At 38.1% G+C, this 273,960-nt stretch overlaps 2 protein-coding genes across 12 annotated transcripts; one reads left to right on the top strand and one right to left on the bottom strand.

The window, feature by feature from the left end:
• Positions 1 to 54,956: 54,956 nt before the first annotated feature.
• On the bottom strand, positions 54,957 to 89,409 carry PURG (purine rich element binding protein G). 4 transcript variants are annotated; one of them, XM_082375035.1, is made up of 3 exons: positions 89,273 to 89,409; positions 88,074 to 88,949; positions 54,957 to 55,859 (listed from the first exon to the last, which is right to left on the bottom strand). In XM_082375035.1, the coding sequence occupies exons 2-3, from the start codon at positions 88,941 to 88,943 to the stop codon at positions 55,755 to 55,757; spliced, it is 975 nt and encodes a 324-aa protein (XP_082231161.1). In that variant the 5' UTR covers positions 88,944 to 88,949; positions 89,273 to 89,409; the 3' UTR covers positions 54,957 to 55,754. The 4 variants fall into 4 exon arrangements, with proteins under 4 accessions (XP_082231161.1, XP_082231162.1, XP_082231163.1 ...); XM_082375036.1 differs by lacking the exon at positions 54,957 to 55,859 and adding an exon at positions 66,653 to 74,793; XM_082375037.1 differs by lacking the exon at positions 54,957 to 55,859 and adding an exon at positions 81,598 to 83,759.
• On the top strand, positions 89,404 to 215,321 carry WRN (WRN RecQ like helicase). 8 transcript variants are annotated; one of them, XM_082374930.1, is made up of 36 exons: positions 89,404 to 89,700; positions 116,832 to 116,936; positions 117,593 to 117,705; positions 121,076 to 121,221; positions 121,683 to 121,831; positions 122,568 to 122,717; positions 123,966 to 124,035; positions 128,931 to 129,045; positions 130,987 to 131,410; positions 133,487 to 133,552; positions 135,488 to 135,629; positions 137,166 to 137,241; positions 138,687 to 138,754; positions 139,042 to 139,150; positions 139,724 to 139,792; positions 144,295 to 144,377; positions 148,579 to 148,685; positions 155,423 to 155,610; positions 168,079 to 168,253; positions 172,041 to 172,222; positions 175,812 to 175,913; positions 176,197 to 176,289; positions 180,958 to 181,099; positions 188,685 to 188,855; positions 188,932 to 189,029; positions 190,353 to 190,422; positions 191,249 to 191,325; positions 195,304 to 195,369; positions 197,056 to 197,131; positions 197,360 to 197,472; positions 199,161 to 199,275; positions 200,217 to 200,348; positions 202,749 to 202,911; positions 206,837 to 207,051; positions 210,358 to 210,489; positions 213,092 to 215,321. In XM_082374930.1, the coding sequence occupies exons 2-36, from the start codon at positions 116,844 to 116,846 to the stop codon at positions 213,209 to 213,211; spliced, it is 4,410 nt and encodes a 1,469-aa protein (XP_082231056.1). In that variant the 5' UTR covers positions 89,404 to 89,700; positions 116,832 to 116,843; the 3' UTR covers positions 213,212 to 215,321. The 8 variants fall into 8 exon arrangements, with proteins under 8 accessions (XP_082231056.1, XP_082231057.1, XP_082231053.1 ...); XM_082374927.1 differs by lacking the exon at positions 89,404 to 89,700 and adding an exon at positions 89,947 to 90,141 and having other exon boundaries at positions 191,252 to 191,325; XM_082374925.1 differs by lacking the exon at positions 89,404 to 89,700 and adding an exon at positions 89,947 to 90,141.
• Positions 215,322 to 273,960: the final 58,639 nt, after the last annotated feature.

The following is a 273,960-nucleotide window of genomic DNA, read 5'->3' as shown; positions in this document are numbered from 1 at the left end:
GTTTTACGGATGGCCTATTTTGCTCTAGAAGTTTAAAAATAATTAAAAAAATAAGTTTGATAATCAAACCTGTCAATATTTTCCTTTATGGTTTCTAATTTTAGTGTAATACTTAGAACATTCCTTTATTCTACTTTCTTTTGTTTTCTGTTTCTTGAGATAAATTCATAATTGATCAATATTTCTTATTTATTCATATAAATATTTATAGCATTGAATTTTTCTCTGAAAAAGGTTTTAGCTATGTCCCAAAAGTTTTGATAAGTAATGGGACATTGTTGCTATATTCTAAATAATCTGTAATTTCAGGGGGTTTTTTTTCCACTTTTATTGTGTAACTTCAGTTTTAATTTCTCCTTTACCTAAGAGCTATTTAGAGGTGTCATTTAATATTTCCAGGCAATTTCTTTTTTAAAAGTTATCTTTTAGTATGGTACTGGCACAAAAACAGAAATATAGATCAATGGAACACGATAGAAAGCCCAGAATAAACCCACGCACATATGGTCACCTTATCTTTGACAAAGCAGACAAGAATATACAATGGAGAAAAGACAGCCTCTTCAATAAGTGGAGCTGGGAAAACTGGACAGCTACATGGAAAAGAATGAAATTAGAACACTTCCTAACACCATACACAAAAATAAACTCAAAATGGATTAAAGACCTAACTGTAAGGCCAGACACTATAAAACTCTTAGAGGAAAACATAGGCAGAACACTCTTTGACATAAATCACAGCAAGATCTTTTTTGACCCACCTCCTAGAGAAATGGAAATAAAATCAAAAATAAACAAATGGGACCTAATGAAACTTAAGAGCTTTTGCACAGCAAAGGAAACCATAAACAAGACGAAAAGACAACCCTCAGAATGGGAGAAAATATTTGCAAATGAAGCAACTAACAAAGGTTTAATCTCCAAAATATACAAGTAGCTCATGCAGCTCAACATCAAAAAATCAAACAACCCAATCCAAAAATGGGTGGAAGACCTAAATAGACATTTCTCCAAAGAAGACATACAGATTGCCAACAAACACATGAAAAGATGCTCAACATCACTAATCATTAGAGAAATGCAAATCAAAACCACAGTGAGGTATCACCTCACACCGGTCAGAATGGCCATCATCAAAAAATCTACAAACAATAAATGCTGGAGAGGGTGTGGAGAAAAGGGAACCCTCTTGCACTGTTGGTGGGAATGTAAATTGATACAGCCACTATGGAGAACGGTATGGAGGTTCCTTAAAAAACTAAAAATAGAACTACCATATGACCCAGCAATCGCACTACTGGGCATATACCCTGAGAAAACCATAATTCAAAAAGAATCACGTACCACAATGTTCATTGCAGCACTATTTACAGTAGCCAGGACATGGAAGCAACCTAAATGTCCATCGACAGATGAATGGATAAAGAAGATGTGGTACATATATACAATGGAATATTACTCATCCATAAAAAGGAACGACATTGAGTTATTTGTAATGAGGTGGATGGACCTAGTGTCTGTCATACAGAGTGAAGTAAGTCAGAAAGAGAAAAACAAATACCGTATGCTAACGCAGATATATGGAATCTAAGAAAATGGTACTGATGAACCTAGTGGCAGGGCAGGAATAAAGACACAGACGTAGAGAACGGACTTGAGGACACAGGGGGGGAAGGGGAAGCTGGGATGAAGTGAGAAGGTAGCACTGACATATATACACTACCAAATGTAAAATGGATGGCTAGTGGGAAGCTGCTGCATCGCACAGGGAGATCAGCTCGATGCTTTGTGACGATCTAGAGGGGTGGGATAGGGAGGGTGGAGGGACACTCAAGAGGGAGGGGATATGGGGTTATATGTATACTTATAGCTGATTCCCTTTGGTGTACAACAGAAACTAACACAACATTGTAAAGCAATTATTCTCCAATAAATATATATATATATAAAATAAAAGTTATCTTTTTATTGATAGCTTCTATTTTTTATTTTGTTCAGAGATTTCTACTTTGTAGAATTTATTATTTATTGACAATATGATCCCTTAATCTCTATGCAATTTCATTTATTCTAAAAAACTCATCTCTAACCATCCTCATGAGATCACTCACACTAATCATTACCTCTATTCATGGAGCAGGTCTTTCCCAGTCTCACCCAATCTGCTGTAATTTGATTCTCACTGGCTTCTCTCTCTTCAGAATGACTCTTCCTTTATACTTTCTTTCCATTTCTATAAACATGTGTGAAATTATCTGAGGTATGTAGATAATGGTCTTTTGGAGCATTGGAAGAGTCTTAGTATGGATCCAGACCACAGCCAGGTGGAAGCTTATGCAGACCTTGAACTAGACCTGCAAGATAATATAGACCCTCCAACAACAGATGCAACAACGTCTGCTGGGAGGTTGGGAAGAAGTCCAGTTCAAACGGGCAGAACAAAGTGTTTAAGAGATCTAGAAAATCCAACAAAATTGATCTCAGATTAGTCCAAAAGCAGGGTAGCAAGAGCTTTAAGAGGCTTGTAGAACAAATAAAGGTGAATTCTGGAGGCAACGGAAATCAGAGATAGGCAGCCAGAGAGATCAACCATGGAATCAACAACTGAGAAGAATTCTGGTCTCCAATCCCCAAAAGATTGCTGACCTGGAAAGGTGACCAAGAATTAGAGCACAGAACATGGTAGAAGAATGCTAGGCACTGCAATTCAGGTAAAGTATCAGAGGTGTGAAACAGTAAATGTGATGACATCAAGTCCAGTGTTTTGGGGTTAATGCCTTCTTTCAAAGATTAGAATTGGCCCTAGTGATGAGGTATCTCTTGGTTTAGGGTAGCGAGTTGTGGCAGGAGGGAGTGATATCAGGCATAATTTGACATAGCATATGTAAAACTTAATTATCCCACTGAAAATATCCCTCTGTAAATGGTGCTAAACAATGGATTTTTTTTTTTTTGCCACACTGTGTGGCTTGCAGGATCTTAATTCCCTGACCAGGGATCGAACCCAGAACCCCTGCATTGGAAGTGCAGAGTCCTAACCACTGGACCGCCAGGGAATTCCTGAACATTATCTTTTTTTTGCAGTTTTATCGAGATATACTTGACATACAGCACTATATAAGTTTAAGGTGTACAGCATAATGACTGTACATATGTTGTGAAATGAGTACCTCCGTAAGTTTAATTAACATCCATCATCTCATATAGATACAAAAAAAAAGAAAGAAAGAAAGAAAGAAAGAATGTGTATTTTTCCTTGTGGTGAGAACTCTCAGGATTTACTCCCTTAACAACTTTCAAATACACAGCAGTGTTAACTATAGTCATCATCTTGTACATTACATTCCCAGTACTTATTTATCTTGTAAATAGCAGTTTGTACCTTTTGACCACCTTCATCCAATTCCCCCACCCAAACTCCCACCCCGCCTCTGGCAACCACAAATCTCATCTCTTTTTCTATGAGTTTTTTTCCTTTTTTTAAAGATTCCACATATAAGTGAGATCATACAGTACGTGTCTTTCTCTGCCTGACATTTCACTGAGCATAATGCCCTCAAGGTCTATTCATGTTGCAAATGGCAGGGTTTCCTTCTTTCTTATGGCTGAATAATATCTGGAATGTTATCTTTATTAAAAATAATTAAATGTTCAATTCGCACATTGAAATAAATTGATAATAGGACTGATAACTATTTTTCAGCTTTATTGAGGTCTAATTCCTGTATTAAAAACTGTGCATATTTAATGTATACAATTTGATGAATTTGGACATATGCATACACCTGTGATAACACTGCCACAATGAAGGTAGTAAACTTATATCCATCACTCCAAAAGTTTCTTTGTGTCCCTTTGTTTATTTGTTTTTTGTGGAAAGAACACTTAGCATGAGATCTATCTTCTTTTTTTAAAAATTTAATTTAATTTAATTTTTAAAATTTATTTATTTTGGTTGCGCTGGGTCTTAGTTGTGGCAGGCGGGCTCCTTAGTTGGGGTGTGCCAGCTCCTTTAGTTGCAGCATGTGTGCTCCTTGGTTGTGGCTGGTGGGCTCCTTAGTTGCGGCTTACAGGCTCCTTAGTTGTGGTATGTGTGCTCCTTATTTGCGGCTCACGGACTCCTTAGTTGTGGCATTCGAACTCTGAGTTGTGGTATTAGAACTCTTAGTTGCGGCATGCATGTGGGATCTAGTTCCCTGACCAGGGATGGAACCTGTGTCCCCTGCATTGGCAGGCAGATTCTTAACCACTGCACCACCAGGGAAGTTCCCATTTAACAAATTCTTAAGTGCACAGTATCGTACTGCTAACCTTAGGCACTATGTTGTACAGAGCATCTCTAGAGCTTATTCATCTTATATAACTGCGACTTTCTACACATTGAATAACACCTCCCCATTTCCCCTTCTACCCAGCGGCTGGAAACCACCATTCAATTTTCAGCTTCTCTAAGCTTGACTATTTTATGTACCTCATGTAACAGGAATCATAAAAGTATTGTCCTTCTGTTACTGACTTATTTCACTTAGTGGGATGTCTTCCAGGTCCATCCATGTTTTTGCAAATGGTGGGATTTTCTTCTTTTTTCAAGGCTGAATAATACCCCATTGTATGTATATACCATATTTTCTTTATCTATTCATCTGTTGGTGAACATTTGGGTTGTTTCCCTATCTTGGCTATCATGATTAGTGCTACAGTGAACATGGGTGTGCAGATATCTCTTTGAAATACTGATCTCCCTTCTTTTGGGTATATACCCAGAAATGAGATTGCTGGATCATATGTTAGTTCTAATGATAACTTTTATCTTACTATTGTACCAAAGTGTAAACTAAATATTAATATAGTTCCCACTTGACTGAGTAAAGACTTGAATGTTTCTATGGACACGTTAAAAAAAAAATGTAAATGAAAACCCCAGATCCTAACACACTGTAAGCCCTCAATAAATATTTTTGAATTAATGGATGAATAAATGACTTCGTGTAATATGTAAGAGGGAAAAAAGGGAGAAAAACTAAAGACCCATTAGTAAGACCCATTCTATGACCCATTAGTAAGGTCATAGAAAAGCATAATACATTCATATTTTGTAATTTGTATGATCATGAAAAAATAATCAGATAGAAATTTTTATACTCACAATGAAGCATGTTTATGATTTTTTTAACCCAGCAATAAAGAGAATATGGCTCTCCATGTATCCATTATCCAGATTCAACAATTATCAACATTCCGCAGTTCTCATTTCATCTATCTTCCTCTTTTGTTCATGACATATTTGATGAGTGAAACACACAAATAACATAGCATCATCCAATTTTTGTTTAAAAAGTAACACACTGAGAGAGAGAGAGAAGGTGTGTGGGTGCATGCAGTAAGGGATCTGGGAAAAACATATCAGACTGTTAAGTGATTATTCTTAGTGTGTGGGAATGAGGTAGTTAAGAGTAAGATAAGAAGATAAGATTTAGATTTTTTACTTTATACTCCTGTGTTCTTGGTTGGTTGTTCTAACAACACACATGTACTACTTTTGCAACTATTGATAAAATATTTAATGAAAAAAAGGAAAGCATTTTATATAAAGGGCTTAACAAAATAACCAACATTATTATTTTTATTAACTTCAGTGCTCAAGGAAGAAATTTAATTTAGCATTTAGGTATGGCCTTTGTAATATTTTCCGTTTTCTACCACATCAGATACAAACAATCCGTTACACCAGTTTTAGTATACATGCTGTCAATGTAACCACATGTAGACAACTCGTACTATTGCCAGAAAAGAAAACTAAGCTATCCAGGGACTTCCCTGGTGATCCAGTGGTAAAGAATCTGCCTTCCAATGCAGGGGATGCGGGTTCGACCCCTGGTCAGGGAACTAAGATCCCACATGCCACGGGGCAACTGAGCTGGCTCACCATAACTACTGAGCCAGCACATCACAACTAGAGAGAAGCCCACGCGCCACAACAAAGGTCCCCGTATGCCACAACAAAGATCCAACGCAGCCAAAACAAAAGAAAACAAACCTAAGCTATCCAGCGACAGCAAAGCCCTGAACAAAATGATGTGTACAGCTGGGAGTTGTTAATAACTGATTTGATCAGTGCAGAGTGGGTTGTCACAGAGATGACGAGCAGGAAACCCTCTAGATCGCATTCATATAGAATAGGAGGTGAATTCAGGTATTGTGTGGTCCCTGGAGGCTGACAAGCCCGTTACTCACAGTACACATTGTGTCATGATGGCAGAGCTGTTACCCTGACAAACACTAATTCTTTGTTGTCTCTTTTCTGTGAATACATGAGACAACATTCAAGAAAAGGAGTGAGTTTAGTGCATAATATTGAGTGACTATATTTGGAGATCAGGCCTTTAAGGAGGTAATAAAGGTTAAATGAAGTCATAAGGGTGGGGCCTTAATCTGGTAGGACTGGTGTCCTTTTAAGAAGAGGAAGAGACACTGGAGATCTCTCCATCTCTTTGCACTCACAGAGGAAAGGCCATGGGGACACAGTGAGAAGGCAGGTGTCTACAAGTCAGGAAGAGAGACCTCAGCAGAAACTGACCTTGCAAGCACCTTGATCTTGGACTTCTAGTTCCCAGAACTGTGAAAAAATAAATTTCTATTGTTTACGCCACGCAATGTGTGGTGTTCTGTTTTGGCAGGCCTAGGAGACAATGTTCTAGCATCTTTCTTTAAGACTCTCTTTTTATTAAACTGATATCCCCTGTTGTCTTTCTTCAAGGAATTCTATTCAACCTTCCAGTCTCATCTCTATCTTTTGTTCTCAATCTTGTTCTCTTTCAATTGTTTCTTATCATTTTCGTATTGCTGATCTTTTATTAAAATGTAGTCTTTTGCTCTTTAGATAAGAAACTGAGAAAAATGTAGTACAATGTGATTTCATTCTTTGAAAAAAACTATTTAAGAAAAATATAGCTTAAAACTCCGGTTTAGAACCAAATTGCCAAAATACCTTAGTTTCCATGCACATTTTTATTATCTTCTTTATACTCTCTATATTAACTTTATTCATCTGAATCTATTTAGAAAACGGTGACCCTCGCTATCAGCCTATCAAGATTACCATTTCTATTCAAGAGTTTTTAAATATACTTAACAGCTCTTTTTTTTTTTTTTTTTTTTTGTAAGCACCGGGAGTAAAGAATTCTGTCTTAAATATCATTGTTTCAATTCCTAGCATGATCCCTGATAGAGATCAGCAGATATTTTTAAAGTTGATTTTAATTGTGTACACATTAATCCTCAAAATTCTCGTAAGTTGGTAATAAACCCAAGTTAACAGAAAAAAGATCCAAGGGAATGCAACTGTTAATGATATATAAAATATACTAAATGTTAGGCAATTAGGTCTTAATCATAACTTGCTGTAAGACCTTTGGTAAGGCACTTAGCCACTGAGTTTGTTTCCTTGACTGTGAAGAGCAGGCATCCACTGCTATTTGTGTTTTTCCCTTTTCAGAGAAAAGGTTGAGGAACAGTGGAAAAGATAATCTTTTTTTTCAAGATATTAAGTTTATTTATTTATTTATTTATATTATTTTATTATTTTTTATTTTTTTATTTTATTTTTGGCTGTGTTCGGTCTTTGCTGCTGAGTGCGGGCTTTCTCTAGTTGTGGTGAACGGGGGCTACTCTTCGTTACGGTATATGGGCCTCTTATTGCGGTGGCTTCTCTTGTTGCAGAGCACGGGCTCTAGGCCTGCGGGCTTCAGTAGTTGTGGTGCACGGGCTCTATAGCGCAGGCTCAGAAGTTGTGGCGCACGGGCTTTGTTGCTCCGTGATATGTGGGATCTTCCTGGACCAGGGCTCGAACCCGTGCCCCCCTGCACTGGCAGGCGGATGTTTAACCACTGTGCCACCAGGGAAGTCCCAAGATGATCTTTAAGATTCCTTCCAGTTCTAATATCCTTTCAGTCATATGTCAGCATGGCACGCTGGGACATTCCGACAAGCAGGATCAGGGAACCTGGGCCAGAAAGTGACAGTGTTGTGAGAAACACCAGGAGCAGGAACTCCCCCTGGGGAAAAGTTGTGCCATCAAATCAGCAAGTCCATGGAGATGCGGCAAACTCCAGGTGACTCTAGGTCAACAGCACTCTCTAAGAGGGGAAATTTGACTCAGAAAAATGGGCACAGCAGTGTGTGCGGGATTTCTGGACAGCAATGATTCTCAGCATCAGGTGGGCTTCCGGGATCGTAAATCAGGGAGGACTCAGAGTCAAGTTATTGCAAGGAATAGCCAGAGTGCTGGAGGGAAGTGGGAGGAATAAACTTGGTGAAGGGAACCTGGGTTATGGTCTACCAAGCTGGGATTCAGGGCCAAGCTTTGTTCCCAGTGGGGAAGCTGCGTGGGGGCAGAGAACCCTGGTGGGCAAACCAGACAGGCTGGCTGTACGTGGCAGTGGTGAGTGTGAGTGAGTGTGTCTGTTTGCTGGGCGTGAGGATTAGAGGCACGCTGCTGCTCAGTGCTCGCGTGGACATCCAGGACTCTCTGCACCTTTGGAGCATCAATTATTTCCATACCCCCTCTCACTCTCGGGGAAAGCTTCTCACTTCTTGCCAGACTGGGTTTTCACGTATTTGAAAACTGGGTAGGGTGAGCCTGCAAAGAGGAGGACGTGAGCAAGCAGTGGCACTGACATTTGGCAAGTGGAGGAGGGAGCCACTCCTCTGGGGCCACCAGAGGCTGGAGGTTTCCTGTTGGTCTCACCCTATCCATAGTGATGCTTTGGGCTAGAGATGCCTGGGGGCACTCACATGGGCCCGAGGGGAGCGCCCGCAGACATTACCCCTTTCAGAGTTCATACTGTGGCTGGACCAACCCTTGTGGTTCTTATTCTGATTGCAAGACACTCAGAGGTTACCAGGGAGAGTTTAGGGGCGAGGGAATGGGAGTCAGTGTTGAGTGGGTATAGAGTTTCTGTTCAGGAAGATGAAAAAATTCTGGAAATGGATAGTGGTGATGGTTGTACAACATTGAATATTCTTAATGCCACGGAATTATACACTTAAAATGGTAGATTCTATGTTTTGTATACTTTACTACAGTCAGCAATAACCGTCAGGGAACCTTAGAAAAAAACAAGGTTTATTGGGACTTCCCTGGTGGTCCAGTGGTTAAGACTCTGAGATTCCACTGCAGGGGGCGCGGGTTCCATCCTTGGTTGGGGAACTAAGATCCTGCATGCTGTGCGGTGCGGCCGAAAAATTAAAAAACAGAACAAAACAAACAAAAAAACTCCCCCCAAACCCAAGGTTTATTACTCACAGGTCCTGGAGGGCACATGGCACACCTGGAACCACACAGCAAGGTCTCTGGTAAAGAGAGAGAGTGTGAACATGGGCCTGGAATTCTGCTTTCTTTGGGGGTTGAGGCTGGGGTACCTAGGATTTCACGGGTTCACTCTTCATTGTTGAATTTAAAGCAGGAATTAAAGATGGCAAGGGAAAAACAAGCAGCCAAATGGGGTCAGTTATCTAAGTCAATCAGAGAGCTCGAAAACAAAGGAACTTCAGGGATGGGGCGGCCTGGCTCTTTAGTCATGTAGCTGGCAATGTGTTTATTCGAGAAGACAGTCTTTGAAGTGGATGCCTCAGCAATCAAAAGCTTCATGTCAGGCACTGGTATGACAATCAAAAAGGCCAACTGTCAGGTGCTTACACTACACTGAGCTAGGACCACGTGGCAGAGCCATGTAAGGCAGACTTAACCCACCACAGAAAAGAAGGTTGTCAGAACTGTCCAAAAGTGAATTCTCTATCATTTAAAAGTGTTAGTTGAATGAGAGTTGTCTGAAGATCTGTAAGGGATACCATGGAGGGAATTCTTACTGAAGCCCTTAGCAAGCCGGTCAGCTCTGCCTCCAGAGTCTATCTGCAGTCTGACCACTTTCCCCCACCCTTTCCCCAGTCCAGCCACCATCATCTCCTGCCTTGACCACTGCAGACACTTCCTTACTGGGCTCCCTTTCTCAGGAAAGGCCTAAGCAGTCTTTGAAAGGCTCACCTGATTAAGTCAGGCTCACCTCAGATAATCACCTTTTAAATTAATTCAAAGTCAACTGGTTAGGGACCTTAATTACAGCTGCAAAATTTCTTCACCTTTGCCATATAATGCCACTTGATTATGGAGTGATGGAGTGATAGTCCATCATAATCACAGGTCCTGCACACACTCAAGGGGAGGGGATCATACTAGGGTGGGGTCATTGGCAGCCATCTTAGAATTCTGCCTACCACAGGTGTATTACCAGCCTCAGCATAACCCCACGGGGAGCTCTGGAGTATAAATTACACCAAGCTAAATCAGCCTTGGTGTGAGAAAGCTAATGCTGTTGGGCCCTACAATGCCTTCATCTTGGTCATCTTTGTTCAGGTACTAGGTGGCTGGTGATAGAAGTCTGAAATTTTGGGCAAGTCTTAGTTGTTTAACGCCTCTTCTGCAGTGACTGTACTCTGGTGGGCGTTCATGGGGATACAAAGATCCTCTCACTTTAGCCCACTCCTGTAAGCCCCCAGGCTGTCATGGCCCCAGTCTTAATCCTTCCAGACCTCTGACCAACCAACTGAATTATTCACCAGAACCTATGAGGAATGGTGAACTACGGGATGAATGATGGAAGTGGCCCACTCCTGTGCAAGCAAGAAGGGTCTGTACAGAATTTACATAGAAATGCTTAAAAGACAGTTCACTTTGTATTATCACTGGGCAGTGGCAATTCTAACAATATCGGTATTAAACTATTTCTCCACACCGGGGGGGACTGTTCCCACTACCCCCCCACCCCAGCTTGGTATATCCTAATAGTATCTGCCCAACAGTCCACAATACCATTCCTCCAGTCATTTCTCTCTTCACAAACGTAGATGACCAGGTGCACTGCTTGAAACTCAGCCCATCAGGAGGGCTTCCCCTCACCAGTGTCTTTCAAGAATACTCCTGCATGGGGTTGTAGTGCATCCCATTCTATCTGTGGTTCCCTCTGATGAGCTGACCCATCCAACCTTGCCAAACATTACAGTAATTAAGTTCACCTTGTTGCTGGTGGTTAAGGTCTGCCACCTGGCCTCTACTGTTCTGGAATCCTACCACCCCATTGTTATTAAAGAGAACAGTTGCATAACAGCCTCTGGAACAGCCAACCCTGGGCAATGGAGGACCCCACAACTGTGTGTCTCAAGAGTGCTCTGTTCTCCTCATTAGTACATCATTCCTCATTGTGTAAGTGAAAGGAACATCCTCCGTGCCTTCACAAGGAACAAAGTGGGTCCTTGAGTCTTAAATAATTGATTCATTCATCTCTGAGCCTTTAGCTACTGTCCTTAACACTCTGCCAAAGCATTTCTAACATCTCCACTTCTTTTAATGTGGGCTGTTTCCCCCACAAATTCTAAAAGCCATCCCAATAGCACATTAGGACTGGCTTTACTGCCAGGAAATTAATTCCTGAGTCACAGGATATGGACCTCAGATTAACAAACTCTCCCTTATCCAGATTAGTGTGCTGTCCCCCACTCAAGTCCAGCACCCCCCTGACCCACTCCCAGACATGTTAGCCAGGACTTGAAGCTCCTTCAGTGAATACTCTCTCTCTCTCTGCGTCAAGACCAGCTCTTTCTTAATCAGGCCACAATGAGATTTGTCTCTCCTTATTGGTCTAGTGGCCAGGAGGGAAGGAGGTTGCTGAACTTGAGGAGGATGGCAAATATTGTCTTGAGGAGCACAGGGCATCTGCCACACTTGAGGCTTTAAGTGGTCTTCAGGCAAGGGGTGGGCTGCTAGTCTCTAGCCAGGAGCCTAGAGACCACTTCTGCAGACTCAGAGGGTTCGAGGTTCTCAAGTGCATCTACCCCTATGTCACCATTCCAAGTCTCAGGTTTATACTCCTTCCTGAATAAGGCCCTGACTCTGATCTAGGAGACTTGATGAGGCTGAAAATACAGCCTTCTCTGAAGTTCTGCTACTCTTAAAATTAGGTCCTGGCCTGGTCTTTAGCATGCTATGTCCTCTGGTTTTGGAATGTGAAAGTCTCTTTTTTAGTGCTTTCTGTGCTAAGGAGGCCTTCTGACTGTCACATCTGAGCCTATTTTATCTTCAACGTCTGGAAACAGTCAACCAATTTCACAGTCCTTACAATTACCATTTCCTTCTTAACTTCTCAGACACCAGAGAAGTCACACAAGCCCCTGGCTCTCCTCCCACTGTGTCCTATCAGTTTCACTGCAGATGAAAGTCTTAGTGATTGCAGTTCTGCAGTGTGCCAGGGACTGCCGACACTGCACTTACCCCAGGGAGGAAGCTCTGGTTGCCATCTGGCTGGCAAGTGACCCAGCTTAGAACCCATACTTAGAGGCAGCTTCCTAGGACCCCCTTCAGAACCAACTGTCTCAGGCTCAAGTCCCCCGAAGCAGACACTGAGACAAGGATTTGTAATCAAGTCATTTAATAAAGAGGTGCTTCCAGGAGAATTCTGTAAGGAAATGTGGAAGCAAGATGAAAGGGGAAGAAGTGAAGCAAGCGTGCACTTTGGGGCAGAGTCTCAGCCTCAGCCTGTCCCTTTGGGATCTGGAGTATAAACTACCCTTAAAGTTGGAGTCCCTCAAGACAAGGGAGGTGGGCTTTCATACACCACGTGGGGCAGTCACAGGCTAAGGCCTCTCCAGGGAGAGATGAACTCCCGGGCCCATCTGCTTCCCTGCAAGTGTGGGTCGACCGGCCCCACAAGGTCAACTACGCTGATCAAAGAAGCGTCATGGTACATCTGTCAGCTATTCCAAGAGACTTCCCAGATTACCTGGGTAGTTGGACCTCTGGGTGAGGGAGGAGAGCAAACCACAGGCATATGAACAACAGGGCCAAACCAGTAGGTTTTCTGCGCTGTGTCTATTGAATTGGGGCGATGAGAATTCTATTTCATGTGCGTGTGCGTGTGTGTGTGTGTGTGTGTGTGTGTGTGTGTGCTTTTTGACTCCTCAGTACTGGCAGGCTTCTTCTGGGCACATGCTTGTATTCCCCATTATTTAATTGCCATCAGGATTAATGTGTCCACATTCTAATATTAGCATCATAAAGGAAGGGTGTAGCTATTTCTGTCCTTTGCTTCACAGTGGATGAATGTCTACCTTGCCTACTTACAGAAACACAAAGCAAATAGAACAGTGGATATAGACCTGAGGATTAATGAGCACCCATTAGTTTAAGGCCTGATTTACAGGCACCTTAGATGGCTGCACATATAACCATAGCTTTAAAAAACTGTTCAACTCTTAAGAATCATCCAGAATGAGAACTTTCAGGAACAGAGCAAGGTTAACTAAATGATATTTATTTACTCAAACATCCTGCACACCTATTACTTGCCAAGCGTTTTGTCAGGGGAGAGGCACACAGTGATGAATATGGCACAGTCCTTCTCCTTGAGCTTACAAATGAGTAGAGGAAGCACACCAATATATAGTTACATAATACAAACACATACACATACAACCTATAGTTGTGCCGGATGCAAAAACAGAGGTAGATACAGGTTAAAAAGAGGGGTAGAATAAAGTTGCTAGAGGATATCTTGCTTCAGCCTCAGGAATACTTGATAAAACTGTGATGAAAAATTGCAGACAAAGAAGCCTACAGAGTCACTGAGTTTTCCACAACCGGAGATGCGGTGGGAGTATTATGTTGCATCTGCTTCTGACTCCTTCCCAAGCCTTGAGTATGATGCAAAGAAGATGACTTAACGATAGTGCCTGAAAAATGATTGTTAAGTCTTGAAGGAGCTATCGTCATCACCCCCAACAAATACTTGTTTGCTCCTAACACAAGAGATACTGGGGGTGGGGTGAAGGATAGAGAGGTTAAAGGCCACCTTTACAAAGACTTTCCTGCTCTCTCCAGCTAAATATTTACCTGCACATTTTACCTCTTCTTGGGCACTTATCGCCTTATATATTACCATTAGCTCTATCTCTCTAACTCAATGATCTGATTTTGGGATGTAGAGGCTACGTCTCACTTATCCTTGGCTCTTTAATAGTGCCTAGTGCTATAGCTTACATGTGAGTGGCTTTTACTAAATGTTGGTGGATAAATGAATGAATGAGTGAATGCAATGCGAAGACCTCGCAGTGAAGATGAGGAGATAAATTACATACACATGAAAAAGTAATTATAATATTATAGGTCTAGATCATCAGTAGTATAGAATAATAAGGAAATGCTTTGCAGCTATACCATCAAGGACAGGTAGAATTGAAAAAAAATGAAGGCAGACATTCCGGAATAATTAATAAATGAATGAATGAAGTGAGCATCTACTAATGCAAGGCATTGTGTCAGGGCCTAAGATACAAGAGTAAGCAAGACTGATATAGTCCTGCCCCACATGAGAAGTAGATACAAAACAAAGAAATACACAAATAACTATACAATGAAAATTGTTGTAACACCACAAAAGAATGCAATGAGGTTGTGTATTAGGGGGACCTAATTTGGGGGACCTATATTAGGGTGACATTTACGCAGAGACCTGCAGAGTGAGTTGAAATTATCCAGGTGTATTAGTTTCCTAGAGCCACCTTGCCAAATAACCACAAACTTGGTGGCTTAAAACAACAGAACTTTATTCTTTTACATTGCTGGAGGCCAGAAGTCCAAAATCAAGGTGTTGGCTGGGCCATGCTCCTTCTGAAGGCTCAAAGGGAGAATACTTATTTGCCTCTTCCAGCTTCTGGTGGCTCCTGGAGTTCCTCGGCTTGTGGCTACATCATTCAAATCTTTGTCTCCATCTTCACATGGACTTTTCCCCTCTGGGTCTCCTCTATCTGTGTATCTCAAGTTTTTCTCTCCTTTCCTTTATAAGAACATCAGTCACTGGAGTTAGGGCCCTCCCTAAATCCAGGATGATTTTATCTTGAGATCCTTAATTACATCTGCAAAGATATTTCCAAACGTGCTCACATTCACAGGTACTGGTTTGGATACATCTTTTGGGGGACACAATTCAATCTATGCACTACATTAGATGAATGGATATCCTGGAGGAAAGGAAGGAGGAAGAGCCTTCCATAGACAGAAAACAGCATGTCAAAGACGCTGCTATAGAAAGTAACACAATACTTTTATTCAAGCAATAGAAAGGAGGACTTATTTTTAAACATACTGAACAGGTGTCTTTATAGCTTCCTCTGAAGATCCCACTAAAGTGACAGAAAATGAATTTGAAATATATGAATTCACAAGAATAAAGAAGAAGAGGCAATACTGGACTAGTGATGTCAAATTTTTGGAAAATAGTAAGGAGAGGGAGGAGTCATTAATAACCTTAGTAGAACAGAAAAAGCTGAATCCTTAGGTGCCTGTGTAGGAGGACGACAAAAAAGAGCAAAGCCATCTCCCATAAAACCACAGAAAGAGTCAGTTACTGGAGGCGACAGAAGCAGTGGATGGAAGGAAGGGAAAATGATGGGGTGAAACCAATAATTAGTTGAAAATCTGTATATAAAACAGATTCCCGTTCCTTTTCCCCACGTTTCATAGTTAGGCAGCAACCTTTCCTCCCGCCTCTGCAGGACCCCAGAGGTTTATAATTTGAAGAAACTGAATTAGAGAAGTTCCACACTTGAGGACACCAGGCAGAATGGAGGGTAGGTGCAGGACGGATAGAAGGCAGAATAAGGGAGAATTTGCACATTGAAAGGCAGAGAGCCCATCCCTACCCCACCATGCCAGCCACCCTTCCTGCTCATCTCTGAGTGGTAGCAACCAAGGTTATACTTTCTAGGCAAAAAACACAAGGTGCTTCTCTAGAAAAACAGAATGGTCACAGAGAGCGGAAGAAATAGTTACACAAACTGATATTTTCAGTTCTCTTAATTCAATGAGATCCTTGCCCAAAGGCAATTGGTCAAACCAGTCCATGCACACAGAGCTTCAGTCAGCTCCTGTATTCCAACTAAATATGAGTGGACAACCAAGTGTCGCCATACATTGAAAGAAAGTCAGTATTATGAAATACAGAGACTAGGAAAGCAACTCAGAGGAAACAGATACTACGAAGAGCAGAAGAAAACTTCATAATATCCCCAGAGAAATCAAAGAAGATACTCCCTTTGTGAAACAGTTTTCAATTCCTGTAAAAATAAAATCAGAAGAAAGTGTGGGTTTGGAAACTGGCCCCCTTACATGGAGGGCAAGGAGAGACCAAAGAAAGAGGCAGACCACTAACAGGTTTAATAAGCAAGGGAACATGTTTATAAGGCTTGTCTTGGGTGGTCACAAGACTAGTAGCTCTCTGCACTCACCTGCCAGAATCTTAAAGCTTATAAAGAGGCCTTAACTGAGTTCAGTTACGTACATTGTCCAGATGGTCTCAACAACACCTTACTCTCTTAAGCCTGCGTCCTTGAAAATGGTTCCCATTGTGAGAAGAGTGGGCACAGCATACATTCTAAGGACAGGGGAGGGGATGAGGAACCTCTGATTACCTGGGTCCAGCTTGAGGGTCAACCTGTGCTCATGTCCTCTTGAAAATCCTCCAGCAGAAAGAGCATTTGGAAATTTAAAATATGAGAGATTAAAAACTTTTAGTATTGGGAATTCCCTGGCGGCCCAGCGGTTAGGACTCTGCGCTTCCACTGCAGGGGGCACAGGTTCAATCCCTGGTCCGGGAACTAAGATAAAAAAAAACTTTCAGTATATAGGCTGGAACATAAGGTCAGGAAACTCTCAAATGTATACCTTTTTTGCAAACAGATAGAACATAGGAGAGTAAGTCTTTTTCAGAAAGAGAAAAAGAAAATCTAAGGGAGTAAATTTTCAAAAGAATAATACAAGTTTAAATTTTAGTCTGAGCTGTTTCAAGAATGAAACTGTCCTTTAAATTCCCAGGATAATGAGTGAAGAAACACCTACAAAGAAGGAGGTGAACATGGGATGAAGGAAGTAGGGAATACACCAAAAAAGAAGGATGAGGGAACTCCAAGAAGATGAAAGTCTTTGGGATAACAGTTTTACCAAAAGTCTAGAGAACACTAGGTCAGGTTGGAGTAGAAGACTAGTGGTCTCTAAAATACACATACACCCTATCCAGAACTGACACATTTGATGATGTGAAAAATAATAAGTGAGTTTTATAATTCTGTAAGGAGTTGGGAAGAAAAAAATTAATGGGTACATCATTTACACTAAGCAAAGGAGTGGAAGAGTCAACTATTAACTGTAGATAAAACCAGAATGAAAATATAATTAAGTTATACTTTTGGTTTAGCAGTAAACAGTAATTATATAGTTACAGTAAAGAAATCACAGTACTGATTTATTTATTTTTTTAAGTTTTGATATATCTAAATTGGTAGTATTATCAGGGGAGAAGTGTTAGGAGTGATGATGCTAAATCTTTACCATCCATTATAAGAAGTTAACAGATAATATCTAAAGTTAATAAATCGAGCATAGAGCATAAAATAATAATATCTGCAAATACCACAAGAAATACTTAAAAGAGCTGAAATGCTTGCCTAAGTGGGATTGGAATGTACAGTGAGTTGAGAATTCTTGTTTTATGTTTTGAGAACTTGTAGTACTACTTGACTTTATTTAAAAAGTTTTTATTGAGATACAATTGACATATAACATTGTATTCGTTTTAGGTGTACAACATCATGATTTGATATTTGTGTATGTTGGGAAATGATTACCGTAATAAGTTTAGTTAACATCCATCACCACACAGTTACAAAAATATTTTTCTTGTGATGAGAACTTTTAAGATCTACTCCCTTAGCAACTTTCAAATATACAACACAGTACTGTTAACTGTAGAATCCATGCTGTACATTACATCCCCAGGACTAATTTATCTCATAACTGATAGTTTGTACCTTTTGACCACCTTCACTCATTCTGCCCACTCCTTGACTTTTAGAAAATTATAAAGCCTTATTTTTATTAAATATGAAAATTAAATATTAAAATACCAAAGTGGCAGTAGCATAGTAAGTAAGGATGAGGGACACCTGAGATAAAGCTGGAAAGTCAGGGGGAATTAAGGAAGAAGTTGTGTGACAGTACAGGAATGAAACACACACCCATACAAGCTACAGCAAGGTGACAATATTAGTACCTTTCATTTGTATAATACATTGTGATGGTGAATTTTATGTGTCAACTTGACTGGGCTAAGGAATGCCCAGATAGCTGGTAAAACATTTTTTGAAGTGTCTGTGAGGATGTTTCCAGAAGAGATTAGCATTTGAGTTGATAGATCGAGTAAAGACTGTCCCCTCTCACCAATGTGAATGAGTCTTATCCAGTCCACTGAGGACCCGAACAGAACCAAAAGGCAGTGGAAGGGCGAATTCTACTCTCTCTTTTTGAGCTGGGATGTCCATCATTTTCTGTCCTCGGACATCGGAGGTCCTGATTCTTGTGACTTTGGACTCCAGGGCTTAACATCATTGGCCCTCCTGGTTCTCATGCCTCTAGAGTTGGACTGAATTATACCACCAGCTTTGTTCTTCAGCTTGCAGACAGCGGATGGTGGAACTTAGTCTCCATAGCCAGGTGAGCCAACGCCTATAATAAATCTCCTCTTATATCGTTCTATACATAGTCTCTGGGTTCTGTTTCTCTGGAGAACTCTAACTAATATATAATAAAACATAGTCATAAAGCAGAATTCAATAGACAGAGAACTTGGTTTAAAAAAAAGTAGGTCAGGGACTTCCCTGGCAGTTCAGTGGTTAAGACTCTGTGCTTCCACTGCAGGGGGCATGGGTTCGATCCCTGGTCAGGGAACTAGATCTCACATGCTGTACAGTTCGGCCAAAAAAAAAAAAAAAAAATTAGGTTAATGATAATTAGCCTAACTTCACAGATTCATTTATCATATATGTATCAGGAAATAATGATGATCAGAACAGACATGATCCCTGCCTCATGGAGTAGTATAGCTGGGAAGAAGGATGTTAAATAAAAAATAATAAAAATATATAACTACAACTATGATAAACAGTATGCTTACAGAATATATAGCAGGGAGTCTGTGATCTAGTCTGGGTGACGCAGAAAGCCTTCTTTCAGAGGAAACAAAAGCAGGCCAGGGTGCTTGAAGAAGAGAAGGAAGGGGAAAGTGGCACAAGATGAAAAGCTTGAGAGACCATATCAGGCAGAGCCACATGGGATATAACAGAAATGGGAAATACTGAACAGTTTTGCACAAGGGAGTGATGAGTTTAGATTTTTGTCTTTAGAAGATCACTTAGTGATGCCATGCCTGTTATTTTAAACAGTATATACATATATGCTCTTAACACACTAGGAATAGAGGGGAACTTACTCAACTTTGTAAAGAACATCTACAAAAGAACAACAGTTGGACTTCCCAGTGGCGCAGTGGATAAAGAATCCGCCTGCCAGGCTTCCCTGGTGGCGCAGTGGTTGAGAATCTGTCTGCCAATGCAGGGGACACGGGTTCGAGCCCTGGTCAGGGAAGATCCCACATGCCACGGAGCAACTCGGCCCGTGAGCCACAATTACTGAGCCTGCGCGTCTGGAGCCTGTGCTCCGCGACAAGAGAGGCCACGATAGTGAGAGGCCCGCGCACCGCGATGAAGAGTGGCCCCTGCTTGCCGCAACTAGAGGAAGCCCTTGCACAGAAACGAAGACCCAACACAGCCATAAATAAATTAAAAAAAAAAAAAAAAAAAAAGATCCACACCAATATTTAAAAAAAAAAAAAAAAAAAAGAATCTGCCTGCCAATGCAGGGGACACGGGTTTTATCCTTGGTCCGGGAAGGTTCCACATGCCGCAGAGCAACTGAGCCCGTGTGCTGCAAGTAAGGAGCCCATGTGCTGCGACTAAGGAGCCCTGCCTGCCACAACCAAGACTGGTGCAACCAAATAAATAAATTATTTAATTAAAAAAAAAAAAAACAGCAGCTAACATCATACTTAATTGTGAGTGTCACGGGCTGACTTGTGTTCTCCTCCCTCCATTCATATGTTGAAGTCCTAACCCCTAGTACCTTGGAATGTGACTATATTTTGGGACAGGGTCTTTAAAGAGGTAATTAAATTAAAATGAGTTCATTAGGGTGGGCCTTAATCTAATATGATTGGTATCGTCATAAGAAATGGAAATTAGGACACAGAGAGGTACAGAGGGAAGACCATGTGAAGACACAGGGAGAAAACAGGCATCCACAAGCCAAGGAGAGAGACCTCAGAAGAAACCAACCCTCTGACATTTTTGATCTCAGACTTCTAGCCTCCGTAATTGTGAGACAATAAATTTCTGTTTAAGCCACCCAGTCTGTGGTACTCTGTTACAGCAGCCCTAGCAAACTAATACAGTGAGAAACTAGATGCCTTCCTAATAAGATCAGGAATAAGGCAAGGTGTCCTCTATCATCACTGCTATTCAACATTGTACTGAAAAAGCAGCAACAAACATCGCACTGGAACTCCTAGCAATGCAATAAATAAGACAAGAAAAGGAAATATGTCTATGGATTGGGAAGGAAGAAGTAAAACTGTCTTTGTTCATAGGTGGCATGCTTGTCTATGTAGAAAATCCCAAAGAATCAACCAAAAAACTCTGGGAACTAATAAGCAATTATAGCAAGGTTGCAGAATACAAGGTTAATGTACAAAAGTCAATTGCTTTCTTATATACCAATAATGAACAATCAAAAATTGAAATTTAAAACAGAATCATTTACACGAGCCCCCCCAAAATTAAACACTTAGGAATAAATCTAACAAAATATGTATAAGAGCTATATGAGGAAAACTACAAAGCTCTGATGAAAGAAATCAAAAAAGATCTCAATAAGTGGAGAAAATATTCCATGTACATGGATAAGAAAAGTGTCTCAATATTGTCAAGATGTCTGTTCTTCCTAACTTGATCTATGGCTTTGGTGCAATCTTAATCAAAACCCCAGCAAGTTATTTTGTGGGTATATGTATATGCTTTTGTGTATGCGTAGACTATATTCAGAAAGATTCATTAGACACTGCTAACAATGTTTGCCTCTGAGGGTGAGGAGCAGGGGACATGAGGGGAGGCTTGCTTTTACATTTTTTGTATCTTTTGAATTTTGTACCATGTCCATGCTACGCAGATGAAAAAAATTCAAGCTAGAAAAGAATTTGTACAAGGTCACACAGGTAGTAATGGATAAAAAGGGACTAAGGTGGAACTATAAGGTGGAAAAGAGAAGGGGTTTCTCTTTGTGCAGGTTGATAGTGACAGAGAAAGACGGAAAGAGCCTTATCGTAGGATTAGGAGTGGGCTAGGCAGAGTTGCCAAGCTAAGGAGTGTGGACGTCATCCTGCAGGTCATGGAGAGTTGTCCGAGTTTTATGCAGAGGATAATCTGATCGAAGGAATATTAGGGACTTTACTGCTCTCCTCTCCGACCACTGCAGAATCCACCTAGTTAGGCTTCAGAGGGCTGAATTAGGAGAAAGAGGAATTCTGTAAGAATTGAAAAAGTAAGATATAGAATGATTCTCTCTTAATAGAGGCAGACAGCTTATTTAAATAAGCCTCCAAGGGCTGCAGGAGTGATGGGAACACGTGGGAGCACAGGAGGCCATATAGGAATAACCTGATAAGTAGCTAAGGAGACAGCATACACATAACCAGTGAGCAATTAGGAGACAGCAAGCAGTTCTGGGAAAAAGCATCAGGAGTGACTCTAACATTCCTAGCTACCCTTCACAATGATTGCTTTTTCTCTTGGACAAAAAAAATTGAGTAAGCTGTGTTCAGATTAGAATGACTTCTCAGTGTTACGAGAGAATAGAGGATCTAAAAGTCATTGCATTTGTACATGGAAGCCTAGCTGTAATGCAATCATTTGCATTTATATAGAAACATTCGTCTAAGGCAGAAACGTGCTTCCCAGCATTAACTTATTAATCCTCACAACATCCTTGTGAAGGAGCCAGTGATTATCTCCATTTCACAAATAAGAAAAACTGAGCTGCAGAGAGGGTAAGTGATTTGGGTGAGAAAAGGTTGGGTCTATATAGAGAATTAATACTTGTATTAATACAAGTCTCTTGAAAATGAGTTATAAATGATTGGTTCAACACAGCTTAGTGTTCAGATTTCTCAAAAGTTTTTAATAAATGAATATCTTGCTTTGGCTTTATAACCAGCAGAATCTGATTATTGTTAAGTCTTTATTCGCTCTGATGAATAACAGAATTTGTCTCTTGGGATTCAAAGCCACATTTATCCCTGACTAATAACTTTAGAGCCCAGAAGTCATAGACTCTGTGAAAGGAATTGCAAGTTCAGGGAAGTAATGAGAGAAAGTCACTTGGCTTAATAGGTTATTAGCACTTAGTTTTAGTTTTTCAACGACAAGCTCCCCACCCTCCCAAAAAAAAACCCAAGATAAAGATTTGGGTGCAAGTAGTTTATCCAGAGGACATCCCGAGAAGCTTGTTGAAGGAGAGGTAAAATAAGACAGGGAAGAGAGGAAAGTGAATAAAGCGTTCCTGATTGAATAGCTTACTGCTGTGGGAATGGCTCTCTCTATTCCGTAGGGACCTGCGGTGAGACTGTGTTACAGCACACCTCAGAATTGTCTCATTCAGGAGCAAGGAAGTTGGGTTTTTTATCCAGTAACTCCTGCACCTCCTTAGTTGAGCATTATTCCTGCAACACTTTGTGCCCAGGCTGAATAGCTCCTGGAGCCAGAAAGCCCTGAGGAAGAGAAATGCTAGGAAGCTGCAGGTGAAGTGCCTGACATTGCCGGTTTCATTGCTGACGTATCCATTGCAAAGACACCCACCCTGAATAAACAAATTGCCAGCTGTATGACACAGCCACTAGCAAAACTACTAGGTGGGAAATCAGCCTGCCCCTACCCTTGGAAGTCCCTTTTAGAAAGCCCTGGGTAACTTAGATAACTAACTACTGGAGTGTCCCGGCTTTTCTTTTCCAAAGCCCTAATTCCCGATCTTATGTTTGAAATTAGTCACTCAAGAGTGAAACCAGGGACTTCCCCGGTGGTCCAGTGGTTAAGACTCCGCGCTTCCAAGGCAGGGGGCACTGGTTCAACTCCTGGTGGAGGAACTAAGATGCCACATGCTGCACAGTGCGGCCAAAAAAAAAAAAAAAAAGTGAAACCAGGAAGCCCTTAGGAACCCCACCCTGGACCCAGTTCTGTGCTTCCCTCTCTCTTCCTGCAATTGTAATAAGAACCACAGGGCTTCCCTGGTGGCGCAGTGGTTGAGAATCTGCCTGCCAATGCAGGGGACACGGGTTCGAGCCCTGGTCTGGGAAGATCCCACATGCCGCGGAGCAACTGGGCACATGAGCCACAATTGCTGAGCCTGCGCGTCTGGAGCCTGTGCTCCGCAACAAGAGAGGCCGCGATAGTGAGAGGCCCGTGCATCGCGATGAAGAGTAGCCCCCGCTTGCCACAACTAGAGAAAGCCCTCGCGCAGAAACGAAGACCCAACACAGCCAAAAATAAATAATAAATTAAAAAAAAAAAAAAAAAAAAAGAACCACAAGGGGCGGTCCAGGCACAATGTTGGCTCCGGGGAAACGTCTGGGGGCTGCCACCAGTATAATAGTTGGGGCCCAGATGACAACACTACACAAGCCTTCAGCAAGTAAGGGGTGTCACACCTGAAACTGCTGGTGACCTCAGGGCAGGGCAAGAGGAAAAGATTAAAGCTCTGACCGCATCTGCTGCACTATTCAACGATTCAACATTTACTGAATACCTACTATGTGCCACTTTGCTAGGTGTAGGAATACAACATAACTAAAACGTGGCATTTCTCTGAAACAAATTCTGACCATGACACTCTTTAGATGCTCTTTAGTAGTTCAGATCTACTTCAAACTGCTACTATATTATGAGAGATGCAGAGAAAGTTGTAAGCTTGAGATGGAAAAACATTGAATAGCCTTAATATATTCTATTCAATTTGGGTTGACTGAGGGAGTGATTTCCCAGGCTGCTTCTCCAATCTTATCCCAATATTTAAGCTATAAGCCTTTGGTTTCATGCGGGAACATGGCAGAATCCTCTCGCTTTATGAACCCACTTTCACCACATTTCAATTACTTCTTCCTTAATAGGGACAATATCTATTTGGCTCCAGTTTTTGCATCTCTCCTAGATCGAATCACAAACATACCGGTTTGTCCCTTTTTAATTTCTTTGCCTGTTTTTTTCTCTTTTCGAGCTGATCTTCCCTTTTAAAATATCTTTCCTATGACAGTGAGTTCATTTTGAGCTTTCCTTCCCTATTCCAGTGCCCTCATAATGGCTGCTCCTCCCTGACAATTTTTGGTCTCCATTTAAATTGAATGGTATTATTAGGTAATATTGAAATTCCATGCTCTTTTCTGATTTCCAAGATAAAGCTAGGTGAACTTTTCCCTGGGTTAGTAGATTGTGAATGAGAAAAGACAAGCTCTGTCTCTCTGCCTCACAAACATATCCTAATAGTATTTATGGATTTTAAGCATGGCTCTGCCGACTGAAAAAAAATGCACAATGTGAGTCATGAGTTAAGTTTTATTTGAGGCAAAATGAGGACTATAGCCTGGGAGAAAGCATTTCGGATAGCTCTGAGAAACTGCTCCAAGGAGGTAGGGGGGAAGGTCAGTATACATGTGATTTTGGTGAAGGGGGATTACACGTAATCAAGCACATATTTTTTGCAGAAGGTTTCTGCTAGTCTCGTGAAGATTACTGCTAGACACGAGAAGCAGACATCACCATGAGCGATTTTAGTGCTTTTCTAGATATGAGGAGATGCAAGAATTGGGCTCATTAAAATCATCTCCTGAAAATATCTAACTATCTGAAGACCTGTTCTGCCAGTTTTTCCCAGAGCGCAGAGTGCCTCATTTCTGATCTCCACCCTGAACTCATTTCAGGGGGTGTTGAAAGTCAGCAGCTGCAGTGGGTCATAATTAATCCTTGTAGAGGTAGACGGCAAGTGCCAATTTGTAGGTGACAGCCCTCAGGAATCAACCTTCCCCTTCCTGACCATTGTTTGGCCCAATGGAATAATGATGACAAGACCCTCAGTTTAACGTAAAGGCAAAGGTAATATGTTTTCTAGACATAATGCTGTTTCTGCTTAGGACTTAAATCTCATTGAGTATATTTCCAGATTGTCTTGTGAAGAAGTGAAATAAAGTAGTTTGGTGTGGTGGGGAGGATTCAAGTTATATTTCTGTTAACTACGTGGTTAGCATCTATGCTTACTGTCACGCAACTCTTTCCTTGGCCATTCGTGTGCGTCCTGGTCATTGTCAGACATTAAGAATGCATGTGTGTACACACACGTGCACAAGTGCTCAGTAATAATCCAAGAACAGTCAAATGAGCCTTGAGTGTTAGCCGTTGTGAATTATCAGCACCACATTGAGGAACTCCAAAAGCTGGGAGTTAATGCTCCCTCTGCTTGATTTGTCTTAGTTTGGGCTGCTGTAACAAAATACTGTAGGCTTGGTGGGTTAAACAACAGACATTTATTTCTCACAGTTCTGGAGGCTGAGATGTCCAAGATTAAGGTCCTAGCTGATTCGGTTCTGGTTCCTGGTGAGAGCCCTCTTCCTGGTTTGCAGATGGCCACCTTCTTGCTGAATCCTCGTATGGCAGAGAGAGATCACCTCTCTCATGTCTCTTATCAGGGCATGAATGCCATTCATGACCTAATTACCTCCTAAAGGCCTCACTTCCAAATACCATTGCAATGGAGATTAGACATTCAACATGTGAATTTTGGGGGGCACGTTCAGTCCATAGCACTAATGTTAGTATTGTAGAAAAGTACCTGTATTTCCAATACAAGAAAAACTTTATTAAGTAATGAAACTAGACTAAAACTCAAAATTAGAGACACTAGTGGATGTATAAACACTATTGCATTCCCACTGGCAAATCAAACCACTCCAGGTCCTTGAGACTATGATTTGCAGTGTCCTCACTCTTCTGAGCCTTTAAAAATAATTTTGAAAGCATTTTAAAACTTGGATAAAAAGAAAAACAACTTGGAGCAAAGAGAGTACAAGTCACTGAAGTGAATTGTTGATGGGAAATACATATTAGAATGTATTAAGGTGACCTTGCACGCGCGCACTTGTGTGTGTGTGTGTGTGTGTGTGTGTGTCTGGTAGTAGGGTGGGGAGGTAGAATTTAGAGAAAGCTGAGAAAGACACCATCTCAAGTTCATCTGGGTAGACCAGCGGTGGCCTTCATTTAGCATCCTAAGGGACCGTTGGAGCCCATCTTTCACTGCCCACCCCTCAATTACGCCTATTTCCTTTTCTCTCCCCATTGCACCTCTTCTCTTTGTTGAACGACTTTCCCTCCCACGTGTGCTCTTTTCTCTTTCTTCCTTTCCTTTGCCTCCATCCTGTGCTCAATATCACAAGCAGTAACATATAACATTTAAACAAGTCCCCAAAGCCTCTTAGAAATTCAGAATGAATCCATTCAGGTCAAGAATCTCCTTAATTTCCCAAAGGAACTCAAGATTTGCCCTGTTCTCATGGATGGCTGCATGGGAGTCCAGAAGTATTCTCTGTTACACGCGCGTGAAATTTCCTTGTCGATAGTGGATTATTGTGATTTCTGATATTTCAAGCCCTCATGTATCCTTCACTGAAAGATTCAGGAGAAATGACAATAGTCCCAGCCATGAATTCCTATTAAAGCTGAGTATAATGTAAGTATAATTTTTTTCAAGTCCTAACTAAGGACAATGGAAGGAACTAGTGATCAAAGGCAATTAGGAGTAACTCACAATGATTAAAACACCTGCCCTGCTTGCTACTCTACATATGATTCTTCTGTGATGCTAAGGTTACTGAATTAAATCGAGATTTGGTTAATATGTTGCAGATGTTGGGGAATCAGACAGCCTTGTAAATAGAGTGAAGGTTTTCTCTGAAGGGATCAATTATTTCTGGTGTCATTTATCCAGTTGGACTTAATAAATCAGAACTTAGAATGTATAGCAGGGAACATGTGTCCCATTTGAGGTCTTGTTCTTTTCAGAGATAGATTTTAAAGGGGGCTTTCAGGGAGGTGAGTGTCTGGGTGTGGGATCCTGAGTAAGAGATGCAAAGATGGTATCTGTAGTAAATTTGACAATCATCTCTTTCCCATTCACAGTGCTGTTTTCAAGACATTGTTCCACCCACAACCCCTGGAAAACACCATCCCCCATCACAACTTGTAGGACAGGTTGTGGATACCCAATACTAGATAACATCAATTAGACTTTTGCTTTTGAGAAGTTGGAATTGTGACAATGAGAGTTTGAGTCACTTAGATGCTCATGGGTATTTGAACTGAAAGGTCATGGACAGTCAGGGCTGAAGCTGAATTTAGGGAAGCTCCATGTTCAAGCCAAAATTATAGGGAGCCGAGAGTTTGTCTTCAAAAGGAAGCAGGAGACTAGCAGAGCAATGTAGCCAAAAAGAGACTAGAGATCATGCAGCATCCCTGATTACTTAGGGGAAATAATGCTGGCTGTAGTTTAGTCCTTTTCATTGCTGAACAGTATTCCATTCAATGTACTACGCCATCCCATAGTAAAGCACAACTCACTTATCCATTAATGAATTCTCTAGTAAGAAAACTCATTATACACCCAATAGATGTACCAGGTTGTTCAGGTAGAAAGATTCATAGCGCAAAGGGATTCTTCACTTTCAGAAGGATTTTCCCCAGAGATCCTTTAACTAGAAATGACCCTAGCAGCACTTAAAATGCAGATCTATTTACCGAAAATCAATTTACATTTTTTTAATGGAAAGATTTTAATTTACATATTAAATTCCAGAAGACCCTTGGTAAAATTCCTTGTTCTAGTCCTAAAGCTTATTGATACTTGTTATACATTTAATGGCTTTCCCTCCTCTTTGGGGAAAAAAATAGAAATACAAAACTGTGACTAACTAGTTTTCTCAAGCAAGTCTCACCAAGATCCGTGTGCACGCTTCTTGGGAAAATAATTTGTATTTTCATCACAAACAGAACATGTAAAATTTGCAAAGTTCCTACAGGAAATCACTAATATTTGTACTGATATTAATATAAAGTATACCATATTAATATTATACTAATATTTGAACTAATATAAATACTAACATCAGTACTAAATTATGGAGAGCGACCCACGTACTGAATCCTTCTTAACTGAGATGAGGGAACCATGATTAGATGTCACCATTGCCCATCTTTTCTGCATCAGAAGTTTTAAAAAGGGCCAGAAGTGGAATTCCCTTGTGGTCCAGTAGTTAGGACTCCGAGCTTCCATTGTCGAGGGCGCAAGTTCAATCTCTGGTCGGGGAACAAAGATCCCACAAGCCACAGGCCGCGGCCCCCCAAAAAACAGGGGGGCCTGAACGTTTTTTCCCTTTGAAGGAGAGGAAAACCACTGCTGCTAGAACCACTGTTTTTGCCTCTTGGAGTGTGGGGAGGGTAACATCTGATTAAACACATGAAAAAAGAACAGAATTCCATATGCAGAAGGCTAAACCTAGTGTGGTCATACTTGGAACGTTGTTTCATTTTGTTTTGGTTAGAGAATAAATAGGTATTAAAATTTCTTTTTACTGGTCTCAGAGTCTTTTGGCATTTTTTAACTTTTTCGTTTAATTTATCTAAAAGAATCAAAATTAGGCCTACTCCAAAAAAAAGGGAGTGCTTAGCATAGGTACTAATTGATCCTCTTACATTTGTCTTTAATAAATCATCACTTCTCCTGAGCAAGTAGAAAAATAGTAATTTGCAAGATTGCGTTGTCTGCTTACAAGTGCTCACCTGGAGTGATGTCTCTCTCAGAATTCTCTTTGATTAGGTACCCACATTGCACATATCTTTCTTTAAAAAATAAGAAATCATTCAGCATTATTATTTTCATGTAACAAATACTTATGTGCTAGATGTCAAGGGTACGGAAGTGAAAAAGCAGTAAGTTTATCCTGAAAACAAATTGAAAATACTGTGAATGAACAGTTTGCAAGTGAGAAATGTGTCAAGCTGAGATTTTGCTTTGGGGGAAAAGATGCAGAAAGTGAGGAATAAAGACGTAAGGTGACACTTCTTAAGGAATGACATTCACCCTCACCTGCACAGGTTTGAAAAGTCTGGAAGTTTTCTAGCCCAGAAGCTCATGTTTGGGATTAAAATCATCCTCATTCAGAATGGTCCCTATTTCCTCTCCCCAACATGGAACATTGTTTCTAAGATACAACACACAAAGAGTGACATTTTTTTAACTTAAAAGAGAGATGGAAGATGTAGCTTGGATTTTGTGTACGAAGTCCATAGATCAAAGAGCAAAATAAATTTGCTTTATCTTCATAGAAAAAGTGAATTGTATTTGAAATCATCCTTTCAAGGTAAAAATGGACAGAAATTCAAGCTTGAAGAAATATGTTGGGTATTCTTTTTTCTTCAGTGAATGAATTTTGTTAGCTCTAACACCTTTCTACTATTTTGTGATGAGTGAGAAAGCCTCAAATATAAATGCTAAGCACTGGCACTGACCTTTTTCTACAGCTACCTAATCAGCAGACTTTGTCCAGAACAAGCAGGAATTGTCCCGAAAGACAAGAGCCATCCCTTGCTGTTTAAGTGACTACTCCTGTTGGCAGTAATTTTCATAAAGAGAACACAATGGCTGGAAGAAAAGGAAAGTTCTTTTCCATTGTCTATTCCTCTATAACGCCAAAAATAATCTGCTGAAATGTGGTAGGGAAAAAAAAAAATCTTACAGACAACTTGTGCTTTGTCTGTACTAGGTCAAATGATTTTTTTTTTTAATGAATTGATTGCAAAGAATGGTTGTTTTTGTATTGAGTGGAAACAATTTAAGCTTTTAAGATTTACCAACTAGCAGACTCTGCTAGCCCAGTAATGATGGTGGTGGTGGTGGTGATAGAAGATATTATTTATTGAATGTTTACAACATGCCCGGCATTATTCTGCCCATGATCTAATCCCCAATAACCTAACGTCTTTGTTGTACGATGAGGAAATGTCCAAGATCACACAGCTAATATGAAACCTAGCTGGAATATGAGCTCACGTTAATGAGCTTGAAAATACATGTGTAAAATATACCATAGAAAGGCTCATCTTTGTGAAAATTTACTTTGCAAATGCCTACAAAAATAATGTAACTTGATATTAAAACCTAATAATAATAGGCCCCAAATGCCTTGGATTTAAATAACCCTTTTTTCTTGAAGAGTCATCTTTAGAAAACAGATTTATCAACATTATTTTATACCACTTAGTCATCTCATTTTGAAGAGATTGCAGAAGACGATTTTTATGTCTGAAAGTTCCTAAAAATTGAAAGTGGTATTCATCCATTTATGTAATCTTTCACAGCGTGTGTAACATACTTTTGGATGATAATGGTGGTGAAGGTGGGGATGGGGTATGAGAAGAAAATAAATAAGTTTGGAATGAGAGTAAGAAATAATATGTCTTGTATAAATCTAGGCAAGCCAACCCATTGCTGTGGGGCTCAACATATGTATACTTGGAGTAATATAGTAGCATAGATTCCTGGGTTATCTGACAAAGATACACTAAAACAAAAGAGATAATGTACAAGAAGCATTTAGAATGCCAAGTATAAAGTGACCATGGTGCTGTATTTCACATGTATGACATATAAAACTGCATTCTATTTTTAGATATATATCCTCTTTTTTTGATATGATGGGCTTCACCTTTCTGACAATTGGTACTCTTCTTCTTTCATATCTTACATATTACCCAAACCCTGTAGGCTCTATCTTCAGGACATGCTTATTGTCCTTCCATTTCTCACTATCTCCACTGCTCCCCTGGTTCAAGCCAGTGACATCTCTTGCCTGGGTTACTGCAAAACCTCCTAACAGGTTTCTCTGCTTCCCCCTTGCCCTCTTGTGGTCTTTTGGATCCTATTAAAATGCATGTCATATCGTGACACTGACATGCTTTAAACCCTCTGGTAGCTTCTCACTTCACTCAGAGTACAAGTCCTTATGATGGTCTACACATCACTACGGGGTCCGTCCCCTTTCCCCATCAACTCTCCCGTCTCATCTCTTATTCTCTCTTGTTAACTCGGTTCCAGCCACGCTTACTTGCCTGCTGTTCCCTGAACATGCCAGGAACAATCCTGCCTCGTGGTCTTTGTGCTTGCTCTTTCCTCTGCCAGAAATGCTGTTCTCTCAGTATCCATACTGCTCATTTCCTCACTTCCTTCAGGTATTTGTGTAAATTCAGCACATCAGAGAGCTCTTCCCTAAGGGCCACGACCTTCTTTTTGGCTGCACCGCACAGCTTTTTGGGATTTTAGTTCCCCAACCAGGGATTGTAGCCTCGGCAGTGAGAGCACGGAGTCCTAACCACTGGACCACCAGGGAACTCTCCCTCCCCGGCACTCCTTAGTCTTCACATTCTGCTTGATTTTTTTCCTCCATTAATTCCTAGCACTTTTCATCACCTGACAAATTCTTGTTTGCTGATTGTCTCTCTGCTCTCGAATGTAAGCTTCTGAGGTAAGAACTTTTGTTCAGTTCACTGCTGTATCCCCCAGAACATAATAAACACTCAGTAAATAATTGTTAAAAAAAAATGAATGAGTGAGTTCATCCTCATGGTAGTTCAGGATTGAAAATAAGATGGAAAGGATCTTCCCCTTTAAAAAACTGGCTTGAAAGCAGATTTCTGTAATACAAGTTATGTTTGCACATTACATAAACTCTTACATGATTTAGGAAAAGTGGTTCTAAGTTTCCAACAGTTTCCATTTTGAGTTGCTGATAACCAAAGTGATAAAAGAATACGAGAGAGATGCATTAAAAGTTTGAGGCACATCTATGTAAGCTCTATGAAAGCAGAGATTTTTCCTGTTGTATTCATCACAGCTTTCCTAGAACTTTGAACAGTGCCTAACATAGTAGTTGCTCAATAAGTGTTTATTGAACAACTGGACACATTTTGTACGTTCCCTTTATGCAAGCAAATAGCAACCTAACTCTTTTCTTTTGCTAATGCCCCTAGGCTGCTTTCCAAACAGTGAGTTTTAGTAGGTACATCTACTAAAGTATTTGTTGAGCACCGTCTATGTGCAAAGTATGGTTTGATGCAGTTATTGGGCTTTTTGCAGAGCCCCATGAGGGGCAATGGGCCTAAACTAGGCTACTGGCCATGAGGGTATGTGGAAGGGGCAGAATGTAACTTCATTATGGCAGGAGTATGGCCCGGATTCGACAACTGATTGAATGTGAGGGGCAAGAGGAAGGAGGATTGACTTTTCTTGACCTTGTCGCTGTTCATCCCGCCCTTCAAATAGCTGTATGGAAAATGTCCCTGAACTCCTTCAACTTGAGGCCCTGTGGAAAACCTGCATGCTACGCATGGCGTGAGAAAGCTTACAAACAAGTCTCAGATAAGGACTTGAGACTCCAGGCACAGAAAAGTTTATGGTGTGATTTTTACATTAGGAGGTCTGTACTTTGCTTGAAGATAATTCAGCATAGACTGAGTGTTATTATGTGTTTGTTACTTACATTAAGCTACAACCTAGTTGCAGCTAGCATTCTGATCAGAGATGACCAGGGATGGCTATCCTACACAGGTGGTGTTTCTGTGATTTTGTGTATCTTGATCCACTCATGGTTACTCTGCTACTTAGCAGAGTGAATGTCAAAAAGGTCATTTTACTGAGGTGTTAACTAGCATGAAGAAAGGTAGAAATGGGTAACTTCAAGATATATTGATTGGTGAAATATTTTAGAGACATTCCCCACACTTGCATATATAGGATACAAGAATCAACAGAATCCTGTAGCATGTATCCTTAGGAATGTAACTGTAGGCTAAGAGGATTCTTGTCTATTGTTCTGCCATGTCTGTCTAGAGTGGTAAGAGAATCTGGAAAAAAAGAAAAAGAAAGGAAGGAAGGAAGGGAGACAGGGAAGAAGGAAGGAAGGAAGGGAGGAAGGGAGGAAAGAAGGAAGGAAGGAAGGAAGGAAGGAATTTCTTTTGAGCTCAGAATGGGTTGTGTGAACGGCTTCACGCTTGCCTGTTTAGTGAATGGTTCAATAGTAAATGTGTGTGTGTTGGCAGAATGTGGTCTGAGGGCTCCTTTCTTCATACCCAGGCACCAACGTTGTGGAAGATCGCTAATCTTCATTCAAGGCAAATTTTTGGGCAGCTACTGTCATCTTTCTGAAAGAACCCCAGTGTTCCAAAGTGGCTTGCATCAGCTTGCAACACCTTACCACCATATGGTATAAAATAAAGCAATCCTAACATAAAATAAGTGTCAGTCCAATTATTTTAAAACTTATACCAGGATAACTATTAGATGATTTTTGAAAACATTAAGCATATGATTATTTGTATTTCTTCTTGTCTGGCATCCCTGATGTGCTGAAGCCTTAATCAAGACTGTTTGCCAAGTGTACAGCCCAGCAAAGCCTGCAATGATGAGGCTGCCACTTTGAGCTTCTGGAGAAGAAAATGTCACTTGGGGAGCTTCCCTGGTGGCGCAGTGGTTGAGAATCTGCCTGCCAATGGAGGGGACACGGGTTCGAGCCCTGGTCTGGGAGGATCCCACATGCCGCGGAGCAACTAGGCCCGTGAGCCGCAACTACTGAGCCTGCGCGTCTGGAGCCTGTGCTCCGCAACGAGGCCGCAACAGTGAGAGGCCTGCACACCGCGATGAAGAGCGGCCCCCACTCGCCACAACCGGAGAAAGCTCTCGCACAGAAACAAAGACCCAATACACCCCAAGATAAATAATAAATAAATAAATTTAAAAAAAAATGTCACTTGGGCAGTTTGTGCCTGGTCACTTGTGTTATCTTTCTCTGTGCAAGGTGCACCTGGTGATACGGGAGCAAATCAAGGCCAGGGAGAGAAGGCAACTGAAAGTCAAAGGAAGGTTAGAGCAAAGAACCATGAAGGGACCTATGAAACACTGAGAAGAATTAGGGTGAATTGCTGAACGGTATCATTGCTGTCTGGTGCCCCAAGGGCAGCTGACAATCAGCATGATATTTTTCCTGTTTCTTTTACACAACAGAAAACCCATGATCTTGCTTTATTTATGAGGCAACTGAATATTCTTACTCTAAAATGAGCTTTCAGACCTCTGGTATTTGATTAAAGGAAAGCAAACTCTTCATCTGTTTTCAAGCACCTATTTTCTCTGGCCCTTCAGCTTTTTTTGTGTGTGTGTGCATGGATTCAAATTATTAACTTTCCATAATATCTATGAATTTTGAGAAATGGAGAAATATCAAATCACCAAATTTAGGGTATAAAACATGTCTTGCTTACTTTAGTCTTTTTGTCTTTTTTTTTTAAAATTTATTTATTTTGGCTGCGTTGGGTTTTCATTGCTGGGCATGGGCTTTCTCTGGTTGCGGCGAGCTGGGGCCACTTCTCGCCATGGCGCGCGGGCCTCCCACCGCGGTGGCCTCTCCCGCTGCGGAGCACGGGCCCTAGGCACATGGGCCCCAGCAGTTGCGGCACGCAGGCTCAGCAGTTGTGGCTCGCGGGCTCCAGAGCGCAGGCTCAGCAGCCGTGGCGCACGGGCTTAGCCGCTCCGCGGCACGTGGGATCCTCCCGGACCAGGGCTCGAACCCGTGTCCCCCGCATTGGCAGGCGGACTCCCAACCACTGCGCCACCAGGGAAGTCCTAGTCTTTCTTTTTAATTATCATTTTCTAAACTTAAATTATACAGCTGTCTATAAAAATGTGCAAACAAAAAAAACCGCACCTTGACACAATCAAAACATTTTGGTACCTAACTAAATTATATGTTTATCTTCAATATACCTTATTCATTACCTCACAAAGAATGTTTTTAATTTTGGTGTATTAAAAAAGCCTTCTTTGTAAATGAAGTACTGATTCATGCTACAACATGGATGAGCCTTGATTCCATTTATATGAAATGTTCAGAACTGGCAAATCTATAGAGACAGAAAGGAAATTAGTAGTTGCTGGGAAGTGGGGCAGAAGGGAGGGGAGTGGGTTGGTGGGGATAGGGATTAACAGCTAATGGGTATGGGGTTTCTTTTATAAGGGATGAAAATGTCCTGAAATTAGATTATAGTGATTTTGTGAGCCATCTTTTATTTTCCTTTAAACCGCAACAAATTTGCACGTAGGAGCATATATCACGTTAAGTACTGACATAGCAAAATCACATAGTTGCATTTAGAGTTACTCAGTGGTGAGACACACTGTTTATACCTCATCTTTCACAAAGTTGGAATATGGCCAGTGATTTCAAATCCATACACAAGGTGCAACAGCTTTCCTGTGTAATTAACAAGTGAGAGTTTAAATGAAGGATGCTACTTATCTAGTTTTAGCTCATCTACAAACCATCTTTTAGAACCAGGAACTACAACATAAAGAAAGAAATTATATTTAAATAACAATGCTCCATCTGTAGGAAATCAAAGCCAATTACACTTACCCTTCATTTGCGCAGTCCTCAATGTTGAGGATCCAGGCAAGTCAAGAGGGATAAATCCCTGTTAGAATTTTTTTCTCCTGTTACCAGTTGTGCAATGAATGAATAAATGCACACACAAAAAGGAGATACAGTAAAGGAAATCACTTATGTGAAAGAAAATAACATTGTGTCTAGCATATGGTGCATATGTGATAAATGATATGGTAGTTTCTTAATAAGTAGGAGGGGGTGTTTTCTGCTAAGTAGAAAACAGGCTTCAGCTTGAAGCTCTTCACTAATACGTAATTGCTATTTCGCTATATGAGGGATTCAGAATTTAATTAGTGATTTTTCAGTATTTAGACCTTTGCTTATTGGGCAAGAATGAGAGTACAGAATGTAGAAAGGAGATGATTTTGTTAGTATCTACACTTTGCAAGCATGGAGGAAAGAACATTTAATCTGTTTGGTAGGTGTGGGTGTTTTTAACCTTTCACTCTCTGGTCTCCTTGGAGAACTGTCAGGAAGTTTTAAAATTCTCACACTCTGCTTTGAGACCTACAAATCAGGAAGTTATAGAAGTCCTGTTCTGAGACACGAGGACATTTTCCAGTGTGGCAGACCAGCCGTCAAGCTGATTTGAGAGGGGTGTTGAGGGCACAGTCATCAGGCCAAATTGCTTTGAACTGTAATAGTAATGGGTGACAGAGAGATTAGAGAATTCAGAGAAAACACGAAGCACAGCAAGCCATCTCTGCAACATCATAAAATATCCCTGTGTTGTCCGTCTTTGTCTGTCCCATTCCTGGCACAGAGCTCCCAAAACCCTCAAAATTTCCTAAGTGCTAAGAGAAGGGATAAAGGTGTCTTTTGTTATTCATTACAAGCCTGTTTTAACCACACCTGGGTTTATGTTAATGACCTGACTTCTGGAAAGCCCAAGTGGAAGGGGGCTGGTTGCCAGGGGAACCAACCAGGCTGAAAGGGGCTGGAGATTGAGTTCAATCACCAAAGGCCAATGATTTAATCCGTCATGCCTGTGCAATGAAGTGTCCCTAAAAATCCAAAACGACAGGATTCAGAGAGCTTCCAGGTCGGTGGACCCATGGAGGTCTGGGAGAGTGGTGGGTCCAGAGGGGGCATGGACTCTCTACACACCTCGTCCCCATACCTTGCCCTTGAGTTTGGTCCAATTTCACTAGGAGTCAGATTGGAGAATTATTTAATATTTAAAGATGTATAGGGACTTCCCTGGAGGTCCAGTGGTTAAGACTCAGAGCTTCCACTGTAGGGGGCGCGAGTTCGATCCCTGGTCAGGGAACTAAGATCCCACATGCCACACGGTGCAACCAAAAAAAAAAAAAAGAAAAAAGTTGTATAATATGGATCACTAACCCCTACAACCTTTAGGTCTTTAGGGGTAGAATCAGTCTCTGCCATTCCTCCCTGGGATACGGTATTGTTTTTGATTTATTATAGTATCTTTGCTGGGGGAGGGGAGTAGTTTCAGAGACTTCCACTTGCCTTTTTCCATTAAAAAAGTTTTTACCCCACAAAACAAGGAGCCAGTGTAGGATATTCTGCTAACTAGTAAGTATATCTAGTCCAATAATACATATGCATATAGATAGATAGATATAGACATTGGCAGGATACAAATTATAAAAATTCAATCATATACAGTATATACAAATAACAGTTGTATTATAAACTAGGAATGGACAATAAGAAACAAATTACAGAAACATGATTTATAATATCAAAATTATGAAATACTTAATAAATTTGAAAAAAAGATGTGCAAGGCCTGTACATTTGAAACTGTAGTTCACGAAAGAAATTAAAGAAGAACTAGATAAATGGAGAGATACAAAATATTCATGGGTTGGGACACTCAATATTGCTAAAATGTCATTTCTCCCCAAATTGATGTATAGATTGAATTCAATCCCATCAAAATCCCAACAGGCTTTATTGAAGAAATTGAGAAACTGATTCTCAAATTCATTTAGAAATGCAAAGAACCTAGAATAGCCAAAACCAATTTATAAAGTATAAGAGAGTTGGGATACTAACACTTCCTGATTTCAAGACTTATTAATCAAGACATTATGGTAGTGGCACCTAGATAGACAAATATATCAATAGAACAGAATAGAGTCCAACAATAGAGCCACATGTATATGGACAACTGATTTTTCAACAAAGATGCAAGGGTAAGTCAGTGGAAAAGAATAGTTTTTGCAACAAATGATGCTGGAACAATTGAATATCCTATTGCAACAAAATGAAATTTGATTCATATCTTACACCATGTACAAAAATTAACTCAAAATGGATCATAGACCTAAATGTAATACATAATACTATAAAACTTGTGAAATAAAATATTGGAGAAAATCTCTGAGATCTTGGGTTCTATAATATGGCACCAAAAGTATGATTCACAAGAAAAAATTGATATATTGGACTTCATCAAAATTAAAAGCTTCTGTTCTTTAAAAGACATTGCTAAGAAAATGAAAAGGCTAGCCCCAGAATGGGAAAATGTCTGCACTCATACAGCTGATACAGGACTTGTACAAAGAACTCTTAAAATTCAAATAAGGCAATCAAAAAATTTGCAAATCAAAAATGGGAAAAGATTTGACACTTTACTGAAGATTCTATAGATAGTAAATAAGTATATGAAAAGATACACAGAGTCACTAGTCATTAGGGAAATGCAGATTAAAACCATGTGAGATACCCTTGCATACCTATTCAAATGACAAAAATTAGAAAAACTGATCATACTAAGTTTTGGTGAGGATGTGGAGGAATTGCTGGTGGGAATGTAAAATGGAACAACCACTTTGGAGAACAGTTTGACAGTTTCTTAAAAAGTTAAACATACACTTACCATATGATCCAGTCATTCCATTCCTAGATAATTAGTAAAGAGAAATGGAAGCAAGTGTACATAAAATACTTGAACACAACTTTTCACAGCAGCTTTATTTTTTAATAGCTAAGGGCGGCAAACAACTCAAATGTTCATCAACAGATTAATAAATTTAAAAGTTTAGTATATCCATATATTGAAATACTATTTAGTAATAAAAGGAATGAACTACTGATAGACACAACAATTTGGTGAATCTCAAAATAATTATGCTGAGTAAAAGAAGCCAGACAAAAAAAAGTATATATTGTATGACTCAATTTATATAAAATTCTAGAAAATGCAAACATCTATATTGATGGAAAATAGGTTGTAGTTGCTGGGGGATAGAGGAATGGATGAGGATGGGTGGGAGAGTGGAAAGGAAACTTTTGCAGATATGCTTATTATTTTGATTGTAGCGATGATTCCATGGTTGTATACAAAAGCAAAACTTATTGAATTGTACACTTGCAATATATACAGTGTGTTGTTGGTCATTTATGCTTCAATAGAATAATTAAAACACTCATCTCTTTCAAACAAGTAACTTTACTTCTTTTACATATTTGTAAAATATGTTTAATGCTTCATTAGTTGAAATTGTAAGAAACTGAGAACAATGCAATGTCCATTATTAAGGGATTAGTTAAATAAATTTTGATGCCTTCATACAATGGAATATTAAACAGTTTTTAAAATAATTTTGTTAATCTTTAGACACAGAAAGATGCTAGGATATTTTAAATATAAAAAGTAATTTGCTTGCTGGTGTTGATGTAAAATGGTGCCACTGTGGACAACAGTTCCTCAAAAAATTAAATTCAAAATTACCATATGACCCAGAAATTCCACTCCTAGACGTATATGCAAGAGAACTGACAACATATGTCTATGTAAAAACTTGTACACATATGTTCATAGCAGCAATATTCATAATAGCCAAAAAGTGGAAACAACCCAAATGTCCATCAACTGATAAATGGATAAACAAAATATGGTATATCCATACAATGGAATATTATTCAGACATAGAAACGAATAAAGTACTGGTGCACGCTATAACATGGATTAACCTTGATAATATTTTGCTAAGTGAAAGAAGCCAGACACAAAAGGCCACATATTGTATGATTCCATTTTTCTGAAATGCCTACAATAGGCAAATCCATAGAGATGATAAGTAGATTAGTGGCTAACAGCCCTGGTCCGGGAAGATCCCACATGCCGTGGAGCAACTAAGCCCGTGCGCCACAACTACTGAGCCTGCACTCTAGAGCCCGCGAGCCACAACTGCTGACCCGGCGAGCCACAACCACTGAGCCCGCGAGCCACAACCACTGAGCCCGTGCACCTAGAGCCCGTGCTCTGCAACAAGAGAAGCCACTGCAATGAGAAGCCTGTGCACCGCAACGAAGAGTAGCCCCCGCTCACCACAACTAGAGAAAGCCCGCGCGGAGCAATGTAGACCCAATGCAGCCAAAAACAAACAAACAAACAAACATAAACTTATTTTAAAAATATCTTTTTTAAAGTCTTAAAGTAGTTGCTTTTTTGCAGTAGAAATTTGACTATTGAGCTTAAGAGTACTCACGAACTAACACACCATTGTAAAGCAATTATACTCCAATAAAGATGTTAAAAAAAAAAAAAGTACCGTGAATATTTTAACATTACTTTTATTACTTATGGTCAGTTCAGACTCCAATTTGGCTAATCCTTCTCCCCGAAATTTGAGTATAAGGATCAAAATTACCCCTCTCTCAAAATGAGCCAAATAAGCATCAACATTTCATCAATGGCTGAGATGAGCTCTTTGTGATGCAAATGCCTCTATGCAGTGGGGTGGCAGCCATGAGAATATGCCTCCCAGATCTCCTAAAGCAGAGAGGATAATGGACCAAAGGCACCAGCTGCTGTGCTCTGACTTCCATCACTGTGTTCACGCCAAGACCCCATTCCCTTGGACTGTTCCCGGTGACTGCTTATGGCAGGGACACGAAGGCAGGCCCATTTCTGAAATACACAGGATTCCTCTGAAGGGCACCTTCAGCTTGAGGTCTCCCTGTTGGTCTTGCCAAACTTCCTTGGAACAGTGTTGAGTTCTAAGATGTTCCCCCTCTCATTCCCAGGGGCTGTATCAGCATTGGTCTGAGGGTTCTGCCCGCCTCCTTCAGCTCCCCATTTTCCTTTTCCAGCATTTGCCCCAATAAATCTCTTACATCTCTAACCCTGGCTTAGCTTTTGCTTCTCAAATGACCTGAACTAACACAAGCAGTACCACGAATGATCCAATACAAGACTGACGTTTGAGACTGGCCCCCTAACCACGCAGCGGGCACAGAGGATGATGACCTGGTTGACAGGTGGGGCACGGATAGGCCCTGGTGTAAGATGGTGACTCAAATGCTAAAGGTTTCATTGATGGTGACCTGGGGAAAGGTCCTGGAGGAGGAGAATGCTGTTGCAGATGTGATGATTCAAGTATTGGAAAGCTCTGGAGAGAACAATATACTCAAAGACAGCAGAGTTGGCTGATTGATGATAAGCTGGATTGATGCCAGCAGAGGGATAATGAGGGACTCAGAGCCATTAACAAGCAAGTAATGGCTAAGTGTGAGAGCCAGAGGGTCTCTTTGGTAGCTTCCAAAGAGGCCCTTACCTCCTGTAGAGTGGGAGAGCAGACACAGTTGAACAAGTCAAAGATCAAATAGAATTGTAGAGATTCCTAGATATTGGAATACTCAGCTGAGAGAGATCTGTTATACCAAGGTCAGGGTGCTGGTCAGGGAAAACCTGGGACCCTGAAAACTGGGATGAGGACATGTAGATGGATGTCCCTGAGTATATTTTCTCTGCAGGACTACCCCTATCCCCATCCTTTAGGCTTGCACAGGTGTCCCATCCTTCCCTGGTAAGAGCTAGCACTTCTATCATGCCAGAAGATGCTCCAGAAACCTCACCCTTAGGGAGGAACATGAGCTTCCCTCAGTAGCCGCCCTCACCTCCTCCCTGTCTGATAACCAAGGTTCAGTCTCAGCATAACCTGGGTGGGTACATATTGGAAATGATTAAGAAGGAAGGACACTATACACCAGGAGAGCTGCAAGAATTAGCTAGTGTGTACCAGCAGGAGCAGAGGTGTACACCTGGGACTGTATTTTGAGAGTGATTGGAAAGGGGCCTGAAATGTAACTTTCTTAGGACCTGAGATTCAACACCTTGGTAAGGACTCCTGGGAATGGGGCAAATTCACTGCTAGGGTGGTTCTTAGAAGTTTGGGTAAAGCAATGACAACACTCAGTGAAGTGGGAATTTCTGAGTTGCCCTCAGTAGGAAAGGATTCTGCAAGAGATCCAGGCTGCAGTGCCAGCGATACTGCTCACTGGTCCAGGGGATCAGAGGAAGGGATAAAGAGCCTGAGGGAAGTGGGAACTCCAGAATGCACCCTGTGAACATTCAGACTCCTGCCACTTCAGTGAAGTTTTTAGGGGGTCCAATGGTCAGGAGCATGCGAGGACATCTTCTCAAAGGAAAAGACATATTGCTGCATTTTGCATTCCTACTACACAAGGAAGGCCAGCACGCTTACGTGGCTTTTCTGGGCTCAGGAGACAACACATTCCACAGATGAAAATATTGCTCTGGCCCACATCTACTACATAGATAAATGCCAGCTTTGAGTAGAGATCAGAGCAGGAAATACTCTACACTAGGTACAGCAGCGCTGCTGCTTGGTCCATATGACTGGGCAAACCCTATGGCTTTGGAAGGTGTCAGCGTTGGGAAAAGATGCAGCGGGAAAAGATGAGTCAGCTGCCATCGGCTGCCTCAGAACTGACATGAGGGAACGGGGTGGCCATGGTAGCAGAGACAGAGGCGTCCAATCAGAGGACCCACTTCACCCTGAAGGAGGTGGACGGAGTAGGCCTATGACATGAATATCACACTATCTAGAAGAAGCCAGCTTCACAGAACGCAGAAAGTCTTCTAAGGGCACAGCTGAAGTGCTAACTTGAGGCAATACTCTGGAAGCATAGCGTACAATCCTTCAAGAGGCAGTACATGCATGAAATCAGAGGCCTCCAATCTGGGAATCAAGAGGTGGAAGCAGGTGGCTCCACTCACTGATCTCGGAGAGGCATCAGTGGGTGGTGACGCGAAGCGAGTCTTAATTCCCTGCCCAGGAACTGAAGCTGGGTAGCTCGAATGAAAATCAGGAATCCTGATTTTTACTGGGGGCAATGCATTTCTCACGGAGGCAAAAACTGTAAAAACAGGTACACCGTTTGTTATTAGAGACATAGCACAGCAACAAGTGGGAGAGCACCCAGAGAAACAGTTTGTTTAGTTAAGACAGAAGCAAGGCAGAGATGCACACCCAGAGAGAAAGGGTGTGAGGTCCTCCCTAATGAGGAGGAGCCCGTTTAAGAGGCGGTTAAGTCATTTACATAGGGCAGTTCTTCCAGGTCTTTGTTTACCTCTGGCCAGTTATCTGGTTTCTTTTCCCACACGCGACCCTAGGACCTGCCCCAACACGCGTGCGCAACTTTTTTCCAAGATGGATTCCAGCCCAGAGGCCTTAGCATCACATATTATGGGGTGGTGCCCCCTCCTTTGTGACACCCCCAAGGAGCCTTTCTGCCCATGTGCAGTGTCTCCCTTGCCCCAAGGATGGGGAATATATGACTTCTTTTTTTCTTAATATAAATTTATTTATTTATTTTTCGCCGCTTTGGGTATTCGTTGCTGCGCGCGGGCTTTCTCTAGTTGCGGCGAGCGGGGGCTACTCTTCACTGCGGCGCGCAGGCTTCTCATTGCGGCGGCTTCTCTTGTTGCGGAGCACGGGCTCTAGGCACGCAGGCTTCAGTAGTTGTGGCACGTGGGCTTCAGTAGTTGTGGCACGTGGGCTTCAGTAATTGTAGCTCGTGGGCTCCAGACGCGCAGGCTCAGTAGTTGTGGCTCACGGGCCTAACTGCTCCGCGGCATGTGGGATCCTCCCAGACCAGGGCTCGAACCCGTGTCCCTTGCATTGTCAGGCAGACTCTTAACCACTGCGCCACCAGGGAAGCCCCTATATGACCTCTTGATCTTTTCCTCAAACAGGGTTTAGCCCCTCTCTGTCCCTGCCATGACTGTTATCTTAAGGTGTCCACAAGAGACAAAGCCTGGCTATTTACTCTGTTTCTGTTATCACTCCCATTTCAGAGAGCAAACAGGAGGCTAATTGTAAATGCCTAACCTGGAGCCCTCATATCTCTTGTCTCAGGAAATGCAAACAGGAGGCTAGTTGTAAGTGTCCGGCCTGAAGCCCACTTTTTTCCTGCCTCATTACCACTATAGGGGAGGAAAACTTTTCCTTTCTTCCCTTCCCTTTTCCCTCCTTTCCCTTTGGTTCCCTTCCCTTTGGGAACCAAAAAGCTGTCTGTTCATACCTGATTCTATTCCAGTCAAAGCCTTGGTAATATAACCAATGTTTCCAGCTGTGTCTTGTTACAAGGAGAACAGATTCTTCTGAACATATGTAAATAATTATATTACCATAAAAATAAGAACACTCATTACGAGTTTTTGGATTCTAAAGGAATCAGGTAGGGAGAAAAAGATAAGTGTTTTTCATCTTTGTTCACAAAGATGTATTTTACCAAACTGCTGATTACTTAAGAGAAAAAGGTATCCTTAAATCTGGAAAAACAAAACATAAAAGAACCAACATTTCAAACAAAAAAATCATAAAAATTATAATCATCCTCATCAGTTCATTCAGTCCCATGTAATTAATTCTTCTTGATCTTGATCCTTTTTTAGCAGTTTTACAAAGCCATTAGTTTCTCCATTAGAGTTCTATAAATTCTTACTCAGTTCACTCGTGTATGAAAGTTATTAGAAATCTGTATTCTAGAGTACTTGTCAGAGTCGTTTGCATGAATCCCTCTGAAGATGAAACACTTCTGCAAAAACATCAGAGTAAAACAATAACCTCTGTAAATGACAAAAGACTTTAAAGTGCCCATGGTTAAAGATCTGATGAGAGCTCATTAAAATGTTATTGACAAGGAAATTTGGTTATTTCTGTGACTTACATCTCAAGATAATAACTAGAATTACAAATGATGACATTATACTAGGACATATCAGATTTCTAGGAATTTCATACAATTTCTGGAACACTTATACACCTATACAAGTAAAACATAAAGAAATTTGATAATGCTTCCCATGTAATTTAACATATCAAATAAAGCTAATTAGTTTAACCCCTCCCTCTCTCTCTCTTTTTTAATAAGGAGAGAGAGCAAATTTTGTTTTTGAGATGTTCCAGGGGCTCCCAGAACTAAATCCCATTAGTTAGAGGTCAGAAAGACTTCACTTAGAATTTAATTTTTTTTTTTTTTTTGGAAGGGGTAGAAGTTTGCCAAAAATTTTTTGATAAAAAGGTTTTAAAACAATTAAATAGGCTCATTGGTCACTGTGAAACAATACTTAGTTATCCATTTAACCAAAGTGACAAAGACTTAGCAGACAAATATAGAAAGTTACATAGTTGTCAAAAAAACCCTTAGCTCTTTTAATAGAGAAGACTTGGTTTTATGTAATCAAAGACCTGATGAAGACAGTGTGAAGCATAGTAAATTTTTTCAGTAAGACATAAAATCTTTGCTTTCGGGCTTCCCTGGTGGTGCAGTGGTTGAGAATCTGCCTGCCAATGCAGGGAACACGGGTTCGAGCCCTGGCCTGGGAAGATCCCACATGCCGCAGAGCAGCTAGGCCCGTGAGCCACAACTACTGAGCCTGCGCTCCGCAACAAGAGAGGCCGCGATAGTGAGAGGCCCGCGCACCGCGATGAAGAGTGGCCCCCACTTGCCGCAACTAGAGAAAGCCCTCGCACAGAAACGAAGACCCAACACAGCCAAAAATAAATTAAAAAAAAAAATAAAAAATCTTTGCTTTCCAAGCAGATTACTTAAAAGGTAAAGAAAACCTTTCATAATCTTATCGAGAACTGACCAATGGTCCAAGAAAATTTTGAGCTTTTAGTAGATGAAAGAAAATTAAATTTTAGTTTTACACAAGCATAAGTATACTATTGATATTAAAGCTTATTTAAAAACTATTATAATAAATTCATTACATTTTTAGCCAGCTTAAGTACACAAAGTAAAATTCCCTTTTTCTCTCTCCCTTTCTCTTCCCAACTTTTTATATTTAGTTTGTCCTTTACTTTCCTCTTTCTCATTCAGAATTAACCAGTTTTACTTCAGGGCAAATTTAATTTCTTTTCTCTTAACAAAAATGCATCTCCAGGGACTTGCTTGGTGGCACAGTGGTTAAGAATCTGCCTGACAATGCAGGGGACATGGGTTCGAGCCCTGGTCCAGGAAGATCCCACATGCCACAGAGCAACTAAGCCCGTGCGCCGCAACTACTGAGCCCGCGTGCCGCAACTACTGAAGCCTGCGCGCCTAGAGCCCGTGCTCTGCAACAAGAGAAGCCATTGCAATGAGAAGCCCTCACACCGCAACGAAGAGTAGCCCCCGCTCGCTGCAACTAGAGACAAGCCCGCGCGCAGCAACAAAGACCCAACACAGCCATAAATAAATAAATAAATAAATAAAACGCTCCCAATCTTTAAAAAAAAAAAATGCATCTCCAAAACTCGTACATTTCTTACCCAAAAACACATCCTACTTTCTTTGCATACAGTTATTTCCCTTATTATTTCTAGTAGTTTTAATTACAGGTATTAATTAAAAGTCTTATTCCTTAAAACCTTAATTTCTAGTGAAAACTAAGAAGTAAGCAACTGTGAAGTACGTTATATAAACATTCTTTACATTGAAAAATTTATGAATACATTTCGTAATTTCTAGATGCATACTCTTCCTCATAGTATAATTTTTCAATGTAGCACGAGGCACATTTAACTAACAAAACAAGTATCTTTAGTTTCTCTGTTAATAGGCAGCCCAAAGTGGACAAGCCTATGTTCAATAATTAACATTCCTGTGTTTTATCTTATTTGGAAATGATCTAGGTATTCAATGAATTTCCAGCTTTGAAGTTAACTTAGCAAAACTCTAAGGGTATAAGTTACCAAAGAGATTTGGGAAACTATTTAAGCAGACATATCATAGGACATACTTACTGTTGAAAAGTTCACTTAAAAATTTTCATCCCACTTACATTTATTAAATTCAGTCTTTCCCACCAATCATATCTAGATTACTCATGAAAACTTCATGAGACATCAAAGCAGCCGGTCATCACCTTAAGTTATTTTTCTTGCTGACTAATTTGGCAACAGAGCATACATGAACTTACTTGACTTTCAGTAAACCTAGGCAGAATAAAAGTATTATACTAAATATAAGCTCTAAAGACATGCCTATTTAATAAACCAACAAACTTAAATTAGCTTTTACTTTACAAAATTATTCTAGATCACATGAACTTGAAAACATTGGGTTATTTTTTATATTTCTGAGATCATAATTTATATAGCCCTTGTTTGTCTTTAAGCCAATTAAATAGAACTCTTTACAAATTAATTTTGGCAATACCACTCGAAGGTAGAAAAATATCATATATATAAAACATGTATCCATAGACATACATAAACACACAGACAGACACAGAGATCCTATAGCTTTTGTTCCAAAAATTTAGCTATGAATCAGGTACAACAATACAAAACTCATTAGTTTATAAATAACAATTGGAATATGTTAAGATTACCCTCTCAGATGACTAAAGCTTTTTACTCTTTGTGGAGAAGACTTTTAAGATTTGTATTTTCCCTTGACAAATCTTATGCAGGCTATGGACTAGAGTTTGGGCAAAGGAGCTTTTATAGCAGTCTGCATATTTCAAGGCCTTTTTTGCCCCCCTTCAGTCTCAGGTGTTTGTGGGCAGTGTTTTAGTTATCTCCTGGGATGTTTACATTTCAAAGACATGGTGAGATGTATATCTTCAGTGGTCAGAGAAAGAAGGTAAGTTTTTTCCTGGGAAGTTTGGAGTATATTTGTCTATCATCAAAAGTCTAGGAATAAAGAGGTAGACGTAGAAAATGGACTTGAGGACATGGGGTGGGAGGGCGAAGCTGGGGCAAAGTGAGAGTAGCATCGACATATATACACTACCGAATGTAAAGTAGTTAGCTGGTGGGAAGCAGCAGCATAGCACAGGGAGATCCGCTCGGTGCTTTGCGATGACCTAGAGGGGTGGGATAGGGAGGGTGGGAGGGAGGCTCAAGAGGGAGGGGATATGGGGACATGTGTATGAATATGGCTGATTCTCTTTGTTGTGCAACAGAAACTAACACAATATTGTGAAGCAATTATACTCCAATAAAGATCTGTTAAAAAAAAAGTCTAGGGTAATTACTATTCTAAAATGTCCATCTTTTTCTTATGTGCAGGACAACTGTACTTCCAATGTCCTGATTTTTTTACAATATCTGCAGATGTCTGAAGGCAAAAAAGGGGGTGAGTGGACTTTGACTTGTTCTCAGAGTTGGGCTTTTGTTTCTCTAAAGGTTCAAATTGCAAATCAAGGATTTTTGATTTTAACTTCTTTTTTCTCTTGCATTCCTGCAAGCTATCTTCAAAGAACTGGGTAGCTGCTTCTGTGATAATGATAGCAGTTTGACTAGCCCACCCAACCACAGTAGTTTGAATTTGCCTTTTTATATCAGGGAGAAAATTTCCTACTAAAGCAGAAATTAAAAGATTTCTATGCTCTGGAGCTTCACGGTTTAGTGCAGTATGCCTTTGAAAAGTCTGTACAAAGCATTCAACAAGGCCTTTGGATATTCTTCTTTCTGAGTGCACAATTCAAACTTCGACCAACTCACCCGGAGGGAGAAATCTTCTATTATGGCTTCTATTAGACCCTGAACCTCGGCCTGCAGCTGATCCATTTCCCGATAATTTGTAGGAAGGAAGACCTTGGGAGAAATTCTGGTCATCTGTTTCCTCTGTGAAAGGGCTTTTGAATGGCCACTAATCTTTCTACTTCCTCTCTCTAAATTTGGTAGGATCTTCTGAAAGTGGAGGTAAAAGGGCTTTATAATTTAAAAGGTCTTTCACTGTTCAGGGTACATAAATTCTTGGTCAAAGATACATCTGTAAAGGATATTGCATAGGAAGGCCTGATGTTTGCAGAGCCTGATTTAGAGCCTAGGAAAATAGGAGGAGTTGTAAAAGACAGTCAAGTGAGCCTTACTGACCTTCCCAGGTGCTTTTGCTAAATTCACTTTCTGGCTTTGAGCATTGACATGAGTAACCTGTGTACCCTGGGCGTAGAGACCAGGCTAGAGGGCTGTCTGTAACTGGGTGTTTAAGGGATGTTCTGCGAAAGGTGGGGGAGTTTTGAGAATTTGCTAAGGAGACGGTACTGGATTTTAAGGAGGGGAATTTATTTTGGATGACAACTTTAATTTTTGTTCTAAGTCTATTTTCTGTTCTTTCAGCTTGTCAAGGGATTCCCTCAAGCTAGCCTTTATAGTCTTTTTTTCTGAAATCTTTTTCATTTGGTCTTTCCACAGATATCAATAAGATAATTGTTTAGGATGAGAGCTCGCTAAAAAATTTTTTTTCTTTCAGATGTGGCCAATTCACAGGATCCATCACCTGGCCATTGATGAATAGGATCTTACAGTAATCTCAACAGTGACTCAAACCAATAAGCCTTTTTATGGCTTAACCATGAACACAAGAGGTATCTCAAAGGACAGTGCAAAAGATGCAGCCCTCACAAGGTCCAGAAAGTTCATTCCCAGAGTTAGCCTAAGAAAGCAAAGGCCTTCGTTGTCACAGGCAGTAAGACACCTGTAGTGCAAACAGTGTCTTGGGTCTCCCATGAGAATGTGAGATGCCTCCAGTCACAAAACTGCTAATCTGTGACACTGGGCTGGTGCTACTGGAATGGGACATTTCCAGCAATAACAAGACAATGAAGGTTGAAATGACAAAGGTCCTTTATGGACTGGGACACCTTATGACAAATTCCCCTGAGAGCTGGCACAGTCAGACAAAGAGAATGCTGAGACTTTGTGTCTCAGAACCCCTGTCTATTTGACTGGCCATCAAATGCAAGCCAGTACTTGCATCTTCCAGCTGGCAGAGACCAGAGAGAATATTCTCACTGGTCACAAAGCCAAGCTCTCAGGACAAAGAACAAGATGAAAGGAAACTCTCCTCTGGTTTTTATGTATATAGGAGAACCAGAGCAAAGTTTGCCCAAATAGATGCTGGTCTGGTGAGAACTGTGAACTCATCGCCTTGAACAACAGACTTATAGGACGTACACCTGTGTTCTGCCCTATGGTTTTCTTCCTTATGACAAATGACACAAAAGACAGAGACAAAAGAAAACAATGACCATATCTGGGAGGAAAGGGATCAATCGAAAACAAGCATACTCTACCAAATCTCTACCAGAGTTGCTACACCCACGTAACCAGTTCACACAAATATTTTCTCCTGCTAATCTAAATTTAAGAAAAAGAAAAGGACTCTCACACGCTCACTTCCAACAGACCCTGCAGGCAGAGATGAGGGAGACTGACATGGTAAGAATTCTTACCTTCTGCCGGCGCTTGTCAGAGGTCGTGGGATCTCTCAGCTGCTGCAGCCCCAGAGCAAACAACGACCAGCCTGTGGAGAGTCCCACGCCGGGCGCCAAAGCTGTAGGGGAGGAAAACTTTTCCCTTCTTCCCTTCCAGGTTCTTTGGCTGGTCTGATAATTAAAGTGACACAAGATAGATTAACAGGAGAAAAACAAATTTAATTTCATACGTTTGGGAGTCCATAAAAATATGAGACTCCGAGAAGTGACCAAAACAGGCAGCTTTTGTACCTTTTTAGACAAGGAAACAATTTGTGATGAATTGACAGAACAAAGGGATCTGGACTTGGGGTAGCACATCACTGAAGAAGTATCAAGATTTGTTTACATAGCCCTCTGAGCCTTGAATTCCCTACTCTGTTGATAAGGATTCCTTCTACACTCCTGCTACAGGGAGGGTATCTTCACGTGGGAGATTTCCTGCTTTCAGGGGACAAAGGAGGATCAGAATGTCCTTCTTGTGCTGGCTGTTTCTTAAGTAACTTTAATTCAAAATGATCGATATGCCAAAGTGGTACATTTTGAGGTGACATATTCAGCTCTCCTTCATCATCACTATCAATGACCCACTGGGGGAGTTCGCCTCCCTGTTCCCACAGCTCTGGTCTCCAAATGGGGCACGTTCTTGCCAAGGAACATAGCCAGGATCCATTGAATTACAATGTAACTAACAAGTTACAGCTGCTGTCCTGGCACTGTGGATTCCTTATGCCAAAGAACCAGCAGGTTAGAAGAGGAGTCACCACGTGGGCAGGGATCATTGACGCTGACCAGAAGAAGGAGATAGTGCTGCTTTAAACAAGGGGCCATGGCGGGAGGAATGTGTATGGAACCCACATGACCCACTCAGGCCCCCCCATTTCTGCTTACGAACCTGGGCAGCAACCACAGCCTGAGAAAGGTATGCTGCTGCGTTTGATCTCAGGGCCACAGCTGGAACTCATCCCCTTCCTCTGCCATCATCCATTCTAAACTACCGCTCGCCCCAGCCCTCGCCTTGGCAGGAATCAGTGGCTTACCTGGTAGTAAGACTCAAACCTTCATTCCCAAGGGGTCTGATCTCTTGGTAGTCATGCCTTTCCGGGGTGACTGCTCTGATGAGCTGGTGTGATTATTTCCGTTTCCTTGGCAGGTTTGTATCACGGAGCCCATCATAACATGATGCTATTCATTAATATTACTCATTTCCTTCCTATCTGATTTTATACTTGTCAAGGAACATAGTTACTAGGTTTTATAAGTAGATTTTCCTACTAGAAAGAGAATTGCCAACTGGTCGACACAGGTATTCTAATCTATCTAGCATTTAAGTCCTTCCTTTAAAAAAATCATTTTTAAAATTATAAAAATAATATATGATTATCATGAAATAATTTAAAAAGTATAGAAGCAAAAATTGAAGTCCACTTCTTTTTTTTTTTAATCTATTTATTTATTTATTTTTGGTTGCATTGGGTCTTCGTTGCTGTGCGCAGGCTTTCTCTAGTTGCGGCGAGTGGGGGCTACTCTTGGTTGTAGTGCGCGGGCTTCTCATTGCGGTGGTTTCTCTTGTTGCGGAGCACGGGCTCTAGGCACGTGTGCTTCAGTAGTTGTGGCACGTGGGCTCAGTAGTTGTGGCTCACAGGCTCTAGAGCGCAGGCTCAGTAGTTGTGGCTCACGGGCCCAGCTGCTCCGCGGCATGTGGGATCTTCCCGGACCAGGGCTCGAACCCGTGTCCCCTGCATTGGCAGGCGGATCCTTAACCACTGTGCCACCAGCGGAGCCCCTGAAGTCCAGGGGCTTATGCAGTTTCCTTTTAATCCTACTCCATAGGACAACACTATTTTTTGTTGTAAATTAATTGTTTTCTCCATTGGATATCTGACACTCAAGGTGTTATTTTAATGACCTTGTTTAAAAGGAATCTCTTGTGTATTTACCCAGAATGAACTAACAAAACTGAGTTTTTAAACACACAAAACTGAGGGTCAACTCTTTCATTCAGAGTCCTTTTTAATCTCCGCAAGCCAATCTTTTCGTAAGTCTTTTAGGATGGCAAACATTATGCCTTGCAAAAGGGTAAACTTCAGTTACCGCTCAGAATGAGAGATCATTTGGGGAGAGTGTGTATAGTGCTGTGCTTACTGCATTTCAGAGTTTACTCAGTCTTATGAACTATGACTCATTTGTTTTGGTGTTAAATTACGTTTTGCTTATTTTCTAGAAGTCTTTTCATTTCCCCAAGGATAAAGTGGGGGGTAAGAAAAGTGATTTTCTTTTTCAGTGTGAACTCAGCATGCACCTACTTCAATAGTTTTAAAAAGAATGGGTGAAGACAAGTCTGAAATAATTTAGGTTATAGATTGGCTTTTTAAAAAAAAGAAGGTCAAGGGAATTCCCTGGTGGTCCAGTGGTTAGGACTCACACTCTCACTGCCGAGCGCCGGACTTCGATCCCTGGTTGGGGAACTAAAAATCCCACAAACCTCGTGGTGTGGCCAAAAAGAAATAAAAAGAAAAGAAAAAAGAAGATTAATATTACTATCATTGGCCATTTTCAAACTCAAAGCAATTCCTGATGAGAAAAACTAGTTCCCTAAGATGAGTAAGGTTAGGCTGTTAGCGTACATGAAATTTAGCTCAAAAGATGTTCTTCAACGGAAAACATCTGGATCTTTATTAAAGTGTTTTCATTCAAGAATTTACAAATGACACGAGCTTAAGATCTCCGAGGGAAATTATTGTTTAAGGAACAGAAAAAGCAACTTACCAAAATAAGGTTGATAAAACTGTAAAGGCAAATATAATTTTGTACCTTTAAAAAAACCTCAATGATGGTTTCACTCAATGAGGGAGGGACTACATTATTCTCACAAACAGCCAAACTTACAAAGTGTAGTCATTGTATTACTTTTCAGTTATAAAGGGCAAATGAGTTTTTGAAAATAATTTCATACTAAAAAGGCTGATAAAAAATTTGTGAGAACAATTTTTTAGGTGGGACAAACTGTGATGAACTGTGATTTATAACTATGGTTGACCACGGGGATAAAAATTAGAGATCTTTCCATGTAGATTAAAAAGTAGACTTTCTTCCAAAAGAAATTTATTTATTCTCTTATCCTTTCATAAAATTAGAATTAATTTTCTTTTGATTACCAGGCAAAATATTACCACAGAAATAAAGATACCCTAAGACTTTCTTTGACCTTTCTCTCTCTTTTTTATTGAAGAAAACCTGGAATTATTTTATAGTACATTTACTAATTGCCAGTTTTCATGAGCTGGAATCCTGTAAAGGTAGTTACAAAAATATACAGTAGAAATGTCTTTGGGGGGACTTCACTGGTGGTCCAGTGGTAAAGAATCCGCCTTCCAATGCAGGGGACACAGGTTGATCCCTGGTGGGGGAACTAAGATCCCACATACGTGCGGCAACTAAGCCCACACACCACAACTACTGAGCTCGCACGCCTCAACAAGAGAGCCCGCAGTGTTGCAAACTACAGAGCCCATGCACCCTGGAGCCTGCGCGTCGCAACTAAAGAGAGAAAACCCGCACGACACAACTAGAGAGAAGCCCGCGTGTCACAACGAAAAATCCTGCATGCCTCAACGAAGATCCTGCGTGCTGCAACTAAGACCCGACGCAGCAAAAAGAATTGAAAGTAAATAAATAAAATAAATATTTAAAAATAAAGAATCCGCCTTCCAATGCAGTGGACGCAGGTTTGATCCCTGGTTGGGGAACTAAGATCCCACATGCTGCGGGGCAACTAAGCCTGCACGCTCTAGAGCTCGCGCGACACAACGAAAGATCCCGCATGCCTCAACTAAGACCCAAGGCAGCCAAATAAATAAATATTAAAAAAAAAAAAAAAGAAGAAAGAAATGTCTTTGGGGAGAGGTTGTGATTTAGTAAATACTGCATTTGTTCAAGATAGTCATGGAGATGCAAACCCAGTGTTCATATGGGCTCTGTTCTCTAAACTTAATTTTCTGATATTAGAAGTTAGACATGATTTAATAACTATTTGAGGCAAAATTACTGTAGCTTACATTTTTTATGTAATAAAGAACCACAGTAGTATTGGAATGTCATTTCACTCATGGACCCACTCGATTAGGTGAGTAGGTTTGATCATTTTCTATTTGAGACCCATGATTGTTGCTTGAGGAGCTTTACAGATTTATCTTGATCTTTTCTTTTAAAATTTAAGATTACCCATGGGTTAGGAAAAATACCAAGGTCAGCATGCAAATTCACACACTGCCTTAATATTGAGTTTATCTCTGGTTTAGGAGAAATAGTCCTCTGTCCTCATGAAGATACAGGAGCAACTTCATTTGTCCTAATGCTGTGATTCTTAGTACAAATGCTAAAATTAAAAATCAGTGAACCCCCTGCATGGGCTTATCTATTATGCCATTCTGGCATGTGATATCAGCTTGTCCTGGAAATTTCCAATTTGATTTTTTTGTCCTTATTTTCATACACCTGGAGAGGAACTTTTAATATAAGCATTTAGGAATGGCTTTTTCAATGTCTTTGTGTTTCAGTAAAGGTTTTGAAGGCCTACTTGCTTCCATGTAAACGTTATTTCATGGACCAGATGATATCAACCTGATGATAAAACTTTATTAATAAAGTATTAAAATAGACACTCAGGATGTTTGTGCTCTTCTCAACTTACTTATTTCCAGGTTTGATAGGTCTTTGATAGTTTTTATAGATCTGATCTGAACTTGATTTTAGAAGCCAGGCCAACTGGATTTAAATTCCTAAAGATACCATAAATTTTGGGCACAAATAACAAAATAAACACTACAAAAGGTCTACTTTTGGTTGATATGAGGGCCCAGCAGAACTAATCTGCTTTCTGAAAAATAATCGAGAATACAAACTAATCACACATATAAACCAGTTTATTAGATTGTCAGTGATACTTTGAGACAAATTCAAGTTATTTCATTGTACTTTATATAAACAGAGGAAGGGAGGAAAGTTTTAAACGTGAAGCTTTGTTCAGCATGTGTGCAGTTAGTGTCCGCAAAAGCACCATTGGATATGGAAGAATTAGCACCACAGAATTTTAGGACCTAACTGTTAACATGCATCACTGAAAAATTTGGGACATGAAAACTGAAGTAGTACATGGTATGGTCTATTATAAACAATACAAGGCAATTGATGACTTGTTTTCATACAGTACAATACAATCACCAATCAATGAGAACCTTTTAAGTACAATACAGGACAAAAAACACTTTGTACCCTGTTAACACTAAAGCAGTTACAGATTTAAAAACATGTTTCGTGTAAGAGGCGGTGGGTTGAAATGATCCCTCCTCCTCAGTTTTTAAATTCAGAGTTATATAGTTACATGATCTCTTAAGAAAGTATTTTCAAATCTATGTCCTTCTACCTCAATGCTGACAAATGGTTTTTTGAAAATGGAAAGGCTTGATGAATTAAAACAGAACAAAACAAAACAAAAAAAAACCTGATCGAGTCAAGAAGTACTCCAGTGTGGTGGAAGATATTCCACATAAGATCGGTTTGAAAATGATGCCAGTGGTGTTGACACTTGTCTTCCCTTCCGCGGAGGAATGTCAAGAACAGAAGCCTTGCATGCACGATGAACTTCGGTTCATTTCTTTCACCGAATGCCTTTATTCTGAAGTGTGACATAAGAGACTTATTCCTTATTCCTCAACTGTTTTTGTAGTGTCATAGGGCTGTTCCTTATGCTGGATTTGACAACAGTGAAAAGGGTGGATATTCCCTCTGGATTTAGGGTAATTTGTGAGCTAAAGAAAAAATATTAATTTAAATTTAGCATATATGAAATTTTAAAGGGAGTTTCACTATTTTCACAGTACAAACCTATAATGAATACCTTTCTGTTTCATTGAAAACCTTTCTGTTAGAAAACATGTAACAAACCCTCAATTTTAAGTCACGTCTAGGCCAATTTTGGCGTATTTGAAGATACTGTATAAGAAATGTGCAGTAAGAATAGATACAGGTATATTCAGATCTCAGTGCATTGATGCCAAGGAAAATATATTTTTACTCCCCAAGAGAAGAATATACCTTGAAGCATCTATGCAGACACATGAATCAATCATATATCTGCCCAACTTCTAATTCTGGAATAGTGATAACAGGGTCATTTAGGAAAAAGTACTCAATTACAGTATGGCAGCAATTTTATGTTGTATATATTTAACAGCAAAAACATTTTTGAAAATAGAATCAGTACTATATGGTAAGTTTACAATTCACTATTTCTATACTTGTAACACATGCATTTATTGGTTTTCCCAGTTTTTAAAAATCCCACTAGGACCAACATCTTTCAGAACAACAATCTAACATTAAACAAAAACCTTCTAAGGAAAATAGCTAGCATCACAGAGATTTGAGAAAAGTCTGTTACTCAGCATCACAAAATACTCAATAGATCTACATTTAAGATTGTTCATGCCATGACATTAACACACCTTTGGGTTAATATATCTTACTTAAAAAAGAAAACAAAGAAACAAACCAAAGAACTGACATGGAATTTATCTTTAGTTTCTCCTTGGTAAGAGTAGACTTCTAATAAACTTGACTCCTTTCTGTACCATGTAGTGATGACTACATCTATGAAGCAGCATTTACATTTAGCAAAACATTTACGAGTAATGATAGGAAAATGGCCACTAGAGAGAAAGAATTAAAAATAAGTAAAATGATAGAAAAGTGGTTTTTTTTCTTAAGTAAACTGCCCCCAAACAAACAAACAAAAAAAGCACAAAGTTTGTTTTGCTTTGAAATATTCTTCTGTTGAAAAACATTTTTGGACACAAGTTAGCCTATCCTTATAAATGTCAGAGAGATGTAAGGTGTAATTTGAGAAAAAAATTTAACTTTTGAAAAAAAATCCTATTTTTTTTTCTGTTGAACCAAATCTATTGTTTAAATCAAGTACTAATTTTCTGAAGAGGAAACAGGTATACACAGCAGCGCATCCACATTACTGATTTAAATTTGATAATTCTCCAGGCATGGCTGACTTGAGCATAGAAGAAGCAACACTTATTTCTTAATGTTTTAGGGTTACATTAAAAAAAAAACCTCAACTAAAACAAAATTGAGTAATGACAGGCTGGCTTAATAGTTTTGATTGACCTTATCTTTGATCAACATTTCAAAACAAGGTAGTACCAATTAAAAATAAGATTTAAAAAATAAAAGCTGTCTAAAAATTGTTCAATGAAAAAGCCTTCAAATTTTACATTTTAACCTCAAATGATTGTAGACTAACTTAGACTAACAGTTTTGCCATTATCACAAACACTTTTGTTACGCTTGAGTTTTTTTCTGTATTGTTCATTGGTTGTATTACGTAATACAATTTTCTGTTAAGTTAAAATAGTTTGAATTATTACATTTAATTATAAGAACGTTTAGAAAAACACATAAGTTGGATAAATTTATAAAAGGATAAAGAATATTTTATGGGATTTTAGACAAGTTCTATACAGACAAATAGCTTAGTTCAAGGTAATAAAGTGCCTTCATTTCCAAGTAATTAATTTTTCACTAAAATATTTTAAGGCTTTATAAGAAACTTAAAGTTATCAGAAGTTTGATATGGGGTTATGCTATTAATTAGCATTCTTTCATAGTCCTTATTTCATTTACTCTTTTGATCCATATTAGGTATTTTTAATAATTAGCAGCTTAAAACGATAAAATTTGAATTACAAATTCTGAATTCATTTTGTGAGGAAAAGGAAGATGTATAATTTCTAAATGCTGTGATTTGTACATAAGACACACATATTGCTTGTGAACAATCTAAGTTTATGTCATAATATACGACAGCCAATGCCCCCCAAAATTCAACAGAATATTTAATCCCATGGCAAACAGGGTCATCATTTCATTCATACATATATTCTGTTGTGTTTACATTTAAAATGATTGTGCAGCCTTGAATGAAAAAGGCCACAGAAAATCTAACATAAATTCTTCAAATACAGGCACAATTAATATTTTTATTGCAATACCTTATGCATAATCTATATTGATGCCAATATCTAATATTAAAGCATTTATATTTATTTTCATTTTGCTTCTAATACCCATGGATGTATAACAGTAAAATACTGGTAACCTAATCGAAGTATATAGAATAGCCATATCATACAGAATTCTATTTCTTCTTGTGATTTCTCTTTGGAGGATATGGGGGTATTTTAAGCACAGCTGTGTCCTTAGTTCTCTTGGCAGCTGCAGATTTTAAGATAAATTATGACTGTATGGACATCAACTACTCAATTGGTTACAACCAATGAAAACAAATTAAAATGTTTGAATATTCTTTTTCAGGAATTTAGTTCATTTTATCAGAAAATTACTAAAGTCAGGCACCAGATTAAATGGCCATGACATCTAAAATGCTTTTCTAATTATCACTGGATTAATTTAAAATGTTCCTTAAATTTAAAGTTTCTTGAGATTAGAATGGAGGAGGAAAGGTAAAACTCATTGCAAAAATTAGTTTATGTTCCATATCATTGGAAAAACAGGAACTACCAGTAGGAAAAAAGTGCTGATCTTAAAATTGGGTTTGGTTTTGAATCTAAAGCCTAATAAGAGTAATTCCTGGGAATTAAAAAAAATTAAAATGGCATAAACTTTTATAATTGCACATTCCTTTACCAAAGTGCCACAAGTTACCAAAAATTTTAAAAAATGTACATGAGTCTACTTTTCAAAGTCTAAGTATATATAAATTTACCTTTCTTTTTAATAGTATAGTACAAACTTAGCACAAATATAAGCAGGAAGATGAATTATAACTTTCTAAAAACAGTATAGTGTGTTTTAAAAAAATAACTATTAAGAACCTTTGTCATTATGAAGATTCAAATCCAAGTATAGCCAAAGCATTCCCATAAAATCTGAAAATATCATGAGAGATTATCTAGGCAAATTTTAGTAACACCCTGCCATGCAATGCACAGACATCATATGCTTTTTGTTAAACATAGTTATCCTGTTTTTATCTGATTACATATTATACTCAGTTTCTTCCATTGCTGAAGTGACAATATATGCAATAGCTGAGTTTTGAAGACAGCATTAAACATTAAGGTTTCTAGTCTTAAGTGTTCGTTCCTGTTAAGCACAGCAAAAATGTTTGATGCATGGGTAATTAATTTTCATGCTTCTATCTCTTTATTCTAAATCGAAATGTGAAATGGAAATGTATAGACGTAATATAATAAGGACAAAAGGACATTAGAGACAAAAGCATCAACATATGGAACAAATAATAAGCAGCTGTGGTGGAAGCTCTCCATATTATTAAATTTGGTAAATCAGGGAAAGACACAAACAAACAAACAAACAAAAAAACAAACAGAAGATCCCTTTACCATGTAATAATTATATTAATATATATTTTAAAATAGATGGTACCCACGTTAGGTTAGAATTTTAATAGTTTTGTTGCTTGAATGTGATGAAGTTAAACTAGGGAGGTGTCGCATTCTAAACTGAGACCAAAAAAAATTTTATTATTCAGAGGAGAGAGAGAACGTAGGATCATGATTCTCAATGACAGCTCACCTGTCTTTTTTGTTATGCCACAGGCTAAACAGTGTGGTGTAGTGTCTCATTTAATTAGGGTGAAAAATGCTGGTAAAAACACACAGTAACTTATGTTAACATTAGGATTAGTTCATAGTCATGGAATATTAAATGACTAGCAAAAAAGTACCCCTTCTTTTTTCTACAGTTTGAGACTCTCCCTTGGGTGTAAAAATGACCACATAAAAGCATATGAAAGAAATGCCCAATTCTATAAATTCTTTACCTTCTGAGGATATAGAACGGGATATAAAAATTGGTATCCTAGTCCTCTGAGAGAAGTAACAAACTTTAAAAACAAGTAAAATCAGAAAGGATCAGGCATGATAAATCGCTGATGACAACTCCCCCAAACCCAACATATAATAGGTTAGTCACAGAAAGGACAGATATCCTTCCTATATAATTTAAAGAGCCTTCTTGTAGTTTTCGAATATGAGAATATAATCTCTTATTGGTAAGTAATAGTCTTGGATAGTGGTAGCATTTAACAATAACTAGAGAAATACTTCAAATAACACTGAAATGTATAATATTCTTAATAGAAACTACAGACGTGTAGAAACTCCACATTATATATGATATTCCAACTATATATTAGCTCATGTAATACCCAAAATAATATGATTCCACAATCTTTCTTGCTACAACACACAGATTTTTTTTCTTGATTTTGCAAAAGCTAGGCAGTTGTATTTACCTAATTGAGCTTTTCCCTGGTAGCACTGCTATAGTGATGACGTAAGTATTGAATATACTGATGAGGACCGTTCCTATCATATAATCAATCTTGTTTTCTATTATTCAGCTCTTTTATAGCACTTTTCATTTCCAAATGCCTCACAATCGGTTATAACAGTGACTTCTCATTGTATCCCTATGAGGAAGGCAAAGTTAATAAATTGCTTGAGCAGTGGTAGAACTACACAGATATATCTTCTCCAATCCAAAGGCAGTTGTCCTATTCTATTTATCTATACCATACACTCTCTGAGGCCGAAGACTGGATCTTGTCTGCTTTACATCTAGACCTAGCCGACTATCTAGCTCATGCTGTATGCAAAATAAATATTTGTTGACTTAATGAAAGAGAAATGAGATTGAGAAAACAGAACAAAGAACTTCAACTCCACCGCCCAATTGAAAAGCTGTGCTTGTCCACTCTTGCGTCTTCTCTATTACAGGAAGGTAGGTAGCATTATGCACGATGGCAAAGCCCATATTGTACATGCCCTCCAGAGTATCGATGACGCGGCTGTTACTACAACTACTCCTAACACTTTGAATGATTCACCTTGCCTTTTGTCAAATATTTAAATGAGAAGTTGTACTTTTATGTACAATAGACTATCCTTAAGCTAATTCAGGCACAAAGAACCAAGGAAATAATCCTCCCAGCTGCAATCATTATCATGACTATGGAGAATATCAGAAGGGATGGAAAGACAGTTACACAGATAGGGCGAAAGGAACTGGGGACTAGTGTTCTTCAATGTTTTGGAAATAAGCGCAGGAAAGTTAAGATCCTTGAGAAGGTAGAGATTTTAGTGAACTAGGTGAATGGTGAGATTAAACTAGATATCAAAGTCTTTTCCAGCTCTAAAATTCTATGTTGTGCTAACTGGTTCCTCCTCTGATATGATGGGAATCTGTAAGGTAATCAAAATATATTTTATTTTTAAGAAAAAAGAATAACCTTGTAAAGTTTAATATTCTGGAACACTTGAACAACTGTGAGTATTAAAAGTTTTCTTTAAACCATCATTAGGCCTCCTTTTGCAGCAACACCATGTAAAGCCTTTTAAATCCTAAATAAATCTACTTAACTTATGTCAATATAGGGTGGATATTACAATATGTTATGTCGTCAGCACGATTAGCAGCTAAGAGCTTGCTCCTACTCCCACTACTTTACCTGAACTTGTCCTCTAAAGAATAGGTCTTGGGCTTCCCTGGTGGCGCAGTGGTTGAGAGTCTGCCTGCCAATGCTGGGGACACGGGTTCGAGCCCTGGTCCAGGAAGATCCCACATGCCGCGGAGCAACTGGGCCCGTGAGCCACAATTACTGAGCCTGCGCGTCTGGAGCCTGTGCTCCGCAACAAGAGAGGCCGCGATAGTGAGAGGCCCGCACACCGCGATGAAGAGTGGTCCCCACTTGCCGAAACTAGAGAAAGCCCTCGCACAGAAACGAAGACCCAACACAGCCATAAATAAATAAATAAACCCAAAAGTTTAAAAAAAAAAAAGAATAGGTCTTACCAGTTAAGTACAACTCATGCCCTCATTCCCACTTTCAAAGAGAGAAAGGTGAAAGAAATGATTTCTTGTAAAAATTAGAGTTATGGTTTTAAATCACATCAGTAAAAAACACTAAATGGTAACGATATCAAGTTTGAATCTCTAAACTGCTGTACATGTTAATAAAAACAGCACTATTAATTAGAACATTTTGACTGAGAAGCAAAAACATTATTCATTCCAAAATTAGGAAGCAAAAATCTAATTTTTATTAGCCAGAAGCATAAATACACAGGTGGAGGAAAGATGATTTACTATCAGCTTTAATTTCTGCTAAGTTGGACTTTTCAAAACTCTTCAAGCTGCATGTACTCACTGGGAACTCAGGCTTATAATTCTTTATTTCACAACCTAAGACCTCTTTACCCTTTGAACATTAAACTCACGTCATTACACATACTCAAATGATAACCAGGGCCATATCCTCACGTTTCCACATGGCAACAAACATTATTGGCAGTTAATTAAAATTAATTACTACAACCAAAAGGATGATGAACTGCTTAGAGAATTCATGCATACTGCTTGAAAGTAGTTAATCGTCTTCATAGTTTAGAACATATATCCTTGAAGCTGAGTATGATAGCACTTCAAATCCTCCTTATGGGTTAAATTACACTGACGAGATTCTCTTGGTAATTTAAATGTAACTGTCTTTTCATGAGAAGTAAGACTTAGGCCAAATTCTACATTAAAGTAGGTCATGTTAAAGGGGAGTTTCATTTCAGTATTTTTGGAATAATCAGAATGAAATATGAATGTGGTACAATAATTTAGGAACCATAAGGAGAAAAATAGTTATCAGAGAGGAGAAGGAAAGTATGTGTATTTAGTGGCAGGCAGAAAGGTAAAAGAAATGAGAAAATAAGTAGATGAGAGGGATTCAGAGAATGGGAATACTCTGAAATGTTATTAATATTCTCTCAATAATCTGGCAAAATATTTCCTTTGAGTGTCTGTTTCCATAGAACTGATACAGCATTGTAGTACCATATGGTTACTCTTTCTCTTGCTGAATAGTTGTATAAACATTGAAAATGACTTACTACCTTCCCATAAAGTTAAGAGAAGCCCTGTTGGGTATGCTCTTGGTATGTGACTTAGTGTTCTGGGATCTCTTTGTGGTTCTGCAGCTCCTCCTTTTAGAATCTTAAAGGTGGACATGGTATGGATTGGGATGGACTAGCCAAAGGCCAGCTCAAGCCTCTCCTTTATTTAGTTACGTCAAAACTCAGACCCCTCTTTGGTAAGAATAGGATTCTCTTGAAAAAGACAACAGCAGATAGTAAAACTTCCTCCTTTCGATCTATTGGTACACAATTTACTAAGGCTCACTAGAATAACAATATTATCTTCCCTTAAATATATTGCCACTCCTCAGAATCTCAACTACTCTTTGCTTCAAATGGCAAAATTTAGGTAAATTCAGTTAGAACTTTCAGAAAAACAAAAATGCAATCTGGATGTTGCTTTCATTGTATCCACTCTCTTTCCACGTATAAAACTACGGACCAATGTGAGTTTCCAATAATAACTGATTCATAAGGACTACGTTATATAATTTTAAGAGTGCATAAAAGCTACTGAGGCATCACCATATCGATAAACAATGAAAGCATTCCTTCCTGCATGCTTTGATAATAGAGATATCATAAGAAGTATCTCCTCACTTGGAATTATTTTTCACATTACTTTCTGAGGTCGAAGCAGAACTGTGAAGTAAAATAAATAATAACCATTCTTTGGCCATTGCAATTGCTGAAGTGCACTAGCCCATTATCTCTGTTTTTAATAGAATAATTTAGAGTCTCTCAAAAGAGTATGCACATAACTAAGGTGAGAGAGTTGTTTGAATGTTAGGAGCAGTTATTTAATATTAATATTTAAAAAAAAATTAATATTTAAGGGTATTTTGTCCCCTCCATTCTTACTACAGGTTTGCTGCCATGATTCAACTAAGATACTCAGTGAAGATCTGCTTATTTTTTGCCTGTTTAAAAAAAGCATCATTAGCAATAAAAAGTCACTATCTACTGATAAACTCGACAGATGATCTCAAAACTACTAGGCTGAGTGAAGGAAGTCAAATACAAAAAATACATGTTAATTTATATGAAATTCCAGAATAGACAAAAGTAGCCTATGCTAATAGAAATCAGATCAGTGACTGCTTCTGGAAGTCAGGAGGAGGGGGAGAGTGTGGGTGGTGACTGGGAAGGGGTACATGGGAATTTTCTGGGGTGAGAAAAATGTTCTATGTCTTGATATTTGCCAAAAATGACTGAATGGTATAATAAGAGCTGTATGTAAATTATACTTTAATACAAAATGTTCAACAACATTACAACTAAGCAAAATACTCCAGCTGAAGAAGCATCATGAAGGCTGGTGTCATTCTTCTTTTTTCATTTCAAAACTTCTACCCTCACCATGTCCCATAGAGAGCAACATATCCTAGAATGGGGTCCATGACTAATACTCTGCAGAGGACATGGATTTTATATCAGGGCACCAAACCAAAACAGGCTCTTTATAACTGGAGAAAAATTAAGACACATTCTTTTATGGACCATAGTAAATGTGTCAGCTCTAAGAAAAGATATAAAACATTTTATGTTCAAAAAATACCCTAGAGGGCTTCCCTGGTGGTGCAGTGGTTAAGAATCCACCTGCCAATGCAGGGGACACGGGTTCAAGCCCTGGTCCGGGAAGATCCCACGTGCTGCAGAGCAACTAAGCCCGTGCGCCACAACTACTGAGCCTGAGCTCTAGAGCCCACGAGCCACAACTACTGAGCCCACGTGCCACAACTACTGAAGCCTGCACGCCTAGAGCCCGTGCTCCGCAACAACACAAGCCACTGCAATGAGAAGCTGCGCACTGCAACAAAGAGTAGCCTCCGCTCGCCGCAACTAGAGAAAGCCCGCGCTCAGCAACGAAGACCCAACACAGCCAAAAATAAAAAAATAAAAAAGTAAATTTATTTAAAAAAATACCCTAGAATGTAAAAGATTTTCCAAGTCAGATTTATTGCTGTGAAAATACTAATTTATAAATGCAGAAAAAAAATTGATAAAATTTTGGCTCAAATGCTACTTAAAAGTAATCATGGCAGTTTGGCCTTCACTCTTGTTTTGGTTCCCCAAGGTGTGTGAATACTGGTGTGGCAACAGTGTACCACTACTACCTAAAGCAGACAGATGAACTTAAAACATTCAGGCGGGAAGGAAACAAGATTTTACTTTATGCTACCTGGTGCATAATCGAGTGTATATATAGTAAATCACATTTTAAAACCATTTTGAATGCCAGTGGTTGGGGCCTAATTTTTAATGATTACCTCACCACTTCAAATCTAAGGGGCCATGTTCATCGACTTTAAAGAGGTTACAATCAGAGTTAAAATATTCAATGAATTCCCAACTTCCTACAGAAATAACCTTATTACACTATTGGATGATTCCAAAAATGAAGTGAAAAAGGACTATTGGTTCTGAGAAGAAAATAGTAATATCCTGAAGAGAATTCAGGGGCAAGTGATGCCAAGTATTTAAGGGCAAAATTAAAACTGTAATCAAAAGCCAGATAATTATTTCACCAAATTATTTCTTTTTATAATTCCAATTCTAACCCACCAAAGGCTTATGCTGTCCTAAACCCATGTATCATACAAAGATATCTAAAATATATAATTTAACTACTATTCATCATTTCCACTAGAGAGTAGAAGAAAGAAATGGAAAAAGTAAGAAATTTCTTTAGCACAATGCCTGGCCTGTGGGAGGAACTCAATAACTATTTGTTGAATCAGTGAATGAATGTTTTCTTTTCCCTGGGATTGTCATTTCTTACCTCACATAGTTGCTTCTTACTATACGTTAAAAATTCAGTATGACTGAAAAGGAAAAGTACAGGCACATACTTAGCAAAAAAAAGTAATGCTCTGAAACCCCTAAGGCCCATGTCATTATTGCTGCTACTGCTATTGTTGACAAAAAAATCTCATAAATATAAACTGACACAGTTGGAAAACAACAATAAATTGATACATGATAATCTAATTTTTAACTATAAAAAATGTTCTTTTAAAAGCTCAATTGACACTAAAGGACACTGTTTGCTTCTCTAGAGGCAACAATAAAAACTTACATAATTAATAGAATGGGTAGTTGTGTGATGTTTCATGTAAATAGTTTCTGAAATAGTGAGAGGTTTAAAGGTTCATAAGTACCAAAGAAAAACAGAATGCTAAGTGCTAGAAGATAGAAAAAAATATAGTTTAAGATTATATGAGGGACTTCCCTGGTGGCGCAGTGGTTAAGAATCCGCCTGCCAATGCAGGGGACAGGGGTTCGAGCCCTGGTCCGGGAAGATCCCACATGCCGCGGAGCAACTAAGCCCGTATGCCACAACTACTGAGCCTGTGCTCTAGAGTCCGTGAGCCACAACTTCTGAGCCCACGTGCCACAACTACTTAAGCCCGTGCACCTAGAGCCCATGCTCCACAAGAGAAGCCACTGCAATGAGAAGCCCGTGCACCGCAACAAAGAGTAGCCCCCGCTAGCCGCAACTAGAGAAGTGCGCGCAGCAACGAAGACTCAACCCAGCCAAAAAAAAAAAAAAAAAAAAGCTCAGTATTGAGACGATGTCCTTTACCATCTTGAAACTAAGGGTTAAAATGTGTATCAACTATCAAAAAAGCTATTTTTCAGAATCAAAAATGACTCATGAACATAATCTTGTAATAGTTTTCATCTTTAAAATAGATAGGTGAGAAAATTCTTCCAGCTGAGAGAAGAAAACAAACACATATTCTAAATGAATCACACATACCATCTCCGACTGATTCTGAAGCAAAATAATAGAGAAGTAGATATTAGGTAGTGGAAAGACCATTTAATAAGGTCTAGCTCAAGTTCTGAAATGACTAGTTAAATGATTTTGGACAAGTCACATGATATCTTTAATATTTTTCCTATTTGTTATAAAATGAGGGTGTTACGTTACTCCAAAGATTCCTTCAGGCAAAAAAAAAAAGTTGATGGCAGATTAAGACAAGAAAATCATAGGTTGCTAAGTTACTACGGATACTTACACCAATACTAGAAAACGGGTGATTAGAATCCTTTTAGCAGTGGGGCAATTGGTCCCCAAATTATGCAAACTGCCTAATGATCATCTTTTTGAAAAACGAAACAAAGCAGTTCTGCTTCCCTCTAGCAATAAAACCATACTTTGCTATTTCCTTGTCTGTGGATAGCTTATTCATTTTCTTAATGGTGTCTTTTGATGAGCAGAAAATTTTAATTGCGGTGAAGTCTAGTTTTTTTTCTTTTATAAAAGTTAGGGCTTTTTGTTTCCTGTCCAAGAAATTTCTGCCTACACAGTTGTTTGCTTTTATATTTTACTGAAAATAGCTTCAAGGGATTATAACTAGCCCAACTAACTCCCTTGCCACTGCTCTACCAGAGAGCTCCTCCGGTAAAAGGAGGTGTCCTTCCAATTTTGCATATGTTTGTTATAGTTTCTGGGGAACCATCCATTTTATGGGTTGGGAAGAATTAATAATGATGCTATTAATATTTATTAAATGCTTATTATGTGACAGAAACTTTGCTAACAGCTTCAGGACATTTAATTTTCTTTAAGAAAATTTTGGCTGACTCTAGGTTCTGTGAAGCAGGAAATCTTATCTGTGTTGTTGTTGATACATCCCCTGGCCCCAAAAATAGAGTCATTAGTAAGTATAAACTGAAAGCTGAGTGAATAAATTCTCACAATAACTCTATAAAGTTATAAAATTTGCCCCAAATTACACAATATGTGACAGAATTTCAACCTGAACCCAGGACTGGCTGACATGAAAAGTCTGTTCTGTACTCTTTACCATTCTGTACTAGGCCACTGACACTGCCTGATAACTCTGTGGGGAACCAGTGCCTAGAAATATAGCTGAAATTATTGCTATTATTTAAGGGGGAGGAGGAAATTAAGTAAAATTAAATTGTTTTAAATTAAAATTGTTGTTTTATTCCTCACAATGCAAAAAGCAAATGTGGAATTTCTATTAAGCTCCTGCATGATAAGCCTAGACATATTGACCTTCTTATATTTATAGTTATGTGATTATTTATGCAGATTGAGCCAACATGAAACTTTTATGGCCACAGGAATATATATAGAGAGAAATTCAATCTCCATGTAAGAACTGAGAATTCAGCCTGCTAATTCCTCAGTGAGGCTACAAAGCCATGGTTAACTGGGAATGCCAGGAGCAAGATCATTTATTCAATGGAATTTCCTAGTCAGGAGAGCTTTAACCACAATGCTTTTGATCCTATTGAAATTCAAATATTCCTAGTATGTATTATTTTGATTTTCTGCTTCAATAAATACAACATAGTGAACATGATTAAATTTCGTGTGTGTGTGAAGGAGATTACTGCACTGTTAACTGCTGTAACGTTATAAATGAAGATGTGGGTTCTTGAGTTAATTTGATAAAAACTTGGAACATCCCTTTCAAACGGGTTTTTGAAAAAGCTTGCTTCTAACTTATTATGTGGTCATTTATCTCTTGTTCATAAGAGTGTAGGGGGAAAAAAATCACTAGTTGATTTTTCATTATTAACTGAATTTATTATACAATGAAGTAGTTTTATCTCTTAAATTCTCTAAATAACACTTTTTGAAGGCTACACTGCAATGCAGTGCCATGACAAGACATGTGTTAACAGGACAGGAAGGGATCTGTATTCTAGCTATTAGGATCCAGTTCTGGAAGGTTCACTAAGGTGGGAAGTTCAGGAAAGAGAGGGTCAAAGTCTCAATAACTAGAGGCAAAGAGGCTGAATCCAGGCAAGTGGTTTCTATATAGACATGAACACCAATATAATGACTTCATATGCCTACTGCCAGGGCCAAAATGGATTGTAGATTCAGTGCAGAATTGAGGCTAAAGATACAACAAAAACAGGAAAATACCTAGAATGTGTTAAAAAAAAAAACTAATTTCGCTATAAAAACATGTGTTTAATTCTAACAGATTTTGATTTCAAGTTTACCATTTAAATTTTCTATAGTGTTAATTATGAGGCTTCAACGAGCAGTGGGTTCCTTATAAACCCTGGTATTTTATTAGATCACTAGATGATCTACAGCAAATCATTTAACCTGCCTTGGCCTGTTTTCTTCATTTGTTAAGTGAGGTTAGTGATATTGACCTAAACTAATCTAACTCAATATTTTCATCAGGATGAAATGAGATCTAATATATGAAAGAACTCTGAAAAATATGTCAAATTATATGAAAAGTATTATAATTTAAAATTCTATAATTCTTCTAACACTGAATTTAATTAGAAAATATTTCAGAACTAATGATCAGTTATAGAAAAACTTTCAGGATAAATGAATCTTTCGTACCAATAACTAATTGAATTTACCCATTAATGGATTTTCACTGCAATGCATCTACAGTGAAAATTATTACAACTTGTGATTTACAAAGACACAGTAGAATCAGGCTTATTCCATTCAGCTAAGACATTGGTGAGTAATTCATAGTTGAGAACACTGATGGATTTTGTAAATCCAGACATATGGAGAGAAAAGTTTATGAAGATATCGTATATGTGATGAGAATGCAATAAAATTAAAGCGAGGATGAATACAAAGGCCTGGAGCAGGGAGGGCAAATACGTGACATGAATGTTACTATTCCTTGCCTTCCTCATCCTTCTCCCCAACTCAGTCCCCATGGACATACAGAAATCACAGCAGTCTTATGACGAACCTGAATGGGGTTTCACAATTTCCAACCTAGAGCTCAGGAAGTCATTACCATTTGAACACAGGCACATGAGATGAAAGAGAATTATTATTTTCATCCTAGGACATCAAAAGAGACTTGGAATGGAGAAGACAGAAATATTGTTTAAAATAGTATCATTGTAGTTCTCTAAATTTGCATCAATGAAATATACTTTGAACACTATAACAGAATGTAGATCATTCATCATATTTAAAGAATAAACTGTTTTCAAGGGAAAATAACATACAGCATTTTATAATAGCTCCAAACACACTTCTCATATATACCAACACACTGCCTGGCCTGTGGCAGATAATCAGATGAGTATCTGTTGAATGGAAAAAATGACAGCTTGATTAGGCTCCAACAGCTGCTTTGAATCAAATAACTTTGGACATGGCACACTTAAAGCTAATGGCAGTGGAATATTTTTCTTTTGTAGTTCATTGTATCTCTAGTCCCTAGCAAAAGGGCTGGCACAGAGGAGCCACTTAATAGTCACTGCATGAATACAAGAACAGGATCATTTACCTATTAAGCAAGGGAAAAGATATTTCTAAAGTAAAATTTAGGTTGGGTAGGAAACTAAAGATCTCATATTCTACTGAACCTTAATTTGTGAGTCAATCTTTGAAATAAAATGACATAGTATTTCTTATCAGGTTTTTAAATTATCACTTTCATTCCCACTTGTCGCCATTTTGATTTGTCTGTTAAGTACCGTGATCTTGAAGCAACAAGATTTCAAAGGCAAAACAGGAACAGGAACACTTGTGATTAAGTGAAGAGGGATGATTTAAGTCATCAGCCCGGGGCTAGGTGTAGAGGGGAATAGAAAAGAGGAAGAAAAACAGTCTCTGGTTTTAAACTTAAATTCAAGTTAAAAAGATGGGATTTTTCTATGGGAAAGTAAATTTAAATTTTTAAAATATATTTAATCAAGTTTTAGGCTGTGTCTAAAAAAAATCTTTTGGAACTGGAAGAATGGCCTATTTAAAGCTTTTGGTGTATAGGGCCGAAAGATAAGTCCACACTTTACCAAAGCAACTGTAATTAAATATGAACGATGCCAAGAAGGAAAGGATGGTCAATTAATGTCAGATAAAATAGAGAAGATATAGAGAAAATGACAAAAGCCCAGAGAAGGAAGTTGAAGGTAACTTTAGGAGAAGTTTCACTGACTCCATGGATATAGAAATTGAAAGGTTCTTCTGATCCAATGCCCACACTGATAAGCAAGCTGGAGTCTCCAGCAGTGAAATGACCTGCCCCAGTCCTATCTAGAATGCACAGAGCCAGGGCTTCTGAATGATAATATACAACACAGTACCCCTAGCCTCTACACCACACCTCTGCACACCAGGAGGGCAAAGGAGAGACCTTAGGATTCTTTAAATTCCATGAATGCTTGAAATAATAGTCCAAATAAAAAACACCTAAAATATTCTGGCTTTATAAATTATAGCACAATTATACAGTAGTGAGTAATTTGGAATCCACATTCATTTTATAGTTATTTTTGTAACAAAATTATTAAAACAAACTTGTCATTTAGAATTGAATTATTAAAAATCTAATTTAAGAATCAAGTTTCATGTTTACCTAGATTAATTTTTTCCCACATAAAACATAAAAAAATTTCCATCAAAGTGTAGATTTTCTGTAATATGTCTCACATCAGAAGCAAATCACCTAATGGAAGGTACTGCTTGAATCCCAGCTTGGCAAGTCATTAAATGGAATATTGGGGTCTTTTTCAAACAATGAGTCAAACAGTAAGTGGTGATTAACAAACCAAATTGCACATAGTTACCTAATGACCCAAAGGATCCTTAAATAGGAGTATAGTTTAGCAATGTTTGAAGAACAATAATACAAACTAGTTTTAGTTATTATAAGTCACACAGGCATCCCTAATTCTAAGTAAATTTAACATTATAATTGATAAAGTAGGTAAGCAGTTGTCAGAAAAAGGCTCAGAACTTGGGGAATTTTCACACGGGAGTTTACTACATTAAAGATTCCTATTGGGACTCCCCTGGCAGTCCAGTGGTTAAGACTCCGCGCTTGCATTTGTAGGGGGCACAGGTTCGAAACCTGGTCAGGGAACTAAGATCCTGCATGGTGTGTGCAGTGCAGCCAAAAAAAAAAAAACCGCGAAGATTCCTACTGGCAAAATATTAATGCCTAGCTTATGTCAGAGACTACAAAGAGAGGAGAAGTTAAGTTCTGGGTTTTTGGCAACATGTGCCCTGAGGACTGCATGATGCTAAATGAAGTTCTGTGATTTAGGGGTGACAACAGTGGGCAGTGGAGAAAGATCTTAAAATGATGGGAGCACTGCAAAGAAAAAAATAATTGCTTAGTATGTTACTGAACCAGATGCACCTCAACTCTTTCACTAAATCTTTTCAACTCCAAAAGAATTTTTTCCCCTTGCTGAGAAAACATTTTTGATTTTATTATGGAAATCAAAGGAATAATGAAATTCAATTTTAAAGAATTTTCTTTGAAGTAAATATTATCAATCTGTTGCAACAGATCATTGAAGAAAAATATCTGGGTGCTACAAAAATTATGGAGTTATTTTAAATGTTCTAAGTAAACTGCATTTTTTCTGAAAAAATCATAAGAATACATTGATATTATGAATTGTTAAATGCATAAAATGAAGAAAAGTTCAGTTATCATTATCCAAGAATCATGGTCAACTAGTTTTTGTGTTAGTTCCAAAATAATTTAAGCCAAGAAATGGTAGGCTTTTTCCTTACGTCAAGATCATAAGCATAAAACCCTAATTATAGCATTTCTGGCTATTTAGATGGATATTGCTTACAGGATTGCAAACTTTATTGAGTTCTTAAAAAATTTTAATAACAGAGTAAGAGAAACTTTTTGAGGAAAAAACTGAATAAGAAGAGTTTTAAAAATGTTTCTTGTGTTGGGTTTTTTCTCAACTGCCAATGATTTTGAAAACAGCATTTGAAACACTTCATTTGCAGAAAATGCATTTTTATTTATGGCTAGTCCTCCCAAATTATGTTTCTAATGAAGCTACTTAAAGCTAAACAGTTTCATACTGTACTAAGGGAAGATTCTGAAATCATTCAGTGAACATCAACACTGTCAAACACCAGAAAAGTTTCCAATCTACTATACTACTATATACGTAATGAGAAAACAATCCTAGAATGTACGTAGGAAAAGTTTAGGAAATTCCAGGATTTAAGCCTAATTGTCCTGGTAACTCTAACCTCAAACCTTCCACAAACAAGCACAAAGATTCCATTTGGAGTCCCCTAGGTCTCAGGAGGAATAAAGTGCTACCTTTCCCTGTAAATCAGTGGAAAGCTTCCAGGATAAAATGCCCTTCATTCAGTCACCCAAAGATTATAAAGGGCTCTTAATATAAGCACCATTGCCCTGTAACTGTAAATCTTTTTGCATGAGAATTATAACAATACAAGCTATCAGGATTCTACTTGGAGAGCTAAGTGGCAATAATTATAAACCCATTATTGGTGGAAGAAGGGTTCAGAAAATATCTTGCTTATTGAAAAGAAAGGTTGAGAAGAAAGTAGAATGGTGTTGCCAGGGGATGGCGATGGGGGAATGAGGAGTGTTTAATGGGTATAGAGTGTCAGTTTTGCAAGATGAAAACGTTCTGGAGATTGGTTGTATAACAAGGTGAATATACTTAACACCGATGAACTGTATACTTAGAAGTGGTTAAGATAGCAAATTTCTTGTTATGTGCTCTTTTAAACACACACAAAAAAGTTGAACAAGATCAGAAGTGAGGCATTCAGATTGATTCAGGATATATTTTCTACTCCTAATAAACTTTAACTTTTCTCTGAAAAAAAAGATTGAGAAAAGTCATTCAAGACTCTGAGGGTCAACTTGTGAGAAAGCAAAAGACAAATTACCTATGGACTTGATTCGGGCTGGAAAGACTCAGAATGTTTTGGTTGTGAAATGTGGGGAGTATGCAACCAGTGGTTATATGTCAAGTAGTTTGAATTTGAATTTAGGAGGTGGTGGAAAACTGGCATTCCCAGTGATCACTGCCCAGAAAGCTAGCCAATATGATAGCACACAATCTTAAATAATGGATTTGTGTATTCAGCCTCTCTGAGTTTAGTGAGCTGTAGCTATTACTTGTTCATAGCATAATCAAAAAATCATCTTCCCATGGTGTTATGGCTGACAGTATTATAATTTAAGTAATTCCAGCTAGAAAAATGATATGGGAGAAAGGATGCAAGTCTAAGACCATGACAACAAATGGCCTCCAGACCATCTGTATCAGAATGAGAAAGAGCCAATTTCAAACCCCACTCTGGACCAACAAAATCAGAATCTCTGGGGATGAGGACCAAGCCTGCATTTTTAATTGCTATGTACACTAATGTTTGAGAATGACTGGGCTGAATTTGAAAGGGAGAAACTGTTGTCATTTTAAAGGAAGTTAGAACTCATTAAAGGTAAATACAGAGTTTAATGCTGAAGGGTATTCTTGATGACATCATCATGGCCATGGTTCTTTGAGTTCTTCAGAGGCACAGAAGAGATTCTCTGCTGTTTTAAAGGAGGGACCATTGGATTAAAAAATCTCTTTGGGGATTTCCCTGGCGGTCCAGTGGTTAAAACTCAGCGCTTCCACTGCAGGGGGCGTGGGTTCGATCCCTGGTCAGGGAACTAAGATCCCACATGCCGCGCAACACGGCCAAGAAGGAAAAAAACCCCATCTCTTCGAAGTATTAGAAGAGACATATTCCTAGGTGAGTCACAAGACAGTTTGTGCTCCAAGAGCCAGCTGTCTGGCTAAGCTTGAAATTTTCAGAACTACAATGAGAACATTATAGCTCTAAAGCAGAGATGACAAATAGCAAATATTTGGCATGAATGCTGTTCTTCTCTCTTTCCCTCTAGATGCAGATTTCAAATTCTCAACGCCACACTTTAGGGCAGCCAATCAACTGTAGTAACAAACAAGATGAAACAAATTTGTTGTTACTTCTCCAGGGTATGGAAGGGGATGCCGAAAGAACTGGTCTCTCTTCATAATTTTATACACACACACATACACACACAATATTTCTGTAGAGGAGTAAAATTTACTTAGCTAAATATTTAGAAATGTATAATACAGATATAGTTTATAGACTTTGGTGTAATATATTTCAACGTACTCAGGTCTCTTTCTTGAAGGTATTATTAGTTGTCCTTTTGAAATTTGGAAATGTTACAGAATCATAGAAAGCAGAAACAACTGAAGAAATGACAAGAAAAAAGTGGACTCTCCAAGTGAGAACTGAGTTTCATACTGATTCACGCTAGATCCCTGAATTTAGATATTATTGCCGCAGCTACCCTTCTGCCTTTTACAAAGCCTTGAAACTCTCCAGGAGAGAATCACATATTATTTGCAACAGTAATCAACTTACTTGGAAACCTGACCTCTAATACAGATTATCTGAGATGAAATTAGTAAACTTTATGGTTTCTTTCCATCTTAAATTAGTAGTGCAAGAAAAAAATGAAGAGTGAAAATATTATTTTTTCGCTTCAACCTTTAAACAGAATTTATTCCAGATTTTTATGAAGAAAACCTTCATTGGATAATATCCAATAATTTGGTTTTCCAATTTACCATACTATCACTTACATCCTTCCAAATAAACCTGTAGAAGGTACTTTTGAAACAGCAATATAAATACTAAACTTATTCCTTCATATAATCCTTTCTGAAAAGAATGATTAAAAGTGAAACATTTCTTTTAAAAATTATATGTTATACTTCATTTTGTAGGGCAAATTTCATGGAACTTGTCTTAACTAATTCATTTAAGTAGTAAAGCTCATGAAAATTTGAAAACTGGTTCTTATGTTGTTTTGCAATAACAAGGGGTGCGAGGAAGTGATAAACTTTTTCTCTTTTCAGAATAATACTAGAAAAATTGAAATCACACTTCTTTATCAAACCTGGTAAATTAACAGAAGACCTGAATGCAAAAGTTCTAAGTATTATTCCTAAGAAATTCTCTCTGAGTTGAAAAGAATTTTCAAAGTAATAACAATCCAATTTTTTTCTGATTTATTAATTCCCTTTATGCATCCTACATTAAGTGTATGTCTAGTCTCTGCCTTAAATAATTCCAATAACAGGGGTGGGGGTAACACTACTTCTTGAAGTTTGTCCTCATATTGAGGTGAAATCTTCTATAAATCTCTATTCTGTCTGAAGCCTACTCAGATTATAATTCTAAGACAAATATTTTAAACCTAAAATTTTAATTGTTGCTATAATACAAACAGGATAGAGAATATTAAAAAAAAGTTACACCACCTGTAATGATCCTTTTGAGTTGTTGAGTATCTCTGTTACACCAGCAGTGAATCTTTTTCAAAATTAGGAATTCATTCATTGTTTTTGGAGCACTAATCACTGAAGTTGGAAATAGAAGTTAATGAACTTGCAGAACTGCCAAGTGTCTATATGTGAATTAATTTAGTGTTTCTGATAGGATGTGATCCACTAAAATGATAGCTGTTAAGTGGCTATGTATAGTCATATATATTAATTATACAGATTTATATATAAAATATGGTTTTGTTAATTATGATCAACACATTAATTATAGAATCTCTTCAGGTTGGCAAACATAAATTATTCTTAAATATGTTAGTTATGTTTTCAAATAATATTCTCAATGAGTGGGTGAAGTATCTCTAAATTTAAATCAATGGGTCCAATTGTTAATTTGAAAAAAGTACCACAAATATACGATAGTATATATATAATTCCTCTATCCTATGCATATAGATAGGACACAGGAAGACAGTGAAAATATTACATGCTTTTAAAAGAAATTTATGTATTTCTATCCACATATATCTTAAGAACCAAGCAGCATTTTAAGCTTTAACCTTTATTTTCTGTTTACTTAGCCTATTTTAGTAATTATGAACCATTTGAGCTACATGGAGTATGTCACAAAACGTAAATTTAAGGGGCTAAACTAATTCCAAGGTCCCTTCAAGTCCTAATACTTAATATTCACTAAAACTTGTATTAACAATTCTTGAGTATAGAAATTATTCACTTTCCTTTAGTAAGACTTGTACACCACAGTTATTTAATAAATTAAAAATATGCTTCAGTCTCCATAAATTTGAAAGCTAAACTTTTCATATAAGGATTCATAATTGTTAATTCCTATCAGAATCATCTCAAGATAGCTGTAAAAAAATCAGAGGGAACTAATAAGAGTTATTAAATGTAATGAAAGGGTAAAAAAGAGAGGAAAATAATTCTTTACCTAACCTCTAGTCAATTTATAAAAAAAAGGTTGCTTGTTTTAAGATTTGTAAATTTCTCAAAGCAGAATGAGTAGCACTGAATCTTTTTCCTGCCAAGATGCTACAGTTGTTTTGACCCAAGTTTCTGCTTTATTATCTTTTGTAGCTAAGGTAAAATCACATCAGCCTAGATTATTGGTTCTTAAAGTGTGGTCCCCAGATCAGTAGCATGGGGTCACCTGGGAATGTATCAGAAACAAAAATTCTTGGTCCTCTCTTCACTCCCCATAACTAAGGAACAGAAACTCTAGGGGTAGGGGCCAGCAATCTGGTTTAACAAACCCTCTAGCTGATTCTTAATTCCCCTAAAGTTTGAAAACCACAGCCCTAGAGTAATGGAGAAAAATGTGGATCTGTAAACAGGGCAGTCATCACAATTTATCCCTCTGGAGGTAAGGAAAAAAAAAAAGAGGAAACGTGGTAATTAAAATATGAAAATGAATGGAATAACGCAGAAGGAGTAGGATGGCAGAAAAAGTTGCAAAAAAAAAAAAAATCACCCAGTAAAACTCTCACCAATATTGATAAGATTTTTTTTAACATAACCAGTTGACTTCGCTTCATGAAAAATTAACTTGTAGACCCACTGTGGACAGTAATTTGTCTCTTCTATGCCCTTAGGGTAGAATTGGGATAATCATCTATATTCTCATCATCTGATCCCTTTAAAAAATTATTCACACTTACTTGAAATGGTTGGGATTAGAGGTTCAATCTGTAAGCTATACTAAAAATCAAATAAATTGGATTTATTAGCACCATACATCCCAGTAATCAGAGGCAGATTTATTTACAGTGGTGGCTGGGGTAGATTATGCTTTATTAGTTGGGAGTTAAATTTCAGAGTAAGTCTTAGAGGCAGTCTGGTCTAACTGAGCACAGTCTTTGGCTTGGTGTCAGTAAGGATTCAAATATATTATATTCTGAAACACAGAACCAATTTCTGAACCTCTGGAAAATTATATTAAAATGGGGATAATACGAAGATTAGAAATAGTAGATATAAGGGGCCCAACAAAGCCTAGAACATGGTAGGTATTCAATAAGTAATAGTCATTAGTACTGATAAATCTTGATTGACTCTTCCTTTTGTTACCACCTTCTATTTAAAAATGGTCATGGGGCAATTTTCCTCGAGGCTAAATTCATTTCTGAAATGACCTGTCAATCATGCTAGTCAAAATATTTTCTGAAGACCTACTATGTACTGAAAAGTAGGAGTAACTGCCCTTTTAGGCCATATCATCCCAAGCGAAATGTTTTCTATTCATCTTAAACTGTTATACAGAAAGTACAGTTAAGAGTGTTGAAATTAGTTAAGTAAAGTGAAGCAGGAGCCCTTCTTTCTTAGAGTCCAAAGTATAGTTCATAGGGCAATTTATAAATTTTCAAAGATCAGCTTTAGTCTTTCTTTATAGTGTTTCAATAGTCATCTGAACAAATAAATAGGATGGAGTGGGGCTAAGGTAGTAGTGGGAGAAATTAGTGTTCTCAACCACTTTCAACAGGGTACAGTGTACAGAAGGGAGGAAAAAACAGGGACGGAGGTTATTTATGAGTGATGGAGTTTTAGAATTCTATTTTTACCCCTGATGATAGCCTGGTTTACCCTTTTGGGGGAATTTACTCAACAGTGATAGATAAAATCCCATAATAACTCAACTGAACCTTCAGACTATTTTACCCTATTGAAATTTCTAGACTGACAATCATTGGTATAAATCACACTGCTAGTCTGAAGGACCTAGAAATAAAATACAGTTTCTGAAGTAAATTAGCAAATGATAAGTAAAGTTATCACACTAGGTGTGATACACACTAGGTGTGTACACAGTAGGTGTCTTGTATTCCTAAGTCATTATCTCATGATTCTGTTGTTTTATTTGCTGGGTAATTTTGTCACTTAGGTGTGTTCTTTTGGTAAGGTTGCTTACCAAAAGTGTTTGAAATGGGAAACTGAGGAAAATTTCTACAAAATGGCCAGGGTAAAGGACTGCCAAACTAAATTAGTCCCTCCCATCCCACTTAGATTTAAAACTACACTGAAGAAGAAGCAATCAAGAACCTAAAATGGATCTGCTATTTGAGGAGAAAGAGAAGAGAGGAAAAAAACTTCTACAACAGCCAATTCACTCTATAGAATTTGTTGATCAGATGGCTAGTGTGAACCACCACCAGGCTAAAGACTGTTTTATTAAACGTTTCTGCAATCAAATTTTATGTGCACAGATATTATTATTATTATTTTTTTTTTTTGAAATTGACAAAACACACATGTATACATGCACTTCAAAATATGCTTTCCTTGCCCGTAAACACTGTCTTTGATAAAGAAATAGGCATCCAAAAGACAGGTTTAGGGAGAAAGGTGTCACTCTTTTAAAATCCCCTCTGTTGACAGTGGTGGTGGCACCAATGACTGGAGGACTGGGATGCCTAAGTAAATGCCTCTGAGACAAAAATCTGTGTGATGCTTCTCCTCCCCTCTCATCATCAACCTCTGTAGTTTCTCAAGGCTAAAAACAAACAAATAAACAAACTCATTATGTTTTATCTTTGCACACCCTAGTAGGGTCCTCTATAGCAAAACTATATTGTGCGAGGTTCAGCGTTCTTGATTTTTTGTTAAATGTTGTGATTTGTAACATAGGATGTTCAATAGGACCAAGGAAATTGGGGTCAAAGGAAGGACCTGATTCTCGGGGACCAATGCAATGATAGTTGCAGTGTATTGTTTAGCAATGTAATTTATGGTTATTTCAGGAACAATGGCATTTCAGAAAGTGATGTTAACTTTAAAAATTCTTTTGTCACATGCAATATAGAAAATGATTATAAAATAAGTGATGCTACTTCCAAAAAATGAGACTTCATATAGATAAGAAAAATATTTCTTAAAAAAATTAAAGCATAGGATAGTTATATAGTAAGTATATAACAATTTGGTCATAGGACTAGGAACAAAATTTTATTGTGTAGCTAGAGAGGTACATGTGTTATAAAACTGACACTTCTGCATGTTCTTTTGGGCATCATCACAGGCTGGTGCATTATTACAGTTGTTTTTAATAAAAAGAGAGAATCTCTTACTCATACTTTCTAATCCGGGTATTATTCTTCTATTTTTTCTTTCACATTCTGTTAATACAGAATTTAAGAAGTTTAGAGTAGGAGGGAACCCTAGCTTCTAGTACAATCTTGTTCATGTTTCATATAAGGAAACCACCCAACAAAAGTGAAATGATTTGCTCAGGGTCAGGCCATACACTGGCAGAATTAGGTCTTATTATTCTTTCTCAAAGGCTCTTTTAAAGGTTAAGTAAACAGGGATTTAGTTTTGAGAATGACTTGTTTATCTCATTTCTATTAGATTGATTTCTTTTGTTATAAGCAAGCAAAATAATCAGCCACCACCTTTCTCTTCTCTATTTCTTCTTTTATATTTGCCGCCTCTAGGCAACAACTTCATCAAATCCACAACAAATCATAAATAAAATCCTGAAGAAGAGTATTATCCTACAGAATCATTTGTTCTAAGAAAAATAAAATACTGAATATTTCCAAATATAGGCGTCTCAGATAAAGACATTTGGCCTCTAATCAGATCAAATAAAGTAATCAGATTTATACCGTTATTCTGATAAAGACTAAAACCAACAAAATCACTTTCCCTCCAATTTTACACTTTGAGCGAATCTAGCTTTTAAATACTATGAACACTTTTCTTAGGGATTACTTTCTCTTTTCTTTACTCCTAATATTTCCTGGGAACAATGAATACTTGGAATAGAATAACACAGAAACTAAGTATAAAGGGGTAAAATGAAAGTACAGACAATGCCTATTCAATCTTAGAAAAAAGTCAACACTAAAGAAGAAACCGTATATTCCACTTAAATGAGTATTTTCTTCATATTCACATTACAAACTAACCTCACCGTAGCAGCACTAATTCATTACCAATAAGCTTTTATTTATTGGTAGATGCCACTGGCCTCAGTAAGACTATGCAATTTCTCACAAAGGATATTCCAAAGAAGGTAAAGTTTGGAAAACAATTTACCAGAAAGCACCAACATGGGAAACTCCTTGATTAAGGATGGAAAATTAATTTTTTTAGCCTAAATTTAAGCAAAACTCTTCCTGAAGGTGAACTACTTTCCTTTTGATCCCTCTCTTTAAATAAGGAACAATACCTATAAACCATTTTAAGCTTCAACAAGTAATACCTGGTGATCTTTACCAATGTTACGGATTCTGCAAAGGATAATGATTTATTCATCACTAAAATAAAAGAAGCAAACTCTTTTATGCTTTAAAAATATATGTTTAAGAGAATCTTGTTTTCTAACAACACTTTTTCCATGTTACAAACAGAAAATCATGCCATCCATTATGGAGATATTATTCTAAAGTTGAAATCAATGCTTTAATTTTTAAACCTTTTAACATTTTCATAGAGTTTACACACACCAACCCACATATTCTTTAATTTGAGAAATTCTTTCTCAACCCACATACTCTTAATTGGTTGCTTTAATTCATAACTATATAGGACCCTTCAGGGTTCAAGTATGGGACCTTTAATTTTTCAGATAATAATTTTTTCTTGGTGGTTATTAGAAAAATGACCTTAAAGTGCCTCCTTGATGTGAATAAAAAGAGAACTATGACTTTTGAGGGGGAGGGGTTGGGGAACTATTAAAGCAACTTTGTTTATATTTTCAGGAATAGTAATTACGCTAATTTCATTTTCAAACAATTATATTTGCTATTTTATATTCTTACAGCAGAAAATAGAGATGGTTTAGTTGTACTTGTAACCTCATAGCCCTTATGTTTTTAATCTTTTCCCAAATCATCTTAGTACCTTTTGGTCCCAAGGAAATCTGACAGACTCTGGGTCCCTCAATGGGGAATCAATGCTTTAAATAATCAGAAGTAGTGTTATCCCTTTGCTTAGTCTTGGATTTGACAAAATGCTAAATGAATTATTCATTAATAACTATACTTTTTCTCATTATAAACACTCATGTTAATAAATCAAAAGATTTCAGCAGGATCATAACCTTTTGCTATGGTTCTAGTACTCATTTACTCTTACAATGGCAAGGTCTTTGGATAAAAATAATAGTAACAGAAATAGTAAAAACTGACTAACAGTGATGATTTATTAAAGCTTTTAAACATGAGTGTTTTTCATTAGAGGACACAGTTAATCTAAAATAAACTTTGGGAAAATAACTTAACATCCTGAACTGTATTACCTCAGGAAAAAGACCAATACTTTTTTGAGGGAAGGAAGAGGGGGAGCTAGGAGGGCAAAGTGGTTTTGAATAGGGACAGGAAACTGAATATTTATACATTTAAAAATTGATATATACATATATTTGCATTTTGAGTAAATTCCAATGGGAGTCATTTGAAATTTCCTTGAGGTTCCCTTGGTGTCATAAATAGTTCAAATTAAATGTAACTATCTATGCATTTAATTGATCTATGGTAACTAGATCAAGTATGGTATCTAGGTAAAAGAGGAAAAAATTCACTTATAATAACAGATCTAAAATTGATACTACTGGGTACAGGAAAGTGTATACGGTATGTTTTCAACTGTATGTTTAAGAAGAATATCTGTATATATAATACATATGCTTGTATATGCAGAGTAACTCTAGAAGGAGACACAAGAAATTGGTAACACTGGTTGCTACATTTCAGTGTCTACCCATCTGGCCCATTTAAATTTTGTACTATATGCATGTTTTCCTTATTTAAAAATATTGACTAAATAAATTTAAATTACTTAAAAAATCATGTCAAATTAAGGAAAAAAAGATTATTTTTTTTAACATTATACAAGAAAATATACTAACACATAAACTGTTTTTCTACATAAATTTGGGTATGACAGAGTAACTGTGATCTAAAAACTCAATTTTCACAAGATGTGAAATTGGGAAAAACACATTTTCCCTGTACCTCACTGCTACAGTATTGTGGACTATGGATTGTCTCAACAGCATACTAACATCCCTACTCTCTTCCTCTAATGGGCTAGCCATGAGCCAATATTTCTCTATGAAATTCAAGAAATCTTTAAGGAAACTCCAGAAAGATTTTAAGAATCTTATTTGGCAGTGATAAATATTATACCTGTATTATTCTGTTGGCATAGAATCAATTTTAAATTCTCTTTGTGGTTTACTTTAGATTTTATCCTGCCAAAGATGTTTGGTGTTTTGGTAAAAGAGAAACTTCAAACTATGTGATGACTAAGCAAAGCTCTTACATAAAGCTTGGAATAAGATTTTACAAATAGTTCCAGTGAAAGACATTTGGAAATAAGCAGGAAAAAAGAAAATCTCACACTTATGAAAAAATTATTTCCGGAACACTACTTCAAATTTGCAATTAAGTCCTATTTACTTAAGTATTAAAATAAACCATAAAACAAATTCTAAAGGAATGATAGTACATACATCAACTTCCAATGGTAGCTGCTTATTAAAACTGAGTGTCTGAGTGTGTATTCCAATTTCATCCTCTTCAAATTGTGCAGCTCAGATAAATGTTTATTTTACTGAAAATATTTGCAAAATTACAATATAAATACATGATTATATTAAGATAGGATCACTATATATAATGTATTCTTATCCACAAATATAAAATGAATGCAGTAAATATAGTATACTCTTGATGAATTGTTAGTACACAGTGTTGTTAGTAAAGTACATACAACCTATTATTAAGCAACAATTATCTAGTTTTCAAATGTATATCTTAGGAAGTTTGCAGGATGGAAGGATACACTAAGTCCCCTAATACCCTTTTTGGTTGGTGAAAGTTAGTTCTTCTGCAAGTTTTGAAATAATATCATATTTATTTTAGCAATTGTTCTTAGGCTCTTCGCATTTCCTTAATTTGAACTTTCTTTAGTCTGGGTGTTTTCTTAACGATGCCATATCAGCCAATCATACTTTTAATTCTAATACAGTATCATGCACTGTCTTTTCATTACTAATTTAAACACACATCAACAATGAAACAGAATTGTTAAAAATTTTTTTGTCTGCACAAATTCCCAAAATTAATTTTCAGGGTATTATGGGGAATCTCAATTAGATATAATCTCAACTGTAATACTAACCTGGGCTAGAAATAGTTTTTTATTGATTCTAGTCCTGAAGAATACAAATATGAACTCTACTTTAAAATTCTTTGTTAAATGTATTGGGATTTGCTTCATAAACATCTTCTACCCTTCTCCATTACACTGATTTAATGGAAACTTGTTACTACGGCAGTTCCAACACAAACATATGCATGCAAGAGCTCACCCTACAGATTCTAACTACATAGTTATTGAAACACATCCCACCGGTCAAGTGGCATAAATGTACATCTTTTATATACAAAAGGTAAAGTGCATTATTAAATTAGTGAACTGACAGATTGTCTGCCTGGACCATATAGCTTTCAAATAGACAAATGTGAAATTCTCCCATTAGAACCAATTATTTCAAGAGGTTCCAATTAGCTTTTCCACCCTGTCATTTATTTTTTGGCCATGCTCTTTAGTGCAAATAAGCTTGTGTTTGACTCAAGTTTAAGGGACATGGCAGTTTGGGGCTTTAACAAGGAAAATTATAAAATGTGGCAGAAGTTTAATACTTTTATAATATATTGCACCTTTTGCATATAAGCAACAGATTAGTGCTGCTTTCAATTGGTAGGAGCACACTGCCAACGATTATGAGGGACCCGTTTCCAAATTTCATACTATCAGCTTATATTATTACAGTTTTGAGTCTGTACCACATTATGCTTGGATTATTATGTGCAAACATCATCAGTGTTTTAGAATTATATAGTGAACTAGTAATTTTGGTTACTAACTTTAATGCTCACTTTTTGACTTCTAACATCCAGTTGCCTTAAGAGTTTTATGTCTTCAAGGCAGGGATCCTATTATTTTGAAGAGTACCATGTACACTTGCAGCTCCATTTATGTTACAAATGACAATAAATAAAATGTATATTGCACAGATAAGAATAGTAGCTTATTTTATAAGATACATCTCAATACATGTCCTAATACCAGAGTTTTGGATTGGATCTTATTTGATTATGGCTAATGAATGACTGGAAATTTTAAGTATCAAAAAAAATCATAGCATCATTTCATTTTTCGGTGAACATTAACTTTGAAAAAAATGAAACAAAAGGACTGGCAGAAGGCTTAATGATTCTAAAGTATATTCAACTGCCGGTACATATGCATCTATCCAGTTTGTAGCTTTGAGATGGTAAAAACTCTGAAGTATACATACAATGTAGAAAATTTGGCTGCCTAACCAATTTTTCACTTAAATTATTAATGCAAAATTAAACTAATAATATTTATATACAATGAGTTAAAGATATTTAAGTCTGACATTGTATCGTGTGTATGTATATATATATAACACACATATATACACACACATAGATGTGTGTGTGTGTGTGTGTATATATATATATACATATATACACTCAAACCTTACCAGACTAAAAACCAAGAAGGAAATTATTTAGACTTAACAGATATAAATATTTTGGAAGGGAAGGTTTTAAGAGAGAGTATACAGTCACAGCAATAGTGATAGGAACACTCAAATACTGGAATATTCACAGCTCCAGTTTGCCAAAATCTGACAGGTTGATTATTATTAATAGGCACTATGATGGGCAGCAAAGCAATCAGTAGTACAGTAATTCAAGTGTACACCACTCCTTCATATACCCCAAAACTACTTTTTATCAAGCCTAGAATAGTTATTTTACAGTGAGGACTGTTTAAAGATCCTTGCTACTTTTAGAGTCTCAACACCCTCCATGAGCTATTAACTCTAGTCCTAACACCATCTTCTAACCTTCAGCTGGTCCATAGTGATCCAGATGGCCCACAATTATAATGAACTGGGGAGATTCCTTCATACTACTTGAGGAAACTGGAAATACAATCAGTAAGCCAACACCTGTATGTATGTCTAGGTTACTGCTTGCTTGTTCTTAAGTAACGTGATCAGTGAAATTAATTTTCTTAATTCATATCATAAAGTTTTCTTAGTGACCTTACTTAAGTGTATTTGGGGACAAACCTCTGGAGGGAAAACAACTGTTAAAATAATTGTGAATTACTTATAGCATATAAAAGAAGAGCTACATTCTGAACTCAATCCATGCAGCCAGCTCTCATCAATGAGAGCTATATTTGGGGGTTGAAATCAGTGTCTGGCTTTTAAACATGATTATATTGACTCATTGTGTGGGAGGTGAATAAAGCCAAGATAAAAGACAGTAATTTCTTTCAGATAAAATGCAGCTCAACAGATAAAATTTCAGTCAGTTAATACAGGGTGGGTTGGTACACATATACATTATATCCACTTGTTTAAAAAATTGCTTAGGTGTTGAAAAATTGCTGTGGCACTTCCTGGAAAGTAATTTTTAATACTAGTAAGTGGGTGAGTCTTGTGTAAAGTAAACCTTGTGTAAAGTATCATAAAGAGCACCTTGGAAAAATGCCTGAATTATTCTTTCAAATATGTTTATAACCAATCTTCAAATTATATTTTTCCAGGCTGAAATTGTACATTTATTCTAAATGCTTTTTAGAAAAAAACTTTTTTTTTTCCTGGAATTAAAACACCTTTAAAAGTCAGGTTTATACTGGAAGTGTTGAAATGGACTTCAGGGTAACAACTGCAAAAGTGCTACTAAAATATATTATTACAGATTATTTTTATATCAGGTAACTGGTGCACCAACCCTTCTGAAACAGTGTTAAAGCAGCAGCATAAAATATAACACCTTGAGTCCATGATGTATTTTGGGAAAGAACCTCTCACAACCTTCAAATTAGCATGAAAAGCTAAAATATCAAGATTTCCATAGCAAAGCCTCCCACGCAACAGTGACATAAAAGTAATTCCTGAAACTTTGGAAAGTCAATAATAATATATGGTACAATAATCAGAGGTGAAGATGGGATTGTAACTAGCTTAGAATAACCAATTGAAACTCTCTCATGGCATTGATATGGCAAGTATAAACTGTAGGGTCACCACAAAATTTGAAATTATAGAATACTATAGTAACTCTAAGATTCGATTCTTTAATGGTACTGTTTAATATTCAGTTACCCAATGGACATTTAATATATTTCTACTCGTACTTTTGTAAATAAATATATTTATAATAGAAGTCAGTTTCTGTTTCTGTGGTAACTGTCCTACAGGTAATCCTAGCAGCTTTTAATGAAGTAGGAATGGAATACTTTTTTGGGGGAACTTGTTAAATAGAAATTCACACTTACATATTAGGTATATGTATCTTTTTTTAGGCTTATGTCATACTGCAATGTTAATCTTAGTTATGGTATCTAGAAGGTCAGAATGTCACACTTTGTGCTGATTTGCATACTTCAATAGTCTGGAGCAGCTGAAGCAGCTAAACTATTTAGCTCTGGGAAGGTTGAAATTCCCATAAGAATTATAGTGTTTTATGGATAACATAACATGAGAATCAGACTCCTTGAAGTATAACTACTAGAGGTATTACTCATAACAAAGGGCCAAAAAAAGAGGAAAAATTTCTTCAAATGATTATGGATCAGTACTTTTAGCCAATTTATGATTTTAACTTTTGCCTGATGGAGTTCAATTTCATTCTAGTCGAGGCATTCTTGCTCTTCACCACTGGCCCTTCTGCCATCCATCCTCTTTTCTTTATGGCTGTTGAAAATTTTCCTCATCTCTTCTTCGTACTTGATAAAATTCTCCCCAAACCTTGTCCAAGCTTTGAATGGAACAGTAATAGTATTACGGTAAGGTGGCCTCACCTCACTTACCTTCAGGAAAATTCCATATTTATTAGAGCCCACATCAAAGTAGAACCTTTTATTGTCCACTCTGAAAGAAGTCCCCTCTGGGAGTTCGACTGGGTCATCGTCTCCACCTCTGCGTTCTTCTATGTCCCCTTCGCCATAGTCTTCAATGAGCTGAACCAAGGCATCCCGAAACTCAATCATCCCTTGTGCTGGGAGGACGATAGTCTGCTCTTGGCCCAAAGTGTGGCCAAAATAACCTATCATGCCAGTCCCCCGGATCATGGTTTGTCTTATCCTTAGGAAGCGACCCCGCTGATTTTCCTTTAGGTCTAGATAGTATTTCCTATTGTCCCTCTCTATGTAATCTGTTTTGAGGACACTGTGAGGGTGCTCTTCGGACCCCACAGAGACTGGTGGGGAGGGTGCTGCGTGCTTCTGTCTCCTCCTGGAGCTTTGCTCTTTGCCGTGACCATGCTCTTGTCGGTGGCCTTTCAGGCCCAGGTGGGCATAGTGGTCAATGAAGTCCCCTAGGCAGTCCTTCAGCTCCGCGGCCACAGACAGGGAGAGGGTCAGTTTACTCTTTCTGATATTGTCTTGCCGGCCTCTCCCTATCCAGACTTCGGCTATCTTTAGGAACCGGCCCCGGGAGCTTTGCTTCACGTCTAGGTAAAACCTCTTTTTCTGGATGTCCACCCTTTTGGAGGCCAGCTCCTGGATTTCAGCTGCGCCCCCGGCCTGGTTAGGGGTGGCTGAAGCCGCGTAGTGGGGGTAGTGGGAGTGCTGGGCCTGGGGATAGGGTCTACTCTTGCTGAGGCCAGAGCCCCCTACATTCTTGCCGCCGCGGCCACGGCCGCCGCCGCCGCCGCCTCCCCTTCGCCTGGCTCTTTCCATCTTCAGCTGCAAGTGACAAACAGACACACGGGTGGGGTGGGGGAGGAGTGTTGAGAACAATCGCAGACGCCCCTCGGCCTGCGCTGCCCCAGCCTCTGCCCGGGAACCCCACACCTGGCCGCTCTTTGCGCGGCGCCGGCCGCCGCAGCGCCAGGACGGTCGGCGGCGGCGGCGGCGGGCGGCGGGCGGCGGGCGGCGGGCGGCGTCTCCCGGCTCCGCACCGGGCACACATCATCCCTCCGTCGCCCCTGGCCTCCCGCTCCCGCTCGCCGCCGGGCCGCCCGCCTCGGGCTGGACAGCCCCCGGGGCCCCAGCCAGCACACACTCACATCACCACTGTTGCCATCACCGCCTCCGCCGATGCCCTTCGAGGCCGCCGCCGCCGCCGCCTCCAGCTCTCGGCCCCTCTGTTGCAGCCGCCGCAGCCGCCGCCCCCTGCCTGCTCCCCCGCCGCCGCTCGCACTGCCCCACGCCGGAGCAGCCGGGCAGGGGCATCTCCTGCGGCGCCCACCGCCGCCGCCCCTCCTGCGGCTGCTGCGGGGGCCGCCGCCTCTCTTCGGGCACCGGCCCGCGGCCCGCCGGAGAGAGGGGGGCGGGGAGGGGGCGGGGAGGGGGGCGGTGGGAGGCGGGCAGTGGGCCCCGCCTCCTCCAGCACAGCCCGCTGAAGGGAAGACCCGGTCTCAGCTCTCCCCTGGGGCCCGCCCTGACGGAAGCCCAGCGCGTGGGATCGGAGCGTGAGCGCGAGGTGACCGGACAGGTGTGAAGGTGGGGATAAGGACCCGGGTGGCGAGAGTGTTCTGACTTCTCCAGGTTCCGCCGGGACGTAGGACTCTGGAGGCCCACCGGCACCCACAAGGAGACTACACTTCCCGGAGTGCTCAGCGGCGGCGGGAGTCCTTCGCGCATGCGTTTCGCGTAGCCCGCCGGGCCGGGGTGGGAGGGGCTGCAGCGCGGCGCTCTGGGAGTGGTGGACTGGGGGCGGGCGGACCGCGGAGGGAGGGGTGGGAAGGTCCGTGTCCCAGAAGTGACGTGTGCTGTGTGCGCCGTGACGCTCCGGCGTGGACTCTTCCCCGCGGGAATAAGGTCGATTGAATTGTTGGTGTCCAGCCTGAGTGACTGAGTTCCAGGCAATGCTGTTGGGACGCTGCACAAGTCGTCCAGCTGAAGGAGAAGTCCCGTTGAACTGACTCTCCTCACGGTAACGTGTCCTCCCCAACCCTGCTTCCACCTCCAGACCCCTGAGGTATCATTCTAGCCTTCTCCGACACTGGCGGTGCTCAGTCCGGCAGAGCAGGCCTCTGGGCTGTGTGTGGGATATTCCTTAGAGACGGACATCTTCCTTCTCCCTTTCCACCTCCCAGGCACCCAACCCATTTTGTGTAGTGTAACAAGTTATCCATTTTGTGTAGTGTAACAAGTTATGTTGGATTTTTTGAGTTCAAAGCATCGAATCCTTAATGGTTTGTTTTGTTTTTGTTTTCCCTGGTTGAATTTCAGTTGTTTTCTGGATATGTTTGAAGATGTAAAAATTCTCCCTATGGAAGAGGATATTAAAATCCTTAGGATGCTAATTTAGTGGTCTTTAAGTCAGAGTACTAAGGATTTTGTATAGTTCGGCGTGTTAACTTTTAGGGAGCTGAAGGTCTGTATGGGTGGGGCATTTAGATTTTCATGCCATTGAACAGTGGTCTCCCTTTGTTAATTCAACAGATATTTATTGAGCGCTGCTCTAGGTACTGGGGATACCATCAATGAACAAAACAAACACAAATCGCTCGTTTTTGGAGTTTGCATTTTGGAGAGAGATAGGCAATGAGTCAAAAGCCTGGTATATCAGAAGGTGAAGAGTGTCGGTGGGGGTAGGGAGCTGCAGTTTTACAGTAGGTGGTCAGGGAAGGCCTGGCTGAGAAGGTAATTTTTGAGTAAAGACCTGAAGGAAGTGAGAGAGCTAGTCCTGTGGCTATCTGAGGGAAAGGAAAGTGCAAAGGCTCTGAGGGAGCCTGCATGGTGTGTCCGAAGAGCAGCCTAGGAGGCCAGTAAGTTAGAGCAGAGTGAGATAGAGAATTGTAGAAGATAAAGTCAGACAGATTGTGTAGGACCTTGTAGGCAATTTTGAAAATTTGGGTTTTCATTGTGAGGGAGGTGGGAAGCTACTGGAGAGGTTTGTCAGGGAAACACCATCATCTGAATGATCTTCAAAAAAAAAAAAAATTGTGGTAAAATGTATATAACAAAGTTTGCTAGTTTAACTATTTTTTAAGTGTACGATTCAGTGACATTAATTACACTCACTGTTACAACCGTCACCATTATTTCTAAAACTTCTGCATCACCCCAAGCAAACTCTGTAACTGGTTAATTAAGCAATAACTCCCCATTGCCCCCTCTGCCCAGCCCCTGGTATACTCTCTATGAATTTGCTTATTCTAGGTAGTATATACAAGTGGAATCATATAATATTGGTCCTTTTGCATTGGACTTATTTCACTCAGCATAATGCTCTCAAGGTTCATCCGTGTCGTACCATGTATTAGCACTTAATTTCTTTTTATAGCTGAATACTGTTTCGTTGTGTGTATATACTATATTTTGTTTATCCGTTCATCTGCTGACAGACAGTTGGGTTTTTTCCCCCTTTTGGTTATTGTGAATAATGGTGCACTGAACATTGGCTTACAAGGATCTGCTTGAGTCCCTTTTTCCAATTCTTTTTGGGTCTGTACCTAGGAGTGGACTTGCTGGATCATATGATAATTCTATGTTTAGCTTTTTGAGGAACTGCAGAACTGTTTTTCACAGTGGTGGAACCATTTTACGTTCAACCAGCAATGTTTTAAGTGTTCCAGTTTCTCCAAATCCTCTCAAAAACTTGTTGTTTTCTGTTCCTTTTTCTTTTGTCTTTTCTTTTTTTTCTTTTTTCTGTTCCTTTTCTTTTCTTTGTTTTCCTTTCTTCTCTTATCTTTCCGCTTTCCTTTTTCTTTCTATTATAGCCATCTTAGGTGGTGATGTGATGTGGTATCTTATTGTGGTTTTGATTTGCATTTCCTTAATGACTAAAGATGTTGAACATCTTTTCACATGCTTATTGGCCATCGGTATATCTTCTTTGCAGAAATGTCTATTTAAGTCCTTTGTTGTTAAATTGAGTTGTTTGTCTTTTTTTTTTTTTTTTAAATTATTTATTTATTTATTTTTGGCTGAGTTGAGTCTTTGTTGCTGCGCGTGGGCTTTTCTCTAGTTGCAGCGAGCGGGGGCTACTCTTCGTTGCGGTGCGCGGGCTTCTCATTGCAGTGGCTTCTCCCGTTGCGGAGCACGGGCTCTCGGCGCGCGGGCTTCAGTAGCTGTGGCTCGCGGGCTCTAGAGCACAGGCTCAGTAGTTATGGCGCACAGGCTTAGTTGCTCCGTGGCATGTGGGATCTTCCCGGAGCAGGGCTCGAACCCGTGTGCCCTGCATTGGCAGGCGGATTCTTAACCACTGTGCCACCAGGGAAGCCCTGTTTGTCTTTTTGTTGTTGAGTTTTAGGAGATTTTTGTGTATTCTTACTAAACCCTTATCAGATATACTATTTGCAAATATTTTCTCCCGTTCTGTGGGTTGTCGTTTTACATTTGGATAATGTTCTTTGATTCACAAAAGTTTTAAATTTTGATAAGGTCCAATTTATGGATTTTTTTTCTTTTGTTGCTTGTTCTTTTGGTGTTCTATTTAAGAATTTGTTCCCAAATCCAAAGTCATGAAGATTTACCCTTATGTCTTCTTCTAAGAGGTTTACAGTTTTAGCTGTTATATTTGAATCAATATATTTTGAATTAATTTTTGCATATGGTCCAACTTTACTCTTTTCCATGTGGTAATCCAGTTGGCCCAACATCGTCTGTTGAAAAACTCCTTCTTTCCCCACAGAATAGACTTGGCACTCTGTCAAAAATCAGTAGTTTGTCCAGAAATATAAGGATTAATTTCTGGAAGCTCAGTTCTGTTCCATCGATCTGTATGTTTATCCTTATGCCATACCACTGTTTTGATTACTGTAGCTTTGTAGTACGTTTTGAAACTGGGAAGTCTGAGTCTCCAACTTTGTTCTTTTTGAAGACTGTTTTGGCTATCCAGGGCCCCTTACAATTCCATGTGATTTTTTTTTTTTTTTTTTTTTGCAGCACCAGGTGGCTTGCGGGATCTTAGATCCCTGACCAGGGATTGAACCCAGGCCACGGTAGTGAAAGTGCCAAGTCCTAACCACTGGACCACCAGGGAACTCCCAATTCCATATGAATCTGAGGATTGGCTTTTCCATTTCTGAAAAAAAGGCTTTTGGAATTTTGGTAGAGATTGTGTTGAATCTGTAGGTAGCTTTGGGTAGTATGACATCTTAACAATATTAAGTATTTCTATTCATGAACATAGGTGTTGTTCCATTTGTTGCAATGAAACTTGTCTTCTTTTTTAAAAATTAATTAATTAATTTATTTTTGACTGCGTTGGGTCCTCATTGCTGCGCACAGGCTTTCTCTAATTGCAGCGAGTCGGGGCTACTCTTTGTTGCGGTGCGTGGGCTTCTCATTGTGGTGGCTTCTCTTGTTGTGGAGTACAGGCTCTTGTTACGGAGACAAGTCACGAACTTGTCTTTTTTATGAATGAAATGTCTTCTTTAATTGGCAGCAATGTTTTGTAGGTTTTGGTGTACAAGTTTTTCACCTCCTAGATATTTTATTTTATTCTTTTAGATGCTATTGTAAATGGGATTGCTTTCTTAATTTCCTTTCAGATTGTTCATTGCTGTTGTCTAGAAACACAGCTTATTTTTGTGTGTTGATCATGTACCCTGCAACTTTGCTGGATTTGCTTATTAAATCTAGTAGGTTTCTTGGAATTGGTGGGACTTCCCTGGTGGCGCAGTGGTTAAGAATCCGCCTGCCAAGGCAGGGGACATGGGTTCAAGCCCTGGTCTGGGAAGATCCCACATGCCACGTAGCAACTAAGCCCGTGTGCCACAACTACTGAGCCTGTGCTCTGGAGCTTGCACGCCACAACTACTGAGCCCGTGTGCCACAACTACTGAAGCCCACGCGCCTAGAGCCTGTGATCCGCAGTAAGAGAAGCCACTGCAATGAGAAGCCCGCGCACCACAACGAAGGGTAGCCCCCACTCGCTACAACTAGAGAAAGCCCGCACACAGCAACGAATACCCAACACAGCCAAAAAAAAAAAAAATCTAGTAAGTTTCTTGTGGATTCTTTGGGTTTTTTTTTAATATACAGGATCATGTCATCTGTGAGTAGAGGTAGTCTTACTTCTTCCTTTCCAATTTGAATGACTTTTATTTCTTGTTTATATCTAATTTCTCTGGCTAGAACTTTCAGTACTGTGTTGAATAGCATTGGTGGAAGTGAGTATCTTTGTCTTGCTCTTGATCTTAGGGGGAAAGCTTTCAGTCTTTCACCACTGAGTATGATGTTAACTGTGGGTTTCTCATAAACCCCTTTATTGTGTTGAGGAAATTCTCTTCTATCCCTAGTTTTCTGAGTTTTTATATCATGAGAGAGTATTTGATTTTGTCAGATGCCTGTGTCAGTTGAAATGATCATGTAGTGTTTTTCCTTCATTCTATTAAAGTGACATATTACATTGATTTTCTTATATTGAGCCACCTTTGCATTCCTGGGATAAATCTCACTTGGTTATGGTATATAATCCTTTAAATTGAAATTTCTTTTAACAGAATCACTCTGACTACTGTTTTGAGACTAGACTATGGAGGCAAGCAGATAAGAGGTAATGTGGCTTGAACCAAGGTTTTAGCTGTGGAGGTGGTGATAGGAGGTAGGATTTCAGCTTTATTTTGAAGGTAAAACTAACAATATTTGCTGATAGATTGGATGTGAGGTGTGAAAGGAAGAGAGGAGTCAAGGATGATTCTAAGGTTTCTGGCATGAGCAATCAGAAGGGTGGAGGTGTACCTACTGAGAATTGTATTTTATGGAAGGAGCAGTTCGGGGAAATTTTATACCTATTGAGTACAATATGTGCATTAGACATTCAAGTATCTAGTAAATAATTGCGTATACAAGTTTGAAGTTCAGAGGAGTGCTCTAGGCTGTTTATATAAATTTGGAAGTCACCAGTGTGCTGTAGGTAATTTTAAAGTCATCAGGCTGGATGTGATCTCCAAGGGAGTGAATGTAGATGGAGAAGAGAACAACCAGGTCTGTGACCTGAATCTTCTGTGATGTTTGGAGATTGGGGAGGTAAGGAGGGATGGGCAAAGGGTACTGAGAAGGAATGCTGACTGATGTACATGGAGAATCAAAAGTTGTCACAGAAGCCTAATAAGGTGTTTCAAGAAGGTGAGTGTGACTAATTGGGTCGTATGCCGCTGGTGTGTTGAGCCAGATGAGGACTGACTGTAAGATTTGGCAGCATGAAGGTCATTGGTAACCTTGATATGAGTGAGCCCTTTTGGTGGGGTGGAGTGTCTTTTAAACACTGGGAAGAGACAATGGAAGGAGTGGAAATGGAGACAATGGAAGGAGTGGAAATGGAGATGCTAGTATAGATGACTCTTTTGAGTAGTTTTTCTATACAGGGGAGAAGAAGAATGGAGCAGTTAGCGAAGTCAAATTTGTTTGATTTTTTTAATGATGGGAGAAATTGCATATGCTTATATAGTGATGGGACTTTGGGACTTTTGTGGTAGACTAGTAGAGAGGGAGAAATTGATGATGCAGAAGAGAGGTGAAAAATGCCCTTGACTAGATGAGAGGATATGGAATCTAGTGCACACAAGGAGGGGCTGGATTTAGGAACACAGATAAGTCATGGGGGATATCTATCTATCTACCTACCTACCTACCTCCATAATAGCATGGGCCAATTCCCAATTTTTTTTTTTAATAAATTTATTTATTTATTTATTTATTTATGGCTGTGTTGGGTCTTCGTTGCTGTGCGAGGGCTTTCTCTAGTTGCGGCAAGTGGGGGCCACTCTTCATCGCGGTGCACGGGCCTCTCACTATCGTGGCCTCTCTTGTTGCGGAGCACAGGCTCCAGACGTGCAGGCTCAGTAATTGTGGCTCATGTGCCTAGTTGCTCCGCGGCATGTGGGATCCTCCCAGACCAGGGCTCGAACCTGTGTCCCCTGCATTGGCAGGCAGATTCTCAACCACTGTGCCACCAGGGAAGCCCTTTGCTGTTCTTGAGTTTAGATATAAATTACATTTTTTAACTGATTCTTGCTCACATATAGAAAAGTATCTTAATTTGTATATGCTTATCTTGAATCTGGTCATCTCAGGAGTATTTGAACCTTTTAGTCCAACTGATAAAATTTGATAAAATCAAATCACCTCAAAGTGATACTGGGGGAAATGTATTTTGGAGGCTTTAGCTCTTTGATAAGAGTTAAGCTTACCTCATGTGAAAGCTGGTTAGTCATAGCAGTCAGCCTCTTTTAGTTTTTTATTTTTTTTATTTATCATTATCACCATTTTTATTGTTATCATCAACACCATCATTATTCTGCAGTACTGCCCTTGGGGATCATAGAGGTTTATCAACCTGTGTCCTCCCTCACAGCAGAGCAGTCAGCCTCTTTTAAAGGTGATTTTATTTCTTTTTTGATAAATGCCTTATATATGGGAGGATTAAGAAAGAGGATGGTTTTTGAATAATTTCTTCATTGGAAAATAAGCAATTAGAATAGTTTCACATTCTCCCCAAAATAATTGGAACCAGTGACCTTCCCTCCCTTCCCTTCTTTAAGGCTTTGCTTCTTTCTGAGTCCAGTGTTCTTGTCCCTGCATTTTATGATCTTCCACCTTTAGTCTGATAGGCTAGCTCTTCAGGGCAGGGCAGAGATTCACCCTCTCTCTAGGTCTCTTTGAGGCCGAGAAGGTAGAGATATGGGATCTTCCTAGTGTATGGCAGGAATAACAGGAGCCGTTGGAAAAAATATCAGAGGTTTGTTGCTTCTCCTGGAAATTTTGATGTGTAGCATGAGACATCACCTATTGGCACCTGATCCTTTTTTTTTTTTTTTTTTTGAAAATGATAATGCACAGGCCCATGGTATTTCTTTACAGAACAATTAGAACTATATGGCAAAGTCAAAAGGAATACCCATCAATCATTATTTGGCTAGAACACCAGGTTAGTAAAAGTGACTAGGACAGAAGAGCAATGTTTGAACATATGTCACCGTATTTCACAATGGACCCTATCTGTGTGATAGATCATCAGTGTCAGGGAAGTCTGCTGTTTAATAATGAATGTTTCCATGCCTGGCAGTAGGAACCTGATCTGCTTTTGCTGTTCATTCATGAAATGAAGGCACTGGAGTGGTAAGATAATTGGACTGGAAGATAACTTTTGCCTCTGGGAGGTGTACAATCACAAGATTGCTGATTTTTCCTTTTACTCATTTCACGTAAACTTGCCCTGTCTGAATAGGCTAATTTGAAGTTCTTATGAAATATTTGCGTTGGGTAAACTTATGGTTGCTTTCAGAATTGTATATTAATTTTCCAGTTTCTTTTTCACTCTGTCTCTATTTTTATCTTTCGCTCTTCCTCCCACACTTAAATTGGTCTTATTGTAAAATACTGCATTTTTCTTTCTACCTGACAATGCTGAATTTCAGCTCAGTACAGAGCTTTGCATCCTAAAGTTAAATATCACTCCCATTTATTTATGTTATTGTTTTGCCAAAAACCTTACTTTTGGTTTCAAGGTTCGTAGGATTCGCTGGCAAAATAAACACTCTGCACTAAGTTAAGCAAAAATTTAAAGAGTTTATTGAATTAACACGAGAATACAGTATATTAATTAAGAAAAGAATAGTATAACTAATTAAGAAAGAATAGTAAAGACAGAGGTTTATACATCACCGAATTGGGGAAGCACCTACATCCATATCCAAGCAGCGCTGGGAAGTCTCTGGAACAGCAATCTGGAGTCCCAGTTGCGAAAAGGCCCCAGGCAGTGCGTGCACCCCACGGGTGAGACTTCAGTTTGCTACACGAAAGAGTCCCACTATAAGCACCAGGCCGAAGGCTGATAATAATCAGCCTGCGTGCAAATTTGCAGCCCTGGTATTATCATAAATGTCTTGGTCTTAACTCGAAAGTTTTGGAATGTTCTCTAATCCCCGGGGGCTGGCCAGGCCCTCAAGGTTCAAGAAGCCCCGAGACTTACTCCCTGTCTTATTTAATGATTTACAAGGTGTGCTGGCGTCACCCCTCCTGGCCTGTATGTAGCTCAGCAGTTTGGCATGTAGCCAGTTTTTAGGGTCGTTGCCTGGTCGGAGAGAGGCCTAGTGCCGCCTCTGAAGCCTGAACAAGACTACTTTACTAGCTTCCCCAACAGTTACAATTTTCTGTTACATTGCTATTTAATGTTATTTTATTCTTATTTTGAGTTAAAAAGATTTGAAACTCTGTGAAGTTATGAAACTTTTGGTATTGTATCCTTTGTGTGGCTAGTTTTTTTATTGTTATAATTTATTTTTTGTAAGATAAGGGGTTAAAGAAAGAAAAGGATTGGCCACATACTTTTATTTTCAATTATATTTGTGTATTAGAATGCAAGCACAGAAAACTTGATTCAAACAGGCTTAACAAATAAGGAAATTTGTTATTAAAATGGAACTTGAAGGCTGAGGTAGGGCTGACTTGAAGACTGGTTTAGTCCATCTACCGTAGCTCCATTTCTCATCTTTGCTGTCTTCTGTGTGTTGGCTTCGTCCTCAAGCTGGCTTCCATCATGGTGGCAAACTGGCTGTAGAAGGCCCAGGCTTCCCATTTTCAAATATAGGGCATCTCTTTTGGTACTTTCTTACAAGAGCAAGACGCGTTATTCTCAGAAACCCCCTAAACACCTTCTCTTGTATCTCATTGGCCTGAATTAGATCATAGGTTTTATTCTTAACCCAAATTCAAGGGAATGCCTTGAGTTTAGGCCTGAGTTTCTGAATCATCATTGTGGCAAGGGGAATGGGATTACATTCAGATCAGTTGGATTTTCCATGGGAGCTGGTAGTAGGGGCAGCTTTCTTGAAGCACATTGGCTTTGTGAGTAACTGGTCATTACCTCAATTAAATTTGTGGTACTGTACAAAGGGTACAGGGTGGAATGGATGCTGGATAGGCAACCGTCAATGTCCTCGTGATAATGAGTCCTATAAACTTTCATCTCAGGCCATATGAAGTAAGAGTAAAAAATAAAAAGGAAAAATAGGCAGCCTAAGCAAGTTTTAAATTGACTTACCTGAAAACTTTCTCTGCAGTTTCTCAGTTTATAGTGGTTGATTTTAGCTGACTGGCTATTGCCACTTACAGAACAGAGGAAATTCATTAAAAATAATGAATTAGTCAGTTGGATAGTGAAATTCAGTTATAAAGCACTTCACTGTGCCATGGATTCAGTTCAGGTCAAGTCATGTTCCTGGTTTATGGGCAGTGCGGCTTCTCACAATGACACAGCATAGAGAGAGGCTTTTATTCTTTTCCCCTGTTGCTAGCATTTTAATGGCATTTTATTGTATTTATTTGTTTCTATTTGTATTTTATTTCAGTTGACTATTAATACAAATTTTAATTTATACTTTGTTATTATAAATTATATATTACATAATACTTGACAGTTATGAAAATTTGGTAGATGCCTATAAAGAAATAGGTCTCTCAAAAAAAAAAAAATCCCACTACTTTTAAAATTGCCGTGATTTACTGTGGCTGGACCAAATGCTAATGGTGGTTTTATTTAGCTTTTCTTGTTTGCTTGCTTGGGTTATTTGGAGCGAAATTAAGATTAGCCGAAATCGAGCAATAGATTAATTAAAGCCTCTTTAATTAGGGAATTTAATGAGGGCTTTGTCGTGGATTCTTTGGTCCTAATTTTTTTACTCTGCCCCCTCCTATTCCTATTAGTGCACTGAAAAGGAGAAAGGAATTCTCAAAAAGAATACAGGAGAATACCTTATAAATTATATCTTCTACAATAAATTATAGATTGTACATGCATGTGTATATATGCATGTGTATACGAGTCTATGTAGTATATGTATATATATATAAAGTAGTTGCTAGTATATTGGTTAAGTATAGATAAACTCATAGGGCAAGGTTACATTTTCAGAAACTATGTAATATAATAAAAGAACTCAAACCCAGAATTTTTAAAGTTTGTTGCATTGTTGATAACATTTGAAAGGCTTTTTGACTGGAAACTGCCTCTTTTAGTAAAAATAACATAATTGTATAGGCGAAACCCAAAGTGTCTAACCAAATTTAGGACATTGATAACCAAAGTGAATTGCTGAATCATTTAAGCTGCTTTAGTCTTATAAGCTTTTTGTTAGGTTATTTGAAAACACTTACTAATCCAATCTTATAACTTATCAGTCTTTAAAATTTATTCTTTTTCTATATTCTCATCTACACACATGAAAAGTTAGTTGAGTGTATGTATATTACTGTTGTGACTTGGATTGTAGTTGGAAACCTCCTAAATATAATTTGTGTAATATAGTTACAGAGAAATAAAATAGATGCATTTTGAAATTTAGTACTCCTTGGATCAGATCTGATGCATAAGAATGAAGTCTTTTTGGATAAATGAATCCATTTTCTTTTCTCTATTTGGATTTATCATTTAAAGGAACATTCTGCCTATGAAGCACTTCAGTGTTTAATTAACTTTTGATAAATTTATATACTTAGTCTAATTTGTATGGATTTGATATCTCTTTCTGTACCCATAGGTTCTTGATCCTTCTCAGTATACTAAAGAGAATGAGGTATAATAGCAGTAACAGATCTATCACTACTCCTATCAGTATGCCAACTCATGTATAGCTGCAGTTTAAGAGATGTCACATCAGGTTTATCACTGTTTATCTTCACATCAACCCTGCGGTCAGTAGGGCAGGTAATATATAATAATAATGTAATATAGTAAGGCAAGTAATATGGCAATTTAATCCCATTTTACAGATGAAGAAATAAAAATTTAGAAAAGTAGTGCCTTGTGCAAGACCACATGGATACTAAGTGGCCAAGTGTCACAGCATATTTTTCTAAAAAATTAAAGACCAATTCTCATACAAATATACAATGAGCACATCACATTTGTTTAATTCATTAATGAGGGCACCAACAGGAGATAAAATTGGTTCAAAGTGGAGCAAAGATTATATAGGTATAGGGTTCTCCAGAAAAATAGAACCAATAGGATATATATATAGATATAGAGAAAGATATTTACTGTGAGGGACTGCCTCATGCGATTGTGGAGGCTTAGAATTTCCACAATCTGCTATCAGCGAGCTGGAGGCCCAGGAAAGCCAGTGGTGTCATTCTAGACCAAATTTGGGGGCCTGAGAACCAGAGGAGCCAATGGTGTGAGACCTGCTTAGAGTCCAGAGGCCTGAGAACCAGGAGTGCTGATGTGCAAGGGCAGGAGAAAATGGACATCTCCGCCTAAGCAAAGACCAAATTTCCCGTTCCTCTGCCTTTTTGTTCTATTGAGGTTCACAACAGATTGGATGATGCCCACCATTGGTGAGGGCAGTCTTCTTTACTCTGTCTACCTATTCAAATGCTAATCTCTGGAAATACCCTCCCAGACACACCCAGAAATAACTGTTTTACCAGCTCTGGGCTGGTAACCCTTAGGGCAGTCAAGTTAATACGTTAAATTTACCATCACATAAAGACATTGGAGAGAGAACTTTGAAACAATTGCTAGCTTAGGTACAGAGCTGTCCTACAGGGCAGTAAAAACCATAGGCTTTGAGATTATCTTTTCTGCTGGAGAGAATTCAGTTGCATTTTTACTAGATAAAATTTTACAAGTTAACGTGTAACTTCATAGAGTCTGAGTTTTTAATCAATAGTAAATAATGAGTTAAATAAATGTATATTCCGTATGAAATAATCATTGGGTGGGCTTGTGCTCCTGTATGACACTGAAAGGACATATTGCCTTCTTTTTGTCTTACTTATAACTTTTGGATAATTTTTCTTGATACAACGCAACATTGGAGCCTGGGTTTTCTGACTCCAAGTCTAGATTTCTTTCCACTGTACTTCCCTGCTGCTTCTTAGTATAATTTTTAATGCTAGAGCACTCTGCTGACCTTTGCAAAATCAGCTAGCCTTTGTTATTAGTTTTCCTTTGTGTGTAGTGATGGTGATACAGCTTTGTTCCTTAGAGAAACTTTGTGAAACTCAATGGATATTTGTAAAATTTGCATCAATGCCCAAAGTGAGAAATTGAAATTTTAGCTTGTTTACTGTGACTTCTCTTTTGTGACATTTTGTTAGAAAATTTTAGAATAATTCTAAAATTCTTGCATTTTTGATTAAATAATCAAGTTTGTAAAATAGTGTATTTCATCAGGTTAGCCTTCATATATTTTGAACAAAACAGAATTGAACCATTTTAGGTAGTAACTGAAAATTTGTCCACATTAAACAATATAATTGTCTCTCAGAGTGAGGCATTGAAATACTGATAATTTTTTCCTGGACTTGAAATGGTTTTCTGTATGTGCCATTTAACTTAACAGTGTAGTGTTTTTTTGTTTTTTGGGGGATGCATTTCAAAAAGGTTGGGATTCTTTATTAGCCCTCAAGCAATTAGGCAACTCAGTTACTGTGGTAACAGTAGGCATTAATTTCCTTACCTTACAGGTTTTAGGAACAAAGAAATCTCTGAGCTAATCCACTGAAACCCAACTTTCTCTTGAGACTGGTGTGAAGTCTGTCCGTTCTCTAGAAGGTGACACCATTCTAAGGGAAAAATGTGCTTTTGAGATGAATTTCTACTCTGCCAGAGAGAAGTGTATACTATGGTTTAAAAGCTATGTGGTGAAAAAGTTATCCCTTCTTAGCTAATTTGGAACTGCAATTGGTCTTAAATTTTCTAAATCTGTTACTAATTTAAATCTTAAATCTTATTGGTGTGATTTCTGTTGACATGAACTAGAAGTGGCTTGAGTGGATAGCTTATCCTACTATCTAATTGCTGTCAAATAAAATCACCTAAGATGACTTCTTTCAAAACATAATTTGTAATTTTGGCAGATAATCTCTTAACATTTATTTGGCTAATATTACTAACCCTATAGTAAGCTCACTCATTTAGCTATAATGAGGTTCATTTTGCAACTAATTTATCAAAAAGCTTTTCTTTTCCAAGAAGTTGCATTCTTATTAGGTATTTTATGAATGTATTGTGGTGATTTAAAAAAATAGCTATAGTGGGTTGTTAATCACAGCAGCATTGGATATTTTCTAGTCTTAGAGCATTTTGTCTGTGTTCTATAGCAGCAGTTGGCAAACTGGCTAGTAGGTCACATCTTACTTGCTGCTTGTACTGAATATGAGCCTAATGGTTTTTACGTTTTTAAGTGGCTGAAAAAAAAATAAAAAGAACAGTATTTCATAAAATTTGTGTAAATCCAGGTTTCACTGTGTATAAATAAAGTTTTATTAGAACATAACCATGCCTATTTCTTAAGTATTGTTTATAGCTTTTGTGCTGTAGTGGCAAACTTGAATAGTTGGTGACAGCAACAGTCTGCCTGTAATATTTACTATCTGATCCTTTAGAGGAAAAGTTTGCTGACTCTTGTCCTATAGTATAAAAAATTTAACCTTGATTGTTCATTAAACAAACAAAAAAAATCTTTCCCACTTTTATTGGCATACGTTTCCCCCGATTGCAAAAAGGTAACACGTGTTCTTATAGAAAATTTGGAACATATAGAAAAGCATAAAGAAGAGGATTAAACGCTATCTGCATTTGTGGGATAACCACTTATATTTTGGTATACATTGCCAAAGACCTTTAAAAATGTGTTTGTGGGGACTTCCCTGGTGGTCCAGTGGTTGAGACTTCACCTTCCAATGCAGTGTTGTGCGGGTTCGATCCCTGGTCGGGGAGCTAAGATCCCACATGCCTCGTGGCCAAAAAACCAAAACATAAAAAGAAGCAATATTGTAACAAATTCAATAAAGATTTAAAAAATAGTCCACATCAAAAAAATCTTAAAAATGTGTTTGTGTGTGTGTATATATATATATATATATATATATATATATATATATATATATAAAATATGTTAATATATACATATAGACAAATACACATCTTTATTTTCTGAAATTAGAGCCTAACTTGCTTTTTTCACTTGATAAATTATAAGAACATCTTTTTAATGACTGCATAGTGCTCTGTTTTATGGCTGTACCATTATTTATTATTTAACCATTTTTCCATTGTTGGATGTATAGTCTGATTTCAACTTTTATTATTATAAATATTATATATTGCACTATATAATATATATTTTAAATATTGTGTATAACAAGGATGACTATCCTTGTATATAAATCTTTCTGGGGAATGCCGGTTATTTTTGTAAGATTAATTCTTAAAAATGTAACTATAGGTAAAATGGTGTGAAAACTAGAGAAGTATTTTGAAGGGATATCTTGGTATTGTGTGAAGAAACTCCCTTGGCCTGCCTTCGTGAAGATGGCTTATCTTCCATTTACCCTAGGTTCTGTTTAGACATACTAATTTTCACACTAGACCATCAAACTAGTCCTTTTAATAACTTGGCTGTTAAAGCATTTGATTGATGCTGATAGTTGATGGACTGGAAGAACTGGGCCAGTGCCCCACTCTGGGTTCATAGTTTTTCCTCACAATTCTACAGATGGGAAGGTAAATGATTTGCTGTGTGAGTGTTCCTAGCATCATTGTGGAGGCCATAGTGTGGAGTAATGCTCCAGGCCAGTATGAGTTGACATAGTAGACTCAGAAGCGGGGAGAAAAAGGAGATGTGCTCCAGTCTTAGGAGAATTCACTTCCTACTCCACTAATTAAGTAGATGCCCCAGACTACCACCCTGTCTCCTGTGGGCCTCTTGAAGGAAAATCCATTTGTTGGCATATTCCTACTCTTTCTCAACCACTCATTCAGTAGTGCACCTACAAAAATGTACCCAAGTATTTCACTCAAAGGATGATTTATGAAGGGGTATTGACTCCTAAAATTTCTAGGGATACTCACATCAGCTGCTAGTATTGATCTGTCTACAGCAGAGGTTAGAATTAAGAGGCTTGCAGGAAACTGGGTCTTGGAAGTTGATATCAGGTGGAAGATTGCATAGTAACATCCAGTTCTTTTGAAAAATTGGAAGGTCTGGCAACACTGGGTCCATACTGACTGTTGGCAAGAGTTAACTGGAGGGAAGTTAGTGCCTTCCAATTTGTGCTGCAGCATAGTGACATGGGTTATAGGTAATGCAAGATTTTGATGGTTGCATATTTTTTATAATTTTCAGACATAAAAGCACTTTATAAGGCAAACATTCAAAGATTTATACTAGGTGAAATTATATTTGAACACTTTTTTTTTTAAAATACATTTATTTATTTTTGGCTGCATTGGGTCTTCGTTGCTGCACTCGAGCTTTCTCTAGTTGCGGCGAGCGGGGGCTACTCTTTGTTGTGGTGTGCGGGCTTCTCATTGCCGTGGCTTCCCTTGTTGCAGAGCACGGGCTCTAGGCGTGCGGGCTCAGTAGTTGTGGCTCGCAGGCTCTAGAGCACAGGCTCAGTAGTTGTGGCGCACAGGCTTAGTTGCTCTGCGGCATGTGGGATCTTCCTGGACCAGGGATCAAACCCGTGTCCCCTGCATTGGCAGGCGGATTCTTAAACACTGTGCCACCAGGGAAGTCCTGAACATTCTTTATGTAGATCCTTTTGTTAGCTACTTGAGTTCAATAACACGTACGGTTATGCATAGTAAACATGGTCAAAAAGAGTTGTGTTGTGGCTGTATCATGTAGTACTTCCTTCTGACTTTCCTGTTAAATAATTTCCTGTCTATTAATCACTTTAATTGGCTATGTGTATGTTATTTAATCATTGGGAAAGTTATGGGCGTTCTTTAAATTTTATTTGTCTTAATTTTCATAATTTTACTACTAGCATAGAAAAGAGCAGGATTATTAGCTAATTATTAGTGTATGATATTTAGTGTTCTCTAATAGATTACAATTAATTTTATTAATTTTCTTATTATTTAATTTTTAATTATTTATTCGGGCTTTTGATGTGACAATATTGCAAACCCTGATTTTGATAGAATTTCATAATGTTTGTTTTTAGAATTTAAAGAACTAGTGTTTATGTCTAAAAATGATTAATTGAATACATGCAACTCATTTGATTCAATAAGGGAATATAAAGCTTTGTAACTTCAGAAACTCATTTAAAAATATATTTGATTATCCTGAAGTATATTTTGTGTACTTTAAAATTTTTGATTATTAAATTAAATGAAAATAAGTTATTTCAGTACCCTTAGTTTTTGTTTAGTCTCCTTAATTAAAAAAAATTTTTTTTGGATAGGATTTCTTTAGAAATATTCATAATGCAGACAGGCTAAACAATTGACAGAAAACTTTTCCCAAGGAATTAAAGACCTGTAGTATTTTAAGTACTTTATATTCTAATAGATTTAATTTCTATAGATACCTGCTTTCCCACTATGCCGTCTAAGATAGTGATTAAAGCTGGAAAGTCATCCGATTCATGAGTTGAACATAATAGTTAAGTATTTAATCAATAATTAGGCAGTAAAGGATTATTTCAGAATTGGATTTTGTCTTCCCATAATTCTTCACTTTTCAGCCTAAATCAATTGAGGTAGGGATGTCAAACAAAACACTCTGGTACCTTTTCATAAAACATCTATTTTACTAAACAAAAGATCTGAACTTTTGAAAGCATCTTTGAGCAAAAAATAAGAACGAATTTAAGAGACTGATAAAGGAAATAGTCAGATTGAGCTCAAGAAGCTGGTTACAGGATTGCACAATGAATAAAGCTCAGATTACCTCACTAGTTTGCTAAATCTGTTTTTTTCCCCCCCGCCTATGTGGAACACTATGTTTGGACCAGTGGGGCAAAGGAAGTGGAAGAGTTGCCATTTTTCAATTATTCTATTAGAAGGTATGTTGAAGATTTGTCAAGGACACAAAGACAACATTAATCCAGAAGATTAATGAAAAAAGTGTTCATCGCAGTTACGAATTCATAAATATTGGCAATGGTCCTCAGTTAGAAGGCTGTATAGAATCCTTGAAAAATGCCTGGAAGGACATTATTTGCTTGGTAAAGAAGTTCCAAAACCAACCGGGAATGAAAAATGAAGTGAAAAATGAATATTTTGAAACATATGAGATATTATGGAAACAGTGGAAATTTGGGACTGGTAATAACAGGAAGGTATAAAGGCTTTATGTTAAGTTTCAAGGTAAAAAACCTGATATTCCAAGTAATATGTTCACTTACTCACAGAGAAGCTCTTGTATATTAAAATTTGCCTGTAGTTCTGAATTCTACATTAAATGATGTCATAAAAATGGTGAATCTAATGAAATCCAAGCTGCTACAGTACCTTCTTTTCAGCTTTAGGTGAAGAAATCTGATTAGCTATTTCATTACTGAAGTGTGTTGACAGTCCAAAGGAAGATTTATAAGCTAAAGGGAAAATTTCAAATTATTCTATGTGAATGACTCTTACTTTGCAGATTTGTTGAAGTATAATAATTGGCTTCAAAAAATGGTATCCTTAACTGACATTTTGAGCACTTGAATTAACTTAATCAAAAGTGCAGTGATCGTGTGGAAAATATTAATATATTCACATGTACTGACAAAATTTATGGATACAGAGTAAAAATTCAGCTTTGTCAGAGTGAAGTTAAAATAATTTTAGAAGTGATTGTTTAATTGGTGTTATTTGAATTCTAAAGAAGGATTAATAATATTATTAGAGCAAAGCCAGTGTGTACCTGAGACAGAGCTTTTTAGCATTATATTGAAATACTTGGTATAAAAACATTCATTTTTGAAGCTTATTTACATCATCAGAAGAAATTAACGTATTTCTCAGTAGAAGAAAAGGAGAAGCATTAGATTTAAAGACTTTCAGCATCCTTGAAGTGCAATTTAAAGGATCGAATTGTTGGAATGCTGGTTAACAGTGAAAAAGGAGTCTTCAGTATATTGGAGCAAAGCCTCCTCTTTTGCCATTTGCTACCACTTGTGCTAACAATGCTTCTTTGTGATGGTTGCTCTACAGAATATTAAGAATATGTTGTTAAAAGGTCTTAATCAGGAATTGTGTGTAACCATTTTAAGCATAAAGCATAACATACAAAAGTTATTTCATCTAGGACTTCCCTGGTGGTGCAGTGGTTAAGAATCCGCCTGCTAATGCAGGGGACATGGGTTCGAGCCCTGGTGCGGGAAGATCCCACATGCTGCGGAGCAACTAAGCCCACGTGCCACAACTACTGAGGCTGAGCTCTAGAGCCGCAAGCCACAACTACTGAAGCCTGCGCACCTAGAGTCCGTGCTCCGCAACAAGAGAAGCCGCTGCAATGAGAAGCCCGCACACCGCAACGAAGAGTAGCCCCCGCTCACTGCAACTAGAGAAAGCCCGCGCGCAGCAACGCAGACCCAACGCAGCCAAAAATAAATTAATTAATTAATTAAAAAAAAAAGTTATTCCATCTAAATGATTTCAAGTTTGTTTTTAAAAAGTTTGAAAATTTTAATTTTATAAAGATGAAAGTTTCCCAAAATTTCATATTCGCACTCCCAGATCCCCTTCCCAGCATGCTGTAAAAATAGTTTCATTTTCTGAATGTGCCATGAACTTGAAGATGTTGTCAACTTCCGTATAAAACTTCATTTTTAAATGAAGCAGGCAATTGAGAGTCATCATGTATTTGAGTAAAATCAACAGATATCAAGCTTACTAAGCTGAATAGTTGACCCTTGATTAAAAAAGAATTTCTACACAAAAAAGAACTTAAAAGTCCCTGTAAGTGTTATCAGTGGAATCAATAGGAAATATATTAATCAAAGAACTGAAAATGGTGGAAAAGGAAAATTGGAGGATAAGAAAGGAACTAAAACATTATTTCCTAAATAAAATACTCAATAGAATTACTGTGGTAGAACAAATATGGCTGAAAATTAAATCGGTATTTGTTGAATGCACTGAACAACTCATTGGTCTTAGGAAGCCTACTTGATCTTTCCTGTCTTACAGGACTTCCAGAGGAGTTGTACTGATGGGCTCAGTGTGTTGGTGGGCTAGACCTTGAGATTACAACTGGGGAGATCTGTGAATAGAGATACTGCCTCCTAGTGCTTCAGTGGAAGACTTACAGTCTTTGTCCTCAGTTTGCAGCTTCCTGAGGGACCCTAAGAGCTGAGACTGCTGGTGGTAAATAGAGTTATACGGGTAAAGTAAAATAACAATCCACCCAAGGAATCCAGCATAGGGGAAAGAAGACCAACAGAACATCCAAAATAGGAAGCTCCCATTGACACAGATCTTTGAAACAGTTAGACTATAATTTTTACGAAAGAAAGAAATTATAAGCACATTTAGGGAGACGCAACTAGAGTACAAAGAAACTTTCTGAAACTAACAATCTAGATCTCAACATTATAAAAATTCAGGAGGCAAATTGAAAAACGACTATGAAATGAAGTTGAGAATGTTGAGAATGAAATTAGCATCTTGGAAATCAAGTGGAAGAAGTCTCTTTGAAATACAGAACAAAATTAAAGAGGATGTCATCAGGTAGGAATAAGTAGACACCAGTAGAAGAAATTCGGGCAAGAAATTCACTGGAATGTGAATAAATGCTGTAGAAGGAAAAAAGGAATAGATTATGGCAATTAATAACTAAACTAGTAACAGGGGTATATTAGTTTGCTACAGCTGCCATAATTAAGTACCACAAACTAGAAGAGTCAACAGAAATTTATTGTTCTACAGTTGTGGAGGCTAGAAGTCCGAAATCACTTAGTTGGCAGAGTTGTTTTTTTTCCGAGGGCTGCGAGGGAAGGGCCTGTTTCTGGCCTGCCTTCGTGGCTTGTAGATGACTCTTTTCCATGTGTTTCTTCACATCATCCTCCAGCTACGCATGTCTTGTCTCTGTGTCCAAATTTCTCCTTTTTATAAAGACACCACTCATTTTGGATTAGGGACAACCCTAATGACCTCATTGAAATTTTGTTACCTCTGTAATGACTGTATCTCCAAACAAAGTCACACTGAGTTACTTGGAGATTAGGACTCCAACCTATCTTGTATTGGGGAGAGATACAATTCAACCTATAACAAGGGGAAAATTTTCTCATCTTAAGTAAAGACTTGGAAAGGAGTCTTTTCCAAGGACTCACTGATTCCAAGGAGAGTAAAGAGTGTACACTTAGGCTCTTAAAAATATGAAAATCCTTAAACATCTTTAATGCTCCCAGATGGGAAAAATATTAGTCACAATTGAAGAAAGCATCAGAAAAACAATGGACTTCTTACTTGTGACATTAAAAGGCAAAAGACTGTAAGAGAACATCTACAAACTGCTGAGAGACTGTTGTGTTCAGCTAACACATCATTCTCTTACCTATTTGAAAAATAAATTTTCACATATGCAGGGGATCAGTGCTTATCACCTACATATTCTACTTGAGGAAAATAATTGAAAAAAACCTCTGAACAAACAGTTGAATCAGAACAGAGATTCAAGGTTGACAAGATTAAGGGAAGAGGAAACTATAGTAAGCAATATATACATTTACATATATATTTAAATTTATATAAACATATTAAAATGGATGATGAAATTGGTAACATTAATGTTTAGAAAATAGTAAGGATTCTTGAAACATAAGAGCAATACTAGAAAACAGGCTGTAGCCAAAACCGTACCAGCAAAAAAACAGTAGTTAGAAGGATGGGGAACTCAAAACATTCTAAGAGTTTGCCTTGCTGGGTAGAGGGACAGTGCAAACGTCAGGTCTTGGTGGGGAAGGGATATAGTTTTACTATTTTGCTGAGATAGTAGAGTAATAGGATGGAAAAAAAGTGAAATTTTAACACTGGCAATGGTAAAAAAGAGTTTGAATGGTAATTTCACACAGTTGGAAAAAATGGACAAAGAATAAGAGGAAACTGAAGAAAGGAAGGTAAATATTAATCAAAGTAAGATGAAAGGGAAAGCTCAAGTTCTTACACTAACTGTGAATGAGATGAATCTCCTTATTGAAAGAGATGTGTTCAAATTGGGCTGTTCAAAACCAAAACCAGAAAAATAAACCACAACAAAAATCCCAGGTGTATGTTGTTTAAAGCCAGCCTTTAAAAAAGTGATAAAAGTTGAAAAGTAGCAGGTAGTGGTGGATAGATACGTGAGATTATTCCAGGAAAGTCCAAACCAGAACAAATCAAAATATATTATTTATTTCAAAGAGGAGCTTATTATCCTTTAATGGCTCAAAGTGAAGCATTATGAAATGATAAGATTTGATTTTAGTAAAAGACGTGTCAACGTTGTTCATACTCAACAACGTAACAGCTAAATACATAATTTAAAAATTCTATTATTCAATGACTTGGATCCCTCCCAGGAATAACCTTTATCTGATCAATGATTAAAATCCTCATGTAGGGACTTCCCTGGTGGTCCAGTGGTTAAGACTTCGCCTTCCAATGCAGGGGGTGCAGGTTTGATCCCTGGTTGGGGAGCTAAGATCCCACATGCCTAGGGGCCGGATGAACCAAAACATAAAACAGAAGCAATATTGTAACAAATTCAGTAAGACTTTAAAATGGTCCACATCAAAAAAAAAAAAATCTTAAAAAAAAGAAAAAGCTTTAAAAAAAAATCCTCATGTATGCTGAAGAATTTCCCTACTGCTACAACTTTACTTTTCTGTGTGCTTTTTATCTGTCCCAAGATCTAAGTAAATTTGACACAAATGTTAGGTTTGTAAACAATTTTACTTCCAAATTCTTTGCCTGGAGACATCTAGACAGAATTTTGTATGCAAAAAAGTATTTAGGTCTAAAAATTAGACTTTATTTATTTATTTATTTATTTATTTATTTATTTATGGCTGTATTGGGTCTTCGTTTCTGCGCGAGGGCCCTCTCCAGTTGCGGCGAGCGGGGGCCATTCTTCATCGCAGTGCGCGGGCCTCTCACTATCGCGGCCTCTCTTGTTGCAGAGCACAGGCTCCAGACGCGCAGGCTCAGCAGCTGTGGCTCACGGGCCTAGTTGCTACGCGGCATGTGGGATCTTCCCAGACCAGGGCTTGAACCCGTGTCCCCTGCATTGGCAGGTAGATTCTTAACCGCCGCACCACCAGGGAAGCCCCTAAAAATTAGACATTTTAAATTAAAATGATTTTAGCGTTATAGGTGGCTGCAGGGAGGAGTTATTGAAGTTTATTTCCGTTTTGGCAGTGTGAATGAATTACTTACAGAATTCCAAGATTTTATAGTTGTTTTATAGAATTGTTTATTATTTTCAGAAAACTCAATTTTCTGGCAGTTTTGCAAATGATCTACTCTGCATGTAGCAAAAGCTTGTTTTCCAGTTTAATAAAAATGTATTTTAAGGTTAAGAATAGACTCTCCTTTCCTGTGTGTGTGTGTCTGTGTCTGTGTGTGTGTATATGTATATGTATATACACATACTTTGGGATCAACTTTTGACTGTCAAGGGTTTTGGATTTGTGGCAAATATAAACTTATTAATAACCACTAACATTTGTAAAATGCCTTATAATGAATAAGGCATATATAGTTTATATATTTTTATCTTATTACATATAATGCAGGTGGTAGCACTAACATTTGCGTTGTCAGTTCTGGTTCACTGAATCATAGATCTTCCCCAATGCCAAACTTTGCTAATGATTCAAAGAGCACCAAGTGCAGATGGAATATTCCTTTTTTTTTTTTTTGGAGGAACCCCAAACTCTCACACACAGATTCCAAAAATGTCCTTTTCTTCTGCATTAGTACATGTTATGGTTTTGGATTAGCAGAATAGTTTTGAGCAATGTGTGCGAAAAAAAAAAAAAACTGCGCAAAGGAAGTTTTCATTTTGAAACTCCTCTGTTTTATATTTTCTAAATTACACAGCTTACTGATGTTGACTTAAAAAATATGTACAACGTGAGAGTTGTGAATTAAGTTTTATTTGGGGCAAAATGAGGACTATAGCCTGGGAGACAGCATTTCAGATAGCTCTGAGAAACTGCTCCGAAGAGCTAAGGGGGAAGGTCAGTATATATGTGATTTTGGTGAAGGGGAAGTACATACAGTCAAGCACATATTTTTTGCAGAAGGTTTTTGCTAGTCACGAGGAGCAGACGTCACCATGAAGGATTTTAGTGCTTTTCCAGATATGAGGAGATACAAGAGTTGGGCTCATAAAATCGTCTCCTGAAAATATCTAACTATCTGAAGACCAGTTTTTCCCAGAGCGCAGAGGGCCTCATTCCTGCTCTCCACCCTGAGCTCCTTTCAGGGGGTGTTGAAAGTCAGCCGCTGCAGCAGCACATGGTTTAATCCTTGTACAGGTAGATGGCAAGTGCCAATGGCAAGTACCAATTGTAGTTGACAGGGCCCCCTCATGGTCATAAATTGGACCATGATTTGGGAGGCATTTCATGACCATTTTGTCCTGTGGTGCTAGGAAGGCTCATTCCTAGGTCTGGCGAAAATTTCGCTGATAGGCCACTCAGTCTGCTATTACTGGACTAGGTCTGATTAACAATAGTCAAAGGACCACCTGTCTTACTAGTCTGTTATGGTCCAGAAAAAAATTCCGCCTTGTTGCATCATCTTCCCATATCTAGAGTTGCACTATTACAATTATTGATCTCATATAAAACTATGTATTTTTGTTGGAGGCTCAGTCACACATTTGGTAATGCAAGGAACAACAATCTTGTAAAACAGGCAAAATACAAACAACATAGCTAGCAGTATTATTAAAGTCGTAAGTAAGAATTTTTTTTAAATTAATTAATTAGTTTATTTTTGGCTGCGTTGGGTCTTCATTGCAGTGCGCGGGCTTTCTCTAGTTGCGGCGAGCGGGGGTGGGGGGGTGGCTTCTCACTGCGGTGGCTTCTCGTTGCGGAGCATGGGCTCTAGGCGCATGGGCTTCAGTAGTTGTGGCTCACGGGCTCTAGAGCGCAGGCTCAGTAGTTGTGGCTTGCGGGCTCTAGAGCGCAGGCTCAGTAACTGTGGCTCGCGGGCTCTAGAGCGCAGGCTCTAGGTTAGTTGCTCTGTGGCTTGTGGGATCTTCCCAGACCAGGGCTCGAACCCGTGTTCCTGCGTTGGCAGGCGGATTCTTAACCACTGCGCCACCAGGGAAGCCCCTGGATTGATTTTTAAAATTAACATAGGATCATGCCCATGATAGGAAAACATTTGATTCATATGCAAAGGTCCAAGAAGTCAAGAAAATGTTATAAAGGATCATAAAAGCCAGGTCCAGGATCTTGGGCTGTCTACTTTTGACGTCTTCTTCCTCTCATCCTAGTGTGAGTGTAGTTTCTCATCCGAGCATTGTTTTAAGGTGATTTTGAGGTCAGCCATAATCTCTATAGGCGAGTCCAGTGTAGGGACCCTTTGTAAGTGGGAATTAATCCGAATCAGTTCTTTTCAGTTTCAGTGTGCATGAGCTAGTTAAGAGTCCCTGATAAGAGTCCTTCTGTCTAGGTTGGAGATAGTCCTTTAAATTATGTCTTTTCCAGTATGCATAATCCCCTGGTTGCAGGTCGTGGGGCATCTGATCTTCATCCAAAAGATTACTGAGATAAGCTTCAAAACCAAACTTAGAGTGCCCTTTTAATAATTTAATTAAACTTTGCATTAATATAACCTAACAGCAAGGAACTATCTAGGAAGTGAGTCTTAGTAAATACAGACCTCCATTAACAAAACTGGGATTTCTGGGATTTAATATTCATTGAAACATAATCTGTTTTCTCTCTAAAATTACCCTCATTTCTTCCAAATATAACCAAATTAAGACCAATTTGTTTGCAAAATAAGTCTGATCTCAATAAACTTGGCCTGATGATTAATATAACTATAATTGATCATATAGACTTTTTTGCTTTGATGAAACTTTTATAAGGAGTCTCAAACTGCACTTTTAAAAGACCTCTCAGGGCTAGGGAAGTCATGACAATGGCTTATCACAGATTTCGCCTGACAGACCTAGGTGAATTCCTCCCTTTTCAAGGTCCCCCAAATACCTTGAGATTTCTGTCTCAACTCTCATGTTGTGCATTTTTTTTAAGTCTATACTGACTACCCCCCATTTTCCAGACATAATTAATAAAGCCAGAATTCCAGGCTTATTTAGGATAAGCAGCCTAGATAGGTTAGTTATATCTGGCTAACATTTTCTCGATAGATACTCTGGTATTTTTCTGCTAGTGGATACCATTGATAGATTTACAAGGCTACCATCCAGTTTGAGGTCATTAGCACATTTGATGGTTGAGGTCTTTCATTCCTTCTTCCCCAGTAGGGCCAGTGAGTTCCCCTTTCCTGCTGTTAATCCTTTCCTTCCCAGTGCATAAGAATGATGGAGTTTGTTCTGTATGGAAAATTTGTTTGCCAAAGTAATCTTTAAAAATTTTCTTTCATACATTATTAGTGTTCTCAGTTTTGGGGGTTTATGCTTGGGAAAATGAGCACTTAAATGGATACTTTCTGGATATTGTTTAATTTTTTCAGAATTTGTATTGCTAAATATCAGTAGGGGGACTTCCCTGGTGGCACAGTGGTTAAGAATCCACCTGCTAATGCAGGGGACAGGGGTTCTATCCCTGGTCCGGGAAGATCTCACATGCCGCGGAGCAACTAAGCCCATGTGCCACAACTACTGAGCCCACGTGCCACAACTACTGAAGTCTGTGCGCCTAGAGCCCGTGCTCCGCAACAAGAGAAGCCACCGCGATAAGATGCCCACGCACCGCAGTGAAGAGTAGCCCCCGCTCACCGCAACTAGAGAAAGCCCGCGCACAGCAACAAAGACCCAACGCAGCCTAAATAAATAAATTAATTAAAAAAAAAATCAGTAGGGACAACAGGCTATCCCATAATCATAAATAGTTGCTTTGATTATTTCATATTGACATTGTTTCATCATAAGAATCTTCAGGTGTATACTAAAAACTGCTGTGCCTTTACTAGAAATTTGAGATAACGGGAACTAAGGTTGGGGTTTGAAGAATTTTATTAAGAACTTAAGGCCACTTCAGTTTAGTGTGTTAAGTCACATGAGGATATGGATCTGTTTTATCTTTAACAGAAAGAGTATGTCATGGTTTTCCTATTAATTGTATTTTCTACAACCATTCTTGAAGTGTGGTTTATATTGAGTAGAGCCCTCAAAGCTTGTAACAGATTTTTAAAAAATATTCTCAATGAAACTCTTATTCTTAGGGAGACTGGTTCACTTGTTAGGCCAAGAGTGTAATTAAAAACCCTTAATATAGAAAAGCTTATCTGTCTCAAAATTCTCTTCAGGTAGACTTGTGAACAGTTTAACGGTTCGATGAGTTTACTTAGATCTTAGGAAAGATGATAAGAAAATTAAAGTTGTCAAAAAATTTGTAGCAGTTTATACACCCAGATATTCTCATTGTAAATGAGATAAAGATTATTTTTTAAAAGGATCAAAGTCAGAGAATAATAAAATTTTGAAACTGCTAGAACCTTAGAACTCAATTAAACTGGCTCAATTATTTTGAAAAGAAGAAATACTAAATATATGGTCATTAGAGCTAGCATGTTGTATGTTTCTTTTTCTTTTGCGATTCCAGCTCTTATAACCTATATTTGGGCCTAGACGCCGTAACTTAATTTAAACATGTATATTTGGATCTTCAATCATATTGATAGGTCTATCTCTGAGTTTTCTTACAAAGACTGTATTTATTCACAAAGTAATGTTTTTTGGATTTTGCAACTAGAACCTTTTAAAGATGAATGAACAAACATTGGAAACAACACAGCAGCGGAAACTTCCTGAATGGATGTCTACGCAGAAGAAGACATATAGTGTAGAAGAAAGAAAGGTATGCCGTTCATTGATTATTTTTTAAGATGGAAAATTTAATGTGCATTTGACTGTAAAATGAGTCAATCTTAACTTGTAAACTTCAAACCATTATTTACGTTTAGAGTTGCTGTTGTGTGAATGAACCAGAATCTAGTCATTGAATGGATGAATGGGATTAAATTTTAACTGGGTTTACAAAAATGAGAATTCTTACTCTATACTTTCCCTTTTTATCTAGTTTACATGGTTGACCTTGCCAGTTTGTTCCGATTCAGATAATAATTTAGACAGTATTTATTTTGGTGAATTTTTATGGTTAAGTGAGTTTTAAGTCTTCATAGATTTAAGCTCCATCAACCAGTCTTCAGCATTTTATGGCAACATTATTGCATGTAGAATACTAATATAATTGAAGAAAAAATTTAATAAAATAAATGCTTTTATGAAAATAGGATTAGAAGTTTGCAAATAAATTTGTTAGAAAAATAATTTTACAGTGGGTAGCTTTATCTTTGTTAAATTGTCCGTATGACTTCATTAATCTATAAAGCATTAGTTGATAAAACTTAGAACTATAATTTGAATGCCTCAGTGAACTTTATTATTTCAGTGAATATTTATTATTTAATGTGAATTTTATTTGTGCCTTTTTGGAATTTTGTTTAACTCAAGGCATCTATTCAGAAGAGTGTTTTGGAAGATGACCTCCCCTTCTTAGAATTCCCTGGATCCATTGTGTACAGTTATGAAGCTAATGATTGTTCTTTCCTATCAGAAGATATTAGGTAAAGATTTAAATTTCCTACTTTCATTTGAATTTGGACCCTTAGAATGTAACTATTATGGTAATATTTATATGTGTATTGAGTTTTACAGTTGAGGTGTGTTCAGTACATAATTACTTATACATGTAAAATATCACTGATAAGTTCTAATTCTGCTTTTTAAATAAAAACTTAAAATCACTGAAATAAATTTGTAATGTACCTGTTTGTTCATTCATAAGCCTTTCTATTACTCTAGCTAATTTTTTTGACTTTTCAGTACTTAAGATGTTATATATAGAATACACCAGTTTAGGAAAAACATGCAAAAATTCTTCAACCTCTAAAACGCCCCTTTCTATTTCATTAAAAATACCAACATAGTAATATTGAATAGTGATTGTGATTGTCTCTGTTGCATTTAGTTAGCAACAATTATAGCAAATGATCCTTAAAAAGAACATTAGAAATGACTTAGTATTTTTTAAATTGTCTGGTTAAATTAGTACTCTGCAATAATGCAGTCTAAGGCTCTTGAAGCATTTTACAAGGAGAAATAGGGAATTCATTCAGATCTTTGAAGTTATTATACCTGTCCTTTTTTTTTTTTTTTTAAACTGTTACACATTGGCTTAGAAGAAGCAGAGGTAAGTTAAGCTATTTATTAATGGTCTCCTGGTAGATATATTCTAGAAATAGCATTCAGGTGTCCTCACTCCCACTATAGTTATCTGGCTACTTTTGGGACTCATTAAATAGAACTAAATTGTCTCACAGAGAAGGTAAAATCTGTTATTTATGATTATGTATTAACTCTACCATCTTACCTTTGACAATGCTATAGTATGTCCTATCTGAAGGCAATAAGCATGTTTTGAAGAGTGTAGTTCTGATGAATTGTATGTTTTATGGAAGGCAGGCAAGTTTTTAAAATTTTCACCTCCTTTGGTTACTTTAAAGATTTTTGCTATTCCAGGTTTTCAGCAATTAGATTATGATGTGCCTTTGTGTAGTGTGGTTTGTGTTTATCTTGCTTGGGGGTTCAGTGAGCTTTTTGGATCTGTGGGTTTATAGTTTCATCATATTTGAATAATTTCTTCAAATGTGTTTTTTCTCACATCCTGTTATTCTCCTCTTTTGCCACTCTCAATGCAGATAGGTTAGATTGCTTGATACTGTGTTGTTGGTCACAAGGCGCTTTCAGTGTTTAAAATTTTTTCTTTCATTCTTTTTTCTCTCTGTGCTTCAGTTTGAATAGTTTCTTTGGCTCTGTCTGCAAGTTCACTTATTTATTTTTTTATTCTGTAGTGTCTGTTCTGCTGTTATCCCATCCTGTGAATTTTAAATTTTGTTGTATTTTTCATCTCTAGAAGTTCCATTTGTTTCTTTTTAAAAATATCTTCTAGTTTGGCTCTTACCATATTCATGTTTTCTTTTAAATCTTTGAACATGTTCAGCATGTTTATAATAGCTGTTTTAATATCCTCTTCTGTTAATTCCACTATACTAGTTATTTTTCCTGTTAAATGCTTTTTATCCTGCTTATGAGTCATGTTTTCCTGTTTTTTGTCCCGTGGCTGACAATTTTTGATTGGATGTTGTGATTTTACCTTGTTGGATGTTAGATTTTATTGTCTTTCTTGAAGGAAAGGAGCTTTTTGCTCTGTCAGGCAGTTAAGTTACCTGAAGATCAGACTTACATTTTGAGGCTTATTTTTAAGCTTTTTTAGGGCATATCTACGGTAGCCTTTATTCTGGACATGATTTAGCCCTGTAATGGGTGTGACCTTTCTGGAGTCTTTGTTGACTGCCCCAGGTGATCAAAAAGAATCTACTCCAACTTTTCAGAACTTTAATGCCTCTTACCTCTATGTAAGCCCTAGGAGCTGTCCAGCTTACAGTTCCCTGGTTTTTCTTTGTCTAGCCTCGTAGTGTCACTGCATGCTCGCACGTCCTTTCCTGCCTAGCTCCCTCCTCCCCAGGACTCTACCCACAACTTATAGCTGCCTCCTCTTCTCTGACTCTGAGCTCTGTCTCCCAATTCAGTGCTCTGCTTTGGACTCTCCTCCCTGCTCTGTTATCTGGAATGTTCCAGGCAGAAAGCTGGGGCAGCAGTAGGCCTTACCATTTATTTCCTTCCCTCAGAGAGCATAGTCCTGAACTGCCCATTGTCTAGTGTCTGAAAACTGCTGTTTATATATTTTGTCCAATTTTCTATTTGTTCATGAAAGAAAGTTATGACTGATCAGTGTTATTTCATCTTAGCCCAAAGCAGAGGTTGAGTTTAAAAAAATTTTTAAAGTACATTTTTCACTTTTAAAAATTGTGAAATAGTCATATATAAATAATAATATAACAAGCACCCATATTCCTTCCACTAGCTTTATCAAATCTTAATATTAATTTTCTTCAAATCTTTATTAAGACATGAAACAATAAAATACAACTGAAGCCCGTGTATGCCCTTTCTGATTCCCTCCTCTGCAGTCCTCTGAGAGAACTTCTGTCACGAGTTCAGTGTTTAGCATTCCCTCACATAGTTTTTATAATTTTCATAATTTTATATCCCCAAATATCATATACTATTACTTTGCCCATTTAGAAACTTTAAAAATAATGCTATCAAACTCTGTTTATGTTCTGCCACTTGTCTTTTTCACTCAACATTTTATATTCTTGAGAATTTTTCTTTTTGGTTTGGTATATGAAGTTCTATTTAAACTTTTATATAATGTTACATTGTTTCAATATGTTACAGTTTGTTCATTCTCTTGTTGATAGAAATGTAGTGTGTCCCTTTTTGCCAGTTGGAACAGTATTGCAATGAACATTCTTAAACATTTCTGTCTGTGCACATATGAGAGTTTCATATATTTATGAGAAAAACTTGTCAGTTCATGCTGTTTACACATCTTTAGCTAGATATTGTCAGTTTTTTCCAAGAGGATTTTATCAGTTTAAACATTCACCAGTATGTGAGTGGTCCCACTGGTAGATACCCTTCTCAGCATTTAATATTGTGAAGCTTTAATTTTTGTCAGTCAGGTAGATGTGAAATTGTATAGGTTCAATTTACATTCCTCTGAGTTCTATTGAGATTTTGTATCTTCATATATGTATTTGAATTTATTGGCCATTTGGATTTCCTTTGGGGAATTGCCTGTTCCTATTTCCCTCCTTTTTTTTTTTTGCCCCCACTGGATTATTTCTCTTTTTCGTACTGACTTTTCAAGGAATTTTTAATATTTTCTGAATATTCATTATCAGTTATATGTATAACAGATATCTTCTACTGTTTGTGGCTTGTCTTTTAACATTTTGAATGATGTCTTTAGTTATGTAGAAATTAAAATTTTAATGTAATTAATTTACACTATTTTTCCCCGTTTAGCATGAGTGTATCTGATGGAGATGTGGTAGGATTTGACATGGAATGGCCACCAATATACAGTAAAGGGAAACTGAGCAAAGTTGCACTAATCCAGCTGTGTGTGTCAGAGAGCAAATGTTACTTGTTTCATATTTCTTCTATGTCAGGTTGGTATCTCTTTTATTTGTTTCATTTTTATATGGTTGATAATTGTATTATATCAACTTTATCCATATGAAATTAAACTCTCGAATTAACTGGTGCTTCTCTCATCACCTTATGTTTACTTAAGTATTTATGTTCTACCTGATTCACTCATATCCCTGTTTTATTTAATTTTTACATCGTCTCTGTCAAGCATTGATATTATTCCTGTTTTAGAGAGTAGAGAACTGAAGTGTAGAGGGGCTAAATTTTAGTGACAACAGAGGTAGCATTTATGTTAGTTGTTTTTCTATCATTTATCAATCAGGACTTTTTGCTTTAGGCAAGAAAAGCAACACTCAAGTTAAGTGTGTTTCTGAATTTAAACTTAAACAGAAGTTTAAGTATAAACATAGAATGTGTAAGAAGTAGAAAATCTATCAAATTTGATAGAACCTATGGAAATAATAAAAAAATGTTACAGTTTTCCCTCAGGGATTAAAAATGTTGCTTGAAAATGAAGCAATTAAAAAGGCAGGTGTAGGAATTGAAGGAGATCAGTGGAAACTTCTACGTGACTTTGACATCAAATTGAAGAGTTTTGTGGAGCTGACAGATGTTGCCAATGAAAAGGTAGCTATAATACGTATATTATTTTCACAAACAAGAAATTTGTGTTTCACAGAATGTCCCTTCTGTTTTAGATTTTTTTGAAGAAATAATGTAGGCTATATAATGTTTTTGTAAAAAAGAAGTCCCCAATGAGTGTTCCATAATGAAAACCTTCAGTTCTAATCCATTGCCTTAGCAAGCAGTTTCTTTAAGCAAGCACCCTCTCCCATATTTAGTATTATTTCACTTTGTTTCATATATATGCAAATTTAAATATTGTATTTTAAGTTTATCTCTTTAATCCATCTATATCAATATCTTTTTTTTTTTTAAGAGCATAATGCAGCTCTTGTGGTATGATGCTCTTAGTGGAAGTTTGACCATCACTTCCATCACCCATATTTCACCTATTTTATTCATGTAGTCATTAAGTTAAATTCTCATATTAGCCAACTATTCATTTGGCTGAGAAGTAGAAACCCTACCAACCTATTCAGCTTTTGTCTGTGAATGATGCTTCGACAGTCCAAGAATTTTAATACCTACGTTGGGGAAATTCCAGAATTAAATTCTTATAATGTGAACTGCAAATGAGGTTTTTAGTGACAGGAAATCTATTAAGGACTATCTCTGCCTTATATTTTGGTGTAACATTTCCAGCTTTATGTGTGACATGATAATTTGGTATCAGATAATTAGGAATATCTGAAAATAGAAGGAAATAATTTTTGCTGAGTTGATTTTTCATTGCTTTTAGTTGAAATGTACAGAGACCTGGAGCCTCAGTGGTTTGGTTAAACACCTCTTTGGTAAACAGCTTCTGAAAGACAAGTCTATCCGCTGCAGCAACTGGAGTAAGTTTCCCCTCACTGAGGACCAGAAACTATATGCAGCCACTGATGCTTATGTATGTACCAGACATCTTTAGACTATGATCTGTTTGTTAAACTTTATAATAAATTACTTTATAAAAGTTTTATTGTGGTAGTGGCACAAACTTAACTAAAATCTTTTAAATCAGTTTGGCATTAAAAATACTTAGGAAGAAATTTAGTGAAACTTGTAATTCTGAGTATTATTTAGCAAGTACCAATCAACAGATTGTTTAATACTAGTTATTTTTATTGTCATGAAGCCAAAATAATGTCCAATTTGTATGTAAAAAATGTGAGTTCTCTGAAAACATGGAAGGCGAATAAGCTCAGACTGAGCAAGAACAAATGGTATTGATGATGTATTTTATTATAGGCCACTACAGAATAAAAATAACTACAATACAGTTTCTATATTGAAACTGGCCTTATTTCTTATGTTTATATTTAAAATGTGGTAAAAGTTTAGAAAAATTGCCTCCACAATGAGCTTTCTACTGCTGTTAGTTGGATGTATTTTCATATTTACATATTCGTACATAAGGAAATCTGGCCATATATATATATATATATATATATATATATATATATATATATATAGCACTATTGTTTGTTTGTTTCCAAGAAATGTATTTTATGTCCCAATGGGCTTTTTTTCCCCTTATACTTTTATTTGTAGATGAATATCTTATTGTTTACTTTTTTGCATCTGTTTTTATGAATGGAAGCTCCTTTTATTTATAAACAGAAAAAATTCAGTTTTGTGGGGAAATAGAAAGATAATTTTCCTTTATGTTCTGTTTAAAAAAATCAGAAAACTTGTTGAGAACTAGTACAAGTTCTGTAGCATTTTTATTCATGAGAAATCCGTGTGACTTGATTGTTCCTATTAACAGTAGCTAGAAGGAGGACTGTATATACACTGACTAATGGCTAATAATGAGATAATGGGGAATGGGTATCTGTAGTCAAACAGTTTTCTCTTACTTGATTGTATTTTGTTAGATTCCATTTATAAGTTATTTGATTTCATTACCTGCTCATAATATTGGACGTTAAAATGTGAAAATTTTTATTTTAAGGTGTAGACAGCTGCTTTCTGCATTCTCACAATTGGTGTGGTGAATAAATAAAGACATTTAGATCTTTGCATAACTTAATAGGTTGAATTCAGCTTTTTGGGTGCCTTGGGAATCATTGTTTTAGATTTTTGTAAAGATGGGACATGAAATTTTATTTGATGATCTTTAGTATACTGTTTTCATTTTTTTGTTTTCCTGTAGGCTGGTTTCATCATTTATCAAAAATTAGAAAATTTGGGAGATGCTGTACAGATATTTGCTATGCATGAAGGTATGTTATGGTCTGAAAATAAAAGGTAAAATTTGAATTTGCTCATTTGTGAGGTTTATCTCCAAAAAGTATTCACACATGTGCAAAATATTTAGTATTATTACAACTTCTTGATTGTCTGAGCAGTGTTGACATTAGGATGAGGTCTATTTGGCCAAAGTTTAGGGCTTCAGGCATGTTGGTTGTAGCAAAGCAGGACTTAACTACTTTTCCTTTGTAGCATTGCTGTTCATTAGGCTTCTAGAGTTGGGTCTTAATAACATCAGTGATACAACCACCCACCTCTCAGTCTGGAGATTATACATCTTTGCTATAAATATTTGAAGTATATAAGATGCTTTATAGTGCCCTGGTTTAAATTTCTAAATTTTCTCCAGGATACGATAACTCTGCTGTTTTTCTCCAAACAGAATGGCCACTTCCTCCCTCCCTCCCTCCCTCCCTTCTTTCCTTCCAGCAGTGTCAACCTCACCTTTCTCAAATTTCCCCCATGTATATACAGACGATATTTTCAAACGACCACTTTTGGTTTGTATTATAAGTTTGTGTTTTTTCTTTTATTAAAGGATACAAGAAGATTAGAACATCAGAAAATAAAAAGATGTTTGCACGTTGTTTCTCACTTAAAATACTAGCTTATTCCCAAGATGGTAGCTAATAAACACTAAATGATATAGTAGTTAAATATATTTTTATTCATTTATTAGATATTATCCAGCCCTTTACGAATGGAGATCCAGCAGTGAACAAGACAGGCACGATCTGTTTCTTGAGAGGGAAACCTACAACTTTATGGGGGATATAGGTGAACCAGAAACAGGCAGTGTAGGAAGATGAGGCTTATGATGTGGGGAAAAAGGTGTTACGGTTAGCATATAGGAGAGGCATCCATGCGTATTTGGAGGTATTAGAGAGTATTTTATGGAGAAAGTGATGTTTACGGCAAGACCTGAAATATGAGCAGGAATCAGCTAGCTGAAGAGCAGAGGAGAAGTGTCAAAGGCACAGGAAATAGCAGGGGCCAAGTTTCAGAGGTAAGAGGTATCTATAGGCAACTGAAAGCAGTAAAGCGTGGTGAGCTATTGAATATGACAGGGTGAGGGGTGTAGGAGAAGCAGAAAAAGGAAAGCAGATAGGCCATGTTAGGGGTTTACATTTCCTCCTAAGAGCTATTGAGGGCTTTAAGCACAGGAGTGACGTGAATTATATTAAAAAATACGAACTTGGACTGTAGAGCAGAAAATGGGTTCTGGAGGGCAAGGGTCACAGTGGAAAGACCTGTTAGGAGGCTGTGCCCATAATCCAAGTGAGAGGTGATGGTGACCTGGCTTGATTGGTTATATTGAGGATGGAGAGAAGTGGATAGATGCAAAAGACATTTAATAGGGCAGTAGAATGAAGAGAATTTAATGTGATGGTGTGAGCCATGTGCCAAGGATCAGTCCTGTGCTGTTGGCATGAGCAACAGCGATGAGAAACATTGCAGAGGAGGAGCAGGATTTGGGGTCGAGGAGTCATACCGTTGGTTTTAGGCATGTTAAAGGAAGGAAGCCTGCGAGCTAGCAAAATGGAGGTGGTGGCCCGTAGGCACTTAGATACCCAGCCTGTAACTCAGGGGAGAGTTTGAGTTAAAGGTAAAGAATTAGGAGTTTGAGATAAAGAAGTGGGGCTGAGAGTCTCGAGGAACTCTTAGTATTTAATGTTTGCATGGAGGAGGGGACACCAGAGGAGCTGCCATGGGCATAGAAGGAAACGAGGAGGCGGGGTGTGCAGCAGGCCAAGGAAAGAGCATGTTTTTTGTAGGAGGGTGTTATCAACTGTTTTAAATTTTCCTGGGAGTTTCAGAAGCTGAGGACTCAGAATTAGTCTTGGATTTGGCAATGTGGCAATCATTTGTAATCTTTTACTGCAGCAGCTTTGGTGCACTGGGTGACAGAAGGGTATATCGAGGAGAGAGTGGTCATGGGGGCACAAAAAAGGGTCACAGGCTTGGGTACCGTGAAAGTACTGTAACCAAAGCAAGAGTGGAGTAGTGGAATGATGTGGGAGAAATCACGTTGGCGTGAATAGAGGACTAAGATGTAAGGAAAGTGAGAAAGCTTGTGTAAGTAACTTTTTTTTTTTAATTTAAGAAGCTTGGTTTGGAAAGGGAATATTTATTCATTTATTCATATACCATATTTGTTGGGTGTTTATTATGGGTCAGGCAGTGTACCACTTGCTGACGAAAATGCACTGAACAAAACAGACCAAACCTCTTTACTTCATGTGTCTGAGTGAGGGAATGATGCCCAAGGGGAGAACATGGAAGGCGTGAGGGGAAGAAAGAGCAGAGTGTCCGAGGGACAGTGAGTGTAACTGAGGTGAAATGAGTAAGGGTGAGAGGAATAGGAAATGAGGCTGGAGAAGTAGCTTGGGCCAGATCATTTAGGGCCTTACAGGCTGTGAATCTGACTTCATATTTTATTAATTAAAATAAATACAATGGTGAGTGATGCGAAATCCTTATAGGGTTTGGAGCAGCAGAATGATGTGATTAAATTTTTATCTTAAAAGTATTTTTCTGGACGCTGTAGGAGGGAAAGTGTTTAGGCAGGGAAGTCGGTTTGGAGGCTATTGTAATAGTCCAGATGAGATGATAATTGTGTGGATTAGGCTGGTAGCAGCAGAGGGGGTGAGAAGCGGTAGAGGGTGTATGTATTTGCTGATGAATTCTCTGTGGGGGGTGAGATGTAGAGAGTGAGAGAACAATCAGGGTATTTTGGTTGGATCCACTGAGTGAATGGGAGGGTCAGTCACAGTGGAAAGATTATGAGGAGAGCAGATTTGAGTGAGAAAAATGTAGATTTCTGTTTTGGCCATGCTAAGTTTTAGAGGCTTATTCATATCCAAGGAGATATCTTAGTTGGAAACATGATTCTGGAGTGCGTTCAGGTGGTTGGAGATACAACTTGGCGGTCGTCAGCATACAGATGGTAGTTAAACTGGAGAAGATAAAATAGGGAGCGAGTGGAATAAAGAACAGAAGAGGCCCAAGTATTGACGTCAAGGGCACACCAACCTCTAGCGGTCAGGAAGATGAGGCGCATGCAGCAAAGAGGCCTGTGAAGGGGCAGTGATGGAGGAGGAAACACAGGAGGGTGGTGTTCAGAAGCCAGCGAAGAAAATGTTGTGAGTCCGAGTAAGTCATCTGTTTTCAGTGCCTCTGAGAATTTGAGTGAGATGAGCAACTAGGATTAACCGTTATATTTGACTGTGTGGAGGCCGTCGGTAACCTTTCTAAAAGCAGCTTTTGGAAGAAGCTTAGTGGGAGTCAGTTTAGGAGAAAATGGAATTAGAAAATTTGAAGACAGTGAGTATGGACAATTCTTTCTTTCAAGGAATTTTGCTGTAAATGGGAGTAGTGATACGAATGCAGACTAATCAGCAGATTGGTGGGGGAAGACGAGATAATTCTCATTGTTGTTTCTGTTTTCTTAATGAAGGAAGAAGTGAAGTTGTTCTCTGAGTAAAAGGAGGGACAGGCAGGTGTTGGGGGCTTGAAGAGAGAGAAAGAGGGATGAAATAGTCATCTTGAGAGTGGGAGAGTGGGAAATGTAGAATAACTAACAGTCATTACTGAGGGTTTGTCGAGGTCTGTGCATGAATTTAAAGCAAAGTGTCGTAATCATAATTGTGTTTTATTTTCAACTATATTCAACTGTTTGGGTATAGGCATCAAGTAGGTAAAAAAAAGTGGGTTTAATTAGAGTAGTGTTTTGCCATAGAAGAAGGAAGGAGCAAAAGAGTTGAGTCCACAGGAAGGAATGATTAATATGGGTAAGGAAGGACCGTAAGACATGGGTGATGGGGGGAGTGACAAGGGTAATGGGTAAGGAAAAGGTGGTAGGTCAGTGGACTTGGTTCTGAAAGTGTGAAAGAATTGTTGTATTGGGGAAAGCGTGTTGGAAGGAAAGATAGTATGCAGGTGTTCTCAGTATGGAATGCTTGTAATTGAAGTTTGGAAATGGTGACTTTACTGGCAATTGTAAGATCAAGGGTATGGTTATGGAAAGGAGTGGCTGAGGTCAGTTGAGGAAAAGATGGTTGGAAATGGAGGGAATGAGGAACTGAAAAGTCCATACTCTTAGGTGGCCAGGAATTATCAAGTTACCTGTGAATGTTGAAGTTACCAGGAATTATCACAGGAGTAGTAGGGAAGGAAGAGACAGTGAACCAGGCGCCGAAATCTTCAATGAATGATGTAATTGTGAGATCACAGGATAACTGCAGCAAGCAGGAGTAGCTAATGGTGTATCCTTTGTCCAGTGCTTCAGAGGAGCCGGGTGGACTTGTAAAGGACACAAGAAGTGGTGATGAAGAGTAAGAAATTCTAAGCAGGGGAAGGGTTTGGGAAAGGTGGGCAGGTTTTGTGGTGTTGATGGAGACCCATCAGACAGAATGAAGCTGCGAGTTTGGAAGATGATCACTGATTAGAAAGGCTTGCATTTTATTTTGTGATGACTGGTAATGAGGGCAGTGAGGAATGGCTGTCGAGTAAGGTTGTTTACCAAACTGTATTTAGTACGTAGCCTCCCATGTGGTGTTATATTGGTTTCTGATTTTGAAATAGTGCAGATGGGTTCCAAGTCTCATTTCTGCCTTCACCTTCTGCCTAGGTTGATAACCACTGGGTTGTAATATGTATGAATGCAGATCGCTTAGAATTTAGTCTAAAATTTTAAAGAGCAAAAATTTGGAAGGGAAAGTGACTGAGGTGATTTGGAGATAGGTTAAGGAAGTCTTTTTGTTGGAATTCATTTAAAGAAACAAAATGAAAATTTAAGCCCTAATACTGTTTAAATAAATATCTCTGCTTTGTAGTTTGAAAATTAATACTGATTCTTTTGTTCCAGAGGAAGAAGTACTACCTAGTGACGTGAAGAAACAATTGACTTCCGTCTCCGAGGAGATGATGGATCTGGCTAAGCATCTTCCTGATACTTTTGAAAAACTGGAAAATCCACAGAGGTTAAATATTTCTCTTTTTATCAATTCTGTTTGTTCTTATTGCATTTTCCTATATATAGTGAAGAATTACTGTTCATTAGGGTAGACTCATGCTTGCATACATGCACACAGACTGATGTATACATTTGAGAAATATCTTTCCAATTGTTAAATTGTGCACAAAAAGTTTGAGGCCTTTCTGTCTACTTTGTAGGATGTTTTATGAAGCAAAGCAAAATAAAACTCCTAAGTTCACATGAAGGAAAATATTGAAGATTCAAAGTTGTCTCTTTCTTTCTGTTTATGCTCATTTTTCATTTAATTATATTTATAGTTTGGTTACTTGAAATCTATAAATAAAAGCAACTTTTAGTAGCCTCATTTTTCTGGTTATTAAGTGGTTATTATATAAAGAAGTCTACCTAATCAGCAGACTGTTAAAACAAGAGACATTTAGATTTTAAAGACTATTTTATAGCCGAAGCATTAGATAACTTGAGATATTTGGATTAACAGACATTGGGCTACTGGTGCCCAGCAGCTGATTCTTCTTGGAATCAGGCCTAGCTCTGTCCTTAATTGCTGGATGACTCCCTTGTTAAACCTCTAGAGGCAGGAGTGCTCTTGAACAGTGATTGATTATAATGTGGTAATAAAATTTTGAGGCCAAAATCCTTTGTATGAATGTGAAGCAGTTAGTTGAAATAGAATTCTGACTCTGACAAAACGCAATGTTAATGTATTCTTTTTTGGATGAGATTTGTGATAGATTTTGATGGATTTCAAAGTAATGAGATAGAAATTCAACTCTTTTTCAAGGTGATTTTCCCCCTAGCAATTTGTTTCAGTAGTTTTTATGTAACTTTGAGACTTTCTGAAAGAAATAACTGTCAACTGGGGAAAGGTACTAATAAAGCTATTTCATATTCATTTTTACATTTTTCCCTCCATGGAAGAAGAAAAATCACCATTTACATGAAAAATTACTGTTCACATGCATTTCAGATTTTTTCTAGGAATTAGACTATCTGTTGAATGTAAATTACATGTGCTTAATGCTTTGCTTTGTAATATCAAAGCTAAGTAGTTTTCTTAAACTTTGAGAATGGGGAATACTGGATTCATTTTTTTAAAAAAAGATTTATTATTTATTTATTTATTTCTGGCTGTGCCGGGTCTTAGTTGCAGCATGCGGGCTCTTTGCTGCGGCGCACGAGTTTCTCTCTAGTTGAGGCGCACGAGCTCAGTAGTTGTGATGCACGGGCCCAGCTGCCCCGCAGCATATGAGATCTTAGTTCCCTGACCAGGGATCGAACCTGCATTCCCCGCTTTTGGAAGGTGGATTCCTTACCACTGGACCACCAGGCAAGTCCCTGGATTCATTTTTAATATAGGTAGATCTTGTAAAGTTTTAGTGTCAAAACAAAAACTAGTTAAATCTCTTATTTCAGGTTCTTTGTAAAAGTCTCCGGTATTACTTCACTTATTTAGATTACACTTCTAAACCAGGGGAGAACAAAAAAGGCCCCTGAACAGCCAAAATACATGCCATAAACATGAATTCAAGTTCACTTAACTGCACTTCCAGTGGACTGCGTGAGGCCACATTCAGAGCATATTTGCTTTTCATTTATAAATACAGTTTGACAGGCTTGGATATCTGCTTAACATGAAAATCAGGTATGGATAAGGAATGACACCATAAACAATTAGTTTGGGACCAAACACTACTGACACTTTAGTAAGCATGCAGGTCAGCTGTTGAATGTAGAAGTACCTTGCTGTACTAGAGAGTAGCCCAGAAGCTATAAGCATATAGGACATAGGTATTAGGGTATGAAGAGCATCTTTAATCCAGTGTGTCCTTTAAGTGAAGATCTTCTTTTTTTAAAAAGCATTAAAACTTGTCCTTAGAGTTAACACAATTAAAGTTGAACTCACCTTTCTTAAAATTTTTTTTAGGGTTTCTGTACTATTGAAGGATATTTCAGAAAATATGTATTCATTGAAGAAGATGATACTTGGTTCTACTGAGAATGAACTGAGGCCCAGCAGTAATTTTCACTTATTATCATTGGAAGAGCCCACTGCTGGTGAAGTACAACAGAAACAAATTAGAGAACATAAAATTTTTACTAAAGTTGAAGATGAAGCATGGGAAACAACACCTGATAATTTAATTAAACATTATGGAGAAAATGTACTTGCAAACGAAGTAAAACAAGAAGAAGATGGATTTGAAGATGGACTCGAAGATAATAAGTTGGAAGAGACTCCAGAAAGAGCTTGTTTCATGTCATTAGATATTACAGAAGATGAACTCCAACGTTTGGAACAACAGGCTCAGGAAAAACATCATGGTGATGTTACTTGCAAATCTCCTGAGGTACTAAATACAGTAAAGAGAAAACAGTTTTCATTCATGGTAGTGGTTGGCTGATTTTTTCTGTAGAGGGGCAGATAGTAAATATTTCAGGTTTTGCAGACCACACAGTTTCTGTTGTTAACTGCCCAGTTCTGCCAATTCAGTGCGAAAGCAGCTATAGACAAATAGCCTGTCTGCATTTCAGTAAAACTTTATTTACAAAAGCAAAAAGTGGGCTGGGTTTGCTACTCCTGACTTACTATAATAAGCAGCATTTTATAGTGGAAAGATTTTTAGTGTCAATACACATTTGTTATAATTTGCTAAGCATTTCTCCTACCTAATATATACCTCTTCTTTTTGTGGATTCCCTACATATCTACTAGGAATTCTCTTCCAAACTTGAATTTTGAGAGTAGTTTTATTTCTTCATATGGGTTTTCTTTACTTGATAGTCTGAGAGGGTTTCTAATAAACTGATGTTTTTGCTTGACACTAACCTTTACTGTCATCTAGAGTCAGAAACCTACATTTTTTTCTTGATGGATTATTGTTAAACATTCTGTATTTTCTCTCAACTTCATGTTTAGGTTTCTAATTATTATGTTCCGATTTGATTAGTTTAATTTGTGAGATTATGTTTTTCTATTGGCTAACTTAAGCATATTTTTTGAAATAGTAAAGTTGTATTAGAGGAGTCATTGTGTTTCTTTTATTGTAAAGACAAAAGAGACATCATATAGCTGTATACTTTTTACCTCATTTGTTTTTCATTAATTAAAAAAATTACCTATGTTGCTTATATTTGGTAGAATTTTATACATTTTCTTTTATAATAACTAAGTTTTAAGTTTTTAAAATTAGATTTGAAAGTCATTTAATAGGATTATTTCCTCAGTCTTCTAATGACAGAGTCTCAGTATTTCTCTGTGTTTGGTAACTGTATTAGTAATCACTTCTATCCGTATATGAATGCACTTTATTTTAACATTGTTTTCAAACTGTTTTCATACCAACCATTTGTAAAGCACATTTCTCTTTTGGGGAATATCTTTTGCTAATATCTGCATTACCTTTTGATTTTCTAGAAATTTTGTATTAGGTATTCACTTTAAAATGATACGTTTCATACAGTGACATAGAATTGTGATCAGGATTTCATGATCTGACTCACATCTTTTACCCCAATTATTGCCATTTTTTATTGTGTAATAATTATTAGCATTTAAAAAATTCATTAAAGACCCACACAGCAAATAAATAATGATTTAAAAAATAAAAGATTTTTTCTTTCCTTGTATAAAACTTTAAAATCTTTTTTAAAGCTTAATTTTTGCGGGTTAATTAAGGCTGTACTTCCTTTTCCTACTTCCAATTTAAAGATTAGCCTTTTTTTGGGATCCTTCTGTATTTCTTTTGTGGGTTTCTTTTGTACAGGTTTCTATCCTTGGACACCTGCTTCGTGGGGATTGCCATGTTATTGTAGTTTCGTCATAGCCAGGTATTGGCAATAGCTGAATAAATAACTTATCTGACCCTGTTTTTCAAACACCTGTAGATGCTATTTGCAAAATAACAATATTTAAAGGTATTATTACAATCATAGTAGCTTTTTTTTATCTTTTAAAAATCAGTGGCTATAAGAGAACAACTGTAGTTCCTGGCTTTGTACAGAATTTTTCAAGATTGCAAAGAGGTTCTTGTACTCAAAAAGTTTGGGAAACACAGTTTGAGATTTTTTTAACCATAGGTGAGCTTGTCACTGTACTCTCATTTAGAGAGTGTGGGCTTTATTTCATGTCTGTTTGTCTATCTTGTTTATCTTTCCAATTATATTTCTTTTTTTCTCTTTTTACTTGGTTCTTTGTTTCTTTCTTTGTTTCTATGTTTATTCCTCCCTACCATCCTCTCTCCCTTCCTTTCTATCTACCTGTCATATAAACATATAAATATATATTATAAATTTATTTATTAGAGAAGAATAGGAAGTAGTCTAAAGTTATTTAGCATATAGGAACTTTATTTTGTGGAAAAGAGGGTATGGAGTCAATTATACTGGAAATTAATGTTTGAAATTTTTTTTTTTTGTCTTCCAAGGATAACGAAGAGGATATATCTTATGTAATTGAGAGTGATGAAGATTTAGAAATGGAGATGCTTAAGGTATGTTCAACATTATGGAAAATTACTTCCAGTTCTTTCCAAGAGACATTAATTAAGTAAAATATTGCCTAATTCTAAACTGGTCCCACCACAGTGAGATTGCTATCACTTATGTAACATTAGATTTTGTTTTCCATTTCATATTTCTTTATACCTTGGTATGGTCTATGAATAATGTAGTAGTAGTAGGAGTAGTATACTAATTTTTACATACTAGAAAACATAGAAGTATGTTTTTTGTTCCCTCTTAGGTCACTTACTTTTAATCTTTTCCTGGAACATGGGTAGTGATTCAGCTCTCCAGTATTGAAACAGGTTTCTCTTTCTTCCCATCCATGTGTATCCACTTTTATTTGGAAGTTCTGTTTTTATACATTCCATATTCTTCTTTACTTCCTTTGGTTTTATTTGCTGTTTCCTATTGTATATAATTTTCTAATGTTTTAAATGGTTCAGTTTTCCCCTATTTTGTTATCAGAGTTGAAAATATCATTTTATAATTTATGTATTTTCTACTTCACCTGACCTCGGGTTTCTTTGTCAGGTCTTATGAATCAAGGATGGAAAATTAGAAAGAAAAATCTAAATTTTGCTAAATTAAGTGAAAAATGAAGAAAAACATAGAAGTTCACCATTATGCATCCTTGTTAGTCCTCATCTTTAGGTTGATGTGATTTTTCTTTTTATGAAATGGGATTAAGTTCCTAATTCTTTAATTTTGAGGCAGTGTAGTGGGTAGTGATAGGAATGTGGATTCTGAATGTAAATGTGGGTTCAAATTCTAGCTTTTCCCTTTATTAGCTGTGTGACTTTGGGCAAGTTTCTTAGCTTTTTGATACTCAATTAACAGTCGTATTTATTATTAAGGTGTTACTTTTGAAGAGTTTACTAAAGAGCCTGGCATTTCCTAAGTGTTTAAAATAAACATTAGCTAACAATAATAAAAGAATGTACATACTAAATCATATTCCTTTAGTGATGAGCCATTTCTCCGAGGAGTGCTGTTAAAGTAGTGCATTTATAGGATAGTTGTGGACTTTCACAAATTTATATTATATATTGAACCTCTTAGAAGGCAACCTGGTGCCCATATGAGAGAACTTTATTTCCAAAATGCTTTTCTAAGTCTGTTTGTCGACTTGAATAAAAAATCAGGAAGAAAATCACTTGTTTTTCCTTTTGTAGGCCTGAAATTAATACACTTCTAAAAAAACCTTTAAAGTCAAACTTACTAAATGGAAGGTTTAATATAAAGAGAAAATGAGAACTGTGGTTTAATAATTCTTCCTGTTATTTCTCAGAAATTTTACAGATGAAACAATTTTAAAATAGCCTTAGATTCGTTAAATAGATAACCTTCATTTAGGGGAAGAAATCAGATATCAAGCCAAAATGAAAACAAATAAACTTTATTTCACATTTGTAATATTCCTTTCCTAAAATTATTTCAATCTTTTTGTTGTTGTTGTTTTGACAAGTCCAAAAACACATTTATTGTTTGCTTATAGTTTAAACCTTATGCTTACTCAAAAAGAATATGACTGACACATGATACAGAGAAACTCATTACAAAAATAACATTAAAACCCACATTTACCACTTGGGAATTGAAAGCATTGAAATACGATAAAGAAAAAAATGTTTTAAATAATCTAAATTCAAAATTTATGGTAACTTTCCCTGGGGGCAGTTCATTATATGGTATTAATGAACCCTGTTTATGCTGGCAGTATTCCTCTTTGGCCTTGTGCCTTAGCAACCATTCTTGAGCACATATTTAAACTGGAGCACACATGTTCTTTTGTAGTATTGCTTGCACATCTGCCAGCTTTGAACAAAATTGTAGGCTCTGTTAATAATACTCCTTTTGTGTTTGCTGAAAAAGATACAACACTGTCAATGATTTTGCTTTTAAAAATTCTTTTAAACGTTCAGTCTTTAGAAAACCTAAATAGTAGCACAGTAGATCCAAATCATTCAAAATGCATAGAAATGGAAAGAAATCTGGGTCTTCCTTCTGAAGAAGAAGATGAAGATGAGAATGAAGCTATTGAAGAGGAAGAAGTTGTTGATGAAGGTAAGCCCTGTAATATGTTTGAAATGACTCATCTCTGATACCTAGCACTGATTTTAATTTAGGGTCCAGGTTTTAAACATTTTGGAGGTCAATGATTTTGTGGCATGTAGTTAATTAGGTCCTAGAAACTTGTCATTAAATCCCTTAGTGCTTTGGTCTTCATAAAGCACAATGTTACTGTTTAGAAGAGTAAAGTAATAGAAGTGTTGTGTCATTTGGTGAACATGGTGATGTGAAACTTTTCATCCTAAATTTTATATTTTGTCTATCAAAATCATTAATAAGAAATCATAAATTAATTTCTTATATTAAACATTATTGTAAATGGCATAGGTACACAGTGTCTGTCGTTCAGGAGCTTATTACTTAAAATAAGTGACACAGTGTCAAATAGCAAAATGGACTAATTTTCATCCTGTATATGCAAACTCTAGTAAAGAATCCACTAAGTGAATCTTCTGTCATTTAAGTGATATGGTATTCATTATGACAAGCTGTGGGTGTCTTCTCATAGAGTAGAACTCTCTAGAGCTAGATTTCATCAATGTTAAAATGTGGAAAATTTAAAATAATTTTGTAGATGGAAATATATGAAAATGTTAAAAAAGGTTTTTTCCTATGTTTTCTTGTATTAAATATGGACAAATATTCATTTGTTTAGAAATGAATTATCTTGACTCTTTGCTTTGCTCTTTCTCTGCCCCTCATGAACCCTTCAACCTGAGGAAAAAATGAAAATCAGTGGGGTAAAATTAATGTCATTCCATTCTGCTATGCAGTTGGAATTTTGGTCAAAGATTTGGTGGAGTGGTAATTAAAATGAAGATCTTGTTTTATCTATAGATTGTATTTGTGACCGTGATGTAATTTCTGCTTACTATTGATTGAAGGTTGGTTATATTATAAAATTTGGATTGGCGTTTTGCTTGCCATTGTTGGCTCTAAATGTTAGTTTTTTTTGTTTGCTTTTTTTAAAGTATGCTTTTTTTTTTTTAATTTTTATTTATTATTTATTTTTTGCTGTGTTGGGTCTTCGTTTCTGTGCGAGGGCTTTCTCTCTAGTTGCGGCAAGTGGGGGCCACTCTTCATCACGGTGCGCGGGCCTCTCACCATCGCGGCCTCCCCTGTTGTGGAGCACAGGCTCCAGACACGCAGGCTCAGTCGTTGTGGCTCACGGGCCCAGTTGCTCCGTGGCATGTGGGATCTTCCCAGACCAGGGCTCGAACCCATGTCCCCTGCATTGGCAGGCAGATTCTCAACCACTGCGCCACCAGGGAAGCCCCAAAACATTGTTTTTTTACGGGGCTGGCAAACTGAATCACAACAAAGTTCTAATCCTTAGTATTAGGTAATTAATCAAAGGGTTTACCTGGAGTCATGACTGGTACCCAGAGGACAAAATTGGGTGGATTTAAAAGACAACAGTGACCTTTGGTACCTACCACTATATTCTTTAAAAGAAGTCAATGAAATAAAACTTACTCCCTCTCACTTTGTGTACTTCTATTTTAACATAAATGCCCATTTTATTTTAAGACTGTTGGTTACCAGGACCTACTGCAAAGCAAATTAATTGCCTCAAGACCTACTTTGGCCATTCTAGTTTTAAGCCGTGAGTATAATCTCAGTTAATTAAATTGCATATTTACTGTTTTCTTCACAAAGGAAAAAAGGCAAATAATCCATCCATTTAACAGTAAAAGTACAACTTCATTATAGTTTATACGTGCCACACTATATTTTTTCTAAGTGACTACAAAATTATTTTGAAGTAATATTTATGTAAAAGTCATATCTGCAGATTGTTTTTATAAGTGTGGAAAATGGTTTTCTTTACTATAGAGAGTTCTGGATAGAGACATTAATAAATTAATCTTAATTTAATGCTGACTTGTATTTTATTATATACGTATCTATGTGCCTGTTTTGTGCATCTCATTGTCCAAAGCATGTTGTTGTAATAGAAATTCATGAGACAATAGTTTGAAAAACAGTGATAATCATATCAGTTTGAACATATTCAAAGGTATTTACATCCAGGGGGGCACATTTATAAGTGTTAAAATGAGAGGAATACAAATGAGATGAAGAACAAGTGAAGTTGAATAAAGCTAATAAGAATGTAAAACTCTGGACTGTATTTTTTCTATTCTGGGAATTTAAAATTTAATCCATGGAAGCATTTCTTTCATTTTTCCTTTTGATCTTAAAAAGTTAAAAAAAAATTAAACTATGTCCTACACATAGAAAAATGCACATAAATGTACATATCAGTGAATTTAAGATCACCTTTCCAATTGATTTTTCCCTCAACATTTTATTAAAAGAAATTTCAAAGATACATTAGAGTTGTTATTTTTTTACTATGAATAGTTGTATATTCACCATTAATTCACTATTAACATTTTATTATACTTTATTATATATTGATTTTCTCTCTATCCACTTTTTAATCCATTCAATTTTTAAAATGCATCTCAAGGTAAATTGTAGACATCCTTACACTTCCCCCTAATTACTTTAGCATGTAAATGATTAACTATAGTTAAATATTTATTTACTTATTTTATTTTTTTACTTTTGAGCTAAAATTTACATATAAGGAAATGGTTAAACCTTAGGTGTTTAACGTTTGCAAATCTTAAGTGTACATGTAACCTAAACCCTTTTAAAAATATGGAACATTACAATCACTCCAAAAAGTTCCCTCATTTCCCTTCTTGGTCAATCCTTTCACCTAGAGCATTTCTCTTGTTTATTTTAAATCAGTGACTCTGTTGGATATCTAGGATGAAGCTGGAATTTATGTTATACTTTAGCTATACATAATAAAATTTAATACAAATATGAACAGAAGTCCTAGTTGTTCAGTCAGCTTGAATGGGAGGTTGGTCAAATGGGGCTTTTGTTTTCAAGTTCCACGGTACATATATTTTTATTGAAGCTCAAAAATGTAAACAAAATTCTGGAGGAAGTGAAAAAATTAAATGGATTTCAACTTGTCCATTGGGTTTCTTGTTAGTAAAACAGAGCAGCTTTTTGCTTTCCATCTTCCAGGGTTCAGTGGAAAGTGATTCATTCTGTACTGGAAGAAAGAAGAGATAATGTTGTTGTCATGGCAACTGGTAAGTTGTACTTAAGCAAGTAATCTAATCCTTTAAAAAATAAAACTTCAAGGTTTTGACATGCTTAGTCTTTCCATAAACTCTCAAAATACAAATATGTATACAAATGGTGTAAAATATAGAAGAGAGTGAGCTGAGGGTAGATGCTCAAATTTATGCATGAATTAACTCTTAGGAAGGTAGCACATTAGTAGTGACTGTTCACCTCATACAAGTACATCGTAAGAAGAAATCAAAGTACCAAGGATTTAGTTTTATTTGTCTGAATGTATTATTTTTATTTTAAGGGTATGGAAAGAGTTTGTGCTTCCAGTATCCACCTGTTTATGTAGGCGGGATTGGCCTTGTCATCTCTCCCCTTATTTCTTTGATGGAAGACCAAGTGCTCCAGCTTGAGTGAGTCATGCTTTCATTGCCACATTACCACCCTTTGTTTTTCCTCCTGTGAAGGAAATAATTGATTTTTCATGTATGTTAAAATCTAGTTCGCAGTAACGCATTGCTAAAAGTGTTGCTTTGTCTTTATTAGTAATAAATGACACTTTAGTGGAAGAGCTTATCTTCTTTCTTGAGTTCTCTGTAATTCAAGGCTACCAGATGGCCCCGAAAAAAATTTTTAAAAAGCAAATTTTATGCCAGTTTACACTACATATCACAAAATTCTTTTCTCTTTTGGTTACCCTTCTTTAGCCTAGTGTGAAGTATATACATGGACGTGTAGTTTTTAGTTGTGAAAAATTTTAAACTTCTTTAATCTGAGCCTGCAATCTTTTTGGAAAACCCACCTTAACAGCCTGTCTTCTAATACAGCCTTCGAAGGAATTTATTTATCAAATTAGTGAGTTACAAAAAGAGATTGCAAAGACGAGGATGTACATCTTTATATTTCTTTGTTCTTTCTCACTTAAAAATGAAGTTGATATTTGTAGTGTGCACATGGTTCCAGAATATTTGTTTTTCTTCTTACAGAATGTCCAACATTCCAGCTTGCTTTCTTGGATCAGCACAGTCAAAAAATGTTCTAGAGGATATTAAATTGTAAGTAATTTATATGATTTCTGATCATGTGGTCAAGTGTCTGTGGTATGTGGGAAAATTTTGTACACAAAAAATTTTTATTTAATGCATGGGCAAAATATCCATAATTTAAAAATATACTTCCTTTTTATAGTATATTTATGTAACTGTTAATTTAAAAATCTTTCAAACTCAAAGAAATCTGTTATGTTCAGTTCTTAGACTGGAAGGCTAGCATTATTATGATAGAATCATAAAATTTTGTTTTGGAAGAGAACTTGGAGAGTATCTAGTATTGTCTCATTTCACAGATGAGGAAACTGAGGCCCAGAGAAAAGAATTTGCCCAAAGTCACCTAATGAATTAATGGCTGAGTGGGGACTGGTTTCTAGATCTCTTGCCCCACCAATCCTGTCATGACATAATTCCTAACAAGAATAATGTCTCAGGCACACAGAGGTGTGTGTATATAGGTATTAACATGTATATGCATATATAAATACACATTCACACACACATACATTTACTGAGATTTAATAAATGCATACAAATATGTAACCTAAACTCCTAGCCAGATATAGAATATTACTGTCACTCCAGAGAGTTCCTTCATGTTCCATCCCAGTCTGTCCTTCTATTCACCATCCTAAAGTGAACCACTGTTTTAATTTTTTCTACCATGCTTTTGTTTTGTCTGTTATAGAACTTCATATAAATGAAGTCATACAATGGGAACTCTTTTAAGATTTCTTTCCTTCAGCATCATGTTTTGACAGTTCCGCATGTTCTTGCATGTATCAGTAGTTTAAAAAAAAAAAAATCAGTGGTATTTTATTATATGAAATTACCACAGTTGTGTTTTCATTTCCTTATTGATGGACACTTAAGCTGTTTCTAGTTTTGGAAAATTACTAATAAATCTGCTATGAACATTCCTATATATCTTTTTATTTTATTTCTTTATTTTTATTTTTTATTTTATTTTTGGCTGCGTTGGGTCTTTGTTGCTGTGCGCAGGCTTTCTCTAGTTGCGGTGAGCGGGGGCTACTCTTTGTTGTGGTGCGTGGGCTTCTCATTGTGGTGGCTTCTCTTGTTGAGGAGCACAGGCTTTAGGCGCACGGGCTTCAGTAGTTGTGGCACGTGGGCTCAGTAGTTGTGGCTCACGGGCTCTAGAGCTCAGGCTCAGTAGTTGTGGCGCATGGACTTAGTTGCTCCACGGCATGTGGGATCTTCCCAGACCAGAGTTCAAACCCATGTCCCCTGCATTGGCAGGTGGATTCTTAACCACTGTGCCACCAGGGAAGTCCCAGTGTATACAGATTTTTGTATGGACATATATTCTCATGTCATTGGTATAAACCAAGGAGTGGAATGACTGGGTCATGTAGTGGATATATGTTTAACCTTTTTATTCTAATTGAGGTAAATCTACATAATATAATATTCACCATTTTAATTATTTTCAAAGTGTACAGTTCAGTGGCTTTTAGTACATTCACAATGTTGTACAACCATCACCACTATCTAATTCCAGAACATTTTCAGAACCCACCCCCAAAACCTCCATGTCATGAAGCAGTCACTCCCTATTGTCCTCTCCTTCACTCCTTTCCAGTCACTAATCTTTCTGTCTCAATGATTTGCCTATTTTGGACGTTTCATATAAATGGGCTCATACAGGATGTGGCCTTATGTGTCTGGCTTCTTTCACTTAGTGTAATGTTATCAGTACTTCATTTCTTTTTGTGGATGAATAATATTCCATTGTATGGACATATCATATTTTATTTATTCATTCATCAGTGCTGGACATTTAGGTTGTTTCTACTTTTTGGCTGTTATGAATAATGGTACTATGGATATTTGTGTATAAGTTTTTATGGGAACATATGTTTTCAGTTCTTCTGTGTACATGCCTAGGAGTAGGATTGCTGAGTCATATGATAATTCTGTGTTAACTTTTTGAGAAACTGCCAGACTTTTTTGAGAGTGGTTATACCATTTCACATTCCCACCAGCAGTGTCTTAGAGTTCCAATTCCTCCCCATCTCTGCCATCACTTGGTATGGCCAGTCTTTAAATTTAGCCATTCTAATAGGATGTCAGTGTGTTTTTAATTTGCATTTCCTTAATGACTAATGATGTTGAGCATCTTTTCATATACTTATTAGCCATCTGTATATCTTTGAGGAAGTGTTTATTTACATCTTTTGCCTATTCCTTATTGTTGTTTTTTTCTTATGAATTTTGATAGTCATTTGTATATTCTGAATATAAATCCTTCATTTGGTATATGGTTGGCAAACATCTCTTAGTTTATGATTTCTCTTTTCATTCTCTTAACAGTTCCTTTAAAGAGCATCACTTTTTCATTTTTATAACGTCCAGTTTGTCCATTTGTTGTTTTATGGATTTTGCTTTTGCTGTTGCTTTTTGGTGCCTCACTCATGATCACAAATATTTTCTTTTTTATTTCCTTCTAAAAATGTTATAGTTTTATGTTTTACATTTAGATCTATGACCCATTTTGTGTACATTTTGTATATTGTACCAGGTATTGATTACAATTCTTTTTTTTTTTTGCATAGGCATATCCATTTCTTCCAGCTCCACTTGTTGAAAAGACTATCCTTTCTGCACTGTATTTCTTTTCTTTTTTTAACTTTTTAAAAAAAATTAATTAATTAATTAATTTATTTTTGGCTGTGTTGGGTCTTCGTTTCTGTGTGAGGTCTTTCTCTAGTTGCGGCAAGCAGGGGCCACTCTTCATCGCGGTGCGCGGGCCTCTCTATCAGGGCATCTCTTGTTGCGGAGCACAGGCTCCAGACGCGCAGGCTTAGTAGTTGTGGCTCACGGGCCTAGTTGCTCCGCAGCATGTGGGATCTTCCCAGACCAGTACTTGAACCCATGTCCCCTGCATTGGCAGGGAGATTCTCAACCACTGCGCCACCAAGGAAGCCCTGCACTGTATTTCTTTTGCACCTTTGTGAAAAATAAATTGACTAAATATATGTGGGTTTATTGCTACACTCTTTATTTTCTGTTCTATCAATCTGTTTGTCTGCCTGGATTGGTGTCTTGAGTACTATAGCTTTATAATAAGCCTTGAAATAGGTAGTACAAGTCTTCCACGTTTGTTCTTTCAAAAATTTTTTGTTTTTGTTTTTGGTCTATTCTGGGTCCTTTGTATTTCCATAAGTATTTCAATATCACCTTTTCAATTAAAATGCCAGCTGGGATTTGATTGGGTTTACCTTGAATCTAGATATCTAAGAATTAGTTGTCTTTATAATTCTTATCATTGTTTTACACTGAAGAAACTGAGGCACACTGAAGAAACTGAGGCACACCGAAGTTAAGTACTTGTCTAAGATCACTTAGCTTGTAAGAGGTAGAACTGAGATTCAAACCTGAATAGTCTGGCATCAGAACTAAGTATTTATACGATTTCCTGTGTTAATTAGACTACTGAGTTAATTTCATGAGATTAAAAGTGTATCTGTTCTGTTCTTAATTGTTTTGTTCCAATTCCTAGTGAAAGCACCATGCCTAGCACACAGTAGATTAAATATTTCATAGTCTTTTCATATAGAACATTGTTTCATTTTATTTAATTTGATCTATGTCTTCATTTGGTAGAATGGAAAAGAGGCTCTATACAAATTTTGCCCTAGCCCTAACCTTTATTGCATACATTGTCTTAATTAGGATTCTATCTGCCCAGAATAAAAATCAGTCACATTAGTTTAAGCAAATACTGAATTTTATATTAAGGATACAAGAATGTCTTGTGGACCCCTCTGAAAAGAAATTAGCCAGCCCTCAGGAAGAGACTGGAATGGGTATTAAAAATACAGTAGGGCTTTCTTTTTATCCATAGCCTCTGTGTGTATTCCTCATTCTTCTCTCTGAGGAGGTGAGCATTCTCTGCTTTTCTAGTCACAAAATAGATTGCTCTGCAGCTTCTTTTTTTTTTTTTTTTAACATGTTACAGGTCTTGTCACTTGGAGACTGACGGGTTGTTTCTTGGTTAGACCCCCAAATTCTAGGACAGAGACTAACTGACTTGACTTTCATATGCTGTCTGTCCCTGGCCCAAGAAGATGTAGGCAAGACAGCAGAGTACACAGGAGAATCATGGGTGCTATGGATTTAATCATGGAGATGGGAGTCAAGGGTAGGATAATGGGTGGATTGCTAACACATAAAAGGTTTACTCTAGGCTTGATCATTTAACTCAGGCCACTGTGGTTTTGGGGCTAGACTGCTGGAAATCAGAATCTGGCTTCTAATGGCACCTTATGCTGAGTACTCCCTGGCTGGTATTGCCAACATTTGTTTTGATGCATTGAAGTGAAATCAAAGAACCAGAATATGTGCATCTCTACATACATATAACATTCATTTTGTTTTTAATAAGTGGCATAATACATTATTTAAAAAATTATCAGGTGTTATGGTTTTCAGGTGTATTCATTGGGTGATTGTTTTTACATTTCCTGTTTCTTTGTTTGTTTTTACAGAGGCAAATACCGAATTGTGTACATAACTCCAGAATTCTGTTCAAGTAACTTGGACCTACTCCAGCAACTGCAGGCTAATATTGGTAAGTGGTATGATAGAATTGTTATAAGTATTTATTAAATTGAGATATTCTTTAAAGTTAAACTTATGAATGGATACCTGATTTTACTTCTCTTAAAGTTTATTTCAAACCTTATCTCCTCCAGGAAATTTCTGCCTCTCCAACATGGTGTCTCTCCTGTCCTATCCCAAAGTATTCTATAATTCCCTCTGCCATAGAAATTAGGCTCCTGCATTGTAATTACCTGTCTATATATCTGTTTTCTTCTGCTAGACTGTAAACTTTTCAGGGAAAAATGCCGTTCTTATTTCTTTATATTTCCCGAGTGCAGTGCCTGGCACATAGTAGGCATTTAAATGTATTGTTGAATAAATATTGAATCTTAGATTCTGTGAAATTGTAATTTCCTCTTTTTCATATTCTGAATCTAAATTAAGTCAGTGTAGTGGTTCTCTACCCTTGTTGTTCATGAGAATCACCTTTCAAACTTTAGAAAAATGTCAGATCCTCAAACCTTGAAAATTGTGATTTAATGCACCTGGCACGAGGCTGTGGCAGCTGTAGTTTTTTCACAGGTGATTCTGATGTGTAGTCAGGTTGGAAACCACAGTACCTTTGATTATTTGCTATCAGTGAGTATGATTAATTAAAAAAATTAGCTAGTAAGTCAGAGTCTGTGTCCAGAAAATGTAAATATAGAATTAGTTAAAAGCTGGTATCATTTTTTTTTCTTTTGTGATTAAAACATTTCTGTCGGTTTTTCGCTTCTTGATGGTTAGGCTCAGCTATCCAAGAGTTGCAGTCACGGCTTCTATTGTAATTGCACATATTTCAAACATTCAGTTGAACCAAACAATCTTAGCTTTCTAATGTAATATGATCTCATTTTATAATTATATATTAAAAAAATTCCTAACAGGTAGTTTTTTAACATTGCAGTGTCTCATTTAATGGTTACTTGCATATAACTCTAGGAAAGCATTTAACAATTGTTCTAACAATATAGTGAAAACAAATACTTATCTTTTAATATGTGTTAAATATCAACAAAAGAATGAGGGCAGAAATTAGCATTTGATTAAATATATTATCAAAAATTGCATCCATCAGCTGTTAAACTCCCCTATTGGCATGTTATATTTTTGCCTTAAATGGAAAACAAATTTGGTGTGTGTCCTATTAGGTTGTATGAAGTTCTTATGAATATTTCACTTTCGATTAAACCCAACAACCCTAGATATATAAATTCCATGGTTTTACTGCAAAAGTTAGGGTCTATGTCCATAGTGGTCTGGATATGTTTTTTTCCATTTTAGTATTTGTTTTGTTTCTGTGGTGGAGTTAATCCAGTATTGACTTAGATCCTTTTGACAGGTAGTTCTATTTCTCTATTTTAATTTTTTCTAAAGGATTAAATTATGAACACTGCAATTATTAGAGCTGCGTACTCTGCATAAAATGGATGAAAATGCTCTTTTTGGTTGACTGTCAATGTTGAACAAAATAGAATAAATTCTTTCTGAAATACTTTCATTTAACTTTTATTTGCAGGAATTTATAAAACGCTTGCAGCAGTGAATATACTTAGAATTTTATTTGTACAATAGTTTGACATTTAGCTATTAAGATTTATGATTTTTATGATGTGTTATTATTTAAGTAATATGGGTTTATAACAGAAGCAGCAAACAGAATTTTACATAGAGACTGCTTAAAAGCAAACACACCTGTAATTGTCTTGTAACTTTGGAAGTAGGCTTGAATGACAGGTGTGCCAAAATGAAATATGTCCTGGACCTGGGCAGACACTTGGACTTGCACGTTTAATGTGGAAGTTGGCAGAAGCTTGCCTCAGCTGCTTGTGAAGGGCAAAGTTTAACTCCATTAAAAGCTAGTTAGTTGGACTTCCCTGGTGGCGCAGTGGTTAAGAATCCGCCTGCCAATGCAGGGGACATGAGTTCGAGCCCTGGTCCGGGAAGATCCTACATGCTGCGGAGCAACTAAGCCCGTGCACCACAACTACTGAGCCTGCACTCTAGAGCCTGCGAGCCACAACTACTGAGCACATGTGCCACAACTACTGAAGCCCGCATGCCTAGAGCCCGTGCTCCACAACAGGAGAAGCCACCGCAATGAGAAGCCTGTGCACCGCAACTAAGAGGCGCCACCGCTCACCGCAACTAGAGAAAGCCCACATGCAGCAACGAAGACCCAATGCAGCCAAAAATAAATAAATACATAAAATAATAAAAATAGATAAATAAATAAATAAAAATTCTTATTAAAATAAGCTAGTTAGTCAAACCTATAATTATAAGGAAGGTTTTAAAATAAAGGAGGAGCTGTCATCTTTGTTTTAATTTATTTAATTTAAAATCTGGGTCATGTAGTTTCTAAACCCAAATAAGTATAGTGGTAACATTGAATTTGTCCCAGCCACTCAGGAAATAGAAATTTGATGTGATCAACCTGTACTTGTTCATATTTAGTAGGTTTCTTTTTTTTCTTTCTTTCTTTCTTTCTTTTTCTTCTCCAACTCATTGTACTTGGTAATCTCAATGAATTGTAATTATTTGCTTGTCTGTCTCCTCTTTTAGAATTGTGAGCTCCTCAAAATCATGGATTGTATTTTACTAATCATTTTATACCTAGAAAAGTGTTTGGAACATAGTGGGAATTTAATAACTATAATAATAATAGCTTATTTTTTTTTATTGAGCTGTCTTTCATGCCAGCCCCTATCTTAGCATTTTACGTGAATGATCTAATTTAATCTTCAGAGTAACTAAAAAATGTTAGGTACTTTTATCACCTACCTTATACTTGTGGGAAACTGACACTTGGAAGCTTAAGTAACATGCTTAAGGTAATATAAATAGTAAGCCAGGTTATGCATCTAGGTAGTCTGACTCTAGAGCACGTGTTTTTAATCATCTCACTAGTGGCAAAACATTATAAATTCTCAGATAAGCATCAAGTAGTGATCATCCCCATTGAAGGGAAAAGTTATTTTTGTCTTAAGTATTAATTTGGTGATCGAGGGCAAAAGCACTACTGTCACTACTTTGGAATATCTGAAGACGTTTTAGTGAATGATTATATAATAAAGCCCTTTTCTGAAATGCATTACTACACACTGTTGATTCTGTTTCAGTGTGGGTATGTGGCGTGAGGGCAGAGTAGAGGCGTTGCTAGGGGAAGAGAACAAAGTACATTCCTTCTTACCTACTTTGTACGTAATGAGATTTAGTTCTTCCCTTACCATTTTATATTAGAAAACGTGGATGTCATCCGTCTTCCAGAACTGGCATTACAGAGGAACTCTGCAGTGTAATATGTGATCAGTCACGGACAGTGATGCATTTAATCTTAGTATGAAATACGCTGAGTCTTTGTATCTCTCTTTTTTTTGTTGTTTTTACTGTATTTACTTATTTATTTTATTTTTGGCTGTGTTGGGTCTTCGTTGCTGCGCACGGGCTTTCTCTAGTTGTGGTGAGCGGGGGCTACTCTTTGTTGTGGTGCGTGGGCTTCTCACTGAGGTGGCTTCTCTTTTTGTGGAGCACGGGCTCTGGGTGCACGGGCTTCAGTAGTTGTGGCACACGGGCTCAGTAGTTGTAGTTGTGGCTCACAGGCTCTAGAGCACAGGCTCAGTAGTTGTGGTGCACAGGCTTAGTTGCTCCACGGCATATGGGATCTTCCCAGACCAGGGCTCGAACGCGTGTCCTCTGTATTGTCAGAAGGATTCTTAACCACTGAGCCACCAGGGAAGCCTCTCTATCTCTTTTGATAGCTAATCCATGAGATAAAATTGAACGTATTACCAAAGAGAAATAGAACAGCTCTTTTTTTTAGGGCATTATCGTTGCAAATGAGTGATAGCTTTGAGGACAAAGTAATAGTAACTAATTTCTCTGAGGAATAATGATGAAAGTTAAAATTCAATAAATATGTTGTTTGAAAAATATATATTTCTCTCTTTTATCCATATGCCTTTTATCCATATATCTCCCTTTACCTATTTTCAATAATGATTTTTGGTGTTATCTGATGTTATTTATGCTTATATTTTTATATGAACCAAATACTTTGATTTGAATTATTTATACTACTTTCTGTAATATTTATGTATTCTAATGAAGATGGTGGTAACAATTTAGATGCGTGTATTACTTTTTTTGAACTTTATTTTCTCCATTTACATATTTTTCTTTTTTTATAGGTATCACACTTATTGCTGTGGATGAAGCTCACTGTATTTCTGAGTGGGGACATGATTTTAGAAGTTCATTCAGAACTTTGGGCTCCATAAAGGCAGTACTCCCATCGGTAAGCTTTGTCAAGTGCAATGTCTTGAAATGACTTTCTTACCAAGGGAGAGTCCAGGATTGGGGAATGGCCAAAAAGCTGAAGATTCCTCTATGAAAGGGCAAATGGATGATGTAAGCAGGTGAAAGATTTTTTAAAAAAATTCTAACCTTGACTTCCTTCTAAGGTTGGCATGTAATTTATTGAGGAATACTATAGAGCAGGACTTGGCAAACTTTTTCTGGTTCTCACACTTTCTTTCCTAATTATAAAGAACAGGAAAGTTTTACATGAGTGTTCTATATGAATGGCATATTTTATACAAAGAGCTTAAAAACTTATAATATTCGCATCCATTTTATTTTTTATTTTGAAAAATTATGGATTCACAGGCAATTGTAAAAAAAAAAAAAAATGTACAGGAATGTTCTATGTACTGTTTCCCCAGTGGTAATATCTTGAATAACTGTAGTATAGTATCAAGTAGGTATATGACATTGCTACAGTTTGTTCTTAGTTCACTAGTTTTATAAGTGTGTATGGGTATGTATGTATATTGTCCTATATAGTTTTATCTCATATGTATGTTTGTATAACTACCATTGCAATCAAGGTACAGAACTATTCCATTACCATAGGCTCCCTGGAGCCGTCCTTTTACAGGCATACCCACCGTTCCCATCACCCCTAACCCTAACCCCTGGTGACCACTAATCTGGTCTCCATTTGTATAATTTTGTTATTTCACCAATGTTAAATAAATTGAGTTGTATGGTTTGTCACCTTTTGGAACTGGCTTATGTGAGTAAACCAAAAAAAAAGTATTAGAAATTATTTGTTATTCTTTTGATAGATTATCTAGTTCAACCTCATTTCTTATTAAGCGTGCTTTTTGAGAGCTATCTTAAATATGGTTTCTTTTTTGTTAGCTCTTCTCATAAAGATTTGATTGGAGCAGACATTACAATAAAACAAAACAAATGAACAAAAAACTTGAATGTAACACTTAGTAAGGATATATTGGAAGAGAATCAAAGTAATGTGAATTGAGCTCCAACTATGGGACTGGCCTTGGGTCAGTGTTTTTATCTTGGTTAACCCTCATAACAATCCAGCAACATAAATATCTTCATTACTTTCTTCTTTTTAAAAAAATTTTTTTAATATAATTTTTAAAGGTTACACTCTATTTACAGTTATTACAAAATATTGGCTCTATTCCCTGTGTTGTACAATACATCCTTGAGCCTATCTTACACCCAGTAGTTTGTACCTCCCACTCCCTTACCCCTATGTCGCCCCTCCCCACTGCCCACTAGTTTCATTACCTTCCTCTTGAAACAGTTCTTCTCTTACCAGTAAGATAGCACACTCTCTGGTTCTCTTCCTTCCTTATTATCTCTTCTTTCTCAATTTCCTCTGCTTATTTCTTTTCATCTCCCTGCCCTTTTAACATTGGCATGCCTGAAACCTTAGTCATTGGACCTATTCTCTTTCCTCTCTGTACTTACTTCCTTGGTCATTTCATCCAACATATGGTTTTAACTAAAATCTATATGCTGACAACTCCCAGATTTATATCCTCACCCTGAATTGATACCAGCAATGTATGAGTGGTTCAGTTTCTCTCCCTCCTTTTTAGCATTTGCTGTTATTATTACTATTTTTTATTTTAATCATTTTATGGATTAATATACGTATATATACACACACACTCTTACATAAACGTTAGCTGCCTGTTCACCGTCTCTCTACTTAGATGCCTGACAGGCATCTGAAACGTAAGCTATTCTTAACTTCCTGATATTCTCCCCATCCCAGAACAGCTCTTCCCTCAATCTCCCCCATCTCATTGAGTAGCAGCTGCATCCTTCTGGTGCTCAGGCCAAGATTTTTGGAATTTTCTTCCACCCTTCTTTTTCTCTTACAGTCTGCCCCACATTTAAACAGTAAAGAAATCTCATGAGGTCTTCAGAATATGTACAGAATCTGATCACTTCTCTCTTGATCCCTGCTACCACCCTGGTACAAGCCACCGTCTCCTTTCACCTGGCTACTACAGCAGTCTCCTGGTTGGTCTGTTTTCACTCTCACCCTCCTTAGTCTATTTCAGTACAGCATCCAGAGCGATACTTTGAAAATGTAAGTCAGACAGATCATGTCTTCTGCTCAGAACCCTCTGGTTGCAGACCATTTCACTCTAAATAAAGACACTACATATCGTAAATGATCTGGACTTTATTTTCTCTTTGACCTCATCCTCTGCTACTTGTCTCCTCATTCACTGGCTTCTATCCTCACTGTTTGTTTTCGTTGATATTCTTCAAAGGTGCCAACTGTGCTCCTACCTTAGGGCTTTGCTCCCACTCTTCCCTCTCCCTGAATAATTTTCCCCTGGGTAGTTCATATGATGTATCCCTCACTTTTCTCAAGTCTGCTGAAATATTACCTTTTTTTTTAGGCCTCCTGGGCCACCATATTCAAAATTTCAAATTAACCCCTCTCCCCCAGCCATCAGCTTTCCTCATATTCCTTTCCTGTTTTTAAAATCGCACTTATCACTGTTTAACTTAATGTATTAATAATACATTTTGTCTATTGCCTGTGGGTCCCCACCAGAATATTCTTTGTGGGGAGGGTTTTTTGCTGATTTGGTTTATAAAATCTACAACAGTACCTGGCACATAGTGAGTGTTCCATAAGTAATGGGGTAAATGAATAAATGAATTTCGATGAGAAAGCTGAGAATGTGAGAAGTAACTTTCCCACACAGGCAGTGAGTGGTAGGGCCGGGCAGTGCTCCACAGTGGGACACTATGCTAGTTTCTAAAGCAAATGATTCGAAAGAAGTTTAAAATAGTTTCTGCCCTAAAGTAGCACATAGTCCAGTAAAGGAGTTTAGATTCAGAATTACCTATAAAAGTAGAAGCAATAGTACCAAACAATAAATGGTGTATGGAACAGTATGAATAATATAGAAAGATTAATAGTGTTAATAGTACCTGTATAGAGAAAGAAGATATATGTATGGTGAAAGTCACTAGGCTCAGGTTCCTTGAGGACTGCTTTCTATTAATTTAGAACGGTTTAAAGTAAGCTTTTAGAAACTAGGAAGATTGCTTTCTTTAATCCTTTCCTGGGCCTTTGATTCTAGAAGGATTGTGTTAGAGGAGTTTTAAATGTTTTATGCAGTTCTGAAACACTTTTCAGTGTTGAATTAAGTCTTTTATTATGTCAGGCTGTGGACTCCATTAGATTCTTTTCATTTCTTGGGATGATTCACTGTAGCACAGGATGTTCGTCAAGCAATGGCTGAGAAAACCTTTTTCCCTTAATGTTTTCATGAATTCTCTTTATTAGCTAAGTGGTGAGAAATGCCACCTGGTGGTTGTAGGACTCTCATTTTCCTCACTGTTCTCAGTGCTTTTTTTTCTTCTAATCACTTATCACCCTGCGACAACTGGCGTAAACCCACAGTGCTTCACACCATATTATTTCAGTAAGTTCAAAAATAGCAAAAAATCATTAACTCATTTTGCATAAAGATTCCCATTTGGAGAGAATCTGACAAAATGAGTCTCAAGAAAGAGCAGCCAGGTAGAAAGCTTTACATCAGCCTTAAAAGTCTATGAAATTCAAATAAGAGGGACTGTGAGAAATGTGAGACATGTTGGATCTTCCCATTACTTTCTCCCCAGCCCTTTCACAAAGATCAGCACATAGTAGACACTCAGGAACTATTTGGAGTTAGTGAATGAATGAATGAATGAATGAAGCATGATATTATAGAGTACATAGATTAACTATACCACCCAAATTTAGAAGCAGATATAGTTCTTTGAATTTGTAGCTGTGACACCATTGAAGTACATGTCTAAGGCATTCCTAAATTTATAGTCACAAGATTAATTTACATTTTGTTGCTTGTTTTAACCAAATTTGGCACTTATTACCAAAGAAACCAAGATTTGCCAACTGAAAGAACAAGTTTCATGAGTTAAGAACTTGATATAACTGAGTGACAGGGTAATTTATCACCCACACCAGTTTGCTTTTGAAAATTAAAAGGTGCAAGCTATTAATAACTATGCTGTGATGACAGGATAAACTGAGAGTATCCCAGCAAACCAGGCTGTATGGACACCTTTCTCCTAACCAGCCTGTGTGTTGTTTTTACACTTCACTGTAGTTTATAACTTTTTTTTTAATTTTTTTTTTAGTTTATAACTTTTAAGCACCAAAGATTCTAAGGGAGAATATTCTGTTCATTTCTGAAGTGAAAGTAAATATTGTTCCATTAAGTTTAATACATTCCATTACTTTATTCTGTTTTCTAAGTGGTGGAAGCAACATTCTTAACTGTGACTTTCTAGAACGTTGGCAAAGGAGGGAATTTATAATGATTTTTCCTGTTAGCAGGTCACTAGAATAAGGAGTTTCTAGTGGCAAAGTGGGAATTTTTAAGTTAGAAGAGAGGTTAACATCCTGTAGCCCTCTCCATCTCATTTTGATGAAAAAACTGAGGCCAAGAGAAGTTAGCCTTTTCCAAAGTCAGTGGCAAGTCTGGGAGTAGTGGCCATGTCTCTGCAGTTCTTTTGTAGAATTCTTTTCAGTTGTTGCCATAATATCAGTGATAGCTGACACTTCTTGAGTGCTTACTAGACACTAGACCTTTGTGTTCAGCACACTAGACCTTTTATCCCATTTGGTCTTCACAGTGACTTTATGAGGTTGTTGCTATTATTACAGCCATCTTATAGATGAGGATACCAAAGTTTAGAGAGTGAAATAAACAGCTCAAGGGACTTCCCTGGCAGTCCACTGGTTAGGACTCTGCGCTTCCACCGGAGGGGACACGGGTTCAATCCCTGGTCAGGGAACTAAGATCCCGCAAGCCGTGTGGCATGGCCAAAAATATATATATGTGTAAAAAAAAAAAAAACAGCTCAAAATCTCACATCTAGTTAGTGGCAAAGGCAGGCTTTGAACTCAGACAATTGATTCTAAACGAGATTTTTACACCACTGTGCTGCTTTTTGCCAGATTTTTCTACTAACTTCTTTAAAATGTGTTATGGTTCGCGCTTATTTCCTTCTTTTCACAAAAACATTGCTCGTCCATTCATACATTATATTGCTTAGAAACAAACCAGGCCCTCGTTTCTTATAGTCTCTATCCTGAAAAATTCTGTCTTTATGTGTGTATGCGGTTAAACAACAAGCATTTTTTAGTGCATTTGTAAATTGTTTGAGTAACGCACTTACATTGATGGAACTCTGTTGTTGTGAGGGTGAGAATATGCGTGTCCTAAGAACTTCAGTGTTTCAACTTCCCTTATTCTCAGCCATATATTTGCTATAGATATTTTTATTTGCTATTAAGACATAAAGCAGGTATATACATATATATTAAGCCTTGATTAGAGAAACTAACTTCTTTATAAATTGGCATATTCATATATAAGTTGTTAGGCAGACACTCTCTAAATTCAGAGAACAGTCTGATTCTAAGCCAAAAATCAATTAAGTTAATTTGGGGTATTTTAAAAATAATTTCACAGAATTTAAGGATAGAGAATACAAAAATGCCAATTACCTGGTCACATTGATTTTGATATAATTTTTTCCCATTTAAAAATTACTCCCAAACTTAATTGATTTTTTTACATGAGCTTTGAGATAATTTTTAATTCAGTAAAGCTATATTGATTGTAAAAATAGTTTTTAATAAATTGTGTTTTTCAAATTCTGTAATTGCTTTTTTACAAATTGCACTTAAATTTTCATGTATATACGATAATTGCTTAAACTGATTTGTGAGGTAGATGTATTGTGTCTGAAGAACTATGTTATGAGGATATTATTTACTGTATTTGTAATAAGCTAAAAAGAGTATTAAGAAAGTTGTAATCTTGGATATTGAGCAGCTAATGATATAGGAACAATTTTTCTGATTATGAAATAATAGCATAGTTGATTAGGACTCCTTTTGATAATAGTGACAGAAATATTAAATCTAGTTTCATGGGAGGTGTGTTGTTATCCCACTTTAGAATTTCTGAAAGATCACATGCTCATGTTTTTCCTGGTACCTGCTGTGCCTCCTGCTTTGGCTGCTAGCGCAGTCAAGAAGTCTTCGCTAGATTGAAAATAGAACATGACTCGGTTGCTCAAGGAATCAGTTAATAATAGATGTTTCATTCTCTCCTTTTTTCTTTTACGTAGTATGCCACGATTAACCCACTAAAACTGGTGAGAGGTTATCCAGATCACTGAGAGCTTTTCTTTTACAATAGATCTGAAAAGCCATCGACCAATATATTTAATATAGGAGACAAAAAAGACTTGGGCTTTGTATAGGTAGATTTTCAGTGAATGAAGGGTTTATAATTTGTGAATGATAGATTAATGAAAAATAAGACATAACATACCCCTCATTTGTACCAGCACTATTATAAATGTAAAAATAATAAATGGAGAGGTAGATAGTTAATAAATGGACTTAATTTAATAAGGTAGATTGCATTTAGAAATCTTACAAATTTAGTGTTTTATTTGAATGATTTCTCAGAAGGCTGAGAAACAAGTATGAAGGAAGTGTTTTTCTCTTCTTTGAAAGAAAATAATTTTAAAGTTGCATTTTTAACCCTGTTCCTCTGTTCCTCCTGTAATTGTCTTCCAGTCTCTTTCTAAGAGGCAGTAGATGTTGGGAATTATTGCGCTCTTCCCTTGGTTAAAAATCACTTTTACTTATTTCAGGTTCCAATTGTTGCACTGACTGCTACTGCAAGTTCTTCAATCCGAGAAGACATTGTACGTTGCTTAAAACTGACGGATCCTCACATTACCTGTACTGGTTTTGATCGACCAAACTTGTATTTAGAAGTTGGACGAAAAACAGGAAACATCCTTCAAGATCTGAAGCAATTTCTTGTCCAGAAGACAAGGTGAGAATTTCATGGTTGATAAATTTTAGTAACTATTTTCTTCTAATTTTTAAAAAATGTATTTTATTTTTTAAAGTTATTTCCTTCTAATGTATATTTAACATATTTCAAATTCTGCTTAGCTTTGGTTCCAGTCAAGTGTGATGTTATATAATCAGTGACTGAGGAAGGTAGAAACTAATTCTTCTAATATTTTTATATTCCATACTGTTACTTGAAGGGGACATAAACTCTTAATAATTGACAAACAACAAAAACAAATGAGTCTTTTATCTGAATTCTGCCTAGTTCACTAGTTATATGACTAACTTGAGTATTAAGGAATTTAAAAAGTCATCTTAATAATAAATACTTTTTGAGCCCATATCATATGCCAAGGACTATCGTAGGTGCTTCATATAAGTGATCTAGTTTGATCCTTGTAACTGCTCAGTAAGCTACATATTCTTTTCATTTTACTGATGAAGAGACTTTCACTAGCTCTTCTTCCTATGTATTTTGCTTGGAGGCATTTTATATGTATGCTAAGAAAGCTTCCCTGAGCCTTATTCCCTGATTTGTCTTCTCAGTGAAAAGCTTATAACTTTCGTGTTATGAAATGTGTTTTTAAGTCAGAGTAGATGGAAATAATGTTTGTCCTACCAATATAAACAGAAAACAAATATAGGAAAATAGGGTTTAAAGAATATCATTAGTGTTTTCCTTTTCAGAAAGGGGTAAAAAGAAGATTGACCCTAGGTAAGGAAACCCTATGGTAACTCTTGGGGTCCTTTAGGATGAATTTAAATGTAGAGTTCACTCTTGGCTTGACTGTCCTGTATTCACATTAAAGCAAGAATGTAATGAATATACTCTGGGTGTTCTGCCTGCTCTAGGGATCTCTCCAAAGTGAATATGCATCATACTTCACTTTCTTTCTGTCCTAAAGGTAAAACTTTCTCTTGAAGAAGGCTATTTATTTTAGGTTAGAGTATCCACAATCAGATCCTTATTTACTTTCCTAATGTTTGATCCTTTTCAGTCCATAGTATTCTCAGTCTCTATGGCATTTCCCCCTAACCCTCTCCTTTTTTTTTTTTTTTCCTGACATTGTGATTATATTGTCCTCTTATGATATCTTATGTAAATAATTTCTTCTCACTATCTTTCATGTTAATTCTGCTAACTGAGGTTTTTATTACTTTTTAGCTCAGACTGTTATAGTCTCTCCTAACAGACATCCTTGCTCCTCAGGGCTCCCTGATTTTCAGATTTATCATCTGAAAGCACATCCCTGGGTCATGGTGTTCCTTTCCTGTGGACTAAAGGCCAGACTCCTTAGGCTAACATCCAAGACCATCCAAAGATTTTGATATTGAATGTGACAGTGGTTTTTCTAAAAGCAAACCTGGAAAGATTTTGTACCCATTTTCAATCCTCCAAGAAGAGTTGTGGTAGCAGGGAACCATTCAGAGTCAGAATGCTCTCTGCAAATCTTGGGCAAATAGAAATTTACCTCTTGATGAGCACTGACATGGAGGGTAAATTAAGACTTCAAAGTATTACCTTTTATTTTCATTTTCTTCCTTTCATTTAATTCTGCCATTTGTTTATCACTATTCACATTTTTTCTCTTCATTGAGCTAACATGTTTCTTAAACTCTGATCTTATTTGTTTTCTATATGCATGGTGCATTTAAATTAGATCAGCCCCTCTCACCTATCTAATTTAATGGTTAAATGATGATAGATTTTTTTCCCCCTCAGGAAATTGTTATGAGGAAATAACAGTCTTTAGTAAACCTCTTGGCAAAGTAATGAATCCTTTTGTAATAGTGAGGTAAGAGATAGATGGGCTTCAGGCTGAGCAGCTGCAGCCAGTCTCCTGCTGACACTTTGAGATAAGATGCCAGGAGGAGCATTGGGCCCTGAGACCACAATTTCCTCATTCTGTGGTCAATGGGATTTCTCAGCCTGACACGTGTGCAGAGAAAGTCCTCAGTCATCCCCTAAGGAATTTGGGATGACACAACTCTAGGGGAGGGGCCAAAGGCGGGAGGAGATGCCAGCCCATAATACGTCCTGCCAGCCTCCCAGAAACCTTTGTGCTGGAATCCATCTAGACTGAGAGATGCGTGTGATGCCCCAAGAAGGACCCTGAGTCAGGCCAGATATGGGCAAAAGCAAGATGATTGGCCAGAGACAACTTGGAAGACTGCCCCCATGTAAGTGATCTAAGCCACCCCTATTGGGTGCAGCTCACTCTGCGAGTTCGCCCATGTGCTCTTCCGCACCAGCCTTTTGGGCTGGTTGAGTCCATGCAGCCGGGTTCTGAATCTTTTAGACGCCTGGTCCCGGGGGATACACCCCAGTGTAAGAAAAATAATCATAGGATAATGACTATATAATCAAAATATCCTCCCCAAGGAATCCCTGGCAACTGCAACATTTTTCTCTGCGCAAGGAACTAAGTTCAACCAGAGACGTCTGATTTAGGGTCGATGGGGATCTAGGGGACACTCTGGACCCGTTCCAAATTAAAGCCTCCTGGTGAATGTTTCCAGGACACCGGATTCCTTTCCTAGGTGAGCCTCTTTGTCCTTGGTTGCAGCTTGCTCAACATGGGAGGATCCCCTTCTAAGCCAGAAGAAACACCTCTGGGATGTGTCCTTAAGAACTGGAAGCTTTTAAAATTAGACAGGCTAAGAAAGAAAAAGCTTAAGTTTTACTATAAGACTGCCTGGCCTTTATATGTTGGGGGATGGAGAAACATGACCCAAAAATGGGCCTCTAAATTATAAAACCATCTTGCAACTGCATCTTTATTGCCGTAGGTTGGGAAAATGGACTGAGTTTCCCTATGTCCAGGCCTTCGTGTCCCTTTACCAGAATCCTGCTCTATGCGGCTCTGGTAATAAGAGGCCTGGAGAATCAGAGAATTCTCTCGACATTCTAGACGGTCCTCATTTAACTCCCCCAAACTCTCAGGAGGGAAACCGAGCCTCTCCTACTCCTACAAGTACCCTTGCTTCTCAGGATCCTCCTGGCCAGTCCCAAACCTCGCCTCCCTATGCCCCTCTATACACACTGGTACCCCAGGATGAAAAAGCTAGTCCCACGGGGGTAACCCGTAGTGGGACTTCCTATCACCGAGGATCAGGGAGAATATGCCCTCTTGGGCAAGTGGCAAATGGCGAAGGCACAATCAGAGTACACGTGCCCTTCTTCCTAACCGATTTAGCCCATTGCAAACAAAGGCTGGGCCAATTTTCTGAAGACCCTACTAGGTTTATTGAAGGATTTCAGGCCCTAACCCTGGCCTTTGATTTAACCTGGAAGGATGTCCAAATAGTACTATCTACCTGCTGTACCCGTGAGGAGAAAGAAGCAAAGGATTTGGACAGCAGCCCAGGGGCACGCTGACCAGCTCTCCAGGGACCAACCCAACATTTATGATATGGGTGGGGACGCAGTCCCAAATCAGGATCCCCCTTATAAGTCCCTGGGGGGGAATGAGGGCCAGGAACCACGTGATTCAATGCCTGTTAGAAGGAATGAGAAAATGTATTAGAAAACCTATCAACTATGAAGAGGTCAGGGAAGTGACCCAAGAGAAAGAAGAAAACCCAGCCTTCTTTCAGGGATGGCTTGTGGAGGGTTTTAGAAAATTTACTAACATAGACCCCTCCACTCCTGAGGGTCAGTCCCTGCTTGGACAACATTTTATCAGACAGTCTGCCGCTGATATTAGGTGAAAACTCCAAAAGTTACAATTAGGCCCACAAGCTCCCATGCCCAAACTCCTAGAGGTGGCCTTTGGGGTATTTAATAATCGAGATCAAACTGAGGAGGAGGAAAGAACTCGGCGTGAGTTGAGGCAGGCCAAGGCTCAAGCAAGTTAAACTGATAGGCCTTGCTGTCAGACACACCTTTGAAGTTGAAGTTACCTTGCAACTTCAGGGCAACCCAAAGGGGCCAAGAAGCTTCAGCCATCAGTCTGGAGGTAAGACCAACAAGGGGGAGTGCTCCAAATGCAAGTCAGCCGGCCCCTGGGCCCGTGAATGCCAGAGAAGCCCCCCAGGCCATGCCCAGTCTGCAAGCAGACTGGTCATTGGAGATGGGACTGCCTTTGGCCCCGACAGGGAAGAGGGGCCCCCACTCCTGAGATGGCCGTGCTGGGCAACTGAGGTGGCCCTGGGATTCTGGCAGCTCTCCCCCGTGAGATGTCTGTCTCCATCAAGGAGCCCTGGGTCGTTCTTGATGTGGCAGGTAAGAAGATCAATTTTTAAATTGATATCGGAGCCACATACTCTGGCCTAATTTCTCACGCTGGACCCCTTTCCTCTAAAAGCTGCACAGTGACGTGTTGACGGAAAGCCTCGCACCCATTGCTTCACTGGGCTCTCGCTTGGCAATTTGAACAGTGTTTGATCTCACATGCCTTTTTGGTTGTCCCTAAGTGTCCTGTGCCACTATTGGAGAGAGACCTTCTGGGCTCCCTTGGGGCCATATTACGGTTAGGAGGCCCCAGGCAGCCCCTTATCTTGAGCCTGACTAAGGCAGATCAACAAGAAGAGCAAGGGCCTGTTCCCAGCCATATTCTCCAACCAGTGAACCAGTTTGGGACAAAGGAGTCCCTGGGAGGGCCATAAACACCCAACCTGTAAAAATTAGCTTTAAGCCAGAAGCCACTTACCCTAACAAGAGACAGTACCCCATAAGATTGGAAGCAAAAAAAGGGTTACAACTCCTCATAGATAACTTCTTAAAACATGGCCTCTTCGTGCCCTGTCAGTCTCCATGTAACACCCCTATTCTGCCAGTTGTGAAGCCAAATGGAGAACATAGGATAGTGCATGACCTCAGAGCAGTAAATGATGCTGTGGTTCGCATACACCCCCTTATGGCCAATCCTTGTAACGTATTAGTCCAGGTCACTGAGGATGCTAAATGGTTTACTGTGCTCAACCTCAAGGATGTCTTCTAGTTCATCCTAGTTCATCCCTCATCACAATATCTGTTTGCCTTCTAGTGGACTAACTCCCACTTGGGCCAGATGCAACACACCTGGACAGTACTGCCTCAGGGGCTTCGGGACAGCCCACACTTGTTCGCCCAGGCCCTAGGAAAGGAACTAAGGGAGATAACACCTAAAGGAAGGGGCTATTCTACAGTATGTAGATGTTGATCTATTAACATGTAGCCCCTCCATGGAGGCCTCAGATCAGAACACCACTGAAATTCTTAATTTCCCTGGGACCCGGGGTTACAAGGTCCCCAGAAAAAGGCACATATCTCAAAGCAACAAGTTAAATACCTGGGATACATTATAAACCTTGGAAGTAGACAACTATCTCCAGACAGAAAACAAGCTATATTAGGCCTAAGTGCTCCAAAGACAAAAAAAAACCATCTCTGTACCTTTTTAGGCATGGCAGGATTTTACAGAATCTGGATCCCAGGATTTGGGCTAATGGCTAAGCCCCTGTGTGAAGCTACTAAAGGCCCAGATACAGAACCATTACTTTGGACTGGGGAACAGGAAAAAACTTTTAATAGTATCAAACAGGCCCTCACGAAAGCTCCTGCCCTGAGTCTTCCCAGTTGAAAAAAGCCATTCATCTTGTATGTGGCTGAAAAGCAGGGTTCAGCCCTGGGGGTCCTAATACAGAAGCTGGAGAAGTTCCTCAGCTTATAGGCTATTTTTTCAACAACTAGAAGTTGGCCTGGCTGCCTTCGGGAAGTAGCTGCCTCTGCGTTATAGGAAGAAACTAACAGGCTTACCTTTGGACAGCCACTGGAAGTCCAGACCTCCCATCAAGTACAAGGGATCCTGGAGATCAAAGGCCACCATTGGCTAACTGGAGGCTGCCTTACTAAGTACCGGGCTTTGTTCCTCGACTCCCCAGAGGTAACCCTTAAAACTTGCTGCACCCTCAACCCAGCTACACGGATGCCTGCTGACAGCCCAGAACTAATACATTCCTGCCTCGAAACCCTTGACCAGGTCTATGCCTGTAGGTTTAATCTAACAGATCAAGCCATAGAAAACCCTGAGGAAGAATGGTTTACGGACAGCAGTAGCTTTATTAAGGACGGGGTCAGGAGGGCAGGGTATGCTATCATGAGCGCTCATAGTGTCACAGAAGTGAAACCTTTGCCACCCAACACTTCAGCCCAGAAGGCTGAACTGATAGCTCTAACCCGAGCCTTAACCCTAGGGGAAGGAAAAATTATAAATTTATAAACAGACTCAAAATATGCCTTCCCTGTTCTACATGCCCACATAGCTATCTGGAAGGAAAGAGGACTTTTGAATGCCAAAAATTCCCCTATAAAATATGGGATTGAGAGCCTACATCTCATAGAAGCGGTTCAAAAACCAAGACGAGTAGCAGTCATTTACTGCTGCGGACACGAAAAAGGAATTTCACAAATTACCCAAGGGAACAACAGGGCAGATCGGGAAGCAAAGAAAGCTGCCCTGATACCCACAACAGAAATGGCATTGATCCCATCCCTTGCCCCTTGTAGCATTGTACCCAGATACTCAACTTCTGAAGAGACCTGGCCACGAGACCAAGGGGGAACCAAAGGGAACAGATGGCTGGTGGCACATGGATCAAAAATTGCTCATACCTCTTTCTGACCAATGGAAAATTATTAAAGGGCCACGTGATTCCTCCATCTGGGGGAGAGAGAATGAGAGAGAAAACCACTCCATGTCTGCTGTGGTTTTCCAGCTTTTTACAGGAAAGGGCTCCCAGAGACAATCAGAAGGGTTACTCGAGCCTGCGCCCTCTGCACCACCCATAATCCAGAGGCAGCCTCAAGCCGCACCCCCTCCCCCTCTCGTTAGCCCAGCCCAGTGACGTGGGACTTACCCAGGAGAGGACTGGCAAATGGGTTTCAGTCAGGTGCCCTCTTTCCAAGGCTTCAGATACTTATTAGTATTTAAAGACACTTTCACTGGATGGGCAGAGGCCTTCCCCAGTAGGACAGAAAAGGCAACCGAAGTGGCTAGAGCACTTCTATCAATAAAAGAAATCACTCCTAGGTTCAGGTTACCCCGCCACCTCCAGAGTGACAGTGGACCCTCATTCAAAGCCAGGGTTACCCAACAGCTCTCGCAGGCCTTAGGAATCAGGTACCACCCGCATTCGTCCTGGAGACCTCCGTCCTCATGAAAAGTAGAACAGGCTAATCATACCCTAAAGAAAACCGTGGGCAAACTGTCAGGAAACCAGAACCGTGGTACCGCCTGCTGCCAATAGCTCCCTTAAGGGTCAGGGCGGCCCCTAAAACAACCACAAAGTTAAGCCCCTTTGAAATGACACATGGAAGGCCATTCCTTACCCTGGACATACTAACTGACCCAGAAACCAAGCCCATCTTAAATTATAAACCTGGGCCAGGTCCAAACGGCCATAAAAGAACATGGAAACAGAACCCAGCCCTCCCCAGGTAAGAGCCCCAGTCACTCCATTGTAAATCCTGGGGACTGGGTGCTCTTAAAGACCTGGAAAAATGAGTCCCCCGGGCACCCAGCTACTCCCAAAGTGGAAGGGTCCTTAACAAGTCCTGCTGAGCACCCCTACAGCAGTTAAGCTCCAGGGAGTCACGAGTTGGGTCCGTCTGTCCAGGATTAAACCTGCCTCCACTGATATGTTACAGGAACCCGAAGACATATATCCCAGCTATTCCTGTGAACCTACCTAAAACCCTCAAATACCCCTTCTAGAAGGTGATCCCTGAGCCAGTGACAACCGCATTGATAAGTAAACTCTCGCTTTGACATTGATTCCTTTGGGACTCTCTGGGTGACAGAAACAAGACAAGTGATGGTAGGCTGGGACTCCATAATTGCTACTGGGCTTTCGTTTACTATATGATTTCTTTTGATGTTTCTTTGCTACTTGCTATCTGGTTGCTTCCAAAATTAAAACCCTGATTGATGCCATTATGAAGTTATCAGTCACCCTAACTTTTCTCTCCCTGTTTTGGGGATCCACATCAGGGGAATAGGAATCCAACGCAATAGTAAATCTCTCAAGAATTATAGCTCGGGGATAAAATCTACCCCAGTGCTGGATCTGTCATCCCCATCCTCAGAGCAATGCCTGTGGGTTAAAAACAAACTAATCTTTACACCTAGCAGTGACGACCTTACCTTACTGAGGGTCCTTCTAACCCTACTCGTAAAGTTCGTATTCCGTCCCTAGCGCAACTTCCGTGCTTTAGACCTTAACCCCTCGCGTCAATAGATCTGATGAGAACCACACACTTATTTTAAATTGCAATAAGACTAGCTTGTCTTGCTGCCACTGCCCCTATGCAACCAGCATGAAAACTTGCAGTAACACTCTGGGGAACCTTCAGAATCTGATCAATGCCTCTGTTACTCCAAAATTTAATTGTTCTCACCAGCCCTGACAAAGACATACAGGTGGAAATCTCACCCATTGGTGCCCTCACCACAAATACAATCAGAGACTAAAAAACAAGGACAAGGCCCACATGGGATATGTACTTACTGGACAGGAAAAACACCAATTGTCTGGAGTGTAATGTAGCCCCCCCCCACCCAACGCCTACGGAAGAGTCCCCACCCCTCATGCACCCTCATATAATGGTGGGCCTCCCTCCCCAAGCTGTAACGGGATCCCCTCTTGGGCAGGTTCTCTAGAGAATTGGTTTAATTCTACAACAGTGCGTCAGGCATTTGTCCCTTCTGGATATCTGTTCCTTTGTGGTCTAGACATAAACCCATTGCCTCATCAGAACAACCCCAATCCATCTTTCCCTTTCCCAGGATTAGCTGTAGCCTTTCCTTGTATAGACAATGCTCTGTTTACGGGACAGTGTACATTAGGCCAACTGAGTAATCAAAGGAACCTAGGTATTACCATCCATAATATCACCCACCCCTGTGGCAAAAGGGCAATTGGCCTCATTTTGGCAGGGATTGGAGCTGCTACTGGGTTGGCGTCCCCTTGGGAAGGCTTTGCTTAGCATGAAGCAGTGCTCCACAGACTTTTGGATAACCTTGTCAGCTCTGAGCAGGTCCACAGGGAATGCACTTTACAAACTTTCGTTGTCTGTTAGTTCCTCAGCTGATGTAGTGATGGATAACAGACTGGCCTTGGACTTTCTTCTGGCTGAACAGAGAGGGGTATTTGCAGTTATTAATAAGATATGTTGTACCCACATCAACACCACTGGGCTAGTAGAAGAGGACATCAAGAAAATGTATGACCATGCCAGATGGCTTCATTCCTTCGGACAGGGATACCCAAGCACTGACTCTATCTGGACTGCTATCAGAGGAATGTTACCAAGCGCAACCTTGTTCTTACCCCTGTTTGGGCCTCTAGTTGCAATAATCCTTTTACTGATCTTTGGTCCCTGCCTTTTTAATCTGCTTGTTAAGTTTGTTTCTTCCAGATTGCAGCAATTCCATATCAAGATGATGGTGGTGCAGGGATTCTAGCCACTCCCTGAAACAGATCCTGCTGGGATAACAGCAGAAGCCTTTCTGGGGTCCCTTGACAAGGCAGGGTGAGAGTTCCACGGCACCAGTTAGGTAGGGTCCACGAGCCCAATGCCAGCCTGAAGCAGCTTCAGAAGGACCTTCCCCCTTCATCCTCCCAATAAAGATTCCTTGGGGTCCACACCTCTCAGACGGGATTTGAAGTAGGCGATAGATGGGCCCCAGGCTGAGCAGCTGCAGCCAGTCTTCTGCTGTCACTTTGAGATAAGATGGCAGCAGGAGCATTGGGCCCTGAGACCACAGTTTCCTCATTCTTGTGGTCAAGGGGATTTCTCAGCCCAACACATGTGTAGAGAAGGTCCTCAGTTGTCCCCTAAGGAATTCCGAATAACATAACTCTAGGGGGAGGGGCCAAAGGAGGGAAGAGACACCAGCCCATAATATGTCCTGCCAACCTCCCAGAAACCTTTGAGCTGACCAGGAAGGAACCTGAGTCAGGCCAAATATGGGCACAAGCAAGATGATTGGCTAGAGAAAACCTGGAAGACTGCCCCATATATGTGATCTAAGCCACCCCTATTGGGTGCAGCTAACTCTGCGAGTTCGCCCATGTGCTCTTCTGCATATACTTTGCTTCTCATAAATGCTGTATCTGCTTCACAATCTTGGTCTCTTTGCTGAATTCTTTCTTCAAAGAAGACAAGCACCGAGGTCCTTTTACCAGCCATTTCACTGCTGTAATCAATAGGAATTTTTACTGCTTTGATTTTTCTGCTCTATAAGTTCAGATTTTTGTGTTTTCTGCTTTTTTTAGGGTAAAAAGTGATCCATATTGTTCGTATCAATTTGAACAATACAGATGCATGTAAATTGAAGAGTACGTAGATTTTTTTTCCAGTCCCATTCCTCAGTTATTATTACTGTTGATATTTTTGCATTTAGCGTTTCAGGTGTCTGTTCTTTGTACTGTGCAAATATGCGTTCCCAGTTGTTGTTGTTAGGTTGCTATAGTATGTCAGTTTTTTCTGCAATTTTCTCCTGTTATATAAAGTATTGCTATCTTTCTATATATTACATTTAATGTTTAGGATGTTACAATATTCACATTTTGGTGCACAATTTTTCCTTCTTTGAAAAATGTTTTTTAAATGAGATTCTTATACATTTAAAAGATATTTTGCTTTTTTTTTTCACTCCATGGAGTTATCTACTATGAATTTTTTTTTTTTTTTAAACGGCTCTGATGTCCTGCTAGCCATCTTTTTTTTTTTAAATTTATTCATTTATTTTATTTATGGCTGTGTTGGGTCTTCGTTTCTGTGCGAGGGCTTTCTCCAGTTGCGGCAAGCGGGGGCCACTCTTCATCACGGTGCGCGGGCCTCTCTTGTTGCGGAGCACAGGCTCCAGACGCGCAGGCTCAGCAACTGTGGCTCACGGGCCCAGCCGCTCCGCGGCATGTGGGATCTTCCCAGACCAGGGCTCGAACCCGTGTCCCCTGCATTGGCAGGCGGATTCTCAACCACTGCGCCACCAGGGAAGCCCTCTACTATGAATTTTTGACATGGAAGTCCATTTGGTCACTCTCAAAAATTGCTTTGAGTAGATTATTCAGTAAGACTCGTAGAGTTAAAATTACTGTCTAATTTTTCCCCTCTAAGTTTTCAGTGACTTTTGCCATAGTCCTTCTTAAAGGTTTTATATACATTTAATTTTTAAATATTTACTTCACATTTTGTAGTATGAATGTATATGATCATGAACATTTAGATTATTTTTCACTGATATAGTTTTGTCGTGAATATTTGTGTATATATATCTTTTGGCAGATGTGTGTGTTTGTAAAATAGATTCCTAAAATTGAAATTGTATCACAGGTTATGCACATTAAAAATTAAATAAAATAACTTTTCCTAAATCTAAATAGTATATTCTTTTTATATTGGTTAGGTCAGCATAAATGAATGTATTTACGTAAATGAATATGTTGATGAATTAAATGTTCTATGGAAATCATTATTTATACTTTTAATAAGTAAGCACAAGTTTCTAAAACAGGCTTTCTAACAGATGTTATTTTCTATAATGGTCATATAGTCTCAAGATACTAGTAAATACTTCCTTGAACTATAAAAATGATCTTTTACTATTGCATGAAAGTTCTTGCTTTTTTAGTAAACAGATATAGAAACTCAATTTTACGATCAGAAGAGGGAATAAGAATAATATAAATTTTATTCCTTCTCCTATGTAAACATTACATTTCTTATATAAATGAAGACTAATTGTTAATCTAGTGCTTTGCAATTCCAAAGGACGGTAATTGCGTTTCCATTAGTTTACAGGTTTTTTTTTTTTTTTTTTTTTTTTTTTAAATTTTATTTATTTATTTATTTATTTATGGCTGTGTTGGGTCTTCGTTTCTGTGCGAGGGCTTTCTCTCGTTGCAGCGAGCGGGGACCACTCTTCATTGCGGTGCGCGGGCCTCTCACTATCGCGGCCTCTCTTGTTGCGGAGCACAGGCTCCAGACGCGCAGGCTCAGTAATTGTGGCTCACGGGCCTAGTTGCTCCGCGGCATGTGGGATCTTCCCAGACCAGGGCTCGAACCCGTGTCCCCTGCATTGGCAGGCAGATTCTCAACCACTGCGCCACCAGGGAAGCCCAGTTTACAGGTTTTTAGCAAGGCTTCCGCTTCAGTAAATAAACTTGTCTCTGGTTTTAATTTGAACAAAAAAGTGAAGTTAAAGGTGTTTGGGTTTAATATAATTTATTTCCACATTTGAGTGTCTAAAATGTTTCAGGCGTTTGTTAAATATGTCATTGTTTTTTATATGCTTTCTCCTTTTAGTTTTTACTAAAAGGAAAATTAAAGTTTAAAAACTAAATTAAAATGAAATTAAATTAAAATTTTAAAAGAAAGGGAAAATTAAATTAGGTAAAACTCAAACTGGTCTGAAGCTTATATGTATATGTTTGTCCTTTTGCTCTTCTTTTTCTTTAGTACTGCTTGGGAATTTGAAGGTCCAGCTATCATCTACTGTCCTTCTAGAAGAATGACAGAACGAGTTACAGCTGAACTTAAGAAACTGAAGTTAGCCTGTGGAACATACCATGCAGGACTGAGTATTACCTTAAGGAAACAAGTTCATCATAGGTTCATGAGGGATGAAATTCAGGTGTGAAGATTGATCATCATTACTGTCTGTTCCCCATAGTGGAAACAGATATTTCTCTAATATTTATTTACAAGATCTTTATTGAATACCTTCTTCTTCTTTTCTTTCCAGGAGGGACAATAAACTTTTTTTAATTTTTTTTTTTAGTTAAAAATGTTTTAAATTTTTTTAATTTAAATTTTATTTTATATTATAGTTGATTTACACTGTTGTTAATTTCATACTATATATAAAATAGATAACTAATAAGAACCTACTGTGTAGCACAGGGAACTCTATTCAATACTCTGTCATGACCTATATGGGAATAGAATCTAAGAAAGAGTGGATATACGTATATGTATGACTGACTCACTTTGCTGTACAGCAGAAACTAACACAACATTGTAAATCAACTATACTCCAATAAAAAAATTAATTAAAAAATTTCTTTAAAGTTGGAATTGAATTTCATAATTTAAGTCTAATCGTGAAAAATACTCATTTTTCGTTTAAAAAATTGAAAACCAAAAAGGTATATAAAAACATTTCAGGTGTACAGCCAAGTGATTTATTCATACATATACATTTGAATACCTTCTTTCTGATGAGCATAAAGCAGTCACTCTGATAGAATCAGTATATAATGTGGGAGATAGATATGTAAGAAAACTATTGCAGGCTAGTATAAATGGCAGCCTGTACATGGAATAGTGTTTAGGTGCACAGAGGAGGGAATGCTGGCTGTTAAGTTAGGTCGTGTAATGGGGTTGGTTCACCCAGGAAGAAGCAATCTGAATAGAATCTGAACAAGTGAATAACAGTTTGTCAAGTGTGCAAGGCCAGGAGGTGATGAGGGAAAAGGAATAGGTTATAGAATTCCAGGAAGAAGGACTGGCATGTGCAAAGGCACTGTGATATGAGAGAGCATACTGGGTTCAGGAAATTGTGAGTCGTTTGCAATGGTTGGAGAAAAAGGGAGTATGGAGTAGGAAGGGCACAAAGTATAGGTAAAAAGGCAGGGAGGAATGGTGGAGACTCGTAGCAAAAGAGTTGAATGGGTTGTTTGGCCAGGTTGTAGAGGGTCTTAAAACTTGCAGAGGCAAGCTGGGATTGGTGTGAAGTTTCTCTAGTTTTTCCAGACTACTTTAGCCGTAGAATTCTTTATTTAAATGAAATTTTATCTAATAGGTAAAGCAGATTAAAGTAGAATCATTCTTGTTGAAGTTGATGTGAGGGATGAAGGGGTCCAAGAGCTTCCCTATCTCCAAGTCAGTCCCTGGGGGTATTTTAGAATGCTCTGAGTTCTGCATAACAGAATTTGGAAACCACTGTGACAGACTACTCTATATTTTTGAGCAAGATAGTAGTATTATAGAAACATTAGACTGGGAGCACCAAGTAGGATTGATCTGAAGGAGAAAAACTGAAGAAAGGAAGGGTATTGATGAAGTTATTGTGAAGTGTTACAGCTGAGATTCATACAATGACTGGAATCCTGTTTCAGTGGGTGTCATACAGATTATTTGGGAAGATTTAAATTCAAGCCATGTGAGTAGGTTTAAATCAACACTAGCAACATCATTTCCACACCCTGTCACTCTAAGCCTGGACTAGTCATCTCAAATTGAGAACTTAACTTCTGCTTTGCATTTTCTGTCAAATAGGTCATCCGTTTCCTCTGTATCTAGATCTGTGTATGCAGTTCACTGTGCATTGTCATGATGCAATATATACCTGCCTGAAGGCATCTGTTCTCTTTCCTCCTCTTCTTTCCAAAGTTAGGAACAGCTATCACAACTGCCTGGAGTAGAGATTTTATCCAAATTCTTAAATGCTTACATGTTTATTCTGTTATCTCTGGAGCTTGAAAAGTATCAGATAAAATTTATTAGCTGCTGCTTATTGAATCTTAACAATGAATCTTCGAGGCAGTAATTGACCAGTTGTTTCTTCTATCTTGGTGTATTACTAATTATTCATTTAGATAGAAACATCTCCCAAAGATATGAGGGAGGCAAGATTTTTTTTCTTTCCTATTATTCATAACCAAATCTAACCACATTTGGATGTAGATTTGCATTTTGAGTTTGTGACCATTCATTCTTTTAATCCTGACTTTTAGTTTTATGTCCTTTTGTATTTTATTTGCCTTTTCACGATGGTTTGAATTCCTTTCCTTTCTGGAATGAGGTTATGAATAAATTATTGGATAAAATATCTTCATTTACACCTGAGTGTCTATAAGGATATTTTGAAAATCATGTCTGCAGAATAGGTTGATCTCATCTAAAAACAGTATCATATGATAAAAATTAGATCTTAAAAGTTCTCATCATACAAACACACATATACATACAGACACAGATACATACACACACAGTAATCATGTGAGGTGATGGAGGTGTTAAGTAACCTTACTGAGGTAATCAATCATGTCACAATATATATGTACATCAAATCATTATGTTATATATTTTAAACTTACATAATGTTATATTTCAATTATATCTCAATAAAGCTGGAAAAAATTGAATAAGAAACAACATTTAAAAAAGAAAAATTGGAATTATTATATTGCTTATTTACTCTTAAATACAGTAAAACTGCCTAGTTTTATTCACTCAGAGCTTTTTCTTAATATTATTTCCATCCCTATATTTATTTTTCTTTCATCTTTCTCATATTTCCCTTTATTTGTCCTCCCTCCCTCCCTTCCTTCCTTTCTCTTTTTTCTACTCTTGGTGCATCGTAACACATTTTTAAAAATGGCACTTTAATATTTATCAGTTATACACACACATAGTTTAACAAACCAAATCGTTCTCCAGTGCTTACAATGAAAAGCGTCAGCCCCTCATTTTTTCCCCGCTTCTTTTTCCTACTCCCAGCTCTTTTAGCTTAGTCTTTTGGTGTTTGCCACTGTATCTTGCAATAATTTGCTTATACTGCTGCTACTTAGTTTATTTATTTATTTGCTTATGAGATTTAGGCATTATCTCTTGTTTCCCTACTATGAAAGATGAAGATGTAGCTCTTTCACATCCCTTCCTGCCCTTCTCACCCCATCCAGAGGTTTCTACCCCCTTCACTTCCAATATTAATATCATAATTTTGGTTAGATCAGTATGTATATTCAAATATTATATATTTATGTATTCTCTATAAATGTTTTTTATCTGTAAGGCATGTAGTATATTTACAGTTACTTGTACATATTTTGTATTCTTACTATTAATACTTTAAAAAAAATTTGTGTAGTTTTTTTTGGTGCTTACCACTAATTTTTCCCTAAGATTTCCTCTAGTCATGTAAATCTGATCTTGGTATACTCATTCATATTAGCTATTCTACCAATTTTATCCTTTTAAATATGCAGAGATAAATTCATGATTCATTCTACCATCTTTAATGAGAAGCTTCCTTCTACCTTAGAATAATGCTAGAAAATATTAAGATACTATGCAGTCTTGAAACTTCATAATATTATCCCAAAGGCTCATTTAATATAATAAATAGTTTAAGAGCCTCTTTTGTGTCTTATACTCATATGCATTCAGAGAAACCACTTTATTTGCTTCTTTTAATAGAGAGGGAACAAATCCTATTTTATGGTCACCATTCCTTAATCTGTAAATTGGGCAGATAATCTTTTAATCTATAAGCGATTGGCTGAAATTATATTAAATTCAGTTTCATGCCATGACTTTAGTTAACTAATGAACTAATTATTCTTACCAAAAGGTAAACATGTAAGGTTTTAGTTCTACTAAATGATTGTCAAACTATGTTGTTATTTTATTCTCAGTGTGTAATAGCTACCATAGCTTTTGGAATGGGCATTAATAAAGCTGACATTCGCCAAGTCATTCATTACGGTGCTCCTAAGGAAATGGAATCATATTACCAGGAGATTGGTAGGGCTGGCCGTGATGGACTTCAAAGTTCTTGTCATGTACTTTGGGCTCCAGGAGACATTAACACAAATAGGTAAAAACATTTATTGCTTTCACCCTTGCAGATTTCTTTCTTTCCACCTAAGCTTCGAAAGTATTTGAGACAACATTCAAAATTTAAAGTTATGTGTATAAGTGCATTTAAAACCAAAAGAAAACAGAAGACGTCTAAGAAGAACTTTGTGGTGTGTTGCTACCCAGAGGAGATGACCTAATTTCTTCTATACCTCATTTAGTGTGAAGAGTTAACTAAAACAGCACTATACTGGGAATGTAACGTAGACCTTATGGAACACTTTTTAATATTGTTCATCAATGAGCTGTTTTTCTCCTCAGGTTCTCTCAAGTTTTGATATGTCTTCAGCCATCGTTACTTTAGATACCATTTATTTTGTTTTTATTTTTTTCTTCTCACGCTGCCATGGTGCTTATTCTAAATGACTTCTACCAATCCCAGTTTGTCTCTAATTACCATTTTTGTTTCCTTTGTTAGTTCTAGGAGAGCATGCCAGCTCTCCTTGGCAGTGTGTGAATGATCACGTTGCCCTGTACTGACTGACTGCCATGGAAAAAATATTGTACTTAGTGTTTAGATACAGGAAAACCATTCCACTTACATACTAAACAGGTATCTTGTTGGCACTTATGTTCTGTGAGATTGATATTGAAAGGAAAACTTCATCTTGCAAAGTTTTAGGGGCAGGGTTTACCAACTTATTCCTTCATCCATAAGAAAAAAAATTCAAGAAAAAAAACCTATACGTGGTAACTGATGGGCCTGCCGAGGTGAGGTGTTTTCAAAATGCACCTCCCTGTAGCTACATAAGTTGAGCTCTTGGGTGGACCTGTTAGCCCATCTTATTAAAATGATGAGATATCTAATACAGTTTTTGTTTTTATTTATTACTCAACGATTTTTTTTGGAGTACTCACTATGTTCCAAGCATTATGCTTTGTGCCGCGGATCCAATGATAAATAAAAGCAGATATAGAACCTGTTTTTATAGAGTTTACTGTATAATGGGAATGGCAGGTCTTAATCGCAGAAACATACAACCGTGGATACATAGGGTTCACTTTATTGCTCTTTTGTGTTTGAAAATTTCAATAACCAAAAGTTTTTTTGAAAAGGATCATGCAAATTTGTATAAAATTATAACTGTGTTAAGTGCTATGAAGGAAATATGCATTGAGTAGTGAGTATATTATGGGTGTGTGTTTACCAAGTTATAAAGGTCAGATAAGGCTTCCTTGAGGAAGTAATGGGTTAACTTGAGATATGAAAGAAGAATAGGGATTAATTAGGTAAGAATGCTTGCTATAAATTTTAAGCTTCTTTTAAGAGTAGTCACTAACTTTTGTTTCTTAACATACAGTCAATAAACCATCTTCTTAAACAGAACAATTATTATTTTCCTTTTGATGCTGGTGTCTATGTGAAGCTTTTTATAAACTAATTTAAAATAATTGGGATAGAACACAGCTATGCATGCTACAATTAAATTTGGGATTGCATCAAACATAAGTTGATTCCTACCAGTTCTGATTTTATTTGTGCATTGTGTTAAAGATGCTGAAGACTTAACAGCCCAAGTTTTATATTGTGGCTTGGCAGGTTCATCAATAGATATAGTTCCTGTGTATCTGAGTCTCAAAAGATATTTTAAATGGTTATCTCATTAAGATTTAACAGGGAGTAACAGTGATTAGTAATCAAATAGTGGTGCCAGGAAATCCACTCTTGAATCTTTAGTACAGACTGGTTGTTCTTTGCATCCATATTAAAGGAAATAAAACTATAGGGTTAAACAGCATTAAAAAAAAATTCAGCAAGGATTGAGGCCCGGATCTCTGCCATCCTTGTGACAAACCTCTTCTACTAGAAAAAACAAAGTTTTAGAATAAATGGAATAGCTGGTTTTCAGATGAAAAGATCACTGTAATTCACAAAATTTTTAGTCTGTCTCATGCCAGAATCCTGTGACTGAGAGAAGAAACTTGTCCAGTCATCAGTGTAAATATGCAATTTTATATTTTTTATTGGCAAAGTCTCAATGTCTGCACCTGCCATTATTTAAAACAGTCAAACCCAATAGTTACTGTAATCTTTGTTTAAAGGGAATTATTTGCAAATTAATCTCAGTTTAACAAATATTCCACTGGCTCCACCTGATTTCTATTTATGGTATTGTTTTTAGAATATTTCTTCTTTTTCAACTTGTTTTTATTCTGTGGAATATTATACTTTAACTATTTTGATGGTCCTAAAAGAAGAATAAATATTCATTTGATTTGTTATTAGAGACTTGTTACTTTATTTTCTTCAATTTGTTACTGAAACTGATGAGATTAGTTAAATGTAGATCATGGGAACCAAACGTAAGGGAAGATCTAGCTCTCCGAGTGTGGGCATTGTTTCCTTTGTTCTTTCTATCTGAGGAGAAAGAGGTGAGCTAAACAAACAAAACAGAGCAAAAAAGGGAACTAATATTTAGCCCATGAGCTAGGAATAATGAGGTTAGATGGTTAACCTAGGAACTAGAGTCAATCGTTGGAAGAGACCTTTTAGGGAAATTACATGGAAAGGCATGGTGGTTGGTGGTGTCAAATGATAAGAATATTTTTGAATAAGAGATCATTTGTGTGTCCAGACTTTCCAGAACTCACTTAACTGGATTCCCTGTTGGTGTCATCCTTGAGAATTGTACAGAGGTATTTTTATCAGTTAGAAGGCTGTATAGTCAAAACATGAGTGATGAGGATCAGTATTATCACTTAGATCTTGTGGATAAATTATTGTTTTCTTTTGAAATATTTGAAACCTGTTCAACTCAGATTTCTCTTTATTCTTGGAAAGATATGCAAAGACTATTTGGAAGATTGTCATCATCTGATATACCATAGTCATGGAATTTCTTCACAGGAGAGTAAAATTAACAGAGTCAGGATGAGGTATAGCAGCATTAACTTAAAAAAAAAACATGTCTTTAGTGTTATTTAAAAAGTTTATATAAATTCAGTATTATGGGGAAAAAAAATGGTTAGAATTGTTTGAGGAAGGAACTTAATTCTGATACTTTATTGGTGTCCTATAATACCCCATAATACAAAGAGATAGTTTTTAGAGGGCTGAGAAGTTCTCTGAAGAGCTAAAGTGATGAAGGCTCATATTTAGATCATGAGTCCTTTTCAGTATTCCTTATATAGATTAGATGCCTTTAGTTTCTCATATAAAATAACTTAAAGAATAACCTTTTACTGGGAAAAGGTAAAAATTCACGTATAGTAGAAAGATTGCCAAAAAAGCAAGTAGCATATAAGTCAAAATGAAGAACTTTAGGGTTTTAACAGTTTTTCATAGGCAGCTAAAAAATTGATGCTTAGACATGGGTAGAATTCTTTCAAAAGTAATTTTCATAAAAATCAGAAAAATGCTTGCCTTTTATGGGGGCATTGACTGGGAAGGGACGCAATAACTTTCTGATCTGAGATGATAGAAATGTTCCTTATCTTGTTAGCACTGTGGATGTTATAGGCTATGAAAAATAAACAGGAATAAATAAATGAAATAAAACTGCTAATACAATTTTAATAGTACTGTGTGCGGTATTTTTAATTGACAGGCGCCTCCTTAGTGAAATATGCAATGAGAAGTTTCGATTATACAAATTAAAGATGATGGCAAAGATGGAAAAATATCTTTATTCCAGAAGGTGTAGGCGACAGTAAGTATTATTTACTTTATATCAGTTAATAACAAGGATTTATAGATAATACTCTTAAGAAAAAAGTTTTGCAAAGTAATTAGAAATATTTAAAAAATATTTGATGGTGTTACATATGTGCTGAATTTTTAAGGCAACTTGCTTTGTGCCTCAGTAAACTGAAGCCAAATAATGAGGTCTCAGCTGAGTCAATTAATGTTGATTTCACCTCATTATTTTCAACAATGAATTTAACATATATGTTTTTGTTCTTTTATTTAATTTAAAATTTTCTCTTGGGTAGACTCATCTTGTCTCATTTTGAAGACAAACAGCTACGAAAGGCCTCCTTGGGAATTATGGGAACTGAAAAATGCTGTGATAATTGCAGGTCCAGGTAACGTTTTCTTCTTCTAGATGGACATTCTAAAAGTCTTTGTTTCTCTTCCTTTGCAAATAATTTTTAATTGAATTTTTGTTGAGTGATATGTATTGCAGTTTTTTAAAAACAAAATAATGAACTTATTTATTAAAAAAGAGGACAAAGCAAACAGTATTACAGTCTTTTACTTTTATAAATAGATAAACCAATTAATGGTAGACCTAAATCTAAACATATCAATAGTTATATTAAATGTAAATGGTCTAAAAATACCATTTAAAGGCAAAAATTATTAGAATTGATTTAAAAATATGACCCAACCAAATGCTGTCCACAAGAAATCCACTATAGGTATAATTATATAGGTAGATTAAAAATAAAAGGATAAAAACTGTATACCATGAAAACATTAATCAAAAGAAAGCTGGAGTTGTTACTTTTAATGTCCGATAATGGAGACTTTGGAGGAAGAATATTAGCAGGGATAAAGAAGGACATTACATGATGATAAAAGAGTCAGTTTACCAATGTATCAGTCAGGGTTCTCCAGAGCAATACATGCACATATGTGTACACACACACACACACACACACACACACACACACACACACACACACAGACAGAGAGATAATGAGAGAGGGAGGGAGAGGTTAATTTTAAGGAATTGGCTCATGCAGTTGTAGGGGTTGGCAAGCCTGAAATCTGTAGGCAGCCTAGCAGGCTGGAAAGTTGGGCAGAGTTTCTACATTACAGTTTTGAGTCACAATTCCTTGTTCTCCAGCCAGCCTCAGTCTTTGCTCTTTAAGGCCTTCATCTGATTGGATGAGACCTACTCACATTATCAAGGGTCAGCTCCTTTACCTAAAGTCAACTGATTGTAAATGTTAATCCCATCTACAAAATACCTTTATAGCAATATCTAGGTTAGTGTTTGACCAAATGACTGGGTACCATAGCCTAGCCAAGCTGACACATAAAGATAACCATTATATCCAAGAACACCTAATCCTAAATGTGTATATACTTTAAAAAGAACTGACAGAATTGAAAGGAGAAATAGAGAAATCCATTAGTAGAGTTGGTGACTTCAGTATCTCTCAGTAATTAATAGAGCTAGTAGACAGAAAATCAGTAAGAAAATAGAAGAAATGGAACAGGACTGTCAGCAAACTGTCTAATTGACTTTTATAGAACATTCCACCTAACAGCAGCAGATACACGTTCTTTTCAGGTGCAGATGGAATGTTCATGAAAATAGACTGTATTCTGGATCATAAAACAAACCTTAACACAATTAAAAGATTTGTATTTATATAGAATACATTTTCTAACTAAAATGGCATGAAACTAGAAATCAACAGAAAGATAACAGGAAAGTCTCCAAACACTTGGAAATTAAGTAACACACTACTAAATAATCCATTAGTCAAAGAGGAAGTCTCAGGGTAAATCAGAAAATATTTTGAACTGAATGAAATGAAGATACAAAATGTATGGGGTACAGCTAAAGTGATACTGACAGGGAAAATTAGAGCATTAAATACTTAGAGTAGAAGAAGGGTTTCAAATTAGTAATTAAGCTTCCACCTTAAGAAACTAGCAAATAGAGGTAAAGAAAACTAAAAGGAAGCAGAAGGAAGGAAAGAATAAAGATAAGCGCATAAATCAATAGAAAACAAAAACAATTAGAGAAAACCAATGAACTCAAAAGCTCATTCTTTGAAAAGGTCAATAAAATTGATAGAAAGTTCTAAAAAGAAAAAAAAAAAAAGAAGAGGAGACACAGATTACCAATATCAGGACGGAGAGGGGGAATTTCACTCTAGCCACAACAGACATTAAAAGGATAATGAGGAAACACTATGAATAGCTCAGTGCACATACATTCAGTAATTTAGGTGAAATGGACCAATTCCTTGAAAACCTCAAACTAATAAAACTCACTCACACACACACACACAAAAAACAACAAAAAAACCCCTCACTCACAATGAAGTACATAACCTGAATAATCCTACAACTGTTGAAGAAATTGGATCCTTGTTAAAAACTTCCAAAAATGAAATTCCCTAGCCCAAATGGTTTCAGTGGCAAATTCTACCCCCAAAAAAGAAGAAGTAATGCCAGTTCTACTATTTATGTGATATTCTCTCAAACATAAAACTGCACTGTAGAGATGAAGAAAAGATTAGTGGTTGCCAGAGATTAGAGGGATGGGGTCGAGGTTATGATTACAAAGGAATAGCACAGGGAGTATTTTGCAGTGATGGATTTGTTGCATGTTCTGATTGTGGTGATGGTTAGAAGAATCTATGAATGTGTTTAAACTTGTAGACCGTAACACACACACATAGACATACAATCAATTTAACTGTGTATTAATTGAAAAAATAAAATACAAATGGTGTAGGTAGTTGAGCTAACCATATACTAGGTGTGGTAGCTGTATTACTGTTAGACAAAAGGAGTTTTATTAGGGATGGAGATGTTCTCTATACAGTGATAAATGGTTCCTCCACCAAGAGGACAGAATTGTTCTATGCACCTTAAAAAAAAAACCCTACAACTATGTAAAGCACAGACTGACAGAACAGCTGGAAGAAATCAACAATTCCACCATCAAAGTAGGAGAGGTTGATATAATTTTTAGTTATTGGTAGGTTAAGCAATCAAAAAATTAGGAAGCAGTAGAAAATCTGGTCAATATGGTAACAAGTCTGATTTATTGGACATGCAGTATGTAGAAGCCGTTACCAAGCAATTAGAGTAATGTGTCTCAAACATTTTTACTTCATGACCCACATAGTTAATGGCTAATTGAGTCTAGGTTCTGTTCAGAACCCTAAGGTCTCAAGGGATTAACCTTCAGCACACCTATAATCCATTTGTAGCACACGGGCTGGGAAGTGCTGAATTAGAGACTACACTTCTCAAACATAGATGGCATATTTATAAAAATGAACTATAGGGACTTCCCTGGTGGCTCAGTGGTTAAGAATCCTCCTGCCAATGCAGGGGACATGGGTTCGAGCCCTGGTCCGGGAAGATCCCACATGCCGCAGAGCAACTAAGCCCGTGCACCACAACTACTGAGCCTGTGCTCTAGAACCTGTGAGCCACAACTGCTGAGCCCATGTGCCACAACTACTGAAGCCCGTGCGCCTAGAGCCTGTGCTCCACGACAAGAGAAGCCACCGCAATGAGAAGCCTGCGCACCACAACGAAGAGTAGCCCCCACTCGCCACAACTAGAGAAAGCCCGTGCGCAGCAATGAAGACCCAACGCAGCCAAAAATAAATAAATAAATAAAATTTTAAAAATGTACTATATATTAAAACAATGGGTGGCAAACTATGGCCCATGGACCAAATCCACTCACTGCCTGTTTTTGTAAATAAAGTTTTTTTGTAATACAGCCATGCCCTTTTGTTTATATATTATCTATGGCTGTTTTTGCAGAGTTGAGCTAAGTAGTTGTGACACAGAGATTGTCTGGCCCACAAAGCCTAAGCTATTTACTGTCTGGCCCTTTATAGGAAGAGTTTTCTGACCTCTGTACTAGACTGTAACCTGTCTCAAGTTTTCAATGTATTGGTTTCAAACACACCACATTTTCTGGCCAGAATGCAACAGAATTAGAAGTAAACAAGAGGATAAAAAGGGAAATTCTCATTCATTTGGAAATTTAAAATAATGCTGTAAAGTAACTTGTCAATCAAGGAAAAAACTCAAACTGGAAATTAAAACATTTTTAGAACTTAGTGATAATTACAGCAATATACATTAAAACTTGTATGCTGCAGCATAGGTGATACTTGGTGGGAATTTGATAGCTTTAAATACTCGTATTAGAAAAGAAAATTAATGAACTAAGTATTCTACTAAAGAAGTTAAAATAGAGAATAAACCTAAACATAGCCTTTTTTTTCCCTAAAAATATATCTAGAATACTGACTATATTCTTATTGCTATTTCAAAGATATTTATTATAAAGAAAGCAAGTGAATTAGGTAGTTGAACTATATTAGTTGATTTTCTCTGAGTCCTTTTGTTCTCAACATGCCATAAAGAATTCTCATTTGTATTAATGAGAATTAATACAAATGAGAATTTCATTAATTTGTGTTAATGATAATTTCTACCTGAAGGATGGCTTAGGAATTTAACTTCTAAATGGACTTACATGAAAAGCTTATAATCTTTGGTCATATTTTAAAGTATGACTTTAACAACTTCTTGCATAGGAGATGTGTTTTTTCAGTTCAGAAGTTTTGCGGCAGGGGTGGGGGTGGGCAATAAACCTTTTCTTCCATCAAAACCTAACACAAAAGTCCAGTATTTATACAGTCGATCAAGTGGAGCTATTTGATCTGTAATCCTGCGTTCTGCTTGCTTGAACCTGTTTCTCTCTATGGCCCAAGGTACCTCCTGTGAAACTTGGATCCTAGGGCACTAACGTCGAGAACCATTAATATAACATACCTGTGATGCTATATTATAGTTTATATTTCATGTTTTACATACTTTACATGCTCTCGGCTGTATTGAACTTTATTTGTAGCTTCTGAAGCAGTTGGCACATTTGAGATATTTTTTTACTGGGCTAATTGTTACACTAAATCTTTTTATTTCTAAAGGTACATGCCTTGGCTAAGCTTTCTTTACATATTGTTTTTATTTAGATTGGATCGCTGCTTTTCCATTGATGACTCAGATGATATGTCACAGGACTTTGGTCCACAAGCATTCCAGCTCTTATCTGCCGTGACCATCTTAGGCGAAAAGTTTGGAATTGGGGTTCCAATTTTATTTCTCCGAGGATCTGTAAGTATGTCTGTGAGTCACCTTCAGAGTTCTTCTTTTACTCCTATTACACTTTTCTTCAGAGGTTTGCTGTTTTACCATTGTAGCTTTGGCTTTAGTTATCAGAACTCAGAGAGTCATATTAAGTTCCATTTAAGCACTGCATTCATTACCTTTGACAAAAGCTGTGTGTATCATTAAGACAATGCTTCCAGGCTGTCTGTTTCAGTTTATTACATTGCAGTTGGATGAATCCCTAGACTGGTCTTTTATAGGATAATTAAGAAAAGTTTACTTTCATTGTGTCAAGGGACAGGTAGAACAAATTTGTATCTTTTGGTGCCTTGTGAAGTAGTAAATTTTTTGAGAAAAATTTAAATTTCAGTGATTATTTGTAAATGTCTAAGTTCAATAATAATATTTGGTAGTATATTTTTTCTTTCCTTCTATTTTATTTCTAATCAGAAGTATTTAAAATTCTAAGAAAGTTATTTTTCTTCACCAATGAATAGTTAATTCTGCTACTTTTTTTTTTTTTTTTGAGTGATTAGTGTGCCAGCATTATGCTAACAGTTGCAGGTACAAATATGAGTAGGTCATGACCCTTATAGCCAAAGAGCTTTTTCTGTAGTCCTTTTGTTTATATGATTTTATTCCTGATTTAGAAGTCTGTAAAGTTAAGTATTATACATTGACGTTAGTTGAATAAACCAAAAATGGGAGATAGAATCCTTTGCAACTACGTATATTTATTAAAAATACAAAAGTAGAGATTAAAATTCTCACTTTGTATGTAGAATTTTTTTTTTTAAGTTTTGTTTTCTTTCTTTCTTTCTTTATCTATTTTACTTATTTATTTTTGGCTGTGTTGGGTCTTCGTAGCTGTGTGTGGGCTTTTCTCTAGTTGCGGTGAGCGGGGGCTACTCTTCGTTGTGGTGCGCAGGCTTCTCATTGCGGTGGCTTCTCTTGTTGCGGAGCACGGGCTCCAGGTGCCCCGGCTTCAGTAGCTGTGGCTCGTGGGCTCTAGAGGCAGGCTCAGCAGTTGTGGCTCAGAGGCTTAGTTGCTCTACAGCAACTAATGTGGGATCCTCCCAGACCAGGGCTCGAACCCGTGTCTCCTGCATTGGCAGGCGGATTCTTAACGACTGCGCCACCAAGGAAGCCCTGTATGTAGAATTTTAAAAATAATTTAGGTCAGCATTCATTTCTTAAATTCTCAAATACTTTGTGTAAATATTTACTTTCTGAGTTTTTGTTTTGTTTCGAAAGGGACTTACTAAGTTAGCCAGTTGTGAAATACTTTTAATGAAATGTTAAAAATATGTTAACTTCAGGTACTGATGTTTTTAGATTATGGAGTTTAAAATTTTGTTCTTAAATCTCAAGCTTGGTTAGAAATTTAACGGTAGAAGTGTTGCCTAAGGAACTTGGTTTAGCTGATATGAGTGCTGCTATATTTTTTTAAAAAAAGAATTTAAGTTGCAAGGGATAGATTTAATGTAATTGAGATCTATGAAAATTTCTTGTCTCTGTCATCTTTAAAACCTGTGCATCCCAGCTGAATGTATAATTTATAAAAATTATCCTTGTTTTAATTTGGTGTAATCCAGCAGTATCCAGTATCAACAGATAAGTGGAAGTGGGCTCCTAGACAAACTTAAACTGGTCACAAGACGGATCAGATTTCACCTATTATTTGAAAACCAAGTCAGACCGCTTATATCAACAGTCTCTTCTGGGAGTCTGCAAATTAAGAAGTTTATTCTTTGTGAAATTTTATATTACCCTTGCTAGATAAAGGTGTAAAACTTTTTAAAAAAGTACCACTTAACAAAAATTTGTAGACATTAACTACAGTGAAAATAAGGCAAGTTTTTTTCCCCCAATTTCAGTGATCTTGGTATCTACTGGGATATCATTTTTTAAATTATAATTGTATTTCCTTTGAGAATTTAGTGAATCGTCTACCTTAACTAATTTAGGAAAAATTAATATCTTTATAGATAATTTTCATTTGTAAGATGATTAAGTATCTTAAACTTGAAACTCTTGGAGTTTATTTAAAGAGATAATATTTGTACATATAAAACAAATATTTCAGCAGCACATGATTCTCCTCTCTTACATAGGATGTTTGAAAATAGTATAAATGATTATTCAGGCCATTCAGGTGTTTGTGAATGGAGTTTAAAATTTTGTTTTTAAAGCATAAGTTTTGCTGGAAATTAAAGAGTAGAAATATTGCCTAAGGAACTTTGTTTTAGGGGTCTAAATAGCTCACCACATAAAAATCTTTAAACACCTTTGTGAATTAAGTATTAAGATATGCAGTTATCTTAATTTTACAGATTAGAAAACAGATACAGTCATTAATTTGCATAATCAGGAGATTAAGTGAAACCTCTTTCCTGATCATGTTATCAAAGTGCTAAACCTTATCATGGCTCCAGAATTAGAGAACCCTTTTGATAAAAGATGCTTTGACTATAGGCAGCCATTGGAAAACTATTGTTAGTTTTAATCACCCTTTATAATTTTCAAACTTTCTAACAGGAGAGGGTTATCCGTTTAATTTTTCGGACAATCTATTTCATCAGGTTGAAATATATTCCTAGAGATAATTATTGTAACTTTATATTTTGGCTTTATTGTTCACATAGAATAATAGTCCCAGAAATGACCTTTTTAAGCCCTGAAGCGGCAGCTGTGAACTTCCTTGGCCTGTAGGAACTGGGAAAGAGGCAAAAGAAAAAAAAAAATTAGTTAAAATATAGACAGAAACTATGGACTTATATTGTACTTTAAGAACACAGGAATCTAAAACTTCTAGAGTTAAGAGTTTATAACTATTTTTTACTGCTAGTTATTAAACTTTTTTTTTTTTTTTTTTGCCACGCTGCATGGCATGTGGGATCTTAGTTCCCCAACCAGGGATCAAACCCGTGCCCCCTGCAGTGGAAGCGTGGAATCCTGACCACTGGACCGCCAGGGAATTCCCAAAACATCTATTTTTGTGTGAGCCACTGTACTCTGTTTTGTGGGGAATTCAAAGCGGAATTAGATGAGACATCATCTAGTATGGAAGGTGTTACTTGAGAATAAATAAGTATATTGCAGCATAAAAAGAGATCGGGGACATATGAATAGATGTAAAGTATTATTTAAGTTCTGAAGAGAGAGTGCTTGTTAATGGCTGTGAAACTAGAGAAGTCTTTGTTATGGTATCACTGGCGCTTTCTATTCTGTGGATGATAAGAGTAGATTTGGGCATTCAGAGCCAACCGGAGGGAAGAAGGTGGAGAGGAATGTGGCATTCCCAGCAGAAAGAACTACCACAACAAGCAATCATGATTTTTAAAGAAGTTAATTCAGAGAAGTGGCAAGTTTGTTTGTTTTCTCTATCAGATAATAGTGCGAAGATTTGGCTTTTATTAGAAAGTGATCCTTTGGGACTTGTGCTCTGGCCAGTCGGCTCTCTTTATTGTAACACACATTGATCCGTTCATAGGTTTCCAAACTCCCTGATGCATCCGTTTGGTACCCTGATTTTTCCAACCTGCTTTTTAAAGGAAAAGAATGGGTTGATAATTTCCATTTTTGAGACTTTGTCCCATAGAAGTAGACTCTTAGGGCAAAAGGATTATTTAACTCTACCACCTTATTATACAACGGTTAATACTAAGTCCCAGAAAGTTAAATGACATGTGTCATGTCAGGTCATTACTTTGTGCCAGAAGCAGGATGAGCAACAGCTTTCCTAACTACTGTTCTAGTGCTATGTCTGTTTTATTATGCTGTTCACATGCAGTTTTAAATTTGTATTTTTAGGTTGAATGATCTAGAGATGCTAGAATGAAGATTTATGATTGGTAAGGGATATGTGCATGTATAATTGTGCACTCCTTAAAATCAGTGCCCAAATCCCTATATCTGCTATGGCAGCTTTCTCATCCTTAGCAGTTTTACTTTGTCAGTGGGTTAACCTGGAAAATTAAGTTAACTAGAACGTATAAGTAATTAATGGAAGATGCCTCGCTCAGAGTAAGAAATTGTTAGACATTTGTGTGTTTTTTTTTTTTTTTAGACATTTGTTGTTGAAAATCCTTATTCTGTTTTTTCAAAAATGTTACTTGGGTAAATTTGGATTTCTCGTTGGAAAGGGAATATGATTTCTTTAAAACAAAATGATCTGTGTTGAAGAGCAGAAATATTTCGTTTTGTGTATGGTGATTGCCATGGAAACATGACAGTGTAAATTTATTCACACAGTACACAGTATTCACAATGATTATTGATCATGAGGGGAAGGGACAGTTACCCCTACTGATTAGAAGAACATCTCATTTCTTCATATCAGCAAATGTGTTCATTCACTTCAGGTTGTTTACTGCTTACGAAAGGGAAGGCTAGAGGAATAATTTTTAGTGTCCAGATTGCTCATAAGTACTAGTTAGGCCACTTAATATCTTTGGTGTTATTAGTTTGCAAGCAATAGATTCTCCTACTATAAAGGTAAGCCCCCAGCAGGTGTAGAATGCCATTACAAGTGTTCTGGGAAAACTGACTCGATACTGAGTCAGGGCTTTTGCTTTTATGTTAAGGAAGGCAGGCTAAGTTAAAGGATCAGCTGTTAACTCATAAAAATAAAGTTAATATTATTGAGCCAGGCTCTGTCCTGTCCTGGTTACTCAATCTTCACGACATCCCCAAGAGACAGGAAGTATTATTGTACCTGTATAGCAGCTGAGGAAATAGCAGCACAGGTAAGTTAAGTAACTGACTTGCCCAAAATCCAAAAGCTAGTAAGTACTGGAGCTGTGACTTGAACCCAGGTGGTCTAGCTGCACTAACTACAATCAGTATATATGTATATGTATGTATATTGGTGTCTGTGTGTGTATATATCCCTGGTGTAGTGGTCTGGAGGACTGTGTCCTAGTCGTACCTCTATGACCTTAGGCTACCACTTAACATCTTTGAGCCTCTGATTGTCTGTATCTGAGTAAAAATGACTAGATAGATCAATGAGCTCCAATGTTGCTTCCAGATCTGAAATTCTATGATGTTTGATTTTAAACATTCTATACAAATCAAACCAAAGTCAGTTAGTGTAGGTAGTAGAGGTTGTTATGGAAAAAGGTGCCACGTTGTACGTGGGTGTTTGTTTCTCTGAATCTTGTTCTAGTACAATTTTTGTAAATATAATCACCATGATACTAAAGCTTTATTACTTAGCTATTTTAATACAAAATTCAATTTCAATTTTTATTTTTAGAATGCATGTTACAGACCCTGTTAACTAAACCTATAAGAAGCCTGTGTTTTAAAAAAGCTCAGTGTATCTAGGCACTGATGTGTTTCCGATGGGAACTTTCCTTATCTAATCTAATTTCAGCCTAGATTTCTTTATATTAGGGATCAGTCTTTTTAGGTTATTTCACTTGTATTCACATTTTTAACATTCCAAAATGATAAACTTGTAACCATAACATTTTCATCACTTGAACAAAACCAATACATTTGTAATATAGTGAGGCTTATAGTGCCTGAGTTATGTCTGCTGGAACTCATTCTGTATATTCTTTTCATTTTGATCCCTGGATTTGAATATGCACTGATTGTTAAACCATCATTAGAGTATAGATGAAATATAAAAATGTTGAGTGACAGGATGTGCCTATTTCTAAAATTTTAGATTGCATTTCATATTGAAAATTTTAGAATACAGGAACTTCTTGACATGCTCAAGGAGTGAATGTTTTTGAAACATGAATATAACCTAAAATACAGTATTTGTTATGAAGCTCATGATCAGTCTAGCGAATTTAAACAGAAAGGTATTTATTACTGGGTGTTAAGTGGCTTAGAGTATTGTTGATAAGATTATACTGCAAAGTAATCTGCCATGGAAGCAGTTGCCTCTTCTGAGGTTAAGAATTTATCTGTCAGTGCCTGACCCCAAACTGCACTGAATAGGGAGCTGTAACAATCGGGAAGGTTCTACTTCTGCTTGATCTGGGAGCTGCCTTCTATAATCTGTATCAACAGAATGAATGTCTCCTGTTACTTAGGAAGCTAGAAGCTGTATGCTAGGTTCTTTGCTAACACTTTCTCATAAAAAGCAAACCCCTCCACAGTCATGCATACCTGCAAATATAGCAAAGTAGTGCCCTTTGCCTCACTTCCTGTGTGTAGATGTCATGCAAAAATACCTTTGTTTAGTGGAACTTAAATCACATCCAGAAGCCTAGTTGAAAGAAAGTTTGAGAAATAGTGTTTGCAACTTCCCAGATTCTGTGGTAGAAGTCACAGTGGAGGAAGGGCAGAATGACCCTCTAATTACAATCTGCTGTATTCACCGCAAATACATTAGATAGGAGCAATTCTCCAGAAAGCGCTATGTTCATATAGTACCATACACATTTAAAAGTAGTATTTAGATGTGTAGGATGGATGAAGGAGATAATCAGGGACTTCCCTGGTGACACAGTGGTTAAGAATCTGCCTGCCAATGGAGGGGACACGGGTTTGAGCCCTGGTCTGGGAAGATCCCACATGCCACGGAGCAACTAAGCCTGTGCGCCACAACTACCGAGCCTACGCTCTAGAGACCATGAGCCACAACTACTGAGCCCGCGTGCCACAGCTACTGAAGCCCGTGCGCCTAGAGCCCGTGCTCCACAACAAGAGAAGCCACCTAGAGCCTGTGCTCGGCAACAAGAGAAGCTACCGCAATGAGAAGCCCGTGCACCGCAGCGAAGAGCAGCCCCCGCTCACCGCAACTAGTGAAAGCCTGTGCGCAGCAACAAAGACCCAACGCAGCCAAAAATAAATAAATAAATAAATTTTAAAAAAAGGGGTAATCAGAGGGCAAAGTGAATAGAAAAAGTTCTCTGTGGAGAGTGAAGGTGGGGAGAGTCATTTCCATTAGAGGACAAGAGAATTGCATATGATGGGCTAGCTTCCCCAACATTTCTAGACCTTGATGGCTATGAAGAGTCTCCGATCGGAATCCTCTGGTCACTTAGGGAAAAATATCTCAAAAGCATCAACTGTCTAGCATGCACCTGCTTTTTCTGATATATCTCAGTGAAGCAGCTAAATCAGAAATGATCAAGTAAACTTTGCTGAAACATCACGGACCAAAAGCACAGTAATGACAACAACGCAGTGGAAACCTGAGTCTTGGCACTGCACTCACTGATTACCAGCTATGGGTCACGCTGCCTTTAACACCCATGCTTCAAGTCTTGAGCTGTAGATTTATGATCACGGTTTTCAAACAATAATGTGAGTATGTTAATAAAAGGTCTAAATAGCAAAGGTTAAATATTCCAAATATATCCAAACCTATGCATTGGGAAATGCATGTGATTTATATATGAAATTTCCTGCCGTTATTTAAAACAGAAAAGGAACACTATTTTGAGTGTATTTATTTGTGACTTAAGTAATCAGAGCAAGCAGGAGGGGTATAAAAATGTCGTAGGTTTTTAAAGCAGAAATTTAGTGTTAAAGCCAAAGAATCAGTAGACGGTTTTGTGTTTTACATCTCCTGTTTAATTAAATAAACATTTTAAGAAATTGATTTTATTCCTAATTTCAGAATTCCCAGCGTCTTGAAGATAAATATCGCAGTCACAATTTCTTTGGCACTGGCAAGGATCACACAGAGAATTGGTGGAGGGTTTTTTCCCATCAGCTCGTAACTGAGGGATTCTTGGTAGAAGTTCCTGGGCAAAGCAAATTTGTAAAGATTTGCACCCTTACAGAAAAGGTAAACAATGTAGAAGTCTGCCTGTTTGGTTTAATTTTCTCACTGTGCATTAAAAGATTCTTCTTGTGTTCAATAGGGTAGAAATTGGCTTGCTAAAGCCAAAACAGAATCTCCTCAGAGCCTTATCCTTCAAGCTAATGAAGAACTGTGTCCAAAGGAGTTTTTTCTACCAAGGTTCATTTTTCACTTTTTTTTTTTAACTTCTGGGTTTTCTGTTGTTTAAATGATTCATTTTATACCAATTTACAGGTACCACACAAAGTAAATTGAGTAAAGATAATCATTTTTGCATACCTCTTTTAGTCAGTTTGGGGGTGGGAGTCAGTAGGGAGAATGATAAATCATAGAACACTGTCTTGGTGAATAGGAAGTGGATGACTGTAGTACTTAGAAAGCTGCTCTCCTGTTGATTAAAGAATTGTATAGCACAGGGAACTATATTCAGTATCTTGTAATAAACTATACTGGAAAAGAATCAGGAAAAAAAAGAATATAGATATATACATACATGTATGTATAACCAAGTAACTTTGCTGTACACCTGAAACTAACACAATATTGTAAATCGACTATGCTTCAATTTAAATAAATAAATAAATAAGATAAAGAAGCAGCATTGAGTTTAATGTTGAAGACTCTATATTCCATATTTCCTTCTTATGTATAGAGGACGGGAAAGGAATACACGTGTTGCCTACTTTTTAGTACCGTTACATGTTATCGATCATTTTTCAATTTTTTTTTTAATTGAAATATAATTGACATTTAACATTGTGTAAGTTTGAAGTGTACAAGTATTGGTTTGATACATTTATATATTGCATTGTGATTATGGCAATAGCGTTAGATAACACTTTTATCACATCACTTGAATAGCACTTCTTTTTTTTTTTTTTTAATTTATTTATTTTATTTATGGCTGTGTTGGGTCTTCGTTTCTGTGCGAGGGCGTTCTCTAGTTGTGGCAAGCAGGGGCCACTCTTCATCGCGGTGCGCGGGCCTCTCACTGTCGCGGCCTCTCCCGTCGCGGAGCACAGGCTCCAGACGCGCAGGCTCAGCAATTGTGGCTCACGGGCCTAGTTGCTCCGCGGCATGTGGGATCTTCCCAGACCAGGGCTCGAACCCGTGTCCCCTGCATTGGCAGGCAGACTCTCAACCACTGTGCCACCAGGGAAGCCCGCACTTCTTTTTTGTGTAGAGAACAATTGAGATCTAGTCTCTGAGCAACTTTGAAGTTTATAATATAGTATTATTGACTATAACCATTATGTTGTGCTTTAGATTATCAGTTTTACTTTTAAACTTAAAAAACTTTAAAGAGTTTTAAACCTAGACTTTGAAGAGCTTAAGCTCTTTGGAGGGGAAAAATCAATTTAAAAAAGCATCAGTTCTAAAAGAGTAATATAACCTTATCTGCCTTTCTAAGAGTGGAGGTGTGATGATTCATGTATTAGATAATTACATTTTAACATTTGAGATAATTTTATTATTTTTCAGGTCTAAAGCTGTATCTTCCGGCACTGAGCAACATTCCTCTAATCAAGTACCAATTAAATTAACTTCAGAGGTTTGTTTTTATTAAAGAGATGGTTCTTACTATTTCATTCTTTATTGATGCAACTCCTGTTTAAAACTTTTCTGTTTTATTTCCACTCAAAGAGGAAAATGCCATATATAACAAGACATAAAATGTGGAAAGAGAAATGATATGAACAGAATAAAATACGCAATATATGATTTCTGAGGTTAATAGAACAGTTAGAAGTATCTGAGAAAGTAATTTTTTTTTTTCTTTTAAGCCTATTTTATAACTCATTTGGCTTGGATATTATAACACTTTTTATAATATCTTTTTTTGGATATTAGAATACTTTTAGTTGATGGAAAAATAAGCCTGATTCCTAAATGTTATCATTACAGTTACATAGACACATACACATACACAAAGCTTTTCCTGCTTTGTTTTGGATCTTAGGTAACTATCACAGATTAAATACTTATCCACAGGCCAACTTCCACTAATGAGGATACTAGGGTGATGGGGTGATGGACAAATGTGCTGAATTAAATTTTCTGGTGAACTTTTTCTGCTTTATTAAAGTATACACAATGTAATTGAATCATTTTTGTGACTTTGGCTCTTGCTATATCTCTAAGAATTCTTTTGATCATATATTCTCTATAGATTTGGGAGGAATGGGATATTACATTGCATTTCTAACTGCCCTAGAAGTTGATAATTCATGAGCTTATTTTCAGATGATTTATTTGATGAGTAGGTTAGTAAAAGGAAAAATTATTGTAATATTTTGTATCTTATTTTCTTCATTTTTAAAAGTTTTTTGAAACTTCTCTCTTTTTTTTTTTTGAATGGACCTTTATATGTTTAAAAGCAGTCCAGCTTGTATAAGATGTATTCTTACAAAGCATGTGATAAAATTTCTTCTGGGAGTAACATTCCTCAAAAAAGGTACAGAATTCACATTTTTATTTTCTATACTCACTTTATTTACACTTTTTCTCATTCTTTCCTAGAGAGAAAGGTCTGTCAGATGTTGGGCTATTTCACTGGCAGAAAGAAGGAAGTTAAAACATAAGCCTCTGGTATTATAATTATTAAAGCAGACTTATAAAATGATAGTTTTAATGTTAATTTAATAGCTAACACTTCTGGGCATTATTATTTGCCAGACTCTGTGCTAAATGCTAAGCATTTTATAAGTAATATCTCATTTAATTCATATAGTAACCTATGAGTTAGCTACTATTATTTATCCCCATTTTACAGTTGAAGAGACTAAAGGTTAAGAAGTTAACTAACTTGTTAGGAGCATCCATCTAATAACAGAGCTGACTTTCAGATCTATATTTGTCAACCTCTAGCATCTAAACACTATTACTATATTATATTATATTTGTATGAAATATATATATTCCCACTCCATTTTCAAAAAAAAACGATCTTATGGCAACATAAAATGGTAGATATTGGGGTTGGTAGAGAATAAAGGTAATACACCTATTGTGCTTTCAAGCTTAATGACTTTCTGACTTAATAAAAGTGTAGAGAATGTACAGAATTACAGAAGGTCTGAAAATGGAGAATTTAAAAAACTTGTTAGGACATATGCACAGATTAAGTGGACTACACTTACATACATAGCAGGTGAAAGAAAATGGTTTGTTCTTTAATGGTTTGCTTACTTAGATAGGTAATACTACTTTGGATCTGATAGAGACATTTACCATAATACCAGTCTTCCACCCCAAATAATTTCTTTTTGTTTGGATATATATACTGTGTTTCATGTAAACAAAAGGTTTAAGGAGTGTACAAAACAATATACCTGTTCAATACGCTGAAGCATTTCTTCATTTAAACATTCCCTGTGGCATCTTCTTTGTGCCATGTACTATTCTAGGCACTGGGATTCAGTGGAGGATAACAGAGACATAGTCACTGGCCCTCCCAGAGTTTATATTCTAGTGGGATATACACGTAAGGGAACAGAAAATTACAATCCAGGGTTGTAACACTTTGGAAACACTTTGGAAGTGACACTTGAGGCTTAAGTAGCAGTTGGGTGAAGTGAAGGGATGTTTTCTAAGCAGAGGAATGGTCCACGTACTAAAACCTGAAAGCAAGAAGAGGGTATATGACATGATTGAGGGATTCAGCAGTTTGCTAGCAATTCCCTGATAGAGGGAAGCAAGGGAGTGGGAAAATTTAAGACTGGAGAGTTGAACAGTGTCTCCAATATCCAGTTCCTTTCAAGCACTCGATTTGATCATAAAAGCAGTTGGGCGCTAAGGAAAGGTTTTAGGCAGAACAGGTGACATGATCAAATTTATGATTGAGAACAGGGGTTGACAAACATGAAGGATCAGATAGGAAATAATTTAGGCTTTGAGGGCCATGTGGTCTCTGTCTCAACTGCACAGCTTTGCCGTTGTGGCCTCAAACCAGCCATGGATGATATGTAAATGAATGAGTGTGGCTGTGTTCCAATAAAACTTTATTTAGGGACACTGAAATTTGATTTTCATATAATTTTCACATGTCACAAAATGTTTTCCTCTTGATTTTTTTAACTATTAAAAAATGTAGAAGAAGCCATTCTTAACTACAAGCCTTACCAGAACAGACAGATTTGGCCTGTGCACCCCTAGCATGCCGACCCGTGGTAGATGGCTCTGGCTGTGGAGGGAATGGACTGCAGGAGGATCATAGTTGTAGAGACACAAATAGGGAGGCTATTGCTGTGTTGTTTGCAAGAGGCTATGGTAGATTAGTCAAGGGAAGTGGCAGCGGGTGGGGAGAGAAAGAGATTTGTAAGATATTTAGGAGATGGAATTGTTAGGACTCAGTGATTGAAAAGATAGGCAGGTTAAGGAAGATGGAAGACTTGACTGTGATGCTTGGGTTTTTGTCTTTGATGGTGGGTGAGTGCTGCCATTTCCTTCACTGGGCTATGTAAGAGGAAGACAGGTTTGAAGGGCTGAATGTTTAGGGGATGAGGTTAAATTAGGAGTTTAGTGATAGACATACTAAGTTTGAGATACCTGTAGAGTGGTCCAGAAGTTAATTTTAATATACGGGCTTAGTGTACAGAAGTGAAAAAGATGCTTACATATCAATAACTATTATTTTAAATTTCATTTGAATTTTCATTAAAATAATACATGTGAATGTTTTTAAAAGTCAGTTGAGACTTAAAGGCATATAACAAAGCACACCAGTTCACACCCGTCTCAAACCCATTTTGTTCTGTTCTATAGAAGCAATCACCCTCAGATCTTCTGACCAGTTTCTATGGTATTGGCCTCCATACTTCTTTTTTTAAAAACACCTTTTTGGGACTTCCCTGGCAGTCCAGTGGTTAAGACTCTGCACTTCCAATGCAGCAGGCGTGGGTTCGATCCCTGGTCGGGGGGGAACTAAGATCCCACCTGCTGCGTGGTGTGGCCAAAAAGACAAACACCTTTTCAGCATATATTTTATTAATATTTATTGTACATTGCTCTTTGAAAGGCTGAAAAAAAGTGGGGAAAAGGCTAAGAAAGAGGGCTATTGTTGACAGTACCTCATATTTCCTTTTTTTTTAAATTGAAGTATAGTTGATTTACGATATAGTTTCAGGTGTACAGCATAGTGATTCGGTATTCTTACAGATTATACTCCGTTAAAAGTTATTACAAGATAATGGCTGCAATTCCTTGTGCTATAAAATACACCCTTGTTGCTTATATATTTTATATATAGTAGTTTGTATCTTGCAATCCCATACCCCTAATTAGCGCCCCCCCCTTCCCTCTTCCCTTTGGTGGAAAACCTGTGAGTTTTGCATATACATTCATTTGTATTATTTTTTAGATTCCACATACAAGTGATATCATACAGTATTTGCCTTTCTCTTCCTGACTTATTTCACTATGCATAATATTCTCGAGGTCCATCCATGTTGTTGTAAATAGCAGAATTTCATTCTTTTTTATGGCTGAGTAATATTCCATTGTATGTATCTTCTCCATATCTTTTTTATCCATTTGTCTGTTGATGGGCATTTGGGTTGCTTCCATATCTTGACTATTGTAAATAGTGAACATTGAGGTGCATGTATCTTTTTGAATTCGTGTTTTTGTTTTTTCTGGCTATGTACCTAGGAGTGGAATTGCTGGATCGTATGGTAGCTCTATTTTTAGTTTTTTGAGGAATCTCCATACTGTTGTCCACGGTGGTTGCATAAATTTACATTCCCACCAACAGTGCACAAGGGTTCCCTTTTCTCCACACCCTCTCCAGCATTTGTTATTTGTAGACTCTTTGATGATAGCCATTCTGACAGGTATGAGGTTGCCTCCGTATTTCTAAGTGACATGCTTATTAGATTACTATTTTTTTGACTTACCAGTTTTAGAAATTTTCTGTTGACATCCTATAATGGTAAATTAGGGCTTGTCTCCCATATCCCCTTCCTTCATTTATTCTCCATCAATGCCCCCCCCTTCCTTAGAACAAAATTATATTTCAGTTTTTGGTCAAATTAATAATTTGTTTTTACATTATTGTATCTACTCAAATATTTATATAACACTAAGGCAATCTGTGTTATTATGGCCACCACTCTTAATTTTCCTTGATGTTAATAATTCTCTTTTTTATTTACTTGTTTAGTGTTCCTATTACTAACTTTTTTTTTTATAGTAGGTCCTTGTTGGTTATCTTTTTAAAATATAGCAGTGTGTACATGTCAGTCCTAAATTCTGAATCTATCCCTCTCCCCAACCCTTCCCCCCTGGTAACCATAAATTCATTCTCTAAGTCTGTGAGTCTGTTTCTGTTTTGTAAACAAGTTCATTTGTATCACTTTTTTTTTTTTTTTAGATTCCACTTGTAAGCGATATCATAATGATATTGGTCTTTCTCTGTCTGACTTACTTCACTTAGTGTGGAAATCTCCAGGTCCATCCATGTTGCTGCAAATGGCATTATTTCATTGTTTTTAATGGCTGAGTAAGCTATTATTAATTTTTATTTTCTCCTATTTTCAATCTGTTTTTTAAATCATGTATAGCAATCTTTTCTTGATTCACGGTTACAAGATTTCCACTTATCTCTTCAATGATATTCATTATATATTTTGGGTTTTTTTAAAAGATTTTCATGATTTTTCTATCATAATTTATTCCAGACTTACTGAGATTCCTTTTTTTTAAAATAAATTTATTTATTTTTGTTTATTTATTTTTGGCTGCATTGGGTCTTCATTGCTGCGCACGGGCTTTCTCTAGTTGCGGTGAGCGGGAGCTACTCTTCATTGCGGTGCATGGGCTTCTCATTGCGGTGGATTCTCTTGTTGCAGAGCACGGGCTCTAGGCGAGTGGGCTTCAGTAGTTGTGGCACGTGGGCTCAGTAGTTGTGGCTCACAGGCTCTAGAGCACAGGCTCAGTAGTTGTGGCGCAGGGGCTTAGTTGCTCTGCAGCATGTGGGATCTTCCCGGACCAGGGCTCGAACCCATGTTCCCTGCATTGGCAGGCAAATTCTTAACCACTGCACCACCAGGGAAGTCCCTTATTATATATTTTGTACTTTTCTTCTGTGCACTTGTAATAGCATTCATAGGCAAAACATTTTCTAGCAAACATTTTCCACATATTTTTCTGCTTCAGGGATATGTTACACAGAATTTTGCCAGTATATATGATAATAACATTTTTTTTGTGAAATAATTTAACATACCAATTTGCAAATAGTCCATTAGTATAAAGATTTCCATAAATGCTAAGATAAAGGTAAATATCTTATTATTTAAAACAAATTTATAGTTGTCTTGAGTCACCTGATATGACTAGTTCTTTGAACTGGAGTTTTCTTTCCTCATGTTCAAATCTCTTTATTCTAGTTATAAAATCTGATAATTGTAAAAATGAAGTGTTACTTTACACTGTAAATTTTTAATTCTTGAAACAGGGAAATTTATAAACATTTCTTATACATCAAACATGTTCTTCTCTTTCCCCCCCAAAAGCAGAAATTTATTTAAATTTGACACCTTTTACATAGGCTATTCTATACAATTTCATTTTTATAACTTTTCCTCTTTATAATTAATTTATCCGTGAAATTGCCCCTTGTAGAACCTGGTTTTCTATCTAGTTTGCTGCCTTGCCCCTTTCATACCATGTTAATTGCTAATTGGGTGTTTTAAATTCTTCTTTCGAGGAGTCAAAGGCAAAATTACTCCTTTTGGCTTATTTTTTTAGTTTGATTTTGAAGAAAAATGTGAATAATTTGATTAATTCCATGCTAATGTTCCTCAACAGCCAAAAAATAGTGCTATCACAAGAAGAGTTATAGATTGTATCATTCTTGGTTAGAAAAAATTTTACTTTGGTATAGATAAGGAGTATTTTCTTTCAAAGTATTTGATTGATGAGGAGGAGGCAAATGCTGTGCTTAATTGCACCAATTTTGTGATTGACTCAAATCATAGTTTTAACTTTACCTATATAATGAATGTATTTGATACAAAATGTTTAAAATCTAGGCTGTCATTTAAGTAACAGTTGCCTTACTGGTATTGTGACAAATAAATGTTAATATTGATTGGGAAAGGTATTCTCATTTTGGGGGCAAAATAAAAAGTGAACTTGGAGAAAGAAAAGCTTTTTATTATTTCTTTTCTTTTAAATGTTTTAGCATCATGGTGCCATCACCAGGAAAATACTACAAGTCCTCAGAACCTGTTATTTCAGCTGAAGAGCAGGAGACTCAGGTATGGCTTTTGTAAAAAGGCAGTTAGTTTTTGAGACGATAGTTACGAGTCTATGCATGCTTAAAATTCTCTTGCCAGTATTTTAAAAATTGTTCTTTAGCTAAGAGTCTAAGATACAGTTCATTTTTCATCCTAAGGGGGAAATGTAATATCTGAAGCTCTAACAATAAAGGGCTGGATTTTTCTAAGTACATTTAAACAAATGTTGTTTCTTTGCTTTTCGTTCAGACTACATTATACGGCAAATTGGTGGAAGCTAGGCAGAAACATGCCAATAAAATGAATGTTCCTCCAGCTATTCTGGCAACAAATAAGATACTGGTGGATATGGCCAAAATGAGGTAAACTATTTGCATATTTCTAACTTATTTTCTTCTAACATAATAGATTTGTAAAATACATCATTTAGCGATAATATGACTATGGCTCCAGCAGTCACATCCAAGAGGTGGCTCCCAAATCTCCCGTGTTGCTGCCAATGATCTGTTTCTTCACTGAGCTTTAGTCCCACATGAAACCAACTGTTTTCAGCAATCAGATCCAGTGTATATAAAATCTAACTCACTACCCACCAACCCTCCTTACATGCATTTCATGCAAATGCCAAAACTCTTCCTTCTGAATTCCTTATTTTTGTTAGTCATACTATCATGTTCCTAGTCACGCCTGTTTAATACCTCTGATATTACTTTTACTCTTCTAACATATATCCCCATCTTTCTCTTATTATATAGTTTTTAGACTTTTTCATTTCAGTGTTCCTTCTGTGTCTGTCTATGCTTTTCTTCCTTTTTTTAGTGACACCATGGTAGTTCAGACCATTACCCTTGGACTGTTGCAAAAGCCTCTAACTAGTTACTCTTTCTTCAGCCTCTCTCTCTCTCTCTGTTTCATCTGATATATGAATACCAAATTAATCTTTATCCTGTTGTACTTCTGCTTAACTAGTTTCCCACTGTCTTAACTTATTTAGCTCACAATTCAAGGCCTTCCATTTATGAACTTAAACCTTCTTTTCCATCTGAGTCACAGAATTTTAATGCTTAATCTTGCCTAGATTGTTTACCATTTGTTTAAGTCTCCTTTTCAACTTCCATATACTTATTTACAATGTTGCTTCTGACTTGTAGTTTCCTTGATTTCCCAAAACACCTATTAGGAAATCCTTTAAGATCTGGCTTTATTGTTATTTGCTCCATGAAGCCTTCCATGTTCTTATCAGCAAAGTGATTCCTCTGTGGAATCATAAAGGACTTTTAAATGTAAATTTAAAAGATGGTTCTATGGCACTTATTACATAATGCTTTATTTATTTTTTTGTTATTACTGGTATTCATGTATATGTGTCTTCTAGATTTTAAACTCTGTGATGAAGATGTTATATTCCTCATCTTTTTGTGTTTTCCAAAGCACCTAGCCCAACGCCTAATAATCACTAGGTGGTCAATAAATATTTAGAAGAAATTATTTCCAAAGAATTGTTGCTTGGTAATTGTACTCATCTTGTATACTTCCTTTTCAAAAATTGTTTCTGTTGCTAAATTTCATTCAAGAGATGTTACTTTAGAGAAGAATTTTCTAATAATGTTACATAGTGCATATATCTTATAATAATTATTTCATTAAAATAAATATTCAAAGACCACATTTTAATATTCAGTGAAGATATTTAAAGGAAAAGGAGTAATCATTAAATTGGCAGATTTTTAGAAAGCAGACATCAGACATTCTCTTCATATTGGACACAATAAGAAATATTAAAAGCCTGAAGTAGTTAGTTAGCAAGTTTATTGTTACAGGTAAAAACTTTGTAAATAATGAATGAGATTTTCTTCTGAGTTTCTTAGCCTCTTAGTTGTCCTCTAAGAATCATAAAACACAATTACTTGTTTTATACATTGTTTTTGGTTGCTGGAAAAAAATCCATGTTTATTGAGTGTCAGTATTGAAGCTAAATATCTATCAGCTGTGTTGCTGGAGTGGTAACGTTTCAGTGGTTTCTTGACTTTTTAATTTTTTTAAACGACAGACCTACTACAGTTGAAAATGTGAAAAGGATCGATGGTGTTTCTGAAGGCAAAGCTACAATGTTGGCCCCTGTGTTGGAAGTCATCAAACATTTCTGTCAAATAAATAGTCTTCAGGTAAAACACTATGGTTTGCAGGACCTCTGAGAGAATAAACTTTTTTTGACGATTACAAAACACCCTTCAAAAGCAGCACTTTTCATTTCCATGCTGGACACTTAGAAAATGAATCAGATAGTTTCTATAGTAAATCAGTTATAAAAACATGTTAGTTACCTATTTTTTTTAATTGAAGTATAGTTGACTTACAATATTATATTAGTTTCAGATGTACAACATAGTGATTCAGTATTTTTATATATTATACTCTATTTAAAGTTATTATAAAATATTGGCTATATGCCCTGTGCTGTACATTACATCCTTGTAACTTATTTGTTTTATACCCAGTAGTTTGTACCTCTTAACTCCCTTCCCCTATCTTGCCCCTTCCTCCACCTCTCTCCCCACTGATAATCACTAGTTACCTCATTTTTAAGATGATTCTGAAGTAATAGTTGTCAAACCTGCTTATGTCTGTTTATTTTGTTGAGAGGTTTTGTTTTTAAATCTGAATAAGTACTGTATTTTAGGCAAAGAAATTATTTTACTTTCAAATGTAGATAGAAATTAAAGCTTCATTCAATTATTTACTATTCACTTCCAGGGGATTAGGGGACTAATTTAGAGGCAGAGTGGTCCACATTATAGTTCATTTTTAGTCCCTCTTATTGGCTTAAAGGGAAGACTAGGAATTTCTAGTTTTACAACCATGTTTGTAATTACAAATATTTTATTCAAAACTTATTCCCTCTAGCCTTATTTTACCTTTTAAAATCAATATGTAAAAAATAAAAAAAACTTTTTGAGCTCCTCATAAAAAGGGAATTTGGGGCTGTTCCTTAGAGGTTTTATTTGTGTTATTTTTTTCCCTAATAGCTAATGATCATGTTGATATTCTATCAGTCATTATATTGATATTATTTTTGATCATTTGTGCTACATTTAAAATTTTGTAGACAGACCTCTTTTCAAGTACAAAACCACAAGAAGAACAGAAGAAAAGTCTGGTGGTGAAAAATAAAGCAAGCTCACTTTCACAGTCTGCAGCCATCACATATTCTTTATTCCAAGAAAAGAAAATGTGTTTGGTAAGTGTTACTTTCAAGTTAGAGGGAATTTTTAAATTTATCTAAACGTGTTTTATCAGCTTTTCAATATCAAAGTTGAGACTTGGGATAAATTTCTTCTAATTCTACAGTATTTTATGTTGTTTCATTTTATAATTAATTTTAGAACAGAATGTCATTTGCTTTTTCTGCTAAGCCCTTTTCTGTTAATTAAGTAAAAACAGCAAGTATAGTTTGACCATGATTATCCTATAGAGGTTGTATCAGAGGTACTGATAAACACATTTATAGCTTAGGGATATTGGAGCAGCCATATTTTAAGACTCCATTTTTTTTAATGGGATTAATAGTTAAAAAACTATTACTGTATGTACTGATAAGAGGTAATCTCCAAGATACATTGTTAAGTAAAAAAAGGAAGATGCATAGCACTGTGGAAAACATACATAAATATGTATGTATATATATTTGCATGCTTATATATTCACATATCCTTGGGTATGTATACAAAAGTGCATAGAATATCTCTGAAGGATGTCGAAGAAGCTAGAAATAAGTTAAAAAAAATAACAAACTTGCTTTTCACTCTATCTTCTCTAGTGTAATGTTCTGTTTTTTTTTAACCATGTCTGCTTGATGCTCTTTAAAAAAAATCTGATTACTGTGAAAAATGGCCATACTTAATGTTTCTTCATTGTTTTGGCATAAGTCCTTAAGGCTGTTGAGATTTTTTAAATATACAAAATGAAGAGGATATCTTAGTGGAATAAGGACAGAATGAGGCTTCCAGCTAAGTTTCACTAATTTGCATTCCTGTCCTCTGATGTTAAATTGGTTTAGATTAGGCTGTATGGTCCAGGGCCTGCTTTTCCTGTTCTCTGTGTCTCCATCCACTAGGCTATGGTACACACTCTCTATTCTGGTTAATATCCAATATAAATAAGAATAAACAGTCCATAGCTTATCTTAGTCACTTAATATATGTTCTACTTACATAGCCAAACTCCTTAATTAAAAGTACAAAAGCCATTACACAAAGAACCAAATAATTCCATTGAACTATTTTTGAAACATATTACATGATAAATAGGAATTTTAAGTTCAGTCTCTTATTTAAACAGTAACTTACATGTACATGTTAAACATGCTTGTATGTACACAATTTGACCAAATATGTATGGTATAACTATATAATTACTAAGAAAATACGGAATAGCCTCCAAATTTTTAAAATAAATTGTATTCTCATACTTAGCCAGGATATGAAGTTTCATGTATTATATTACATATTCATGGATAAAAATGTGAAGAGTGGTATATCTTCGTGTCTTTTGCTATTGTTTGGTTGTATATTATTGTGAAATATTGTGGTGTAATAATCTGTACTTCCCAGGAGTCTGAGGGGGTCTTGCCAGTTAACTGCAAAATTAAACATGCCTAAGGACTAATTAATCAGGAGGAATAATACAATTAGTTTTAGGTAATACGATGCCTGGTATCAAATAACCCTGATATTATGCACACATGGTACACATCTTCTAGTAGAAAAAGTGTAGACATTTAGTGAAAGTAACTTAAAACCTTCCTTTGAAGGATGAAAGTATTGCTTTAAATGCTCTATCTTGTGAAAATATCAGCATTCATACAAATACAGTCCAAATTCAGACTTTCAAGGTGTGCTAAAAAAGAGTTTCATGAAATAATTTAGAGCTGAGTGACTAAACTTTCTGAATGTTTAAAAGAATGTTTTATCTAACAGACATCTTAAATGGATTTGGAGCTACATTTGTTTAAAAGCTACATAAATATGTAACAGTGTCCTTAATTTAGCACAATTCATGTTAAATTCAATGCTAGGCAAATGATGACAGCCACTTGTAAATTGTTATTATTATTTTATGAATAGAGCCAATTTAAAGCACTTTTTAAACTCTTCTTGAGAACCTTTTCTAGAGTACATTTGGAGCCTTATGTTATTGCTAAGCATTTTACGATTTGTCTTCCTGGAAATTCATGTAACTGAAGTACCGTGTGTTATTTCAAGTATATACATTATTGGGTCACAGTTTACTGTATTTTTAAAAGGTTGTGGCAGCTATTAGACTTACGTAGAATGACTACTCTCTGTCACTAATAGGTTTTTAAGGTGAATAATTACAGAGGGATGAGGATTGATTTCTTAGCTAAACCTGGGTGATTTTGCTTTATTCAATATAATAAGTATAAAAAGTAGCACCTGTGGAGTTCTAGCATGTGAGTCATTTTAAAGAATTAGTTAAAATGAGAAATTTAAATGAAGGTTTAGTCCACTGTTTATTCTCAGTGAACATTTACTACCTGAAGGTTTTGGACCTTGTATTTCTATACAGTACAGTGGAAACTTCAAAAAACTCACTGGTTGTTTTGCTGCTATTTCTCTAGAAGAGTGTAGCTGAGAACAGGATTCTGCCTCTCTCAGCAGTTGGCATGCACTTGTCCCAAGCGGTGCAAGCTGGCTACCCACTCGATATGGAGCGAGCAGGTCTGACTCCAGAGATTCAGAAGATTATTGCTGATGTTATCCGAAACCCTCCCATCAACTCAGGTGATAACCATGACCCTCGTCTGCAGCCTTAATGACTTGAGTCATTGAACCCAGATGAAGTAAACAAGCAATCCACTAATATTTTTCACTCTGATCGCATTAACCCTTTATGCTACTATGAAAACTTTACTTTTGTAATGCTTTTTATTGTTTTAAAAAAACAATCTTTCTTCCCATTATCACTCAGAGAAAAGTCTGAGTCTGAGAAATTCTTGCTTTTTTTTTTCAGCTTCAGGTTACAACTTCCACACCCATCCCCCAAACAGTGCTCTTTCATCCTTTTCTAATTTCTACTTCATCACTTGAAAAAAACACGGATTCTTTCCCCATAGCTCACTGACTCTTAGCTTTTTTCTGTATCTTTCTGATTCCCTGTCACTGGTTTCACCTAAGTAGCCTTTCTCATCAATACAGTCAATAGTGTCAGGCACTGTGGCGTTGAAGGGATGGACTGAGTTCTCTTGGGCCCCTTGTAGAAGGGTTTCCTCCTGTCACTTTGCTACAGAACCTCAACTGTGCTCATGGAGATCAAGCCCCTTTGTTTACCTTGCAGAAAATTTTAAAATATGCCTATTTTAAAATTATGATCCCTTTTTTACAGAAGTAAAGATGAGGTGGATTTGAAGGATTTTCACACCCTAAATGTACAGATGTAAACTAGGTGTGTTGTAATTCAATAAATCTGATAAATTTTTCTGGACTGTTAGGACAGAGCAGTGGACATACAAAAAGCCTTATCTCCAAAGCTGCAGTGCAAATAGTTAAACTTTTTATTACCTCAAATTCTTTCCCACTCAGGAACAAGTATACAGTTCTCCCCCCAAATTTAGAAATAAGGGAAAACAGATCACAATTAATACTATACTTAACTGATCAGAACAAAGGTACTTAAGTCACCTTCAAAGGCAGCATTAATTCTAGGCTTGAGCAAGACTTGACTGAAGGATGCCTCCATCTCTCCTTCCATTGCTCAACCTTGGAGGCAAGGAGAGAGACGGAGGCAAGTTTGGGCAGTGGTCCTCTAAGTTAGTTCCAGGAAACCGAAGTTTCTCTTTTTACTATACCATGTTAAAGTTGTACTGCCAACTATTTAAAGGAAAGAAATATGCAATTTCTAATCCTGGTCAATGAGACTTCCAAGTGTTTTCAGGGCCTGTTGATAGCTTATGTCAAGATCTTATTTGAGGGAGATACCTTAACAACTAATTCTGCTTCTGTATCACAGCTTTCTGGTTATGATTTGATTTCCCATGTAGGTCTGTCTATAGGGAAAATATGCTCTAGTCTTGCTAATCTGGGTACTTATCTATATGATAGTTGTGAATTCATAACTGGAAATTAATGAATTGGCATTTTGTGAGCTTGGTTAATGTGGCTCTATTAAGGTTAAAGTAGGTTTGTAAATCTGAAAACGTGAGGGCCAAATCCTGTACTGGGATAAAATATCCAAGGTCACTTAGCTGTGAGTCATCTTGTGAGGAAGCTAGCCAGCTCTCCTGGTCACTCTCCAGTCTTTCTAACTTCAGCAGCCATTTTACTAGAAATTAAGGAAGAGGAAGGACCACAGTAATTAATTGCAGGGTTAGAATTGGGATTGTATAAAACCTCTCTTTCTCCAATGCAGAATGAAATAGTATTTTAGAGGAAGTCAGAGACTCAGATGCCTTCTTAATTTTAATACCCTAGAATTATTTTTTCCTTTATGTATGTATTATCTCTCAGGATTTAGAGAAAGATATATCTTTTTTATTTATGTATTTATTTATTTTATTTTTGGCAGTGTTGGGTCTTCGTTTCTGTGCGAGGGCTTTCTCTAGTTGTGGCAAGCGGGGGCCACTCTTCATCGCGGTGCGCGGGCCTCTCACTATCACGGCCTCCCCCCTTTTTTTTTTTTTTTTTAAACTTTGGGTTTATTTATTTATTTACTTATTTATTTATGGCTGTGTTGGGTCTTCGTTTCTGTGCGAGGGCTTTCTCTAGTTGCGGCAAGCGGGGGCCACTCTTCATCGCCGTGCGCGGGCCTCTCATTATCGCGGCCTCTCTTGTTGCGGAGCACAGGCTCCAGACGCGCAGGCTCAGTAATTGTGGCTCACGGGCCTAGTTGCTCCGCGGCATGTGGGATCTTCCCAGACCAGGGCTCGAACCTGTGTCCCCTGCACCGGCAGGCAGATTCTCAACCACTGCGCCACCAGGGAAGCCCTATCACGGCCTCTCTTGTTGCGGAGCACAGGCTCCAGACGCGCAGGCTCAGTAGTTGTGGCTCACAGGTCCAGTTGCTCCGCGTGGGATCTTCCCAGACTAGGGCTCAAGCCCGTGTCCCCTGCATTGGCAGGCAGATTCTCAACCACTGCGCCAGCAGGGAAGCCCCAGAGAAAGATATATCTTTGACGAGCTGTTTGGTAGTATGCAGTATTCTCTGAAAGAGTTTGTGCACTTTTTTTCCCTTTTTCCTGTTGTCTTTACTATTATACACTGAGTATAGCAAATAAATTTTCATTCAGTTAAATATTAAATTGAAATTCCAAAGAACAATGGAATTTAAGTTATACTTCTTAAACACTTACTTCATCTTTCTGTCAATACACTGTATATAGGTTGTACAAATAATACGAAAAAATATATTATTGTAATTTTCTTCCAAAGCCAAAATTGAGAAAGATAAATATCATGAGCTCTAAACTTTATTTCTTTTGATTGTATGGTTATAGTCTGTAATATATCATTTATTGATGTGAAATTTTATTTTTGAATTCTTATTTTTCCTTGATAAAATACTATTTGTTGTCTTACTGGAGGAAACATTGTTGAGTTATAAATTATAATAAGAAATGAAGATATCCATGCCACACTAATGATTCAGATATGGTATTTCATCTTTTACTTAACTGTAGCCATATCACATAATTTGGTGTTTTAATGAACAAGTTTGTTGGCATTTAAATTTTGCACAATCTTGGATTGAGAATTTTCTATAGTTTATTATGGCATAATCTTAATCTTAAAAATAGAGTATTTGTGAATTGAGAAATTATATCTATTATTTTCGTGCTATCTTATTTGCTAAGTAGGTTTTGTCCTTGTAACAATATTTTAAGGAATTCTGTACCTTTTTATTCTTTTAGTTTTTTCCATGTTTACCTGACTTTAAGCTTCCTTTATGGAGTTGAGAGTCTAACTATGCTTAATAATAAATGAGGCAGAGTATTTAATGAGGTACCTGGCAAGTATTTTTAATAATTTTGTTCTTTCATTCTTTATGTGCATGTAACTAGAAAATTAAGGGTGGCTTCCAAGGGACCTGCCACAAAAGTAGGGGTAATATGATCTCTTTTAAGCACTGAAGGAGTGCAGGCGGTACTCATTATTTCACTCTCCAATAGATATTTTCAGGACTTACTTGTGTGGGAAGTTAGGGCAAATAAGATCTGAAAATAAAATCTATCTTTCCCAGAAAACTTATTTAAATAATAGGCATTTTAAATAGTTGATGTGTTTTGTTATGCTTCGATAGCCATTGAAAGAATCCTTTTTATTAGCATCTTATTTACAAGTATGATTAGCTTCTATTTTAAGGATAAATTATTTTCAAAAAATTAACTTATAATTGATATTTGGAATTTCTTTGGATGGTGGTTTTGATTCTCAGGGCAGCCCTCAAAAGACGGTTTGAAACAAAAGTTAAGCAGAGTTGATAGCCTGACCTGACTATGGGTCTTGGAGGCAGGGGTGCAGGTGGTGCAGGAGTGAGGGGACATGTTTTACTCTATTTCTGTTCTGTAAGGGGATAGGCATTTGAAAGAGGGACATTTTCTTTGGCCACCTTCCTCCTTCCTTTCTACAAAACATGTCACTATTTACAGCTCATAGGTTTTCTGCAGTGTTCTGTGTAATTTATTTTTAAATCTTTGTTTTTCATCCTTTACAGATATAAATAAAATTAAACTAATTAGAATGTATGTTCCTGAAAACATTGACACGTACCTTATCTACATGGCAATTGATATCCTGGAAAAAGATTGCGACAACAGGATGCTATGCCAATCTTCATGTGATTCCAACAAAAAGAGATGTTTCCCTAACTCTGAAGAGAGCTGTTCAAATTCTAAGAGAAGCAGGGAAGAAGTGGGCACTAATACCAAGGTGTTAATTATATGTAGAATTTTCATATAGTGTCAGATTGTTCAATTTGCATATCTTAATACCAGAATGCTGTATTTTTTGAACTGTTATAAATTCTGATAGAAGGTTACTTTTTAGATAATCTTGGTGCTGTACTTCCGTTGCTTTTCATAAATCCGATCTGAGAAAAGAGATTTTTAAACACCGGGAAAAGAGGAATATAGTCCATCTATTTAGCTTATTGTATGGGAATGTCAGCTTAAATTTTACCTCTACCTTATATTGACTATATAGTCTGGAAATTCTCTTTCTTTCATGGATATATTTAATATTGGCTGTAAGCATATGGTAGTTTATGTGGTTAATGAAAATAAAACCAAATTCTATGATATATACCTCCCCAGATATTGGAATTTGTCTATCATTCTGTTACTCCTCAGTCTCTGTTCCTGTTACATTGAATCTCTCAGGTACAAGGATAATTGTTGCTCATGGTCCTGGCCATATCCCAGTGCACTTTTGCATGATCAGAGAAAGACCATGAGTTTAGTATTATTTTTACATGGTATATTTTATTAAAATCAAATGCTTTGAATATTATTGCTCTGTGTGTTATATGAGATAAATAAATAGTAATCAGAGAATAACTATTCTTTGACATTGTGACTCTACTAAATGATTGCAAAGACTTGAAAATTTGACCTTTAATATCTTCCAGGTCTAAAGTTCCATGATAAAAGTTTGTGAAAATTATAATTAACTCAAAAATTACTTTGGTTCCTAGATGATAAATTCAGCATGGTGGTAGGTGGTTGCTACTAGTTATATTAGAGAATTAGGGACTTTATTTCAGTTCTAAGTAATCTTTATAGGATTTCCAACAGTTAAACTCCTTTTCTCAATAGCTTAAAAAGTAAGAGGAACTGATCTTTTAAAATTCTGTCCTTCATTTAGATTTGTATATAGTCATGTACTAGATAACCTAATGAAATTTGATTAACTGGAATTCTTTACATTATTTTGGCAATTGAATTAGCTATAAGAAGGGCATTACTAACACACCACTGTAAAGCAATTATACTCCAATAAAGATGTTAAATTAAAAGGGCATTAAAGGAGATATACGTTGGGCAGGTGGTAGTGAAATTTGGCTGCTATTCCCAGCCTTTTATTTCTGAAATCTATACCAGGTGCCTAAGACCTTATTTTTTCCCAACTGTTATCTGTCAATAGGAAAAGGTATAACTTGTTATTTTTCCTGAATATTGAAGCACATTTATAGTGAAATACTGTTTTAACCACACATTAATATTATTGCTTTCCTCCTATTGAAATAACATCATATTCTGAAAAAAGAGTGGGGGTGTTTTGGGGGGGTGGGTATTTAAGTGGGTGGAAATTAAGCCTACCGGATTCAGCCTTTTCTTTTTCCCCATTTAGGGGGACAAGAATATTGGGGCTAGGAAGTAGATTAAGGGGTGAGTGAGCCAGCCAAAGTGTTTTTCTTTTGTCTGCCTTCCAGTATAGAAAGCTACTCTGAACACTGTAGAGTCTGTTGGAGGCCTGGTTTCGGGATCCTTCACATGTTAGTTAACATTCATCTTCTCTACTGACCTGGGTTGTATCCCTTAGTCTATTTCATCTTATGATTATGAGGTTTCTAATAAAAAGTAATGTCACAACAGATTCTTCTTATTAGTTGATCCATTGTTAGGTTTACATCTGTTGTGACTGCAGTTAAGATAGAAGCTCAATCATGCCTACGTTTACTGGAGGAAGATTATGTCTTGATAATGGTAGTTCTGATTCGATATACGAAGGTACACAGTGGATTCTTTAAATATGTAGTTTTTTTTTTTAATTTCTGGAAAGTGTTCTTAAATTGTAGATTTTAAATTTTTGTTTATTTCAGGAAGTTTTTAAAAATTTTACTTTTTAGTATTTTTGTCCCATTGCTTTGTAGTTCTCCTTAACGGACTTCTGCTCTCTATATGTTGGACCTTCTTTACTGAGCTACAATATCTGTCACTTCTCATGAATTCTTTTTGGCTTTTCATTTCTCTTTAAATTAAACTTTCCTTCTTTTTCACCTTCTATTTCTGTTTGGACACAATCTGTTGTATTTATTGCTATGTTCCTTATAGTTTAATATTCACTTCTATAATTTTTTCTTTTATTTCTATTTCTTTCCAGAGCTTTTCCCCTCACTTTTGAATTTTTCTGATTTTAATTTATGATGTTTGTTTTGAATTATTTTCTTAACGTTTTTCAGCTCATTTTAGGAGGTTACAGTTTTCTATATCTTAGCAAGTCGGTGTCAGATTTGACCTTCATAACTTCCTGTTGCTCCTTTTTGTGTGAAATTAGTTTCCCTGCACTTTCAAAAGACGGCATGCTTCAGGATAGTTTTTCCAAGTTCCCAGAGCTTTCCTGTTGTTTTTGTGTAGCATTCAAAATAGGGAAACTTGGTTTATGACATACCCTGTTCTGCCGCTTTTACCTGGGCTTTCTCTTCCCTTTGCCTCTATTATACCCGTCCTGCTTGATTTTGATATAACCCCAGCAGTTCTCAGTGTCGGGCCTTCACCTGGAAGTTCATAGGTGCCAGCTGCTCTAGTCACTTAAGACACTGCTGTGGACCCCTTTCCATCGCCTGCTGTTGGGTTGGGCAAAGGCCCTCCCACTTTTCAGATGCTGTTCTCAAATAAACCTTTCCAGTGTATACCTGTGGGCTGTTTGGTTCTCCTGTTCTCAGGCACCTCACTGCCTGCCTCTGCTTTCTCGCACACAGATGCTATACCATGCAGGTCTTAGGGCTGTTGGTGGGTTTTCCTCACATGCTTGTAGTTTCGGTTTCCTGAGGATACCTTTAATACACTTAGTTTCTTTGTAAATGTAGATGGTGAATTTTTGGTTTTGCTCCCTAATTCTATCTGTTTTAATGCTGGGATTCAGAGAGATTAAAAAACTATGCTGCTGCTGCCACCATCTTCCCAGAGCCCTCTCCTCATATGTCACTTTTTTCCATCTTATTTTTCTTGACTGCCTGAGAGAGAGGGTGGGGGGGGGGGGAGAGAGAGAGAAAGGTCTCATGCCCTGCCACTGAGTTTCATTATAAATTAAAACATACAACATTTTTATACACTATTTTAAGATACTCAGGAGAAATGCTGGGGGGGTAATATTATTATAATCATTATTGTTAAAATTCAGTACCTCAGAATAATATGAATTTTCTTAAGCTTTGCTTTTTTAAGCATAGTGTGTTTTTTTCCTAAGGAAATAGTGCATGTAGTAACTATTTTGTATTCCACAAAAATTTTAAAGGTTGATGGAAAACGTTCTTGTGATTTTTCACTGAAAGATGAGAGTCACAGAAATTCACTAAAACTAACTTCCTGGAATCAGCCATTCAGCGATCCCAAAATAGAAGATTTCTTTGTAGATTCTCATTCACAGGTAAAATTGATTTAATGAAATAGTTTTCATGACAAATATATTATGCTTGATAACTAATATACCTAGATTTATCTTAGTTTTTAGATGAAGTTAAATGCAAATATAATGTATGTATTTGCTTACATATATATGGGTACATATAATCAGCAAATGAGTTAATGTTTTATATTCTCAACTTAATGATAGTGGCTTGTTAATAGAACTTGGAGTACCAAAAAGACGTAAATACTTACTTAAATTTTATTATGATTGCTGGGAATTTTAGCCTTCTACTAATGAAGGAAATAGTCACTGAAAAGCGTTGTTTCTGTTAGTAGACCTCATAATTAAAGTCCTCCAGATACTTATTGTTGAGACTCAAAAGATACACTCAGTGTAAGCAAGCGTTTTACCCCTTTCTCAATGAAATAAGCTCATTTTTATAATGATAGGATAAATGCTGAAGATCATATTCTATCAATATAAAAATGTTATAGGAGAAAAGACTTGAAATGATATTAGCTACCAATTAATACCAAGAATAAATCAGGATGTGTTTTGATATTTTGTAACTCTCCAAATAATCCAGTGATACAGTATGATATACTGTTATTCTCTTTTTCTGTGTGAAGAAATCAAGGCTTTAATAACATTCATAAGGTCATACATGTAGTAAGTGACTCAATTCGAACTCAAACCTAGTTCTGTTTTTTTTTTTAAGTTGCTTAGGCTTATTTTTTTATATTTATTTTTAATTGGAGTATAGTTGCTTCACAATGTTGTGTTAGTTTCTGCTGTACAGTGAAGTCAGTCAGCTATATGTATACATATATCCCCTCCCTCTTGGACCTCCCTCCCACCCCTCCTCCCCCATTCCACCCATCTAGGTCATCACAGAGCCTGTCTGGTTTTAAAGTCCCTGCTTATTCCGTAGTATTCGGCTACGGCTACAACAGGACTTCGGGTCTTTTTCCTTGGCTCTGTTATTGTTCGGATCTTGTACTCTGTTTTACTTTTTGGCTTTGTTATAATTTTAACTGGTTTCCTTCCTCCAATTGCCCTTAAACTCTAATTGCAAGCAATGATAGTTGTCTGTGGCTGCAAGGGATTTTGATAATAAAATTCTGGGGGGAAGAGTATTTCTGGGCCAATTTTATCTCAACCCAAATGCCCTTTATCCGTGCCACTTTATATCCCTAATACTTATTATTTCTAAGTCAAACATTATAGTATAATACAGTGTGTATAAATCCAATCTGTTCTCCTGGTCTTCTCTTCCCTGTGAGGAAATAGGTGCCTGGGAGAAAAGTTGCTATCTTGGCTGTTTTTTTTCTTTAGCTTTTGCTAAAGTGTGAATAGCCCTTTCTTCGGCACTGGATTTATTTAAGTTGGAATAGCTAACAGCTTTTACCTTTTAAAAATATAAGGTCACACAGTTTTTTTGTCAAGGATTTTTTACTTTTTTTCCCACCTTTAAATATTTTGAACCCATTGTTAAACACAGAAAACATAATAAAACATAACAAGCAGTTGACGAACAATTCATAGATGTAGTCTTCATTCTTGAAATGGAATAAATTATACTTCTATACCTTAGGCTAACAGACACATTGTAACTTAGATGAGACCACCTTACCTTAAAGCCCTCAAATAGTTCCAATAAATAAATTAACTCTCCCAGATTCCAAAGTATAGTCATGTCAGAATGATTTCTCCATCATGTTGGTTTGAGGAGCTAGAGTTCAAGCTGAGATTACACAAATTAATACCATTTTGAGCTTATAGAACTTACCTATTAAAATTTTTAATAGGTATTAAATTACCTATTAAAATTTGTTTAATGTACAGATAATATAGTACACAACCACTGCCTTTGGGTTTAATTTTGTTTTCAGGGACCTTTAACTAGGGTTCTGAAGCTTCATTTGGTGCACAGTTCTCCTAAAATTAGGCAGAATATCGTGCATGTGTACGTTTGTTTTTTTTTCTCATTAGTGGACCTCTAGTTTTAGCAGATTCTCAAAAGAGTCTATGAAACAGAACCCTTTTTTTTTTTTTTTTTTCATTTATTCAGCAAATGTTTTTTCAGTACCTGTTATCTCTCAGCAACTCTGCAAGGTCCTGATGATGCTTGAACCACTCTCCTAGTCTGTCTACCATTGTAGATGTACAAGTTGTATGCTTTTTTAAATGCCTAATATAACTGTGTGTGTGTGTGTACACATGCTTAGGCAGATGCCTTCCTTGGAACGTTAAATTCACCATTTTGGCCAAGCTAAAGCAAATACACCATGGGACATAGATCTGAAATAATATACAGTTCTTTCCTTTCCAAATGAGAGTCTACACTTGAGTGTCTAAAAATAGGTAACAGGATGGCAGGTAATTGCCTAAAAAAATGATATAGTTGATTTTGTCTCTCTCTCATGTGTTTATTTTTGGATCCAGAAATAAATTCTGTAGATCTCATTATTTTGTTTTATTTGGAAAGGGAAGGCTTGTGGGTGTATATTCAATAACCTGTGTTACTTTGCAACTGAGACACATTTTCAGCAGTACAAATATATATATATATATATATTTTTTTTTTTTTTTTTTTTCTCTCTCTCTTTCTTTCCTATAGACTTCATCTGAAACCTCAAAGAGAAAATTACCTGGGTGGTTTGCCAAAGGAAATGAGACCTTACCTGATGCCAGCAAGAAATCAACGGCCAAAACTAAAAAGAAGGGTCTTTTTAGTTAAACTGGCAACTGCCAGAGGAATTATGTGTGTCTTGCTGTATTATAAGAGGGACGCTGTATTTCATTTCTGAAGAGTGGGGAGTAATATTTTTGTTTAAAAATTATTCTAATCTGAAAGTAAAACTCACCTATTTATTGAACAGCTGGTGTCTTAAAACAGCCTTGTACAATTCACATAAAGTTGAGTCTTCTGAGAGCCTGAGTGAGTACCTCATAGAACAGAATCTTAGTTTCCTATGAGATTGCTTTAAGAAATCATGTTACTGCCCTGTTTTCTAATCTCTTTACTTACTTCAGCAGTATGTTTAGAATATGTAATGTGTGGTGATTTAATACAGATAACAGATTATCAGTTTAAGTGATTATGTGTGTAATATGAAATATTCCTATATTACCAAAATTCTGTCTTACAAATGAAGAACGCATAGTTATTTTACAAATTGTTTTTTCTATTGTTAGAAGAAACTCTTATACACATTTTAAAATGATATTAGTAGACCAGATCAGTGAAAATGAAACATTTTGGGTTCTGTGTAAATAGAGGAAAGAATATAACAAAGGAGACCAATTGCACTAGACAACTATGCACTTTGTATGTTATATACGATTTCTATTATTTTTCAAATAATAATAAAAAGTCCTTAGTACTGAATATTATAAAGATATGTATTTTTTTTTTTTTTTAAAGCTAGAGACCCAGGATGCAGAGTGAGCTTGTTTTTTTGTTTTTTTTTTTTTTGTTTTTTTAACTAATTTATTTATTTAGTTTTGGCTGTGTTGGGTCTTTGTTTCTGTGTGAGGGCTTTCTCTAGTTGCGGCAAGCGGGGGCCACTCTTCATTGCGGTGCGCAGGCCTCTCACTGTCGCGGCCTCTCTTGTTGCGGAGCACGGGCTCCAGACGCGCAGGCTCAGTAGTTGTGGCTCACGGGCCCAGTTGCTCCGTGGCATGTGGGATCTTCCCAGACCAGGGCTCGAACCCGTGTCCCCTGCATTGGCAGGCAGATTCTCAACCGCTGAGCCACCAGGGAAGCCCTAAAGATATGTATTTTAAACTTTCATATACTGAATTACCTTGAGCACCTTTAATTTTTGATGATGTCAGAATTTTATTCTAATATCTCTTTATGTAGCACATGTAACTGAAATATACAAAACACATACTGACACTGAATTGGGTAAATCATAGTTGATATAACTTTAAGCAGTTCACCATATGGCATTTAATTGACTTTTTTGTAAATAAAAATAACTGTCATTAATAAAGAAGAAATATATGTTTGCTGTAGAAGAATTAGAAAATCCAGAAAAGTGAAAAAAAATATCACATAAGTTCCACTGGTAGGTAATCAGTTAACCCCTTTCATGCATCCTGCCAAGCCTTTTATTTATTGATTGATTGATTTTGGCCACACCGTGTGGCATGCAGGATCTTAGTTCCCTGACCAGGGATCAAACCCATGCCCCCTGCAGTGGAAGCACGGAGTCTTAACCACTGGACCACCAGGGCAGTCCCCTGCCAAGCCTTTTTATATTCACTTCTTTTCTTAGTTTGTTACATGAATAATACATGAATGAATATTCTTTGTAAAGCGTTCAAGCTATACTTAAAACATAAAAGTCCCCCATATTCCCGTTTCCCCACATCCCATTACCAGCCCCTTTCCAGAAGGTAACTCCTATTGAATATGTGACGTATCATTCTCTAGTCATTTCTTCTGCATTTACGTCCCTCTGCATGTGTAGCTACACATACATTCTTGTTTTTTTTAATTTTTATTTTTATATTGAAGTATAGTTGATTTAAAGTACTATAATCATTTCAGGTGTACAACATAGTGATTCAATATTTTTGTAGATTATACTCCATTTAAAGTTATTATAACATATTGGCTATATTCATTGTGCTGTACAATATGTTCTTGTAGCTTATTTATTTTATACACAGTAGTTTGTACCTTTTAATTCCCTACCCCTGTATCTCCCCTCCCCATTATCTTCTTCCCTCTGGTAACCACTAGCTTCTTCTGAATATGTGTGAGTCTGTTTCTGTTTTTTATATTCATTCTTTTTCATTGTTGTTTTTTCTACATATAAGTGATAACATACAATGTTTGTCTTTCTCTGTGTGTCTTATTTCACTGAGCATAATACCCTCCAGGTCCATCCATATTGTTGCAAATGGCAGAATTTCATTTTTTTTATGGCTGAGTAATATTCCACTGTCACTCTGCAGATGACATGATATTTATATATAGGAAATGCCAAAGCCTCCACCAAAAAACTGTTGAAACTGATAAATGAATTCAGTAAAGTTGCCGGATACAAGATTAATATATAGAAATCTGTTGCTTTTCTATACACTAATAATGAGCTATAAGAAAGAGAAAGTAAGAAAACAAAAGTTTTAAAGTTGCCCGGAATAAAATATCTAGGAATAAACTTAACCAAGGAGGTGAAAGACCTATACTCTGAAACCTAGAAAACATTGATGAAGGAAATTGAAGATGTTACAAAAAAATGGAAAGATATCCTATGTTCCTGGATTAGAATGTTAAAATGTCCATACTACCCAAAGCAATCTACAGATTTAATGCAATCCCTATCAAAATACCCATGACATTTTTCTCAGAACTAGGACAAATAATCCTAAAATTTACATGGAACCACAGAAGATTCTGAATAACCAAAGCAATCCTGAGAAAAAAGAACAAAGCTGGAGGTATCATACTCCCTGACTTCAGACTATACTACAAAGCTACAGTCATCAAAACAGTGCTGTACTAGCACAAAAACAGACACATAGATCAATGGAACAGAATAGAGAGCCCAGAAGTAAACCCATGCTCTATGGTCAATTACTCTACAACAAAGGAGGCAAGAATATACAATGAGGAAAATATAGTCTCTTCAATAAGTGGTGCTGGGAAAACTGGACGGCTACATGTAAAAGAGTGAAATTAAAACATTTTCTCAAAGCATATATAAAAATAAACTCAAAATGGAGTAAAGACCTAATTGTAAGACCAGGATCCATGAAACTCCTAGAAGAAAACATAGGCAGAACACTCTTGGACATAAATCTTTTTTTTTTTTTGCACAAATGAGATCATGCTGTATGTAATTTTCTGCAACAAACTTTTTCTACTTAATCTATCATGAAGATCTTTGCATGTCAGTATATATATCGGTCTAGTTGTTTTTTATAGCTATCTACTATGCTATTTGGTGAATATACTATAATTTATATAATCACTTCCTATTGGTGCTTTTGTCATTTTTCTGTATTTCAGATTGTTTCTAGAAGTACAGTTAGAAGAGTTAAGCACAAACATATTCTTTGTTACTTACATTTCACTTGAATATATTATGAACATGTTTTTTCATGTCATTAAATAGACTTCCACAGGATCTTTTTAGGGGCTTTCTATAGTTCATGATTCTCCAAGTGTGGTCTGCAGACCGTTAGGAGTCCCTGAGACCCTTCAGGGGATCTGCAGAGGCAAAACTATTTTTATAATACCAAGATGATATAATATTTGCCTTCTGTACTATGTTGAGATTTGCATTGAGGGTGCATAGATGCGGTGAGTAAAACCACTAGCAATTTAGTGCAAATCAAGGCAGTGGCAGCAAATTATTGATTTTATTAATTCTCATTTCTCAAACACATTCTTTCAATATTCAGTGTGACAAAATGGCAAATACACATAAAGCCTCTGTGCTGTATACCAAAGTATGATGGTTATCTTCTAGAAAAGCACTTGTTTGATTGTTTGAGTTGTGAATTGAATTAGTTGCTTTTTTTCTGTGGAATATCATTTTTACTGACAAGAATGACTGATAGAAAATATGATTGGTTATTGCTCCTAGGCAGCGGCATAGGCTTCCTAGATCCCCAAGTTCTCCATTTTCCATGAGCTCCTTCTGGGTTTTTTTTTATCCTCCCCACCTCCCTCCTCCCCTTGCCTGACACCCTACCACCAGAGTGTGTTTTGGAAGCTGTGCCATATATATCTGCCTCATCACCAGGTGCAAATAACTGGTACAAAATGACCTCAGCACATTACAGAGTATTTACCATAAGAATATATGGACTGAACTTTAATTTCCTGGATGAAGCATCTTTCTTCAGCAGCCTCAGGCCTCAGGTTTGCCTCAGGTTCATTCTTAAAAACAAGGAATTTCTGGGCTTCCCTGGTGGCTCAGTGGTTGAGAATCTGCCTGCCAATGCAGGGGACACGGGTTCGAGCCCTGGTTTGGGAGGATCCCACATGCCGCGGAGCAGCTGGGCCCGTGAGTCACAATTACTGAGCCTGTGCTCCGCAACAGGAGGGGCTGCGATAGTGAGAGGCCTGCACACCGCGATGAGGAGTGGCCCCCGCTTGCCACAACTAGAGAAAGCCCTCGCACAGAAACGAAGACCCAACACAGCCATAAATAAAATTTAAAAAAAAAAACAAGGAATTCCTTTTATTGATTGATTGATTGGCCGGGTTCATTCTTAAAAACAAGGAATTTTACTTATTTATTTATTTATTTATTTATTTATTGGCTGGGTTGTGACCTGCGGGGTCTTAGTTCCCTAACCAGGGATTGAACCCGGGCCACGGCAGTGTAAGCCCTGAGTCCCAACCATTGGACCGCCAGGGAAATCCCCAAGGAATTTCTTTTAGAGTACTATTCTTACGCTGTCTCCTCCAAAAATATTACTTACTTTTTCTTCTGTGATATTTGTCATTGGACCATAGGACCATGATAACACAGTCAGACAAATCCCTGACAGTTATTTAGAATCCAGAAAACTGTGGTCTAGATAGTTAGAAGGAGAAAAGAATAGAGGATTCTTCCTATTCAAAGAGGTAGCTTTAGAATTAACTGAGAGCATGAAAGATCCAGTGGAATGACCTTAAAGTCATTTTAGAGCTAACTAGACATTCATCTATCTTATGGGGAGCAAGGAGATGCAAAACCAACAAAAACACTGTAAGAAAGTTAGCTACAGTCTTGATGGGAACTGCGAACTGAAGCCATCTCAGCTATCTGAGAAGATGTCCCCATCATTTTGCTTGGGAAGGCAATCCAAAAATCATTGGGATAACGTAGTTAACTTCCTTACTGGGTAAGCATGTTTAAACCTCAGAAAAGATGAGAAATAAGTAGAATACAGAGTAAATTAAACCTTTGGTTGTAATATTTTAGGGTTAAGGAATGATAAGTACATATTTGATATTGTAAGCATTTGTAATGCTTGAGATATTTTAGCTTATTAGAATAACAGATTATTGTGACTCATTTAAAACGTATCATTGAAAAATTAGTAATATATGCTTGTTATTTTTAAGTTGAAATCCTACCAAGTTTGAAACATTATTGGGATATTTAATAAGAGTTTTAAAATATGTTATTGCATAGAAATAGTATCATCAACAAATTTCCCTTATAAGAGAAAGAAAAAAAATCTAATACTAGTAATACTAAGGTTAATATTAATATCTATTCATTAAACCCAGAGCTTTCATTGTTTTTCAGAAAAATTAATAAAACTTCAGCCTCAGGTCCAGCTTCATTTTCTAACTCAATTTAAAAAGGTTATTGAGAAGTATGTACTCATTATGTTTCAGTCAATAAATATGTGCATTTATAGTTTGCAAGACAATATGCTGACTTCATAAAAGATGGAACAGATAGGAGAAGACGAAGCAATATGGTTCCCATGCTTCAGAGAAGGGAAGGTTTACTCTGTGAAGAATTAATAGAAGAGCATCTCACAAAAGTATTTTCTTAGAGGAAGCAACATTTTTTTTTTTTTTTTAATTTTTGGCTGTGCAGTATGGCATGCAAGATCTTAGTTCCCCAACCAGGGATCGAACCCATGCCCCCTGCAGTCCACTTAACCACTGGACCGCCAGGGAAGTCCCCTGGAAACACAACATTTTTAAGAAAATATTTATTTCACATACTCAGTAAGATATAAGAAGAAATGTGTGAAAGACATTTTTCTCTGTAAAGGAAAAAAAAAAGATTATAGGAAGGGATCATAATGATAGCAATCATAACTAATAATTTATTTGGCATTTGCTGTGTGTCACAACCTGTGCAGTTGACCTTCAGGATAACATGTAGAGTTGGAGTCATGTACTGGCCTGTTTGTGTACACAGAATATACATGTCAGGAAGGAGATCACAGTTCATGGATATGTAACCAGGTGGGGTTAGAGGTCAAGTGGGACTTTGCCTTTTTTCAAGTGGAACTTTCATTTTTTTTTTTCTGACTTTTGACTAAACCTAGAATTGATAACAAAAGATACTAAATGCTCCAAATTCTAAATTCAGAGCCCTTTTAGCTATTCGAATTATAGTGTCTTTTTAGCAATACTGGCACCATCACTTCTCCCTTATTCGCACTTTGCAAAAGAACAGTGTTGGGTGAGAGAGAGAACTTGCTTTGCAAGGGAACAGAGGGCAACAAACCTTTCATCCTTTCTTTACCGTGAGGAAGGAGGCTTTTCACTTGGGCCTCCCATCCTTATTTCCAGAAGACTGAAGGTGCTGGAACCAAGCCCTAGATTAAGGAGTGTGATGGTCTCTTTCTGGAAGCTCTGACCTGCTGGTCCAGTGGAGTACCTGATGCTTCTGGAGCCTCAAAATACGGTGGGGCTGAGAATACAAGGGCTAGCGGGACAGCCTGCCCTCTGCCACATGACACAGCAAGAATGTGTGTTTCCCAAGGCTTGAGTGGACCCCTTGGAAGGAGCTGGGTTTAAAGGCCATCCTTATGATCCCCTCAGAAGAAGGCGACCTGAGGGGTGAGTGCATCCCAGCAGCAAGAACACACTTGGCAGGAGTTTGGAGAAGGGTGAACCCCCTTGAACCCTTGGGGGGACCAACGAATAAACCCCAAAGAGAGCCGACATTTGGATAACCTGCCAACAGACTGAGCAACCTCTAGTGAATTAGCCAGAGAAGGAACCACAACCAAAAGAAAGGGAATAAGCAATCCTGCTGGTCAGTGACATGCTTTTGTTTTTCTTCCCTTTCTCCCCTATTTTAACTCCAAAAGGTAAGTGCATGGAAGAGGGAGGGGGTGTGAAAGAGACAACTGGAACCACCTGTCTAGTCGGAGGTGCATGTGACGAGAACTTGGAAGCAGACAAGCGATTGAAGACTCAAAAACTGAACTGACGCTGTTCTAACATCCCCAAATGATAGAAAATTCTGAGATTGGGCTGAGATATAAAGGGGGCCACCACCCAAGGGGAAAAGCGATTTGATACTTGGTAGAAGTTAGAAGGAGTAAAAGTTGATGTTTATACCCCAACATATCCATTCGATACATGTTTGTAGGAGCCTAAAGTTGTAGAGTGAAACACTCCTCATTACTCAGTTAGTGGCTGGGTGTCCAGAGGGAGGCAGTCTACCTCCCTACATAGTATTTGGTGGACACTACTTGCAGAAATCACTGTGGTCCAGCATGTGCCCCTTACTGTGTTTGCTCAGAAATCTGGGGTGTCAATGCCCCAAAGTGGCTCCTTCTTTAAATGGCAGATTCAGCCTCTCATCCAAGTAGACAGAGATAGAAGTAAATATTCCGCAAATATTCCTGGCACAGTTCTAGGTGCTGGGGATATAACAATGACAAAGGAAACAAGTAAAATGTTGTGTCTTGGATGGTGATACGTGATAGAGCAAAGCAGCTTGGAAGGGGTAGACGATGTTTCAAACGGTGTCAGGGAAGGCCTTGCTGAGCTTTGGAATCAGCCTGGGTTTGACAACTTGTAACTGCGACCTTGAGCAGATCAATCCTCCCTAAGCCTCATTTATCAACGTTATTTTACAGAAGAGGAAGCAGGCTTAGAGTGATTGGAGAATTAATTAAATGAAGTACAGCCTTTATCATAGTTCTAAGCATGCTGTAGGAATAATAAACATTAGCTCTTCTCATCCTTTGCCAATAGGAAGGCTACAGGGGAAGCCACATTACATATAATCAGAAGCTGCCTGGTGGTTTGGTCAAAGAAAGGGGAGTTAGGTAATTTTAATATTTAAGGGCACCGGATAGATTGTACCAAAGTAAGTATTTTTCATTTAACAAAAGATACAAAGGGGTGGGTATTCCAGAAACTTTTAAGGAAATAATTGGAATAATAAAATATTTGGAAGTTGATGAAATACCCTGGTTCATGAATCGGTTATCCAAAGCACGGTCTTAACATTTCTTAATATAAACTATTTTAAATTTCCTCAGAGGTTTATTGCAGCTGATTAAGGGTAGCGATATTTAAGCTGGGGAGTGCAGAGTACCCAGGAGAGGAACAAAGAGAAAGAAAAGGGGGCTGCTGGAACCCTAAGCCTTAGAGGAGATGTGGGACTTGGCAAGGCCCCTAAACCCCCTTTGTCTTAGTCCCTAATAGGGTCAGTTCATTATTTTTATAGACTCCTTTGAATTATACAGTTTTAAGCACCAAGAACCCATCCGTTTCTTTCTTTTTGAACCTTTGTCTCATCATTTTCGCACGGGGAATAACGAAAGGAACATTGACCTCAGTGGTTCAAGAGCACCACCTAGTGCTCACGTTTGGAAATGTCAGGTGATACGGTACACAGGAAAATCAGATATAATTTGGTTCGGTTTTCTCTTCACGTGGTGCTCGGCTAATGTGTCAAGATTTGGAGGGAAAGGGAGAGTTGTTTACTCTGAGCCAGTTTTTATAAGCCACAGAAAAACTGGGATCTGTTTAGTCACTTATAGAGCAGCCAGAATTTGAATCTAAGTCTGTTCATCAGTTCCTACCTGCAGGGCATGAGATCTACTTACCTGATCTCAAGTGGAAATCTTCCTTTGACCTGTACTGAAAAAATTCTGTGGCTCCCCACAGTCTAGAAAGGAGCTTCTTAAACTTTCTTTTCTCATCTACCCCGGCCCCCCCACCACCACAGAGAACTCAACCCACAGCCTGCTATACAGAATGAGAGCAATGCTTAGTCATCACTTCATGAATCTCATGATTATGTCGTCTCCACACAGATTCTAGGTCTTGAAGGTAGAGCTGCACTCTGGTAGAGAGCATCTCTGAAGCCTAGGGTAGGTATCACTTCCATCTCCTCTCTCCTACCAACACCAAGAACTGCATCACCCAGCCATTCTCTTTCAAGGACTCTAGATTAATTTCAAAAGGCAAGGTGATGGTCGTGGTGGCGGAAGGGCTGGAGGACGACTGCGGAAGTGATTCCAACAGTACAGCAAGATCAGCAAAATGGAATTCCAGAGGGATTAGTGAGCGGCTGGGCATAATGGGGGTAAACAAAGTCCGAAATTCTTAGTTTTCCCAGGTGACCATCAATTCCCAGAAATGCTCTGGGTTTCCACTGTAACTTTCTAATTAATCAGATGAACTCTGCCCTTCAAAAGTGTTATGACCGGATTGTTATATCCTTACCAATTACTCCTGCTATGTACCTTGGCAGGTCTCCTCCGTAATTCATGTGCCAGGATCCCTGCCTGCTGATTGTTCAGTAAGTCTGCTCAGAGTTCTGCCAAGTGAACTGAGGTATTGACGTATAAATAAAATAAGGTGTTGCCTGGCTTTAACGATATTAAAAAGGTAACTAATTTTTCAAGGGTGCTAATTCAATATAACATAATAAAGAAAATTGCCTTGCATTTAGAGATACGTGATTTCAGAAGCTACCAGTTAGCCTGCTTCCAAAATTTCAATTTCCCTAATGGAGAAGAACATATTTAATTCAGATAGCTCTAACCCTGACTTTGGTGATGAAATGCCCTATTCAGAAGTTTTTTGTTTTTTTTTTACTTTTTTTTTTTTTTAAAGGAATTCCTTTATTTTTATTATTTATTTATTTATTTATTTATTTATTTTTGGCTGTGTTGGGTCTTCGTTTCTGTCCGAGGGCTTTCTCTAGTTGCGGCAAGCGGGGGCCACTCTTCATCGCAGTGCGCCGGCCTCTCATTATCGCGGCCTCTCTTGTTGCGGAGCACAGGCTCCAGATGCACAGGCTCAGTAGTTGTGGCTCACGGGCCTAGTTGCTCCGCGGCATGTGGGATCTTCCCAGACCAGGGCTCAAACCCATGTCCCCTGCACTGGCAGGAAGATTCTCAACCACTGCGCCACCAGGGAAGCCCTAGGTTTTTTTTTTTTTAATTGGGTATAGTTGTTTTACAATGTTGTGTTAGTTTCCACTGTACAGTGAAGTGAAGAAGAGTTCCCTGTGCTATATAGCAGGTTCTCATTAGTTATCTATTTTATACATATTACTGTATATACGTCAATACCAATCTCCCAATTCATCCCACTCCTCCCGTTTCCCCCTCTTGGTGTCCATACGTTTGTTCTCTACATCTGTGGCTCTATTTCTGCCTTGCAAACTGGTTCATCTGTACCATTTTTCTATATTCCACATATGCATTAATATATTTGTTTTTCTCTTTCTTACTTCACTCTGTATGACAGCCTCTAGGTCCATCGATGTCTCTACAAATGACCCGATTTCATTCCTTTTTATGGCTTCCATTGTATATATGTACCATATCAGAAGCCACCAGTTTTATGGGCATTTAAAAAAATATTATTTATGTATTTTTGGCTGCGTTGGGTCTTCGTTGCTGTGCGCAGGCTTTTCTCTAGTTGTGGCGAGTGGGGGCTACTCTTCGTTACGGTGTGTGGGCTTCTCATTGTGGTGGCTTCTCTTGCTGTGGATCACAGGCTCTAGGTGCGCAGGTTTCAGTAGTTGTGGTGTGCAGGCTCAGTAGTTGTGGTTTGTGGGCTCTAGAGCGCAAGCTCAGTAGTTGTGGTGCACGGGCTTAGTTGCTCCACGGCATGTGGGTTCTTCCCGGACCAGGAATTGAACCCGTGTCTCCTGCATTGGCAGGCGGATTCTTAACCACTGTGCCACCAGGGAAGTCCTTTATGGGCATTTTTTAAGTCAGGTAAATGATTTGCAATGAGAAACAGAAGTAAAGTCATCTTTATCATTTTTGCTGGGATCCAGTGCTTACTGGGTGTGTGTGTATGTGTGTCTGTGTGTGTTTTCATTCACATGACTATACAAATTCCTATAAATCAAAATCTTGAGACACAGTGAACCAACCATGAATGCCAAACTTGAACCAGTCAGGTTAATTTCTGGAATAATGAATTGAATTGCACCTTCATAACAATTTCTTAAACTCTAAGCCAAACCAACTTTAAACAAACAAAAAAGGTCCTAGTTTGATTTTAAATGTATTTCTTCTTCGTTTTTCATTTTTATTTTCTTTCTCTTCTCCTTTTACCTCCCCCACTTCCCCAATTTATAGTGCCAGAAGACAATGGAATAATATCCATAAAATTCTGAAGGAAAGAAATTTTGACAAAAGAATATTATAGCCAATGAAGATGTCCTTCAAATAAAGACTTCTGGCAGGCATTGCCTAACATAAAGCATGCAAGACATGCAATACTCAAGAAAATTTCTTTATCAATGAATCTAGAAAAATAAGAGTTGAATCAAAATAAAGGACATAAGAATAGACACCCTGTGATAAAATCACTGGTAGGTACATTGAATCCATTTAAATATAGATCTCACACTAAAACCCATAAGAATCATGGTTACAGAATACAAAGTAAATGATATAAATCTGAACAATGTAAAACAATAACTAAGAAAAATCAAGCAGTTGGAAGAAGGGATATGGGAGAACTTGTTCCTTCATAGCAGAGAGTTAGTCAATTATGTCTAGAATTTAAAAATAAAAGAAAAAAAAAAGAGTGACTGAAAGCTAAGTTTTCCTCAATCTTTTTTCTTATCCTTAGAAGGATATTTTAAGGAACAATATCTCTTGAGAAGAAAGAACACTGACTTGATTTCACAATTTTCTGTCCGTTAAATTCAAGTGAAATTAAATTCAATACATTTTCAAAAAGTGGTGTGATCCCATTTAAATAAATGTCATTTATTCTATCTTTCCAGTGAAGGATACATATGCACAGACAATTGCCCCCTTTGGGAAAGAGGTGACAGTCTTCTTTTCTAACTCTAATTTGCAAGGGTTTCCATGGAGCCAACTGGACAGCTTTGAAATGTGTTCCCCACAGCTGGGAGACACAGAGGACTGGAGTCTGACAGCTGCACGGGAATTCCAGAGGGTGGGAGAAGGACTCAAAGCTGCTCTGGTGTCAGAGCTGGGAGAGGTGCTTGCTGTGCTGGGAGAAGCCTTCTCCCCTAGAGTTTGAGTAAAGGATGTGTGATTGTTTCCTGTGGATACATGTTGACCAAGCAGGAGAGATGCCTGGTGTGGGGTCTTTTGGGGGCCTGTGGTATAGGGTTGACTGACAGAGTGAGGAAAACTCAGCACGAGGAGGCTGGTAGTGTACCTCTGGATGCCCAAGGGTTGAAGGCGTTGCCAGGGAGCTTTCTGGGGTCATGGGAAATTCAGGGACCTTCTGATGAGCCCATGGAAAGTACCACCACAATCCATGTGTAATTAACAGCCAGACCCATCTGGAAATACCAGTCAAGCAAGAATCTAGCTTGACTGCCACCCACTTTTGGCCCCGGAGGGGTTAGACTGCAGCTTCCCCGTAGGAGAGGAAGTAGTTAGGAGACAGTAAAGGGCAGAAGAAACACACACGCCCTTCCCCACTTCTGACCTGAAGGCAGCAAAATTTGAAGGATGGAGAAAATGTATCGCTAAGTCAAGTTTTGGGACTTTCACTGTTAATATGCGATTAGGTATTTTAACTTTTGAATTGAGGCTATTTTTATGACTAAAAGTAACTGAAGGATATTTTGTTATCTGTCAGGAGTTAAGAAAAATCGATAGCTTCAAGATGGCGGAGGAGTAAGATGTGGAGATCACCTTCCTCCCCACAAATACATCAAAAATACATCTACATGTGGAACAGCTCCTACAGAACACCTACTGAATGCTGGCAGAAGACCTCAGACTTCCCAAAAGACAAGAAACTCCCCACATACCTGGCCGGGTGGCTGACAGAGTCTTGGTGCTCCAGCCGGGTGTCAGGCCTGAGCTTCTGAGGTGGGAGAGCCGAGTTCAAGACATTGGTCCACCAGAGACCTCCCGGCCCAGGTAATATCAAATGGCGAAAGCTCTCTCAGAGATCTCCATCTCAACTCTAAGACCCAGCTCCGCTCAATGACCAGCAAGCTACAGTGCTGGACACCCTATGCCAAACAACTAGCAAGACAGGAACACAACCCCACCCATTAGCAGAGAAGCTGCCTAAAATCATAATAAGTTCACAGACACCCCAAAACACACCACTGGACACAGTCCTGCCCACCAGAAAGACAAGATCCAGCCTCACCCACCAGAAAACAGGCACCAGTCCCCTCCACCAGGAAGCCTACACAACCCACTGAACCAACCTTAGCCACTGGGGGCAGACATTAAAAGCAATGGGAAGTATGAACCTGCAGCCTGCTGAAAGGAGACCCCAAACATAGTAAGTTAGGCAAAATGAGAAGACAGAGAAATACACAGCAGATGAAGGAGCAAGGTAAAAACCAACCAGACCAAATAAATGAAGAGGAAATAGGCAGTCTACCTGAAAAAGAATTCAGAGTAATGATAGTAAAGAGGACCCCAAATCCTGGAAATAGAATGGAGAAAATACAAGAAACGTTTAACAAGAACCTAGAAGAACTAAAGAGCAAACAAACAACAATGAACAACACAATAAATGAAATTAAAAAATTCTCTAGAAGGAATCAATAGCAGAATAACTGAGGCAGAAGAAATGATAAGTGACCTGGAAGATAAAACAGTGGAAATAACTACTGCAGAGCAGAATAAAGAAAAAAGAATGAAAAGAATTGAGGGCAGTCTCAGAGACCTCTGGGACAACATTAAACGCAGCAACATTCGAAATATAGGGGTCCCAGAAGAAGAAGAGAAAAAGAAAGGGACTGAGAAAATATTTGAAGAGATTATAGTTGAAAACTTCCCTAATATGGGAAAGGAAATAGTCAATCAAGTCCAGGAAGCACAGAGAGTCCCATACAGGATAAATCCAAGGAGAAACATACCAAGACACGTATAAATCAAATTATCAAAAATTAAATACAAAGAAATAATATTAAAAGCAGCAAGGGAAAAGCAGCAACAAATAACACACAAGGGAATCCCTATAAGGTTAACAGCTGATCTCTCAGCAGAAACTCTGCAAGCCAGAAGGGAGTGGCAGGGCATATTTAAAGTGATGAAAGAGAAAAACCTACAACCAAGCTTACTCTACCCAGCAAGGATCTCATTCAGATTCAACGGAGAAATTAAAACCTTTACAGACAAGCAAAAGCTAAAAGAATTCAGCACCACCAAACCAGCTTTACAACAAATCCTAAAGACTTCTCTAGGCAGGAAACACAAGAGAAGGAAAAGACCTACAATAACAAACTCAAGACAATTAAGAAAATGGTAATAGGAACACACATATCGATAACTACCTTAAATGTAAATGGATTAAATGCTCCAACCAAAAGACATAGACTGGCTGAATGGATACAAAAACAAGACCCGTATATATGCTGTCTACAAGAGACCCACTTCAGATCTAAGGACACATACAGACTGAAAGTGAGGGGATGGAAAAAGATATTCCACACAAATGGAAATCAAAAGAAAGCTGGAGTAGCAATTCTCATATCAGACAAAATAGACTTTAAAATAAAGACTATTACAAAAGACAAAGAAGGACACTACATAATGATCAAGAGATCAATCCAAGAAGAAGATATAACAATTGTAAATATTTATGCACCCAACATAGGAGCACCTCAATACTTAAGGCAAATGCAAACAGCCATAAAAGGGGAAATCGACAGTAACACTATCATAGTAGGGGACTTTAACACCCCACTTTCACCAATGGACAGATCATCCAAAATGAAAATAAATAAGGAAACAAGCTTTAAATGATACATTAAACAAGATGGACTTAATTGATATTTATAGTACTTTCCATCCAAAAACAACAGAATACACTTTCTTCTCAAGTGTTCATGGAACATTCTCCAGGATAGATCATATCTTGGGTCACAAATCAAGCCTTGGTAAATTTAAGAAAATTGAAATCATATCAAGTATCTTTTCTGACCACAACTCTATGAGACTAGATATCAATTACGGGAAAAAATCTGTAAAAAATACAAACACATGGAGGCTAAAAAATACACTACTAAATAACCAAGAGATCACTGAAGAAATCAAAGAGGAGATCAAAAAATACCAAGAAACAAATGACAATGAAAACACGATGACCCAAAACCTATGGGATGCAGCAAAAGCAGTTCTAAGAGGGAAGTTTATAGCAATACAAACCTATCTCAAGAAACAAGAAACATCTCAAATAAACAACCTAACCTTACACCTAAAGCAATTAGAGAAAGAAGAACAAAAAACCCCCAAAGTTAGCAGAAGGAAAGAAATCATAAAGATCAGATCAGAAATAAATGAAAAAGAAATGAAGGAAACAATAGCTAAGATCAATAAAACTAAAAGCTGTTTTTTTGAGAAGATAAACAAAATTGATAAACCACTAGCCAGACTCATCAAGAAAAAAAGGGAGAAGACTCAAATCAATAGAATTAGAAATGAAAAAGGAGAAGTAACAACTGACACTGCAGAAATACAAAGGATCATGAGAGATTACTACAAGCAACTATATGCCAATAAAATGGACAACCTGGAAGAAATGGACAAATTCTTATAAAAGCACAACCTCCCGAGACTGAACCAGGAAGAAACAGAAAATATAAACAGACCAATCACAAGCACTGAAATTGAAACTGTGATTAAAAATCTTGCAACAAACAAAAGCCCAGGACCAGATGGATTCACAGGCGAATTCTATCAACCATTTAGAGAAGAACTAACACCTAACCTTCTCAAAATCTTCGAGGCCACCATCACCCTGATACCAAAACCAGACAAAGATGTCACAAAGAAAGAAAACTACAGGCCAATATCACTGATGAACATAGATGCAAAAATCCTCAACAAAACACTAGCAAACAGAATCCAACAGCACATTGAAAGGATCATACACCATGATCAAGTGGGGTTTATCCCAGGAATGCAAGGATTCTTCAGTATAAGCAAATCAATCAATGTGATAAACCATACTAACAAATTGAAGGAGAAAAACCATGTGATCATCTCAAGAGATGCAGAAAGAGCTTTCAACAAAATTCAACACCCATTTATGATAAAAACTCTCCAGAAAGTAGGCATAGAGGGAACTTACCTCAACGTAATAAAGGCCATATATGACAAACCCACAGCCAACATCGTTCTCAATGGTGAAAAACTGAAACCATTTCCACTAAGATCAGGAACAAGACAAGGTTGCCCACTCTCACCACTATTATTCAACATAGTTTTGGAAGTTTTAGCTACAGCAATCAGAGAAGAAAAAGAAATAAAAGGAATCCAAATCAGAAAAGAAGAAGTAAAACTGTCACTGTTTGCAGATGACATGATACTATACATAGAGCATCCCAAAGATGCTACCAGAAAACTACTAGAGCTAATCAGTGAATTTGGTAAAGTAGCAGGATATAAAATTAATGCACAGAAATCTCTTGGATTCTTATACACTAATGATGAAAAATCTGAAAGAGAAATTAAGGAAACACTCCCATTTACCACTGCAACAAAAAGAATAAAATACCTAGGAATAAACCTACCTAAGGAGAAAAAAGACCGGTATGCAGAAAACTATAAGACACTGATGAAAGAAATTAAAGATGATACAAACAGATAGAGAGATATACCATGTTCTTGGATTGGAAGAATCAACATTGTGAAAATGACTATACTACCCAAAGCAATCTACAGATTCAATGCAATCCCTATCAAACTACCAATGGCATTTTTCACAGAAGTAGAACAAAAAATTTCACAATTTGTATGGAAACACAAAAGACCCCGAATAGCCAAAGCAATCTTGAGAAAGAAAAATGGAGCTGAAGGAATCAGCCTCTCTGACTTCAGACTATACTACAAATCTACAGTAATCAAGACAGTATGGTACTGGCACAAAAACAGAAATATAGATCAATGGAACAGGATAGAAAGCCCAGAGATAAACCCACACACATATGGTCACCTTATCTTTGATAAAGGAGGCAAGAATATATGATAGAGAAAAGACAGCCTCTTCAATAAGTGATGCTGGGAAAACTGGACAGCTACATGTAAAAGAATGAAATTAGAACACTCCCTAACACCATACACAAAAATAAACTCAAAATGGATTAAAGACCTAAATCTAAGGCCAAACACTATAAAACTCTTAGAGGAAAACATAGGCAGAACACTCTATGACATAAATCACAGCAAGATCCTTTTTGACCCACCTCCTAGAGAAATGGAAATAAAAACAAAAATAAACAAATGGGACCTAATGAAACTTAAAAGCTTTTGCACAGCAAAGGAAACCATAAAGACGAATAGACAACCCTCAGAATGGGAGAAAATATTTGCAAACGACACAGGATTAATCTCCAAAATATACAAGCCGCTCATGCAGCTCAATATCAAGAAAAACAACCTAATCCAAAAATGGGCAGAAGATCTAAATAGTCATTTCTCCAAAGAAGATACACAGATTGCAATCAAACACATGAAAGGATGCTCAAAATCACTAATCATTAGAGAAATGCAAATCAAAACTACAATGAGGTATCACCTCACACTGGTCAGAATGACCATTGTCAAAAAATCTACAAACAATAAATGCTGGAGAGGGTGTGGAGAAAAGGGAACGCTCCTGCACTGTTGGTGGGAATGTAAATTGATACAGCCACTATGGAGAACAGTATGGAGGTTCCTTAAAAAACTAAAAATAGAACTACCATACGACCCAGCAATCCCACTGCTAGGCATACAGCCTGAGAAAACCATAATTCAAAAAGAGTTATGTACCACAGTGTTCACTGCAGCTCTATTTACAATAGCCAGGACATGGAAGCAACCTAAGTGTCCATCGACAAATGAATGGATAAAGAAGATGTGGCACATATATACAATGGAATATTACTCAGCCATAAAAAGAAACGAAATTGAGTTATTTGTAGTGAAGTAGATGGACCTAGAGACTGTCATACAGAGTGAAATAAGTCAGAAAGAGAAAAACAAATACCGTATGCTAACACATGTATATGGAATCTAAAAAAAAAAAGGTTCTGAAGAACCTTGGGGCAGGACAGGAATAAAGACGCAGACACAGATGTAGAGAATGGAGTTGAGGACACAGGAAGGGGGAAGGGTAAGCTGGGATGAAGTGAGAGAGTGGCATGGACATATATACACTACCAAATGTAGAATAGATAGCTAGTGGGAAGCAGCCGCATAGCACAGGGAGATCAGCTTGGTGCTCTGTGACCACCTAGAGGGGTGGGATAGGGAGGGTGGGAGGGAGATGCAAGAGGGAGGAGATATGGAGATATATGTATATGTATAGCTGATTCACTTTGTTATACAGCAGAAACTAACACACCATTGTAAAGCAATTATACTCCAATAAAGATGTTTAAAAAAAAAAGAAAGAAAAGTCTGTGCACCTGCACCCAACCACGTTTGCCATGGTGCCCGGCACTTTTATGCTGCTCTGTCTTTCTAGAATGCTCTCCGTCAATTGAAACCCCGCACTCCCTTCAAAGCCCAGTTCCAATGTCACCTCCCCTGTGAAACCTTAAGGGATCTGCTGAAATGAAAACTTCTGCTGACTCCTCTAAACTCTCTGAGCACCTTAGTTATTTTCTTGGCTTAGTACAAAACAGACCTTAGAATTTCACCAAAGTCTATGTTAAGCACAACTCAGGTGATTTGCTAACAATGAAACAAACCAGTTCTCTCTTTTGCATTGATGTCAGTCTCTCTGTGCTCATGGGAAAAGGAGAGCAGTATCACTTCAACACTTGATGGAAAAGCAAATTAAATTCTTAGCCCTGAGGCCGATGAAATCGTGAACCGTCACCTTCACCAGCCCAGCAAGGGTCCGCGCTTTACAAGACTGGCGTTTAGGAAACAGGAGCACAGCTGAAGTGATCATTTTTTATTTGCCCTCCCTGCCTGGGACAGACGGCATGCATCAATGTATCCCTGCATTTTCTGTGGGCGTTTTGCCTTCTTTGTGATATGGTACTTTGCTCTATGCCGAGAGTCCCTTCCTGCCAAGTGATGTCTGCCAGGGGATACATAATACTGCACAAAATGGAACGAGTTATAGAAATAGGTCATATAAAATTTCAGGACCTTGTTGAGGTGGAGAAGTCGCTAAATTAGAGACACCGTGACTGTGAAATCCCAGGGTCCCAGAATGTCGATGAAACTGGGGTTTTACTTTGTATAATATTTTATGGTCAATGGGGAATGTCTGCCTAAGTGAACCCATTTTTTTATATCTATGAAAATAGTAACAGTACTGTCACCTAACACTAAATAAAGAAGTAAGATGTGCCACATTTAGAGATGACACCGTCATCGCCAGGGGAGGCAGACTTGGTGATGGTGTTAGAAGCAGAGTTTGGTAAGAAGGAAAGGGAATTAGAAACTGTCTCCCTGCCCCCACCCCCTACCGTGAAAATTTATAGCAAATTCTTGGCTAAATGGTTCAACCTTATGAATTGCTTCAATAAAATTTCCAGTTTAAGTATGTAAAAAAAAAAAAAAGAAAAAGAAAACTTTGATGGCTTAATACAAAAGTGAAAGTTTCCCTGCACCAAGGAAGGAGGCTCTTCTAATATCAAAATAAAGAGAAACAAAATGAAACAAAAACCTCTTCAGAAGTGACCACAGGGACTTCCCTGGTGGTGTAGTGGTTAAGAATTCGCCTGCTAATGCAGGGAACCCAGGTTCGAGCCCTGGCCCGGGAAGATCCCATATGCCGCGGAGCAACTAAGCCCGTGTGCCACAACTACTGAGCCTGCGCTCTAGAGCCCACGAGCCACAACTACCGAAGCCCGCGTGCCTAGAGCCTGTGCTCCACAATAAGAGAAGCCACTGCAATGACAAGCCCGCACACCACAACAAAGAGTAGCCCCCGCTCACTGTAACTAGAGAAAGCCCGCGTGCAGCAACGGAGACCCAATGCAGCCAATAAATAAATTTATTAAAAAAAAGAAGTGACCACAAAGAACAACTTTGTGCAAATAACCAATATTTAATTGGCTCCCAAATCCCTATGACATGTCTTAGTAACCTTTAATCATTATAAGGATCCCTCATATATTCTAAGCTTTTATAAGTTGAACTCCAAACAATAAAACTAAGAGGAAGAAATAATCCTGTTACATAGCACAAGGGTTATACTTTCTAACATCCTTCCAATATGCGTGTGCTTCAGATTACCTGAGTTTTAGCTAAGTCTGTGTAAGAATGACTTTTTAGAAAATGATACGAGAAGTAGTTGTAAGTCAAAAAAGCAAGTTTCCAAAACCTGCCTGAAACTATAAAGACTTCAGCTGTCTGAGCAGGAGACCAGGAGAACCTAAATATTTTGCTAAGAGACCTGTGAAAAAGTAGAAAAATCCAAATCACAAACTATTGCACTTTTGGAAGAAATGTATGCTTAATATTCTGAAGGGATCTTTCAGTATCATAAAGAGAAGGATCTTCTATAAAGATATTTAGAAAATCTGAAAGATGCATTTATTGGGCTCTTCAACATTTGAAAAACTCCATTTTCTCCCACAAATGGTATAGTTCTTTTGGTAGGTGAAGCATTTTGAGAAAATGATCTCGTATATGAACTTTCAAAGTTATTTTCTGAACTGTTAAGCGTTTTTCCCCCTGCATTGAACACTTTGTTATAAAGAGCAAATCACTTGAAAAATAGATAATTCCTTTTCATAGCCTTACTTTTAGTGTGAATTGAAAAGATTGCTTTCAGCTTTCCCTACTGAGTTATTATGGGGTGTTACTCTTCCTGGCTTTGTCTCTCACCCACTTTCTTTATTATAAGTGGGGAGGGTTTGATTGCATGATTTGTGTCTTTCTATAGATTATTTGCTAAAAGTGACGGGTAGGAAATTTTATAAAGGTTTCCTGCTTTCTCCCCTAGGACAATGCTGGCCGGTAGAATAATGTTTTATTCTCCCAAATAAAACCAGCCTTGGTAGGTGGGGAGAAGGGCATATGATCTGTACCAGGAAATTACTTGCAAAGCCAACTTAATCTTAGAGCCATGAGGAAGAAAGAATCTTGAAATGTTTTCTAATCTGTCCCTGGTGTTCAGGTAGGACATTGTAAGCAGCCTCCCTCTTTTTAGTCTTACTTTACTTCTTTTTTCTCCCTTCTCCCTTTCTCTTCCCTGTAACCCTGCCCCACTCCCTTTTCTTCTTCCATTCTGTTGCTCCGCCCCCCTCCTCAAGGAGCTTTCTCAGTCTCTTTCCAGATCGCCACTGAGTTACCCAGAGTTCAAGGGAGAGGTCCCTGGCTCAGGGATCACAAAACTTATAACTCGAGTAGGTAGAGAAGCCCCTCTTAAATCCAAAGGACTCACTGACCTACCCATGCTCTGGTCTAACTCCAGTTCAGGAACCAAATCTCATGCACTTATACTGGTGTCCTAAGGAAACCGTAAAGTTTGCGGCGTGCATGAGGATCAAGCTGGGACCCAAGATATCTTCAGAACAAACTGGGGCAATAAACCACCACCCCTGACATTTCAGGGTACATATTTCTGTTAGTTCACTTACCCAGACGGCTGTCACATCTGCATTCAGGGGTTGTTCCTTTTGGGCTCAATTGCTTGCATCTTAGTGCAGCCAACTATGACACCACCAGCAATTAGCACCTTAAAGACCTTTTTTAAATCTTTAGTAGTTTCTGAGGAATAATTTCTTAGAGCTTCTGCTCTCTTAAAGATATTTTCTGCTTCACACATACTTTCTGTCATTGATACCATGACACTGATTCCCCTGTATTCTCCCAGCTTCTGGGAGTGCGGCCAGAAAAGCCTGTAGCCTTTGGCTCCCTCTGGAAATTACCCACAGCTGTTGTTGGGGGCAGCCTGATCTATTGACCAGTTTCCAGAGGAACAGAAGGCCAGACGCCCTTGCTGTAGTGCAGGTCGACTCGGAAGGGCCATCGCAGCTTCCTTGTGCCCCAGGGGGCTGGGGGTGGCCGAGGCCTTTGTCGAGGCCGCATCGTAGCTCAGCTTCTCTCCCATTCCCTCCTCATTCTGCTAACCCCCTCTGCCTCACACAGGGGTTGTGTCCAAGAGCTTTCTCTAATACACTAATTGCATACTAATCTCTGTTTCGGGGCCTGCTTCCAGGGGACCTGATCATAAAAATTCTCCTTTCCTAGTCTTATCAGGGAAGACAATCACAAACAAAACTAAAAAAAAAAAAAAAAAAAAAAGATTTCATTAGTTACTAATGTAACAATACACTACATAGCCTTGTGGTTTAGCATGCCAAAGTCAAGCTCTCATCTTCTTTGGTTGAGCTGCAAAAATGCGTGGGAAAAAAGAAAAAAAAAAAGGCAATTCCCTGGCAGTCCAGTGGTTAGGACTCTGCTCTCTCACTGCTGAGGGCCCGGGTTCAATCCCTGGTCTTGGGAACTAAGATCCCACAAGCTGTGCAGTACGGCCAGAAAAAAAAAAAAAAAAAAAAAAAAAAAGGTGGGTAGGACCCCAAACAACTGGGGAGAAGGACAGAGATTTAAACTTTTTTGCAGGAAAGAAATTTCCAGAATGGACCCACCACCAAGACGGGAACATTGGAGGCAGCTGCCTGCGGGGCTGAGGGCACAGACTGTAGACAGAGTGCCTTAGTTTGAATTCTTGCTCTACCATTAACTGTGTCACTGTGTCACACTCTCCTCATTTGCAAAAAGGAGAATAATAGTACCTCCACTATAAGGTTGTGAGAGACTGAATACACAAACAGTGGCCAGACCATATGTAAAAACAGAACTCTGAACCACGACCCACAGCAGCTGGCCCAGGAAACCAACCCATTACCTACCGGAAGCCAGTGTACACTCTGCAAGTCAGACTTGTGGGTATCAGACTGCTGTTTTCTAGCCAACAATCCAGGAAGCCAAACAATAAACCCTGTAACAGTTGGCCCCAAACAACCAGGACTTGATTGCTAACCTAATTTTTGTCCCTGCTTCCAACTTAGGACCAACTAGAGAAAACCAATCACCTAGGATGGCCCCCCCCCAGTTAGTCTTTCTGCAGATTCTGCCTGCCAGCAGCCTCCAGTCAGGGCGTACTTGAATTCGTTCCTTTGTCCGCTGTAAAGCTTTCCCCCTCCTCTGCCTGCCTTCGAGTCTCTGCCAAACGCAAGTGATGGTGGCTGCCTGCCTTGCTCCAGTAGGCTCCGGATGAAGAGCCGCTGCTTGCTCTCATTTTGGTGGTCTTGGTTTATTTCACAGTTATCCTGAGGTCCCGCAGAGACCTGGTTTGTGCTGTCTGTCACTGCAGACCCCAGCCTTCACCTAGGGTCAGTAGCACCCACAGAGACCCCCGTCCCTTCTGCTGGAGGCTTGTCGAGTCCGGGAGGACATGGTCAGTCAGTACTGGGTCTGAACTCCGCTCTCTCCGCGTTGTTTCTTGACTATTTATTCTCAGTTTGGTACCGGGTTTCGTTATCGGTTCCCATTTGTTTAGCATCCTTGGCGGTGTCAGGCCGTTCCTTGTCATCACACCTAGCTGTCTTTCGTGTTGGCTGTTTTGTGTTGTGCCGTCTCAAAGTGTTTGTCCTAAGGAGAATCACACAGTAGAACACACAGAACACATAAACCTGCTGTTTGAACCTACCTCACAGACTTTGCAGTTCTCACTGGACTGGCATCTGTTTGGACAGACTTTGCTGTGAATCACCAATAAAACCAGCTGAGGTTTTGCTTTCCACGTCCATTTTGGGTCCAGAGACCTTGGCTTTCACGCAGAGAGAGCGTGCTCTGGTTTTCTGTCTGGGGTCGGGGGTTAGGGGTACAGATTGCCAGGTCTACGTTTTCACTTTGCTGTGGTTTCAGTTACTCGGGGTCAACCGTGGTCTGAAAATATCCATATCAAAGGGAAAATTCCACCAGTTTTAAATCGAGCGCGCTTCTGAGAAGCGTGATGAAATCTCGCGGGATCCGACTTGGTCCCGCCCAGACGGGAGTCATCCCTTTGCCCAGCGCGTCCCGCCGTTTGTCCCTGAGCGCCTCGCGGTATTGCAGTGCTTGTGTTCAGGTGACCCTGATTTTACTTAATAATGGCCTCAAAGCGCCAGAGTAGTGACGCTGGCAATTCAGATATGCCAAAGAGAAGCCGTGAAGTGCTTCCTTGAAGTGAAAAGATGAAAGTTCTCTGCCAGAGAAAGAAAGAAAATCATATGCTGAGGTTGCTGAGATCTACGGTAAGAACGAATCTTCTCTCTGTGACATTGTGAAAGGAAAAAGAAATTCATGTTAGATTTACTGTTGCACCTCAGAGTACAAAAGTTATGGTCGCAGTGCGTGATAAGTGCTTAGTTAAAGCTGGAAAAGGCATAAATTTGTACAATAAGATATTTTGAGAGAGACCATATTTACATAACTTTTCATTACAGTATATTGTTATAATTGTCCTGTTTTATTATTAGTTATTGTCGTTAGTCTTATTGTGCCTAATCTATAAATTACACTTTATCATAGGTATGTACGTGCCGGGAAAAACGTAGTATGTGTAGGGTTTAGTACTATCCACGGTTTCAGGTATCCACAGGAGCCTTGTACCTGCGGATAAGGGGGGACTACCGTCTGTTCATGCCGACCGTCGCCACATTTCATGGGGTTGTCTAAGGTTAAATCCTCTCCTTTGCCAGGAAGAACTCCTACATCTTCTATGTAATCTTATCAAAATACTAATTCTTTTTTTTAAATTTTATTTATTTATTTATTTATTTATTTATGGCTGTGTTGGGTCTTCGTTTCTGTGCGTGGGCTTTCTCCAGTTGCGGCGAGCGGGGGCCACTCTTCATCGCGGTGCGCGGGCCTCTCACTATCGCGGCCTCTCCTGTTGCTGAGCACAGACTCCAGACACGCAGGCTCAGTAGTTGTGGTGCACGGGCTTAGTTGCCCCGCGGCATGTGGGATCTTCCCAGACCAGGGCTCGAATCCGTGTCCCCTGCATTAGCAGGCAGATTCTCAACCACTGCGCCACCAGGGAAGCCCAAAATACTAATTCTTATGCTTCTCTTTCTAAATGGCATAACTTTACCGGGGTTGATTTGGGCCTTCAGTGGCCACTCAGGGAACGTTTGATTTGAACAAAATTGTTCACTGAAGAGGTGCTTTAGAAAAGAAAATGGAAAAGGTTTCAAAGGCCCAGTGGGCTGCGTTGTTTGGACTGGTATGCAGAGGCCTCCCCAAAAATATTCTGAGTAAAAAATTGCTTCATTAAAAGATTCTTTGGCCAAGGCTATTAAGCAATTGGACAAACGTAAGCAAGAACAACTAGACTCACTCCCCTGGTAACCCACCCACTCTTGTTTTCCTCCCTGTATCCTCCAGCCCTCTTGCCCCTTAACCTTCTGATTTCTCTCCTCTTCCTCAAGTCCAGACCCTACCTTTTTCCAGCAATGCTCCTAAAAACCCCAAATGTCAGTTGCTTCTGAAGATCCATCCTTCCCATGAGCCAGTTATGAAAGCAACTGTAGAATTTCAGCTTTGGATCTGAGTTACATTAAGAGCTATGATGAAAGATTTCCCTAAACCCAAGCATGACTAGAAAATATTCACAGAAGAATTTAGAATTCTTCTGGGTGCATAGGACCTAGGGTTATCTGACTTGCATCAGCTTGTACACATGTTAGGGGGAGCCTCAGATGCTAAATTCTGAATGGCTAAAGCTGATTGGACTAACTCAGAACCCCGGGTCCTGTTGGGATCTGTAGGATCCCGCTTTTCACAATAAACCTCAAGGTCCAAAAAGGGCTAGAAAATTAGGTCAAAGTCTCTTAAACCCATACCTGAAACATTTCCAATAAAAATTGATTGAACCACACAAGTCAGTCAGGCAAACAATAAGATGAAACTATAGAAGAGTTCTGGGATAGACTAGAAAATAACTTCCAACAACATTTGGATGTTAAAGAAGGTGCTGATGGAACAGCATCCTTTCATCTCATTTTGTTAGGAGTTAAACCTAAAATTGGAGACTTAATTTAAAAGCAGAAATTAGAAAATGTGATGGTTAATTTTATGTGTTAGGTTGACTGGGCCATGGGGTGCTCAGATGTCAGTCATTGTTCTGGGTGTGTCTGTGAGGGTGTTTCCTGATGAGACGAACATTGGAATCGATAGACTAAGTAGAGCAGATGGTCCTCCTAGTGTGAGTGGGCCTCGTCCAGTTAAGAGCCTGAGAAGAATCAGTTAAGAGCCTGAATAGAACAAAAGGACTCCCTCCTGTAGGAGGGAATAGCTCCTGCCTGACTGCCTGCGAGGTGGGACAGCCGTTTCTTTCCTGTCTTTGAACTTGAACTGAAACATTGGCTCTTTTGGGGTTTTGAGCTTGCTGGCATTTGAATTGGAACTATGTCATCAGCTCTCCTGGGTCTTCAGCCTACTGACAGCAGGTCTGGGGACTTGTCAGCCTCCATAATCACATGTGCCAATTCGTTACAATCTTTCTCTCTCTCTCTCCTCATATATATGATATAGATATGTAGATGCATAGATAAAGATATAGATAGCTCCTATTGGTTCTGTTTCTCTGGAGAACCCTGACTAATACAGAACAGGAAATATCTCCTTTAGCTGAACAACACCACCTGACAGAACATTCCAAAAGGGCTTTAGAACAAAAATGAGACGCAAACTTGTGGCACTGCAGATTAAACAGCTTGGTGGTCCACTCCCCAGCCAATCACCTACTGACAAAAACATTTGTAGATAGTGTGAACAGAAAGGACACTGGAAAAAAAATTGTTCCATCCTATGAAAGAAAAACCAAGACAAAGAAAAATCCCTCAATTCGGATCAATGAGGGTGCTCTAGGAATGGAAAAAGCACGCTCATTGGTTCCTGGTAGACGTAGATTGATTTCTCATCTATTCCTGGCAGTATGGGTGCTACTCTTTCTGTATTAAGACCTGTAGCCCTTTGCTAACCCTTTTTTTAAAAAAAAATTTATTTTTAAAATTTTATTTTTATTGGCGTAAAATTGCTTTACAATGTTGTGTTAGTTTCTGCTGTACAATGAAGTGAATCAATTATATGTATACCTTTATCCCCTCCCTCTTGGACCTCCCTCCCAACCCCACCCATCCCACCCATCTAGGTTGTCACAGAGCACCAAGCTCCCTGTGCTTTACAGCAGGTTCCTACTAACTATCTGTTTTACACATGGTAGTGCATTTATGTCAAACCTAATCTCCCAGTTTGTTCCACCCTCCCCTTCCCCTCCGTGTCCACATGTCTGTTCTCTACGTCTGTGTCTTTATTCCTGCCCTACAAACAGGTTCATCTGTACCATTTTTCTAGATTCCACATATATGCATTAATATACAATATTTGTTTTTCTCTTTCTGGCTTACTTCACTCTGTATGACAGTCTCTAGGTCCATCCACATCTCTACAAATGACCCAATTTCGTTCCTTTTTATGGCTGACTAATATTCCATTGTATATATGTACCACATCTTCTTTATCCATTCATCTGTTGTTGGACATTAGGTTGTTCCCATGTCCTGGCTATTGTAAATAGTGCTGCAGTGAACATTGGGGTACATGTGTCCTTTTGAATTATTGTTTTCTCAGGGTATATGCCCAGTAGTGGGATTGCTGGGTCATATGGTAGTTCTATTTTTAGTTTTTTAAGGAACCTCCATACTGTTCTCCATAGTGGCTGTATCAATTTACATTCCCACCAACAGTGCAAAAGGGTTCCCTTTTCTCCACACCCTCTGCAGCATTTGTTGTTTGTAGGTTTTTTGATGATGCCCATTCTAACAGGAGTGAGGTGATACCTCATTGTAGTTTTGATTTGCATTTCTCTAATGATTAGTGATGTTGAACATCTTTTTATGTGCCTCTTGGCGATCTGTATGTCTTCTTTGGTGAAATGTCTGTTTAGGTCTTCTGCCCATTTTTTAATTGGGTTGTTTGTTTTTTTGTTATTGAGCTCCATGAGCTGTTTGTGTATTTTGGAGATTAATCCTTTGTCCGTTGCTTCATTTGCAAATATTTTCTCCCTTTCTGAGGGTTGTCTTTTTCTCTTGTTTATGGTTTCCTTTGCTGTGCAAAAGCTTTTAAGTTTCATTAGGTCCCATTTGTTTATTTTGTTTTTATTTCCATTACTCTAGGAGGTGGGTCAAAAAAGATCTTGCTGTGGTTTATGCCAAAGAGTGTTTTTCCTACGTTTTCCTCTAAGAGTTTTATAGTGTCCAGTCTTACACTTAGGTCTTTAATCCATTTGGACTTTATTTTTGTGTATGGTGTTAGGGAGTGTTCTAATTTCATTCTTTTACATGTAGCTGTACAGTTTTCCCAGCAACACTTATTGAAGAGGCTGTCTTTTCTCCATTGTATGTTCTTGCCTCCTTTGTCATAAATTAGGTGACCATAGGTGCATGGGTGTATCTCTGGGCTTTCTATCCTGTACCATTGATCTATATTTCTGTTTTTGTGCCAATACTATACTGTCTTGATTACTGTAGCTTTGTAGTATGAAGTCTGGGAGCCTGATTCCTCCAGCTCCGTTTTTCTTTCTCAAGATTGCTTTGGCTATTCAGGGTCTTTTGTGTTACCATACAAATTGTAAAATTTTTTGTTCTAATTCTGTGAAGAATGCCATTGGTAGTTTGATAGGGATTGCATTGAATCTGTAGATTGCTTCAGGTATTATAGTCATTTTCACAATATTGATTCTTCCAATCCAAGAACATGGTATATTTCTCCATCTGTTTATGTCATCTTTGATTTCTTTCATCAGTGTTTTATAGTTTTCTGATTATAAGTCTTTTGCCTCCTTAGGTAGGTTTATTCCTAGGTATTTTATTCTTTTTGTTGCAATGGTAAATGGGATTGTTTCCTTAATTTCTCTTTCTGATTTTTCATTGTTAGTGTATAGGAGTGCAAGAGATTTGTGTGCATTAATTTTGTATCCTGCAACCTTACCAAAGTCATTAATTAGTTCTAGTCGTTTTCTGGTAGCATCTTTAGGATTTTCTATGTATAGTATCATGTCATCTGCAAACAGTGACAGTTTTACTTTTCTTTTCCAATTTGGATTCCTTTTATTTCTTTTTCTTCTCTGATTGCCGTGGCTAGGACTTCCAAAACTGTGTTGAATAAGAGTGGAGAGAGTGGACATCCTTGTCTTCTTCCTAATCTTAGTGGAAACGCTTTCAGTTTTTCACCATTGAGTATGATGTTTGCTGTGGGTTTGTCACATATGGCCTTTATTATGTTGAGGTAGGTTCCCTCTATGCCCATTTTCTGGAGAGTTTTTAATCATAAATGGATGTTGAATTTTGTCAAAAGCTTTTTCTGCATCTATTGAGATGATCATATGGTTTTTATTCCTTAATTTGTTAATATGGTGTATCACATTGATTGATTTGCATATATTGAAGAATCCTTGCATTCCTGGGATAAATCCCACTTGATCATGGTGTATGATCCTTTTAATGTGTTGTTGGATTCTGTTAGCTGGTATTTTGTTGAGGATTTTTGCATCTGTATTCATCAGCGATATTGGTCTGTAATTTTTTTTTTTCAGATATCTTTGTCTGGTTTTGGTATCAGGGTGATGATGGTGGCTTTGTAGAATGAGTTTGGAAGTGTTCCTCCCTCTGCTATATTTTGGAAGAGTTTGAGAAGGATGGGTGTCTGCTCTTCTCTAAATGTTCGATAGAATTCGCCTGTGAAACCATCTGGTCCTGGACTTTTGTTTGTTGGAAGACTTTTAGTTACAGTTTCAATTTCATTACTTGTGATAGGTTTGTTTATATTTTCTAATTCTTCCTGTTTCAGTCTTGGAAAATTGTAACTTTCCAAGAATTTGTCCATTTCTTCGTGGTTTTACATTTTAGCTAAACCTTTTCTTCAGAGTGAACATAGCATACAGTGGTGGATATTTCAAATCCCCCACAGATTTTCCCTCTCTCCCATCCCTCAACTGTAACACTTGGGCCTTTGATTGAAAAACATCTTTTCCTGCTCTGTGATACCACCTCTGCAAATTTAATAAGGGGAGATTTACCCAGAAAATAAAATAATATTAAGTGCACACCCAAGGGACTATTTCTTGAAGTTCCAGAGGGTTCTTCTATTCACAATCAAGTTGTGTCTGCTCTGGATATAGCTTTGCATCCTCCATTATATTTAACCTACGCCCCAGATAAGGATCTCAGTGCTGTATCTGACGCTCTATGGGCTAAAAATTACACTGACATTGGCAAAATAATAGGATCAGGACCTCTAAAAGTTCAGATAGATCCTACCAAACTATTACCTAAAACCTCCTCAATACCCCTTGAAACCAGAAGCAAAGGACAGAGCAGACATACAGTTGCATGCTTTATATCCACAGGTCTTCTCGTGCTCTGCACTAGCCCTTGTGACATTAGTTTTTTTAAAACATTAAAAAAACATTAATTTAAAAAATTTTCTTAGATAATTCCTTCTCTCTTCTTTTTTAAAGAGGTCCTATTTTTCTGATTTAAATATCCTAATCTGAGATGTTAATTTTCTTACTAAGCTTTATTTCCCATATCATTTCTTTGTCTTCCCAATCTGTCTATTGTATTTTGGTTTTTGTATGTACAGCTCTGAGGCAAAGCATGATAGGTATACTGTTCTTCCTACTACATGAAGGCAACTACCTCTGACTATACTTGCAGTAAGAATGAAAAACAATTGCTGTGTGCTCACTCATTGCCAGGGGCTGTGCTAAGTTACTCCAGTGAAATAACACCACATCGGAATTGCAGCAGTAATCGCCATCACTAACTGCTCCTATGTGTGATAGACTAGAGTCCTCTTTGCTCCCTCTCTGGCTTTTCCACTGGGCAAAAACCACAAGTGTTAAGTTGTGTTGTGTTACGAATACCATCCCTGGTTTTGAAAGTAGTCAAATTCATAAAAACAAAGTAGAATAGTGGTTGCGAGGGTTGGAGGGAGGGGGGGATGGGGAGTTGTTTAGTGGGTGTCACTTCAGTTTGGCAAGATGAAAAAGTTCTGGAGATTTGTTACACAATAATGTGAATATACTTAACACTACTGAAGTGTACACTTAAAAATGGGTAAGAGGTTAATTATATGTTTTGTGGTTTTTACCATAATTTTTTGAACAATTAAAAAAAAAAAGAATACCATCTCTTATATTTCTCACATGCTTGATTTTGGAACGAACTGCTGCAGTTACACCAGGGATGTGATATGGTGTTTGGTTTACTATCTTGGAAAAGCTTCAATTCTGCCCTTCCTATCCAAATAGCCTGTACTTCACAGGCCAGGGAAACCAAGTGGAGATTCTGCTGGTTACTACATATATCTATTCCCACTCTGCATTCTGGGATTAGGGAAATAACCATAGATAGAATGGGTCTCTGGTCACATTGGGCAGTCCATTTGGGCCAAGACTCCATTTACCCCAGGATCTCTTTAAGCCTCTACTCTGCCTGGTGGACCACAGTGGAATCTTGGATCTCTGGAGAATAGGGTCACTTCAGAGCCCATATCTAGTAACTCCAGAAGATCTGGTATTTCACCTTTCCCAATGTCCAGTTATTCTCTTAAATGGCTATAGGCACCTCTAGGGAATCCTGGAGGGATGATTTATGGTGCATATCTGTGACTGCATTACAGGATCCTTCCCCAAAGTTCTTGCTTATTAGCTAAGGAGTTCTGGGTCTTTGAACTTATTTAGGTGTGGGAACTAGTTAAGAGACTGTTAACTCCTCATTACAGCAACTTGAGTTAGGTGTCTTCCCAGCAGACCTAGAATTTTTCTACCTATAAATGCAAAACAGCATCCTTTATATTCTGGGGATTTCATGATCAATTAGATGATCCTACAGAGTCCTGTGAATCTAAACCCTCTGATAACAACTTGGCCTTTGTGGTTTATTGTGGTAATTGTGCTCACCTTGTCTGTGCTGGCAAAGGCTACCACCTGCCTTCTGCTATTCAGGGATCGCATCATTTCCACTGAAACCAGCGAGCACAGTACCATTGTGGCATCTCCCCTGGGTTTCAATGGCGTATAGAGGATAGCTACCACAGAGCTTCTCAGATACGCTGGGTACCCGCTTCCCCACCAATAAGTATCTTCCCATCTCATCAATGACTCTCTTAATTTCCTAATGTCTTGGTGAAGAGTGTGTCCTCAGGTCCTTTTAGAGGCTAAGATTAGGATAGGGGTGGCTGAGTAGGTTGGTCCTAATAGATCCAGTCCAACATTTCCATCTCATTGAGGCTTTGGATTCCTTCTGCAGTAAACCAGAGAATTTTTGGCATTTTAACCTCATTGACTACTTGTCACCGTTGAGTCCAGTAGATTGTTAACAGTATTCCCGGGCGCTGAAGCCAATTCATTAAATTCTAATTCCTGGGGAAGTGTACCCTTGTCAATAAATGCAGTCCAGTCAAGCTTTATATTTCAGTTCTCCTGGTGTCACGCTCTTCAGATCACTTGCATTTGTGCTATTCAGAATCCTGTAGCAGACACTGTGCTTTGTCTGGGTTCTGTTAGTGTTGAACTCCCATTATGAATGTGAAGGCAAGAAAAGTTTGAAGGGCCGGGTCCTGAGGAGAAGAAGCATTTATTTTTAAAGCAGGTACAGGAACAGTCACTGAATTTTTTTTCTCCCTCAGAAGGGGTTGACTCCACTCTTAAGGAAGGTTCAACATTCTCAGCCTCATTTCTGACTGCTCAGGTGACCCCCTCCCGTACTTCAGGTTCCCACTCCTTCTCCACCAGCTGATACCCCTATCTTGGTGCAGAGACATGGTGGGGCTGAGACTTCTAGGTTTTATAACTGACGTCTCCTAAGATCAGGCTTGCGGTACTCAGCCGTGTCTTCTCTGTGACTGCGTAGGATAAGACACTCTATAAATCCTGCCGTAGATCTTTCTGATTTTCCACTTGTGTTTGGAGTTGGATTATCACAAACTCCAGTTTCTTCTTTTCTCTGTGTACGCTCTCTAGGGCCATCAGAAGCCAGCTGGCCCCGCTTTATCTTTATCATCAATCCCATTAATTTTATGAGCATGATTGTTACCATAGCAGTGATAAGTCCCAGACATTTTCCTTCTCAACAACTTGCCAACCTGTAGGGCATCCCGTGCCCTGTGATAATTTCGGTAACTGTGAGGCCAACACTTGCCATGGATGACTTGAATCCCAGTTTCTCTTAACAAGCTATCTGTGGACTTTTCAAATCCCAGAATTCGACTTTACAGTCTTTTTCCTAGGACCACTCCAGGCAACAATTACTTTATCAGTCAGGATCCTGTGAGAAGACAAATGGTACCTCAAACTAGTTATTTTGAGGAGGGTTTAATAATGGACTATTTGCCAAGGCATAGGTGAGGTGTAAGGGAACCGAGAGAGGATAATGTAGTACTGTGGGTTAGAAATTGTGGGGAGCTGATGCCATCGTGGCCTGAAGAGGCAAGGGGAGGAGGCGGTTACTGGAACCCAGAGAGGGGTGCTCTGGGGAGAAGTAGAGCTCCCCCTTTGGGAGGAGGATGAGGTGGCCCGTCAAAGCACCTGGGAAGGGAGGGAGTTGAGGGGGACGGGAGAGACTTCGCTTCTTCTCTCCTCTGATTTCAACCCGATGCTTCTGTTGGCTAAATCCTACCGGAAGCCAGAAGGCAATCACTAATGCAGTCTCTTCCAGCCAAACACGTGGGGCCCACATTGGAGAAAGGTTGAGAGTAAATATAAGAGGGCACATAGGAGATAGCCAGCATCACATGGTCTAAAATACTGGCCTGCCTGGCAGAAATCATTGTCAGAGTTCTCCTGGGTTTAGGATATATATGTGCCATTCCGTGCTGTCTGGTTTAGTGAATGTACATAAACTTTATGAGTCATTTTCTGTTTCGGTTGATATATGTCCCTTGAAGAAAGTTCTGTAAGAAAGTAGTGGTCTTATTTCTCAGGAGTTCCAGATAAAGCCTCACTTATTCCACTTTTATTAGAGAAATAATTAACTTCCAAAATAAAAATAATTAATCTTTGATTCTTCCAAATAGCAAAACCCAAAAATGATAATAGTAATAATCACAACTAAAAGGAATTACTTCAATTTTGTAACCTGGAAGGTTCTCAGTAATGAGGTGATGGGGTTAGAGAGAAGAAACGCTTTTTTTTTAATATAAATGTATTCATTTATTTATTTTTGGCTGCATTGGGTCTTCATTGCTGCGCGTGGACTTTTCTCTAATCACGGCGAGCGGGGCTACTCTTCATTGCGGTGTGCGGGCTTCTCATTGTGGTGGCTTCTCTTTGTTGCAGAGCATGGGCTCTGGGTGCATGGGCTTCAGTAGTTGCAGCACGCAGGCTCAGTAGTTGTGGCTCGTGGGCTCTAGATTGCAGGCTCAGTAGTTGTGGCTCACGGGCTTAGTTGCTCCACGGCATATGGGATCTTCCTGGACCAGGGATTGAACCCATGTCCCCAGCATTGGAAGGCAGATTCTTAACCACTGCACCACCAGGGAAGTCCGAGACACATTTTCAAGATATGAAGATTGTTAGGCTTTGGAGACTGGATTGAGGGGAGTGTTGGGGAAGGAAACAGTTTCCCTCTACCCTTTCTAGGTTCTTCTGGCTGGTCTAAGAATGAAATTGACTTGAGACAGGTTAACAGGAGAAAATCAGATTTAATTATGTATGTATGGAGAATCTGCGCAAACATGGGAGATTCCAAAAACAGTCAGGCAAAATGAGGTATATACAGTAAGTCTCCTACATACGAATGAGTTCCGTTCTGAGAGCACGTTCATAAGTCCCATTTGTTTGTAAGTCCAACAAAGTTAGCCTAGGTACCCAACTAATATAATTGGCTATATAGTATTGTACTGTAACAGGTTTATAATACTTTTCACACAAATAATACATAAAAAACAAGCACAAAAAATAAAATATTTTTAATCTTACAGTACAGTACCTTGAAAAGTACAGTAGTACAGTACAACAGCTGGCATACAGGGGCACATTCACATCTTTGAATGTTCACAACTTGAAGGTTCGTATGTAGGGGACTTACTGTATGTCATTCTGGACTAAGGAGAAGGGGACAGGGGTCTGGGACTTCAAAAGGAAGGAAGGCAAGTCACAGGAAGATGAAAAAAGAGCAAACGTTTGGTAAACAAACGTTTGCTAGGCCATGTGGAAACAATAGGACACAGAGAAAAATTGTAACATGCGCAGTTTGCTAGGTTCCTCTCTGTCTACCACAGCTGTTTCCTATTATACTACAGCTAGCTCTCTGCCTGGGATAGGTCCCCTATCTAAATTCTTTTAGGCAGTTAAGAGGGAAGAGGTAAAAGTTATTCCTGAACCTTTTTTTTTTTTTTTTAAACAACCAGCCTAAAATAATCCTCATGCCAAAGAGACAGATTTGGGGGTGGCAAATTTTGCTTCCCTACAGGAGGAACTCTCCCTTCGGTGAATTGTCGGATGGTGGTGGTTTTTTTTTTTTTTTAATTTATTTTTATATTTATTTTTGGCTGTGTTGGGTCTTCGTTTCTGTGCGAGGGCTTTCTCTAGTTGCGGCAAGCGGGGTCCACTCTTCATCGCGGTGCGCGGGCCTCTCACTATCGCGGCCTCACTTGTTGTGGAGCACAGGCTCCAGACGCGCAGGCTCAGTAATTGCGACTCACGGGCCCAGTTGCTCCGCGGCATGTGGGATCTTCCCAGACCAGGGTTCGAACCCGTGTCCCCTGCATTGGCAGGCAGATTCTCAACCACTGCGCCACCTGGGAAGCCCATGGTGGTGGTTTTTTTTGGCCGAGCTGCTTGTGAGATCCTAGTTCCCTGACCAGGGATCAAACCTGGGACCCCTGCAGTGGAAGCGAGTCCCTAACCTCTGGACCACCAGGGAATTCCCTGGATGGTGGTGTTTTAACCAAGGCAGGGAATCCTGGAGGTGTTGTAGGATTGGATTGGGGAGATACTCAGTTGTGTCTAGGCTGAGTTTGGAGGTACTTCTGAGACATGCAGGTAAAAATGCAAAGGAGACAGACTATGGGAATTAAGGAGAGAGTTCCAACCTGGAGATGCAGATTTGGGTCCTGGGCTTGGAGGTGTTTCTGTGACTTGGATAGAGGTGGTCCTGATGCGAATTCTCTTTGAAACATCCTTGCGATATGACAAACCAGAAAAATCATATATCTCAGGGGAGAGGAGATAACATTCCGCTTCTGCTCAGGGGCCAACGGGGGCTAGAAAAGTGTACGTTGGGAGGATACCTGGCCACCCTCACCTGGTTCACGGTTTTGTCTTGGGCTGGCCCACGCAGTGGTTCCTGAATAAATGTAGTTTCAGGGGGCTCCGAACTAGGTTCACTGTGACTCATTTTCTGTGACAGCGAGGGTGTGGAGACCAGAAAGTGCTGGCCACCTGCCTCCCTCCTGGGACTGTAATTAGCGGAGGCTTTTCTGCCTTTTGTCATGTTAAATGGCGCCTGCCTGCCTGTGCCTGGAATCCAGGAGGCTTGTACTTAATTTGTGAGAGAAAAGGGCGACTCACTCCCCTTTCCCAGGCTGCTCTTAAAAACTCAAGCTTTCTGAAACGGATCCCACGGGAACCACTTCAGGCTCCATCTGAAATTCATCTTTATTTCTGAATTACTCCTTTCAGACTAGTTCCCATTTCCTGGGGAGAAGCAGCCCTTTGCCTATTTGATGCTTGTTTTTGGGGGGTCCTGTATGGATTTCTTCTACTTGTTAGGGCTCTGACGGCAGCGTAAGCTAAAGTTCTCTCAGATCTTGGTAAGTAGCCAGTATCCACATCTTTCAAACCCACCAACTGTTTAGTAGCCTGTTTATAACAACCCAACCTCCAAACGTTCCCAGGATAATGGCCACAGGGAATGGAATTGAAACAGGAGGGAAAGGGGCAGGGCACAACCTTTAAAAGAATGACTTAGCCATAGTACATGACAAAGACTAGTGAGAACCAACTAGGTCCAAGATGGTGGAAGATTTGACTTCCAGTAGACCTTGAGCCTCATTATACGCTCATTGTAATACATTAGCATCTAAGTGACACACCCACCAACACCATGACAGTTCTGAGGCTAACCATGAAAGGCCAGAAAGTGGGTGGTGGCCCAATTCCAGGAAATCCCTGCCTCTTCCCCAAAATAGTTGGAATAATACTCCCACTCATTAGCCTATGAAATTACCCAGCCCATAAAAACTGACCACACCATATTTCGAAGCATCTTGCCTCTTGCCTTCTGAGATGGCCCGCACTCTGTCTGTGGAGTGTGTTCTTCTCTAAATAAATCTGATTCTTACCTATCACTTCGTCTCTGCATTCTTTCACGATGAAGAATGAACCTTAAATTCGCCGGGAACAGAATGAGAAGAGAATCCATCTGCAGAACAAACATCCATTTCAGTGTCCACTCAGGGTCACCAGAAGGGCTTTGGGACTTATCTCTCCTTGGATGTACACTTCGGTCTGTGAGCTGATTTCCTAGAAGAGCCTTTACCAGCTGTGATGCTGTTCAGGCCATCTGCTTTAAGGTTTCATGTGCTCTACGCCTTACAGAACCGGAATTTGTGATCCCTCACAATACAGGGCTTGAGGTCACCTTGTTGGTTGAGAGCAGCGAGCAGAGAAAACAATAGCTTTGTTCCTTAGGACTGTGATCGATAATAGTTTTAAATAACATTGACAATGAAAAAGGCTTCAGTTGGACAGACTTCCTAAGGAGCTTCCTTTTTTAAAATTGTATTTTTTAAATTAATTGTTTTATTGGAGTATAGTTGATTTACAATGTTGTTCGTTTCTGCTCTACAGCAAAGTGAATCAGCCATACATATACATATATCCACTTCTAAGGAGCTTCTTTTAAAGAGGCCACAGAAAGAAATGAGGGAGTGGGGAATCCAGAACCTTCTTTTTTTTAGCTTGTTGTAGCAAGGAGATGGTGATCTATCCTTCAGGCCTTTCCCTGTGGCTAAGAAAGGCTGCTAGTGGAGTGTTACTATGATGGGCTTTCCAGGGGAGCTCCTGTTGTATCTTTAGTTATAAGAAGTAGAGTTTCCTATATTTTCTTACACCCCAAATCCATCAACATTTTCTCTGAGGCGACAGCAAGCACTGGAGGAAGATAGAGGTGGATTTTCCTTTGTTGTCAGAAGCTCTGATTCATGATTAGTCACTACCTTTTTAGGTAATACAAGAAGGCTTGACTTTAATAAAATATCTTAACAAATAAACATGGAAATTTACCAATGGTGTAAATTAGGGGCATGACTATATCACAATTTATAGGTCTTTGTTTAAAAAAAAAGTTTCTCTTGTGAGATCCCCTAAAATGGCTTAATTATTTGAATACAGACAAGGAGTTATTTCGATTTTGATACTCATCTTGTAAAAACATAAAGTATTTACTTTTAAGCCAAAAAACAAAAAAGTTGTCTTACTATTCGCTGATTGTAAGGGCATCAGTATTGAAACAGTAACTTCATTATTTTATGCCCAGTCCTCTGATGTCTAAAACATAAGTTTTATGTTAACTAGCTAACAGGTTGTAAATGAAATTACTTTTCCTAGGTTCCTTCAACAATCATACTTCAAACTGTGGTGTTTTTTTCACCGGCAGGCTTAAAGGTCCTATTTCCAGTGTATGATCAACTTACTAGGAAGTAGCTGAAGCCAAATACTGAGTGTATTTGCACTGATCTGCGGTAGGTGAGAGGGTTGCCTGTAAGTAACTGGATGTCTGTGTGTCCATTCATGGAACAGGTGGGAAGAACCCAGCTATGTGAAGACACCCAGCAGAACAAAGATCATGATTGTCTTATGGCAGACACTTCTTTGCAACTAAATGGGAAATAAGGAAAGTGTTGAGTTTATGGATGTACCTGCTATTTGATAAGAGTTGGTAGAGGATTATTGCTGTGTCTATTTAGGCTATGTTCACATGGTCATGCGACTTGATGCACAGAAAGTTTGTTGTTCGGAGGGGCTGTCAGAGTATCTTTTTTCCTGTCTCACAGGACAGGCTCCCACGAGAAAACTCCCTTCTAATATATGTCCCTTAGAAATGACTTCATCTCCCACATGAAGGGAGACTTTTTATATTTGCCTTGGAGTTTCCATTAGAGTCCTAGAAAAACTCTGAAAGGGGTCTAAAGCTAATGCAAATCTCTTCTCTTGAGAAGTTTTGGTTATGATAAGAAGTTATCTAGGACAATGAGTTGAAGAGACATTGCTTACATGGAAAAAAACAGTCTGATTTACTGATGAAGAAGAGAGAACTGTAATGAGTATTGAGTGAGGTTAAAAAATAATACTCAGTGCACTCAGTATTGGAAGAAGAAATAGAATAAATAACATCTGAAAATATTTTGCATTTGTCAGAAGCTAAAACGTTGATAGGCATAGTGTAACGATATAACTGAAGTTGTTGGTGGGGTTTAAATATTTTGCAGCAGTGTGCGCGTACGTGAATGTGTGCGTGTGTGCATGCATGTCTGTGTGTGTGATTGTGCATGGTGAGTAGGGTGGGTAGAGTTTGAGGCTATAGGTTAAAAGAAAAAAAAAACGCCACTGGATTTTCTCCCCGGGAAACTTTTCTGATGTGATTGAAGAATTGATTTATTTTTCACTTTTCAATGGTGATACCCACTTTTCTTTAAACATGATCCAGTTTCTACTTGCTATTGTTATAGAGAATTAAGGTTTAATTCCTGATCTTAGCTGTTGGATAAATGTGCTGTTAATCCTGCTGTTTTATAGAGTCAGGCCCACCAGCAGCCCCTAACAGCTTTTCTCCCTAACTGCTCCCTTGATGTCCTGAACTCACAGTGTGCTGTGTGTGATCAGGACTCACATTCTGAAATGTAGTGAGATCGGGTCAGTTATTGAAGCAGAGAGTTGTTATCTATCCCCAATGGGTCAGTGACCCCTCAATGGGTCCTTTCCCTGGAATTGCAAATGCCAGTCAAAGGAAACCAGGTTCGATAAAGCTGAGTAGAAACTTTATTCATTGATCAATGAATGGAGAAGGGAGAGCTCGTGCTCTAAATGCACCTTCCCTCTGAAGGGAGGGGAGTAGGGTAATTTTAAGGTTTAGGAGGCAGACATGTCGTCAAGGCTCTAGGAAAGGGGCGGAGATTTCCAGGGGTGGGGCTGGTGGCAGCTGGGACATGTGCAGTCTTCCAGGCTTCTTTGCACAGGGCACTAATTGTGCCTCTCAGAGTACAAATCCTCACCTGGGGCGGAGAGCTTAGCATGGTAAGGAAGCAGAGGTAACTGTGGACGCCTCCAGGTCTCATCTGCAAAGGCGCTTTCCTGTGGTCAAGTCCGAGCCAGTTCAGGGTGGTTGGCCATTGCATATCTCTCAAAGCACAGATGCAAAACATCTCTGTCAAATACCAGGTACTTTTGAAACAAACGCAGAGGTAAATCAAGGCAGGGATCCTTGAGGTCTCAGGGACCGGTAGGGGTGTCAGAGTATTCTCACCAAGGTCAGGGTGTTTGAAAGTCAAAGGAAGCAGAGTACAGTCTGAGGAGTCCCATAGGATTAGTGTGTTCATTTATGGTGTTACCCAGCAAGGGGAAGACCAGATACCATGGGACGCAATGGTCCTTTGCAGAGAGAAAAGCCTGTATTGCAGGATGGCCAAGAAGGGAGACAGGAGGCAAAACTCAGATGTATCTCCCCAGTCTGGGCTTCTGTCATACTTCAATGAGTTAGGGGAGGAGGGTTGGATGCAGAAGTGCTGGTGGGGGTAGGTTTCTATGGGAGGGCTTTGGAGCTTGGCGTTTATGGTAAGACGTGGTAAAGCGGCTTCGTACCGCATCTTCATAGACAACGGACCCTTCGTGCCCCAAAGGGCTCTGGCATTCAGGTTCTGGTCATGTCCGTGTCCTTTCATTCTGTGGGAGGTGAGGTGCGGGGCTGGGGAGCTTTGATTCCGGCTATTGTTTGAGATCAGAGTTTTCTCCTCTGCGCATGCTTCAGCTGCATGACTTGCGGTTTTGTTCTTTTGTCTCTGAAAGACGACCCAGTACAGTATCTTGCTAGAAACAGGAGAGGGCTCGTTTGGCCTGGTTCTGCGGTTATCATAGTTCACGTGGAAAAATTCCAGCTGCACCAAGGCACCAACTGTGGGCTGAAGTGTTGACGGTAGTGATGGGACCGAAGCCAACAGTCGGACCCAATATGTGCAGGAACCTAAGAGAGAAAAGCACAGTTTCAAAAGAATTATTGATCTACCTAGAGAAAAGAGGAAAAGAATCTGCAGTCGGTGGCTCCCTGGGTCATGCTGGACATAACTGTCAGTTCAGCTCCACACTTCCTGCAGGACCAAGGTTGTCCCGTGGCAGACTTGTGATGGGGAGCGTGATGGGCCAGGGCCCGGTGTCCCCTTCCTCTGAGAGCCTCCCGTGTCTTTGGAGAGCTCTTCTCAAGCACCAAGGCCTCAGTCTGCCTGCTGGGTACCCGGGATTCCATTGATGTGGACCAATGTCGGGACAAGACTCATGCTCCAATATTTCCTACTTCAGACTCAAAATTCACCCATCTAATAACATATGTATTTTTTTTTTTAATTTTTTAAAATTTTATTTATTTATTTATTTATGGCTGCGTTGGGTCTTCGTTTCTGTGCGAGGGCTTTCTCCAGTTGCGGCGAGCGGGGGCCACTCTTCATCGCTGTGCGCGGGCCTCTCACTGTCGCGGCCTCTCTCGTTGCGGAGCACAGGCCCCAGATGCGCAGGCTCAGTTGTTGTGGCTCACGGGCCCAGTTGCTCCGTGGCATGTGGGATCTTCCCAGACCAGGGCTCGAACCCGTGTCCCCTGCATCGGCAGGCAGATTCTCAACCACTGCGCCACCAGGGAAGCCCAACATATGTATTTTGAAGTTCTGCTAACTGCTCTGTGATGGGACAATCAGTAAGTTAATTTTTCTAATATGTTAATTACCTAGTTATTTACATTCTTCCCATAAGTACAATATCTTAACACAGTCAAAATGCACACTTCATCCTAAAAAGACTTGCGAGTAACCTTTTTTTAAAAAAATATCTTTATTGGAGTATAATTGCTTTACAATGTCGTGTTAGTTTCTGCTGTATAACAAAGTGAATCAGCTATACGTATACATATATCCCCATATCTCTTCCCTCTTGAGCCTCCCTCCCACCCTCCCTGTCCCACCCCTCTAGGTGGTCACAAAGCATCGAGTTGATCTCCCTGTGCTATGCGGCTGCTTCCCACTAGCTATCGGTTTTACATTTGGTAGTGTATATATGTCAGTGCTACTCTCTCATTTTGTCCAGCTTACCCTTCCCCGCCGTGTCCTCAAGTCTGTTCTCTACGTCTACTTGTGAGTAATCTTGCTGGCAATGTGGAGCTGGAAGGGATGTTGGAGATGGGTTAAAGTCCAGTCCTCTCATTTTGTAAGGGAGGCGGGAGAGGCTGCCCTGACGTGAAGCCACCCTACAGAGTCACGCAACTTACTGGTGTCGGGGCAGAAAGCAGCCCCTGGCCTCTTGACTCTGTGTCATGTGTGGTGAGAATCAGAGTCACAGTATACAATGGTGGGATTTTTGTGTTTGTTGTTCAAAGGCATATAGGAGCTTCCTAAATCACCAAGCCCTTTCCACATGCAGGGTGCTGTGCTCAAAGCTGGAGGAAGATATACTGACTTAGGGGAGAGACAGTACAAATGTGCCTAAGAGATAAATCACAGTCCTAAGGGATATACCTATTCTGATGTGTGGAGCAAAGAACTACCTCCGAAAAACATCCAAACCATATTAATTTCTGTTACCTCTGCATTTTACCACTCTTTAGTGTCAAATCTTATAAATTCAAGGGTCATCAAAGTGTGCTTGTTATCTCATTTTTTTTTTTTTTGCTGAGGTTGAGAATTAATTCATTTGAATTACTCTAAACTCTGAAACTTAGAAGAAAATTGAAGAGCCAGTGTCTGGAATACAAATACCCCTACAAATCAGGTTTGTCCCAAAACTCAAGGAAGAATAGAATTGGTAAAATCAGATTTTAGACCTGACTTCAGAATAGGAATACCTGGGAAGTAAAAGGAAAGTGAAGAAAAGGTTGTTAATTCAGCTGAAGGAAGAAAAGAATTTCCTTAGGAGAAAGATTGAGATCTTAGAGGTCAGGTCAGACAAATATGAAATATGTCAGATCTGTGTTCCTTTTGGAATTGGGCTTGGGAAGCGGGGATCTTACGATTGTTAATAGATTGTTGAGTGTTTTGAGGAGCATCGGTTTATAATATCAGTCTTTCCTGTCTGGATTCTGAACCAGTTAAGTCTGAAGATGTCAGGAACACAAGGCTCAAAGAGAAACTGGACATTAAAAGGCTTGAAAATATGTGGAATGCATGCTGGGGCCAGAGAAGGGAATCTCAGGTAAATCCTGGAGACTTGGAGGGACCACCTTGCAAATTTCTCCGTTTCGCTATGTGAGGGGAGATTGTGGAGAGGAGGTGACCGAGGATGACCCGCAAGCTGAACCCAGGCAATCGGAGGCTCCTTGCCCCTCCCCTGCCCTTGGAAGGTATGCTCTGCCCACTGTGCCCACAGTGGGACCCATTTTCAAGGATGCAGCCTTGAAAGAGCAATGTGTTGTTGAGACCACCTGGATGGTGTACGTGACTGAACCCCCTTTAAGCCTCTGCGTAAACTTAAGATTCTGGCGGTGGGTGCAGAGATCTACTCGACTTTGGGCTGCCAAGACAAGCCTTGTATGTAAGTTCTGTTGCTTATTAAACCTGCCACCCACCAATCTGGAGTGGTCTGCCTCTTTCTACCATCTCTCCTTGCCTTCCGTGTTCGGGGGCCAATTTCAGATTTCACCCAGGAAGCTCCTGAGGTTGTGACCCAGGATGCTAGAAGACAGAAGTGTCTTATGTGCCATTCTGGAGAGTGTGCAGTATGTTTAGGTGAATTTTTTTCCTAGGAAAGAGGATGCATAATATCACAATTTCCTCTTGATGGTATATTTCTCCTAATGTGAGTCTGGGTTTTTAAAATACTGCATTTTGAGAAGATTATTTTGTTTGGAGCAAGTATGGTAGGAGCTGGCCATTTGTGTTTTCTACATTTTGCGCCTGGGGTGCTGATGCTTGGAGTCTCATTTTTCCTATTTACTCTGACTCTTTGGACAAGAGATTTAAGGGAGAGATTTGAGTTTGGTTAATTCAACTTGGAGGTTATGAAGGAATCGATTCAGTAAAAGTTAGGCTGTAGCTACTGAAGCCGGGGCTTGACTCCACCCAGGCATGAAGGTGAGATTCTCTAAGGCAATGCAGAATAGAATTTGGGAGGGGGACAAATTTGGGGACAAATGTTTTTCAGCTATAATATATAATAGGATTTTATTTCTGGAGTCCAGTTTCTTTCTCGACACTTACTATTTGAGGGGATTCATATTGGCTAAATTTGGTGCATATTTGTATTGCTGCTGAAAAAACATGTCCTTTTTGCTCCTTGCACACTTCTTGGGCAGCTGTGTTACAGTGCAGCTGGGCATCACTTGAGATGGGAAATAGGTAGGAAGTGAGTTTAGGCTTGGGGATACAGTTTGGCCTTGAAATTAATTCAGTAAATGTTCTGTTTTGGCCATCTCAGAGCCTTTAGGTACAAAAATCCTCTCCGTGTAAGCCCAAGGAAGATAAAGAGCGGTAATAGGTGTAGACAGAGAGGTCTCGTGAAAGTGGAAGCAAAACTGCTCCGATACGCTGCAGACGTTCTTCCCTGAGAGAGAGAGCGTGAGCCATGTTCCCAGTTCATTGTGGGCTTGGTTGTTCCAGCACTGAGCTAAGAGAGTAAAGGCTGTGTGTGTGTGTGTGCGTGTGAGTGGGGAGGTGTTATTGGTGGTGGTGATGAAGAAAAGGCTTATCTGTTATTATTTTTGCCTCTTGTGAAGGGACTTTCTCCCCCATGATTCCTGCTTCCAGGGAGGGGTGAAGCTGTCGGTTGGATCCTGCTCTTCTGTCAGGAGGGGGTTAAATCTGCCAGAGGTCACTGCTCCTGCACCACCTGGTTCCTTGTCCTGCTTCCTGTAAGATTTTCCCATCAGGCATTGTGCTCCTCGCCTTCTTCTAGTAGGTTTCCTTGCTCTGGGCTTCCCCAGTTTTCTAACTTCTCCATGTTAAGTCAGTAGGTAGCTGAGTCAGGTCAGACCTGTGCTGGGGCCATCAGGCATTGTGGGGAGGAGATTATTAAAGCAGATATTTTGGTACCTGTGTCAGGAGACTTTTCTGGAAAAATCCTACATGTCCAGGTGAAGACTCTTGCTTTACCTTTTAAGTCTGACACTCTTTCTTTCACCTGGAGAGACAGAGGCTTGATGGGCTGCCACTTTTGTTTTCAGAGCAAGGCCTGAGGAGTTTCATTACAAAGAGTGAATTTATACAAGTTGCAAGAAGAGAAGGGAACAGAAGAATGAAACATACTCTAAATTCCTTATGTCTTTTGCTCTTTGAGAAAGTGACCCAAATAAGAAAAGTTATAATTTCATCTCACTACTCTCATCAACTTGGATGTAAAAGGGAGTCAGGTAGCTTCACTCCTGGGTAAGAGGAAGCAGTTCTCATAATTGGGGCTTGACAGTGGACAGACCTCTCAGCTGGTCGTTCCTAAAATGGGTGAAAGGAGGTCTACACCATTTAGACATTTGAACGAAAAGAAAGAACCCCTACCAGCAGTGGTTTGAGAAAGCAGCTCTCGTGATCCTTGATGATTACTTAATAATTTGAGTAGATATTAATCATTTGAGCAGTAGATTCTGACTGATAGCTGTCTTTTCGAATTCTGAATTTTTTCATTACCGGTTATATTTGTATTTATTTAAAATATGCCAAAGGAAAGGGCATGTTCCCTGATCTTTGGTCAAGAAAGCCCCCAAACATTTATTACATTATTTTTCTTTATCAAAATTTTAAACTTGTCTGTAGTCAAATTAATCTTTTCCTTATGGCTTCTGAATTTTGTATTATTTTTAGAAAGGCCTTTTCCTCTTTGATATATCTATGTGTGTCTCTGTGTGTATTTATGCATTGTACATGTATATACCTACATATATATCATTCATACTCACATTTATCATCTCCATTCATTTTGTTCTTTGGTTTAGCTTATATTTATTGTAAGGAATATTCTTCTCAATTTATGCCTAGCTGCATTATCTAATATACCACTCCAAAAAAGTATGCAAGGAGTACAGTTTTTTTAAAAAATAAATTTATTTATTTTTGGCTGCATTGGGTCTTCGTTGACTCGCGCGGGCTTTCTCTAGCTGTGGAGCGGGGGCTACTCTTCGTTGCGGTGCGTGGGCTTCTCACTGCGGTGGTTTCTCTTGTTGCGGAGCACAAGCTCTAGGTGCGTGGGCTTCAGTAGTTGTGGCACGTGGGCTCAGTAGTTGTGGCTCACGGGCTCTAGAGCGCAGGCTCAGTAGTTGTGGCGCATGGGCTTCCCGGACCAGGACTCGAACCCGTGTCCCCTGCATTGGCAGGTGGATTCTTAACCACTGTGCCACCAGGGAAATCCAAGGAGTACAATTTTGTGTAGAGTTTTTTGGCAGCAATATGGAGAATGGGTTGCAGGGATGCAGATGGAACATGAATGGGACAGAAAAATCAGTTCAGGCTGTAGTGATAGTCACAACAGAGAGGAAAGGAGAGGCCAGAAACACAGTCAAGTGGCAGCCCGGGCCTGACCCAGAGACTGTGGGATGTGAGCGTGTGGGATGGGAGGGCCCAGGTGCCTGGACCGTGAGGATGACCAGATGGTGGTGCTACCACTGAGAACGCAAATACCAGTGAAGGAGCACGTTTTGGAGGAAAGAAAATGAGACTGAGAGATTTTAGTCATGTCTGCTTAAAGGGAACGGGAAATGCCTGGAGGGGGTAAAAAAGACAGGGCAGACCTGGCAGCGGCAGTGGTGGGTGGAGGTTGGCAAAGATGGGAGGCTTTGGATGGGCAGGCGTCTGCTGAAACCCTTGGTGGTGGGACATCAGGAGAGGGGGGAGGGCTACAGCAGGGAGGGAAGTTAAAGCTGAATGCTGACCCTCTCTCCACCTATAATTCTACCCACAAACCCCACTATCCACTTGTTTTCTATCCTCATCTCAACCTAGAAAGGCCAAGACAAACCCATTTTAGGATTAGAGTAAACTATTTCCAGAAGGGGTTTCTTGTCTTGGAGGTGGAAGTTGTAATTAGCAGTGACTATGTTACACTGTTCAATGAAAGGCCATCCTTTGCCGAAAGTACTGTATGCTGTGCGTGTCTCTGCAATTTCCATGTTAGCCACTGGGTGGCGGGCTCAGTTCACAGAAACAAAACAATCAGCTCCGCAGAAGTTTCTTTTTCTAACACTGTTGACAAAAGGAAGACCGTTAATAGAAGCCAAGATTGGCTGCTTTGTAGAAAGGAGAGGATAGAAACTTTAAAAAAAAAAAAAAAACCCTTTTATTGAATAATCCATTTGAGCATTTACTGCTTGATTACGTGCCTTACAAAAGTGTTTTGCTTTTAGGGGCTTCCTTGGTGGCAGAGTGGTTAAGAATCTGCCTGCCAAGGCAGGGGACAAGGGTTCGAGCCCTGGTCCGGGAAGATCCCACATGCCACGGAGCAACTAAGCCCGTGTGCCACAACTGCTCAGCCCTTGTGCCACAACTACTGAAGCCTGCACACCTAGAGTCCATGCTCCACAACAAGAGAAGCCACCTCAATGAGAAGCCCGTGCACAGCAACAAAGAGTAGCCCCCGCTCACTGCAACTAGAGAAAGCCCGCACGCAGCAACAAAGACCCAATGCAGCCAAAAAAGAAAATTAAAAAAAAAAAAAATGCATTGCTTTTTTTTTTAAACTTTTTTTTTTTTAACATTTTTAGCATATTGATTTTTTTATTTTTTATTTTTTTATTTTTGGTTGTGTTTGGTCTTCGTTTCTGTGCAAGGGCTTTCTCTAGCTGTGGCAAGCGGGGGCCACTCTTCATCGCGGTGTGCGGGCCTCTCACTGTCGCGGCCTCTCTTGTTGCAGAGCACAGGCTCCAGATGCGCAGGCTCAGCAATTGTGGCTCACGGGCCCAGTTGCTCCGCGGCATGTGGGATCTTCCCAGACCAGGGCTCGAACCTGTGTCCCCTGCATTGGCAGGCAGATTCTCAGCCACTGCGCCACCAGGGAAGCCCTGAATTTTCACTTTTGAAAAGTATTTTTACTGTGTATAGAACTTTAGGTTAAAACACTTTGAAGATATTATTTCATCATCTTCTGGCTTTCATTATTTCTTTTGAAAAGTTGTCCTATGTTTTATTGTTTCTCCTTTGAAGGTAATCTTTTTTTTAAAAAAATTTCTCTTTACCTTTGTTTTTCAGCAGTTTTAGCTCTGTAAATAAACTAGGTACATCTTACTCTGATGTACTTAGGTATGATTTTCTTTGTATTTATCTTGCTTGGGGTTTGTAGTGCATTTTGAATCTGTGGATTTATGTCTTTCGTTATTTGTTGCATTATTACTCCAGATATGGCTTTATTCCCATTCTCTATCTCTTCTTCTGGGAGCCTGATTACATGTGTTATACATTTTTATTATATTCCTTTGGTCTCAAATTTTTTATATTTTCAATTTTTTTCTCTCTCTGATTCACTCTGGATATTTTCTTTTTTAAAAAGACTTTTTTGGGGACCAATTTTAGACTCATAGCAAAATTGAGTGGAAGGTACAGAGATTTCCTGTATACGCCTTACCCCTATGCATGCTTAACCTCCATCATTATCAATATCCCCTGCCACAGTGGTACATTTGTTACAATTGACGAGCCTACAGTGACTCAGCTTAATCATCCAAAGTCCATAGTTTGTGATAGGGTTCACCCTTGGTGTTGTACATTCTGTGGGTTTGGACAAATGTATGATGACATGTACCCATCATTATACCATCACACAGAGTATTTTCACTGCTCCCCCATATCCTCTGTGTTCCATTTATTCATCCTTTCCCCTCACCCCCACCCCATCCTCTGGCAACCACTGATCTTTTTACTGTCTCCGTGCTTTTGCCTTTTCTAGAATGTCATATGGTTGGAACCATACAGTATGTAGGCCTTTTCATATTGGCTTTATTCACTTAGTAATATACATTTAAGTTTCCTCTGTGTCTTTTCATGGCTTGATAACTCATTTCTTTTTAGCACTGAACAATATTTCACAGTTTTTCTATTTTCTCACATAGTGGAGATCATTGGTTGCTTCCAAATTTTGGCAATTATGAAGAGAGCTGCTATAAACATCCATGTGTAGGTTTTTATCTGGGCATAAGTTTTCAGCTCCTTTGGGTAAATACCAAGGAATGCAATTGCTGGATTGTATGGTATGAGTATGTATAGTTCTTTAAGAAACTGCCAAACTGTCTTCCACAGTGGCTGTACCATTTTGCATTCCCACCATCAATAATGACTGTTCCGGTTGCTCTACATCCTCACTAGCATTTGAAGTTGTTGGTGTTCCAGATTTTGGCCATTCTTAATAGGTATGTAGTGTTATTTCATTGTTGTTTTAATTTATATTTCCCTGATGTCATATGTTGTGGAGTATCTTTTCATATGCTTATTTGCCATCTGTATATCTTACTTGGCGAAGTATCTTTTAAGACCTTTGGTCCACTTTTTAATCAAGTTGTTTGTTTTTTTATTGTTGAGTTTTAAGAATTCTTTGCTTATTTTGGATGCATTCCTTTATCAGATGTGTCTTTTGCACATATTTTCTCCCAGCTCATCTGTTATTTCTTCTTGGATCATGCCTTTGATGTTATATGTAAAAAGTCATCCTCATACTTAAGGTCATCTAGGCTTTATCCTATGTTATCTTCTAAGAGTTTTATAGTTTTGAATTTTACATTTAGGTCTCTGATCCATTTTGAGTTATTTTTTGTGAAGGGTATAAAGTTTGTATCTAGATTTATTTATTTGCATGTGGATGTCTAGTTGTTCTTTTACCATTTGTCGAAAAGACAATCTTTTCTCTTTTGCATTGCCTTTACTACTTTGTCAAAGATCAGTTGATTATATTTATGTGGGTCTACTTCTGGGCTCTGTACTCTGTTCCATTGATCTATTAGTCTGTTTTTTTACCAATGCCACACTTCCTTGACCACGGTAGCTAAAAGTAAGTCTTGACATTTTGTAACATCAGTCTTCCAGGTTTGTTCCTCTCCTTCAATATTCTGTTGACTATTCTGGGTCTTTTGCCTCTCCATGTAAACTTTAGAATTAGTTTGTTGGTATCCACAAAATAACTTGCTGGGATATTGATTGGGATCACACTGAATCTCTAGTTCAAGTTGGGAAGAACAGACATCCTAATAATATTGAGTCTTCCTATCCACTTGATACTTTCTTCTGAATTACAGTCAGTCCTCCATACTGTGGGTTCTGCATGTATGCACTCAACCAATGGCAGATTGAAAATATTCAGAAAAAAAATTTCAGAAAGTTCCAGAAAGCAAAACTTGAATTTACTGTACACCAGCAACTATTTACATAGCATTTACGTTATTTACATTATTATAGTTATTTACAACTATTTGCATAGAGTTTACATTGTATTAGGTATTGTAAGTAATCCAGAGATGATTTAAAGTATACAGGAGGATGTTTCTAGGTTGTATGCAAACACTATGCTATTTTATATAAGGGACTTGAGCATCCGTGGAATTTGGTATCTGCAGGGGGTCCTGGAACCAATCCCTCTGTGGATACCAAAGGACGACTATATCCTCTTGTCATTAAATCTGTTTTCAGTTGATTAATGTTAGTAATTGTGTTTTTCAGGTCCAGAATTTCTTTTTTTTTTTTTTAATAATTGATAATATACTTTTTAAAAATTAATTAATTAATTAATTAATATATTTTTGGCTGTGTTGGGTCTTTGTTTCTGTGCGTAGGGCTTTCTCTAGCTGCGGCAAGCGGGGGCCACTCTTCATCGCGGTGCATGGGCCTCTCACTATCGCGGCCTCTCTTGTTGCGGAGCACAGGCTCCAGACGCGCAGGCTCAGTAGTTGTGGCTCATGGGCCTAGTTGCTCCGCGGCATGTGGGATCTTCCCAGACCAGGGCTCGAACCCGTGTCCCCTGCATCGGCAGGCAGATTCTCAACCACTGCGCCACCAGGGAAGCCCTCAGGTCCAGAATTTCTATTTGAGTTTTTTTTTAATTTACAATTTTTTTTTTTTTTTTTTTTTGGCTGCTCCACACAGCTTCTGGGATCTTATCTTATATCCCCAACCTGGGATCGAACCTGAGCCCTGGCAGAGAAAGCACCAAGTCCTAACCACTGGACTGCCAGGGAGTTCCCAAAAGTTTACAGGTTTTTTTTTTTTTTTAAAGATTGTTTTATTTATTTATTTATTTATTTATTTTTGGCTGTGTTGGGTCTTCGTTTCGTGTGAGGGCTTTCTCTAGTTGCGGCAAGCGGGGGCCACTCTTCATCGCGGTGCGCATACCTTTCACTATCGCGGCCTCTCTTGTTGCGGGGCACAGGCTCCAGACGCGCAGGCTCAGTAGTTGTGGCTCATGGGCCTAGTTGCTCCGCGGCATGTGGGATCTTCCCAGACCAGGGCTTGAACCCGTGTCCCCTGCATTAGCAGGCAGATTCTCAATCACTGCGCCACCAGGGAAGCCCGCCAATGAGGTTTTATTCTGAAAAAAAAAGGAACATTTTTGTCTCAAAATCCCCGAACTATTGCACAGGTCACTAGGAAAGCAGGATCCCTGTTCTACTTCTTTAGGAATTCCCACCATCTTACTCCAGAGATTTAATTTCCAACTTCTAGAAAGTTCTTCCTTCTGGTTCACTTATGCACTTGGTTTATGTAAATGTGGTCCATTGGCCTCCTCTATGTGAGTCACCTGTGGTGCTGGCTAAGAATGCAAATTCTTCCCTCCCCTTGAGAGATTCTGATTCGGTAGGTGATGCTGATACACATTAAAGTTGCAGAAACACTGTTACATACTTTATGCTGCAGTGTGTGCCCTTTCCTACTTGTTGGCTCCTCAGAGGAGATGGAAAACATCTGTTCATCATTCTATGCATAAACCATAGCATAGTTTTGATTACCTCAGTCCCATAAGACTCTGGTGATATGGGTTTATCTTATCACATTGGAAAGTACCCAATGTCAGGAACCTCATATTCTTACTTCAGCACTTCGCCTCTTTTTCCCAGGCTGCCGCCCTCTCATCTTTCCCTTTGCTCTGCTTGCTCCAGCCAAACCCGTTATGACCAAAGAAGAATGGCTATTAGGAAACACCTACATGTCCCCCAGTGATTAAGACTCTTCTGTTGAACATTTAGTGTTTATATAGAGACCTTGATGGTTTGTTTTTTGAGTGTTGTTGATATCGAGAGATTTGTGTTTCAGACCAAAATATTTTTTAACATCACTTAGAAGAATAAACAGGTGCCTGTGACACACTAAAAAATGCTGAGATCATGTTAATTAAATATAATGAGAAATAAATCACAAATATATGGACGACACATGAGTTCCAGAGTGGAGATAAACCCTGTTCTCCACTGGAGAATGAAGCACTAAAAACAGCACTGAAAAAATGCTGAAAAAGAAATATAATGCAGCAAAAACCATCGTACTGGATTCTTTTTTTTTTTTTTCCCTTTGGTAAGATGTTTATTCACATATTTTGCCCATTTTTAATTGGATTATCTGTTTTCCTATTCTTTTTTTTTAAACATCTTTATAGGAGTATAAGTGCTTTACAATGGTTGGTTTCTGCTTTATAACAAAGTGAATCAGCTATACGTATACATATATCCCCATATCTCTTCCCTCTTGCGTCTCCCTCCCACCCTCCCTATCTCACTCCTCTAGGTGGTCATAAAGCACCAAGCTGATCTCCCTGTGCTATGCGGCTGCTGGATTCTATTTAAAGTGTTCATTATCACTTATTATAAAGCTATAACATTTATATCTGCACAGTACTGGTAGATAAGTGAATAAATCGATAATTCAGAAAAGTAATGATATAAATAACGTTTAATACATAATAAAGGAGGCAAAATAAATCAGTGAGAAGTACACCTAGGGGAGAAGTGGAGGGGATGGAAGGAGGAGGGGTAAGGTCTTTGGCCCACCTGTGCTGTGCTGGCCCTCAGCACCTTAGAGATGAAGGATCCCAGGGGATGGAGGTGGACATAAAAGGGAAGCTGGCATATATGGGAACCATACGGTAAGAAGGTATAAGTCATGGGTGGAATATTATGCTGGGGAATAGAGGTGGACTCAGAAATGTTTTTAGGCTGGGGCCATCCCAGAGTTCATGGCAGTGATGCTTGTTGGTAATAAGGGCGCTCTTCTAACTTTATGTTCTTATAATTATTGCATATCCTTTAGAGTGGGTCATGGCTGCTGTAGAGTGGGCTCCTGGAGGGAGAAGACTGGTGGGCAGTGGAGTGGTGGCAGGTGGAAAGGATGGGCCATTTAAGTAGGGGAAACAGCATCATTGCAAGTATCTCTCTTATTGTTAAAAATCATTTATTATTTTTAGTGTACAGAATTATAATGCCAAAACAAAATGTAATATAATTATAAAATACAATACAGTTTACTGTTATGACATAATGCAGATAGTTCAAAGAATATATTAACGCATGAAAGAGGAACAAAACATCCCTTCCCACTTTACCCTCCGTCTCGCGCCTTCTCTTTCTCTTAAGGTTACCACTTAGGCTTTTCTTGTGTATGTTCTCAGAAAAAATCTATACATATACTAGCATGCATTAATGCATTCGCTCCATAGGTATTTATTGAATGACTTCTCTATGCCTAGCATTGTTCTAGAATGGATGCTAGGAGTAGATCAGTGAACAAAATAACCACGTGGATCTTCTATTCGGATGGGGGGAGATACACAGTAAGCATGTAGCATATTAGATGGTGATAGATGCTACAGAGAAAAATTAGGCAAGGGGTGTGTGTGTGTGTGTGTGTGTGTGTGTGTGTGTGTGTGTCTATGCCCTGGCAGAGAATTGGGGAATGTTTGCTAAATTATGTAAATTGGCTTACTAATAATGCTTACTAATAAGAAAAAACTAGAACAGAAATTTAAAGGACAAAGTTATCCTTGTGACTTTCTGGAGGAAGAGCATTCCAGGTAGAGGGTTTAACAAGTGCAAAGACCCTGAGGCTTGTTAAGCACTTGGTGTGCTTAACAAATGGCAGAAGGCCAGGCTGGAGGGGAATGGGCAGCCGGGAGAGTGGTAGGATATGGGATCCAGGGTACCTGTGGTTTGTAGGCTTTTACTCTGAGTAAGATGGGGATCCAGCGGAAGGTTTTGAGCAGGTGACTGACATGATCTGACTTAAATCTTGGAAGGATTGTTCTGGCTTCTCTGTTGAGACTAGACTACATGAAGGGAGGGATGGAAGGCAAGGGGATCAGTTAGGAGGCTTTCAACATATTTCAGGGGAGAGATGATGGTGGCTTGGAATAGAATGATAGGGTGGAAGGGGGCAGAAGTGGATATATTTGAGATAGAACCAACAGAATTTGCTAGTATATTTATTATGGTGTGTGGGAGAAAGAGAGGAATCCAGATTGACTCCAAGATATTTTTTAAAATTTATTTTTTCCCAGTTTTATTGAGATACAGTTGGCATATAACGTATAAGTTTAAGGTGTAAAACATAATGATTTGATATATTTATGTATTGTGAAATGATTACCATGGTAAGTTCAGTTAACATGCATCACCTCACATAATTACACATTTTTTTTTTTCCTTTGCACTGGGAACTTTTAAGGTCTACTCTCTTAGCAACTTTCAAATATACAATGCAGTGCGGTTAACCACAGTCATCATGCTGTACATTACATCTCCAGAACTTATTTATCTTGTAACTGGAGGTTTGTGCCTTTTGACCACCTTCGCGCGATTCCCCCTCCTCTGGCAACCACCAATCTGATCTCTCTTTCCGCGAGTTTGGTTTTTTAAAATTCCATATGTAAGTGAGATCATACAGTGTTTGTCTTTCTCTGTCTGGTTTATTTCACTTAGCATAATATCCTTAAATTTCCATCTGTGTTGTCACAACTGGCAGGATTTCCTTCTTTTTTATGGCTGAATAGTATTCCATTATGTATATCTGTCAGTGTGTGTGTGTGTATATGTGTATATATATACACAAACATTTTCTTTATCCATTTGACTCCAAGATATTTAGTTGGCTTGGGCAACTGGAAAGATGGAGTTGCCATTTACTTAGATGGGATGATTATGAGAGGAACAGGTTGGAGGAAGTGTGTTAGAATTGAGGGCTTGGTTTTGGTTGGATTAGACAACCAAGTAGCTATGTGTAGTAGACAGTTGTATACATGTCTTGAGGCCAGAACTTTAAATGCGTGAGCCCGCGGCACAGAGATGGTATTTAAAGCCATAAACTAGATGAGAGCACCTGGGATGAGAGTGTAGCTAGAGAAGGTATGTGTATATGTAGGTACTAGGTAGTGTGCATGTCCAAAGAACCTTTCAGGAATTCAGGTTTGATATATGATGGGATTAGTATAATGTCCTAAAGCAGAAAGAAATTTCAGAGAGAATTACAGAAAAGTTTGCAGGCTTCCATACTTTTATCAAAAATGGAAAAACTGAGAATCCGTGGAAATAGTTACCATGGAGACCTCAACATTCCAGGAGTGATAAGCTGACTGGACCTAATTGTGACCTGGGAGACCTGCATGAGGGATGGGCTGGCAGCCAGGGCAGACTTGCTCCCTAGTACTTTGACGGCAGCCTCTCCTCAAGGGAAGGAGTCAGATGGCTTCTCAGAAAAAAAACACCAAATTCAAAATATGCTTAACGTTTCTTTGTCTAGTCTATTCTTAATCTGAATCTGATGTCCAGGACGTTCTCCACAGAAAGAGGTTAACAGGAGATCAAGATGGGCAGGATGAGGGAAGAATGGGGAGTTGACCACATGGGCTAAAAGGGAACACGTAGGAATATGGGCAGCTGGGAAAATAAGTACCTTTGTAGAAGGAGATGTGGATGTGTGGACATGGAGTGGGGGAAAGAGGGTGGGATGAATTGGGAGATTGGGACTGACATAAATACACTACCATATGTAAAATAGATAGCTTGGGGGAACCTGCTGTACAGCACAGGGAGCTCATCTTGGTGCTCTGTGATGACCTAGATGGGTTGGATGGGGAGTGGCGGGAGGGAGGGAGATCCAAGAGGGAGGGGATATATGTATACAGATAGCTGATTCACTTCATCGTACAGCAGAAACTAACACAACATTGTAAAGCAACTATACTCCAATAAGAAAAAGAAATTATTCAAAAAAAAAAAAAAGGCAAGGATAAAAGTGCTGTTAAATGATGGACTGAAGACATTGTCTTTCTGCCCCTCCCGATTCCCACTAAATTGATAGTAAAATAAGTGAAACCATAGGATTTTAGAGAATGGGAGAAGAGCCAACAATGGACAGGAGATGTCAACACATTTTTGATAGATTGAAAGCAGAACAGAGGAAGATGGAAACCAAATGCTGCTGATGAGAATTTAGACCTGCTCAGGATTTGCCAGTGACAGGTACCACGAGGATGAGATTGAGTCAAGGGGCTAAACACAGGGAGGGAGGGTTACCTGAAGGTTTCTGTGGTATACAGTTTGACCACATCCCCTCCCCAACCGGAAAAGCCAGGCCTGATAAACTCCAGAGAATTTAAAATGGAGAGGGTCTGCTTTAAGGGACATACATTGTGTGTGACCCTCGAATAACACGGGTTTGAACTGTGAGGGTCCACTTATATGCATATTTTTTTCAATAGTAAATACTGTAGTACTACATGACCACGGTTGGTTGAATCCGTGGTTGTGGATCCCTGTATATGGGTACGTGGATGCGGAGGACTGACTGTAAGTTATATGTGGACTTCTGACGGCCCGGTCAGTGTCCCATACCCTCCAGTTCAAGGGTCATGGTAGTGATTTCTTTTATCTGTCTTTATCATATACTCCCTAGACTATTCTTATCATCCGGGAAGAGGGAGTCGAGGACAGATTTCTTTTTTTTTTTTTTAATTTTTTCCTTTCATGGATTGTGCTTTTGGTGTTATATTTTTTTTGAATTTTTGAATTTTATTTTATTTATTTTTTTATACAGCAGGTCCTTATTAGTTATCCATTTAATACATATTAGTGTATACATATTAATCCCAATCTCCCAATTCATCCCACCACCACCCCCCCACCACCACCACTTTCCCCCCTTGGTGTCCATACGTCTGTTCTCTATATCTGGGTCTCAATTTCTGCCCTGCAAACCAGTTCATTTGTACCATTTTTCTAGGTTCCACATATATGCGTTAATATACGATATTTGTTTTTCTCTTTGTGACTTACTTCTCTCTGTATGACAATCTCTAGATCCATCGAGGACAGATTTCTTAATGGTATACAAAATACTACACAAAAGGGCCAATCATTAATGAAATATTGATAAATTGGACCATATTAGAATTAAGAATGTGTTCAAAAACTGATTAAGATAGTGAAAGGGCAAGCCTCACTTGGGACTTGTATCCATAAAATATAATAATGCCTACAGATTAGTAAGAAAAAGGCAGAATGACCAGTAGAAAACAGGCGAAATATGCAAACCTAAAAGAGCATATCCAAATGGTAAGAAACATATGAAATAGTGGTCAAATTCACTAGCCATCAGGGAAATCCAAATTTGTTTACTTATTTATTTTTCTAGGGAAATCCAAATTTAAATCACAAGGCGAAACATACATATACACGTATAGAATAGCTAAATTGAAAACGGCTGTAAAGGTCAAGTGTTGTCAAGGACGGGGTGGGGTGGGTGCGGGCAGGATGGAAGTTGGAATTCTCACACACTGCCGATGCGAGTGCAAACTGGCATGACCACTTTGGAAATTATTTGACAGTATCTACTAACATTGAATATGCACATATCCTAGGACCCAGTGGTTGGTGTATATCCCCAGAATGCGTACATGTTTTCATCAGAAGACAGGAAAATAATAGTAATAAAAATAAACAATAAAAATTAAGAAGGCTGGTGAGCAAATAATTAATATCCCAGTGAATTCTCAGAGTGGAATCCTGCACACCGATCCATCTTCCCCATCTCATCCCATTACATTTTCATCACATTTTTTCCTCTCTAGTTTTTTCTTAATTTTTAATTTAATTTTTATTTTATACTGGAGTAGAGTTGATTTACAATGTTGTGTTAGTTTCAGATGTACTGCAAAGTGATTCAGTTATACATAAACATATATCCATTCTTTTAAATTTCTTATTCTAACCTGTTCTCTCCATATAGCAGTACTCTCATGTTTTATATTTTATTGAGAGTGCCAAGTAGTTATCTGAAGTTTCCTGCTGGATCCTGTAGTGAATAACTTCTGGATATTTATTCTTCATTTGACCTTCATGACAGTTTCTTTCACTGCCTTGCTCTATTTTTCCCCATAGCCTCCATGCTACTTTTTCTTTTTGTTGACTGTCATATGTGCTGAGTCCTTTCCATTTCACTGTATGTCAACATACAGTTTGTAGAGATTGCATTTGCCCCTACTCCCTGCACTTGATTTACGGTTAATTTCCCTCTGGGATCTGACATATTCACATATATGTTCTTCTCTACCATGGAGGCATCCGTAGCCCACTGCCCAGTTCTTTGATATGTTGAACCAATGTATACATGATACCCTTCAAGTCCCAGAATGCGCAGACCATAACTAGATTTCTTCTGTCTTTATATACATCCTGTCCTGCTTGCTCTCTGGGCATGAGCATGGAGTAGACCCAGTAGAGCTTTAGAAAGCTCACATTCATGACTATCACTATACAGCACGTATTCATAGAAGCCTTCTATTTTTGTGGCTTCAGAACTATCATTTCCTTAGCCTTCTTTACTTTTTTTCTCTTCTTTTATGAGCACTAGCAGGTAGTTTTCCTTGGGGGCACCATTTTTACAATCACTTTAGGAGTGTCGCTTTATCTAGAAGGTGAATGGAGAACTATAAAGCTATTGTGAGATGTGGGAGCTGGGCTGTCAGCTGGGCTCACTCATTACTTCAATGACTTATTCCGTTCAGCAGCTTTACAAAGCGTGCGATACCAATTTGTGCTTCAGGAAACTTTTAAGTTTTAGAGTTTCAAGAGTCTACTGTTTCAAAGTTAAAATATCAATTAGGTTTATCCTTAGTGGTCTATCACTCTTCATTTATGTTGGTACTTTCTCAGTGGAATCCCAACATCATTCAGGAATAAAACAGATAGGTACTTTGGAGAAGTCCAAAGAAGGACGAGAGCCTCAGCAGAAAATTGTAACCATCATTTCTCACAGGATCTGGTTCGCTATGTTAAGTGCTATTTCTTTGACTCATTTTTGTTAAGTGCTATTTCTTTGAATCCGTCTTCCATCTCTACTTGGACCAAAGGATCAGTAGTCATGTTTTCTGTTCTTCTAAGACCTGATCTCAGGCCCTGGATTAGCCTTGGTTTACGTGGTCTCCTATATTTTGACATACTTTGTTAGGGGACAGTAAGGCCAGACCTAGGAACAGCTGTGAAACAACTGGTGTCTTCCATGCCCTCAAATGTGTTATCCATTGTGCCTGGCATCCTTCCTTTCTTTCCCTTCCCATCTTATTTTAATAAGTACTACTTATTATAATGAGATACCTCTACCAGGAGGACTGAACCCATTTTGATGGTAGAGTACAAAGTTGCAGGAACAGCACAGTAACCATCTGCTAATGGCACTGATGTCAGAGGAGCTGATTCTAAATTGCTAGGTTGATTTCTTAAGTGAGATCAAATGGGTAACCTGACCTGAGCACTTCTGCTTTTTCATTTACAAATGTATTCTTATAAGAAACTCCAAAGAAGTGTGTACATTAAGATTTCCAGTTCATCATGGAAGCCAGTGGTCAGCAAACTTTTTCTATAAAAAGCCAGATAATAAATATTTTAGGCTTTACATGTCATACAGTCTCTGCTGCAACTACTCAGCTCTGCTGCGGTAGTGTGAAAGCAGCCATGGACAATATGTCAACACATGGGTGAGACTGAGTTCCAATAAAACTTTATTTACAAAAACAGATGGCAGGCAGATTGGCCAATAGCCTGTAGTTTGCCACCCCTTGCCTTAAGCCCAAGATTACTTGTTCTCTTGGGTTTTTCCAGTTTCATCTCTCCCATGTCCTCCAGTTCCCTTAAAGAGAAACAATGTTTATATATTAAAATAAAACATAGTGAGTGTTCCACCATGTAGGAATGTAATGGAACATAACTGTGAAATTTTAGGACTCTTAGGAAGTTACTCTGCTGCTGAGTCTAAATCTTAACTTTTGAATGAAAGTTATTTCTAGGGCTGCATTTCAAGTATCTGCATATGACTTCTGGAATTGAATATAGTACATTCTTGGGGGAGGACAGATGCCCACACATTGAATTCACCATCTGTTCAAACAGAGTGGGAGCCAATTGTCTTTGAGGATAAGGTGTG

The sequence above is a fragment of the Balaenoptera borealis genome, assembly GCF_965194805.1.
Source record: "Balaenoptera borealis genome assembly, chromosome: 21".
Lineage (NCBI taxonomy): Eukaryota > Metazoa > Chordata > Mammalia > Artiodactyla > Balaenopteridae > Balaenoptera > Balaenoptera borealis.
Note: the sequence above shows the minus strand (reverse complement) of the source record. Positions and strands in the feature narration are given on the sequence as shown.

What these genes read in the sequence shown, in the direction of transcription:
- PURG (XM_082375034.1), bottom strand. Translation starts at nt 88,943, where the DNA reads ATGGAAAGAGCCAGGCGAAGGGGAGGCGGCGGCGGCGGCGGCCGTGGC.
- WRN (XM_082374930.1), top strand. Translation starts at nt 116,844, where the DNA reads ATGAATGAACAAACATTGGAAACAACACAGCAGCGGAAACTTCCTGAA. An exon ending in GACCAAGTGCTCCAGCTTGA is followed by an intron (nt 139,151 to 139,723) that starts GTGAGTCATGCT and finishes TTCTTCTTACAG; the next exon opens with AATGTCCAACATTCCAGCTT. An exon ending in TTGTAGATTCTCATTCACAG is followed by an intron (nt 210,490 to 213,091) that starts GTAAAATTGATT and finishes TCTTTCCTATAG; the next exon opens with ACTTCATCTGAAACCTCAAA.